The 285,280-nt window shown below is 47.7% G+C and overlaps 6 protein-coding genes across 23 annotated transcripts; 3 read left to right on the forward strand and 3 right to left on the reverse strand.

The window, feature by feature from the left end:
* Window positions 1-26,277: 26,277 nt before the first annotated feature.
* Window positions 26,278-161,413, reverse strand: ARHGEF10L (Rho guanine nucleotide exchange factor 10 like). Of its 9 annotated transcripts, XM_088671534.1 has the most exons (30): window positions 144,427-144,787; window positions 130,970-131,098; window positions 128,155-128,433; window positions 127,417-127,444; window positions 119,265-119,356; window positions 117,322-117,402; window positions 115,997-116,163; window positions 107,957-108,067; window positions 105,107-105,209; window positions 100,397-100,498; window positions 94,950-95,056; window positions 93,787-93,864; window positions 92,431-92,610; window positions 91,280-91,396; window positions 90,784-90,876; window positions 89,324-89,497; window positions 87,127-87,272; window positions 85,106-85,120; window positions 82,707-82,891; window positions 80,134-80,249; window positions 78,391-78,518; window positions 77,965-78,065; window positions 72,497-72,618; window positions 67,445-67,531; window positions 66,454-66,674; window positions 65,339-65,493; window positions 54,747-54,892; window positions 39,330-39,504; window positions 29,220-29,342; window positions 26,278-28,260 (listed from the first exon to the last, which is right to left on the reverse strand). In XM_088671534.1, the coding sequence occupies exons 2-30, from the start codon at window positions 131,004-131,006 to the stop codon at window positions 27,728-27,730; spliced, it is 4,002 nt and encodes a 1,333-aa protein (XP_088527660.1). In that variant the 5' UTR covers window positions 131,007-131,098; window positions 144,427-144,787; the 3' UTR covers window positions 26,278-27,727. The 9 variants fall into 9 exon arrangements, with proteins under 9 accessions (XP_088527660.1, XP_034977114.3, XP_034977113.3 ...); XM_035121223.3 differs by lacking the exons at window positions 107,957-108,067; window positions 144,427-144,787 and adding an exon at window positions 161,395-161,413; XM_035121222.3 differs by lacking the exon at window positions 107,957-108,067 and having other exon boundaries at window positions 144,427-144,857.
* Window positions 161,414-167,935: 6,522 nt separating this feature from the next.
* RCC2 (regulator of chromosome condensation 2) lies at window positions 167,936-204,579 on the forward strand. 4 transcript variants are annotated; one of them, XM_035119138.3, is made up of 13 exons: window positions 167,936-168,166; window positions 172,984-173,369; window positions 178,754-178,847; window positions 185,350-185,493; window positions 187,530-187,661; window positions 188,880-188,968; window positions 191,956-192,070; window positions 192,211-192,377; window positions 194,976-195,156; window positions 195,447-195,552; window positions 198,762-198,834; window positions 201,239-201,316; window positions 202,119-204,579. In XM_035119138.3, exons 2-13 carry the CDS (start codon window positions 173,022-173,024, stop codon window positions 202,221-202,223), a joined length of 1,632 nt encoding a protein of 543 aa, XP_034975029.1. In that variant the 5' UTR covers window positions 167,936-168,166; window positions 172,984-173,021; the 3' UTR covers window positions 202,224-204,579. The 4 variants fall into 4 exon arrangements, with proteins under 4 accessions (XP_034975029.1, XP_034975028.1, XP_034975031.1 ...); XM_035119137.3 differs by having other exon boundaries at window positions 168,159-168,526; XM_035119140.3 differs by lacking the exon at window positions 167,936-168,166 and adding an exon at window positions 168,289-168,461.
* A 238-nt stretch (window positions 204,580-204,817) lies between these two features.
* On the reverse strand, window positions 204,818-233,309 carry LOC118086987 (protein-arginine deiminase type-3-like). 2 transcript variants are annotated; one of them, XR_009557815.2, is made up of 17 exons: window positions 233,153-233,309; window positions 221,382-221,562; window positions 220,731-220,803; window positions 220,062-220,123; window positions 219,610-219,724; window positions 218,372-218,497; window positions 216,970-217,151; window positions 215,106-215,209; window positions 213,673-213,784; window positions 213,324-213,431; window positions 211,812-211,975; window positions 210,451-210,595; window positions 209,007-209,100; window positions 208,575-208,654; window positions 206,679-206,813; window positions 205,311-205,799; window positions 204,818-205,273 (listed from the first exon to the last, which is right to left on the reverse strand). XR_009557815.2 is itself a non-coding variant. In XM_035119136.3 (16 exons), the coding sequence occupies exons 1-16, from the start codon at window positions 233,242-233,244 to the stop codon at window positions 205,566-205,568; spliced, it is 2,007 nt and encodes a 668-aa protein (XP_034975027.3). In that variant the 5' UTR covers window positions 233,245-233,309; the 3' UTR covers window positions 204,818-205,565. The 2 variants fall into 2 exon arrangements, 1 of the variants encoding a protein (XP_034975027.3); XM_035119136.3 differs by having other exon boundaries at window positions 204,818-205,799.
* A 14,252-nt stretch (window positions 233,310-247,561) lies between these two features.
* On the reverse strand, window positions 247,562-262,492 carry LOC118077570 (F-box only protein 44). Of its 4 annotated transcripts, none has more exons than XM_060276256.2 (7): window positions 262,373-262,492; window positions 259,614-259,877; window positions 255,948-256,125; window positions 255,308-255,403; window positions 252,330-252,450; window positions 251,003-251,214; window positions 247,562-248,874 (listed from the first exon to the last, which is right to left on the reverse strand). In XM_060276256.2, coding segments are annotated over exons 2-7 (849 nt in total). In that variant the 5' UTR covers window positions 259,855-259,877; window positions 262,373-262,492; the 3' UTR covers window positions 247,562-248,873. The 4 variants fall into 4 exon arrangements, with proteins under 4 accessions (XP_060132239.1, XP_060132238.1, XP_060132240.1 ...); XM_060276255.2 differs by having other exon boundaries at window positions 259,614-259,880; window positions 262,373-262,486; XM_060276257.2 differs by having other exon boundaries at window positions 262,407-262,427.
* Window positions 262,493-262,610: 118 nt separating this feature from the next.
* On the forward strand, window positions 262,611-269,417 carry LOC118087072 (F-box only protein 44). 3 transcript variants are annotated; one of them, XM_060276252.2, is made up of 6 exons: window positions 262,611-263,175; window positions 265,335-265,600; window positions 267,499-267,616; window positions 267,952-268,047; window positions 268,558-268,693; window positions 268,825-269,417. In XM_060276252.2, exons 2-6 carry the CDS (start codon window positions 265,339-265,341, stop codon window positions 268,948-268,950), a joined length of 738 nt encoding a protein of 245 aa, XP_060132235.2. In that variant the 5' UTR covers window positions 262,611-263,175; window positions 265,335-265,338; the 3' UTR covers window positions 268,951-269,417. The 3 variants fall into 3 exon arrangements, with proteins under 3 accessions (XP_060132235.2, XP_088527658.1, XP_088527657.1); XM_088671532.1 differs by having other exon boundaries at window positions 262,947-263,175; window positions 268,558-268,745; XM_088671531.1 differs by having other exon boundaries at window positions 262,970-263,175; window positions 265,339-265,600.
* Window positions 269,418-276,637: 7,220 nt separating this feature from the next.
* LOC118086836 (F-box only protein 6-like) lies at window positions 276,638-284,199 on the forward strand. The gene is made up of 5 exons (XM_035118832.2): window positions 276,638-276,899; window positions 279,923-280,040; window positions 281,612-281,707; window positions 282,817-282,955; window positions 283,864-284,199. The coding sequence occupies exons 1-5, from the start codon at window positions 276,638-276,640 to the stop codon at window positions 283,978-283,980; spliced, it is 732 nt and encodes a 243-aa protein (XP_034974723.1). The 3' UTR covers window positions 283,981-284,199.
* Window positions 284,200-285,280: the final 1,081 nt, after the last annotated feature.

The following is a 285,280-nucleotide window of genomic DNA, read 5'->3' on the forward strand; positions in this document are numbered from 1 at the left end:
AAAATAAATGATAAACAAAGGAGAGAGAGGGGGAAGGGAAATGCTCAACAAATTGGGAGCTGTTTTCTCAAGCTCCCGCATTATGCAACCGCCACTGATCCCACTGGAGCAGCCATTTCCAGCGCTGGGCTCATCTCCGCTTCAAAAATATTCACTTGTTGTGTTTGATGGAATAATTTCCCTCTAGGAGCCCTCTCGGCCGTCTGCGCCGGCGGCTCCGCCTGCCTCTCGAAAACTTAATAACCAGCCCTCTTAAAAGGAAAAAGGCATCTTAACCTTGTTGCAGAGGAATTGGATTCCCCTCCTCGCCCTGATTGCTTTTCTCCATTCCCAGCCACTCAGTGCTTCTGTATGCATTTGGCTGCCACGCAGAAGCACACAAAAGGGCGGGTGCTTGATCAGGTTAATTTCCAATTGCATCTTCCCGTTCGTGGAGATGCCGGGATCTCTTTCAAGGCTGTCTCGGGAAATTGAATTATCAGGGAGCTGCTTCTTTGTTCCTTCCCCCACCCACCCACCCACCCACGTGATTTCGTCTGTCGGCTCGTCTGCCTGCGTGGACTTTCATTTGAGCAAATTGTGCCACGCTGGTGACAGAAGTTGATCGACGCCCAATTCCCGTTCTCCCTGACTCTTAGTGGAGCTGCTTGGGCACTGGGCCAGTCTTCAGCTCTCCTGAGAACATAAGAAAAGCATTGCTGGATCAGGCCAGTGGCCCATCTGCCCCAGTCAGGAGTGCCAACTTGGCCCCACAACCGTGAGTGCCTGAGGTCATGGGTGCCATGCAATGTGCATGGTCCTGGCACCAAAATTTGTGGGTGCCGGGCCTCTTCATGGGGAATTTTGTGGGTGCTCAGACACCCAGGGCCCCAGGAAGTAAGCACCTATCAGGCTTTGGGGATCAGCTGCCTCCCACGGGCCAACTCAGAATCGGAGAAACAATAAGCATTCTTACCAAGCAATTGATCCAATGATTCACAGAGAACGATGAAGGAATACAGCCTTCCCTAATAATGGCATTGCTCCAAGTATCGGTATGTTTCCCCTATTAGATGTCACTCCTGTGTCAGCTAATTTGAGCTTTCTGCTTCTGAGCTCTCTGTTCTAATACCCTCAATGCCCGCCTGGTCTTAGGGGTAGGGGGGATTCAGGAATGCTTTCCAGGGACACTGAATCTGTCAGCTACTTCTCCCCTGGCACTTCTCCTCCTTCCTGCTGCTCCTCCTCCAGCTGCTGCTCCTCCAGCAATTCTCCCCTCTGCAGCCTCTGAACTATGCCCTTCTGCAAACCACTGTTCTAAATCTATACTGTCCTCCTGTTCTCAGGAAGATTCAAGAGAAGGGGGGCGGCCCCCACCATTCCTCCTCAGTCCGGCCCCTGACAGCACCTATGCTCCCAGCACCCTCTTCTCACAATGGATAGCTCAGATGCCCCAATGGGAAGCTGTCAAGCAGGACCCAAGTCCAACAGTGCTGTCATAAGAACAGGAGAAGATTCCTGCCGGATCAGCCCAATGGCCCACCCGGTCCAACAAGGCTCAGCTCTGTCTCCACAGTCAGAGGTAGCAATGCTTCTGAATGCTAGAAACAGCTGGAAAACATAGGAGGGGAGAGTTGTTCTTGTGCTCAAATCCTGCTTGGTTCTTCTCACGTCCTTAACTCCCTGAAATTAATGGACCTAAGTCAGCCATGCTTGTCTCACTCGGAATACTTGTTGAAGAGTAACAGATACAGCCGCTTTGTTCAGGCAGGCTTAAAATGGTAATTCCATCGTGAAGACATACTTTAGTCTAGCTTAAAAACAGAGTCTGAGCTTGGAGCTGAGACATGCCAAGAGCAGAGAGGAAGTGCCTGGCCAGGTGAGGAGAATATATGTAGCCAGTGTGTGTTTTTCCCCCTGGGGGTACGCAGGGGTATGCATACCCCTAAACAGTTTGTGAATCTTTGTACAGTGGTACTTCAGGTTACAAACACTTCGGGTTACAGACTCTGCTAACCCGGAAGTAGTACCTTGGGTTAAGAACTTTGCCCCAGGATGAGAACAGAAATCGTGCGGCGGCGGTGCGGCGGCGGTGGGAGGCCCCATTAGTGAAAGCGTGTCTCGGGTTAAGAACATTTTCAGGTTAAGAACGGACCTCCGGAACGAATTAAGTTCATAACCAGAGGCACCAGTGTACTTTTGTCCATTTACTGTATTTCTTTTCCCCGATTTGAACTACAAAATGGTGGTTTTCTTGAGTCAAAATGAGAGTACCCCTAAACAAGGGCAGAGGTAGGGGGTGCGGTAGGGGCGGCCCGCCCTGGTGTTACCACTGAGGGGGGTGACAAAATGCCAGGCAGCACTCACCGCAGGGCCAGGCAGGCTCCCCGCTGCCCTAACAGTCCATCTGCCACCTCCCCCTCAGCTGTAGGGCAGTTGGGTGCGAGGAGGCAGACAGACTCCTCAGAGACCCCGGGGAGCGTCCTGCCCCAGCTGTCCGCCCCCCCCCCGGATGCAGGCCACACGCGCCGCCCCAGGCACCCAATCGGCTTGCTCCGCCGCTGCCCTTAAACATTTTTTAAATAGAAAAAGGCACTGTCTGTAGCTATGCTGCCCCCCCCATGTCAGGGCCCAGTGGGATTATCTCTCTCTAGCAAACTTACAGGAAACTCTGTGCGCTTCAGCTCCCAAACATGAATTGTCAGTTTGACTACATTGTAAATATCCACAAGGCAAAGAGCCTGCTGGATCAGGCCAAGGGCCCATCTAGTCCAGCATCCTGTTCTCACACAAGCAGGACCTGACCAAAAGAGCGTTTCCCCCTCCTGTGGTTTCCAGCGACTGGTGTTCGTAAGCATCACTGCCTCCGACTGTGGACACAGGGCTTCCTCTTCTTCTTCTTTGGTGATCACTCATAGCCGAGTAAGATTGTCTTCCATGAACATGGTCTTAACAGTGAGTCTCTAAGTGACTGTGGAGGGCAATTCTGGATCCGCACGTCCTTCCACAGGGGGGGACATAGGTTTCTGGGTGGGAGTTGATCACGGTGAGGGTTTGCCAAGCGCGCCTTCCTCTTGGCACGTTTCTCCCTTGCGTCCTGAGTTCAAGTGTCTTCAAAGCCCAGGACACCTTTGGTAAAGGATGTTCTCCAGTTGGAGCACTAGCAGGCCAGTGTTTCCCAGTTGTCGGTGTTTATCCTACATTTTTAAAGATTTGCCTTGAGAGAGTCTTTAAACCTCTTTTGTTGACCACCAGCATTACGCTTTCCATTTTTAAGTTTGGAATAGAGCAGTTGCTTTGGAAGACGATAATCAGGCATCCGAACAACATGACCAGTCCAACGAAGTGGATGTCGAAGAATCATCGCTTCGACATGGGTGATCTTTGCTTCTTAAGTTTGCCTAAAGACAGGGCACAGGGCATAGGCATCCTGGCTAGTTGTCTTGTCCAACATGAATTTGTCAAAAGATTTATACAATCTGAGGAGGAACCAGAGTATATCCAACATGAATTTGTCACCATGAACTGGTCCAATCTTCTTTTAAAGCCATCCAAGTTGTGTCCTACCCCTGAAGCTTCCAGCTTCCACTTTGATTCAGACGTGACCCCTGTTCCTCAGCTTCTCTGGATGGCGTAGGGAGAGAAAAGAGGCCATGTCCTGGAAAAAAGGACTTTCGTGAAAATGTTGCGTGTGTCCCCTGCCCACCGCCAAGCTGAGTCACCTTTCTCCGCCCTTCTGGAAGAAAAAAGGGGGTGAGGAACTTTCATCTCCAAAGCTGATTTTTTTCTTCTGCAATCAAGGATGCCTGGAGGAAGGAAAGGGACCCTTTGCTTTCAGATGGTCCAAATCTGATGCAAATGCAGAGCGAGGTGGGAGGGGAGACAGCGCAGTTGCCTGGAGATGAAAGGTGCGATGTTCCTGACTATGTTTGACTTTGTGGTGCCCAGGAGGGGCCAAGAGGAGGGGAGGGAAAGAGGGGAGAAAGTCACAGCTATCTGATTGGAAGTGGGGAGCAGGGAAGAAAGGGAGTCAACTACTGAAGAAAATAAAACACTCTTTGCCTGGAGCTCTCGGCAGTGGGGGTGGGATGGGGAGAGAAACAGCTACAAAGGCACAGAGCTCAGAAAGCCAGCATTGGAACTGAGGAGTAAAGAGGTAGGAAATAAATGTCTCCAGCACATCCTAAGGGGAGATTCCTAAGCACCACTGAGGTTAGGTTTCCACGAGGAAGGCGAAAGGATGTTTGATTCCTATTTTTTCCACCCCTGCCCCAATAGAGCTCAATCTTACATACATGGCTTCTCTCCTCCTTGTTTAATCCCCCCAAACAGCCCTGTGAGGTAGGTTAGGCTGCGAGGCAAGGTCTCAAGGAAAACATCCTGCCCTGGAATTCTACTCAATATTGATCCAGAGCAGATTCCAACATATAGTTGTTGTTGTTTAGTCGTTCAGTCGTGTCCGACTCTTCGTGACCCCATGGACCAGAGCACGCCAGGCACTCCTGTCTTCCACTGCCTCCCGCAGTTTGGTCTAACATATAGTTAGCAGAGTAAAAACTTAAACACGTTGCAGGATTCCCTCCAAAAATAGACCGGAGGCAATTGTATTTCATTCAGCAGAGCTTTTACTGTTACTGAATGAGCAATAATGGTCACAAATCCAATACATTCAGGATTGGCACTGCCTATAAGAAATCCAGTTGCAGCAGACTTAACTTAAACTTACAATAACTTATAATAAGTCTAAACCTTAACACTATATACATAACACCACACCAGAAGGAAAAGAGATAGAAAGAGAAAGTGGGTCATAATCAAATCAAACATGGGTCATAATCATGGCAACATATAGTCCTTCCCCCCCCCTCAAGGTCTGAGGGACAGTGGACCAGCCCCCTGCTGAAAAAGTTCCCGACCCCTGGCCTAGGGTTTTGATGTCACGCTGCCACTCGGATCAGCACATTGGACAGCAGCCTGCAGTTAGGTCAACTGTGTTTGCAAGGCAGCTTGCGTTTCTATTGGAATTCTACCCCTTTCCTAATTTGCATCAGTGCTAATTCATATGCAAATTCCGTGCAAATTTGGCTCCTCTTTCATCTTCACTGCATGGTGCATTAGTACGACTCTGTTTCTAGAGGGGCTCAGACATGTGGATATGTAGCCTATGCAGAGTGTATTTCCTCCACTCCATTAATGGACCACAGCAGGCATCCCCAAACTGCGACCCTCCAGATGTTTTGGCCTACAACTCCCATGATCCCTAGCTAACAGGACCAGTGGTCGGGGAAGATGGGAATTGTAGTCCAAAACATCTGGAGGGCTGAAGTTTGGGGATGCCTGGACCACAGCCTTACCAAAATGTATCTTGAGTCAGAATTGTAGAGCTGGGAGGGACTCCAAGGGTCACCTACTTCAACTCCCTACAATGCAGGAATCACAACTGAAGAATCAATGACAGATGGCCCTCCATCCCCTGCTTAAAAGTCTCCAATGAAGGAGAGCCAACCTCTTTCCGGGGGTGTCTTTTCCACTCTTGAACAGCTCTTACCGTCACCAAATTCTTCCTGATGTTTGGTTGGAATCTCCCTTTTGCAACTTGAATTCATTGGTTCAGGTCCTCGCCTCCGGGGCAGCAGAAAACAAGATTGCCCCATCTTCCCTTTACATATTTGTGGTGTTGTTTTGAAATCATTTTTATTTGATTTTACAAATATAAATTTATAACATTCCAAATGCATATCCATATACAGAGATTACTCTGAATCTTGAGACTTCCCCCCCCATCCCCTCCATGGGTCCTATTGTCAATATTATTCTGTATTCTATATTTTAAATCAATCCAAATTATTCATAGTATTTGTTACATTACAAGTGGGTTTCAAATCCTGCTAATGTTTCCATCTGCTTGCAATGGTCTCCTAGATAAATTATAATTTTTCCCATTTTTTAAAAGTTTTTTTTTGTCCTCTTGGTTCCTGAGTTTTCCAGTCAGTTTTGCCATTTCAGTGCAGTCCATCAGCTTAGCTTGCCATTCCTCTCTTGTGGGGACTTTGTCTTCTTTCCATCTCTGGGCTAGTATCACCCGAGCAGCTGTCGTCCTGTACATAAAAAGCATTTTCTGCTCCTTTGGGTTGTCGGTACCTACAATTCCTAATAAGAAAACTTCTGGTTTTTTAACAATGGTTATTTTAAACCCTCCCCCCCCCAATTTCATTATATATCATGTCCCAGAAAGTTTTTATTTCCTTGCACATCCACCACATATGATAAAAGGTACCTTCCTTTTCTTTACATTTCCAGCAGATATTTGTACTTGTACTATACATTTTTTGCTAACAGCCCTTTAGACCAGGCACCCCCAAACTTCGGCCCTTCAGATGTTTTGGACTACAATTCCCATCATCCCTGACCTCTGGTCCTGTTAGCTAGGGATCATGGGAGTTGTAGGCCAAAACATCTGGAGGGCTGCAGTTTGGGGATACCTGCTTTAGATATTTGAAGATGGCTCTCACTTCTCAGTCTCCTCTTTTTTCCAGGCTAAACATCACCAACTCTCTAAACTGTCCCTCATAAGACTTGGTTTCTAACCTCTTCGTCATCTTGGTCCAGATAGTGGTGGTTAACTTTAATTTGTCTAGAGATTCATCAGGCATCAAGGATGCTTGGAAATCACATTGTCTATTCTCTCCATCCCAACCATGCTAGATCAATAAAAGCCCCTTGTTCAGAGGCAGTCTATCTCTCAGTATTGGTGGCTGGAGAACATAGGTGCTGCTGTGCTTATGTTCGTCCTATCGAGTGCTCCACTGGACCTACTTTGGTCCCAGAAAGTTCACCACGAGGGGAAGCAACCCTTGGGAAGAAAAAGGAATTCCTCATCCCTGCTCTACAGTTTGAATAGGAACTCCAGAGCTTGCACCAGGGCAGCACTGGGACTCTCCTGGGCTGGGAATGAGAGCTCTCGCTCCATGGGAGACGCTTGATTGGCAGCTGTGAGCTCCTCCCTACACCTCTCGCCCACCTAATAAGCAAGGGATCCACCACGGGTTCCTCTCGGAGCAAGGTGTTAATTACGTGGGTGCCCCAGCATCTTCACTCGTCCCTCGCCAGCTGCAGAGTGAATCACGGAAGCTGAGAACAAAGGTCTTGATTGTGCTGGAAAAGTCGGGGGGCTGTGCCAGCACACTGGGGTGTCTCCCACATGCCCCATGTGGTGGGCTGCGTCGCATCCGTTCGCACGGGAAATATAATTGCTATCATCTGGAGGCAGCAACACTTCTAAATACCAGTTGCGGGGAATGGCAGAGGGGAGAGTTTGCTCTTGGGCACAGATCTCGCTGGTGGGTTTCCCAGTGGGGCATCTGGGTGCGGCCACTGTGCGAAGAGGATGCAAGACTACACGGCTTGATCCAGCAGACTCTTCTTAATGTCTCATGGTCTTGCGGCCACTGTGTCCGGGAGCTGACAAGGAGAACAGGTCATTTGCAGATCAGAGAAAGACAGTGAAACAACGGCTAACTTGCAGTTCGTTTCTTTATTAAGGGAGCAGAGCAGAGAGCACACTGAGACATCTAAGGGTTGTTCCTGCCTAGACGAAGCAGGTGCCCAGAATGGCTTGTAACCCCCTCTCCACTCCTTATTCCTCTGTGGTTCCCCAACCCCATCCACTGCAAGCCACGTGTGTCAGGAGTATGGGCAGGAGTCAGGCTTTGGGGCCTGTAGTGCTTTGTAGGACTGGGGCCTGCCTCAGCTTGTGCTGGAGAAGCAAAGAGTGGCCACTCAGGTGAGGCCTCAGCTTGTGCTGGAGAGGTTAGGAGTGACCACTCAGGTGAGACCACTTGATATCTCACTGCACCTGGTGGCAGGAGCTGTGAGGGATAAAAGCTCAGCATTTCCCTTCAGCTCTTTGTCACAGCAATGCTATCCCTGCCTGGTTGCCTCTGGCCTCTAGCTCCTTGCACCCTTGCCTTGCCGACGCCTTGCTCCTTGGACCCTCGCCTTTGCCGACGCCTTGATCCTCGACCCTTGGACCTCTGCCTTGCCGACGCCTTGATCCTCGGCCCTTGGACCTTTGCCTTGCCGATCCCTTGCTCCTTGACTCCCGGACCTTTGCCTCTGTGACACCCTGCTTCCCGATCTTCGGTTCTTCGACCCTGTGACTGCCTGCTGCTGGACCCTCAACCCTGCACCTGTTCCTGCTTCTACACAACCATCTTGCTCTGGTTCTGACGTCCTCAGCCAGGGCTTCAACCGCCCGCCGACCGGACCGTGACAACGTGGGACCCTCTCTACTTCTGCCTGGCTCTCTGCTCGGTAACATGCAATAAACACTTTGTTCAAGGGGGAAGCGGGGCTTGCAGGCTGTCAGCAGAAAAGCTTTCGGGGTGGCTGTGTGGTGGAGCTGCTAAGTCTGTTTCCTGTCTCTGCGCTGAGCTGGGGGACCTGCCTGTTTCCACCTCTTCATCATCCTCCAAGTTCCCAGCCTCCAGTACTTCCCAGCTCTTCCCATCCTGTGGGCTGCGTCCAGTTTCCCGCCATCAGAATCCAGGACCCAAATCTTCTCCCTCTGTGCCTTTCCTGGGGGAAACATGGTCAGGCGGCTTGCACCACTCCTCCTCAAGTAGCCAATCTCCGACACGCTGCGAGAACAGGGTGCAAGACTAGATGGGCCATTGGCCTGATCCGGCAGGTTCTTCTTGCATTCTTAGGAGAGTGCTGTTGAACTCTGGTTCTGATTCTGAGCATCCCATTGGGGAAATGGGCAGGCCACTGCAAGGGTGGGAAGCTAGACTAGGTAGGCCATTCTCCAAACCCAACAGGTTCTTCGGAAGGTCTTGTTGGAGACATGCAGATTTGAAGGCTGAAGTTTAGATCAGCTTCTGCAGCTGTTCTTACACCGGAGAGGGTCGTCGAGGTGAGGTGGGTGAATGGAGACTCGGGGCCACCTTGCAGCATGGTTGATTTTGATTCATGGAAGGTGGTATCCTTGCCATAGTCTTCTCTGGCTGTGCTCTGCCTTCCCTAGCTGGCGAAGAAGGTATGCTTCTGAATACCAGTTGCTGGAAACCACAAGAGGGGAGAGATACTCTTGTGCTCAGGTGCTGCTAGAGGGTTTCTAGTCATTTTGAGGAGGCTGGACCAGAGAGGTCACTGGCCTGATCTGGCAGGCCCTTCCTAGGTTCTTAATCTCCATCAACTTACATCTCCCTTTCTGGAGTATCAAATTCCAAAAACAACCTCTCTCTGTCTCACACACAAAAGGCCTGTGTTCCCAAGGTGCTTACAATCTATATTTCAACAGAATGGAAGACAACAGAAGACAGAGATGGGAACTGAACTCAGCATGAACAAATACAGTGATTTGTGCTTAAGAACATAATTTTAATGTTGGTGTTGAATTTTAACTGGGTGATTTATCTTACATTTGTGGATGTTTCCTTTGCCCCTTTTCTTCTGCGTTCTGGAAACTCAATAGAAAGCCGTGCAAATACAAATAATCCTGTGGCAGGTAGTTCCATAAGTTAACTAAGCACCATGAATGTGATTTGCTTCCCGGAAGAATACAGCGGCAGTGGCAGCATGACTGAAAGTAGAGGGAGAGAGCCTGCGCCGATGAGCAGAAAACTGGGTCACGGCATGTTTTGCTCGCTTTCAAGGGAGGAGGTCTCAGGGAGGCCGCAGCTCAAGCCTACCAAGGATGCTCACCTTCAGAAGCATGAGGCTGATCAGATGTGAAGGCCTTGCGACATCAGATGCCTCTTGAAACTGCCGCCGCCTGGAGGATAGGCGCACGGACGTCAATGCCGTTGTGAGGAGGAGCACATTGGCCCCCATCGCTGAAGGGAAGATGATCTCAGAGTCTCTGGAGTTATCGGTCTTGGCGGGATGCATCGCACATCGGCTGGTCCCCACCAGGTGACTCTTTTGCAGGGAAATCTTCAGTATGCGCTCCCAGCCTCCCAGTCAGACAAAGAAGAGAAACCCTAGCAAGGAGAGAAGCAGGCAAAGGAGACCTCACTCCAGCGCGATGGGGCAGTTTTGGCAGCAAGAGGGACACAGGACAGGAGCTAGGAGATCTCGAAGAAAGGATGTCGAGACAGGTCCTCCCGCAGCTCAGTCCTTGCATGTAAAATACATCAAATAAGAGTTTGTCTCTGGAAATGTGTGCAATGCCTCACCGCACCTCACAACTGAGAAACAGTAACCCTTGTGTTCCCGGGATTCCTCACAAGAGTATTGGACTCGCAGTGATGGCCAAACTCGGCCCTCCAGATGTTTTGGGACTACAGTTTCCATCATCCCTGACCACTGGTCCTGTTAGCTAGGGATGATGGGAGCTGTAGTCCAAAAACAGCTGGAGGGCCAAGTTTGGCCATCACTGCATGTATACAGTTGTACCTTGGTTCTCGAACGCCTTGGTACTCGTACGTTTTGGCTCCCGAACGCCGCAAACCCGGAAGTAAGTGTTCTGGTTTGTAAACTTCTTGGGAAGCTGGACGTCCAATTGAGTGCAGGAAGCTCCTGTAGCCAATCAGAAGCCACGCCTTGGTTTTCGAACGTTTACGGAACTCAAACCGACTTCCGGAACAGATTACGTTCGAGAACCAAAGTACGACTATATAAAATATAAAATAGACTAGTAAAGAGCTGCAGATGTGGCCAGGACAATGCCTCCCTGAAATGTATCCAGTCTGTGAATGCATCCTGGATAATTATTAATAAGGTTAAGCAACCTTGTCCCTGAAGTTGCCACATTCTATGCTGCAAAGGGATGGTAATTTTAAATTCTGCCAGGTAGGTGTTAAATCCCCACAAGTGAGTAAGAGGAAGGATAGATAAGAAATAATATTCTCTCCTACCCTCCAAACACCTTGGAGGATTCTCTTTGCTTCCTCAATTTATCTGTGATGCATCCTGGCTAGGGTACACACAATTGTTTAAAAGGACTCCGAAGGAAGATCAACAGACGCAGTTTGAGCAGCCCTAGACAGTCCATTAATTTCCAATGCTGGATCTCATGCATAAGCTAACGACCTTCTAAATGCAACTAAGGAGGAGAACGAAGGCAAAGCAAGATTCCCTCCCTCTCTCATTCCCCCGCCCCAACAGGCAGGGTATTTAGTGGGGCAGGGAAGAGGGATAGCAATAGCTTAAACACGACATTTCCTTTGTGGGGAAGGGGCTCTAGCTCAGTGGGAGAGTGTCTGCTCTAGCTCAGTGGGAGAGTGTCTGCTTTGCATGCAGAAGGCTCCAGATTCAGTCCCCAGCAGCAAGTTGAGCTGTTAATATCTCCTGCTTGAAACCTTGGAGAGCTGCTGCCAGTGAGAGTAGACAACACTGAGCTCAATGGACCAAGGGTCGACTCTGCATAAGCATACAGTCATACCTTGACTTCCGAAGGCTTCGACTTCCGAAGGTTTCAACTTCCGAAGTCGAACCCTCCGGAAGTCCTCCCGGCGCGTGCAGTCAGCGCATGCGCAGAAGCACAAAATCGCGTTTCACGCATGTGCCATAGCGGCGCTTCGAGAACTGAAAACCTCGACTTATGAAGACAACCGCGGAACGGATCGTCTTCGTAAGTCGAGGCACAACTGTATATGTAAACATACCCAACTCCCTCAACCATTCCTCATAAGGCTTGGTTTCCAGACCCTTCATCACCCTGGCTGGAATCTACACCCATATAAAAACACTCTGTGAAATTGTTTTGGTTTCTTTTTTAAAAAAAAAGTTTTGAAAAATACATTCGATTTTGCGTAGCTCACTGTCGCCATCTAGTGTCACATTTGTATATTGCACTTTACAACACATATAAAACGTTCTATTTGCAGCTGTATAGCTGAGTCCTCTGCACACCTTCCAGCTTGTCAATATCCTTCTTAAATTTTGGCACCCAGAACTGGACACAGAATTCCATGGGGGGGGGGGTCTGGCCAAGGCAGAATAGACACTAGACTTCTGTTGGTGCAGCCTAGAATAGCGTTCATCTGTTTTGCTGCTGTATCACACTGTTGACTCATGTTCAGCTTGTGGTCCACCAAGACCCCTAGATCCTTTCCCCATGCACATGGGAAGCTGCCTTTTACCGAGTTAGAGCCTTGGGCCCATTTAGCTCAGTATTGTCTACACTGATCGGCAGCAGCAGTTTCAGGCAAGGAGTCTCCCCCCAACCCTGACTGGAGATGCTTGAGTGTGGGAATTCAAACTGGGACTTCCTGCATGCGCAGCAGATTGCTATGCCATGGAGCCTAGAAACTTATGTTGCAGTAAGCACAGACACACAAACACCCATATTATTTAAACACCTAGCCTGTTTTTTTTGGGGGGGGGGGGGTTGAATTGGTCTGATGAAAGAAAGGCAAGGCTTTTAAGGCTGCCAGATGCATAATTCATCTTCCGACCTTCAGCCAAAAGCAGCAATGGAGAAATAACTCCTGCAGTCTTTTTTAATCCGCCCCTCCATCTCCACCCAAGGGATCGCGGCGAAGCCTTGGCCCCCAGCCAGGCCCGAGCTGGGAAAGGTTATTAAAACCACTACAGGGGCGGGTTAAGGATAATTGCTCTTAGGGTAAAGCAAGCAGGCGTTCAGAGTGCACTTAATATCTTTGGAAAGAGGAGGGAAAGTGGCAGAACTTAAGGGGCCACCGACCTGCCGAGAAAAAGAGGCCATCTGCAAGGGGGCTAGGCTCCAACCCAGCGCTAGAGGCACCCAGTGGTACCTTAGTTCTCAAATCCCTGGTACTCAAACAACATGGAACCCAAACACTGCAAACCCGGAAGTAAGGGTTCCAGTTTGCGAACTTTTTTTGGAAGCCGAACGTGCTCCGTTTTGAGTGTTACGCTGACGATTTGAGTGCCACATTTCCGTTTTGAGTGTTACACCGAGGTCTGTCTGTCTTTGCTATTTATTTTGCGTTTTTGTTTTCGCGGCTCTTTTTGTTTTGTTTTTGTGGCTGTGTTTTGTGACCCAGTTCAGCTACTGATTGGTGCATTGTGTGACTGCAGCACATTGTCTATTGCTTTCTTGTTAGATAGTAAAATGCATGTTCAATTGCTGTTTGAGGGGTTGTTTTGAAAAGTCTGGAACGGATTAATCCGTTTTGCATTACTTTCAATGGGAAAGCGCGCCTTGGCTTTGGAACGCTTTGGTTGTGGAACGGACCTCCGGAACGGATTAAGTTTGAGAATCAAGGTACCACTGTACCACATGGGATTTTAAGAGGGCATCCCAGTCATACCTGCCAAGTTGCTGTCAGAGAAATAAGGGACCGGGCCGAAAATAGCAGGCCGGAAGTAGCGCTGCCGCCATTTTGGAACTGGGCGGAGCATGCTCAGAAGTGACTTTTGATGCTGCTTTGCCCAGTTCCAAAATGGCCGTCACGCCAGAAGTCGCACTGCAGCCATTATGGAACTGGGCAGAGCAGCATCAAAAGTCACTTCTGAGCATGCTCCGCCCAGTTCCAAAATGGCCACCGCGCCAGAATAAACTGGGGAAAAACCGGTTTTTTTCCAGCTAGGAACACCTGGAAAAACGGGGATTTCCTGGGAAAAATGGGAGACTTGGCAGCTATGATCCCAGTATGCTTCACAAATATACTTGCAGCAATCCGCACAACGCTCTAGGAAGGTAGACCAGTGCTGCGGTGCAGAGAGTGGGTGAGAGACCCCTGGAGGGCCACAACAGGCTTGAGGCTGACCACCCACTGACCTAGCACCGTTGCATCATGTCCAGGGGTGAAGGAAGGCTCTCTGACACCTGGGGCAGGGTGTTGAGGAGCAGGGCAAACCACCCACGGGGGCGGGGCAAACCACCTGACGGCACATGCGCAACATTGCTACGTACGCCGCATGAATGAATTCAATTTGATTTGCATTTCAAAGGGATTGGGACTTTCAGAAACGGTTCATGAAGCAGAACACGTCCGGCTACCTGCAGAAATCCAGGCACCTCTGGATTTCACAGCGTGGCCCCAGCCACTTGAAGTGGGCAGAAATGCACGTGGGAATGCGCACATAGCTGTGTTGCTCACATGTGAAAAGGACTACCACACACAAACACACAAAATGCATTGTGTTAGGGCAAACGGCTTCACAGATACGTGTTTATTAGGGTGGAATTTCATTCAGGAAGGGGTAAATCGGCACCAGTAAGCTGATGTGAGTTCACGAAGACTGCAAGATGATGGGGGAATGGACAGTGTGAAGGTCTCTCCCCCCCCCCCCAAGAAAAGCACCACCACCACCCCACCATAACTGCTTTAACATAGAGATCCAGTGTGGTTCAGCGGTTGCAGTGGCAGGCTAGGGACCAGAGTTCAAATCCCCCCACTCGGCCATGAAGCTTACTGGGTGACCTCGGGCTGTCTTCTCTCAGCCTAACCTGACTCACAGGGCTGTTTTGAGGGTAAGATGTGGGGGGAGGGAGAGAATTCCATGCTCCACCTTGAGCTCCTTGGATGAAAGGCAGGACATAAATGTGTGGGTCGGAGGAGGAGGAAGCAGATGCAGAGCTCTGGTGTATCAGACCAATGACTTATCTCAAGAATAGGGAAACTGGATCCAGTTGGTGGGCAGGATTCTTAACTGCCCCATGCCCTGCAGGCCATGTTTGACGGACAGGTGAGATAGCTAAGTTCTATCTCCCTTGCCAGAGGAAATGGGCCTCTGAATCTCAGTTGCTGGAAACCACAGGAGGGGAGAGTTCTTCCTTGTGGGATTCCCAGTTTTCTGATGTGAGAACAATATGCTAGACTAGATCCCCCCTGCCTGCTTTGGGCCTGATCCAGGCCACTCTTCTTTGATTCCAAAGTTCCCTGCAGGCCTCCCAGTTTCAGGCTATTTCTGTTTAAATTGGACCTGAATCTGACAACCCTCCAGAATAACTTCAACAGGATCAAGCCCATCTTGTCCAGCCTCCTGTTCTCAGGAGATGCCCCTGTGGGGGAACCCGCAAGCAGGACCCGGGTGCGAAAGCAACTCTCCCCTCCTGCAGTTTCCAGCAGCTAGCATTCAGAAGTGTCGCTGCCTCAAGCTATGGAGGCAGAGCCTAGCCATTGTGGCTAGTAGTCTTCTCTTCCATGAATCACAGAGCTAGACCATAAAGAAGGCAGTGAGAGCTGGACCATAAAGAAGGCTGATCGCCGAAGAATTGATGCTTTTGAATTATGGTGCTGGAGGAGACTCTTGAGAGTCCCATGGACTGCAAGAAGATCAAACCTATCCATTCTGAAGGAAATCAGCCCTGAGTGCTCCCTGGAAGGACAGATCGTGAAGCTGAGGCTCCAATACTTTGGCCACCTCATGAGAAGAGAAGACTCCCTGGATGTTGGGAAAGATGGAGGGCACAAGGAGAAGGGGATGACAGAGGATGAGATGGCTGGACAGTGTTCTCGAAGCTACGAACATGAGTTTGACCAAACTGCGGGAGGCAGTGGAAGACAGGAGTGCCTGGCGTGCTATGGTCCATGGGGTCACGAAGAGTCGGACACGACTAAACGACTAAACAACAACATCCTCTGTCATACAGAACAGCCCCCATTCATTTTGTGTCTATCAGTGCAGAACAAGAAAAGAAAAGTGAGGTTTCAGGCTAAGTGTTTGACTGAAGGTAGAAGGGAGAGTTCAATCGCTGCTTGTTAGCAAGTATGACTGATGGCCCAGACCCTCTCCTGACACCAATTTATGCCCTTCTATTAGATTTTTCTATCAACTGGAGCTGCCCTGGATAGTTCCATAAAGTTTTCCCTGACTCCCCAAGGACTCAGGGCACTCAACTCTCCCCACCAGCCCTGCCAGGCCCTGTAAAAAAAACACAAAACGTCATTGTGGTGGCTTGACCCCAATTTGAGATGGAGAGCAAGGGCTACATCTGAGAGGGTGCCGCAGCGCACGGCCCTCCTTTTGGGGCAGCTCAGCTGGCTTGCTTGAGTCGCCCGGAGTAATTTGTGCCAGATGGATTGAGAGCTGCTGGGTCGGAGGGACAATGAACGGCTGACACTCGGAGACATCCAGACTGTCAATTGCATCTTCTCTCTTGCACACAAACACAGACGTCAGAACATAAAGAGAGTCTGCTGGATTGGGCCAATGGTCCATCTAGAACAGCATCCTGTCCTTGCAGGGGCCAACCAGATGCCCGGGGGAAACCCGCAATCAGGATTCGAACGCAACTCTCCCCTCCACCAACTGTGGAGGCAGAGCAAAGGCATCCTGGCTAGCAGCCCTTTAGCCCTCTCCTCCTACATGAATTTGTCCGGTCCTTTTTCAAAGCTGTCCAAGCTGGTGGCTGTCCTTGCCTCCTGTGGCAGGGAGTTCCACAGTTTCACAATGCATTGCATAAAGAAGTGCCATCTTTTTTTTTTCCATGACTAACATGCCCTGTGTATAAGACGCCCCCTACTTTTTGGAGAGTCAAAAATAAGAAAATGGGGGGAGGTTGCCCCCGTGTATAAGACTACCCCCTTTTTAAACATTATTTTAGTAAAGGTAAAGAGGCCCCTGACCATCAGGTCCAGTCGTGTCCGACTCTGGGGTTGTTGCAGCGCTCATCTCGCTCTATAGGCCGAGGGAGACGGCGTTTGTCCACAGATAGCTTCCGGGTCATGTGGCCGGCATGACAAAGCTGCTTCTGGCGAACCAGAGCAGTGCATGGAAACGCCGTTTACCTTCCCGCTGGAGCGGTCCCTATTTATCTACTTGCACTTTGACGTGCTTTCAAACTGCTAGGTGGGCAGGAGCTGGGACCGAACAATGGGAGCTCACCCCGTTGCAGGAATCCAAACTGCCGACCTTCTGATCAGCAAGTCCTAGACTCTGTGGTTTAACCCACAGTGCCACCTGGGTCCCTATTATTTTTAGAATACACACACACACCTAGTCTTATACATGGAAAAGTACGGAACTTCCTGTTATCATTCCTGAATCTTCGCATGGCGGGATTGAGGCTCCCCACCCCAGGTATAGCAAGTGGGCAAGGCAGGAAGGGGCAGAAAAAGTAATATATTTCCCCTCTCCCCACCACCAATCACAGATCCCTACAGCAGCCAACTTCCTGCTCACCTGCCTGCCTCAAAAAACCCCAGCTGTCCTCATTTAAAAAGGAGGCACAGAGGTGATGGGGAAGCTTTGACGGTTTCAGTATGCGACACAACACCATCATCCCCCCGCCTGCCTGCCCGCTCTCTCCGTGGCGCTGATACCCACCTTATTAGACAGCCGGCGGAAAACGAGGCGACAAGCGAATGTCTTCATTAGGCAGCTGTGCCTGCCGAAGTGCGCTAATTTGATCAAGAGATAATCAAGGTCGCCCGAGCACTACGGGAACGTGGTGGGTGAGGAAATATCCAACCCAAAACAGCTGAGCAAACCCCACTCCGCGCATCCCAACCGAAGCCTGAGCAGTTGGCTTATTTATTCTTGGGTTCGGGGGGCGGGGGATCACTATCTAAGGACCAGTTCTACCATTAAGAAGGATAATTTGGCAGCTATAGGCATCAGACAGAGTTGGGGGGCAGAGGTGTCAGTGAGACGTCAGAGGACCAAACTGTGGGTGCTATGGGGGCCTGTCCTGTGCTCCCCATAAGAGTCAACTCCTAGGGGCCGAGGTCTCTTTGGGCCCCCCAATAAAATATTTGAGAGGGCCAGTCCCCCCTCCAGTTGATGGGCATTGCCATTCAAATAGTATCTTCTTGTTGATTCTGCAGGGTGTGGCTTACCAGCCCCCCCCCAATATTTTTATTCAAGAGTTTGAAGAGGACGCGGGTGGCCATGGGTGTACCCAGCATGGGGCAGGGGGGCAGGTGCCCCCCCTAGAAGCAGGGCAGCTGGAGAGGACTGGCAGGGACGCTGCCTGCTGTGCTCCACCTCTGCCTGCTTGGCTGAAGCGAAACGGCAGCAGCAGCAGCAAAGCTGCCTCCATTGAAAAAACCTGGACCTGGGCTAACTTCAGCCCACACTCCTTCAAGTCACAGCGAGCACAGCACAGAAAGTGCTGCCCCACAATGCTCCGCGGCACCTCATTTGCTTCGCTGCTGCTGCCTCGTTTTAGTCACCACTGCCATTAAAGGAGCGGGCGAGGCAGGAGTGCAAGCGCAGGTGGCTCTATGTGCTGCCTTGCAACTGGCCCCCTTTTCCTCTGGGTGTCATTGCCAGCTAGCCAATCAGGTGGCTGGGGGCGTTTCTGGTGTGCCCCTCCTAGCTTTGATCCTGGGTACGCCCATGCGGGTGGCGCTGTGGGTTAAACCACAGAGCCTAGGGCTTACCGATCAGAAGGTCGGCGGTTTGAATTCCCGCGATGGGGTGAGCTCCCGTTGCTCGGCCCCAGCTCCTGCCAACCTAGCAGTTCGAAAGCACGTCAAAGTGCAAGTAGATAAATAGGTACCACTCCGGCGGGAAGGTAAATGGCGTTTCCGTGCGCTGCTCTGGTTCGCCAGAAGCGGCTTAGTCATGCTGGCCACATGACCCAGAAGCTGTATGCCGGGTCCCTTGGCCAATAAAGCGAGATGAGCACCACAACCCCAAAGTCGTCCGCTCTCATCCACAGGAGATTAGCTTGGCAGCCCAGAATGCAACATCGTTATGTGGCAGCAAAAAGAAAAGCAAAATATTGAAAATATTTATATTCAAAGAAGAGCCTTGGAAAATATATTACGGGTGTCAGAACGTAAGGACGTCTTCAGATATCTGAAGGGCTGTCACCTGGAAGATGGAGACAACTTGTTTTTTCTGCTTTTCCAAAGGACAGGACCCAAAACAATGGATTCTGAAAATAGATTCTGACTACACATTAGGAAGAACCTTTTGACGGTCAGAGCTGTTCGACAGGGGAGCAGACAACCTCAGAAGGTAGTGGAGTCTCCTTCCTTGGAGGTGTTTAAGCAGAAGTTGGATGGTCATCTGTCAGGGGGGCTTTGGTTGTGATTCTGGATTGCAGGGGGTTGGACTGAATGCCCTTTAGGGCAGGGGTTAGCAAACTACGGCCCACAGGCCGGATAGGGCCCACCAGGCTTGTAAATCCAGCCCACGGACCCTGCCACCCGCTAGGTCAGTCCCCGCACTAAGCTAAACTGGCGTGGCGTGGCATTTCCTTGAAAAGAAGCTGTGGACGCCTTGTCGTGTGGGGACTGACTTCCACAACGCTGGCACAGCTTTGGATTGGCTACAGGAAGCTCCTGCAACCAATCCAAAGCTGCGGACACGTCCGGGTGGGCGGCGACGTTGGCGCGGGTTTACTGAGGTAAACCCAGCATTGCCATGGAAGGAGAGGCCGGCGGGCAGGCGGCAGGTCTGGTCCGCGCCATGGGCATCGTGACGGGCACATCATGAGGCTTCAGCCGGAGCTTGGCATGCCTGCTGCCCCCACACCTGGCACCCAGCTCGGCGTTGCTGCTGCTGGTGCACTCGGCGGCTGCGCTGGAGCAGCTGGAGGGCGAGCTGCGCACCACCTGCCTGGCGCTCTGTGTGCGCAGCCTGTCCGCCAACCTGGCTTCAGACGATGGGCTGCAGCGCTTGGTGCACGGCACCTGGGAGCTCCGCGGGGATGGGCCGATGGAGCAGCTGCTGCTCATCAACAACGCCGGTGAGTGGGCGGCGCTGAGATGTGCTCCTGAGCGCATGCAGAGTGCGTTCCTCCTCCAGGTCTGGAGGCAGCTGCGGGACCTGCTTGCAGGGTATTTATATTTTTCAAAATACAGTCCTGCCCCCCACAAGGTCTGAGGGACAGTGGACCGGTCCCCTGTCGAAAAAGTTTGCTGACCCCTGCTTTAGGGGGTGACTTCCAACCAAAATTCTATGAAGCATTGGTAGGAGTTTTAATTCGTTTTACTCTATTTTCTCGCCGTTTCAGCATTCTCAAAATGGCCAACCAGTCACCCCAAAGGAAAACTCTCGAGCAGGACCTGAGGACAACAACTCACCCCTCCCGCAGAGTCCAGCAAATAGCAGCAGCTACACTTCCAAAATTAGGGGGGTCGCAGTCAAAATAACAAATCATTCTTGCTGTTTAGTAACTCTAGGGACTAGCAACCACAGAGCTGCAAATTGTTAGATAGATTGCAAAGAAAAGCAATGTAATTAGCAGAGAAAGAGCTCTGTGTGGCATCACTTCCCTTGAGTTCTCTGGTGGGAAATAGACAAAAGGTTTTAACCTTTCCTACTTCCTCCTACCTCATTGTCATTCTCCTTTCCACCATGCTTCTGAGGCAGGCAGGCCGGCACCTGTCTGGTCTCCACTCCAACAGAGACTCCATTTTGAGCTCAGCTATGTATTATGTAACCTAGAAGTAGAATTTGCCTGCCTTGTAGTTGTTGCTTCTGGAATTGTGTGCAGGACTTTATGCAAGTAAAACTTTTTAAGTGCTAAATTTACAGTCTGTTGGTGATTCTTTTATTAAGAGGGAGAAACGGAGACGATCCAGTCTGCTATCGCAACCTGTATAAACGCAACAAGGCTCTGTAGCCCATAGCTGCCAAGTACCCCGTTTTCCCCGGGAAACCCCCATTTTTACTTACCTTTTCCTGGTGGTCCCCCATATCACTTTGTCTCCCATTTTTCTCCGTTATTTTCTCCTGCCGGCGGCCATTTTTTTCCTTTCCGATTTGCCCTTCTATGGGCACCAAAAATGTGGCAACCGCCGGCTTCAAAAGTCACACCTACGCATGTCCGGAAGTGCATAGACGTGACTTCCAGTGCCAGCAGCAGCCATTTTTGGTGGCCAGAGATGGGTGGAGCGACACCGGAAGTTGCGTTGACGCACTTCCTGACATGCATACAAGCGACTTTTGAAGCCAGCGGCGGCCATTTCTGGTGCCCATAGAAGGGCAAAGCAACACCGGAAGTTACACCGACGCAACTTTCGGTGTCACACGGCTGCCGGTCCCGGATTCTGCAGTCCAGGACTTGGAAGGTAAGCTGTAGCCTAGTCTCAAAAGTTTGCACTTTAGTGCTGAAAGAGATGGTGTTTTAAACTCAGCTAACTGCTGATACTAAACTGATTACTTTAAACATTCTGCTCACACATGTAACAAGGAGGATAAATTATAAAACAACATAACCTACCTACAAAACAAACAAGGAGGAGGTCTCACGCCACACTTGAGGGAGTTATGAACACTTTCCCCAGCTGATGAAAAGGAAAAGACATTTTATCCTTTTTTATGGCTTCACTATTAAACAATTACTACTTGTTGTAAACAAAGCAAGGCAAGATTTGCAGATGGCGATAAAGGAATGAGCCTCCTCTCCATAAAAGTGACTGCTGGGTTGGTTATTAAATAAAGAACAAACTTTGTCCAAGAAAGACAAATGAGTTTTTGAAAAACACGTGGATCCAGGCAGGCCTTTGCTGGGAGAAGTTTGGTTCGGTTTGCATTTTAAGACAAACCCACCTAATTCAAACATCCCAAAACCAATGCGTAAAATGGAAATTTGTTTGAAATTCGCACTTCTCTGAATTTTGCAGTTCTCTGACCAAATAAAGCATTTTTAAAAAATGCCCTCATGACATCTGGTCACTATGGCAAACAGAATCATAGAATCATAGAATTGTACTGTTGGAGGAACCCCCTTCCAGTACAGAAATCACAGCTTAAAAATACCTTGCAGTTGCCCATCCAAAGGTAAAGGTAAAGGGACCCCTGACCATTAGGTCCAGTCGTGACCGACTCTGGGGTTGTGGCGCTCATCTCACATTATTGGCCGAGGGAGCCGGTGTACAGCTTCCAGGTCATGTGGCCAGCATGACTAAGCCGCTTCTGGCGGACCAGAGCAGCACACAGAATCGCCGTTTACCTTCCCGCTGTAGCGGTACCTATTTATCTACTTGCACCTCTACGTGCTTTAGAACTGCTAGGTTGGCAGGAGCTGGGACCGAGCAACAGGAGCTCGCCTCGTCGCAGGGATTCAAACCGCCGACCTTCTGATCAGCAAGCCCTAGGCTCTGTGGTTTAACCCACAGCACCACCTAAAAATCCCAGTGAAGGAAAGTCCACCAGCTTCCAAAGGGGTCCATTTCACTGTCAAACAGCTCTTATTGTCAGAAACATCTTCCTGACAGTCAGTTAGAATCTCCATTCTTGTCATTTGAATCCATTGGTTCGTACCCCTACCCTCTAGAGCAGGAGAAAACAAGCTCATTCCATCTTCCATGGGACAGCCCTTCAGATATTTGAAGATGCCTATCATATCTCCTCTCAGTCTCCTTTCTTCCAGGCTAAACATATCCCACACAGTTTCCAGGCCCTCGATCATCTTGTTCACCCTGCAAAGTTCCGGCTTGTCAACACCCTTCTTAAATTGTGGCACCTAGAACCGGACACAGCACACTCCCGGTGTGGTCTGACCAAGGCAGAATGCCAAGGCTTCTCACCGCGGGGTAGCGAATGGTCCCCAGTGCTCGTGGTTTAGGGGGTGAGAGAGCTCACAAAGAGCACAGCCAGATCCGCAGCGCCCCAAATACTGTAACTTTGTGGGCTAATTACAAGGGTACACAGCCCCCTTTTTCCTTGTGGAGATCGGGTCTTTCCCAGAGGACTAGACCCACGCTCTGAAGCGGTCTGCGACAAATCAGAAGATGTGAATAGAATGGTGTTATTATTTCCCTTGATCTGGACACCAAACTTTGGTTTATACAGCCTAGAATAGGATTACCCCTTTTTTCTGTTGCTTTGCTGCTGCATCACACTGTTGACTCACTCAGAATAGACCAATACTATTAGGATGATGGATGAGATAGGTCTTTGGTCTGATTCAGCTACAAGGCTCTGGGTTAAGTTCCTGTGCAGTCAAGCACTGGAGTTTCTAAACACTGGAAAACCTTAATGCTAAGTGGCTGTAAGATCCAGTCATCCCTCATGCTAGATCCAATAGTTGTGAAATTGTATCAATGAGCTGAATGGCTTTTCAACTATTGTACTCAAATTGCCCTCTTTTGACAGGTTTTGCAGTGGCATGCGGATGAAGGAAATAAATTTGAGGGGGAGCTTTGCGTGGATTTTTAGTTTTATTTTTGCCTTACGGTGCTTCTCCTCTCTCCCCCATTATTCAAACACCCCCCAAAATTGGCGAGCCGGAGCATCAAGCCAAGATCCGAGGTGCGGCGAAAAGCATGACAACTTAATCTGGAGCCGAAAACAGCTTTCTTTTTAAAAGGAAGGGAGAAGACGTTACATGCATTTAATGTCTAATTAGGAAAAAAATAAGCTGCGGAAATCGTGTACCAGTCGTAATAGGGCCTTCGCAGGCAGCGGCGTCGGCTGAGATGGCCCCATTTCAAGGTTGAGTTGCCGGGAATATAATTGAAAGGCGAAAATGAAAATGAAATTGGAGTTATCGAGAAATCGGATTTGGGATGGATTTAACAAGCTGATTTAAACAAAAAAATAAAAACCTGCCTCGCTTGCCGACACAGGAATTCTCTCCTGGCTCAGAACCCCCCCCCTCTTCATCCCATTACTGCCTGTTTTCTCGCTTACTCATCTGTACATAAACACACTGAGTTTGGGGACCCTATTTTCCCACCCATCGCTACACCTCTTGCTGTGCTCCTTCGCTAGCCCTGTGCCCAACTCTCCTGAGCTCTGCCAGATCAGGCCAGTGACCTATCTATGTCCAGTATTCCAGCATTTCAAGGGGCTGGACTAGATGACCTATGGCACCCCTTCCAAGCCTACCACTCTATGATTCTATGTCCCAGAGGGCAGGATGCGAACCAATGGATTCAAAGGACAGGACAGGAAATTCCAAATAAACATGAAGAGGAACTTTCTGGTGGTAGAACGAACTCCCTTAGAAGGTGGTGGACTCTCCTTCGTTAGAATTTTTCAACAGAAGTTGGATGGCCATTTGTCAGGGATTCTTTAGCTGTATTTTAGAGGGTTTGACTCAATGACCTTTGGAGTCCCTTTCAACTCTACAGTTCTATGAGTCTGCAAGGGACGCGGGTGGCGCTGTGGTCTAAACCAGTGGTCCTCAACCCCCGGGCCACGGACCGGTACCGGTCCATGGATCAATTGGTACCGGGCCACCCAAGGAACATTAAATACAATTAAATTAAAATTATTAAATCAAAACAATCTAAATAAAATATAAGCAATCAACGTTCCCCCCCCCTCAGCGGGCCGCAGTAAAATTATCAAACATTGACTGGTCCGCGGCAATAAAAAGGTTGGGGAGCACTGGTCTAAACCACTGTGGTCCAAATCCCCACAACAAGGTGGGCTCCAGTTGCTCTTCCCAGCTCTTGCCAACCTAGCAGTTCGAAAGCACACCACAGCAAGTAGATGAATATGGACCACTGCGGCGGGAGAGTAAACGGTGTTTCCATGCACTCTGAATTTCGTCACAGTGTTCTGTTGTGCCAGAAGCGGTTTAGTCCTGCTGGCCACAAGACCCGGAAAGCTGTCTGTGGACAAACACCGGCTCCCTCAGCCTGAAAGCGAGATGAGTGCCACAACCCCATAGTCACCTTTGACTGGACCTAACCATCCAGGGGTCCTTTACCTTTACCCTTTTACCTTCTATGAGTCTATTATTTGCCTAAGGCACCTCGAGACCCATTTTAGCCAAAGAGGTTAGGGTAGATTGAAATACTATAAGGTAAGACACTGGTGACGCTGTGGTCTAAACCGCAGAGCCTAGGGCTTGCCAATCAGAAGGTCGTCGGATCAAATCCCTGTGACAGGGTGAGCGCCCGTTGCTCAGTCCCTGCTCCTGCCAACCTAGCAGTTCAAAAGCACGTCAAAGTGCAAGTAGATAAATAGGTACCTCTCCGGCGGGAAGGTAAACAGCGTTTCCGTGCGCTGCTCTGGTTCTCCAGAAGCAGCTTAGTCATGCTGGCCACATGACCCAGAAGCTGTCTGCAGACAAACACCGGCTCCCTCGGCCAGTAAAGTGAGATGAGAGCCGCAACCCCAGAGTCATTTGCGACTGGACTTAACGGTCAGGGGTCCCTTTACCTTTACCGAAGACAAACACAACAACAAATGGGCCACGGCATTTAGTCAGTTAATTTGGGTCTTTCTTTGTTTCTTTTAAGATACCTTTCCATTACAAATTATTCCATTAAAAAGCTAGCCGTGTGCAAAAGCCAGCTTCAGTAGGAAAGCTCCCCTCCTGTGTGCAAGAGAAGAGAGAACTGCCATACCCCCCAAAAGGACACCTGTTTTACCTGCAGCGGAGAAAGAAAGCCCCCCTCTCTTCTTAAAGAATGGATCATTTTCCTACCACCTGTGCAAATTTATGCAGATTTTATGCATTGCGGTTCCAATTCCAAACACACCTCTGAGGGAGTCGGCTCAGCGGGGCTTACTTCTGAGTAAACATCTACAGATGCACACTGAAACTCCCACAAGAAACCCAGGGAGCTTTACACCGCAGCTCTTAAAATACGATTTCCCCGGCTGTTTTGCACACCGAGAAGCTCCAGGCACACACATATGATGTCCGTCCCAGAGGACACAAACAATGACAGTAAAGATGACTGCTAGCAGCCCTCCATATCCTCTTTGTCCTCCCTGTCTTTCGGGGGGGAGGGGGTTCAGGGGCAGCTGTCCTTGGGCTCCCCAGATGTTGCTAGACTAAGATTCTGATAATTCTGGACCATAAACTGTGCTGCTGGGAGTCAGGAGCCACAGCTTTCCCGTTCCTGAACTGGACCATCACTCCCCTTTCCTGCCCTTAACTTCCTCCATCACTTGCCTTCATTGCCCTTAATTTCCTCCACTACCTGCCTTTACTGCCCCAATTTCCTCCCATCATTTGCGTTCACTTCCCTTCCCTTCCTCCATCACTTGCCTTCACTGCCCTTAACTTCTGCCACCACTTGCCACTATTGCCCTTAACTTCCTCGCCTTCCCAAAGTTGGGTAAGTGAAACGCTGGGCATTGGAAAGGCAGTGCAATTGCTGGGGGGGGGGGTGTCCTCAAATTTTGGCATCCTTTCCACGTGCCCCATGTGACAAGGCAGCGTGCGGCCCATGGGTTCTGTGCGGAAGTACTTTTGTAGCCCATGGCATGAAAAGTTGGACCACCCTGAGAGAGGGGCAAGGTTTGCCACCTGTGAGGTCAGGCAAGCTTGCACCACCCTCTAGGCATCCCACAAAATCGAGTTTCACTTCTTCCAGCTCATCTCTTATCCCAAGGGGCGCCCAGCCACTGGGCACCTCCAGCGTTGCTTGAGAAATGTCTCCGCATCTCATCGTACGACAAAACGCTTTGCTTAGCTGGCGGGATTCTAATCCGAGCCAGGTGGGAACAGACACACCAGCTGTCAAGGAGATGTCAAAGCTTCCGGCACAGTTGATCTCTCGTTTTTCCAAACACCTTTATTCCAGCATCCCGAGATGCCCCCACGCTATATACAGATTTTATTTATACAACATAATAATGTACATGGCTTTTAATATTACATATATATATTCACACATGGATACACAAACCCTCATGCCACTTTCTGGGGATCCGGGGGGGGGGGTGCAGAGAGAGAAGAGGATTCAGTGGGTGGAGTGGGGGTAATTTTGGCCCGCCTCCAAAGCCTGCAAGGAGGGCGCCAATTCCTATGCCATCTGGAAAGTTCTTTTTTTAAAACCGCAAGCTCGTTTTGTAAGTATGGGAAACGGCTGCACATAAGAGGTCTGGAGTTGTCTCCTACTCAGAGTAGACCCACTGAAGTGAAGGTCTTTTTTTTTCAGTGGGTGTGCTCCAAGTCGGAATAGTGCGGAAACACAACCCCTTGAAATGCAAAAAAACACAAATCTCTCTATTTCGTACAGTGTGATCACACCTCAAACATATTTAACTTGCACAATTTCAACCAATGAAGTCCAGTTGGCTGAAATCCCACAAGATAAATACAGACAAGGCCGGGGATTTAAAAGCTCCTTCTGCACTGTTCAAGGCCCTCTCAGGGTGCCGTCTCCAGAAGAAGTCTAGCAAAGCTCTCCCAAGAAGTCGCACAGTCCCTGAAAGAACTCGCAAGAGCACCCCAGAATAGGCACACCATTTTGGCATGGTCTCCCCAAGCAAGGCAGAGACCTTGCAAGCTCTATTTGCTCCAGGTCTGCTTGGGTTCCTCAGTGCAAAAAGAGCTTTTAAGCTCTCTGCCTTCCAGCTCCGGAAACCTGGGGATACTTGCGTGAGATCCCACAGGAACTCGGACGACCCCACAAAGTCTTGCGAGAGCATCCCGGAGCCAGCCCACTTGGCGCTCTGGCAAGGGAAGGACTCAGAAAGCTGGGGGCGGTTTGAGCATACGGTTTTTGTGTATATGCAGAAATCTCAGAACCAAACCCAGTGGCGGAGAGCACACGAGGGCGGGGCATGTCCTGGGGGCATAATGTGCTGCCTGCAGGGGCGTGGCACCCAGCGTGGGCGGGGGGCAACCACGATGGCACCCTGCCGGGATCGCGCTGCCGGGGGCGGTGCGCTCCCCCCGCACTCCTCTTCCTCCGCCAGTGACCAAACCCCCACGTGCGATGTGATCATGCCGTTTGTGTGTGTTCCAAACAAAGAGGGAGACTTGAAGCGTGTTCCAATCGCGACAAAGAGAGAGAGGGGAAAGTAGAGGAGGAATCTGAAGCCTCTTTTAATCAAGATGTTTTTTCCAAAAAGATTTAAGGGGGTGGGTGGGAAGAGTCCATCGGGATGAGGGGAATGCAGCCACCACCTCTGGCGAGCTCAACACACCATTGCAAGGTGTCCTAAAGCAAGGCATTGTGGGAGGGACGGCCGGACGGCCAATGAGAGGGGGCCGGGGTTATAGCATCAGTGGGACCTGCCATATCAACAAGGTGCTGTCTGTCTCACTGCTGGCTGGAGGCTTGCCGTTGGAGTTGAAGTTCCGGTAGCCTCTCCCGCCAGAAACCACAGCTAGGGAGGAGATCTCCTTGCGGTGAGCATCGCGGGCGCACGGCCGGTTGTGGACCCAAATGTCCGGGTCGTCGGCCATCTCGTAGACGGAGCCATCCTCCTCGGTGTGCTCCGGGGCATTCCCGCCAGCGGTGGAGGGTGCCTCTCGCATCGAGAGCAGCTGCCCAGGGAGGTGAGAAGTGGAACGGAGGCGGTACTGCAGGAGAATGCCCTTTTTCCGGAGCTCCCTCATCGGAGGGCTGTTCTGGGAAGCCAGATCTGCCGGTTTGCTGTCCGGCTTCTCATCCTTGGCAGATACGGGATCCGCCAGCGGGTCCTCCTCCTTGTCGCTCTTGAGGATGTCTGGGGCCAGGGTGCTGAGGGCAACAGCCAGGAATTCCACCGGGCCACAGTGACCGTTTAGGGAGACCATGCCTTTCCCTGAGCAGTGGAGAGAGAAATGCATGAGCCCTTTTAGGAACACAGAAAACAGCTTCATAGATAGCAGAAATTTGTTTTAAGAAGGGCAGTGGTGGTGTAGTGGTTAGAGCGTCGGGCTAGGACAGTGTTTCCCAAACTTGGGTCTCCAGTTGTTTTTTCAGACTACAATTCCCATAATCCCCGACCACTGGTCTTGCTAGCTAGGGGCGATGGGAGTTGTAGTCCAAAAACAGCTGGAGACCCAAAGTTTGGGGAACACTGGGCTTGGACCTGGGACAGACCAGGGTTCAAATCTGCCCCCCCACTCAGCCAGGAAGCTCACTGGGTGACCTTGGGCCAATCCCTACATCTCCCAGCCTAGCCTACCTCACAAAGTTGTTGCGGGGATAAAAGGAGGAGGGGAAGAAGAACCATGCACATGCTACTTTGAGCTCATTGGGAGGAAAATGCAGGATTATATAAATGCAACAAATCAATAAATAAAATGAGAGGGTGGGGGGGGGAGCAGAAGCAAATGCAACTCTCCCAACCCAGCTCCGAAAGCAAAAAATCAAATTTCCGCTTCCCCTCCAACAAGATGCTTCGTGTGACTTGGCCACATGGAGACACCCCCACCCCCCAAAAATCTGAGCAATAAAATGATGGGATGGTAGCCATCTAAATCCTACTTAGTGTAGACCCATTTAAATTAATTGAAGGCAGTAGACTCTGGGGCTTATTTGCCTTGCTGTCTGGGGCAGCCAGGAGCTGGAGTCTAACAGCACCTTGAGAGACGTGCTTGCCTTAGCTACCCCTACTGCAACTCTGACTTATTCTAATGCAGGCACGGAGGACCTGTGGCTCTGGGATTGGACTCCACCTCCCATTATCCTGGCAGGGGCAGGTGGGATTCTGAGCCCTGACACATCTGGAAGCCCACAGATGTTTCCCCATCCTCACTGCAACAGAAGGAGACCCACCTGTGATCTTGGGGATCCCCTCCAGCCTGGGCACAGGCAAAAGGACCAAGATGCCTTGGTCGGTGCCAACCCAGAGAAGGCCCTGGCAAATCAGAAGGCTGGTGACGCGGACATTCTTCTGGCCTGTGGGAAGAAAGGGAAAGGCAGAATAACTGGAGCAGCAGAAGCCGTTGGCCGTTTTCAGCCTGTAAAGGTAGATTAGCCAGAAAATACCTCAACCATTCATCCTGGGACTTCTATAGCCACGGGGGACACCCGCCAGCAAGCAGAATGAAGCAACAGGAGACAGGAACAAGAAAGCCAATTGTACATCAAATTCAATATTGTCATCACAGACTGGCAGAAGTCAGCCCTACCTGTAGATGATGCCGGGGACTGAGCCTAGGACCTTCTACATGCCAAACAGGTGTTCTACCGCTGAGCCCTTTCCCCAATGGCAAGTCAACCAAAATATCCCGACATAAATTAATCTCATTACTGTGAGCTGATATATGTTAGAAGCCCCCTTTAAACTGTTTAGGAACTTATTCATGTATGCTGCTATGGTACAGCGGCAAGAATGTTACTCGCCCCAAAATGAAAAGAAGCAGAAGTCCCAGCAAAGGAAGAATGGATACAAAAACTTATGTAATATGCAGAAATGGCAAAACTCACCAGAAGAATAAGAAATCAAGATAACAAACTTTTTATTTTTTAAAAAATGGAAATGGTTTATTGAGTATTTACAGATAAATTGCAGATAAGAATGTTGGCAAGATTGCTGTAATAACCTGTGGTTTTATAAGAGCATATATTTGAAGCAGAGGAATAAATGAGCAAATTAGGTTAATTTGGATATGCAGAAGATATTAAACATAAATTTAAGGAACCGCAGAAAGAGGGGGAAGGGAGTCAAGTTTTGAAATGTTAAAAATGGTTGTAAAATTAGTGAAATGTATAAACCTGAAAAGCATAAATAATATTTAAGGAAGAAGAAGAAGAAGAAGAAGAAGAGGAAGAGGAAGAGGAAGAGGAAGAGGAAGAAGAAGAAGAAGAAGAAGAAGAAGAAGAAGAAGAAGAAGAAGAAGAAGAAGAAGACCCCTCTTCCACTCCCAGGGCTACAATTCCCAGAGTAGATGAACAGTGAATGCCTCTTCCCAGGGATCTCTGGGAATTATACTTCCGCAAGGGGACTATAGAGGTCTCCTTACAACTCTCAGCACCCTTGACAAGCTACAGTTCCCAGGATTCTTTGGGGGAAGCCCATACTGTTTAAAGTGGTATTGTAGTGCTTTAAATAATGGTGCGAATGTGGCCTGATAGAACAATAAATGGACCAATTTGCCCCTTCTATGGCATGGGTGCCCCTTCCTTGCCAAAGGAGATGAGCTCTGCATTGCTTTCCACTCCAAGGGGACAATAAATTGGTTAACGCACTGCTGCAAATTAACATGTTTTGAGTGTCAAGGCAGATTAGTTCCCCTGTCTCTCTGGTTAGCAACAGAAGTGACGATGAACGGGAGGGAGGCCAGGCATGGATCCCACCCTGGAACAGGTGAAGCGGAGGAGAAGTGATCGCACAAGAGAGGGGGTTTGTGAGTTAAGAGGGGGTGGTTCCTATTCAGCAACAAGTCCAGCAGCCCATCTCCCCAGCAGGGATGGCAAAATCTGTCAATATTCTGGGTTCCTCAATCTCATTTTCAAATGAAAACACGGGGCACGGTTTGAATTACGAGCAGCTGAATGAAAACAGTAAGCGAAATGGAGGATAATTGTATTCAATAAAAGTATGTTATATAAAGCCGCGGGTATGGGAGGGAATAGGAACATCATGGAGGCAAGAAAAACATAGATTGAAATTTAAGAAAAATTGTGAAAATCAATAAAAAATTATGTGCCAAAATTTAAAATATTCCAGTTCCTCGGTCAATTTCTGTCTCCCCTTTTTCAAATCTTAAACTCAGTTCTCCCCAGTTGCATGTCAGTTTGAGATATTATACACAAAGAGAGAGAGAGAGAGAGAGAGAGAGAGCCCTCAAGCAAATTCATGAGCTTTTAGTGCAAATTTCACCTAACAGTTTGCAATTTTGCCTAAGATACAATCTGCTTATTATTACCTTTTGCAAAGTGATTTCCCCTAACAGAACTTGCCTTTTGTGTATGTCACTACCGTAACATGCACAATTTACATGCACACTTTGCACCCCTGCATTTCTGGACACATGACTTGGCGGGAGAACTTCACTGCAAAATTCGGAGAAGAGCAGATCTCGAAGGATCCCTGCATTTTGGTTCACAGTGCGCAAGCCCCATGTCTGGCTCTGGGGTCTGCAGGACCCTGGGCCTGTAATGGGCTTCAGCCTGTTCAGATCTTATATTCATAAGGCCACATCTCTCTTAGAGCATAAGGAAAAAGTTGGCCTGAAAGTGGGAGAGAAGATGAAAGACTGGACGAAGGATGCAATGTTTGATTTCAGCAATGCTGTTTTTTCCCTGCGCTTCTCCTGTAAGGCTAGTTTCTTATTAACCGGGTTGCGACAACTTCTGTCACCCATATAAAAAGCTGTCAGCTCCGTCAATAAGCAGGAACGCATATTGATTAGTTCAGAAGAGAGTCTGGCTTATGGGGGGGGGGTCTTCTCCAATGCAATTGCTTTGTCTTAATAGACAGACCATTACCCTAATCGTAGTGCAAAGGTTTGATTTTCTTCCACAACATATTGTTTCAGAAAATGATAATGGGACATAATAATATATAATAATAACTTTCTAATCACTTGCCCTTCACCCTAGGTTCCCAGGACAGGTTGCGACGTTAAAACGCAACATTGCGGCACGGTGCCAAAATCACTTTAAAACAACTTACAATCACAGAAATAAGGTGAGTGCTAAAAATATACATCTTGACTGTCGAAAGCTGGGGGGGAAGAGGTTCAGCATTCACCAGAAACTGTATATTGTGGTCCTCGGTGCAAAGACAGTTTCACAACTTAGGGGCTGATAGGTTCACCCATAAAGGCAAGCCAAATTTAATTCTTCCCCACCCGTAATGAAAGGGAAATATAGATGAGGATCAAACTGGTCTATCTCTGCCTCACCACCAAACAGCAGATCCCCACCCAAAGAAGATTCCTGAATAATTAGGAAGGCAGAAAGCAGTACTCTTCCATCAGCAAACCTTTTAAGTGGAGATTTCTAGCCTAGGTTTTCTTCGCGTTGGACTGGAAATGGTATTTATATCTGTTTTTATTGCTGCTGTTTTATGGCTAATCACTTTGGGACATTTCACGGGAAGGCATTCATAAAGCAAATAAATAAAGGCGGGCCGGAACAATTAATTCGGCAATATTGGTCTAACGGCACAAATTCTATTCTCGGAATCGCAGAGACGGTTGTATGTTTGGGTCTTAACGGTGTTTCATTTCACTGATTCATACAATGAATTTAATTAGGAATTATCAAGAACTGCTATCTTAATGCAATTAGTGGAGCGAGGGAATGATATGATTTTGACCGGGGGGGGGGGGGCAGAAAAAGATCTGCAAAAGGAAAATGGGGGAAAACACAGATGCACATGTGAATCTGCTTATTTTAGCTAAATTGACTTGCGCCAGAAAGCAGAACCTGTTTTAATGAGAACCGGTGACCTTTCATTGTTTATTAGAAAGGTTCTGTTTTTTTCCCCAGAAGCCAAAAAAAGCAAACACTTTACTTGAAATTGAAGATCGTGGATGGGATTCATTATTATAGTTCAACAATGGCTATATGTTTGCAAATTTTATAATAAAAATGCACATGGCACCCACCCACTGCAAAACTCATTAGATCCAAGACCACAGAACAGGGGTAAGGATCACAGGTGATCATCATCCCCAACCCTGAAGGTCCAAGAATGTCCACGGCTTTCCCCATCCCAGACCATCACTCACCTTCCCTGCCTCCCTAGCTGCCTCCATCAGAACTCTGCCTTTTTTGAATGCAGGGGTGCACAGCATTGTGATGGAGGTAGCTGGAGGGGCAGTAAAGGTAAGTGATGGTCCGGTTCAGGGATGAAGAGCCTGCGACCCTCCAGATGTTGCTGGATGATGGTGAAGAACAGTGGGCACTGGGCCCAACAACATCTGGAGGGCTACAGGTTAGCTCCCTCCTGGTTTAAAATATCTAGCCCAACTTCCTGTTCTTGCAGATGTCCTAGTGGGAAGTCCGAACGCAAGACCTGGGTGGGACAACATCTTCCTTCCTGTAATTCACAGCAAGTGGCGTTCAGAGGCATGCTGCCTCCATCAGTGGAGGGAGAAAATAGCAGTGCTGGATGGTAGCCATTGGCAACCTGGTCTTCCTCCATGAATTTGTCGAATATGTGCAGAGGAGGGCGATCAAGATGATGACGAGTCTGGAAATCAAGCCTTTGAATGAACGGATGCAGAAGTTGGGTATGTTTAGCCTTGGTTGGAGAACATCTAGAGAACACCACAATTGAAGGAGGATGTTGACAAGATGGAATGTGTGCAGAGGAGGGTGACCGAGATGATCAAGGGTCTGGGGGGGAAAGCCATATGAGGAGCAATTGAAGGCGCTGGGTGTGTTTAGCCTGGAAAAGAGGAGACTGTGAGAGGAGATATTGTTGTTGTTGTTGTTTAGTTGTTTAGCCGTGTCCGACTCTTCATGACCCCATGGACCAGAGCATGCCAGGCACTCATGTCTTCCACTGCCTCCCGCGGTTTGGTCAAACTCATGTTGGTAGCTTCGAGAACACTGTCCAACCATCTCATCCTCTGTCGTCCCCCATCACCTTGTGCCCTCCATCTTTCCCAACATCCAGGGAGTCTTCTCTTCTCATGAGGTGGCCAAAGTATTGGAGCCTCAGCTTCAGGATGTGTCCTTCCAGTGAGCACTCAGGGCTGATTTCCTTAAGAATTGATAGGTTTGATCTTCTTGCAGTCCATGGGACTCTCAAGAGTCTCCTCCAGCACCATAATTCAAAAGCATCAATTCTTCGGCAACCAGCCTTCTTTATGGTCCAGCTCTCACTTCCATACATCACTACTGGGAAAACCATAGCTTTAACTATACGGACCTTTGTAGGCAAGGTGATGTCTCTGCTTTTTAAGATGCTATCTAGGTTTGTCATCACTTTTCTCCCAAGAAGCAGGCATCTTTTAATTTCGTGACTGCTGTCACCATCTGCAGTGATCATGGAGCCCAAGAAAGTAAAATCTCTCGCTGCGATATAATAGCCACCTTCCAAAATATCTGAAGAGCTGGCCCATGGAGGATGAAGAGAGCTTGTTTTCTTCTGCTCTGGAGGGTAGGAACCGAAACAATGGCTCCAAAAAAGGAGATTTTGTATGAACATTAGGACAGTAAGAACTGTTCAACGGAGGTGGCTATCAAAAGGTGGTGGACTCTCCTTCCTCAGACGTTTTTAAGCAGAGGTTGGATGGCTGTCTGTCCGGGATTCTTTAGCTTTGATTCCTACATTGCAGGGTGTGACCTTCCAACTCTACAATTTGCATCCTCTTTCAATGTCCTCTAAGTCGGTGGCTGTCACCGCCTCTTATGGGAGCAAATTCTGGTATTTAACTATGCACTTGTGCAAAGAAGGGCCCAATCCCCAAAACTCACCAACACACAGCCAGGGTGAGGCCGCCCAGGTGAGGTGGCCTCTCTCACAAGGCGGATTGACATGAAAGGACACCTATTTCATATAGTGATTTCTTAAGTCGGGCCAGGTATCCAACTGAGGGAATGTGTTGTTGATTAAATGCACATCTCTGCTGATTAAACCTGCATATATTTGCATATGAAAAGAGTGAGGACTTGTGGGGGGGGGACAAAACAAATGCAGGCTTTGCTTTTAGACAGGGGCCTGCTGTGACCACATCTCAGAAGAAGCCCCCACCCCAACCTGCAACTCATCCCCCAAACCCTCTGAACATGGTCCCTGCCATCTCCAGCTTTCCGAAAGCCACCTTGTTAAAAAATACTCGAAACCTTTTTTAAATGTGATGCCCGGTGAATGAGCAGGGCCTAAAATAAAAGACAGGCAAGCCCCCATTTATGCACGTTTAACATGTGTGCAACCGCGCATTGCACCAGAAGTGACCCCAAAACGTCACAAAAAGGGGCAGAACTGGGTGTTTTCAACTGGGTGTTTTCACGGTGCCTCAGAGCATAACCCCCGTGTAAATGGGGAGTTGCCAGTAAAGCGATCGGGTTTCGGTAGGAATCGATTGACCTGACCAATTAATTGATTAAAAGGAGGGTGAAGAAGCTCAGGGATAAGGACTGAATGGAGCCCTCAAAAACATCTCTACCCTGGTCCTCAGAACGCTCCCCAGACCAGAGCCCCTCACTGCCCTGATTTTGTTTCCTCCCTTAGTTTCTTCCTCCTGGGTGGGACGCATCCTTGAGGTCTGATGATGCCTCTTGCATGGAAAACGGAGATAGGTTTTTGTACAGAAGCAAGTCTGCTCTACAAAGGTAAAATTGGCCTCCACTGCCTCGCCCACTTTTCCTTCTGGCCCTGCCCATCCCTCGCATGCAGCCCTTGGAAAGTTATCTGGGAGGAAATGTGGTCCTCATGTAGAAAAAAAAAGTTTTCCCAGCCCTGGATTCAACGGCTGATGAATCTAGGGCAGGTTCTCCTTAAGGCACCCTTCAGCCACAAGTCTAACTCAGTAGGTGTTTTGCAAGGATAAAGTACAGGGAAGGTGGAAACCCATAGATTCCATATTACATGGGAAGGGCTGTAGCTCAGAGACGAAGCATCTGCTCTGCATGCAGAAGGAGTAGGCAAGACCTCAGCCTTAAACCCTGCAGAGCATCCTGCCGGCCAGTGAAGACAACAGTGAGCTAGATGGACTCCTTCATAACTATGAGGACTAGCAGCATGCTTTCTGTAAGGGGGGAAAAGTACAGAGAACCACCCCCTTGCATCAGAAGTAGCTCCTCCCCAAGCAGCGATGGAAGCGAGGGCTCTGAGGAGGCTAGTGAGGGAATGGAGAGAGAGGGCCAGGGCTCCAGCAACATGAGAGAGCCCCGGCCACACAGGAGTGAGGAAAGGGAGGGGGAGAAGGGAGATAATGAAAGCCTGGAGCTTAGACCCCTTCCTCCGGTTCCGGAATTACGCAGGAGAAAGAGAGGGAGGAGATTCACTGTCCCAAGGCTATTATGTTGGAGAAGATCACGTGGGGGGGGGCAGTGCCGGATTCTGCATCGGACCGAGCAGACATGTTGTACATATCCAGCTCACTGTAAATAGCCTGAACTAATAAAAACTGTTTAAAGACAAGCATGCGGAGTGTCATTACTCTAGAGTAGTCACAAGAACCTCTGACACTTTGTTTTTAAGGAAAAGACTGTAGCTCAGAGCTCAGAAGGCCTCCATTTCAATCTCTAGGTAAGATCTCGGTCTGGAGAGATGCCTGCCGGTCTGTGTAGACAACACTGAGCTCGATGGACCAACGGTTTGACTCAGCATAAGGCAGTAAGTTCCAAACAAGCTTTTCACAAGAAGAATTGAAAAGTAATGAATGGGAGCTTTAAGAGAGGGGACACCCAGATCTTGGCAATCCTGATAAGACTTCTTGTGCCCCCTGCTCTTTGGGGAAGAGATGGCGGGTGGGACTCTAACGGAGGATAAATATTTTATCTCAGAGGCTTAATGCCGCAACGTCAGACTCCGTCTCAGCTAATAGATCTACCGCTTCTAAAAGGCTGGGGCCTCTCTGCGAGAAAGACTTTATTAACGGCCTGTCTAGTTAAAAAGGATGAGAGAGCTTAAGTTCAAATATGCATTAATACCAAAATTAAAACGCTCGCTCCGAGGGAAGGAGAAGAGACGCAGCGATTCTTTTTTTAAAAAAGGGGCTTTTTTTAAAAAAAAAAGCTTTTTTTAAAAAAAGGGGAGAGAGCCATGAAACACTTTAAACAGCTAATGCATTTAGTCCTAATTACACAATTACTCCATCTTGCAGATGGAAGGGGGGGGAGGTCTAAGAAAGGCTCAGAGCAGGGCGGCTGCAACAGAATAAAATTAACAAAGAATTTGTGGTTGCGGTTGTGGTGGCAGTTGGGTTGACTTGGCCCAGGGAAGGAGAAATGGAGCTATCAGGTCCAGAACAGAGACAGGGAATATGCAGGAGGGTGTCTGTAGAATTTGGACTGTTAAAACGGAAAGGGGTCAAACCATCTCAAGAGGCGTTGAAAATTTGGGAGGTTGGAAAGCTACAATGGAATGGTCTCAGGGGTGGGGTGCACATTTTATTCTTATTTATTTATTATTATTACTTTGTCAAAATAAAGTAAAAACAAACAAACCAAAACAACAACAACAACAACAACAGTGGAACAGTTAACCTCAGAAGGTGGCGCACTCTCCCTCGTTGGAGGTTTTTAAACAGTGATAGGATAGCATTCCATCATGCATTCTTGAGCTGTGATTCCTGCATTGCAGGGGTGGACTAGAAGACCTTTGGGGGTCCCTTCCAACTCTACAATTCAATGAATCCCAGTTCAGGAAGTCCAGAGCTAGACACTCCCACACACCAAATGGCAGCCAAGTTTCCCTGCTTGATGACAACTAGCCAGGGAGAACCGACCACCTTCTCTAAGTCCTCACTTCCACTGCATACCTGTTACCATGGCAGAGATGCTTCTCGTAATAATAGAATCAAAAAGTTGGAAGGGACCCCCGAGGGTCATCTAGTCCAACCCACCTGCACTGCAGGAATCTCAGCTAAAGCATCCGCAACAGGTGGCCATCCAACCTCTGCTTAAAAACCTCCAAGGAAGGAGAGTCCTGAGGGACACTGTTCCAATGTTGAACAGCTCTTACTGTTAACGTTCAGCAGAAATCCACCTTTCCTTTCAATTCTGCCTATTTGATCTAGTCCTGCCATAGAATGGTAGAAGTGTAGAGTTGGAAGGGACCCTGACGGTCATCTAGTCCAACCCCCTGCGATGCAGGAATATGCAGCTGTCCCATACGAACCTGCAACCCAGGCATTATCAGCACCACAATCTAACCAGCTGAGCTATCCATCCAAGGACCAAATGTTTGCCCTCTTCTTTGTGGGGGTCTATATCACGGAAGACAGAGCAAGCTTGTTTTCTGCTGAACCAACATGAATCAACAGATTCACATTTCAAGAAAGGAGATTCCAACTAACTTGATGAGGGTAAGAGCCGTTTGACAGTGGAACGGACTCCCTTCCAAGGTAGTGGACTCTCCTTCTTGGGGGGGGGGGGGGTTGAACAGAGGTTGGCTGGCCATTTGCCAGGGATACTCTAGCTGTGACTTCTGCATCACATGAGGTTGGACTAGATGACTCTGGGTGCCTCCCAGCTCTACAACTCAGTGATTCTATGACAGCTGGGAGGAGGCTTCTCTGGGTTATCTCTAATGCTAGTCCTACTCAGTGTAAACTCTTCAACATCAGCTTCATTGGACCGGTCATGTTGTGCGGATACCTGATGATCATCTTCCAAAGCAACTACTCTATTCCCAACTTAAAAATGGAAAGCGTAATGCTGGTGGTCAACAAAAGAGGTTTAAAGACTCTCTCGAGGCCAACCTAAAAAAAGTAGTATAAGCACTGGCAACTGGGAAACACTGGCCTGCGAGCGCTTCAGTTGGAGAACAGCCTTGGCCAAAGGTGTCATGGGCTTTGAAGATGCTCGAACTCAGGATGAAAGGGAGAAATGTGCTAAGAGGAAGGCATGCTTGGCAAACCCTCACCGTGATCAACTCCCATCCATAAACCTATGTCCCTACTGTGGAAGGACGTGTGGATCCAGAATTGGCCTCAACGGTCACTTACGGACTCACTGTTAAAACCATGTTTATGGAAGACAATCTTACTCAGCTACGAGGGATCGCCAAGGAAGGAAGGAAGGAAGGAAGGAAGGAAGGAAGGAAGGAAGGAAGGAAGGAAGGAAGGAAGGAAGGAAGGAAGGAAGGAAGAGAAAGAAGAAACCCACTGACATTCATGGGGATGCTCTGATAATTTCAATGAGTAAAACATAGTTGACCCTCCCAGACATGCACAGCCTCACAGTGGTGCCAGATTGGGCTGCCAAGCCAGGAATATCCAGAGCCATCGTCACTGTTGGTGGTCCCCTGCCTACCTGGTATGGCAAAAGTGGTCCGCGTGGCGATGTTGATCTCCTGCAGATGCTCGAGCGTTTCGGTGTGGAAGAGCCGGACAGAGGAGCCGCAGGAGAAGGCCATCCACACACCGCTGCCCGCCTTGATCATGTGGGTGACGCTTGCTTCTTCCTCCGGGTGGGCCTCAAACGTTTGCTGCAAGGAAGGGAAGAACACACGGTCAGGAGAGCCCTGCGGCTGGATCAGGCCCATCTGGACTGGTCATCCTCTTCGCAGAGTGGCAAAGGGTTGTTGTTGTACTGTAATAATCATCAGCATAATAATTTTATTATTTGTACCCCACTTCCATGATAGATGGCCATCCAACCTCTGCTTAAAAGGAAAGAGAGTCTACCACCTCCCAAGGAAGACCTCCTTTACATAGCTGCCAAGTACCCCGTATTTCCCGGGAAACCCCCGTTTTTTTCTTACCCTTTCCTGCTGGTCTCCCGTTTGAGCTCCTCTCCCGTTAATCTCCCTTATTTCAGCTCCTGTTGTCGGCCATTTTTCTGGTGTTGCTTTGCCCATCTATGGGCACCAGAAAATGGCCGGCGCCGGAAGTTGTATCTACACATGTCCGGAAGTGCGTAGACGCAACTTCCGGTGTCGCTTTGCCCATCTATGGGCACTGAAAATGGCCAGTACCGCAAGTGCGTCTACGCACTTACGGACATGCATAGATGCGACTTCCAGTGCCGGCGCCGGCCATTTTCGGTGCCCATAGATGGGCAAAGCGACACTGGAAGTTGCGTCTACGCAACTTCCAGTGTCGCGCGGCTGCTGATCCCGGATTTCTTCGCGAGAGACTTGGCAGGTATGCTCCTTTGTGCAGGGCAGAATTAAACTGCTAGATTGCCTCACCCCGACTAAGGGGACTCTGGTAACCTGTCCGTTTCGAGTGGCCGCCAAGCAATGGCACCAGGCAACTCTTTTCTGCTCTCTCTGCCATGGAGAGATCCAGAAGCAGAGACGCCCACAAATCCATTGCATGTTTGCAAATCCACGGCAGCAGCAAGAAGCTGGCATCCTAGCTATCAGAATTCAATTTTTGCTTAAGAGCGGAGGGAGGGGAAGAAAAGGGGAAATGGATTTTCGTTGTTGCAGATCCCAAGAAGTGCACCTGCCCACATCCTCTCTGGGTTTCTTAGGGAAGGGGGGGTTATTCACCAAGTGGAAGGGAAGCAGGCGAACAAACCGACTGTAGCAATGGACTCACAAAGATGCAGTTACTTAAGAATTTAATTCACCGGTCTGCCAGGTTCCAGTTGTTCTCTCTCCCTCTCACATGTCAGGCTTTTACAAGCCCTTCTGAGGCTCAGCACAGAAATCAGACAATCGCAATAAATCCCAGGCAGAGGGCAGCTCCCTTTTTCAACCAGCCTTTTTACATGGAATGACAAGGACTAGAAACTTGTTTTGTTTTTCAGGAAAGGGCCACCCCTTGGTGGCAGGGCCCATACACCTGTTATAAGAATTTCAAGGTCTTATATATATATATGTACCAAGCAAGCACATACGAATATGTATAGGCCTCATGTCTGAAACCCACAGAAAAGTCCTGAAAGCATTTTCTCTCTTCCAAATTGACCTCAAATATTTCTCTGTAAGGCCGAAGGAAATGCGGAGCCTCCCCATTGTCTCTTTGCTCACAAATCCTGCCTCAAGGGCACATTTAAGATATGAATACGGTGAGGCTGTGACCTGTGACCTGGATTCAGGAGTTTGATGTAGGTATGATGTTTCTGGGGGTGGTCTTGAGCTGCAGGGTGGGCAATTTCAAAGTCTACATAAGGGCTTGCGCACCTTCGTCCTGGGTCCTCCTCCTCTCTCCTGCGTGTCGGGGGAGCACCCTGTTGCAACGGCTTTAATAAAGACCAGGCTTATAGCCGCTTTGCTTTCCTATATCCTGGTCTGGCCTCTGTTCATTTCCCGACTGGTTTGAGCCTTACAAGGTACGCTCTCTCCGAAGATCCAGTCTTCCTTAAGAAGCTGAGCCCCTTGAAGGGACCCCTCAGTATTCTTATTTCAGGTTCACACACACCCCACCCCACCCCCAGCTGCAGGGCTTGGGGAAGAAGACCCTCCACCTGAAAACCCAGAGAGCTGTTGCTGCCAGCCAGTGCAGACATTAATGGGACAGATGGACTCCGTATAAGACAGACTCATACATGCCTGTGTCATAAGGCAGGGCTAGCCAACATCAATATGGCTCCTACCGGTATCAGTCACTCTGCTTTTTCCTCTGGCCCCCGGGTGGATGCACAGGATGGAATGTGGCCCTCAGGCCAAAAGTGGCTCCCCAAACCCCTAATCTCTTTAATACAGCAAATGCTTTCCCCCCAGTTCTATTTCCACCCAAACAGCAAAACTACCAGGGGTGTTTTGTTACCGTTCAACCCTTCTCTGCCCTCCTTTCTGATCAGTAGCAGCAATCGCCTGCGATCGTCAAACTTTCCCCTCATTCACCATGTGGGCAAGTGTGGTGGCCGGCTGCAATCCAGCCCATAAAACAAAGGTGACATTTTTACACCGAGCTGCTTTTGGAATTGCAGGTGGCCAAATACTTTTTTAGAAAGAAGGAAAGAAAGAGTTATTAGGACACCTCATGGGAGAATGAGAAAGATGCCAGTGGCGTAACTTGGAGAACTGGAAATTTAGTTTAGTTTAGTTGGGGTTGGGGGTTACTTTAATTTGGGTATAACTACAAACTGTTTATTATTATTGTTATTGGTTTTTATTGATTTATTGGTTTGCATGTTGCTTGTACAGGATAACTTGTTTTTTTTGTTTGATGTTCTATGTTTTATATGTTGCAAGCCGGCCAGAGTGGCTGGGGAAACCAAGCCAGATGGGCGGTATATAAATTATTATTATTATTATTATTATTATTATTATTAGGTAAAGGTAAAGGGACCCCTGACCATTAGGTCCAGTCGTGACCGACTCTGGGGTTGCGCGCTCATCTCGCATTATTGGCCGAGGGAGCCGGCGTACAGCTTCCAGGTCATGTGGCCAGCATGACAAAGCCGCTTCTGGCAAACCAGAGCAGCACATGGAAACGCTGTTTACCTTCCCGCTATAGCGGTTCCTATTTATCTACTTGCATTTTGATGTGCTTTCGAACTGCTAGGTTGGCAGGAGCTGGGACCAAGCAACGGGAGCTCACCCCGTCACAGGGATTTGAACCTTCTGATCAGCAAGCCCTAGGCTCAGTGGTTTAGCCCACAGCTAATAATATTATTAGCCATCACAAAAACAGACCCAAGGACCCACCCACATTCAGAGGAGTTCTTAACTGGAAATGGCTCAGAGGCCCAGATCAGTTTCCACGCTTGTCCACTGCTCTTTGTACCGTGTTTCCCCCTTTTTAAGACACCGTCTTATAACTTTTTTTCCTCAAAAAAACACAAGGTGTCTTATTTTCAGGGGATGTCTTAATTTTTTATTAGGTTTTTATTACGGTACGGTACCTTACTGGCTCGGGGTGCTGCCATCCATCCCATCGCTAACATGGGAGCCGACGGGCGCGAAATGGAGGCGGGAGAGCGGGGGGGGGGAGATGAGAGAGACGCGAAAGGCTCCGGGGTGAATGGCAAGTAGGTCGTCGGAAAGATGCCTGCGTAATCCCGGTCCCATGAGGGGGAAACGAGACCCTTGTCCACAACACCGAAACACGCATTCATAAGGGGCGGCAGCTCAAGGAGCCAAACTTCCTTTCCCGCTTGAACGCGTGCGGAGGCGGGCGAGGGTACGCGAGGGGAACCCCTTCGGGAATCCTCTGCGCCTTTAAACTCAAGTAGCCAGCCAGCCAGCCAGCCACACACGCGACATCTCTGAGGAAATGTGCTTTTATGCTGAAGTCCCGCAGAATTGCCCCAGGAGGAGGCGGTGGCGGTGGCACCCTGTCTCCAGAGGGAACGGGGAGAGTTCGTCATGGCCCGCCCGACAAGCACCCCCCCGGGTTTCTTGGGCAAAGCGGCGGCGGCAGCGCCACGGCAGCGCTCCCTGAAGTGCTCCTGCCTCCCCACCCCGAGCCGTTTCCATTAGGGGGTGGGGTGGGGTCTCCCTCACGTGCTCCTCGCCGCCCCTCTCCCTCCAGGCATTGGCGAGGCCGCCTGTCAATCAGCTGCCAACTCGCCCCCGGCGCGGAAGGGGCCAGCAGCGCTCCCGCTGCCGTTCATCGCCCCGGCGGCCATGCAGCCCACGATGTTCTGGTGGTGCAGAAGGGGCCAGAAGCGCTCCCGCCACCATCTGTCGCCCCGGTAGCATGGAAGGGCCTGCAGGCCTTCCGCCGCCGCTCTGCCTCAGGCCATGCAGCCTACGACGCTCCAGCGGCTCGGAAGGGGCCAGCAGCGCTCCTGTCGCCCCGGCAGCACGGAAGGGCTCGTGGGCCTCCCGCCGCCGCTCAGCCTTGGGCCATGCAGCCCACGACACTCCAGCGGCGCGGAAGGGGCCAGCAGCGCTCCCGCCGCCATCCGCCGCCCCGGCAGCGCGGAAGGGCCCACGGGCCTCCCGCCGCCGCTCAGCCTTGGGCCATGCAGCCCATGACGCTCTGGCGGCACAGAAGAGGCCGGCAGGCCTCCCGACGCCAAGGGGTTTCCCCGTTCAGGCGCTCGGCCGGAGTGGAAAAAAGTCCTGGGAAGAGCGGGGGGGGAGTCCTCCTAGCGCGGCTCGCCTGGCAACGCGCTCAATTCATGCACCCCCTCCCACCTGGTCTCAAGCCTCTCTGAGGCTCTAAAGGAAAGCAACAAGGTATGTCTTATTTTCGGGGTATGTCTTGTATTTCGCAGATACTTAAAAATCCTGCCATGGCTTACTTTATGAGTACGTATTAAAAAAGGGGAAACACGGTACCTACAAGTTGCACCCCTCTCCTGTCTCCTCCTCGCTGTGAGGTGGGCCGGGAAGCAGCAACGGGCCTCAGGACAGCTAAACCTTTCAATCCGAGTTCAACAAGTTAAAGTTACAAGGTTAAAAAAAAGCTGGCCACTAGTCCACATGATTTGGCCGCTTTGGTTAGATCTCTGAACCAATCCAAGAGGCAGACCACAGGGAGGTCATAGATTGGGGAGGATAGATAGGATGGATATAGATGGAGATCAGGATCCATCCAAACGTGGGTCTCCAGCTGTTTTCGGACTATAGGTCCCATCTTCCCTGAGTACGGGTCCCATTAGCTAGGGATGATGGGAGTTGTAGTCCAAAAACAGCTGGAGTCCCAAATTTGGGAAATACTGGTTTAGAGTGTCGGACTAAGACCTGAGAGAGCCCAGAGTTCAAATCCCCCCACTCGGCCATGAAGCTTCCACTGGGTGATCTCAGGGGCCACTCTCAGCCTAACCTACCTCACGGGGTTGTTGCGGGGATTAAATGAGGAGGGGGAGAAGCACGTCAGCCCCCTTGAATTCTTTGGAGGAGGAGGAGGTGGGATATAAAAAGCAGCCAGCAGCTGTCCAGGTTTCAAGCAGGTCATCTCTCCCGGCCCTACCATGTGACACCATTGGGGATTGAACCTGTGACCTTCTGCATGCCAAGCAGATGCTCTGCCTCTGTCCCTGATAACAGAGAAACCTGCCAGTTTGCAGGTAAGGTTGGGAAACAGCAAAAAAACCAACATGGGGATAAATGGGGGTGGCTAGTCCACCCCCTCTAAATAACCCACTCGCCGGCTTCTCTCCGGCTCCTGTGAAATACCCTTACTATCGACCATTTTATTCAATTTCTGTACCAGTTTTTTTAATACAAAGATGACTAGGGCGGTTTACAGTGCAAAAACATGAAGTCATAAAAGTATCGTAAAACATACCATAAAACAACATTCTTTAAAAAGAAAATTATCCGGCTGCCTGCTTCCCCCTCCAAAAGATGTCAGTGTGTGAAAAGTTACCCTTGATTTATGAGCCGAATTGACACAACAGCATACAAAGATCCCAGGTTGCTGGGTCAGGCCAAAGGGGGAAACCCCTCCTATCTGGTTTACATCAATGGGTATTCAGAAGCAGAATATTGGGGGGGGGGGAGAACACGGCCATTGTGGCTAGTAGCCCTCTCCTCCGTGAATCTGTCTAATCCTTTTAATGTCATCTAAGTTGGTGGGCATCCCTGCCTCCTGTGGCGGAGAGTTCCATAGTTTAATTCCGCGCTGTGTGAAGAAGGACTGAATCTTCTGACATCCAGCTCCTTTGAAGTTTCAGGGTTATGACGCATAATTCTATATCAGGTCGCCTCCTCCCCGCCCTTTCTCTAAACTAAAAAGCCTCAAATGTGGAGACCTCTCCCCAGAAGGGAGCCCCCTTCACTTCTTAAGGCTGCGAGTTTGAGTCACCGCCTTCCCCACTCTAACCAGATGTGGATGACGCCCACAAATCAAACTCCTGTGAACTCTCTTCCCTCTCTCTAGAACAGAAATACAGTACAGTATATTCCACCACCCCCTTCCCTGGGAGTGAGGCTCCGCTGTGCAGCATTCCAGCTCGGTGCGACCATCTTTTATTGCCTGCATTATAAAAACCCAGAATATTATGTTGAAAACGCTGACACAACCCTACCCACGGCGGGAACGGCGGCATTTATGTACCTCGAAATGTCTATATAAAAACAGCGCTCCCATAAATCCCGCCGGGCAGCAGGGGAGGCGTAAAAAGTCATATTAGTATTGACGAGGCATCAAACTTCGGTTTGACGGAAGGTGCCAAGGCAGAGGAGGTGCCAACCTCATCCGCCCCCCCACCTCCCACCCCCACAATCAGGGGGAAACAGAGATTGCTGGAGCAAGCAGGTTGGTGGCGGCAGGTTTGTTCACATGTACAGGCCTGGGAGAGCACAATAACTGCCTTCAGGATCAGGCCAACGGTTCCTGGAGAGCTGCTGCCAGTCAGTGCAGGTAATACCTAGATGGGCCAGTGATCCATGCTCTGCATGAAGCAGCTACATGCATTCCCGTCTCTTCTGCTCAATTCTAGGAATTGACGTAGGAAACTGCTTTTGACGGACTGTGGCTCTTGCGTCTATCTAGCTCAGTGTCAGACAGTTCCACCTCCATCCTGAACGCTTACCCTTCAACATTTCTCCGATGAAAATAGGGACGTCCTATAGAATTATTGGTGGGACCCAGGTGGCGCTGTGGTTAAACCACTGAGCCTAGGGCTTGCTGACCACAAGGTTGGCGGTTCGAATCCCTGTGACGGGATGAGCTCCCGTTGCTTGGTCCCAGCTCCTGCCAACCTAGCAGTACAAAAGCATGTCAAAATGCAAGTAGATAAATAGGACCGCTACAGCGGGAAGGTAAACGGCGTTTCCATGTGCTGCTCTGGTTTGCCAGAAGCGGCTTTGTCATGCTGGCCACATGACCTGGAAGCTATACGCCGGCTCCCTCGGCCAATAATGCAAGATGAGCGCGCAACCCCAGAGTCGGTCACGACTGGACCTAATGGCCAGAGGTCCCTTTACCTTTACCTTATAGAATTATTATTATTATTATTATTATTATTATTATTATTATTATTATTATTATTATTATTACCCTGCCCATCTGGGTTGCCCCAGCCACTGTGGGCGGCTTCCAACATATATAAAAACATAAAAGATTTAAAAGATGCCCTATACAGGCCTGCCATCAGATGTTGTACAGTTACTTATCTCCTTGGCTTGGGGGGGGGGGGGTCACACAGCTCCATACCCTCCAACATTTCTCTGATGAAAATAGGCACGTCCCAAGGAAAAGTGGGGGATTCCGGGGTCAAATCAGAAACCGGGACGGCTTCTGTAAATCCGGGGCCCGTCCCTGGACAACAGGGGTGCTTGGAGGGTTTGCTGAACACTTCTTGCAACCCTCTGAACCTGCCAGACCTGGGAAAGGCGCTCTGCACTTGCTCAGAGAAACTCTCGTTTTGGATAGGAACATGTGCATTTCAGGCCACTGAGGCCCAGAAGCAACATCAAGGCCTTCCCTCTCCCCGCAAAAAAATAAAATAAAATCGCAGAGAAAGGCACCCACCCACCACGCAGAGTCACCTTCACCTTCACAAAGCACCTTCCTTAAGGTGCCACTCTAAGTAACTATCCATAATCCCAAGCTGGTTAATTAATGGACACCTTGGTCTGAAGCCAGTCGTCTAATAGGCGAAGTGATCTTTCATCATCTGACAGCATCACACTTTGGCCTCTTGGAAGACTGGAGACCTGCTACACACACACACACACACACACACACACACACACACACACACTGCGTGCTTTCATAGAAGAAAGGGTCGCAGGCTGAGGAGTGCATCTGCCTTGCATGCAGAAGGTCGCAGGTTCAATCCCCAACAGCATCTCCAGGTAAGACTGGGAAAATACTCTGCTGAATGCAGCGGAGACACTGCCAGCCAGTGTAGACAGTAGAAGAAGATCGACTGAGTCAGTAGAAAGCAGCTTCCCCTGTCTCTGTGACTTAAGGGTAGGGTGTAGCTCAGAGGCTGGACACCTGCCTTGCATGCAGAAGGTCCCAGGTTGAATCCCAGGCATCACCGCATAAGAATGTGAACATCCCGAGAAAGATGCTGCCGGTCCATTTAGACAATGCAGAGCTAGAAGGGCAAATAGCCTGACCGTGTCGTTTCCTATTACAATCAGCCTCTTGTTTAGAATGATGAGGACTAGAAGCCCGCTTTATTTTTAAGGAAAGGGCGGCAGCTCAGCGGTAGAGCCCGTGCAAAGCCCATGCTTTGACTGTTAAGAGCTTTCTGACAGTGGAACAAACTCCCTCGGGAGTTTGCGGACTCAGAGGTTTTTAAGCAGAGGTTGGATGGCCTCTGCTTTAGCTGAGATTCCTGCATTGCAGAGGGTTGGACTAGATGACCCTTGGGATCCCTCCCAACTCTATGATTCTATGAGTCCATCAGAAAGTTCTTCCTGTTGTTTAGTGGGGCTCTCCTTTCTGGCCCTTTGAACTTATTGGTTCAGGTCCTGCGCCCTAGAGCAGTAGGAAAACAAGCTTGCTCTATCCTTCATGGGACAGCCTTTCAGGTAGTTTAATTTGGCTGTTTAAAAAAGAGGGTTCTAGATCAGGCATCTTGGGGAACATCTCACTTCTCCACCTTCGATTTAAGCTCTATCGCTTCTCCGCATTAGTTTGAATTGTCTTTAATTTTAAAAATCCCCATGAATATTCATGAGGATTTTGGCACAGATTTCTCCTAACGGACACTTTTCTCTCCCTTTTCCTGCATGCAGTTTTTGGCTGATATCCAAAGCAATTATTTACAAAGCAATTTTGCCTAATTATAGCGCTTTTTTTTTTGTAGGTTGGTTTTGTGAAGAGATGTGTTTTCGCATACACTTTGTCCGAGCAAAAGTATATATGCATTCCTGGATTATGAGGCTTGGCTGGCAGAACAGGGTTTGCAAAATTCGGAGATGTGCGAATTTCGAAAGATCGGCCGCGTTTCAGTCGCTGCACCGTTTTGAAGCATGAAAGTTAGGTGGCTGGGCCTTTAAATGTGAGCTGAATTGAATGTTGCTTCCATTATTGTGAATGGGTAAGCCCTGGACTGTGGGCTGATGGGAATTGGAGTCCGACAGCATCTTAAAGATAAAGGTAAAGGGACCCCTGACCATTAGGTCCAGTTACGAACGACTCTGGGATTGCGGCGCTCATCTCACTTTACTGGCCAAGTTGAGCCGGCGTACAGCTTCCGGGTCATGTGGCCAGCATGACTAAGCCGCTTCTGGCGAACCAGAGCAGCACACGGAAACGCCATTTACCTTCCCGCCGGAGTGGTACCTATTTATCTACTTGCACTTTGACGTGCTTTCGAACTGCTAGGTTGGCAGGAGCAGGGACCAAGCAATGGGAGCTCACCCTCGTTGTAGGGATTCAAACCACCGACCTTCTGATCGGCAAGCCCTATTAAGAATATAAGCAGAATCTGCTGGATCCAGTCAGCAAAGCAAAGCCCCGTCCTGCCGAGGAGCCATCAATAGCCCCCTCCTCCCTGAATTTAAAGGTTGGTGCCTATCATTGCCTCCTGTGAGAGTGAGTTCGACAGTTTAACTCTGCTCTGCGGGAAGGACTTCCTTTTATCTGCCCTGAACCTTCCAACCTTCGTGCTTCCTCCCTCCCTGCCTCCTCTGAGGTGATCTGTCTCTTTAAGAAAGTCCCTGCTGAAGTTTGCTCATGACCCTAAACGCAGCTCCCCTAATGGACCTAAAGAACAAAGGCATCTCCTTGGGAGCTGAGTCAGCAGAAAAGATTGCTGCATGGCCAATTTTTCAGGACTTGCAAAAGCAAAAAAAATAATAATTTATTTTTACAAAAAGAAAGTCCCGTTATTGCCATTTGGGAGAATCGCGAGCAAGAGCCATTTGCTCCTAAAAAGCCCAGTGGAGAAGCAAATAGGATCCCCCCCGGCGTCCTCGCAGAGTGGGAGATTGGGCTATTATTGCCTTGTGAAATAACCAGTTTGAAGCAAGCAGAGGGAAATCTAGGTCAAGCCATCTGTGAGCACCGAGAAGGCCATTTAGCGGAGGAGCACTTGCACCCCCTCCTGAAAACACAACCCCTCTTAGAGGGGAAGGGGCACAATAAAAAGATATTCCAGGCTGTGTCAACAGAAGTCTAGTGTCCCGATCAAGGGAAGTCACAGAACTGCTCTGTTCTGTCTTGCTCAGTCTGTACCTGGAGCCCTCTGTCAAGTTCTGGGCAATCCATTTTAAGAAGGGTATTGACAAGCTACAAAGGGGAATTTAACAGACTGGAGAACTGGGCCAAAACTAACAAAACTTTACATTTGACTTTCTTCTGTAATGTTTTATTTTGGATTGTATTAAGGTGTAGTAAACTGCTTTAAGATTTTTCCCCTTAAAACTATAAAGCGGCAAGAAGAAGAAGAAGAAGAAGAAGAAGAAGAAGAAGAAGAAGAAGAAGAAGAAGAAGAAGAAGAAGAAGAAGAAGAAGAAGAAGAAGAAGAAGAAGAAGATGATGATTTTGGATTTGATATCTCGCTTTATCACTACCCAAAGGAGTCTCAAAGCGGCTAACATTCTCCTTTCCCTTCCTCCCCCACAACAAACACTCTGTGAGGTGAGTGGGGCTGAGAGACTTCAGAGAAGTGTGACTAGCCCAAGCTCACCCAGCAGGTGCATGTGGAGGAGCGGAGACGCAAACCCGGTTCACCAGATTACGAGTCTACCGCTCTTAACCACTACACGAATAACAACGACAACAAAGGGATTTCAGTAGGGACAAATGGAAGGTTCGAGGTGCACAAATCTAGGATGGGGGACGCCTAGCTAGACAGCAGCCCATGTGCAAAGGATCTTATCAGACCATAAGCATAACTTGAGTCAACAGTGTGATGGCGCAGCAGAAAAAAGCTAATACGATCCTAGGCTGCATCAACAGAAGTATAGATCAAGGGAAGTAATAGTAGAGTATCGCTCTGTTCTAGACCACACCTGGAATATTGTATCCAGTTCTGGGCACCACAATTGAAGAAGGATATTGGAAAGCTGGAACATGTGCAGAGGAGGGAGACCAAGCCACAGGACAAATGGGCAAGGGAAAAGAGGAGACTGAGTCTGACATGACAGCCATCTTCAGCCAACAGAAGGGCTCTCCCATGGAAGATGGAGCAAGCTTGTTTCCCCCTGCTTTGGAAGGTATAAATCAATTGATTTATTATGGTCACAGATCAGAAATACAGACATGTACAGGGATAGAGAACATGTATCTATACATGGGTTAAAAGGGTGCGGGTGGTGCTGTGGTCTAAACCACTGAGCCTCTTGGGCTTGACAATCAGAAGGTCAGCGGTTCAAATCCTCGTAACGGAGTGAGCTCCCGATGCTCTGTCCCAGCTCCTGCCAACCCAGCAGTTCGAAAGCACGCCAGTGCAAGTAGATAAATAGGTACTGCTGTGGCGGGAAGGTAAACGACATTTCCGTGCGCTCTGGTTTCCATCACCGTGTCCCATTGCGCCAGAAGCGGTTTAGTCCTGCTGGCCACATGACCCGGAAAGCTGTCTGTGGACAAACGCCGGCTCCCTCGGCCTGAGAGCAAGATGAGCGCCGCAACCCTGTAGTCACTTTTGACTGGACTTAACCATCCAGGGGTCCTTTACCTTTACCTTTTTTATACATTGGTTAAAATTAAACTCTATAAGCTGGAGCAAGGCAAATAGTAGAAATATAAAACAATGAAAATATGTAGGTTAACATTTCAACCTCTAATTTAAAATATGAATGTTATGACATTGGCCATTAGATTCATTCAGAACTTGACTCCTGAGTTTTATATGGAAGGCAGAATGTGAACCAGTGGATTCTGACAAGGAGAAACCTGGAGGACTCCCCTTCCTTGGAGGCCTTTAAACAGAGGTTGGATTGCCATCTGTCAGGGATGCTTCAGCTGTGATTCCTGCACTAGGTTAAAGGTAAAGGACCCCTAGGTGGTTAAGTCCAGTCAAAGGCGACTAAGGGATTGCGGCGCTCATCTCGCTTTCAGGCCGAGGGAGCCGGCGTTTGTCCGCAGACAGCTTCTGGGTCATGTGGCCAGCATGACTAAGCCACTTCTGGCGAACCAGAGCAGCACACGGAAACACCATTTACCTTCCTGCCGGAGCGGTACCTATTTATCTACTTGCACTGGTGTGCTTTTGAACTGCTAGGTTGGCAGGAGCTGGGACAGAGCAACGGGAGCTCACCCCGTCATGGAGATTCGAACCGCCGACCTTCTGATCGGCAAGCCCAAGAGGCTCGGTGGTTTAGACCACAGCGCCACCCGTGGGGGTCCCTTTCCAACTCTACGATTCTATGAACATGCCCCCTAAGCTATGGCAGAAACATTGACCTGACCCAGCAGACTCTTATATTCCTAACCCCACCCTACCCCAGCCTAAGAGACCCCCAGGAGAAAGGCAGGCGGGGTGGGGGGGAAGAAACTTTGGAGAAACCGGAAGGCAAGTTTTGCCACAGTGCTTCGAATTAATATCTAGCTCTGGCACCCCGGCAGCAGCTGAGACCCAGCCCTTCGCTGCCACACACACACACACCCCACAACTTTGTTCCTCCTGATGCAACAACGCAGGACCTCCCCCCCAGAGTCACAAGCTGGCACAGTTCAGCCGGACTTGTGGGGTGGTCAGCTAGCGCAGCTCATGAATAATAGAACAAAGACTCTGGGTGGTGGGGGAGGAGGAGGAGGGGCGGTCAGGCGAGAAATTTGCAGAGTCGATAAAGGAGACCCCTCCAGACACACACACACACACACACACACACACACACACACACACACCAATGCAGTGGCTGCTGTTTCAAAAAGAGAGAGGCATCTAGTGAGGAGATGGAGCAAGCTCCTGGGTGGAAGGGCACTCGCTTCAGTCCGAGCCCGTAACCAGAGCCCTGCTGCGTGCCGCAACAGCGCCACACGGTGGCTGACCCAGAGGACTGGCAGGGTGGAAAGGCATTTTGCGGCGAGGGACAGATCTGTCACACACACACACACACACACACACACACACACACACACACACCAAAACCGTGCCGTTTAGGGCCAAGGGGGTTGTGTACATCTGTGCAAGAAAGAACAGTCTACTTCCTGAATATATTTCTGTACCGCTCACTCATAGAAGATATCAACATGGCATGTGATGGCATGTGCAAATGCAACATGAAGCCATTTTATAAAAATGAAGAAGAAAAAACGGACAAAGCCATAGTAGAAATAATAGAATCGTGGAGAGGGAAGAAATTCCCCCAAAGATCATCCATTCCAACCCCCGGCAATGTAGCAATCTCAACTAAAGCATCCCAGACAGATGGCCATCCAAACTCTGCTTAAAAACCTCCCAGGAAGGAGAGTCCACCATCTTCCATAGAATCATAGAATTGCAGAATTAGACGGGACCCTGAGGATCATCTAGTTTGCACTCCGCTTTGGTCAGACATGCCTCCTTGCACCAGGAGTTAGACTAGATGTCCCTCGCGGTCCATTCAAACTCTATGATTCTACGAAACCAGGCTTGCTAATTGGCTAGCTTCACATATATATATAGCACTGATTGGCTGGCCTTTCTGATGTCACATAGCCCAGGACTACGGAGGGGTTCACCATGTTTTCAGATATGGGAACATTCCCAGCCCTACCTGGAGACCTTCTGCATGCAGAGCAGACGCTCCGCCACTGAACTAGCACCCTTCCGTAAGTATCAAGTAAGTTTCTAGTCCTCATTGCACTGAATAAAAAAGGGGCTGGTTTAAATTGGAGCTTGTCTACACACTGACGGGAAGCAGCCCTCCAAGCTTTCAGATGGGAGAGGCCGCTCCCAACCCTACCTGGGGCTGTCAGGCGTTGAACCAGGGACCTATGACATGACAAGCATAGGTCTCCTTCTCTATTATGATCTGGACCTAAAAATAAATCAGGATCCTAGTCCTCATGGTTCCGATTTAAACAGGAAGCTTCTGCTGGGGTCAGACCGTTGGTCCACCTGCACTGGCTGGCAACAGCTCTCTAAGGTTTCATGGCAATGTAGAGTTGGAAGGGACCCTGACGGTCATCTAGACCAACCCACTGCAATGCCGGAATATACAGCTGTCCCATACAGGAATCGAACCTGCAACCTTGGCGTGATCAGCACCGTGCTCTAACCAACTGAGCTGTACACTGTCGAATGGCTCTCATTGCCAGAAGAAAGTTCTTCTGGATGTTTAGTCGGAATCTCTTTTCTTGCTACTCAAATACATATACCAGGCCCTGCCCTTTGGAGCAGGAGAAAACAAGTTTGCTCCCTCTTCCATGGGAAAGCCTTTGGGATCTTTGAAGATGGCTCTCATATCTCCTCTGTTCCAAGCTAAACATCCCCAACTCCCTCAAGTGTTCCTCGCCAGGTTTTGTTAAAATGACTGGGCTTGGCATTTTCATGCACGCTACCTCGAGCAACCTTGGAGAAATGGGGGGGATATAAATGCAATAAATGAATAAACCAGAATAATCCAGAGATGACAGGGGGAGGTTTAGGTGAAGGTTAAAGGCACATTTGTTTGCTTATAGTAGAAGATGGAGAACCCCCCGGCTCGCAGGCCAGAATGCATGCGGCCACCAGACCTGATTTCTGCTGCAGAGTCCTTTATCCCCCAAGCAACCTACACCTGACCTAGGCCTGACAAGAGATGGTGAGAGCTCGGGGGTGGTACCCAAGGCAGGTTTGGATGTTGAGGGGGAGGGAAGCAGCATCCTGCAGGCAGGAATGCAGTTTCCACCATCGGGAAAAGCCAAAAATCATTGAAAGCATGAGATCATTGCTCAAAGGGAGAGAAGTTGGAGAAGATAAGTTCACAGGCAGGGATGTCTTGGGAATGGATGGTAACTGGAGAAATAAGCAGAGAGGTTCCCAGAGGAGCATCACACGGCCTACCTGCGCCTTCAGGGTGGCGGCATCGAAGACGGTGACTTGGTTTCCGCAGCTGGCCCACACGGCATCGTCCAGGGTCAAAAGGGTCCGTACTGGTGCCAGCCCCACCGTCAGGCAGGCAGGCTCAGCCTCCAGGTCCCAGAACCCCCCTGAAGCAAGGAAGAGGGAGAGCGGCATTAGAAAAGGGGGGTGGCGGCTGTCAACAGAAAGCTGGTTTCTAGGGCAAGGACTGCCAGGGAGCACTGCATGGAGCAAGACTCGGACAGCCTCAAATCCTAGAAAGCAGGAGTCAGGCTGGCTTAGCCTGAGCTGGCTGCAGAACCTGGGGAAGCCTGGCAGCTCTGATGCGCTTTGTATGTGGGAAGGCCCAAATTCAATCCCCTGCATTCCCAGCTGAAAAGATCCAGTGACAGGGAAAGGGGGGGGGTCTCTCTTTGCCCAAGAGCCTGGAGAGCTGCTGCCAGTCAGAGCAGGCAACACCAGGGCACTTGGGCAAATTGTCTGAGCTGGTATGTTCCGGCTTCCTCGGTTCCTTTCTAATAAGCCAACTAAATTCTGCAGGATGTTGAGATGCAATGCTATTATTTCATAGCTAGATCCAAAATTCATCTGCGGACAGGAAAAGCTTCTGTCTGAGACCCCGGAGCGCTGCTGACCGGCCATATTATCACTGAGCCATATCATTGCAGAGTTGGAAGGAACACCCAAGGGCCATCTGGTCCAACCCCCTTCAATGCAGAAATCACAGCTGAAGAATCCCTGAGAGATGGCCATCCAACCTCTGTTGAAAAGTTCTCTTTCCTTGCAGGCTTTTCCATCATCTTCCACCTTCTCCATCTCCAGATGTTTTGGACTATTGATGCCCACCGTTCACAGCTGGCTGGGACTGGCAGGTGTTAACGGTCCAAAATGTCTGAAGGGCACCAGATTGGGGAAGGCTGGCGTAGAACTGGTGAGCAAATACTCCTGCCTTGTGTAAGGAACCTTCATACATTCGGGTCTCGCCATCCAAACACAATGTGTTCTTAGGAAATCATGGGTTAGCCAGGCATTCACATAGCAAGTGGAAAAATTTACACGGAAATTTTCTAATGAGGTCTCAAACATGGGATTTTGACCCTGAAATGATGGGGGGGGAAACACCAGGAAAACTTCTCTGAAACCTCGCAAAAGGCAAACAAGGAAGGGGGAAATGTTCTTTACCTGTTCAATTTCTCCCCCTGCCTTCCTCCCTTCCACCATGGCTTTTAGTGAAACAGCTGCCGCAGGCCAGCAAAACATACAAAGTAAGCCTTGTTTAAGGCTTCTTATTTGTTTGCAGTACTACGCGCGGATCCAGCTGTGCAGATATTTGAATCTGCAATGGTTTGGTTACTAATCCCTCGTGTTTGGATAAGTGAATTTCCATATAAGGAGCTTTTTTGCAGCGGGACCTGACTGTACATTCCTGCCATGCCTAAAACCAGAGGTTTTTTCTCTGGATAATGTGAACTTTCAAGTCTTGCCCACCGTACAACACCTCTCAGAAGCTCCTCCGCTCTGCCAGGGATCGATCTTCCCTGCAGGATTGAGCTCAGGAGAAACTGGGCCCGCTAATTGGCTAGCTCCACCAACAACACTGATTGGCTGGCCCTTCTGACATCACATCCTGCAGAGCAGAGCCATTGTGGCCAGTATCCACCAAAAACCTTCTCCTCTGTGAATTGGTCCAATCCTCTTTTAAAGCCATCCAAGTTGGTGGCGATCACTGCCTCCTGCAGGAAGGAGTTCCGCAGTTTAACTCTGCCCTGCATGAAGGAGGCCTTCCTCGGGAGGTTGCAGACTCTCTTTCCTTGAAGGGTTTTAAGCAGAGGTTGGATGGCCACCTATCATGGAACCTTTAGTTGAGATTCCTGCATTGCAGGGGGGGTTGAGCTAGATGACCCTTGGGGTCCCTTCCTACTCTAAAATTCTATGGTTCTCTGTCCTGAATCGCCCAATACCGAGCTTCAACTGATGTCCCCCAGCTCTAGTGTTATGAGAAAGGGAGAAAATTATTTTTACTCCATTTTCTCCAGGTTGGCTCAGCCACTTGGACCAAACTGGAGTGGGGGCTATACAGCAACACCCCATAGCTCTAATTTTTCCTACGAAAAAAAGATACTGGTGCTGTAAATCTGAACCTGGTAAAACTTCTCCAGTTACTCAGGGCTGCCTTCGATTTAAACTGAACATCAGAGGGTCAAAACAAGGCACAGGCGGCCAAACATAAGGGAAATGAGCCTGTTATTTTCCTTCGGAATAGCCCAGCCACTTCTAAGCCCTGTGCCAGGCATCCCCAAACTGCGGCCCTCCAGATGTTTTGGCCTACAACTCCCATGATCCCTAGCTAACAGGACCAGTGGTCAGGGATTATGGCAACTGTAGTCCAAAACATCTGGAGGGCTGAAGTTTGGGGATGCCTGCCCTGTACAAACAGGCTGTGCGGCTCCTGAATGAGTGTGTGTGTGTGTCACGAATTAAATAAAAAATGAGGAGCTGGAACCCTAACAGCGGAGGGGAGAGGCAATGCTGTCCATTTGCCCAAAACCCCACACCACAGCTCCCTGGGCAAACCACTAGCCTCCCCATGTCAGCAAGCTGGGGAGCGAGCTCTCCCCACTGATATGGCAAGCTGAAGGCCGGATCGGAAACTGGCAAAACCACCACAGGAAGCTCCAAGACACACACACACACACACACAGCATCTCGCCACAAATCACACACCAAATGGCACTATTACGTTCCCGGTTATCCGCTTCTCATCAACATTTCTCCCCCCCCCCCCCCGCCCCAAACAGCAACACAGGCACCGTTTTTCTCTGTGAAATATAGCTCTTACCAGCCAGACAGAAGCATTGCTATTTTGGACAGGATTTCAGTTATTTCCAGCCAGTAAGAAAACGCTCAGAGGGAAAGAGCTGGAGATGCACAGCCTGGGCCTTGAAGTGCAAAAAGGCCTCCCTGGCTGAATACAGATATACAAGATTGTGGTTTTGGATATACAGAGATATCTGTCCTCCGTTTGCACCCTGCTTTGGTCAGACATGTCATGTTGCCCAAGGAGTACGGACGGGGTTGTGCTAGATCAGGGGTCCCCAAACTACGGCCCCCGGGCCGGATGCGGCCCAATCGGCCTTCCAATCCGGCCCGCGACGACCCCCGCCGCCCACTGCCGCCGCCCGCTCTCACGGCGCACGGCGCAGCGACGATCTAAAAAATCGGCAAAAAAATCGGCGAAAATCCTTTGTGCGCATGCGTATGGGCCTCTCCCGACCCGGAAGAGGTCATTTCTGGTGCACTTCTGGGTCGGGGGAGGCCCATACGCATGCGCACAAGCGATTTTCGGCGATTTTTTCCCGCCCGTGTGCGTGTGCGCATGCGCACGGGCGCGCACTCCCCCGCCCTCCGGCCCGCTGCGCGCGCACTCCCCTGCCCTCCGGCCCGCCGCGCGGTAAGTCTGGGGACCCCTGTGCTAGATGTCCTTCGTGGTCCATTCAAACTCTATGATTCTACGAAACCAGGCTTGCTAATTGGTTAGCTTCACACACACACACACACACACACACACACACAGTATAGCACTGATTGGCTGGCCTTTCTGATGTCACATAGCCCAGGGCTACGGAGGGGCTCCCCAGGTTTTCAGATATGGGAACATTCCCAGCCCTACCTGGAGACCTTCTGCATGCAGAGCAGATGCTCTGCCACTGAACTACCAGCCTTCCGTAAGTATCAAGTAAGTTTCTAGTCCTCATTGCACTGAATAAATAAAGGGCTGGTTTAAAATAGGAGCTTGCCTTCTACCAAGTCAGACCATTGCCCCATCTTGCTCAGATTGTCTACACACTGACGGGAAGCAGCCCTCCAAGCCCATCCCTAGCTAACAGGACCAGTGGTCGGGGAAGGTGGGAATTGTAGTCCAAAAACATCTGGAGGGCCGAAGTTTGGGGGTGCCTGATCTAGACCTACCCCCTGCAATGCAAAGAATATACAGCTGTCCCATATGGGGATCGAACCTTCAGCCTTGGCGTTATCAGCCCCACACTCTAACCAACTGAGCTGTCCAGAGTTTCAGACAGGGGATATTCCCAGTCCTGCCTGGCTATCCTCCCAGGAACTGAACCGGGGATCTTCGGGCCACAAATCCAGGTCCTTTCCCACGAGAGCTATCGCCCTTCCGTATTTGTCATGCCCATTACAAACGAGAAGCCGGCATCAAGCCCAAAGACGAGCCGCTCCCCATCAAAGCGAGTGTCAGAGGCAGCCTCCCCTACACTCAAAGGGCAGGGCCACCGCAGGGAAAGCGTTGACCTCTCCCACCTACAGGATTGCCCTCAGCCTTGGGCGCTGATGACGAGTGACCCTGCTTTGTGCAGGCCTTGAAGGAAAGGCTGCGGGAATGTGCCCCACAGCGGTCTCGAAAGTGGAAGGACGCCGACGGGAAGGGGAAGATGAAAAACCTGAAAGCGTCAGCCGTCGCTGCCAGCTCTGCTGCAAGGGCAAAGGAGGAGAGACAGGGAAAGCGGAGGGAACTGTCAAAGGCTGCCCTGCTGTACCAACACAGCAAACAGCCAGGGGATTCTTAATGTGCTTCGGCGAGGCTCCCCAGTGCCCTGATTCCGGGACGCAGCACAGCTCCAGTCTGTCGCCGGCCTCATCTAATGCAATCAAAACGCAGAAAGCTCCTTTGTATTATTCAGCAGATGAAGGAGGCTGGAAAGCCAAGTGGGGCTCACGCCGTTCGGGGTCTCTCTCGCAGCCCACCCAGATCACATCTCCCCACAGCACGCACACGATGCTCAGGGGTGGAAGTGGATGAGATGACATGTTGTGCACGTAGAAGGGAGTTTCATATTATCAATTCATTGCCTGAACAGGGGCGTATGAAGTAGGGGGGGGGGCGCCCCGGGTGCCACTCTTGGGGGGGTGACAAGATGGCCCATGCCTCCCCCCAGCTGTAGAGCAGCCAAGGGCACGCACAGTCCGTATGTGTGCCGCTCGCATGGCATCCATACGCACTGCCGCGCATGCGCACTCCGTACGGGATGCCGCACATGCGCAGTCCGTACGGTTGTTGTGCAAGCAGCAGCCCACACAGACGGTGCACGCGAGCGGCAGCCTGTACGGAGTGCACATGTACGACATCCCGTACAGTCACCGCACATGTGCGGCATTCCATACAGAGTGCGCACACGCAGGATGCCACACATGCACACTCTGTACAGGCTGCTCTGCCCCGGGTTCTGGAGAGGGGTCCTCCGCCACTGTGCTTGGATATACCACCTTTTCCTCCAGGATTGCTCCAGGTGGCACACATGGTTCTCCCCCCCCTCCCTGTTTAATCCCTACAACAACCCTTTGAGGTAGGTTCCCTAGGTGGCACAATGGGTCAGTGCGTTGGGCTGTTAACCAGGAGTTTGGTGGCTTAGCTGTGGGCAGCATTCCTGCATTGCAGGGAGTTGGGCTAGATGACCTTAGGGATCCCTTCAAACTCTACCATTCTATGATTCTAGGTTAGAGAGAACAACAAAAGAGGTTTAAAGATGCTTTCAAAGGTAAATCTTAAAAAATAAAGTAGCATAAGCACTGAAAATTGGGAAACACTGGCCTGCGAGCACTCATGTCGCAGAACAGCCTCTACCAAAGGCGTCATGGACTTTGAAGAAGCACGGACTCAGGACGAAAGGGAGAAACAAGCTAAGAGGAAGGCATGTTTGGCAAATCCTCTCCATGACCAACTCCTGCCCGGAAACCTATGTCCCCACTGTGGAAGGACGTACAGATCCAGAACTGGGCTCCACAGTCACTTAAGACCATAATCGTGGAAGACGATCTTACTAAGCTATGAGTGATCACCAAAGAAAAAAGATTCTAGCTTAGGCTGAGAAAAGGCAGTGACTGCCCCCCACCCCAAGTCACTCAGGGAGCTGCTTCATCGCCGAGTGGGGATTTGAACCCTTATCTCTCCCAAAGCCTAGCCCGACGCTCTAATTGCTGCAGCACAACAGGCGCACAAAATTCTAGTCATGCCTCTTACCTGATGGAGGCGAGAGAGCAGGTGGCAAAGTTGTGCACACAGCAGCCTACTTTGCAAAGACAAAATTTACATTTCTCGCGCCACTCAGTTTTGCCCCTGGCCCCACCTACCAGGGGACATGCGGTCCCCAAAGGCTTGCCCGGAAGGGAATGCGGCCTTCTGGAGGCCCGTGCACCTGTCCTACAGTATTATTTACCCAACCTCGTAGGATGGTTGGGGGGAGAAGGAAATGGAAAAGGCCTCTCTGCCTAATCGGGCTGGGACGAATCACCCTTTCCCTTCCCACCGCCCCAACCCCCACCTTTTGAGTCTGTATGTTTTTCAAAGTGATTTGTGTCTCCCCCTCCCCTCCCCTGCCCCGCCTCACCCCCCATTCTCCACGTTCCATTAAACACTCGCGATCTGCGCCTCGTTGCCTCCGTTCCGGGGTCGTAAACGGATGTTTCCTCGCCGAGTCTCCGATCTCCACTTGGCAAACGCTTTGCGTTTATTAATTAGCGTCTCATAAGCCGGTTATGGTTTTTAATTAAAGTGTGTCTGCCTGGAAGATGGAAGGGGGAGGCGGCGGAGGAGAGGGGGGAAGGTGTCCGGGGAAAGGGGGCGAACGAGAGGAAAGCTTGCCGTCTCCCAGGCAGATGTGGGTGCGTTCAATCTGCCGCTCGCATCTGCAAGGGGGTCGGCGCCACCTCCGTCAGGCAAATATACCTTGTCGGAGGCACACCTGTTTTCTCGATAGCATGGAGGCTGGCATTTCTCCATGCATTGAAAGGAGTGAGAAAAACAGAGCAGGAATGTGTGGTTCTGATAGCACCGGAAGATGCAATGGCTACCACCCCTGATGGCTGTTGTTCCGCCTCTGTTAGCCAGAGGCAGTAAATGCCCCCCAAATGCCAACTGCTAGAAATCACAGGTGGAGAGGGTTGCTGTTGAGCTCAGGTGCTGCTTTGCAGTTTCCCATTGAGGCAACTGATTGACCAGCTCTGGAGGGTAGGACTCGAACCAGGGTGGATAAAAATTAATGATTTTTAAAAAATATATCAAAAAATCGGATTTTTAAAATTTAAATCAGATTTTTTTTATCTGAATTGGATTTTTAAAATAAAATGCTTTTGGAGGAAAAATCTTTCTAAAGGTATTTTTCTATTTAAGTTACATTATAGTTCAAAGGCTATTCATCATGAAATAAGGGTTTGTTTTAAGTTTTTCATGTGTACTAAAACTCAGTCTAAGTTTTTTTAAAAAACAAAAAAGTTGAACCACATCAGTTAACAAACATGGATACATATGCTATAATGTTATTGCTTTAATTAAATAAATTGTTTAAGTTGTTATTAAGGAAATGATTGTTTTTCTCCTTCCAATAAAGTACAGTGGTACCTCGGTTTAAGTACACAATTGTTTCCAGAAGTCTGTACTTAACCTGAAGCGTACTTAACCTGAAACGAACTTTCCCATTGAAAGTAATGGAAAGTGGATTAATCTGTTCCAGACAGGTCCGCGGAGTACTTAAACTGAAAATACTCAAACCGAGGCGTACTTAAACCAAGGTATGACTGTGCAGCAGAAAAGTTGTCCAAATATAAACCGTTAACTTATTAAACCTCACAATCATTTCATAATTATCTATGTACTTCTAACAGTATAACCAAATCAGTAATTTTTGATATAACTGTAAAAACTACTCTGGAAATTTATTATTCCCAAAATGAAACCTTCATCTGGTGATAAATATTAAGATTATACCAGCAAGAATGGGTATTTCTGTTTAAAAAATGATTTAAATCAAGTCTTACTGACTAGTGATTTAAATCAAGTCTTACTGACTAGTGATTTAAATCGTGATTTAAATTGATTTGATTTAAATCAAATCCACCCTGACTCAAACCCATGCCTTCAAGTTACAAGAAAGGAGGTGCCAACTAAACATTGGGAATAACTTTCTGACAGTAAGAGCTGTTCGACTGTGGAACAGGTTGCGGACTCTCCTTCCTCGGAAGTTTTTAAGCAGAGGTTGGATAGCCATGTGCCATGGATTCTTTAGCTGAGATTCCTGCATTGCAGGCGGTTGGGGCTAGACGGCCCGTGGTGTCCCTTCCAACTCTACCATTCTATGAATCTATGATTCTATGATCTTTGGGTTTGAATGAGACAAGGGGACTCATTCAAAAGAACCCAGCTGGAATGGAGCTCAGAAATGCGGCCAAGTAGATGGTTCTGCAAAGCACAACCTAGGAACCTAGTGGCCCATCCAGTCCAGCATCCTGTTCTTAAAGTGGCCAACCAGATGCTCATTATGGGGAAAAACCCCCAACAGGACCTGAGTGCAAGAGCAACTGTCCCCTCCTCCAGTTTTCCAGCAAGTCGCATTCAATAGCATCACTGCCTCCAACGGTGGAGGGAGAAGGCAGCCGTCTTATGCTCTTTTAAAGCCATTCTAGCTGCCCCTTCGCTCTAAATTATCATAGATTCACAGAACTGTAGGGTTGGAAAGGACCGGAGGGTCATCTAGTCCAACCCCATGCAATGCAGGAATCTCCACTAAATCATACGTGACAAATGGCCCGGGGGGAGCAGATTCCATTGCTCAGCTTTGCACTGTGTACAGAAGTACCTCCTTTCTGGAGACAGTTTGCTGCAGTGGTTAGAGTGTCGGACTAGGACCTGGGAGATCAGGGTTCAAGTCCCCACTAGGCCATTAAGCAGCTCGCTCAATCAGTTGAGGACTAGAATCTTGATTTGTTTTTAAGGAAAGGGGCATAGCGCAGTGGCAGGAAGCAGCTTCCTAACACCATATCAGATTCTTATGAATCATCTCCCTATCCACTCCCTAATTACACGGCCATTTTTAATATGCCCCCCTCAACTAAAACCCCCAAACATTTTAGCGTTTCCTCATGGGGAAGGTATTCCAACTCCTTGATCTTTTGAGGGTTGCCTTTTTCTGACCAAGGCTTCTCCTGCTGTGTGTTTTCAGTCTTTTAAAAATGGATGATGAAAGGCGCTCCTTAAACAGAGAAGACCTCAAAAACAGCAAATCAAAGCAGCTTTGGGGCAAACAAAGGATGACCCTAACCCGGCATGCAAACACACAGAGAGACAGAGGCATGCATAGGTGACATTGTCCTGCGCCTGTGACGTCTGACGTGGCTGGTGAAATCAGAGCGAACTGGCCCAAACGAGAGAGAGAGAGAGAGAGAGAGAGAGAGAGAGAGAGAGAGAGAGAGAGAGAAGAGAGAGTCTTCTCTGTTCATCCAACATTTACAGGGAATGAGAATTTAAGCACGCAGCTGACAGGCTTCAGTGGCCGTAAAACAGCCACCCTCCCTACCATCAGAGAGAACTGACAGCGAATCAATAGGAAATACAGAGCGCTCAAATTGGGGGTTTTGTCTCCAGACCTAAACTTGAATCCCAAACCCTGCATTTTAAAAGCCAATTAGCATAAAGATTTTTACTTCATTTTGATGGTGGGTGGGGTTTGAAGTGAAGGTACAGAGGAAGGTCCCCTCTCCCTGCCCCCACCCCACCCCCACTCTCTTTTGCCATCTGCCAGAAATAAAAATAGATTTTAAATGAATCAAAAAGCACAAATTGCAGGGGAAAACCTCCCCATGCACCCAAAAAGGAACCTCAGAGAGCAGCAGAGAGTTTTAGGGGTGTGGGGAAGAGGTGGCCAACAAGTTCTCAAAGGGAAGAGGCTGTAGCGGACCATCCAAGCGACTGCTTTGAATGCAGAAAGTTCCAGGGTTCGATCCCCGCTGGCAGCATCTCCAGGTAGGGCTAGGGAGGGACACACTCACACCCTGTCGCATGCCTGAAACACTGGAGAGCCATTGCTGCCAGTCAGTGCAGACCAGGAATTCCCAAACTTGAGTCTCCAGCTGTTTTTGGACTACAACTCCCATCATCCTTAGCTAGCAGGGATGATGGGAATTGTAGTCCAAAAAACAGCTGGAGAACCACGTTTGGGAAATACTGGTATAGACGATACGGAGCTAGATGGACCCATGGTTGGATTCAGCTTCCTACGTTCCTTGTTTGAATCAACCCTTTATTCTATGTACAATGATGACTAGAAGCTTGCTTTGCTTTTAAGGAGAGGACCAGTCAGATTCCTCCAGGAAGCCCACCGGCAAGGCATGACGGCCACAGGTCCTCTCTCACTGTTGTTCATAAGAAGGGCCCTGCTGCCCCCGCACCCTGCTCTCACAGGGGCCGAACGTATCTAAGAACCTAGGAATCCAGATAGACTGCCCCTGGACCTGGAGGCTCCATAAGCAGCCTGGTAGATCAAGCCAGTGGCCCACCTAGTCCAACATCCTGGTCTTATGGTAGCCAAGGACCTGAGCACAAGAGCCCTCTCCCCTTCTGTGGTTTTCCTGCATCCGCCATTCAGAAGCATCCTGCAACAATGGGGAGCCTGGTAGCTATTGATCGCCTCCTCCTCTGTGAATCTGCCTCCCCCTCTTCTAAAGCCACCCGAGGACCAAGCCAGGGTCTTGCCCAACCCTCTATCTCCACAGGTGCCAATGCTCACCGCTGGTTCTCGCATAAGCAGCCACTGTTCCATCCTGCAGGCCGGCAAAGAGGTAGTCGGGGCTGTGCTTCAAGCAGAGGACCGGCTGGAGCCCGGGGCTCTTGCCCGTCAAGAGGCACTGCGTCCCCATGTCCACGCTTCCATAAACCAGGATGCTGGAGGGAGGAAGAGCAGAGCTCCGTTCAGAGTGCAGAGAGAGGACGGAGATTAAACACAGGAAAAATTGGAACAGATGATCAGAGAGGTGCAGGAGAAGGCCTTGTGCGTGTTTCGCACACACAATCATGCACCGTAAGGCGAGGAAAACCCTGGCGTTCAAACCTCCAACAGCAAACCTGTTAAGAGTTTTAATCTGTATTGTTATAATGTTATACTTGTAAGATCAAACAAAAATTATTTCAAAGAGAGAGAGAGAGTTTTAATCTGCTTTTAGTCTATTTGAACCTTTTTGAAAGTCTTAGGTTATTGCTGCAAATTCTCTTATGGGTAATTTTATTGCTTGGTCCCTTTTGGGGGAAAAAACCACACTGGGAGTATTTTCAAACAGTATAAAATTTTGACAAAATAAATTAATTTTAAAAATTCAACGAGACCGGCTAACGTTAACGATTTTATGGTTTGCTTTTTAAAGGGGGGCGGGGAGCCAAAGCCCTTTGCGAAAAGCCAAAATCGCCGCCAGCAATGCAATTTAAGTTTTTCAAAACAAGTGCAATTCATAATCGACTCAAGAATTCTGTCTTCCCCCACCCCAAGAAAAACACACAGCCCAACCCAGCCTAAGCAAACTGCCGACAATTTGCTGCGGCATCTCTGCAGCCTGAGTCCCATCACCCACTTAAGGCTACTGGTGGGGCAGAAATGCTCATTTTGTCCCCATCCTCCTCCCTGCCGGCTTATGCAAGGGGCATCCCTAAGGAGAAAGCTGGTCTGGGTGTAAGTAAGAAGGCAGGGAGGTTGGGGCTGACTGGGGCTAACGGGTAAGGCCCCCACTTTACCTAACGAACCAGCCAACACAGAGAAACAAAAGAGAGTCTTCTCTGGGGCAGAGCCAGCCTGATCTCTTGAAGAAGGCTCCATTGCACCTCCCCTCCATTGCGTCTCCATTGCTTCCTCACCTGCCGTCCTGCAGCCCGAGGCAGATCACCGGCTGTGGCGGCAAGGCTTGGTCAGCAGATGTCTCCAAACCACTGGCTCTCTCCTCCTCGCTCCTCTCGGGAATGTATTCTGAGCACAGGACCTGGGCGGCGACCGGAAAGGACTTCACAATGCGGGGTGCTGCCCGGTTCAGGGAAAAGATTTCGACCTGGCCGCCAGCCCCCTCCTGCCCTCCGCCGACCTAGAGGAGTCAAGAGGAAGAGGAATTCTCCTAAAGAAGTATTCTTGCAATCGTGGATTCGTGGAGTTGGAAGGCACCTCAAGATTTATCCAGTCCATGAAGGACCTTTTGAGGTGGTCTACTCCACCATCGTGGGACGCAGGTGGCGCTGTGGGTTAAGCCACAGCGTCTAGGGCTTGCCGATCAGAAGGTCGGCGGTTCGAATCCCTGTGACGGGGTGAGCTCCTGTTGCTCGGTCCCAGCTCCTGCCAACCTAGCAGTTCGAAAGCACATCAAAGTGCAAGTAGATAAATAGGTACTGCTACAGCGGGAAGGGAAACGGTGTTTCCGTGCGCTGCTCTGGTTCGCCAGAAGCGGCTTAGTCATGCTGGCCACATGACCCGGAAGCTGTACACTGGCTCCCTCGGCCAATAACGCGAGATGAGCGGCGCAACCCCAGAGTCGGTCACGACTGGACCTAATGGTCAGGGCTCCCTTTACCTTTTACTCTACCATCAAAGAGCTCTTACCATCCCAAAATTATTCCTAATATTTATCCTTTCTGGCTCCATCTTCCACATGAAAGCCCTTCAGGAATCTGAAGATGGCTCCCACTTCCCTCAAGTGGATTTGTCTGCCCTACATCTCACTGGCTTTACAACATACCAAATTGCAGCTGCTGCTGCTGCTGCTGCAAGCATCAGATGATGTCCCCACCCCCACCCCAAAAAGCAAAGAGGAGGCTCGTCCCACAGTCAATGGCAAGGCCCCTCTTCGCCACACAAACTCACCCAGAGATAGCCTTGCGGCAGAGAAGTGCTGACAGCGGAGAAACCCAGCAAGGAAGAATGGACCGGGCTGTGGACGGCGGCACCAAGCTGAACAGAAGATAACAAAAGGGGGGGGGCATTTAGGAACGCACAAAGTTGCCTTCTTCCGAGTCAGTTCATGGGTCCAGCTAGCTTCGTATGGACTAGACTGGACCTCCAGTCCAGAGTTTCAGGCCAGAGAGCCTTGGAGATGGGATCATGCAATAATATTTTTAATAGTAACAACAACAACAACAACAACAATCAAATAAAGGCTGGATGGATGAATGAATGAATGAATGAATGAATAATACTGAACTACATGGTCCATGGCATAAGGCACCCTATGATTATGTACTGCTCAGAGCTCACAAACGGAATTCTAAATTAATTAATTAATTAATAATACAGACGTACCTTGGTTCTTGAACGTAATCCATTCCGGAAATTCATTCGACTTCTGAAAATGTTCAAAAACCAAGGCGTGGCTTCCGATTGGCTGCAGGAGCTTCCTGCACTCAATTGGAAGCCACGTCAGACGTTCGGCTTCCAAAAAACGTTCGCAAACTGGAACACTCACTTCCAGATTTGCGACATTCAGGAGCCGAAACATTTGAGAACTAAGCTGTTCAAAAACCAAGGTACCATTGTAACAACAACAACAACAACAACAACAACAACAACAACACTATTATTTGTACCCAGCCCATCTGTCTATATTGCCCCAGCCATTGTGGGTGGCTTCCAAAATATGTAAGAATATAGTAAGACATTAAACATTAAAAGTCCCTATACAGAGCTGCCTTCAGATGTCTTCTAAAGGTTGTCTAGTTACTCATCTCCTTGACATCCAATGGGAGGGCGTTTCACAGGATTAATAATAATAAATGATAATTTATTCAGGATGGCTTCCAACTAACAACAACAACAACATGTCATTTATACCCCACCCAACTGGTTGGGCCTCCCCAGCCACTGAAGGGTTCCCTTCAGATGTCTTCTAAAAGTCAGATACAGTAGTTGCTTATTTCTTTGACATCTGATGGGAGGGCGTTGCACATGATGGGTGCCACTACCGAGAAGGCCCTCTGCCTGGTTCCCTGTAACCTCACTTCTCGCAGTGAAGCTGGACCTTAGTGTCCGGGCAGAACGATGGGGGTGGAGATGCTCCTTCAAGTATACTGGGCCGAGGCCATTTAGAGCTTTCAAGGTCAGCACCAACACTTTGAACTGTGCTCGGAAACGGACTGGAAGCCAATGTAGGTCTTTCTGGACTGGTGTTAATATGGTCCTGGTGGCCACTCCCAGTCACCAGTCTAGCTGCCGCATTCTAGATCAGTTGCAGTTTCCGGGTCACCTTCAAAGGTAGCCCCATGTAGAGCACATTGCAGTAGTCCAAGCGGGAGATAACCAGAGCGTGCACCACTCTGGCGAGACAGTCCGCGAGAAGGTAGGGTCTCAGCCTGCGTACCAGATGGAGCTGGTAGACAGCCGCCCCGGACACAGAATTAACCTGTGCCTCCATGGACAGCTGCGAGTCCAAAATGACTCCCAGGCTGCACATCTGGTCCTTCAGGGGCACAGATACCCCATTCAGGACCAGGGAGTCCTCCACACCAGCCTGTCCCCTGTCCCCCCCAAAACAGTACTTCTGTCTTGTCAGGATTCAACCTCAATCTGTTAGCCGTCATCCATCCTCCAACTGCCTCCAGACTCTCACCATTCAATTTAGACCAGGCATAGGCAAACTGGGCCCTCCAGATGTTTTGGGACTACAATTCCCATCATCCCCGGCCACTGGCCCTGTTAGCTGGGGATCATGGGAGTTGTAGTCCCAAAACATCTGGAGGGCCGAGTTTGCCTATGCCTGGATTAGACTATGAAATAGCTAAGCTTTGCAACAAGCACTAAGCTTTGCCATGGGGAGCATGAGTCGATTCCCCCTCAACCTAGAAAAAGGGGGGGCCCAAAACTTTCCATGTCCCCCCCCCCAAAAAAAGAAAGCACAGCTGTCTTTCACCAGAGGTGAAATGCAAGGATCCCTTTGAAACCAAAGGACACACTTTACACTTTTTTTAAAGGCCCCCTAAGCTGTCCCAGATCCTCTAGGGTACAGGAGGAAAGGACATGTTGGAGTCAAAGGAGCTTTGTGGATTAATCATAATATGTGTATCCAGACGCCGTGTCTCCCCCCCACCCCCAGTTCCAGCTGCTTGCCTTCATCATTTTTTTTTCCCCGAGCCGGGTGGGTTGCATTGAAACCATAGATCATCAAAAGGAGTAAAATCTGAAGCCGGCCTGATGGAATAAAGCTTTGGCAAAGAAAGAGAAGCATTGGGGGGGGGGGAGGACAACGACTCTTTGCCGTCCCCGGAGGAAATCTCGCCGGCATTTGGTCTAATTAGACAAAACGGCAGCCAGGCCTTCAGGAGAGAGAGAGAGAGAGAGAGAGAGAGAGAGAGAGAGAGAGAGAGAGAGAGAAGAGAGAGAGAGAGAGAGAGAGAAGACAAGACACACACAAAACCACAAACACATCCAGAAGCCACCTCTCTCTCTCTCTCTCTCTCTCTCTCTCTCTCTCTCTCTCTCTCTCTCTCTCTCTCTCTCTCTCTCTCTCTCTCACACACACACACACACACACACACACACACACACACACACAGCTGCTTCCTCTGGAACTGGAGGGGTGGGGTCAAGATAGATGCAGCCAGTGGCCAGAAAACTTCTGCATTTGCTGCTAATTGGATTTTTTTGGGGGGGGGTGACATTGAGAAGCCCTCTCCAGCGCTAATGATGGGAAGCAGAGTTCCTCCGGTTCTTAAAAGAGGAAAGGATTGCTTTATTGGATGCAAGGAGAGCAGGTGGTTCGGTAGCACAGCCCATGTTTTGAACAAAAACAAGGTCCCAGGTTCAAATCCTGCAGGCAGCATCCAAGGGGAGGACCCGAACTGACTGGTTCAAATGATGGGAAAGGAGTTTGACTAAACTTCAGGAATAATTTTCTGAGGGCGAGAGCTGTTTGATGGTGGGACGGACTTCCTCGGAAGGTGGTGGCATCTCCTTCAGTGGAGGTTTCTAAGTGAATGCTGGGTGGCCACTTGCCTGGGATTCTTCAGCACTGCAGGGGGTTGGGCTGGATGACCTTTGGGTACAACTTTGAACTCTACAATTCTGATTCTATCTCCAGGTAGGGCAGAGAGAGACTGCCCCACCTGGAACTCCGGAAGGTTCACTCTGCCAGGCACCGTAGGAAAGGATTGCTCGACTGCATAGGAAACTGAGGACGCTGCCTTCTACGGAGTCAGATCCTTGCTCCATCTAGCTCCATATTGCCTGCACTGACCGGCAGCGATGGCTCTGCAGGGTTTCAGGCAGGGAGCTGTTTCCCAGGCCTGCCTGGAGACGCCGCCAGTGGAGATTGAGCCTGGGGCCTTCTGCATGCCAGGCATGCCTCGAAAGATTCCATCAACGGTGTCTCCGGAAAATTTTACACATCACTTGGGAATACAGGCAATCTAAAACCAGTGTACTGGAAGAAGCAACGATCACCAGTGTTGAAGCAATGATTCCTTCAACATCAACTTGGTTGGACTGGTCATGTTGTGCGGATGCCTGATTATTGTCTTCCAAAGCAACTGCTCTATTCCCAACTTAAGAATGGAAAGTGTAATGCTGGTGGTCCACAAAAGAGATTTAAAGACTCTCTCAAGGCAAATCTAAAAAATATATAAAAATCCTTCCAGTAGCACCTTAGAGACCAACTAAGTTTGTTATTGGTATGAGCTTTCGTGTGCATGCACAATTCTTCAGATACACTGAAACAGAAGTCACCAGACCCTGATATATAGTGAGAGGGTGGGGAGGGGTATTACTCAGAAGGGTGGTGGGAATGGGGATTGGCCGATAGGTGTGGTAAACTTGTTGACGACTGTTAACGACTGATTGTTCTTACAGGGAAAAAACAAGGGTTGAGATGGCTAAAAATCAGACCGGGTCTCTCCATGGTTTTAAGTTTGGTAATAAGTTGTAAACTTAAAACCATGGAGAGACCTGGCCTGAATAGAGACATTGGATTCATATCTCATTATACATGAGTAATACCCCTCCCCACCCTCTCACTATATACAAGGGTCTGGTGACTTCAGTGTATCTGAAGAAGTGTGCAGGCACATGAAAGCTCATACCAATGAACTAAGTTGGTCTCTAAGGTGCTACTGGAAGGATTTTTTTTATTTTGCTTCGATTACGGCAGACCAACACGGCTACCTACCTATATTTAGAACTGAGGGTATATATTTGAACATGGCTATCATATCACCCCTTCTAGGGCCAGGCGATATCTGGCTTTCAACCAGCTAAAACTTCGCGATACACCGATATATCACAATGTCTGAAATAAGGATGGAGCTACAGTGGTGCCTCCACTTACGAATTTAATCCGTTATGAAGGCACCTTCATAGGTTGAAAAATTCATAAGTCGAAAAGCGCCATTGGAAACGCGATTTCCCATAGGAATGCATTGGAAACGGAAAAATTCGTAAGTCGAAGCAACCCTATCTAAAACCGCCGCGGTTTCTGTTCGGATGTCGAGAAATTCATAAGCGTGCGGCCATTTGCCCCATTCGTTAAATCGAAAAATTCGGTTGTCGAGTCGTTCGTAAGTCGAGGTACCACTGTATGTAGAGGCGCTGGCTGGCTTCACGGTTCCCCCCGCATTGTGATTTTTGCATAGGACGCAAACACAAATCATGATTCCCAGTATATTGCCAGGTCAAAAATTATGAAACCAATATTACAATATGCACCTCAGACCAGTAGGGGGCGATATATTGATATATCGTCCAGCCCTAGTAGCTTGGTGGCCGAGTTCTTGCTCTGCATGCGAAAATCCAACTAGCAACATCTCTAGCTAGGAGTGGGAACCTTCCTTGCCTGAAATCCTAAACCAGCAGAGGGCAGCCATTTAACCCATGCTTCTTCTGGCCCATCTTGTCCTTTGGGCCCCATCGGGGCAGGGTGTGGGTGCGCCTTACCTGAAGGTCCAGAGCTCTGGAAGAGAAGGCGGGCGTGCGGGAGACCAAAATGGGGCACCAGAAGGGGGCTTTGCACTTCTTGTCCTCTTCCGGGCACAGCCAGCCAGGCTGGTTTTCCTCGCCTGCAAGAGAAGAGAGGGAATCTGAGTCACACATCCTTCTGGGCTCAGGAGAAACAGCCACCAGTGGGAGACGATAGAGGGGGTTGAAATGGATGACTCTTGGGGTCGCTCCCAACTCATCAATCCTACAGTTTGGGAACAAACAGGGGATGGTGCAGACACATAGGAAGGCAGGAAGCTGCCTTATTACCGAGTCAGAACAACGCTCCATCTAGCCCAGCAGCTCTCCAGGGTTTCAGCCAGCAAGCATCTCCCATCCCTACCTGGGACTGAACCTCAGCCTTTCCTTAAAAAAGATAAACCAGGTATATCGTGACGTTTAGCTGGTGATATATCACGATGTTGAAAACCAGATATCACCCAGCCCAGTGTTCACCTCTACATGGTTCCATCCTTATTTCAGACATATACTATGATATATCAATATATCACGATATATCGGTATGTCATGATGTTTGGCTGGTGATAGATCATGAAGCTGAAAAACAGCTCCATCATTATTTCACAAGGATATATCTCTATCTTGAAAACCAAATATCGCCCAGCCCTAGTATTTGCCTCTACATAGTTCCATCCTTTTTTCAGACAATGCGATATTATGGTACATTGCGATGTTTAGCTGGTGATATATCGCAATGCTGAAAACCAGGTATCGCCTGGCCCTATCTGGCAGGGACAGTGGGCCCACAAAATGTGGGCAGATCATGGTTTCGAACGGGGCACTGAACAATAAATACATTTTTAAAAGGGTATGAGAGAGCCTTGCCTATAGGGCTCTAGAGGCTTGCAGGAGTTTCCCAGAACCAATCTGTAGCCCGCACAAAAGCATCCCAGAGCCCGGCAAGCAAGCCAGAGGGCAAGCTCTACTCATTGTGCCAACTTTGGACAGCGAGGGATTCTCGCGCAGAAGGTGGAATCAGGGCCATTCTGACTTTACACTGTTTTGTCTCTCTGCAGGATCCCCCGGAATGTGCTACTTTACAACAAATCTGTACCCCAAAGCACAATGTTGGGTTTTTTGGGGGGGGCAGGGAGGACAGATGCCAAACTAAAGGTCCCAAGTCTCCCTGTGGGGACGCCTTTGTTTGCACGCTGAAAAACTGCAATGGTCCTTCCCCCCCCCCCACTGCTCTCTGCCTTCAATAGGTTTTCAAGCAGAGCTTGGATGCTTAAGAGTCATGGATGCTTTAGCTGCAATTCCTGCATTGCAGGGGGTTGGGCTAGATGACTCTTGGGGGTCCCTTTCAACTCTACAATTCTAGGATCCTAAGGCAGCACCCTCTGCATTACCCTCAGCAGCTATGGGGGAAAGAAAAACAGCAGCAAGAAAACAAAATGAACACTCCTCCACTTTTAAAAAAGAAACACACACACACACATCTTATTTTTAAGTGGAGGCTGCAGTCATTTCCCCCCCAGGCACTTCAGATTAAAATAGGCCAACAAACTGCTTTTATATATATATATAAAAACCAAGGAAATCAAATCATCAGCGCCTGCGGGAAGACGGGAATTCAAATAAGGTTTTCAAATGAATTTCTTTCTCTTTGCTTCCCCCCCCCCCAGCCAAACCTTTCTCTCTTCCATTTAAAAATAAGGTGGGGGGGGAAGGAGGGAGAGAGACTTTCTTGCTGCAGCAGTTTTGCTCGAGTTCAATAGGGAACGGTGATAAGAGCATCCTGAGGGAGCTCGGAGGAAGCTGGAACGCAAAAAGGAGACTTTTGAGGGCGCCCGAAACTCTACGCTGCTCTTTTTCCTCCGGTTAATGAGGAGATTAAAGGGCAGGAGGTGCTCAGAGCGGCTGCTCGGAAGGACGACCTTGCAATGTCACTCGTCGTTGGGTTGGGGCTATTTTTCCTCCTTCCTTCTCTGGTGGGATCCTGCTCCGATTCAGGCACCTAAGAGATGTCACCCATCCCTGTTTAGGGAAGTTTTTAAATGGCTGATGTATTAATGTATTTTTAACCTTCTGTTGGAAGCCGCCCAGATGAGTGGGCGGGGTAGAAATATATTATTATTATTATTATTATTATTATTATTATTATTATTATTATTATTATTATCTTTTTAACAAGCCAGCATGAGCTTGCCTTCCACCACCAGCACCTTGGCAGGAAGGAGCGCCTTACTGACCAGTTCTCCGCCAATCGCCTGCCGCTCCCCAAAAATGGTTCTCCGCAATTAATGTGAAAACGCAAACCCAGGATCAGGCCAGTGGCCCCTCTAGTCCAGCATCCTGTTCTCGCAGAGGGAACCCAGATGCTACAGTGGAAAACCAGCAAGCAGGATCCAAGTCCAACCACGACGCTCTACTCTCTGGTAGCATCGCTGCCTCCATCTACGGATCAGGCCAGCCCAGCTCAGCCTCCTGTTCTCACAGTGGCCGCAGGAACGCGGGTGGCGCTGTGATGTAAACCACCGAGCCTCTTGGGTTTGCCAATCAGAAGGTCGGCGGTTCAAATCCCCGCAACGGGGTGAGCTCCCGTTGCTCTGTCCCAGCTCCTGCCAACCTAGCTGTTCAAAAGCACACCAGTGCAAGTAGATAAATAGGTACCACTGTTGCGGGAAGGTAAATGGCGTTTCTGTGCACACTGGCTTCCGTCACAATGCCCAGAAATGGTCTAGTCCTGCCAGACACATGATCAGAAATTGTCTGTGGACAAATGCTGGCTCCCTCGGCCTGAAAGCGAGATGAGCGCCACAACCCCATATTTGCCTTTGACTGGACTTTACCTTCAAGGGGCCCTTTACCTTTACGTCTCACAACCAGAAGCCTCCCAAGGAAAACCCAACAGCATGATTCAAGCATAGGTTAACAGCACACTCCCCCTCCTGCGTTTTCCAGCAACTGGAAGCATTTCTGCCTCCCACCATGGAGACAGACTATAGCTATCAAGCCTCACCCCACACTCCAAATTGTGGACTCTCCTTCCTTTTAAGCAGTGGTTGGGTGGCCATCTGTCATGGATGCTTTAGCGGAGATTCCTGCATTGCAGGGGGTTGGACTAGATGACCTTTGGGACCCCTTCAAACTCTACGATTCTATGAATTTGTTCAAAACGTCTTTTAAAGAAATTGCTTGCAAAGGTTTTCAAAGGGCGTCGTGGTGGTTAATGAGGAGATCCTGTTGCTGTGCTTATTCTCAAGGTGGCCTAGAAGGGGGTTCGTGGAGTCCCTTTATCCCGCTCAGCAAATCATCTCACCGGGTCCTGGAGGATCAGAGCAAAATCTCCTGTAGTCAAGAGACTCCTGTGATCACAGTGGCCAAGAAGATACCCAAAAGCAGGACCCCAGTGAGACAGCAACTCTCCCCACCTTTGATTCCCAGAACCTGGCCTTTGTGGGCTCAACTGACTCTAGGTCCAACAATTTCTTGCAACCGTTAGTTAGACCTGTAACCTCCTGTGGTTTCCAGCAACTGGCATTCAGAAATATTTCGTGCTCCAACCATGGAGGCAGAGCAAAGCCATCCTGGCTCGCAGCCCCCCGAGAGCCTTCTTGCCTTCTCCCAATTTGCCCAACCCACTCCTAAAGCCATCCCCATTCGCCATCACTGCCTCCTGTGGCAGCGAGTTCCAAAGTTTAACTTTTCGTTTGAGTGTCCCGAATTTTTCAGCATTCCGCTTCCTCTAATAGAACAGCCGATACTATGGAAGGCGTTTTCAGCAAGCTTAGTTCCTTGACACGTCCACTTTGACCTGCGGCCCTCGGAGACTTGACAGGGGCTCAATGCGGCCCTCAGTTCAACCCCCCCACCACCACCACTCTACAAACTTAAGACCAATAGATGGGAAATTTTATCAGGTTAGAAGGAGAAAAGGGTCCCAGACACTCAAGTGCCTTTCTTTCCTTCCTGAAAATTGTGATTATACTCCTGATGTTCACGGGGGGATGAAAACAGTATAATTTATTTTCTCCTTCGCTGGGGAAACTCTGAGAGTGGTGGCTGGGATCTTTAATTACAGAAAAATGAAAAACACAACGCGAAAGGCAGCTAATTAGATGCGGGAAGGGGACCCTCATAACAAACTCCCCAAAGACTGACATACACCTGGAATTTATGAATATATGAAAACAGACATGTGCTGTTTCTTTTTCTTTCTTTCTTTCTATCTTTCTTTTGGGGGGGGCACAGGCACCAAAGGGTAGACAGACTAAATAACTATAGAATTGCAGAGTTGCAAGAGCCCCTAAGGGTCATCTAGTCCAACCCCCTTTTAATGCAGAAATCAAAGCTTTTCTTCTCACAAAGCATGGAACGAGATTGCTTATCGCCACTGTAAAACAGTGGTTGTAGGCACAAGTTATTGGGGGGGGGGAGTCTATCCAGTGGAGGCCCATGGTGCACTGCAGATCAAATGAGGCCTTCTTAGTGGTGACCCCACACTTACGGAATTCACTTCCACTGGGAATCAGGCTGCCCTTGAAGACTTCTTTCTGTTTCTCTGGAGCTCAGAGGTGGCTGGTCCATTTCGGGCAAGCGGGGCATCGCCCCACCAGACCGACTTTGCTCTCAGCCAGTCTCCATCTGCTTGCCTTCTGATAACAACAGTGTGGTGTAGTGGTTAGAGTTCTGGACTAGGGCCTGGGAAAGTCCTGGGTTCGAACCCCCACTCGGCCACAAAGCTCGCTGGGTGGCCTTGGGGCTGCCTCACAGCCTAACCTACCTCACAGAGTTGTTGGGGGGACTAAATGAAGGGAGGGAGAGCTATGTACACTGCTCTGATCTTCTTGAAGGAAAGGGGGTTAGAAATGCAATCAATAAACCAACAACCAACCAGCCCCATGGGGAGGTCAGTGCTGCCTCTCATTGGCTCTGGCTCAGCCAATCACCAGCTCTCGTCTCCACCCACTTTTTGGTCTGTCTGCCTTCCTCCCCACCAGTCTCCAGTGGGTACCAGCTGCCACCTCCACATCCATAAATGGCTATTAAGGCATGGTGCTCAGATGGAACCTCCATGTGCAGAGGCAATCTACCTTTGGGTGGCCAGTCACCAAATGACAGAAGCAACAGGGAAGGGCATGGCTTTCACACCCTCCTTGTGAGCTTGCTAGGGGCATCTTGCTATAATAATAATAAAAAAACTTTTATCTGACCCTGCCTCCCCCCCCCCTCAATCCATGGGGGGGAAACAACCAACCAACAAGAAGATGTCAAATCTCTCACATTCCCTTGCTAAGTAAAGGTTTGCTCAAAACATTTGTTTTCTCACTCATTTTCTTTCTTCCCTCCTCAAAAGCACCCGGCTCAAAGTAGAGTCCTGTGTAACCTGGAAGCCTGCATAGCACATTGTCAAAATACAAGCTGATCCGGCGAATGTTTTTTTTAGAAAGGAAGTTACTCACGCAGAGCAATTTTGGCCAAATGCAAGCGGTTGACCCAGGAGATTTTGCTGAGGGGGTTGGGGGTGATGAAGACCACCATGACATTGACAGGGCGCCCAGACCTGAGGTGGGAAAGAGTCCAAAAAGGGAAGGGGGGGGAGAAAGGATTAGTGTGTGTGTATTTGCTGGAGACAATCGATTCTGCATCTTCCTTTGCCCGTTAAACCTGGATATAGAAAAGGGAGGTGTTGTTGGACTCCAGCAACATCTGGAGGGCATCCAGCTTGACGAAGAATCCTGTGTAACTCAAAAGTTGGCATAGCACTTTGCATTTTAAAGTGGGCTAATGGAGTTGGAGTCAAAGGCTTAGAGTGCACCATCAGCCACAACCAATCCCTGGGGCAATTTACTTTTTTTAAATAAATAGCTGAAGGCCGAATAACCCACTTGTCTGGCTTCCCTGGGAGTAGGAGACGGAGGCGGCACTTGTTTGCAGAATGGATCTCTTCCTCTTTCACCCGCATCAGCCTCTGCAGAGCTAAGCACCAGTCCTGAGCGACGGTCATGTTCAGATTCTATGAACCAGAGAGGGGAAAATTAAGGAAAAGAGGAGGGGCAGTCACACGACCACATAGAATCCTAGAGTTGGAGGGTACCCCCAAAGGTCATCCAGTCCAACCCCCTGCAAAGCAGGAATTGCGACAAATTAATCCCTGACTGGTGGCCATCCAACTTCTGCTTTAAAACCTGCCTTCTGAGGAAGTCCATTCCACTGCTAAACAGGTAATAATCTCGGAATTGTTTTGCTAAGGTTCAGTTAGAATCTCCTTGCTTGTAGCTTGAAGGCACTGGGTTCAGAATCTTCCCTCTTGAACAGCAGAAAACATGCTTGCTCCATCTTCCATGGGACGGCCCTTCAGATAGTTAAAGGTGGCTATCACATCACCTCTCATTCTCCTCCTTCACAGGCTAAACATTCCCAACTCCCTCCCATCAGATGTCAAGGAAATAAACAACTATCTGACTTTTAGAAGACATCTGAAGGCAGCCCTGTACAGTCAAACCTTGGTTGTCGAACGTAATCCGTTCATCTTCCGAAACGTTCGACAACAGAGGCGCAGCTTCCGATCGGTTGCAAGAGCTTCTTGCACTCAAGCAGAAGCCGCGTCGGATGTTCAGGTTCTGAAAAATGTTTGAAAACCAGCGCATTTACTTCCGGGTCTTCGGCATTCGGGAGCCAAAACTTTCGAAAACAGAGACATTCGAGAACCGAGGTTTGATTGCATAGGGAAGTTTTTAACGTTTGATGTTTCTTGTGTTTTTAATATTCTGTTGGGAGCTGCCCGGTGTGGCTGGGGCAACCCAGTTAGATGGGTGGCCTATAAACAATAAAATTATTTTTTATCATCATCAACATCATCAGTATTGTGCATTGTTGTCGGTTAATCCTAATGCTGTGTTTTAATTGACATAACCCGCCCTGGGACCTTAGGTTATTAATATACTGTAAAATAATATAAAATAAATAAAATAAAATAAAATAAAAATAGCTTTTTTCAGCTGGAACCTAACAGAACTCAGTTGTAGCAACAAACTCTCAGGTGGGCGCCATTGCCAAGGGATAATAATATTAATAATAAATATTTTTATTCCTGATGAGGAACGGTTGAGGGGATTGGGGATGTTTAGCCTGGAACAGAGGAGACCGAAAGCAGACATGAGAGCCATTTTCAGAGATCTCAAGGGCTGCTGCATGGGAAATGGAACGAGCTTGTTTTCTCCTGCTCTGGAGGGTAGGACTCGAACCCATGGATTCAAATAACCAGAAAGGAGATTCTGATGAAACATCAAGAAGAACTTTCTGGCGGTGAGGGCCATTTGACAGCAGATAGCTCAATTGGTTAGAACGTGGCGCTGATCACGCCAAGGTTGCAGGTTCGATTCCTCGTACGGGACAGCTGCTTATTCATGCATTGCAGGGCGTTGGTCTAGATGAACATCAGGGTGCCTTCCAACTCTACAATTCTATGATTTGGGACATCAGATGACACCTGTCAAATGCGGCCCACGATGGGTGGGGAAGATAAGGAACGAGGCCGCCGGCTAGATCTGCTTGCCGATCCCAGGCCTTCAGCCTGACACTCTCGTGGGAATCTTTTGTTTTAAAAAACAAACCCTCACAGGACTCACCTGGTATGTACCATGAAGGGTGCTGATGAGCAGAGTGATCTGTTCCACCACTGCCAGGTCTTTCTGGAGATCTTGTAGCTCCTGAAACAGGCGAGGAGGACCCAGGTACACTTTATCTGGTGGTAAGAAGGGACAGGGAGAAACCACGATGACAAGGACAAATGACACAATGACGTCGGCAGCCCAAAGGACGGCATGTCCACAGCTAAACACTAGCAGCCAGTCAATTTTTTTAAAAAAGGAGAACCCAAACACTGCTTGCATTTTTTCTCTCTGAAAGCATCCTGCCACAACAAGACCATTTTATTTAAATCTATAGAATTTACATTCATTCATTTATAAGCCACATGGTTTGTGAAAAACCTCCAAAGAATGGAAATGGTTCATTAAATATTTACAAAAATAAAAAATAAACATTGGCAGGGTTGTTGTAATCACCTGCAGTTTTATAAGAGTATATGTTTAGATGAATAAATGAGCAAATCAAGTTGATTTGAATATGCAAATGATATTTTAAAAAATTGAAGGAACTGCCAAAAGAGGGGGAAGGAAGTCAAGTTTTGAAATGTTAAAATGATTGTAAAATTAGTGACGTGTATAAACCTCAAAAGCATATTTTTTATAAAAAACCCAATAATAAATATTTTCTGCATATCCAAATTGACTTAATTTATTCATTTATTCAGCTCATTTAAGGAAACACAGAAAGAGGGGGAAGGAAGTCAAGTTTTGAAATGTTAAAATGACTTTAAAATTATTTTAATGTATAAAATTGAAAATCATATATGAGAATATATATATGAGAATAAAACCAGAGAACCAGTACAGAACTACTGGTTCTGGTAAGAACAGTTAAAGCATTAAAACAAAATTAAAACCAGCAATAAACACATCAACCGCCTGATTGTTTAAAAGAACCTCAAATTATAAAACAATGCAATTATCAATTAAGGAAAAGAACTGTAAAAAAACAACTATTTAAAAATAATTTTAAAATACAATAAGCTTTTTTTAAAAAAAAACAAATAAAAAAAAACCCCAACAGATTGAAACAACCTTCTGCTTGTCTGGAGAGGCTTTGCCTTGGCAAAAACCTTTTTAGCAGGTGCCGAAAAGTGTATAGCAAAGGTGCCCCTGGTATCAATCAGCAGGGAGTTCCAAAGTGGCACCACATTAAAAGATCAATTTATTTCAAATGCGGAGTCTTATGTGGTGCCTGGAAACTGCGTCAGTTCTGCAGATCAAAGCGGTCAAGGGGGAGCTTGTGGGGTGAGGCATTCTTGCAGGTAAACTGGTCCCCAAGGCTTTCTATACCAATTGCAATGCCTTCACCTGAGCCAAGTAAGCTGTTCTATTGACACAGCTTATAGCAAAGCCTGCTTGACTCAGAAACCCAGCTATTCTTCTAGTGCACAGATACCCCATGGGCCGTTGCGGCTTGGTGAGAAATTGAAATAGCCATGTGGCAAAGTAAAGGTATCAGGATTTCTAGAAAGGACGTTGCAATACAAATCTTTATTACGGTCATAGACCAGCATAAAAGGGTAGGGTACAGTCATTTAAAATCTGAAAAGCGTTTTGGAAATCTAAAGGTAAAGGGGCCCCTGACCATCAGGTCCAGTAGTGTCTGACTCTGGGGTTGCGGCACTCATCTCGCTCTATAGGCCGGGGGAGTCGGCGTTTGTCCGCAGACAGCTTCCGGGTCATGTGGCCAGCATGACAAAGCTGCTTCTGGCGAACCAGAGCAGCGCACGGAAACGCCGTTTACCTTCCCGCCGGAGCGGTACCTATTTATCTACTTGCACTTTGACGTGCTTTCGAACTGCTAGGTTGGCAGGAGCTGGGACCAAGCAACGGGAGCTCACCCCGCTGCAGGGATTCGAACCGCCGACCTTCTGATCAGCAAGCCCTAGACTCTGTGGTTTAACCCACAGGGCCACCTGGGTCCCTTTAGATTTGGAAATCTAAAAGGTACCAAAACAGAAGGTGAGTAAGAATTTAAAAGAATCTAAAGAAGGGATAGGAGCATTGGGCGGGTGTGGAAGAGCATAAAAGATTGATATATAAAATAGTTTAACTATTAATTTACAGAACACTCTGATGTGTTCATTAAATCTGGTTTGTGGCACAGGTCATCCGCCGACGAATTTCGAGCGCTGCTGTGCAGAATCTAGCAACATTGTATGTTGTAGCAGGATTGGTATCTGAGAGCAGCAGGGAGGTAAAGAATAGACCTGTGCGCCCTGGGTACTTATGAAGGACGTTGATTTCTGAGGAGATAGCTGGGACGTCACTATTTTATCTTTCCCCCAATTGCTGTGGACCTAAAGCAGGCGCGTCCAAAGTCTGTTCTGGGGGCCTAATTCCCCCCCCCCCCAGCTGGTTGTATCCGGTCCCTGTGGCAGCTTATTTCTTGGGGACGAATCCTGAAAAAAGCTCAACAACTTCGGTCTGCCATGCTCACGCATGTTCATCAAATCTGGCCCTCTTGGGAAAAAATTGGGCACCCCTGAAGGGACAGATTTGGATTGCATTCCAAACTGGTTCCATCGGAAGCAAAAGCGCCTACTCACTGTGTGAGGACTGGCTGCTTGGCATGTGCTTCTTCAGCCCAAGATTGGGGATGACCACGTTGTCCTTCTCGTGGGCACTGCTCTCCTGCCCGACTTCCAACACCTGGACCTGAGGCAGGGCGGCGTTCCATTTCACGATGTACTTGGGGCCGAGTGGAACCAGGGTGCTGATTTCCAGCTGCCCCCTGCAAGGAGAGGAGGGGGATCCAGTTTTAAAGAAAAAGTAATTGTCGGGGCCGAAGGGTTCATCCAGTCCAGCCGTGCAGGCGAGGGGTGCTACTCAATCCCAAGCAGAGCCAAGCTAAAAAAATCCATCCCAACATGCACAAGAAAACCACCACACTTCTGAATACCGGTTGCTGGAAGCCATGGAAGGGAAAGGGGGCCTGTTGTGTTTGGGTCCCACTTGCGGGTTTCCCATGGGGGCATCTGGTTGGCCATGGGAGAACAGGAGGTTGGACTGCAGGGTCTAATCCGGCCAACCAGGCTGCAGGGTCTAATCTGGCCAACCAGGCTCTTCTGATGCCCTACCATCAGAGGCAGTAACAGCCACCAGCTTGGACGGCTTAAAAAGAGAAATTCGCGAAGGAGGGCATGACAACTACGCTCTGCCGCCACAACCGAAGGCAGCAATTCTTCTGAACACTGGACGCTGCAGGAGGGGAGAGTACAGCGGTCCTTTGGTTCTCAAACTTAATCCATTCTGGAAGTCCATTCCAAAACCAAAGCGTTGCAAAACCAAGCCGCGCTTTGGCATAGAAAGTAACGCAAAATGGATTCGTCCGTTCCAGACTTTTAAAAACAACAGCAATTTAACATGAATTTTACTATCTAACGAAGCCACAGATCCATCAAATGAAAGCAATAAACAATGTACTGCAGTCACACAATCAATCAATCAATCAGGAGCTGAACTGGGTTCCACACAGTCAAAAAAGAAAAAAGAGCCGCACAAACAAAAACGCAAAATAAATAGCAAAAACAGACAGGCCTCAGCATGACACTCAAAACGGAGCATGTTCGGCTTCCGGGGAAAGGTCTCAAACCCGAACACTTACTTCCGGGTTTGCACTGTTTGGGTTCCAAGTTGTTTGAGTACCAAGGCGTTTGAGAACCAAAGTACCACTGTACCTGGGCGTAGACAAGGGGGGAGGCAGATGCCCCCCCAATCAATAAAAATGCATAGCAAACTGAGGGTCTGCCCACCCCTAACAAAGGGCCTGCCCTCCCCAAAAATCCTGGCTATGCCCATGGGAGAGTGAAATTGTGCTTGTCGGTTTCCCACAGGCAACTGTTTAGCTACCGAAAGAAGAGGATGCTTGGCCACTGCCTTGAGCCAGAAGGCTCCTCTTCTTTTCTTACGTTTCGTATACATTTGACCTCACACCTCAGGTTCTGCCAATGCTAGGAATTTGCACTCCGTTTCCAAACGAAAGCTAGGGACCTGAGGGTTATGCTTCATTCGCTTTATTCATTTACTCGTTTTTATCCCGTATTTTATTCCGTGGAACGCCCCAAGATCTTGTGATGAAGGGCAGGATATCAATCTGACAAATAAATAAAAATAAAAATAATCAGGGGGGGCAACTTGGCCCCCCCAACACACACACACACACAATTCAGAGTGCTGAATTTTGACAAGGAAAACTATTTGCTCTGCCATTGGGTAGGGACAGACCTGGGATTTATCTATTTTTCTGTAAAAAAATTATTGAATTTTCAAAAGTTTTATATAGATAGATAGATAGATAGATAGATATAGATATAGATAGATAGATGTAGAGATAGAGATAGAGATAGAGATAGAGATAGAGATAGATAGAGATAGAGATATATAGATAGAGATATAGATATAGATAGATATAGATAGTATTTTTTATTAACGATTTCTTGAATTACAAGGGTGTGTGCAGTGTCTCTCATATTTTTACACGTATCATTTTTGCACATCAGTTTCATTTGTTAAGTTGACATGTATATTTGACCTGGGATTTATTATGCTACAGTAAGCCCACAACTGATGAACATTTAACTCATTCAGCTTTACACGCACAGGGTTGTGTTGTTGTTTTTAATTAGAAAGAAATGGGACGGAGTTCTGGGCAAAACGACTTTAGCAATCCCAGTCGCCATGGAACTGGAAAGTTTTGACGACAATATACGCAATTTTGGATTTAGGTGTGATCCGCAAAGCGTAACCAGCCAATTGAGTTTTGGCTTACTACATAACGCAACACCACAAATTATGGAAAGAAGTTATTGGCTGCTTAAAAGCAAGAGCCAGCTCCCAACACTAAGCAGGCAGAAGCAACCGAAAGCCCACCACAATCCATCACCAGCATGCCAACACTTGCGCCCCCCAATAAAATGTGGGGCAAACCACCCACACCTTGCCTTACCTGGAGTTAATCGGCCTATGGAAGAGAAAGATCAAAGCAGCAGTCATTGTTGGAATCTCGGAAACCCCGAGGAGCTCAGGGATATATTTTTAGATTTAAAAATGATAAGTTGTGCGTCTTTGCTTCTCTATTTGTATTGTGTTATCTTATTCCCTGTGTGACTTGCTGATATTATTTTATGCGGACCTGTCTGGAACGAATTAATCCACTTTCCATTACTTTCAATGGGAAAGTTCACTTCAGGTTAAGTACGCTTCAGGTTAAGTACGGACTTCAAGAAGTTGAACCAATTACACTCATACTTCGGGTTAAGTACGCTTCAGGTTGAATACTCCGCAGACCCGTCTGGAACAGATTAATCCACTTTCCATTACTTTCAATGGGAAAGTTCGCTTCAGGTTAAGTACGCTTCAGGTTAAGTACAGACTTCCGGAACCAATTGTGTTTGTAAACCGAGGTACCACTGTAATTTAGAAAGGTGGCGTAGAAACTAAAAGTGAAATGGAAATGAAATGAAATCTAAGCTCGTACCAACTCACAGCCACACAGCCAAGCGAGGTGTGCCTAAGGAGAGGGGCTATTGCCCCCTACTTGTGGACTTCTCATTGGGGCCTCTGGTTTGATTCCGTCTAGGGTTGTTGTGGGGATTGAATGAGGGAGGGGGGCAGCTTAATAAAAAATACTTTATTCCTTGTACCCCACGCATCTGCCTGGGTTGCCGCAGCCACTCTAGGCATCTTCCAACAGAATATAAAAAGGACAAAACAAAACATCGGACATTAAAAACTCCCCGAAACAGGGCTGCTTTTAGATGTCTACAAAATGTCATATCATTGTTTGACTCTCTCACATCTGACGGGATATGTACAGGCTTTGAAAGAAAACCACTCAGGGCAGCCCTGCAGGAAGCAAAATGCAGAGGCCTTTTTAAACACTTAAGCCACCTTCCTTGGAGGAAAATGTGAGATATAAATGCAATCAATAAAATAAGTGGCAGGCGAGTCCATTAACCAGTTTTCTCCTTTCGATAATCCTGGTTAAGGCTTCGGAACATCAGGCATACAGGTGAGCGAACTTCTGCAAAGGCAGATTTTTTTTTTCATTTCCCTCACCTCCGCATCGCACAAAGGCATCCTAGCATCACAAAAAAAAATCTCACACCTCGAAGCAATGGAAGCGAGGTGTCACCTTAGCAGCATCTCCCACTAATTCCTGGCAGGTGGGAGAAAGAAAGAAAAAACCAAAACATGGTTTTCTAGGTGATGAAGTGGGCTCTATCCTTTCCAAAGCAGGCACAGAGTTTACACGCGAAGGCGCACAGGAGAAGCTTCTGATTTCTTTTTTTAAGTTTAGCTCCTCAAGCAGGCCAAGCTACAGTGGTACCTCACAAGACGAATGCCTCACGCAACGAAAAACTTGCAAGACGAAAGCGTTAGGGCAACGAAAAACTTGCAAGACGAATTTTTCTCTGGCCATGCTTCGCAAGACGGATTTTTGGGGTTTTTTGTTTTGTTTCGTGTTTTTGCTTTGATTTGTTTAAATTGGAAAACAGCAAGACGAAATTTTCGCAATACAAAACGACTCGCGGACCAAATTAATTTCGTCTCGCGAGGCATCACTGTCTCGCGAGGCATCACTTGATTTGTTTTCAAAAGCATACAAACAAAACAGAATATAAGTCCTGGATTTGGGGCTTTGCGAAAGAAGATGAAGAAATATTCTAAGGGGCGATACTACTCCATCCTGTTTTTTTCTTATTTAATGCTTTTAAGGACATGCTGTGATGTCCAACGATAATAAATACCACTCCTTATCTTATGGCTTTCCCATATGATTCAATTGATTGGGCTTATGGCTTTCCCATATGATTCAATTGATTGGGATTTCCCCCACACGGACTCTGCAGAAACTGGGGCTGTGTTGCAGCAGCCCCCCCAGGCACTTGCAGCAGGCCTCAATCTCTCTCTTAAAAACCCTTCCACCTCTTGCAAGCACCCCCGCGAAATTGCCTGGACACGCACTTGAAGTTTATGTTGGTGCACACCAGCATGTCGTTCAGCAGGAAGACTTTCCGCTCCTTGGACTTGATGAGCTGGCCGCGGTCGCTGTAGACTGTCTCCGTCAACGTCTCGCAGAGCAGCAGCTGCCGCTGGCCTGAGCTTAACAGCTGGGGGGAGGAAGGGCATGAGAGAGAGAGAGAGAGAGAGAGAGAGAGAGTGTAAGCCAGGCATCCCCAAACTGCAGCCCTCCAGATGTTTTGGCCTACAACTCCCATGATCCCTACCTAAGAGGACCAGTGGTCAGGGATGATGGGAATTGTAGTCCAAAACATCTGGAGGGCCCGAAGTTTGGGGATGCCTGGTGTAAACCATCAATGGGAGGACCTTAGGACCTTTCAGCCACCCCATCAAGCACTTGAGATTATCCCACCTGAAGGGGAGTGGAGGAGAACCTAATTGCATACCGAAGGTCCCAAGACCCGTATTATTTGCATTCGGAGCTTTTTCTGCAGGCCAAGCACACCGACACAGGCCCTAAACCTGTTCTGCATCTGGACTTGTAAAAAGGTAAAAGAGTACTGGGAAATGATCCATAATGGATTGGGGGGAAAATGTTCGAAAGTACTTCCTCCTCCCCTCAAAAAAACCAGAGTCCTTTCTGTTGGGGATAATCCAGACTGAAATTCCCAGGTGTCCAAAAAGGTTATTTATATATGCCACTACTGCGGCCCGTGTGTTGTTAGCCCCCAAATGGAAAACGAGCCAGGTCCCAACCAAAGAAGAATGGCAACTTTAACTGATGGAATATGCACAACCTGCAGACTTCACATATTGAATAAGACAACAAGAAGAACATACGTTTAAAGATTGGAAAGCGTTCATTGAATATATGGGAAATAATTGTGTATAGCTGAAAACGCTGGCAGCATTAAGTGTAAATAAGTTTTGATGGATCCAATAATGGAATACCAATTGGTATAGTTTTTTGTAAAATGTGCAGGGATTTATGGTATGTGAAATGAATCATGGAAAGAGAAGAAGGGAAGTCATTGATATCTTAAGGATATAAAATGAGTATTTTAAACTGTAAAACAGAAAATACACACACACACACACACACACACACACACAGAATGCTTTTTTCTTGGGGGGATGCAGGGGTACGCATACCCCTGAACATTTTGTCAATCTAAAGCCTTTTTATTATTATTATTTAAAGAAACGCTATAGCATGATGAATTCACAAGCAGGATTTGAACTATGAACAACAGAAGAAATCAGAGATTGTTGAATTGTTGTTATGGTATAAGATGTGGTGCAGCAAGGGGGGGAATAAAAAAACAGAATGGAAAATGGGGTAGGAAGTTGACAAAACAAAAGAAAAAAAATATTATGCATTGGAGTGTACAGTCGTACCTTGGAAGTCGAACAGAATCCATTCTGGAAGTCTGTTAGACTTCCAAAATGTTCGGAAACCAAAGTGTGGCTTCTGATTGGCTGCAGGAAGCTCCTGCAGCCAATCGGAAGCCACAGAAGCCCTGTTGGATGTTCAGCTTCCAAAAATAGTTTGCAAACCGGAACACTCACTCCCAGGTTTGCGGCGTTCGGGAGCCAAAAGGTTCGAGAACTAAGCTGTTTGAAAACCCAGGTACGACTGTATGGGTGATTTTTTTTTGAAAATGTGATAAAATTTAACTGCAAAAAAGGGGATCAAGAGCCATGGGAGCGTAGCTAAGTGTCTTGGCAGATTGTCAGAGAGTGGATAGCTGGTCATGAGGAAGGAAGCTCTTTGGTTTTTGCATCCCTCCAGCGCTCGAAGGGGGACCCAGGTGGTGCTGAGGGACCCAGGTGGCGCTGTGGTTAAACCACTGAGCCTAGGGCTTGCTGATCAGAAGGTCGGCGGTTCGAATCCCTGTGACGGGGTGAGCTCCCGTTGCTTGGTCCCTGCTCCTGCCAACCTAGCAGTTCGAAAGCACATCAAAGTGCAAGTAGATAAATAGGTACCGCTACAGCGGGAAGGTAAACGGCGTTTCCGTGTGCTGCTCTGGTTCGCCAGAAGTGGCTTTGTCATGCTGGCCACATGACCTGGAAGCTGTATGCCGGCTCCCTCGGCCAATAATGCGAGATGAGCGCGCAACCCCAGAGTCGGTCACGACTGGACCTAATGGTCAGGGGTCCCTTTACCTTTAGCGCTCAAAGGACCAGACCTTGAGCCTACCTTGTTGATGCTGCTGCGGTCGCTGACGCTCTTGGTGAGTTGCTGGATCTCAGCCACCTGGTCCGCCAGCCGCTTCTGTTCGTTGAGCTTCTCTGCCAAGGTCTCCAGCTCCGTCAGAGCCAGCTGGAGGGAGAGCCGGTCGGCGTGGCCCTTGGGAGTGTTTTTCAGCATGTCCTGGAAGAAGAAGAAGAAGAAGAGGAGGAGGAGGAGGGGGAGGAGGGGGGAGGGGCCCACTCTGGGCAGCTTCCAGCACATATAAAAATACAGGGGCACCTCAGAAGCCAAACATTTCGCTTTTCGAACGCTGAAAACCCAGAAGTAAATGTTTCCGTTTTCAAACACGCCTCAGAAGTCAAATGGCTTCCGCTGCCTGTTTTTCCATTTACTCCATCACATTTGCAGACCACCCTTTGAGCCCCAGTTTTTGAACATTTCAGAAGTCAAACGGTCTTCCGGAATAGATTACATTCAAAGGAGGTACCACTAATGAAACGTCAAACATTACAAAATTCCCGATACTGGAAAGAAAAGAGAGAAAACTCTCCTTTCCTGCAATTTCCAGCAACTGGGATTCAGAAGCTCGGTTGTTTCAAACTGTGGAGTCACTGCATAGTCACTGAATCTTCCAGCATTCAGCTTCATTGGATACCATAGCTGCCAAGTACCCCGTTTTCCCCGGGAAACCCCCGTTTTTACTTACCTTTTCCCGGTGGTCCCCCGTATCACTTCGTCTCCTGTTTTTCTCCGTTATTTTCTCCTGCCGGCGGCCATTTTTTTCTGATTTGCCCTTCTATGGGCACAAAAAATGGCCGCCGGCGGCTTCAAAAGTCGCATCTACGCATGACCGGAAGTGCGTAGACACGACTTCTGGTGTCGGCGGTGGCCATTTTTGTGCCCATAGATGGGCATGGCGACACCGGAAGTTGCGTCGACGCACTTCCGGTCATGCGTAGAAGCTACTTTTGAAGCCGGTGGCGGCCATTTTTGGTGTCCATAGAAGGGCAAAGCGACACCGGAAGTTACATTGACGCAACTTCCGGTGTCACACGGCTGCCGGTCCCGGATTCTGCAGTCCAGGACTTGGAAGGTAAGTTGGATACCTACAGTATTATGAGAAAGGGAGAAATTCTTTTCTCTATCCACTTTCTCCAAGCTAGGTCTAAATTTTATAAACTTCCATCAAGTCACCTTTGACTCACTTTCTCTCTAAGCTAAAAAAGTCCCAAATGCTGTAACCTTCCTCCATAGGGTTGCCCTTGTCCAAACCTTTTCCAACACCACAATGTCCTTTCTGAGGTATGACAACTGGAAATGTACACAGCATTGCAAATGAGGTTGTGCTTCAGGTCCCAGGGGCAGAATCTGGCCCTTCAGACCTTTCTGCCTGGCCGCTGGGATAGAGGGGAAAGGCTCTCCCTCACCTTTGAGAATAATCAGATAAGCATTTTTTTAAAGGTTACCTGGAGGAGGAGAATGAACTGGGGGAATCTTTGGATGGGCTTCACCATCAGGCCGTAAAGTGTCACCCGGTCGGCGCTGCTCATCTGCCTCTTCTGCCAAGAGAAGAACCACCCGCTGTTAGTGTGAGGACCTCTGCCTTCCAGTTTGGTGGGTTTCCAACCTCCCACCTTGGATATCATATAATGCTGGTCGGGTTCAGCAAATTTCCACTCTCTGAACCCAACGCTGGCATGCAGGAGTCATGGCAGAGCTTATCCTATTCAGTGCCGTAACCAACCCTTGCAGCAGCATACTCATTTTAAAGACTAGGAAAACCGAGGCCGGGAAAGAGCAGCTTGGCCCATGGCTCTCCTAGCCCAGAGCAGAGTCAGAAGAGAGTCACGTCACACCCAAACCCTACATTTAGAGCACATAGTTTCCACCAAAGAATCCTGGGAACTGTAGTATACCCCCTCCCAGAGGTACACATCCCAGCTCTCGTAGCAAACTACTGACCTTGAGGAACTCTAGAAAGGCAGGCTTGGTGAGGCAGGCCTTCTTGATCAAGGACATGGCAGTGGTGAAATTGTTGACGTATTCGCTGTAGACATCCAGCACCATAGACTTGGAAAACTGGGGTGGAAGCGGGAAGAGAGAGAGAGAGAGTTTGCACACCTATTTCGTTCAGAGCAAAGCCATTGTGGCTAGTAGCTATCCGCTGCCCTCTCCTCCATGAATATGTCTGATTTTTTAAAGCCCTCTAAGTTGGCGGCCATCATTGCCTCCTGGAACGCAGACATTAAACTAAGTTGGTGCCCGTACCATTTGCCCTGACCATAGATATCGACCTAGAAGGGCTGTTTTTCCCCCATTCCCATTTGCCCTGACCATAGACATCGACCTAGAAGGGCTGTTTTTCCCCCATTCCCATTTGCCCTGACCATAGACACTGACCTAGAAGGGCTGTTTTTCCCCATTCCCATTTGCCCTGACCATAGATGAACTAGAAGGGCTGTTTTCTCCATTTCCATTTGCCCTGACCATAGATGTTGAACTAGAAGGGCTGTTTTCCCCCCATCCCCATTTGCCCTGACCATAGACATCGACCTAGAAGAGCTGTTTTCCCCATTCCCATTTGCCCTGACCATAGATGTTGAACTAGAAGGGCTGTTTTTCCCCCATTCCCATTTGCCCTGACCACAGACATCGACCTAGAAGGGCTGTTTTTTTCCATTTCAGATTCCATCCGCATCCCTTATTGCAGTGGTTCTCAACCAGTGTGCCTCCAGATGATTTGGGACTACAACTCCCATCATCCCTAGCTAGCAAGACCAGTGGTCAGGAATGATGGGAGTTGTAGTCCCAAAACATCTGGAGGCACACTGGTTGAGAAACACTGCTATTGATTGTCCTTTGAAGCAGTGCAAAGCTTCCAGGGAGGTTCCACACAGGAGCTATGGACCTACAAGGTGGAAGCTTGAAGGGTGAGGATACTTGACCCTCCTCCTCCTCCTCCTCCTCCAGGAATGTGATTCCCCTGCCCAGCATAGCTGTCAAGTTTTCCCTTTTCTCGCGAGGAAGCCTATTCAGCATAAGGCAAACTCCCTTTTTAAGAAAAGGGAGAACTTGACAGCTATGCTGCCCAGCTGAGTCCTGCAAACACTCACCGAGGCCACGAAGAGGTCGCCGATTTTCTCCGTGGTGTCCCACTCAGCCACGCGCGAAGACAAGGCGATCTGGAACATGGAGTGGCACTGGAGGATCTCTTTGACCCGGAAGAAAACCACCTGGCATTTCCGGAGGCTGAGAACCTTGGGCTCCATCTCCACAAGAGGGTTCCTGTAATCCTGTCAGCAGTGGAGAAGGGAGGACACGGAGCCGTGAAAAGCAGGTCAATCCCTGGCAGAGTACTTGCCTTGAATGCAGAAGGTCTCAGGTTCCATCGCCCAGCAGCCTCTCCAGGAAAGACTAGGAACATCTGCTGCCTGTTACCCCAGAGAGCTCCTGCGAGTCAGTGTAGACAATCCTGACTAAGGCAGTTTCCTAGGTTCCTCTTTAAATCAGCTCCTTCCCCAGAAGCTTGAGGACCAGAATCTCTCTTTGCTTTTAGTGAAACGGGTAGAGCTCAGAGGATGACTTTTGCTTGTTTGGGGAAAAGAAAGTGATTTCCTGGGGTGTTTTTTTTTCCCCCAAGCTGATCTCCCAAGAAATGTGTGACTTTCCTGGTTTCCTTGACAGGGCTATAGCTAAGTGGGCAGAGCAGCTGCTTGGCATGCAGAAGGTTCAGGGTTCCATCCCCAATGGCGTCTTCAGGTAGGGCTAGGAAAGACGCCTTGTCTGAAACCTTGAAGAGCTGCTGCCAGTCAGTGTATATAATACTACGCTAGATGGACTGACGGTCTGACTTAACATAAGGTGACATTGTTTAAATCAGCCCTTTATTCAGAATCATGAGGACTAGAAGCTTGCTTTACTTTAAACATGAATGGGTCAAAGCTCAGTGGTAAAACCCTTGCCTTGCACTCAGGATGTCGCAGTCCCATTCCCTGGCAGCATCTCCCACTGGGGTCAGGGATTGTCCCCTGCCTGAAACCTTGGAGAGCTGCTGCCAGTCAGTGTAGACAACACTGGGCTGGGTGGACTTGATGGCCTGACTTAGTACATGGCAGCTTTTCCTAAGTTAGTGTTCATGTTTGGTGAGAGGACAGGGGAAGCTGATCGCTCAAGGGTGGGTGGGCGAGAGCAGACGGGGACAAAAGGTTGATAAAATAATAATTTTATTATTTATGTGCCACCCATCTGAGTGGCTACCCCCAGCCACTCTGGGCAGCTCTCAACAAAGAATTGAAAACACAGTAAAACACCAACCACCCAAAATTTCCCTGAACAGGGCTGCCTTCAGATGCCTTCTAAATAGTTGTTTATCTGTTTGGCATCTCATGGGAGGGCATTCCACGGGGCAGGGGCCACCTCCGAGAAGGCCCTGTGCCTGGTTCCCTGCTCACGAAGCAGAAAGCTCTCACCTGCAAGATCCTCCGTAAGGAGTCAACGTAGCTTCTCTCGCTCTGGACGATGGAGCCCAGAATGTGGCGGCGCACAACCTGTGGAGAGGGGGTCGGATTAGGTGGGGGTGACTCAAAACAGCATCATGGAGGAGAGAGGGAGAACTGTGGGAGGGGGGCAGCATGCAGGGACCAAATAGGTCTATTGGACTGATCAGCACTAAAAAAAGTAAAGGACCCCTGGATGCTTAAGTCCAGTCAAAGGCAACTACAGGGTTGCGGCGCTCATCTCGCTTTCAAGTCAAGGGAGTCAGCGTTTGTCCACAGACAGCTTTCTGGGTCATGTGGCCAGCAGGACTCAATCACTTCTGGTGCAACGAAAACACCGTGACGGAAACCAGAATGCATGGAAATGCAATTTACCTTCCCGGTGCAGCGGTACCTATTTATCTACTTGCACTGACATGCTTTTGAATTGCTAGGTTGGCAGGAGCAGGGACAGAGCAATGGGAGCTCACCCCGTTGCGCAGATTCGAACCGCCAATCTTCCGATCGGCAAGCCCAAGAGGCTCAGTGGTTTAGACCACAGTGCCACCCACAGCAGGGGGAGCAGAGGGAGACTCAGGCCTACAAGACAAATACGGACCCCGGGGCTCTCTTTTCTGGCCCACAGGACCCTATCCCAGACCAAGCCCCTCACCAGCCCGGCTTCCCACCCTCCTTAAATGCTTTTTCCCTGGCTGCAAAAGGTGCCCTTAAATTCTGATCATGCCTCTAGATTGTAAAAGAAGCCCCTTTTTTTTAACAAAGGCGAAATGTGCAGGCATTGCTCCACCCATTTCCCCCTTTGGCCCCGCCCACCAGTGGCATGCGGCCCTCGGCGGGCTTCCCAGAAGCAAATGTGGCCCTAGGGCTGGAAAAGGTTCCCTGCCCCGGTCTCCAGATTCTAAGATCTCGTGCAAAAAAATATCCTTCTCATCACTTGTTAGCAGATCTTTTTAAAAATATATATATGGCTATCCATGGGCACCTTCTGTATGCCAAGCACATGCTCTAGCACTGAGCTACATTTCTGGGTCTCTGCAAAAGCCAGAGTTTTCCCCAAAGCAGCCAAGGTGGGTGCAGCTTCCCCTCCCTCGAGGTGCTCCAAAACTTTGGAATGAGCCACGTTCCCAAGCGCTTACCTGCTGAGGGCTTAACCCTTCGGGCATCGGGCCCAACTCGGGAAACAGGTGCTTCAGATCATTCACTGGAACCTCCAGGAATCCCATTTCCTCCTCTTCGGAATCGCCTGGAGGGGACGCACGCAGAGACAAGATTCACACAAGGTCATCTCCAGGGCTACTGGCCCTCGCAGGGAGAAAAACATAATGCACTGGAAGGATTTTATTGTGGGCAGCCAGGAACAACAAAGCAACAGGGAATATAGAACTGGCATAATCAGACAACCAGCCAAAACATGGAATTAGGAATACGAATTTTGCTTCCGCCAGAGGATCCAACACACACTTTCAGGATTGCCGGTCCAGCAACACACCCTTAAAAGATTCAGCTGGCAACATCAAAGCATTGCTTTTAATGTTTCTAGTCCTCATTGAAACCTCATGCTCTTTAAAGGGGCTCAGGAAAGAGCCTGAGAGTTGTATCCAACTACATTCTTCCAGGGTGGCCTCGCTGAAATGAAGGGACCCAGGTTAGCCATGTCTGTTAATCTCCCTCTGGCCTTTTCTTTAAAAGTTGCTATTGCTTGTTCAACTCTCCTCTCAGAGCCTGCTATGGACCTCTTGAAAACAACCCTCTATATCTCACACAGGGTTCTGCATCCTGGAGCTTTCACCATGTACCCAGAGCAGCTCAAAAGTCCAGAGAATTAATGCCTCCAAACGAACCATCTCAGCTCAACCATGCAAGTTCGACCAAGCCAAAATGTTAGCGTCATCCTTTTATTTCAGACGATACATGCTCCCATCATCGCATCATCACAGGACGCCTCGCAGCAGGAGGCAGGCGTTTCTGTCCTCCACGATATCATCACAGCCCATTCCTGATGCATCTTCCAGAACCCAAGGCTCTGTATTTTCCCTCCCTCTGTTGCATTTACCTTCCCACCAACTCAGGGGGCCGGTGGAGCTTTTGCCCAGATTGCAACCCCACAAGTGAAGCTTCAGGCCCTCCAAGTGTCCTCTTTTCCCCAGGGACAGTCCTGGATTTACAGAAGCCGTCCTGGTTTCTGATTTGATGTCCTGCTTTTCCTTAAAGGTAAAGGTAAAGGGACCCCTGACCATTAGGTCCAGTCGTGACCCTCTGGTGTTGCGGCGCTCATCTCACTCTACTGGCTGAGGGTGCCGGCGTACAGCTTCCAGGTCATGTGGCCAGCATGACAAAGCTGCTTCTGGCGAACCAGAGCAGCACACGGAAACACCGTTTACCTTCCTGCTGTAGTGGTACCTATTTATCTACTTGCACTTTAACATGCTTTTGTACTGCTAGGTTGGCAGGAGCTGGGACCGAGCAACAGAGCTCACCCCGTTGCTGGGATTCGAACCACCGACCTTCTGATCGGCAAGCCCTAGGCTCTGTGGTTTAACCCACAGCGCCACCCACGTCCCCATCTTTTCCTTAAGTCCTCCCTATTTCCATCAGAGAAATTTTGCAGGCTATAGAGTTATTCGACCCCCCCCCCCCCCCGAGCCAAGGAGATAAGTAACTATGCAACCTTTAGAAGACACCTGAAGGCAGCCCTGGATAGGGAAGTTTCTAAAGGTTTTATTATGTTTGTATATATGTTGGAAGCAGCCAAGAGTGGCTGGGGCAACCCAGTCAGATGAGCGGGGTACAAATAATATTGTTATTATTATGGAATAGGAGATGCATTTGAAATAAAAGGACATGATGGGTAGGCAAACTAAGGCCCGGGGGCTAGATCCGGCACAATCACCTTCTAAATCCAGCCCATGGACAGTCTGGGAATCAGTGTGATTTTACATGAGTAGAATAAGTGCTTTTATTTAAAATGCATCTCTGGGTTATTTGTGGGGCATAGGAATTTGTTCATTCCCCCCCCCCAAAAAAAATACAGTCCGGCTCCCCCCACAAGGTCTGAGGGACATTGGACCGGCAAGTGCAAATGGAAGTTCTTGTGCTACCCAAAGTACTTCATTGGATACACCACCTAGGGAATTTAGAGTTGAGACATAGGGCCACCATTAGGCAGAATGAAGCTGCTGCCTCTAGCAACTAATATCGGCTGCCCCTGCTGAAAATTTTTGCTAACCCCTGAGATTCTAATCCAACCCCCTGCAATGCGGGAATCTCAGCTAAAGCATCCATAACATAAGAAAATGAGAAAAACACCTTCCCGTCTCAGACTCTGACAGCAAGCAAAACTTGCCTGCTGAGTCATCTCCGAGTGGGACAAGACCCATATTTATTTCTATTTTCTTAGGGGGTGCCAGAGAGGGGTAAACCTCAGCGGCTGATGGGACCTCTGATCTTGGCTGTTTGCTTAAGGAGGAACCTGAGTCAAACATAAATAAATGCAAGGGGCCTTACCTGAAAGAGACGAGGAGGAGGAGGAGGAAGAAGAAGAGGAACGGATGATGATGAAGTCCCGGTTGGACCGGTGCCGTTTACGCCACATCTCACCCTTTGTGGGTGCCGCTTGCCCGACCCCCCCACCCCGTCCCACCAAACCCTCTAGCCAGCCTCGGCTGACTGTCCCCAAACTTCCTCTTTCTCAGAGCTCAGGCCAATCTCTAGTTCCCACTCGCGTGCGGGCGTGCGGGGAGATCTTGGCAAAGGGGTCTCCAGCAGAGGGAAGGTTGCATCGCAGCCAGCTGCAAGGAGGAGCTGGCAAATGAGAAGGGGCGGAGGGCAAAAGAAGGAAGAGCAGCAGAGGGTGTTAGCTGCCCAGGGAGGGGTGGGGATCGGAGGGCGCCCGGAATAGACCAGCGATGGCAAAGGGTGACCTTTTCCTTCCCTAATTTTGGAACAGCTGCTCTGCTGGGACAGCAGCCATGTGGGGAGGAAGGGTTCGGGACGGAAACAGCCAGAGGGGCAGACGGGAAAAGTGCTGGGCTGGAGGGGGGCATGAATGGAGAACCTCGCAACCCCCACCAGCAGAGGAAAATATTTTGGAGGGGGACAAACCAGCAGACCCACCCGACGCATACCAAAATCCCATTGGCGGCAAAATTACCTTCTGTCGAAGACACGGTCAGTTTGCAAAACAGAGGTTCCCTACGAGGACCCCAGGCGTTCGGACCAGGTGAACCCTAGGGTCCCCCCTTCCAAATTTACAGCTCTATGCTTCTGTTATTTTCTGCCCTCCAAGATGCAAAGGGATGTTAAATGCAAATACATTCTAAAGATCCCCCCTACCTGTCTTCTACAAATAAGGAGCCTGGGTGAAGGAGGGGTCTGCCAACTCTTAAAATTGACCCCAGAAATCATTTCCTAATGGACCATGTAACAGAAGACAAAGAGAAGAAGGCGTGTAACTCAGGGCTGAAGCACTTGCTTGGCATGCAGAAGGACCCAGGTCCAATCCCTGGCAGCACCTCCAGGTAGACCTGGGACATGGGGGGGGAGCCTGCCTGAAACCCTGGAGAGCTGCTGCCAGCCAGTGCTGGCCACTGTTCTGACAGCTTCCTCTCTTTCTGTTGAAACGAGGTCTTGAATCCAAACCAGGCTGACCCCTGACTTCTTCAGAGCAGGCTGGAGCAACCTTCATACCCGCCAACATTTCTCCAATGAAAATAGGGACATCCTATTCAATCTACTTTTTGTACCCCACACATCTGACTGGGTTGCCTGAGCCACTCTGGGCAGCTTCCAACATACAGTGGTACCTTGGTTCTCGAACTTAATCCGTTCCAGCAGTCTGTTCGACTCCCGAAACCATTCGAAAGCCAAGGTACAGCTTCCGATTGGCTGCAGGGGCTTCCTGCACTCAAGCGGAAGGTGGGTCAGACATTCGGCTTCCAAAAAACATTCGCAAACCGGAACTCTTACTTCTGGGTTTGCGTTGTTCGGGAACCGATTTGTTCGGCAACTAAGCCGTTCAAGAAACAAGGTACAGCTGTGTAGAAAAACATTAAACATTTTTTAAAACTTCCGTCTTTGGGGCTCCCCTTCAGATGTCTTCTAAAAGGTTGTCTCTCCTTGGCTTGGAGGTCGGACAAATCCATACCCATTTCTATGAGGAAAATAGGGACGTGCTAAGGAAAAGCGTGACATTTCAGGATCAAATCAGAAACCGGGACGGCTTCTGCAAATCTGGGACCGCCTCTGGAAAACAGGGACACTTGGAGGGTCCAAAAACAGCAAAGGAGAAAAGGCAGGCAAGTCCTTGCCCCGAAGATCTTACGTTCCAAAATCCGAAGGCTGTCAAAGCAGCGAACTACGGAAAGCAAGGATTGGCACATCAACGAAGACTGCAACGTGGGTCAACCATGAGCTCTAGCCACAGGTGTGCCTTTATGCAGCGGCTGGCACAAGCAACTACGAGGTCTGCACCTGCAACTAGAAGGTGCAACCAGATCAGCGGACAATAAAGCAAGGGTTCAAGCTCGCTCGCCACTGCCTGGTGCATGAGATGGAGAGGTGCCGGGGGGGGGCTCAGTGTCGCTGGGAACCCCCGCTCCCCAACAACAAAGCCCACTTTCTTTTAGAATCACAGAATTGCAGAGTCGGAAGGGACCCCCAAAAGGTCCGCATCTGTAAGACCGCAATCATTCCGTGTGGCAGCATCTACACTTCAGAACTCCCTGCCTATTGGGATCAAAAAGAAGGCTTCCCTGCACAGTTTCAGGTGCCTGCTAAAAGCATTCTTGTCCAGTCAGGCCCATGCGTATATATGCTTAGAAAGTTGGGGTGGCTATTAAATCTGCTTTGGTACAGTAGTGCCTCGCTAGATGAATTTAATTCGTTCCACAGGTCTTTTCTTATAACGAAAAATTCGTCTAGCGAATCCTATAGGAATGCATTGAAATTTTTGCCCATTGGAATGCATTAATTGAATTTCAATGCATTCCTATGGGAAACCGCGATTCGCTAGACGAATTTTTCGTAAAACGCATTCGTCTAGCGAGGCAACCTCTGCTAGAAAAAACCTTTCGTTAAGCGGAAATTTCATTAAGCAGGGCATTCGTTAAGCGAGGCACCACTGTATTTTAAATTTTTGCAAGTTTTAAAGTAGGGTTGTGATTTTTTCTCTCGATTTCACCATTTTTAGGTTAGGCGATTTTTAAAAATAAATAAATACAGAGGGTCTCTGAGGACGCACAGAGCGCCTTCGCTCTACGCCACTAGTTGCAATGTGTTCTGGGTGCGGGAGGTGGAAGCGGTCCTCTGCCTGTGTACGTGTTGGGGAGCAGGGCTTCCAGATTTCCCCCTCGATAGCAACACTGCCCTGCTTTTGGCAGCCTCTGCAAAAACAACAGCACTCTCGAGCACGTGCAAAGTGTCCGTGTTCCGAGGGGAGGGGCAAGCCCCAGCAAGGCTCTCTTCACTAGCAGAGGCCAGCTAAGACACAGAAGCTCACACACTGCAAAACTCCACTGCAAATCATGCGACCTCGTCTCAAATGGAGACAGGATCCGGGAGGGCAGGAGGCCCCCCAGACCCGTACCTCTGTCCACGGACAGCTTATGGGCTTTGGAGAGCTCCCCAGTCCAGGACAAAGAGCGCTTCCTCCCTGGCTCCATCGCACTCCTGCCTGGCTCTCCGTCCCCTACAGCCGCGGAAACATCACGAGAAAGACAGAAAGAAAATACTGTGTTTACTCTCCTCTCCCCTTCCTTACGCGGCCGGACATGCTTGCTAACTTCAGGGAAGTTCTCTCAATAGCCACTGGGGGAGGGGGGCAGCAAGCCCAAAAGGATTTTTGCCCCCCACCCCAAACCAGCCAAAGGACAAAGGGGGTGCTCGCCTCCCAGGGGTGCTGCTTCCAAATTGCATATATATGTATGTATTTGCCCTGGTTATGTCAGTGAAGCTACAAGAAGAAGAAAACGTGAAAAATTAAAGCAAGTTCCGCTTGTTCCTAGTTTTTCATTTTGCCCACGTAAGCAGTTCCTGCAAGGAGGTCCACCCCAGGGATGTTTCGCAACTGCCCAGAAAGGGAAGTGGGGTTTTGTGGCCTCAGAGGCCCTGCAGCTGGGAATCCTCCTCTTGCACTCAGTGTGGCACACACAGGGGAAAGGATCGCTGTACTTTCCATGTGTGTGTGAGAGAGAGAGACAGTCAGACAGGCAGACAGACAGACAGACAAACAGACAAACAGACAAACAAACAGACAGAATTAGGGTGGGCAGCTGATATCAGCTCCATCTGCACCATGCAGCAAATAAACCTGTTCTTTGTTTGTTTGTTTGTTTTTATTAAAGATTTCCTTGTGAAACAAACAATTTTTTTATTTTTAAAAAACCAACTTTATGTGTGATTTAGTTACACGGCTGCAGCTTTGCGCAGATGCTGTGAAAATTAATGAATAAACACAGAGTCGTTTGGGGGGTGAGGAACAGTCAGAAGAGATTGTCTCCGAGATGGCACGCAAGCTTCCTGGAACCGAGTAAGGATGGCAGAGGGCTTAAAAGGCTCTTTCCGTGCTGGGTTTTGCTGCTGCTAAAAGAGCTTTATAAGCCCTCCAACTTTGCTTACTAGGCTCTGGAAAAGTTGCACGAGGATTCCAGGAAGGCTGCGTAGGAGTCCGGCAAAATCTCGCAGGTAAGGTAGGGATAATCACACGGGAGAGGTTTTTTTCGGGGGGGGGGTGTCTTCCTGACTTTCTGTGCTTTTGCCTTTGCCCAGACATAACCCCCATGTAAGTTGTGGGCCTACCAAAGGTGTCATGGGCTTTGAAGATGCTCGAACTCAGGACAAAAGGGAGAAAGGGGCTAAGAGGAAAGCACACTTGGCAAACCCTGACTGTGATCAACTCCCACCCGGGAACCTACATCCCCACTGTGAAAGGACGTGTGGATCCAGAATTGGCCTCTGTGGTCATTTATGGACTCACTGTTAAAACCGTGTTTATGGAAGACACTCTACTATGAGGGATAGAAGAAGAAGAAGAAGAAGAAGAAGAAGAAGAAGAAGAAGAAGAAGAAGAAGAAGAAGAAGAAGAAGAAGAAGAAGAGGAGGAGGAGGAGGAGGAGGAGGAGGAGGAGGAGGAGGAGGAGAAGGAGGAGGAGAAGGAGGAGGAGGAAGAGGAGGAAGAGGAGGAGGAGGAGGAGGAGGTACATTTAAAGCCCTACAACATCACCAACATCACCAGTGATTTTCTCCTCGGGGGGGGGGGAGGTGCCGCCAGGAAAAAAACATCGCTTTAAACAACCACGGCTTCCCCTAAAGATGAGAGAAGGCAGAACTGATAAGCACCTATTTTGCCTCTGTCTTAACCCAAAGGGAAAGCAATACCCAACCTGGTGATAACAGAATAAATGATGTAAGGAGGGGGCTGTAGCCCAAGATAGGAAAAGTAGTAGTAAGGGAACACCTAGCTATTTAAAATGAATTCAAATCTCCAGGGCCTGTTGAGCTGCACCCAAGGGTACTAAAAGGAGCTTGCAGATGTAATCTCAGAGCCTCTGTGTATAATCTTTGACAATTCTGGGAGAACGTGCGAGATCCCTGCAGACTGCAGGTGGGAAAATGTCATCCCCATCATACAGAAGACCCAGGCTGACGGGCCGAACCCAAAGCATGCTCACCAAGGGTCCCTCATCATCCAGGGAAGAGAAAAGCAAAAACCACCTCAGCCTCTTTGGAAGAAAGAGGGGGTGTAAAACGTAGCAAGAAACAACAAAATAAATATGTTCCCTTGGCAGATTTAGCACACAGAGGGATTTGTAAGATGGTGTAGGATAATGCAGAATTTTCAGTTTTTAAATAAAGCCTTTACAGCTACAACCATGGTGCTAGACCAGGCATCCCCAACCTTTGGCCCTCTAGATGTTTTGGACTACAATTCCCATCATCCCTGACCACTGGGCCTCTTAGCTAGGGATCATGGGAGTTGTAGGCCAAAACATCTGGAGGGCCGCAGGTTGGGGATGCCTGTGCTAGACACTCACCCACTAAATAGGACAGTGGATTTATTTGTTTTTTTTATTTTACAGTGGTACCTCGGTTTATGAACACAATTGGTTCCGGAAGTCTGTTCATAAACTGAAGCGTTCATAAACTGAAGCGAATTTTCCCATTGAAAGTAATGGAAAGTGGATTAATCCGTTCCAGACGGGTCCGCGGAGTACTCAACCTGAAGCGTACTTAAACCGAAGCATGGGTGTAATTGGTTCTGGAAGTCTGTTCATAAACTGAAGCGTTCATAAACTGAAGCGAACTTTCCCATTGAAAGTAATGGAAAGTGAATTAACCTGTTCCAGATGGGTCCGCGGCACTCGTAAACTGAAAATTCGTAAACCGAGGTGTTCATAAACCGAGGTTCCACTGTATTTTGAATGGGGTGTGGGTGTGTTGAGTTCATGCCCAAAGAGCTTCTCTTTAGACATCCCTTGGCTCCATGGACGTAGCTGCTCCCCACAAAGTAAATAAATAAAAATACTTAACTAACTGATCAATCTTCCTGCTTACTAACATGAATCCTGCCCTCCCTAACATGAATCCTGGCTACGCCCATGCATGAGTCTTATGCTATTTTTAAGAGCAGGATGTTTTGTTGCGCCAGAAGCCACATGACAAGAACCATTATTGTGACGTGCGCACACACCAAATTTCATCATCCTCTCTGCAGTGCACGGGAGTTTTGCTCAGTGACTCAATGGAAGTGGTTGTGATGGAGACAGAAGAAGGATGTGAACGTTTGGCTCAACCTCTGAAGTGAAACGAAAGAGAAAGTGTCTGGGAATTCCAGACGGGGGAAGACCAAACCCAAAAAACCCGAAGAGCTTTGTCACCGGATCAGGCCAGCATCTTGTTCCCACAGTGGCCAACTAGGTTTCCCCAATGAGAATCCTTTAAGCGGAACCTCAGGGCAACAGCAACACTCCCCAGTTGTGATTTCCAGCAATGGTAGCCATTATTATTATTATTTATTATTATTATTTATTAAATTTATATACCGCCTTATACTCGCAGGTCTCAAGATGTTTACAACATAAAATCGCAATATAAAAATAGCAAATACGTAATAAAAATAATAACAAAACTATCCAATAATTCCCCCTTCCCCAACACGTTTTAAAAGGGCATTGGATGTCAATCACCCCAAGGTCTGGTTAAAAAGGAATGTTTTTGCCTGGTGCCTAAAGCTCTATAATGTAGGCGCCGCCAGGTGAACTTCCCTGGGGAGAGCATTCCACAGACAGGGAGCCACTGCAGAGAAGGCCCCGTTCTCATGTTGCCACCTTCTGGACCTTTAGAGGAGGAAGCACATGAAGAAGGGCCTCAGAAGATCTCAGAGTCTGGGCAGGTTCATATGTTGTAAATATTGTTTTATAGATATGAATGTTGTCGTACTTTGTGAATCCTATACAGTGGTACCTTGCAAGACGAATGCCTCGCGCAACAAAAAACTCGCTAGACGAAAGCGTCTTGCGATGTTTTTGGTGACTCGCAAGACGAAGTTTTCAATGGCCGCGCTTCGCAAGACGAAGCTTTTCGGTGGTTTTTTCTTTGTTTGGTTTTGGTTTTTTGCCGTGGCAACCCGTGCTTCGCAAGATGAAATTATCGCTAGACAAAGCGACTCGCGGCACGAATTAATTTCGTCTTGCGAGGCACCACTGTAATATGATTTTTGGTGTAACTGTGATGTTTAGCTTATTTTTTTAGGTTTTTTTTTTTTTTTTGCTAATAGTATACCATAGATGGTGATTGTTTTATTTGGGATTTGGGAGTGTTTTACTGATGATTTGTTATGTATTCCATACGATTTATGCTGTATCCGTGATGCTCCATTACGTTCTTTTTATATTTTGTTTGTAAGCCGCTTTGGGATTTATTTGAATAAAAAAGCGACATAGAAATAGAATAATAGAATAGAAATGGAGAGAGGGGTGGTCCTTGAGGCACTGCGGTCCTGAGCCATCAGTGGAGGGAGAACATAGCCATTGTGGTTTGTGGCCTCTGAGCATCCCATTCTCCATTGGGGAGACAGAGGGTGCCAAGTTTCTGGGGCTAACTGGGAAGAAGCTATGGTTAGCCATCAAAATGGGTGGAAAGTCACATCAGTATAGGGAGAGGAGAGCTCTTCCTGAAGGCATCCGATTGGTTAGTGTGGGGGAAAGGATCCTGGACTGGAGAGGTCTTTGCTGTGATCCAGCAGGGCTCTCGGGTCACCCAAGAAAGCACAGCTAACACCAACAGAAAGAAATGTTACCTGGGACATCCTTTCTGTTCAAGAAAGTCCTCATGACGGCGATCTTGGTCTTCTCGAGGCCATCCTTCGTGCCACTCTTGGCCGCTTTCATCAGCTGGGTCATCTGCGAGGAACCAGGCACAGGAGGAGAGAAATCAGCACAAGAATGTAAGGAGAACCTGGGCCGGATCAGGCCCAGCACCCATCTCTTCCATCTCATCAACTTATTTTCAAAGAATTTCACAATTCAAAGTGTTGGTGCTGACCTTACAAGCCCTAAACGGCCTCAGCCCAGTATACCTGAAGGAGCGTCTCCACCCCCATCGTTCTGCCCAGACACTGAGGTCCACCTGCAAGGGCCTTCTACCGGTGCCCTCCCTGCGAGAAGTGAAGTTACAGGGAACCAGGCAGAGGGCCTTCTCGGTACTGGCGCTCGCCCTGTGGAATGCCCTCCCATCAGATGTCAAGGAAATAAACAGCTCTCTGACTTTTAGAAGACATCCGAAGGCAATCCTTTTTAGGGAAGTTTTTCATGTTTGATGTTTTATCGTGTTTTTAATATTCTGTTGGGAGCCCCCCAGAGTGGCTGGGGAAACCCAGCCAGATGGATGGGGTATAAATTTATTATTATTATTATTATTATTATTATTATTATTATTATTATTATTGCAGCTGTCACCCAGATGCCACAAAGGGTAACCTGCTAGCGGGATTCGAGGACAAGAGCCCCCCCCCAGTGGTCTCCAGCAACTGGGTTTCAGAAGCATAGCTGCCCCATCTGTGGATCAGGCCATTGGCCCATCTAACAGCACAGCATCCTGTTCTCACAGGTGGTTCCAGGAAGCCCAAGAGGCAAGCATGAGGGCGGCAGCCCTCTGCCACTGTTTCTCATAAGGGAAGCCAGTGCAGGTGGAAGAGTTCAACGGCCCCTCTGGTCCCTCAGCTTGTTCTCATGGTTTGTCAACCACATGCCCCTGTTGGGCATAGCTGCCAAGTTCTGGTTAGAAAAATACAGGATCAGCAGCGCCGGCACCGGAAGTCACTTCTACGCATGTCCAGTGCCCAGACATGGGCAGAGCGGCACCAGAAGAAATCTGGGGGAATTACGGGATATTTCTCCATTCGGGATGACAGCGGGAAACGGCTTTAAAAACGGGGGTTTCCCGGGGAAAACGGGAGACTTGGCAGCTATGCTGTTGGGAAACCTGCAAACAGTATTCGAACGGACAATCTAACTCTCCTCCAGATTCCAGCAATTCAGATGCATCGCAGACTTAGTATTTCCTAGCAAAACTCCTGCCAAGGAAACCGTACTCCTTTGGGGGCAAAACGCAGGTCTTTTTCTCTCTTAATCTACTTGGCAGGGCCGTCCTAGCCATAGAGGCTAGTGGCACTGAGAACCACGGCGCCGGGCGCTGGAGGGCGCTGGAAGGGCGTTGAGTGAGCGCAGGGTTCCAGCGATCTGGCCAGGACTGCGCTCCACTAGCTGAGAGGCTGAGCCGCGTCTCTCTCCTTCTCCGAGGACTCCGCGCTGTGCCTCCTTCTCATTTCCCCAGCACTGGGTTCCGCTCAGTCGAGCTTCGCCACCAGCGTGCGCACAGTGCCCAAGCAGCTCTTGCTGGTCTTGCGGTGCGCGCACTGGTGGCAAAGCTTGACTGAGCAGAACCCAGCGCTGGGAAAACGAGAAGGAGGCGCAGCGCGGAGTCTTCAGAGGTGGCCTCCTGCTGCTGCCACGGTCTGCTTGGCACTCCCGGGCCCTTGGAGAGGCTCTGGAGGGGGGCGCCAGGGTGCTGGATGGGCTTAAGACGGCCCTGATACTCGGATAATCGCTGGGGGCGAGGGGATGAGTTGCATTCAACAGAAATGCAGATCAGGGCAAGAGGAGCTGCTGGGAGACAGGATTCCCCTGAATAGGAGTGTTTTCCTCCTCCTTGCAGCCTTACACTCTCAAAAAGTCATTGTCAGTTTCTCATTTTATCAATTGGAAAACCCACCCTTCAAATGGGCCCATCATCATTCTCAGGGCAGTACTGCAAGGAGGGTCTATATAGGGTTGCACATAACACTGGTTCTACAGAGAGTAGACTCGTTGAAATTAGTGGACAGGACTAACTGCAGTCTATTTGTTTCAAGGGGTCTACAAGAATTTGAATGCAGCCCATATAAAGGTAAAGGTAAAGGACCCCTGGACAGTTAAGTCCAGTCAAAGGCAACTATGGGGTTGCAGTGCTCATCTCGCTTTCAGGCTGAGGGAGCTGGCATTTGTCCGCAGACAGCTTTCTGGGTCATGTGGCCATCAGGACTAAACCACTTCTGGCACAACAGAACACCATGATGTAAACCAGAGCGCAAGGAAAAACACTGTTTACCTTCCTGCAGCAGTGGTACCTATTTATCTACTTGCCCTGGTGGTCTTTGGACTGCTAGGTTGGCAGGAGCTGGGACTGAGCTCGTTTTGTATGTTTTGTACGTTGTTGTATGTTCATGTTTTGTATTTCTTATGAGCTTAAAGCTGCAATAAATTTGATTTTTGATTTGATGCTCCACCCACTTTGGCCTCTGGCCCCGCCCCTGGCTGGCAGCACCCCCACCCCACCCCTTCGGAGTGAAGAAATCTTCCCTTCCTGTGTAGGACAGCAAACTGCAAGACTAAAAAGATGCAGCGTTTGAGGCTTTTTAGATTTTAATAGGTTAATTTCTGCAAAAGCCGAGAGAGAGAGAGAGGGAGAGAGGGAGAGGGAGAGAGAGAGAGAGGAAAAAAAAAACATGCAATGGGTCAGCGGAAAGGAATAGAGTGATTCGCAACCCAAACGCAGGTGAGAAGTGGGGGGGGATTGAGGGCAGGTGCAGGGGGCAGAGGAAAGACAGTACCTTGCCGTCGTATCTTTGCTTCAGCATATCTCTCCCCCCGACTTTCAAAGCCTGGATGTCCCTCTTAGTCCGGGAGTACCTCTCCTTCAACCTATGAAGGTCAGGAGACAGCTGGCAACCCCGCCCCCCCCAAAAGCCAGCATGAGGACAGAGGAAGCCAAGGCAGCAAGGAGGGGGGGGGAAGCAGAGACAGAAAAATCCAGGTAAGCAGACACACGATGCTCCAAGCCAAGACCCAGAAAAAAGGCAAGACCCCCCAAAGCACCAGCAAGCCCCCCTCAAATTAGCAGCGGGGTTAGGACAGCCAAGAAGCAGCCCTGACACACTGTCCAGAAAGGGCCCTCCGTCCCCCAATCCCTTATTTGAGTGGGTGCGGCATAATGGTAAGAGTGTCAGAGCAGGACCGGGGTTCGAATCCCTCCACCGGGCCATGAAGCTCACTGAGTGCGACCTCGGGGGACAATCGATGCCTTCTCTCAGCTGAGCCTCCCTCACAGGGTTGCTGTGGGGATTAAAGGGGGAGGGAGCACTATGTAGGCCACCTGGAGCTCCTCAGAGGAAAAAGGTGGGCGATAACTGCCGTGTAATATATAAGGAAATAAAATGGGGCTGGGCTCTTTAACTTGCAGTAGCCCCAGCAGCCAGCATGGGCAACGGTCAAGGATAATGGGACTTCTAATCTGGCTGAATCCAGAGTGGTCACAGGTTCCCCATCCCTGTGTTACGGTAAAAGAAGGCAGTGTTGTGATGGAGGCAGCTAGGGGCAGTGAAGGCAAATGATGGAGGAAGCCAGGGTCAGTGAAGGCAGGCGGTGAACTAGGGGCCATGAAAGCGAGAGATGGAAGGAGCTAGGGTGAGTGAAGGCAAGTGATGGAGGCAGCAAGGGTCAGTGAGAGGAAGTGATGAAGTAGGGGCCATGAAAGTGAGTGATGGAAGGAGCTAGGGTCAGTGAAGGCAAGCAATGAAGTAGGGGTCATGAAAGCGAGAGATGGAAGGAGCTAGGGTGAGTGAAGGCAAGTGATGGAGGGAGTTAGAGTCAGTGAAGGCAAGCGATGAAGTAGGGGTCATGAAAGTGAGAGATGGAAGGAGCTAGGGTGAGTGAAGGCAAGTGATGGAGGCAGCAAGGGTCAGTGAGAGGAAGTGATGAAGTAGGGGCCATGAAAGTGAGTGATGGAAGGAGCTAGGGTCAGTGAAGGCAAGCGATGAAGTAGGGGTCATGAAAGCGAGAGATGGAAGGAGCTAGGGTGAGTGAAGGCAAGTGATGGAGGGAGTTAGAGTCAGTGAAGGCAAGTGATGAAGTAGGGGTCATGAAAGCGAGAGATGGAAGGAGCTAGGGTGAGTGAAGGCAAGTGATGGAGGGAGTTAGGGTCAGTGAAGGCAAGCGATGAAGTAGGGGTCATGAAAGTGAGTGATGGAAGGAGCTAGGGTGAGTGAAGGCAAGTGATGGAGGGAGCTAGGGTCAGTGAAGGCAAGCGATGAAGTAGGGGTCATGAAAGCAAGAGATGGAAGGAGCTAGGGTGAGTGAAGGCAAGTGATGGAGGGAGCTAGGGTGAGTGAAGGCAAGCAATGAACTAGGGGTCATGAAATGAGTGATGGAAGGAGCTAGGGTCAGTGAAGGCAAGCAATGAAGTACAGTGGTGCCTCGACTTATGAATTTAATCCGTTCCGAACCTTTCGACCTTCGTAGGTCGGAAAATTCGTAAGTCGAAAAGTGCCATTGGAAACGTGATTTCCCATAGGAATGCATTGGAAACGGAAAAATTCGTAAGTCAAGTCGAAGCAACCCCATCTAAAAATTCGTAAGCCGAAAAAACCCTATCTAAAACCGTCGCCGTTTCCGTTCGGATGTTGAGAAATTCGTAAGCGTGCGGCCATTTGCCATTTGTAAGTCGGAAAATTCGGTTGTCGAGTCGTTCATAAGTCGAGATACCACTGTAGTGGCAATGAAAGCGAGTGATGGAAGGAGCTAGGGTCAGTGAAGGCAAGCAATGAAGTAGTGGCAATGAAAGCGAGTGATGGAAGGAGCTAGGGTCAGTGAAGGCAAGCGATGGAGGGAGCTAGGGTCAGTGAAAGCAAGTGATGGAGGGAGCTAGGGTCAGTGAAGGCAAGTGATGGAGGGAGCAAGGAGAAGTGAAGTGGAGCTTGTTGATGTTTTTATGACCGTGGTGCTATAAAGTTCATTAGTGGGTCATAAAACACTTGTGGACCCACGCTGCCAAGTTGCAATGGTGCCCAGCCACGTTCCCGCTGTGCCAGTTTAAAATCCTCTTCTTGTATCTAGCAGAGTTACTGCGCAACTGGAACCAGATAGCAGTTTGCCGGTGTCTTCAAGAAAACAAGCACACTGTAGCTTCAAAGACTAACTTAAACTTTATTTACTGAAGCTTAACATAATACATCTAAACCAACTGAACTAAGCTGCATTTTAGCAGCACTCTTATCTCTTAACACTCCTCTCACCTAACTTTCTGCTCTCATGCTCCGACTCAAACTTCACACAGACAGAGAGAGAGAGCATTCTCTTTAGAGCATGATTTATGACTACACGGCAATTAGCAATCAGCGCACAGCTGTGGGCTAGCACCCAGAGAAATAAGAACGCCTGAGAGGGTTTTTTTAACTCCTTGCTGTCCAGAATCCCAACACCCCCTCTCGTTCGCAATGTCCTGGGTGCGATTTCAACATCCACTCTATCCCATGTTCAACATTTCACAGAACTTATTGTGCTTTTCAAAAGTCAATGGCTTGGTAAACCCGTCAGCAAGGTTTTCCTGACTAGAACAATATCTGAGCCTGATTACATTTGCTCTTACACTTTCACATACATTTTTGAAGCGTATATCCAAGTGTTTTGTTTGTGCTTTAAATTGGCCTGAATCTGCCAATTTTAGGCATGCTTGATTGTCTTCCCATACTGTTACAGGCAGGAAACAATTCTCACATATCTCCCTGACCAGACATGTGTAGAATTCCAGTTCTCTGCACACACCCGAAAGAGCGCTGAATTCTGCCTCAGTTGATGACAAAGCAATGAGGCTTTGACGCTTTGAACGCCAGCCAACCACTGAACCTCCGAACGTTACCACCATTCCGGAGATTGACTTCCTGTCAGAGGTATTGGCCCAATCCGCGTCAGCCCAGCACTGAAGCTGTGTATCACCCTGAGCAGATAATTTTAGGCTGAACTCCTTGGTCTGTTGTAAATACCTAAGGACCCTTTTTATACCATTCCAGGCCACAGTAGAGGGTTTTGAAGCCTCTCGGCTCAGGAGATTGACCGCAAATGCTATGTCGGGTCTACTCCATTGGGACAGATAAAGCAGACTTCCCAAAGCAGATTGGAACACCTCCTGGTTCTCAAATTCTGGTTTTTTCTCTAACTGGATGTCTTTGAGAAAACACACTTCCATTGGTGTTCTCACACCCTTACAATCTGTCATTTTGAACTTTTGCAGTAATTGCTCTATTTTTGCCTTTTGGCTTAGTAAAAAACTGCCATCATGTTCTCTTTGGATCTGAACTCCTAGGTACATACTCACAGGACCTAGTTCTTTGAGTCTGAAGTGCTGCTTCAGCTGCCTAGCAAACTTCTGCACCTGTTTGTCTGTCTGGGCAACAAGAATAATGTCATCAACGAACACAAGAGTTAGTTCCTGCTGCGGGCCTGACCCTTTCAGGTACAGGCAGCTGTCTGCCAGACTCTTTTGAAACCCTAGCTTGTTCAGAGCTTCATGGAGACATTGGTTCCAATTTCTGGCCGATTGTTTCAAGCCATAAATGGAACGGTGCAGTCTCCATACCAGTCCCGGCCTATCGCCCTCGAATCCAGGCGGAGGTTGCATATAAATCTCCTCTTGCAGTGGGGAGTTCAAATATGCCACATCAATGTCAAAATGTGCGACCTCTGAACCTCTCTGCGCTGCAACTGTTAGGAGCAACCTCATTGTCTCACTTCTAGCTGTGGGCGCATACACCTGAGAATAATGGACCCCAGGTCGCTGGCTGAAGCCTCTGGCCACCAATCTTGCCTTATATTGTGGCTCTCCACCTGGGGTAGGTTTTAACCTGTACACCCAGCGACAGCCCACTGCCTGCTGGCCAGCCGGCAGGGCTGTGAGTGTGTAAACCCCCAGAGATTCCATGGAACCAATCTCCTTTTCCATGGCTTGTTGCCACTTGCAGAACTCTGCCTGAGGCAATTTCTGCACCTCTGCGAAGCTTTCTGGTTCACACTGTGCAAACCCTGCGTATATATTGGCCATTGAAAAACGATCAGGAGGTTTTCCTTTGGTGGTGCGCTTAGATCGTCTTGGCACCTCAACCAACTCCTCCTCTGACCCAGACGCACCTGTACCGGACTCTGCCTGTGAGTCTGACATACCAGGTGAACCACCACGTGACCTGCTTCTCTTGCCACGTCCCCCTGGACTGGCTCTGGCTGATGGTGACAAGGGAGACCTGTTGCGCTTCTGCCTGCCAGGCCTTGCCTGCGGCGAAGAGAACGGACTCCTGCGGTCTGGCTTCACCTCCCTGTCTAGGCTTGCCCCCTCTGACTTGACACTCTGAACCACATCCTCAGCAGGTTCACTGCCACCAGCTCCATCAGCGTTTTTCTCTGCTGAATCTAAACCACTGATCCAGCTTCTGAGTACCTCAGGGTTCGCATGGATTCTGGTCCAGCCACTCTGTTCGCAAAATTCAGCATTTCGGCTGATTGTCACCTTGGACCGATCACCCCCTGGGTTAATAAACCTCCAGGCCTTGGATCCTGGCTCGTATCCGCAAAAAATCATTTTTCGTGATCTTGGGCCACCCTTCCTGCGCAACGGCCTGGGGATCAATACCCATGCTTCTGCGCCAAATGTTCTGAAATAATGTACTTTAGGCTTTCTGCCGTGAAGCATAAAATACGGCGTGTTTCCTACCACTGAGTTGAACGTCCGGTTCAACGTGAATGCTGCGGCCTTTACAGCTTCCGCCCAATAGCACCTTGGTAGCCCTGAGTCAAACAGTAGAGCTTCCATTGCTTCCTGAAGCACCCTGTTTTTCCGCTCTGAAACTCCATTCTGCTGGGGAGAGTAAGGAGCTGTCATCCTATGCTTAATTCCTTTTCTCCGGAAAAACTCCTGCAAACTAGAGGCCAAGAACTCCGCACCTCTGTCTGTCTGAAACGATTTGACTCGGGTGTCAAATTCCAGCTCAATTGCAATTACCCACTCTCTTATTTCATTGGCTGCCTGACTTTTGTCTTTAAGCGTAAAAACCCAAGACATTCTAGAGAAATCGTCCGTTAGACACAAAATGTAACGGGAATTCCCCATACTAGCCACCGGCATCGGCCCACAAAGATCTGCGTGAACAAGCTCAAATGCTTGCTTCGCCACTCTATCAGATTTTGGAAAACTGGCCGTATGGACTTTAGATTTCATGCAAGCTCTACACTCCAGGAACTTAGAGCAGTCCTTCATATTGCAGCCAATGGCGCAATCCACCTGCTTGCGCACATACCGCCAGTTTGCATGTGAAAAACGTCGGTGCCATAAATGAAGGCATTTGTCATGTGCGGGAATGTTAGCGCACCTGGCTTCTGCTTTTTTAGACTTAGCACCGCCCACCTCAGCAACTTGCGCCCCCTTTGAGGCACCACTGTCTGTTTCCAGCACGTACAGACCCTTGCGGCCTTGTACCTGGACTAACTGCTCACCATCCTTGGATATGGTACAGACTTGGTTCCCAAACTGCACCTGAAAACCAGCCTGGTCTAAAGCATAAACAGACAATAACCCACATTCCATGCCATCCAGTACATATACATCAATGTCAGATTTTAAACAGGGCATAAACATAACAGCAACTTTTGTAATGTCTCTCTTTGTAGCATCAGCTAAGGTGACTGTAGTCCCAGCTGGAATTTTCCTGCAATTTTTCATCTGGTCACTAGGTGGGGCTAGGTGACTACTCGCTCCACTGTCAATTATCCAGCGTTGTTTACAGTTGGTTTTGGCCTGTCCAACAAAAGCATATGCAGCTGTCCTTTGATGTGTTCCAGCACCGCTGCCTCTGCCCCGACGCATCTGGCCTCTTCCAGGACGTGCTCTTCTCCTTATCTCCCGGTTACCATGGAGACCGGCCTTGGGGCAATTTCTCTGCAGGTGTTGCTCAGAGTTACACACATAGCACCTCTTAGCTTCAAACGCATGCACAAAGTTCTCAGCTACTTCTGCACCCCCACGTCTGGATGCTGGGCAACCTCCCTTCGCAGCTTTCTCTTTCTCTCTCAGCCTTTTGTTCTGATGATCCTCCAATCTGCCTGTCACATAATTTAGATCAAGCTGATCTTGAGGCATGGCTTCCAACGTGAGAGAAAGTGTCTCATAGCTGGGGTCTAAAGAACTCAACAAAATGTAGACTTTCTGCTGCTCTGTGAAGGGTATCTGTAGTTGCCTCAGTTTATTAAACAATGCCAGCATCTGGGATATATGCTGCTTTACGCAGCCCCCTGGCTCCAAACGCAAATCAAACAGCTGCCGGGTAACGTGAATCCTGGCCCCTGCTGTATCACGCTGATATACGCGTTGCAGAGCCTCCCAGATCTCGTGGGCGTTCGTGGCCTGGTCTATGTGCACCATCTGGGATTCATCAATTCCCATGGTTAAATAAGCGACAGTTCTCTGGTCCTGCCTCAGCTCTGCAGCCGCAGTAGCTGGAGGTGCTTGTGCGGGTGGACCTTGTGTACGTGCCCAAAGCCCTTTAGCCACTAAAAAAACCTCCATCTTCTTAGACCAGTCCACCCAATTACTCCCCATCAGTCTTGGGAATGGCACCACGAAAGTTTCCTGAGCCTCAGCCATCTTTCCCCCTGGGGCTGGTGATACTCACACTACTGCCGCTGCACTGTTCTCTCCAGCTTCCAGCTCTCAGCACTCAGCTCCCAGCTCCGGAAAATGGCTTGCTTTCACCAGCGAGTTTCTACTGCCCTGTGCCTTAACAGCATGCACAGGCAGGCCTCCAGCTGGGCTTCTCTAAGCTACCGGCTCTTGAAGACACTCCGACCTCCTGTCCTGGCAATCCATCACCTCAGGACGCGCTGCCATCAAAGCGTTGCTATCTTTCCGTGTGCTGGCATAAACAACCATAACCTGTTGATGTTTTTATGACCGTGGTGCTATAAAGTTCATTAGTGGGTCATAAAACACTTGTGGACCCACGCTGCCAAGTTGCAATGGTGCCCAGCCACGTTCCCGCTGTGCCAGTTTAAAATCCTCTTCTTGTATCTAGCAGAGTTACTGCGCAACTGGAACCAGATAGCAGTTTGCCGGTGTCTTCAAGAAAACAAGCACACTGTAGCTTCAAAGACTAACTTAAACTTTATTTACTGAAGCTTAACATAATACATCTAAACCAACTGAACTAAGCTGCATTTTAGCAGCACTCTTATCTCTTAACACTCCTCTCACCTAACTTTCTGCTCTCATGCTCCGACTCAAACTTCACACAGACAGAGAGAGAGAGCATTCTCTTTAGAGCATGATTTATGACTACACGGCAATTAGCAATCAGCGCACAGCTGTGGGCTAGCACCCAGAGAAATAAGAACGCCTGAGAGGGTTTTTTTAACTCCTTGCTGTCCAGAATCCCAACAGAGCTAGCCAAGGGTGGTGAAGGCAAGTGACAGTCTAGTTCAGAGGCAGGGAACCTCCAACCTTCCAGGTGCTGCTGGACTCCAGCAGCACCTGGGAGTTGATGGGAGTTGTGGTCCAGCAACATCTGAAGAGCGCCAGCCTCCCCGCTCCATGCTCATTTGAAGCATGGAAAACAAATCAGAGCAGATATTGGTGTTCACTCAGACTGGAGTCCTAAATTCCTAGTCCTCAAAGACAAGCAGGTCACACAAGCATTAGAACCACCTGGCTGCTGGGTCAGGCCAACGGCAAGCAGGACCAGAGCTCTCCCCGCTGGTGATTCCCAGCCACTGCTATTATGGGGCATATTGCCTCCGACGAGGGAGGTGCAAGATTCTCTCCCTCTTTCTGTTGTTACCTTTGGTTGGAAAGAGACTTTGTGCTTTGTTGGCTCAGCCCCTGGCTTGCTCTCTTCGCCAGATTCCTCGCTGTAGCTCTCGAACTCGCTAGAGCTCCAGCCTAGATCTTCAGTCTCCTGTGGCCCGTCTTGATGGACGTCTTCGTAGATGAGGCTCTTGTCCGAATCTGGAAGGACAAGACAGGGAGTTAGCGAAAAGGACCACAGGCACGCAACAATGGGCGAGACTGGGGAAGGATGGTGATGGGTGGATATTGGTCCTCTGAAACAGGAACCTTCCAATGGAGAGAAGGAAAGGAAAAAGGGTGTGAATAGAATATGATGAGAGACGACAGGCAGAGCAAGGCAGCCCCTGAAAGTGGAAGGAGGAAATAACACAGAGAACGAGGAATAATGTTTCCAGTATGCTGAATTAAGGCAGGAAAAGGCAGGCCACTTTGCAAAACCTCTTCCAGGCTAGAGACCTTCAGTGCTGGAAATTAGAATAGTAGAACTGTAGACTTGGGAGGGACCCCCAAGAGTCATCTAGCCCAACCCCCTGCAGTTGCTTTCCTGTAGCTTAGCCAGGAGTGAAATTAAAATACATTATCTACAGAGCACTTACTATACAGTGGTACCTCGGTTTATGAACACAATTGGTTCCGGAAATCTGTTCATAAACTGAAGCGTTCATAAACTGAAGCGAACTTTCCCATTGAAAGTAATGGAAAGTGGATTAATCTGTTCCAGACGGTCCGCGGAGCACTTAAACTGAAGCGTTCATAAACTGAAGCGAACTTTCCCACTGAAAGTAATGGAAAGTGGATTAATCTGTTCCAGACGGTCCACGGAGTACTCAACCTGAAGCGTACTTAAACCGAAGCATGGGTGTAATTGGTTCCGGAAGTCTGTTCATAAACTGAAGCGTTCATAAACTGAAGCGAACTTTCCTATTGAAAGTAATGGAAAGTGAATTAATCCATTCCAGATGGGTCCGCGGCGTTCGAAAACCGAAAATTCGTAAACCGAGGTGTTCATAAACCGAGGTTCCACTGTAGAGTTGTAATATCTTCCTGCACCCGCACTAAGTTCATTCTGTACTTTTTTTCTGCACAAGGAAAACCTTAATTTGAGAAAGCCACCCTACATCTCAAACAAACCACGGTTTGGTGAATCATTGTTTGATAAACCGTGGCTTGGAGTTCAGTATCGCTGAAGATGCTTTCAGGAAAACAATGCAGGTGGTTGTGATTTAAAATGAATGGGGATGAAAAATACGGTAGTGCTCAAGGTAACAAGACACAAAACCTAGATCGGTAAAGGAGGCATTGTGGGAGGTGCCGTACCACGCTGGATCAGGTCCACATTTTCGTAAGGAACGTCATCATAGATCACATCTTCTAGGGCTGGGGGGTTAGCCTGACCACCTGGAACGACAGCAACACAAGGTGGGAAGAGGTAGTGGGTGGATTTGAGGCCAGAAAAAAAAATAAACGGGAAAATTTCTACCGCCTGGAAACTCTGGTTCAACCGGCAACTGTTTTCCCACTGCACAGAGTTTTTGGAACAGTGCCTGTGCACAGGATCAGTAAGGAAGGGACAGCAAAGCCACGATGAGGACTAGAAGCTTGGGGTGCATGCTCACTATTTGACAGAGTAGACCAAGGGTCCCCAGACTTACCGGGCTTTGGGCCGGTTCTCACTGAGCCGATCGCGTGGCGGGCCAGAGGGCGGGGGAGTTTGCGTCCGTGCGGGCCGGCGGGCGGGGGAGTGCGCGCCCGTGCGCATGTGCATGGGCGCTTACCGGGGGCGGCGCGCTTCCAGGTCGGAAAAAGCGCCGGAAATCGTTTGTGTGCATGCGTATGGGCCTCCCCCGACCCGGAAGTGCACCAGAAATGACCTCTTCTGGGTCGGGAGAGGCCCATACGTATGCGTACAAAGGATTTTCAGTGCTTTTTTCCAACCTGGAAGAGCGCCGCCGCGCTGCGCGCCGTAAGAGCGGGCGGCGGCGAGCGGCGGGGATCATCGCGGGCCGGATTGGGAGGCCAATTGGGCCGCATCCGGCCCCCAGGCCGTAGTTTTGGGACCCCTGGAGTAGACCCACTGAAGGCAACTGGTGCGGCATAACCAGGGGAGGACTGTGGCTCAGTGGGTAGAACACCTGCTCACATGCAAAAGGTCCCAGGTTCGATCCCCGACAGCATCTCCAGGCAGGGCTGGGAGAGACCCCTGCCTGAAATCCTGGAGAGCTGCTACCAGTCAGTGCAGACAATACTAAGCCGGGTGGACCAATGGTCTGACTCGGTTAGAGGCAGCTTCCTATGTTTCCTTTTTATACAGAACCACGAGGACGAGAATATTGAGCTGAGGTGCCACATCAGCGGCAGAACACCTGCCTGGCAGGCAAAAGGTCTAAAGCTCAATCCCCACTGGCAGCATCTCCTAGCAGGGCTGAAATCCTGAAGAGCTGCTGCCAGTCAGTGCAGGCGATACTGAACTAGATGGATCAATGATCCAGGCTCCATATATGACAGAGCATCCTATGTTCTGGGTTCATTCATTAAGCTGGGTACAACCTGTGGGTTGCTGGAACGAAACATCCATGTTTGTATGGTAAAGAGTCCAGAGCACTCCCCACCCCAGTTCATAGAACTGTAGCGTTGAAAGGGACCCCGAGAGTCATCTAGTCCAACCCCCTACAAAGCAGGAATCACAGCTAAAGGATGCCGGGCAGATAGACACCCAACCTTTGTTAGTTAAATAAATAAATAAATAAATAAATAAATAAATAAATATTCTTATTATTTATACCCTGCCCATCTGGCTGGGTTTCCCCAGCCACTCTGGGTGGCTCACAACTGAATATTAAAAACCCAATACAGCATTAAACATTAAAAACGTCCCTAAACACGGCTGCCTTCAGATGCCTTCTAAAAGTAAGATGGCTGCTTATTTCCTTGATATCTGACGGGATATCTCCACAGGGCAGGTGCCACTACCGAGAAGGCCCTCTGCCCGGTTCCCTGTAGCCTTACTTCTCGCAGTGAGGGAACCGCCAGAAGGCCCTCGGTGCTGGACGTCAGTGTCTGGGCTGGATGATGGGCGTGGAGACGCTCCTTCGGGTATACAGAACAGAGGCCGTTTAGGGCTTTCGAGGTCAGCACTAACGCTATAACATGAATGAATGAATGACCAAATCAAAGAATCGTAAGGTTGAGAGGGATCCCTGAAATGCAGGAATCAACACAAGGAACCCAGGCCCAAATACCGTGTCCCCCAAGGCCATTACCTCGCTGGGAGTTCCTCCGTTTCCAGCTGTGGGACCGCACCCCAGTTTGCGCACTCCCGGCAATCTCCCCATTGCTGACGGTGCCCAGGAACCTGAAGGCAAAAAGGGACAACCTTTGAGACCTGCCGATCCCTCAAGCCATTTCCTCCGCACCCCACCGCTCAAAAGACCTGTAAACTCCTGGCAGCTCAGTGTACCTGCTCTTTACTTTGGGGGAAAAAGACACGCAAACAGGGATCCTGTTCAAACTGAGGCTCAGAAGGAGGACAGCCACAGACGGACGGTCAAGGACATCCGCCTTCAGATCTTCGCAATGTGGTTTTTCGGCAAATGCAGAAAGTCGGTGCTCTTTTACAGACGTTGCAAAACCGGTTTGTGACACTTCCAAGGCTCTTGAATTCACGGGAGTGATTTTTAAAAGGGTGTTCCAGCTTTACAACCCAGGTCGGAGAAAAGCTGCTTCCCCCCACCACCCCACTCCCAAGTGTTCTGGCCCAAAAGCAGTATTTTTACCCTGTTGGATTGCCCTGAGATCTTATGATGAATCTAATGAATAAAATAGATAAATTTGGGGATTTTTTAGTTTAGAGAAAAGGCCAGTAAAAGGCGATATGATAGACATTTCTAGAATTATACGTGGCATGGAGAATGTGCATAAACAAGTTTCCTTCCCTCTCACTGGAACGCACGGAAGCAGAAATTGCCAACAACGTGGAAGGCTTTAAAAGAGAAGCAGACAAATTTGTGGTGGAGAATTACGGTAGGTTCCTGGCAGCTACCAGCCATAACGGGCCACGCTCTCTCTCCACAGCTGGAGGCCTCAGCGTGTCTGAATACCAGTTGCAGGAAACTGCAGGAGGGGAGGGTGGTCTTGTGTTCGAATCCTGCTTGTGGGTCTCCCTTTGGGGCATCTGGCTGGGCCACTGTGAGAACAGGATACTGGATCTGAGGGGCCATTGGCCTGATCCAGCTGTGTACACCTGATCTTCTTAAGTCACAACTGACAACCACGTGGAGTCCTTATTTGACTTAAGTGAAATTTCGTTTTATCAAAATGTTTTAAACGTTAAAGTTTAAAACCTTAAATGACTCATGCCCCAAATAACCGAAAGGCTGTATTCTTCCCTCTTGGGTGATTGGGGGCGGAGGGGTTAAGATCGGCAAATAGAAATAGAACCTCTTGGTTCCTCTGCTGCTCTTAGAGGTTGGTTCAGAACAGGGTCTTCTCAGTGGCAGCGCCTAAGTAATGGAAGTCCCTCCCACAGAGGTTGACTGATACTTTCTCGGCACAGCTTTCAGCAAAAGCTGAGCATGCAATTCCCTTCCGGGGTCACGTGCCAAAGGTGGGCAGGTTCATTTGCAAAAGTGGATAGAAGCAAATTTCACCTCTGCACATTAGGCTAGCTATTACACGCAAACAGAGTTCAAGGAGACTTTTGCAGCCAGGCAAAAAGCATTCCTGGAAGGTCGACTGGGGACAGCAGATACATTTGGCCCCCAAACCTGAGGCTCCTCCCCAGCCTGTTTTAGAGCATCTACACCTCGCCGAAAAGGCTCCCAGCACAGCTCACCTGCAGCCACTCAAAACCAGAGGCTCCCTGCCCACAGGCTTGCTATCCAAGAGAAGCAGCACAAGAGGAAAACACAGCGGGGAGGGAAGAGGTTTGTGGCTTCGAGTCTCAACACCCGCCCCGCCCACTACCCAAATCGCAGCAATGGGACAGACTATGCAGTGGGAGAAATCATCCCCAAATCAGCTCAGTCAACATACCCTTAAAGACAGCTTGTGGGCCCCGAGTTTGCATCTCCAGCTTCCAAAGGCTGCTGCGGCATTTTATCCCCGACACTGCTGCAGTGGAAGGCGCAATTTCTCTCCCTCTTGCCTTTATGCTGACAGTGCCCAGGCAAGGGAGCGATCAATATTTCCGCCTCACCCTCCTCAACTGCTTTGCCCCACCCCCACCAAGCTCAGCATCCTTCTGAAGATGCCAAGCCCTCGCCTCTCACTGGCTCTCTGCCTGCCTGCACAAACACACACACACACACCGGCTGGGCTTTGGAAATGGATTGCTAAAAGCCTCTAGTTGACAGAGGAGGAAAGAAAAGCTAGAGGCAGTGATGCTTCTGGGTACCAGCTGCTGGAAACCACAGGAGGGGTGGTGGTCTTGAGTTCAAATCCTGCTTGCCGGTTTCCCAGAGGGGCATCTCTGGGCCACTGTGAGAACAGGATGCTGGACTAGGTGAGCCGCTGGCCTCTCTCTCTCTCTCTCTGCAGTGGTGAGAGCTCTGGGGTTCAACTCCCCCAACTCAGCCACATGAAGTTTCCCGGGCAACTTTAGGCTAGTAACTCTCAGGGTAAACTACCTCACAGGGTTGTTGTGGGGATGAAATGGGAGGTAAGAGAAGTATATATATATGCCACCTTGAGCTCTTTGGAGCAAAGAAGCTGGGATAACAATGCAGTACATCAAAATAAAATAAAGTGGTCTCAACCCACTTTAAACGGTCAAAGAATCTAATGACAGCCGGGAGCCAACAAAAATTAAAAAATTGAATGGGTATTATAATTGTAGGATAGAACAGAATAGATCTTTATTCCCCTTGCGGGAACAATGAAATTTCTCGATAGGCCGGGACTGTTTAAGGCGGTCCAGTATTCTGTAAAATGCAGCTTCCTAGGTTCATATAATTCTGCCCGTCCCCATTCATAAATCAATACTAGCACAATTGTAACAGCCATTCAAAAATAAATACTTTCCCCGCAGCTGCCACTAGAGGCCAGAATTGGACTTCCACCTTGACCACCGCCATCTGCTCTGCGATACTGTATATTAAAACCTGTCTTTCTATGACATTTTGGAAATCCCCGTCTTCCTAGTTTCCCAAAACTGCTCTCTCTTTTTTTTTTCTAAAGGCCCCCAGATTCCAAAGTTCACATGTCACCTCCCGGTTTTGCAAGATCCTTATCCCTGGATCCCTGTTCCTCCAGCCACAAAGCCAAAACTTCAGGAACGAAAGCTTGGGGACACCCTTGGGACAAGATGCTCATCTCTGGCCACTGTGCACGTAAAAAGTTCACCAGCCACAACGTGGAGGGAGGCCCCCAGGCAACATGTGGGGCAGGGCATTTTCGCTGCTGCAGAGACGGCGCTTGCTCTAAGGGAAAAGTGAAATTGGGGGAATCAATCAATCCCTGGCTGATCCCCAAATGCAAATGGGAATAAGAGATAGTACATGGAAACAGGGCACCTCTGAGCATGTGCTGAGGGTCTTTCACGAAAACACACCATCCAAGTTGGCGGCCACCAGTCAGCATTGCCTCTTGTGGCAGGCAGTTCCATAGTTTAACTACGCCCTGGGCGGAGGAGGACTTTCTTTTATCCGTATTGAATCTACTTGATCCCGCACAGCATTTGTTTTGGACTATCAACATAAGGAAACAATGTAAATATTTAGGCTGTCAACAGCAAAGCTGGCTCTCAAAACCAAACGCCAGGTAATCACCGGGAAGAAAACAGCAATTAAATTAAGTGGGCTTATGGAAATAAGCTGAATAACAGACTGATTAAGCAACCAGGTTTTTTGAAATATGTTTTGCATTCCCTCCCCCTTAAGAATCTGCAGGCACAAAGCAGCGTGGTGGCTTTCTTGAGCTGTACTCTGCAGTGCCGTAAGGGTCTGCATGGAGGAAAATTGCTATTTCAGGAGAAATGTTTGGCTGGCATACTTTTTTTTACTGCTGTGGATTTTACCTTTGCAAAGCTAAAAACGTAAGCGCTCTTCCAGATCGAGCCAGTGCCCCATCTAATCTGCATCCTGTTCTCTCAGTGGCTGACCAGATGTCACAAACAGAAACTCACAGTGTCCGAACACAAGACCCCCTCTCCCCTCTCTGCAGTTTTCATCACTGCCTCTGACTGTGAAGGCAGAACAGGGCCATTGCGACCTGCAGCAATCCATAACCCTCTTCTCCTCCATGAATTTGTCCCATCCTCTTTTAAAGTCATCCAAGCTGGTGACCTCTTGTGGCAGCGAGTTCCGTGGGTTAGCTCTGCGCTAGGTGAAGCATCTTAAAAAGCAGAGACATCACCTTGCCAACAAAGATCCGTATAGTTAAAGCTATGGGTTTTCCCAGTAGTGATGTATGGAAGTGAGAGCTGGACCATAAAGAAGGCTGATCGCCGAAGAATTGATGCTTTTGAATTATGGTGCTGGAGGAGACTCTTGAGAGTCCCATGGACTGCAAGAAGATCAAACCTATCCATTCTGAAGGAAATCAGCCCTGAGTGCTCCCTGGAAGGACAGATCGTGAAGCTGAGGCTCGAATACTTTGGCCACCTCATGAGAAGAGAAGACTCCCTGGAAAAGACCCTGATGCTGGGAAAGATTGAGGGCACAAGGAGAAGGGGACAACAGAGGACGAGATGGTTGGATAGTGTTCTCGAAGTCTGACCAAACTGCGGGAGGCAGTGGAAGACAGGAGTGCCTGGCGTGCTCTGGTCCATGGGGTCACGAAGAGTCGGACACGACTAAACGACTAAACAACAACAACAGGTGAAGGAGGATTTTCCTTTATCGGACCTGAATCTTTAAACATTCAGCTGCGTTGCACGCCCACTGGTTCTAGTGTTATGAGAGCTGGAGGAAAGCTTTCCTTTCTCCGCTCCCCCCCCCCTGTGCCGTGCATAATTCTATACGCTTCTACCAGGTTTCTTCTTAGTCCTCTTTTCTCTAAACAGCCCAAACGCTGCAACCTTTCTTCCTAAGTGGAACTCTTGGAAAGCAGGACACCTTCAAGAAAACACTTCCAGCCAGGCAAAATCCCCCAAAGAGGGTGCAAGGCAGGGCTAGGGAGAGGCATGGCCTAGGGAGACTTCTGGGGGCCGCATCCAGAGGTTCAGGGGTCCACATTAGCCCCTCCAGGCCTGAGGTGCAGCCCCAACACACACACCCTTTGTTAGACGCTAGTCATAACAACAGCAGCCAAGCCAAGAATTGTCGGGTGTGTGTGTGTGTGGAACAAGAGTTTTATCTGCTAAGCAATTTTCACACACAAAGACACCCACATTTGAATATGGTCCCCAGGAGATTTGCGTCAATATCAAACACGAAAAACCTGCCTTCTAAAAGTTACTCGACTTTGTCGCTTATACCCAGTAAGGCTTTGCAAACCAACCAAGCAACAAATTTGAATGTGGGGGGAGGGAGGGAGGGAGGGAGGGAGGGAGGGAGGCAGCTTGACAACCAGAAGTGAATTCCTGGCTGACAAATTGGGAGACCTTTTCAGTCCCAAATCGCCTGGACTTGGTATGTGCTCAGAGGGACTCTCGTTCCTTGGTTCCCTAATTTAGGTCTCCCATACCAAGCTGCTGTTCTCCACCTGGTTCCACCTGGTAGGGATTAGGATTAAAAACACATTTTTTTTCCTCCTGCCCACCCCCTTACCTTGAGAGGAAAAGGCTGTTGAAACACCCATAATCTAAGTTGCCAGACCAGGCCATGTAAACAAGAACTTTCCTTGACACTCGAAGGCCTGCAGGCTCTGCTGGCTGCATCCCAAAAGCTCCCTCTCTTATCACCTGGAGAGGGAGGGGTTAAGAAGCCAGCAGGGAAGAGGGAGCTACCTGCTGTTTAACCCTCCAGTGTTTAACCCTCCAGCTGCCAGATCCAGGAAACGACCCAAGAACTTTAGGAGGAAGCAGCTACCACGATCTCCCGGCATCTCTCCTGAAATTGATACCACCTGTTCTGGGCTAGCCAGGGTGATAGCCCAAGCCTCAGGTGAGCCAGGGTGAGGCCTCACAGATGGAGCTGGACTACAACTCCCATCGGCGCCAAGTCAGGGATGGTAAAAAGGAAGCTAGATTCCATCTGGAGCAGTGCTTCTCAGCCTTGGCTCTCCAGCTGGTTTTAGACTACAATTCCCATCATCCCTGACCGCCGACTCCTAACTGAACTCCATTCAATATATTTGATAGCGTCTTCTTTAATCGAAGGCAGGGTTTCCCAAATCTGGGTCTCCAGCTGGTTTTGGACTACAATTCCCATCATCCCTGACCACTGGTCCTGCTAGCTAGGGACGATGGGAGTTGCAGTCCAAAAACAGCTGACCCAAGTCGGGGAAGCCCTGATCTGCAGAGTCACAGGTGTCTCCTCCCTGCTTTAGAATAAAGCAGAGTTGTGATGGAGGTAGCCACGGGCAGCGAAGGCAAGTGAGGGTCTAGTTCAGGAATGGGCAAGCTGCTGCGGCTGGACAACAACTCCCATCATCCCCAGCCAGAATGGCCAATGTTCAATGCCAAGTTGCTTTCCAGCAGCATCTGAAAAGCCACAGGTTCTCCATTGCTGTGTTAAAAGAAGGCAGAGTTGTGATGGAAATAGCCCAGGGCAGTGAAGGCAAGTGAGGGTCTAGTTGAGGGATGGGGAGCCTGTGACCCTATAGATGTTCCTCGACAGCATGGCCAGAGGACCAGTGGCAGGGCCGGATTTAGATTTGATGAGGCCTTAAGCTACTGAACGTAATGGGGCCCTTTATATGTCCAGCTGTCCTTTGTCAACAACAAATTGTCACTGTTTTTTGTGTTGAATATATGACAAATGGTCATTTATGGACCTACGGTAATAGGTATCTAAAGCCATTTGCACATAACAAATAGGAGCCTGCACAACACAAAACACTGTTGCTGGATATAGGTTTTATTTTATTTGTTTTTTATTTTATATTTTGGAAATGTACATCCAGGTTTTTCCCCCTTTAAATTTTTTTGGGGCCCCCAAGAGAGTGGGGCCCTAAGCTATAGCTTGTTTAGCTTATACGTAAGTAAATCCGGCGCTGACCAGTGGTCAGGGATGAAGAGGGTGTGAGTTTTGTCTAGGATAATAATAATAATAATAATAATAATAATAATAATAATAATAATAATAATTTATTATTTATACCCCGCCCATCTGGCCGGGTTCCCCCAGCCACTCTGGGCGGCTTCCAACAAAACATTAAAATACAGAAATCCATCAAACATTAAAAGCTTCCCTAAACAGGGCTGCCTTGAGATGCCTTCTAAAGGTCTGGTAATTGTTGTTTTCTTTGAACTCTGGTGGGAGGGCATTCCACAGGGTGGGTGCCACTACCGAGAAGGCCCTCTGCTGGTTTCCCTGTAACTAGCTTCTCGCAGCGAGGGAACCGCCAGAAGGCCCTTGGCACTGGACCTCAGTGTCCGGGCAGAACGATGGGGGAACGATGCAGCTAACCGCATTCTGGGTTAGCTGCAGTTTCCGGGTCACCTTCAAAGGATCAACCAGAGGTTCCCCCAACCCTTAAAGAAGCCAGAGTGGAAATGGACGTAGCCAGGGACAGTGAAGGCAAGTGAGGGTCTAGCTCAGGGACGGGGAGGCGTGGCCCTCCAGGCATTTGGGGACCCCAAATCCCATCAGTCCCAGCCAGCATGGCAAAATGGAGAGGGGCTGGAGGCAGCAATCGAGTCCAGCAACATCCCGAGGGCACATCCAGGTTCAAAACCACACCCTTAAGCCCTGGTGCATTTCAGGGGAAATAAAAATCCAGACGTGAACAAGACATGCCTATGGCGGAGTCATACCCATTCAGATACATCAGGGGTGATATGATAGCCATGTTCAAATATATGAAAGGATGTCATATGGAGGAGGGAGAAAGATTGTTTTCTGCTGCTCCAGAGAAGCGGACACGGAGCAATGGATTCAAACTTCAAGAAAGAAGATTCCACCTAAGCATTAGGAAGAACTTCCTGACAGTAAGAGCTGTTCAGCAGTGGAATTTGCTGCCAAGGAGTGTGGTGGAGTCTCCTTCTTTGGAGGTCTTTAAGCAGAGGCTTGACAGGCATATGTCAGGAATGCTTTGATGGTGTTTCCTGCTTGGCAGGGGGTTGGACTGGATGGCCCTTGTGGTCTCTTCCAACTCTATGATTCTATGAACATGCCAGGCATAACCTCTGGAAAGGAAAGGTTGCTTTGAGAAACCCTGAGGCCAAGAGGAGGAAGGGTGAGGGGGCTGGGGTTTTCTTCCCCCCATCTCACAAATGCCACTTTCCTGTTCCTATTTCCTGTTCCTATTTCCTTTTAAAAAATATTATATATCTACACTATGTATGCACGAATTTTTTTTAGCGCCACTTACTCTGAATGCGTCGGTGAGCCCAGGTGATCTGCCAGGAAAGAAATAGACAAAAGATGGTCAGTTGGTACCCAAGAAAGCCGCTCTTGTGTCACAGAGTCCTAGATGCTCATCTAGCCCAACCACCTGCAATACAGGAATCACAATGTATCAGATTGGTTACTGTGGCTCAGAGGGGGTTGGAGGAAGGCCCGGGAGACCTGGGTTCGAATCCCCAGCCGGCCATGAAGCTCAATGGGACGACCTTCGTTCTCCCTCAGCCCTGACCTACCTCACAGGGTCATTGTGAGGTTGGAAATGGAGGAAAGGGGCAGGGCAAGCGAAGCGTGCAATTCTGAGCTCCCTGGTTTTAACTGAGCAAGATGCCTTTTAAAAAGAGAGAGACTGAAAATCTGAGAAAAAGGAAATTGTCGAACGGAAACCCGCTCTTTAATGCAGAATCTAGATCAGGCATCCCCAAACTGCGACCCTCCAGATGTTTTGGCCTACAACTCCCATGATCCCTAGCTAACATGACCAGGCATGATGGGAATTGTAGTCCAAAACATCTGGAGAGCCAAAGTTTGGGGATGCCTGATCTAGATGATCCTTTAGGTTTTAACCATTACTGGGTACTGGACCCTGAGAACTGGAAGGGTCTCTGGGCATTATCCAGACTGACCCCCACCCCAAAACCCACAAGCTGCCGGTAACTGGTAGAGGGTTGAAACTGGTTCAGAAGCCTGGTGTAGATGCGCTTACCAAAGTTCGTGGCCGAGTCAGAATGGGTCATAGGAACCCGGTCCTCCAGCAGAGTCTCTTCGGCCTCCCAGTCTTCCAGGGGTTCAAGGTCATCGCTGATGCTGGATCTCCGCCTCTGAGGTGGGCCCTGCACAGCCCCCCTGGTGCCCAGCTCGGTCCTGGCATTGCTGACCACCACCCGGCCGTCCTCATCCTCGCTGTCCTCAAAGTCAAAGGCCTCGCCCCCCTCGTCCTCCCCCTCCGTCGAGATCTCCAAAACGCCCTGCATGGCCCCGTCTCCTGGAAAGCAGAAGGGAGCGCGGGGGGGGGGGACACACACACACAGATCAGCAATTTGGTGGTCTGCAGCCCTTCATTCAGAACAATGAGGGCCAGAAACTTGCTTTATTTTTAAGTCCATAGCTCAGAGGTGAGAGCACCCGCTTTGCACACAGTCTAAAAGCCTGGAGAGCTGCTGCCGGCCAGTGTAGGCAGCACTGAGCTGGATGGACAAGTGTTCTGATGCCTTTTAAGCAAATTCTTGTGCTCCTATGTCCCATTCGGTTGTTTTGTTATTATTTTATTTCATGACATTTATACACCTCTTGGTTGTTGGTTGTTGTTTTTTTTTTAAAAAAATCTGTTGTCTACAAAAAGATAAAACAAGGGGAAATGCAATACTTTAAAAGTTAAAATGCTCAAACAGGCTGGAACTCACATCATTTTTCTAGGGGTCTGGGCAGGCTGGCCCATGAATGTTTTTGGCAGGCACGGAAAAGAACACAGCACTGCTTGTTATCAATAGGCAGGGAGTTCCAAAGTTCAGGAGCTGGTTGAGTCCTTGCAAATGCAGAACGAGCATTATGTGGCAAATATAGTAGTGCCAGTTCCAATTGACGCAGTAAAAAAGGCACATAGAGATTCCTTTGTTCTCCCCATATATATTTTTTTTAAAAATTAAATAACCTGACAATAGTTTATTTTGCCTTGTGGCAGACAGTGAGCGAGGGGGAGTGTTTGCAAACTCAAGCCGCTGTCATTAAACAGGTTTGCAGGTGGCAGCGAGGTTTTATACCTCAGGATTAATCCCCTGCTTCCTGGCAGGAGCTCAAGGCTAGGAGGGTGTGCTAAATTGGGAGCAGGGAGGAACCGGATCCTGTGCTAGAAGCTCGGCCCTCTGTTGCCAAGTTCTAAACTGACCTGGCTGGCAATGGAAGGAAAAGACCTTAGATGCCCATGTCTGCTGATTTCACATAACCATAGAACTGTAAGCTGAAAGGTACCCCCCAAAACATCTAGCCCAGGGGTCAGCAAACTTTTTCAGCAGGGGGCCGGTCCACTGTCCCTCAGACCTTGTGGGGGGGCCGGACTATATTTTGGAAAAAAAATATGAACGAATTCCTATGCCCCACAAATAACCCAGAGATGCATTTTAAATAAAAGGTCACATTCTACTCATGTAAAAACACCAGGCAGGCCCCACAAATAACCCAGAGATGCATTTTAAATAATAGGACACATTCTACTCATGTAAAAACATGCTGATTCCTGGACCATCCGCAGGCCGGATTTAGAAGGCGATTGGGCCGCATCCGGCCCCCGGGCCTTAGTTTGGGGACCCCTGATCTAGCCCAACCCCCCCTGCAATGATGTTTATAACATGATGCGTGGCCTGGAGAAAGCGGATAGGTCCGTCTCTCCTAATGTCAAAAGCCACAGCCATCCACTGAATCCGAACGTTGAAAGATTCAGAATGGATAAAATAACTGTGCAGAAAGAACCCAAGACATTTTGCAAAGCGCTTTCAAGACCTGTCTGCTGATCGCTGAAAAAATACACCCAGGACCTCCCCTCCCCCCCCCTTTATAATTTGTTGTTTCTGCCTCGGCAGCACCAACAAGGACTAGAAAATGGCTTTATATCTACAGGAAAGCTCAGTTTCCCTCTGAACTGCTGGAACATATTCTGCGTCACCTGGATGGTGTGGGTGGGTGTGGGTGGGTGGGTGTGTCACTTCCCTAGACAGCTGCCCCTGCCCCAATCTCTTTACTGTATTTTTAAAATGAAAAGGGAAAAAAATCAGAATGGTGTCGCTATTTGATGAGGAGTGGAGCAAAGATCAGGTAGACTGGAGGGTGGTGGAGTGAAATTTATAGAAAACTGACAGAAAATACTGCCTTCTTTTGGAACCCAAGTATTAACACCTAAAGCTGTAACAACTCTGCAAGTAGTTTAAGGAACTGAAGAGAATATATGAATTGCATTTGCCATCTTGCTTACAAGCCTGCATCCACCAAATCTTTATGAGAGAGAGAGAGAGAGAGAGAGAGAGAGAGAGAGAGAGAGAGAGAGAGAGAGAGAGAGAGATGAGAGATGATAGATAGATAGATGATAGATAGATAGATAGATAGATAGATAGATAGATAGATAGATAGATAGATAGATAGATAGATAGACAGACAGATATAGAGATAGATAGAGATGATAGATAGATGATAGATAGATAGATAGATAGATAGATAGATAGATAGATAGATAGATAGATAGATAGATAGATAGATAGATGATAGATAGATAGATAGATATAGATAGATAGATAGATAGATGATAGATATGAGAGAGGGAGAGAGAGAGAGGGAGAGGGAGATGTCTAAATATAGTTTAACTGTCTTGAAAGAATTCCATCTCCTGGCAGATCTTTTGCTTAGCTAATTTTGTTGTCAAATAAAACCTTTTCCCTCCTTAACATCCCTAAGTCTCCAAGTACCAGAGTTTTCTTTAGAAGAAGCAGAAATAGCCAGAAGTAGTGTGAGAGGGCATGCCTCAGTGACAGTACCTATCGAAGACGGTTGGGGTGGTTGAGAGGTGGCCATCTCCTTTTCTCTCTGTGTGTGTGTCTGTCTGTCTCTCAACCACTGTTTTCTGACGCTTCTGTACCGGAGCCTTTCCCTGGTGTTTTCCTAAGCTGAAGGGAGGAAAAGAAATTAGTTCAGGCGGGACTCTGTTCTTCCAGGAAGCAAACCCCCCAGTCTCATTTCCCCCTAATGCTTTCCCCCATCCAAGACTGTTGCAACAGCTCCTGCTTCCCTGCCTGGGAATCTCAGAATCTGCATCAGGCGGAAAGGTGATAGTTGCAAGAATATGTGCATCCAATGTTTTTTTGTGATCTGGGCAATTTCCACTCAATTTCCTTCGAGACACAGCTGCAAAGGTTATTCAGGAACCAACACAAGGCCTTCTGGCCCTTGCACGTTCTTTCCCCCATGAGGGCTAGGAACTTATATTTTTACAGGAAAGCTAGAAAATTAGGGGTGGGGTCTTATCCCACCTTTCTAAAGCAGGGCATGCATGAGACTGTCATATGAGACCCCATTGACCAAGTTTCTGTAACGCCTATTCGGATTGTGAGATGAGGATATCAGACCTCGTATGAGAGCACAGGAAGCTGCCCGAGTCAGACCCATGGCTCCATCTAGCTCAGTACTGTCGACACTGACTGGCAGCAGGGTTCCTGCCTACCAGGAGATGTTGTTGGAGATTGAACTTAGAACCTTCTGCACCCTGCAGGGTTTGGATTGCATAGATAGACGGAGAGGAAATCACATCTTGTATCAAGGATTTGGACAACCCGGTCACTGGCCAATCCTCCCCTTCTTGGCTGGCATTCTGCTAACCAATTGCACCTCTGAGCCAAATGAATCCAACAAAATCAGCCCAGCATTCTATCGCTCATCAAGGCACTTCCGGATTAGCCCAGAGGAAGCGTGGTGGGAGGGGAAGGTCCTCTAAACTACGGAACTCACTGCCACAGGAAGCAGAGGTGGCCACCAACTTGGGTGGCTTTAAAAGAGGATTAGACAAATTCACAGAGGAGGAGAGGGCTACCCATGGCTACTAGCCGCGATGGCTAGGCTCTACCTCTACGGTCAGAGGCAAGAATGCTTCTGAATGCCAGTTCCTGGAAACTTGACATTGGGGGAGAGTTGCTCTTGTGCATGGGTCTGGCTTGCAGGCTTCCTTTGGGGGAAACCTTGGTGGCCACTGTGACAACAGGAGGCTGTGCCAGATGGGCCGCTGGTTCGATCCAGCAGCCTCTTCTTATGTTCTTATGTTACGGCGGGATACGAAACCTAGCAAAATGCTTACTGAATAAGCTCGCAAATACCCCAGTGCAACCTTTAGCTCACTTAAGGGCCTCTGGCACACTTGAAGGCGCTTTCCGATAAATGGAGATGACTCTGAAAATCAGTGTCCAACATGCACTAAATGTAGTATAAACACCGACAACTGGGAAACACTGGCCTGCGAGCGCTCCGTTTGGAGAACAGCCTTTACCAAAGGTGTCATGAGTTTTGAAGATGTTCAAACTCAGGGCGAAAGGGAGAAACGCGCTAAGAGGAAGGAAGGCTTGGCAAACCCTCGCCGTGATCAACTCCCGCCCGGAAACCTAGGTACCCACTGTGGAAGGACATGTGGATCCAGAACTGGTCTCCATAGTCACTTATAGACTTACTGTTAAAACCGTATATATGGAAGACAATCTTACTCAGCTACGAGGGGTCGCCAAAGGAGAAGAAAACATGGAAATGGAGGCAGGGAGCCCAAGCATTTTGAAAATTTGTTGAATTTACCGTAAGCTCACCATAGCCATCTAATGTCATGTTTGTATAATGCACTTAAAACGTTGTATTTGCAGCTGTGTAGCGGGTGGCACAGAGCGAGGGCTTGTGGTCGGCGGTTCAAATCCCCACAAGGGAGTGAGCTCCCATTGCTCGGTCCCAGCTCCTGCCAACCTAGCAGTTCAAAAGCACGTCAAAGTGCAAGTAGATAAATAGGTACCACTCCGGCGGGAAGGTAAACGGTATTTCCGTGCGCTGCTCTGGCTTCGCCAGAAGCGGCTTAGTCATGCTGGCCACATGACCTGGAAAAACTGTCTGCGGACAAACGGCAGTAAAGTGAGATGAGCGCCGCAACCCCAGAGTCGTCCGTGACTGGACCTAATGGTCAGGGGTCCCTTTACCTTTACCTTTAGCTGAGTCCTAAGATGCAACAACTTTGGCCACCTCATGAGAAGAGAAGAATCCTTGGAAAAGACCCTGATGTTGGGAAAGATTGAGGGCACTAGGAGAAGGGGACGACAGAGGACAAGATGGTTGGACAGTGTTCTCGAAGCTACGAACATGAGTTTGACCAAACTGCGGGAGGCAGTGCAAGACAGGAGTGCCTGGCGTGCTATGGTCCATGCGGTCACGAAGAGTCAGACACGACTAAACGACTAAACAACAACAACAACAAAGATGCAACAAACCCCGTCCCAGGAACCTTAACCCTCCTGCCAGTAACCTTGTCACATGATGACACAGGAGCAGAGGGAAAAGTCCCTCCAACCTCTGCGAGTTGGCATATGGCGGAGTCCATAAAACCGCGGACAATCTCATGCGGATCCTGTTACCCATTTGTCCGGTTTTGCAGGAGTACAGTGTTACCTTGGTTTACGAACTTAATTTGTTCCGCAAGTCTGGTCTTAAACCAAAGCGTTCTTAAACCAAGGCGAGCTTTGCCATAGCAGCGGGGGACTCAATTTACAAATGGAACACACTCAACAGGAAGCGAAACAAACCAAAGCACCTACTTCTGGGTTTTCAGCGTTCTTAATCCAAGTTGTTCATAAACTAAACTGTTATTCAACCAAGGTACCACTGTATTGATTATTTCCCCTACAGTGAAATCTCTTTGTCTATCTGTCTCCCTTTTAAAAAAAGAATTAAAAAGACTTGCAAAATTCTAGATCAATTAGCCATTTCCACCGCTTATTTTGCAAGGGGGCGAGGGAGGATGTAAGTCTGCGAATTTTCCTCCATCCCAGACTCACTCGCCGGAACCAGATGGTGGGGGTTGGTTTTTTTAAAAAGAAGCAAACCTCAGTAAGCTTTAGAGCAAATCCGTCAGGTGGTGAACATATGGAAGCTGTCAAGAAACAAGTAGGGCTCTTGATATATCACGAAGCCACAAGATCTGCGGGTCGACAGATTCAGCAAGGCTTCCTGATGCCCAGCCTCCTTTATATACAGTGGTACCTTGGTTCTCAAACGCCTTGGTACGCAAACAACTTGAAACCAAAACACTGCAAACCCGGAAGTAAGTGTTCCGGTTTGCTAACTTTGTTCGGAAGCCAAATGTGCACCGTTTTGAACGCCACGCTTCCATTTTGAGTACCACACTTCCGAATTGAGTGTTACACTTCCGTTTTGAGTACCACGCTTCCGTTTTGAGTGCTACGCTGAGGTCTGTCTGTTTTTGCTATTTATTTAGCGTTTGTGTGGCTTTTTTATTTTGTTTCTTTGTGACTGTGTGGAACCCAATTCAGCTACTTATGGATTGTGTGACCGCAGGACATTGTTTGTTGCTTTCATTTTCTCATTAGAACGGATTAATCCATTTTGCATTAATTTCTACGGGAAAACGCCCCTTGGTTATGGAACGCTTTGGTTTTGGAATGGACTTGCGGAACGGGTTAAGTTTGAGAACCAAGGTACAACTGTGAGCGCCCTTTAGAGTTTCCTATCCTGGACAAGCCAATATTTCGCTTTCCCAACAGGACAAGAATGTTTGTCCGCATTCTGTTGCTATGAGTTCTCCTCTCCTCCTCCCAGGGGATGAGAACACCCAAGAACATGCTGTGACTTCACAGGGATGCTTGGCCAATGACTAGGAAAAGCATGTTGCAGGAATGCAACAATAAAATCCGCATTGTTTTGACAATGGGAATGCAAATATATGATAGGTCACGTCATATCTGACTGCAAATTCTCACACAGACAGCCCCCCCTTTTTTTTAGTTCTAATGCAAGAGAAACTATTTTGTTTGTGTGGTTGCATATGTTTGTATACGTGTGTGTGTGTGTGTGTGTGTGTGTGTGTTTGTTTGTGTGTGTGTGTGTGTGTGTGTATATACACACCCATGCCCATGCACCCAGACTATACATTTTGCTTAACATTCACCCTTTATTTTGCATGATCCGTTTGTTCATTTAAAAAGCATTCATTCAAGCACTTTTAAAAAAAAAATCTCTCAGTGGTGTGCAGCATTTTAAAAACCGAGTGATGCTTTTAAAACCAAAATGTAAAGTATGAAACACAAGTATAAAAGCACATAGTATAAATAACGCCAGGAATCCAGGTGAAACAAATCACACTTATTTTCATGTCTTTCCAAGACACCTGAAGCAATGGATGGACCATACTTCACTTAGGACCCGGAAACTGCAACTAATCCAGAATGCAGCAGCGAGACTGGTGGCTTGGAGCAGCCGCCGAGACCACATAACAACCGTCTTGAAAGACCTACATTGGCTCCCAGTACTTTCCGAGCACAATTCAAAGTGTTGGTGCTGAGCTTTAAAGCCCTAAACGGCCTCGGTCCAGTATACCTGAAGGAGCATCTCCACCCCCATCGTTCTGCCCGGACACTGAGGTCCAGTGCCGAGAGCCTTCTGGCGGTTCCCTCGTTGCGAGAAGCCAAGTTGCAGGGAACCAGGCAGAGGGCCTTCTCGGTGGTGGCGCCCGCCCTGTGGAACACCCTCCCACCAGATGATGATGATAATAACAATTATGATTATGATTATGATTGTGATTATTATTATTATTTATACCCCGCCCATCTGGCCGGGTTCCCCCAGCCACTCTGGGTGGCTTCCAACAAAACATTAAAATACAGAAATCAAACATTAAAAGCTTCCCTAAACAGGGCTGCCTTGAGATGCCTTCTAAAGGTCTGGTAATTGTTGTTCTCTTTGACCTCTGGTGAGATGACAAAAAGAAAAACAACTACCAGACTTTTAGAAGACATCTGAAGGCAGCCCTGTTTAGGGAAGCTTTTAAAATTTAATAGAATGTTTTATTTTAATAATTTGTTAATAAATTATTATTATTATTATTATTATTATTATTATTATTGCTGTTAATTAACATAAAAATAATTGTTTAATTACCCAGTGGCTGAGCACAGGCAAAGTGTCCCAGGTTCAGAAGTGGGCGTGGTCAGGAGTAAAAGTGGGTGGAGCAAAAGGCAACTTTTGTGGTTCAAGCACTGGCGGAGGAAGAAGGATGCGGGGGAATGCACCGCCCCTGGCAGCACGATCCCAGTGGGGTGCCATCGCGGCTGCCACACCACCCACGCTGGGCACCACACCCCAGCAGCCGGCGCACCACACCCCCAGGACATGCACCACGCCCCTGTGGGCAGCATAGCTGTCAAGTTCTCCCTTATTTTTAAAGCGAAATGCCCTTATGCTGAATAGGCTTCCTTGCGAGAAAAGGGAAAACTTGACAGCTATGGCGGGCAGCATGCCACGCCCCCGGGACACGCACCACCCATGCTTCCACCTACCCCCCCCCCGGTGCCAGAGCATGAAGCTCCGCCACTGGGTTCAAATCCACCCCAGGATTCCTGCATTGCAAGAGGTTGAGCTAGATGACATTTAGGGTTCCCTCCAACTCTACTATTCTAGGATTCTATGATTTCAGCCAAGCAAAAGCCAGAGATTTCTACACACACACACTCACCTGTTTCTCTCTCTCTCTCCCTCTCCCTCTCCCTCTCTCTCTCTCTCTCTCTCCCTCTCTCTCTCCCCCTCCCTCTCCCTCTCTCTTTCTCTTCTGTTCAGAAGCCTGATAACACTTCAGAGATGTATCTCAGCCAAGCAAAAGTATCTGAGGAGGGTTCAAATCTGGGCCACCGAGGGGCGTGGATTTGGGACAAGGGGAGTGACTTGGAGAGAGTCCTGTGGGCCAGATTGAGAGGGCCAGGGGGCCACATTCAGCCTGTGGGCTGGAGGCTCTTCTTCCCTGGTTCAAGCCCTCCTGTTCAATCCCACCTTTGGGCCAACGATTAAATCTTTAACCTCTCTTCCTGTGCCGCCTCCGGAAAAGAGATCCTCTCATTTGGTTTCAGATCCTTTGACGTTCAGGAGGGGCAGGCAGCAAAGAGAGAGCTCCCGGCAACACACAAATCTTTAACTGGGTAAACCAAACATCTCCAGGAGCCAAGAATGTCCACATGACCAGCGATCACTCCCAGCAATGAGACATTTCTTTCGCTGGGAGAGAACAGTCCAAACTTGCTCAATCTCCAGCGTTGTGTCAACATTGCCCAAACCACACAGACAGAGAAATAGAGACCGTCGGAAAGGCCTGGCTGCTGGATTGAGCATCCTGTTCTCCACATTTTTTGCTGAAAACAATACAGCGGAGAGATGCCTGCCCCGATGTCAATCGGCAGGGAGTTCCGGAGTTCTCCAATGAAGGAGTGATTCCTCGCAAAGGCAGAACGAATGTTATATGTGAAACCTAGTTTTAAAATGCCAGGTGTGCAGATTGAACCGGCCGCCTGGGCATAATTGGGGCACGGCGATCGTTCAGGTAAAGAGGTGATATGATAGCCATCTGCAAATACCTGAAGGACTGTCACGTGGAAGATGGAGCAAGCTTGTTTTCTGCTGCTCTGGAGGGGAGGACCCAGACCAACAGATTCACATTACAAGAAAGGAGATTCCGACTAAACATCAGGAAGAACTTTCTGACAGTGAGAGCTGTTCGACAGTGGAACGGACTCCCTCAGGAGGTGGTGGACTCTCTTTCCTTGGAGGTTTCTAAGCAGAGGTCGGATGGCCCACCTGTCATGGATGCTTTAGCTGAGATTCCTGCATTGCAGGGGGTTGGACTAGATGACCCTTGGGGGTGTAGTGGAAATGTAAGACGGTAAAAGAATTTTGGGAAATGATATATAATGAGTTGGGAATTTTTTTCCTAAAAAATACTCAAAGCCTTCCTTTTAGGAAATCTCGGTGCCAAAATCCCAAGGGAGCCGAAAAGACTATTTATGTGTGTGACCACAGCTGCGGGGATGTTATTGGCCCAGAGATGGAAAGAAGATGGCAGATGAAGTGGATGGATGATGTCGAAACGGCTAAAATGACCCGAAGAGTCAGAAATCAGGAAGACCAAAATTTTAATAAGGAATGGGGAAAACCTACCTTAAAAATCATTGAAAACAGTTAAAATTGTTAGTAGAATTGGAATATCACTTGTAGTTTAATGTGAATTTTGGACACAATGGAGATGTAAAAGATTTTGGATTATCATAAAAGATGCAGGAGGAAATGATTAACAATAGGACCCACAAAGGGGAAGAGGGAAGTCCAAGAGATTCCTTGGAATCTTGTCTGTATGTTGTATGTTCGATATGTGACTGTACAATTTTAATCTGAAAAACCAAATAAGTTATAATAATAAAGAGCCTTGGGGGGGGTACCTTCCAAGTCTACAATTCTAGGATTCTATGGTCTAATAGTAATACCTTGAATTTGGTCTTGTAGCTGGATGCGGGCTTACCAGAAGAGGCTTCTGTTTTGACTGCTGTGAGAACAGGATGCTGTGCTCAGCAGAGGGTTTGGCCTGATTCAGCGTTGGTTGAGGCCACTGGGCTAGTCATGCGAAAAGGCTCTCTTCAACTCCCATCCCTGAGGCTTTTCTGAGCCACCTTGGAACAATCAGCTCAATAATACGTATACATTTGTTTCCTCCTTCCCTCACAGCTGAAGAAAAAAGTGTCCCACCCTCTCTGGCATGCAGGCTTCCAGTCACACTGAATGAACCATCACAGAGAAGGCAGAGAGCCTAGGAAACCATTACGACACCCGTCCCAGATTGGGAGGGTAACAAGGAGGATTCGCCAAGAGGCCATGGAGCAACAAATGGCAGATCAGATCGGATTTCGCTTCAGAAAACAGCAAGGAGCTCCTCCTCTTCGGTTCTGCCTCGAAGGCAGCACCGAGCCTGCATTACACGTCATCAAGCACCCCAGCATGAGCAGCACACAGCTGGGAAAGGCAAGAGTGCCCCTGAGCATGTACAGATCTCAGCTTGCCGCACTGCCTGCAAGCCACGGCCTGCTTCCCAACAGCCTTCTCTAGCCTGCCTGGCCTCCAAATGTTTCGGGCAGATCCGCACTGTACACTTAATTCATGCCCGATGCACATTTAAGTCATCCAACCTCCCCCCAAATACTCCTGGGAACCATAGTTTTCCTCCCCATGGAACTCCTGTTTCCAGCACCCTTCACAATCTACAATTCCCACGCTCTGCATTTAAATTGTATTCCATGTACGTTTTAAGCACGTGACTTCCTGGGAACTGTGGTTTGCAGAACGGGAGTTCCAGGAGAGGAAAACAACAGTTCCCAAGATTCACTGGTGGGCAAGCCATGTGCTTAAAAAAAAAACCACCTGCATTGAATATGCTTCAAATGCAGTGTGATTCTCCCCTACGACTCCCATCATCACCCCGACTATTGACGCTGCCTGGGGCCAATGGGAGTTGTAGTCTTGACAACACACAGGGGGCACCAGAAAGCAGAAGGCTGAGCTATGAATTTGAACTTAATTTATAGGCCAGCAAGTGGATGCGTGGTGTTGATTCCTGCCCCACCAACTAGAACCTCAAAGTTTAACCTGTTGCTCTTTGGCACTGTCTCCTGGGGACGACAGATCTGTGCCCTTTGCTGCCCTCAGAAGTCCCATCTTCCTCTTCCTCTTCCTTTTCCTCTACATGGTTCCCGCTCATGGGCGTACCCAGGATCAAAACTAGGGGGGGCAAGGGGAGGGGCCAAGGCACGGAAGGGGAGGGGCCACAAAGTGGGCGGGAATGGCTAACTCGCGCTCCGCCCGGCTGTGCCCCTCCCTAGAAGCAGGGCTGGTGGGCGGAGGCGGAGCCCAGCCCAGCGGAGCGCGAGTTCAGCGTTCCCGCCCGCCGCGCCGCGCTCTCTGGTTCCCCGCCGCGCTTGGCCTTGCCAGAGGGCGCGACGGGGAGCTGGAGGGAGGGTGCGGCGCGGCGGGAATGCCGAACTCGCGCTCCGCCGGGCTGTGCTCCGCCTCTGCCCACCAGCCCTGCTTCTAGAGTAGGGCAGCTGCCCTAACTTGCCCCGTGGTGGGTACGCCCTTGTTCCCGCTGCTGCTATTTACACACACACACACACACACACACACACACACATATTTCAAAGGCGGTACCTCCATAAAATGGGTTTTGCCACCCATTAGGTATATTCCGAGCATTAAAAAAAGCCTGATGGATCAGGCCAGTGGCCCATCAAGTCCAACACCCTCTTTTCACAGTAGCCAACCAGATGTCCCAAGCAGAGACCCACAAATGGGACACGGGTGCAAGAACCCTCTGCCCCTCCTGAAGTTTCCAGCAATTGGTATTCAGAAGCATTGCTGCTTCCAGCCATCCTGGGCTAGTAGCAATCAATAGCCCTCTCCTCTCTGAATTTGCCCAGCCCTCTTTCAAAGCAATCCTGCGCCCTGTGGCAGGGAGTTCCAGAGTTTAACTCTGTGCAAAGAAGGACTTTCTCTCACCCACCCTGAGTCTTCCAGCTTTGAAACAGGGACCCATACCCTCCAGCATTTCTCCGACAAAAATAGGGACGTCCTGTTCCGTTATGATAATCATGATAATTTTATGATTTGTACCCCGCCCATTTTACTAGTTGGCCCAGCCACTCCGGGCGGCTTCCAACACATATAAAAACACAATGAAACATTAAACTTCCCTGCCTTCAGATGTCTTCTAAAGGTTGTGATTATCTTTTTGGCTCGGGGTTTGCATAACTGCACAGCCTCCAACTTTCTCCAATGGAAACAGGGATGTCTTAAGGAAAAGCAGGACATTCCGGGGTCAAATTAGAAACCGGGATGGCTTCTGTAAATCCGGGACCGTCCCCCAAAAACAAGGACACTTGGCGGGTCTGCCAAGATGACACCCAGCAAACGACAGCATGGGCTGAGGGGGAGATTTGAACCCTGGTCTTTCCCAGGCCCTTGTCTCACACCTTGTTTGACATGCAGATAAAACAGCTGGAAAATAGGGACACTTATGTCCCTGGAAAATAGGGACACTTAGAGGGTCTTACGGTAGCTAGCGGTCATCTAGTCTTCTGCAGGATCTCCAATACAGCGTCTTGGAAAGATGTCTGTTCAGTCCATTAAAAGGGTTTTTTTTAAAAAAAAAAAAAGTAAAGGGCCCCTGGGCAGTTAAGTCCACTCAAATGCAACTATGGGGTTGCAGTGCTCATCTCGCTTTCAGGCCGAGGGAGCCGGCGTTTGTCCACAGACAGCTTTCTGGGTCATGTGGCCAGCACAACTCAACCGCTTCTGGCACAACGGAATGCCGTGACAGAAGCCAGACCGCATGGAGACGCCGTTTACCTTCCCGCCGGAGCGATACCTATTTATCTACTTGCACTGGCGTGCTTTCTAACTGCTATGTTGACAGGAGCTGGGACAGAGCAATGGGAGCTCACCCCGTTGCAGGGATTCAAACTGCTGACCTTCTGATTGGCAAGCCCAAGAGGCTCAGTGGTTTAGACCACAGCGCCACCCGTGTCCCTGGGTGGTCCATGAAGGTGAATGCCCCACACCCCCAGCCTTGGCCAACCACTGCCTGCCTGCCTCCTTACTTCCATCCAGTCCCATGGCGGTGGTCCTTTCTGCCAGCTTCCTCCTCTTCAGTCTCAGGGGTGCCCTTGGAGAACTCAGGAGGAGGATGGGGGACAAAACCAGGATGCCAATCACTGCCTCTGAATCTGCCTACTGCTGCTTTCAAAAGTCGGGGGTCGTCTTATACGCCAGGTCATATTTCTTAAATGGCGAGTATATCCCAAACTCTATATTTTAACTGGAAAAGTTGGGGGTCGTCTTATATGCCCGGTCGCCTTCTACGCCGGAATATACGGTAGTATCTCCAAAGTCAAGCAGAGTCCCTCATCTTCTAAGGGAGTGTGTTCCACTGCCAAACTTAAGAAAAGTTTCTCTTAATGCTTAACTGAAAGTCACTTCCCCTGAAATTTGCACCTGCTGGTTCAAGTTCCTGCTTCGTTGGAGCAACAGGAACCCAAAGTCTACTGCAACTTCTGCCCTTCAGAGATCAGAATGCCACGGTTGTGCCTCCCCGAAACCTTCTCCTCTCCTGTCTAAAGCACAATCACAGGACCCCATTTCCCAAGACCCTTTAATGCTAGATCTATGTGTATATCAATGCAATCCTTTTAATCCCAGAGAGGGGAAGAGTTGGGAAAGGAGAAACTAAAGATCAGAACAGCTGGAATGAGGTGTGGGAGATCGACAATTTCAGATTCTCGGGGGTTTTTTAACATAAGAACATAAGACCTCACCAGATCAGGCCAGTGGCCCACCTTGTCCAGAACCCTGTTCTCACAATAGTCAACCAGGTGCCCCAATGGGAAACCCGCAAGCAGGATTCGAACGCAAGAGCCGTCTCCCCCCCCCCGCAGTTTCCAGCAACTGGTATTCAGAAACATTGCTGCCTCCAACCGTGGAAGCAGAGCGTAGCCACCCCAGCTAGTCATTATCAACAGTCCTCTCCTCTTTGAATTGTTCCAATCCTCTTTCAAAGCCATCCAAGTTGGGGGGCCATCCTTGCGTCCTGTGGGAGGGAGTTCCACAGTCGAACTCTGGGCTGCATGAAGGACTTTCTTTTACTCATCCTGAACTAATACGAAAGCTTGGTTCTGTTTGCTTCAGCCGGAAACAGAGACCAAGGATCCCTTCCCCACAACAGGTGTCAATTTACTCAGCGGTGCCAAGCTGCCTTCTGTTGAGCCAACAAGCTCAGTACTGTTTACACTGACTGGCAGCAATGAACCGCTGGGTTTCCAGGCAGGGGACACTCCCAGCCCTATGCAGAGATGCCGTTGAACCAAGGGCCTTCTGCACTCCAAGCAGATGTTCTGCCGTTGAGGTTCCAACCTTTTCCCAGACACTTAATCTGTGCATATTTGAGCTCTACTTGAGCTCTAATGGTCCTGTTCACATGCCTTTTCCATTTTACCCCCATTGTCTACACTTTCTTTCTTTCTTCTATTCATTTGCCCATTGCACCCATGGGTGCGTATATACAGGTCTGTCAAATTTAAATAAGGGTAATGCATTAAGCGTCTGATGGTGTGACTTAAGTCCCCAAAAGGTTTATTCAATCTGTTAGTCACATCAACACAATAATTTCAAGCACATTTTGTAAGCGGAGGTGCCTTGGACCTCTCTCATGTTGTTTCTTAAGGGCGCCGGGAATTGTAGCTTCATGTGATTAAACTACAGGTCATTTAATTTCTTAAGGGTTCTGGGAATTTCAGCTCCGTGGGGGGTAAACTACAGTTCCCAGAATTATTTTGGGAATTGGAGCCATGTGCTTTAAACATCCCTTAAATGCCTGGTGTGAATTCAAATTTCCACAATCTATGCCATCCTTTCTTGTTGCCCCAGAACAGGCATCCCCAATCTGCGGCCCTCCAGATGTTTTGGCCTACAACTCCCATGATCCCTAGCTAACAGGAGCAGTGGTCAGGGAAGATGGGAATTGTAGTCCAAAACATCTGGAGGGCCGAAGTTTGGGGATGCCTGCCCCAGAACAACCCAACAAACAGCCTGTTCCTTCCTCACTTATTCATTGTCCCTTAAAAGGTCTATCTCCTGCTCTGGGGCTTCATCGCCACTTTTTCTGGGTAGGGAGCACTGCACCCAAGTATTCCCCACCCCCTCCATGGGGTGTTCAGGCATGCCGCCTGGCCGTGGCTCCCTACATCACCTGAATTTCCCCATCCCCTGAGACTCGCCAAGCAAAACTCCCCACTGAGATGCAAAAAAATGAAATAAAAACCCACCCTCATCTCTGCACACACTCCGTTTCCTCGCTTCCTCTCCGCCCCCCCTCCCCAATCCCAAGACGGGATCGGGATTGATTTACATACACCCCAGCAGGGTTATATATAAACCGCGTCTCCGTGATCAAGCGCCCGTCAATTCTGCTGACCTCGCAAAGGTCACCAACGTCTCGTTGGCCTTGCGGGGGTGCATTATATGGTGGAGTGGGGCTTAACCTTTCTGCAAGTGGCAGGAGGCGAGGATAATTTCCCGAAACGGCTTTTTAAAAATAATAATAATAACAAAATTTCTAGCCTTGCTTTTACGCACCAAACGCGAGCGCATTTTGCGCCCCGTTCTGCCACGTGCAGACACCCCTTTTTATGATCCCTTCTTTAAAATCTTGGAAAGGAGCAGAAAGGGGAGGAGAGGGAGAGAGAGAAGGCAATTTGGGGAGGTTTGTTTGGGGGGGGGAGGAACCACATGGTCGGTCCATATTGCCGGCCGAATCTAGCCTCGGAGTGGTTTTCCCAGAAAGGAGTTTGGAAAGGTCAAAGAGGGGGTTCAGCCCACTTACCCCCCGCAGCTCTCGCTGCTCTTTGTTGCGATGCTACAAAGAAGCGGTCTGTGGCAGCGGCAGCAGCCCCACGGTGCGGCTTGGGAGCGCGGCGCCTTCCTCTCTCCGCCGCCGATCCATGCTCAGGGGGCGCACGGATGAGTCCGGCTAAAACTCCTCTCCGCTGCCTGGCCTTCGGTCCATTGCTGGAGAGGAGATCGTAGGCCTTGTCCGAACTGTGACCGATGTGCTACTCGGTCCAGACTGCACACAGAGAGAGAGAGGGAGGGAGGGAGGGAGGGAGCTGCCTCCAGCCGCCCCCTCTCTCGGTCACTAGGAGCAGCCGAGAGCTGCCAGCTGATCCCAGGGCTCTGAGGCTCCCCCCTATAGCAGCCGTGGGCCTCTCCGCCTCTCTCCAGACTGGCTCCAAAAGAGGTTCTCCGGCCATGAATATTCAGGAGGAGAGGGAGGCTGGACCACAGAAGCCTCACGTCAGAGGACAGAGGTGGAAGGTCTCTGCACAAGCCACCGCTCTCTTTCCCACTTTCTCTCGCTCCCTCTTTCCGCAAAGAAGCTCCGGCGACCGCAAAAACGCTGCAAAACAACAGTCTGGCGCTGGTTGGGAGGGGACCCTGATTTTTGAAGTCCCTGGACCCTCCAAGTGCCCTGGGTTTTCCAGGGACAGTCCCACATTTACAGGAGCTGTCCCGGTTTCTTATTTGATCCCAGAATGTCCCGCTTTTCCGTAGGTCGTCTCGTCCCTATTTTCCCTCGAGAAATATTGGATTTATGCAGCCCCCACCCCCAAGCCAAGGAGATCAGTAACTAGACAACCTTTAGAAGAAATCTGAAGGGAGCTTTGGCTAGGGAAGGTTTTGTATTTGTTTGTATTTGTATTTGCTTTTGTTGTATTCTATTTGTATTATTATTATTATTATTATTATTATTATTATTATTATTATTATTATTTTGACAAAGCAATAATCATAAAGAAATCAGAATAAAAATAAACATAGCGAAGTTTTCAATGTTTCATTATGTTTTTATATATGTTGGAAGCCACCCAGAGTGGCTGGGGCAACCCAGTTTGATGGGAAGCGTGTTGTTGTTGTTGTTGTTGTTAAACAGGACATCCTTATTTTCATCAGATAAATGTTACTGTTAAGTACAAACCCCATGTTTGATGTAGTGATTACTTGTTTTGTGGGGCGCTGCAAAAATGTGGGGTTTTCATGGCAAACATGGGGGGGGGCGGGAAAAACCGCTGCAAAACTTTTCAATGCATCCTTAAAAATCTACAAGCCTCTGAATTTTGCAATGCTCTGGCCTACAAATGTGTCTAAAGCACGGGGGGGGGGTGTCTAAAAATACATGGATTAGGGGAAATAGCAAGGGACCCAGGTGGCGCTGTGGGTTAAACCACTGAGCCTAGGGCTTGCTGATCAGAGGGTCGGCGGTTTGAATCCCTTTGACGGGGTGAGCTCCCGTTGCTTGGTCACAACTCCTGCCAACCTACCGGTAGCAGTTCAAAAGCACATCAAAAATGCAAGTAGATAAAGAGGAACCGCTACAGCTGAAGGTAAACGGCGTTTCCATGTGCTGCTCTGGTTTGCCAGAAGCGGCTTTGTCATGCTGGCCACATGACCTGGAAGCTATACGCCGGCTCCCTCGGCCAATAATGCGAGATGAGCGTGCAACCCCAGAGTCGGTCACGACTGGACCTAATGGTCAGGGTTCCCTTCACCTTTACCTTTAGGGGAAATAGAACAAAAATTGTTTGGAATAATTCCTTTGCAAGAAAAAAGAAGTGTGCGTTGCATACCAAAATGTGGAAATTAGGCGAAGTTGTGTTTAAAAATGCATATATTAGGAAAAACACAAGTATTTTATTATTGCTACTGTTATTGTTAATTACCTACTCTTAGCCCTAAGGTACCTGAGTGGGCTACAACGATTTTCAAATACGTAGTTTGAAACAACTTACAATCACTTACAATCACATACGTTTCTAATATTTCTTTTTATTGTTTTTATTTTTTATTATTTTAATTCATTTTTAAAGTATTTTTTATTGAATTTTATCCATACAACCCAACTAACAGAATAGCACTTCATGAGACTAACACACAAAAACCCAGCCAAACCAAATTGGGATGTCCTATTCACAAGGAGAAATGATAAAGCTGATTTTCCATATATTTGTGATAAGATACCAATACAGTGGTACCTTGGTTCTCAAACTTAATCCGTTCCGGAAGTCCGTTCCAAAACCAAAGCGTTCCAAAACCAAGGCATGCTTTCCCATAGAAAGTAATGCAGAATGGATTAATCCATTCCAGACTTTTAAAAACAACCCCTAAAGCAGCAATTTAACATGGATTTTACTATCTAACGAGACCATTGATCCATAAAATGAAAGCAATAAACTGTACTGCTGTCACACACACAATCAATCAATCAATCAATCAGTAGCTGAACTGGGTTCCACACAGTCACAAAAAAATAAAAATAAAAGAGCCACAAAACGCAAAATGAATAGCAAAAACAGACAGTCCTCAGCGTAACACTCAAAACGGAGCACGTTCAGCTTCCGGAAAAAGTTCGCAAACCAGAAAACTTACTTCCGGGTTTGCAGTGTTTGGGTTCCAAGTTGTTTGAGTACCAAGGCATTTCAGAACCAAGGTACCACTGTAGGTAAGCAGAGCATACCACCATAAGAAATGAGGAGTGTGTAACACACCAGATTTGCAAGATATACAGAAATATAAACCTATGGCTGAAACAAGGAGGAACAAGAGCCAAAAGCTTTATATTATGTCAAGAAAAATTCTCAACCACTCCAACGTTACTTATCCCAAATTCCCCGAGAGGCTTGTGGAAGAGACAAATGTAAATTTTCTATATATTCAATAAAATCCCACCAAACTGAGAAGAGGGAAGTTGCCTTCATTTTTCCTTCACTGTTCTCATTGATAACTTTATCGTTCCGTTCTCTTTGTAAACCGCTTTGAGGTTTCCTGTTACAATCAAGCGGGTAATAAATCTTATGGCATCAATCAATGCAAAATTGATTGGTATGATTGGTATGATTGATTGGTATGATTGATCCCCTTCATGGATCAATGCCTTGTCGTGGCGAAGGGGCTTGAATAACTCAGAGAAGCTATGAGCTATGCCATGCAGGGCCACCCAAGATGGACAGGTCATAGTGGAGAGTTTTGACTAAACGTGATCCACCTGGAGAAGGAACTGGCAAGCCACTCCAGTATCCCTGCCAAGAAAACTCCATGGACAAAGACAACAGGCATATAAAAGTTATGACGCTGGAAGATGAGCCCCTCAGGTCGGAAGGCGTCCAACATGCTACTGAGGAAGAGCGGAGGACAAGTACAAGTAGATTCAGAGCTGATGAAGCGGCTGGGCCAAAGCCAAAAGGACGCTCAGTTGCGGATATGCCTGGAAGCGAAAGGAAAGTCCGATGCTGTAAAGAAAAATATTGCATAGGAACCTGGAATGTAAGAACCATGAGTGGAGGTAAGCTGGATGTGGTCAAAAATGAGATGACAAGAATAAATATCGACATCCTGGGCATCAGTGAACTAAAATGGAAGGGAATGGGCGAATTCAGTTCGGGTGACTATCATATCTACTACTGTGGGCAAGAATCCTATAGAAGAAATTGAGTGGCCCTCATAGTCAACAAAAGAGTGGCAAAAGCTGTACAGTGGTACCTCGGTTTATGAACACAATTGGTTCCGGAAGTCTGTTCATAAACTGAAGCGTTCATAAACTGAAGCGAACTTTCCCGTTGAAAGTAATGGAAAGTGGATTAATCCGTTCCAGACGGTCCGCGGAGTAACCGTTCATAAACTGAAGCAAACTTTTCCATTGAAAGTAATGGAAAGTGGATTAATCCGTTCCAGACGGGTCCGCGAAGTACTTAAACTGAAGCGTTCATAAACTGAAACATGGGTGTAATTGGTTCTGGAAGTCTGTTCATAAACTGAAGCGTTCATAAACTGAAGCAAACTTTCCCATTAAAAGTAATGGAAAGTGAATTAATCCGTTCCAGATGGGTCCGCGGCGTTCATAAACTGAAAATTCATAAACCGAGGTGTTCATAAACCGAGGTTCCACTGTAATGGGATGCAATCTCAAAAATGACAGAATGATCTTGATACGAATCCAAGGCAGACCTTTTAACATCACAGTAATCCAAGTTTATGCACCAACTACCGGTGCTGAAGAAAGTGAAATTGACCAATTCTATGAAGACCTACAACAACTTCTAGAAATGACACCAAAGAAGGACGTTCTTCTCATTACAGGGGATTGGAATGCTAAAGTAGGGAATCAAGAGATAAAAGGAACAACTGGCAAGTTTGGCCTTGGAGTTCAAAATGAAGCAGGGCAAAGGCTAATAGAGTTCTGTCAAGAGAACAAGCTGGTCATCACAAACACTCTCTTCCAACAACACAAGAGACGACTCTACACATGGATATCACCAAATGGGCAGCATCGAAATCAGATTGATTATATTCTCTGCAGCCAAAGATGGAGAAGCTCTATACAGTCAGCAAAAACAAGGCCTGGAGCTGACTGTAACTCAGATCATCAGCTTCTTATAGCAAAATTCCAGCTTAAACTGAAGAAAGTAGGAAAAACCACTGGGCCAGTAAGATACAATCTGAATCAAATCCCTTATGAATACACAGTGGAAGTGAGGAACAGGTTTAAGGATTTAGGTGGACAGAGTGCCTGAAGAACTATGGATGGAGGCTCGTAACATTATACAGGAGGCAGCAACGAAAACCATCCCAAGGAAAAGGAAATGCAAGAAAGCAAAATGGCTATCCAACGAGGCCTTACAAATAGCGGAGGAGAGGAGGCAAGCAAAATGCAAGGGAGATAGGGAAAGATACAGGAAACTGAATGCAGATTTCCAAAAAACAGCAAGGAGAGACAAGAGGGTCTTCTTAAATGAGCAATGCAAAGAAATAGAGGAAAACAATAGAATGGGGAAAACCAGAGATCTGTTCAAGAAAATTGGAGATATGAAAGGAACATTTCGTACAAAGATTACCATAATCAAGGACAAAAGTGGTAAGGACCTAACAGAAGCAGAAGACATCAAGAAGAGGTGGCAAGAATACACAGAGGAATTATACCAGAAAGATATGGAGGTCTCGTACACCCCAGGTAGTGTGGTTGCTGACCTTGAGCCAGACATCTTGGAGAGTGAAGTCAAATGGGCCTTAGAAAGCACTGCTAATAACAAGGCCAGTGGAAGTGATGATATTCCAGCTGAACTATTTAAAATTTTAAAAGATGATGCTGTTAAGGTGCTACACCCAATATGCCAGCAAGTTTGGAAAACTCAGCAATGGCCAGAGGATTGGAGAAGATCAGTCTACATCCCAATTCCCAAGAAGGGCAGTGCCAAAGAATGCTCCAACTACCGCACAATTGCGCTCATTTCACACGCTAGCAAGGTTATGCTTAAAATTCTACAAGGCAGGCTTAGGCAGTATGTGGATCGAGAACTCCCAGAAGTGCAAGCTGGATTTCGAAAGGGCAGAGGAACCAGAGACCAAATAGCAAACATGCGCTGGATTATGGAGAAAGCTAGAGAGTTCCAGAAAAACGTCTACTTCTGCTTCATTGACTATGCAAAAGCCTTTGACTGTGTCGACCACAGCAAACTATGGCAAGTTCTTAAAGAAATGGGAGTGCCTGATCACCTCATCTGTCTCCTGAGAAATCTCTATGTGGGACAAGAAGCTACAGTTAGAACTGGATATGGAACAACTGATTGGTTCAAAATTGGGAAAGGAGTACGACAAGGTTGTATATTGTCTCCCTGCTTATTTAACTTATATGCAGAATTCATCATGCGAAAGGCTGGACTAGATGAATCCCAAGCCGGAATTAAGATTGCCGGAAGAAATACCAACAACCTCAGATATGCAGATGACACAACCTTGATGGCAGAAAGCGAGGAGGAATTAAAGAACCTTTTAATGAGGGTGAAAGAGGAGAGCGCAAAATATGGTCTGAAGCTCAACATCAAAAAAACCAAGGTCATGGCCACTGGTCCCATCACCTCCTGGCAAATAGAAGGGGAAGAAATGGAGGCAGTGAGAGATTTTACTTTCTTGGGCTCCTTGATCACTGCAGATGGTGACAGCAGTCACGAAATTAAAAGACGCCTGCTTCTTGGGAGAAAAGCAATGACAAACCTAGACAGCATCTTAAAAAGCAGAGACATCACCTTGCCGACAAAGGTCCGTGTAGTTAAAGCTATGGTTTTCCCAGTAGTGATGTATGGAAGTGAGAGCTGGACCATAAAGAAGGCTGATCGCAGAAGAATTGATGCTTTTGAATTATGGTGCTGGAGGAGACTCTTGAGAGTCCCATGGACTGCTAGAAGATCAAACCTATCCATTCTTAAGGAAATCAGCCCTGAGTGCTCCCTGGAAGGACAGATCGTGAAGCTGAGGCTCCAATACTTTGGCCACCTCATGAGAAGAGAAGAATCCTTGGAAAAGACCCTGATGTTGGGAAAGATTGAGGGCACTAGGAGAAGGGGACGACAGAGGACAAGATGGTTGGACAGTGTTCTCGAAGCTACGAACATGAGTTTGACCAAACTGCGGGAGGCAGTGCAAGACAGGAGTGCCTGGCGTGCTATGGTCCATGGGGTCACGAAGAGTCGGACACGACTAAACGACTAAACAACAACAACAACATGATTGTACAATGGCTTTCCTCTTTTGCAATATGCAAAAACTCAAGAAATATACTGCTGGCGTACGTCTGCCTCGAGAAGCATTGGAGTGCACTTCCGGGGCTGTAGTCAAAGAGCACACAAGCAACCTTCCTGGGGGGCAAGCCTGGGTGGTGTGTAAGGAGGTCCTTGGGTGCTCAGACGACAAGACCCTGTTCTTGGCCTTGTTGATGGGGTCCAAACAGAGGCGTAGCCGGGGGGAGGGACGCTGGTGGTGCTGTGGTCTAAACCACTGAGCTTCTTGGGCTTGCCGATCAGAAGGTCGGCGGTTCGAATCCCCGTGACAGAGTGAGCTCCCGTTGCTGTCCCAGCTCCTGCCAACCCAGCAGTTCGAAAGCACGCCAGTGCAAGTAGATAAATAGGTACCGCTCCAGTGGGAAGGTAAACAGCATTTGTGTGCGCTCTGTTTGCGCCTGAAGCAGTTTAGTCATGCTGGCCACATGGCCTGGAAAGCTGTCTGTGGACAATCTCCCTCGGCCTGAAAGCGAGATGAGTGCCGCAAGCCCATAGTCGCCTTTGACTAGACTTAACTGTCCAGGGGTCCTTTACCTTTACCTCTTTTTTTGTCTTTTCTGGGGGGGCACTGGGTGCCACACTGCAAGAGGTGGCACTTACCATGGGGCCTGGCCTGCAGCGCGCCCGAGCCACATGTCTCTCCTGGGAGTGATGTAATGGCTCAGGTGCCTGCAGGCTCCGTGCTGCCTAAAACAGCAGCGTGGGGCTTGCGCCTGCCCTCTGCCTCCCCCTCAGCCACCCTACAGCCGAAGGGGAGGCGATGGGTGCCAACCTGGGCACCCGAGCAGCTAGCTATGCCCCTGGGTCCAAAGGAAAGTGGAGCAATGCGTTCGGCACCAGCTTGGCTGCAGGAGTTGCCGGAAGGAGGAGTACAAACCATCGAACCATCTTTCGGACTCCGCTCTGGATTTGTGGAGATTTTGCTCCTTGGCCTTTTCTTCTCCCGAAGAGATCCCGCAATGCAGCAGAGATACAGGATCAGATATATCTATGCTTGGCAACTCGGACTCTGCCCCCTTTTAGGTGGAAGCACTTTAGGTACCATCTAAGAGAGACAAATCTCTTGGATAAGAACAGCCTTCCCCATCTCTCTCTCTCTCTCTCTCTCTCTCTCTCTCTCTCTCTCTCTCTCTCTCTCTCTCTCTCTCTCTCTCTCTCTCTCTCTCTCTCTCTCTTTCCACTCCCTTCTTCCCTTATCCACCAGCAACACATCCAGCCAAGTCTTAAGCTCCTTTCTGACACGTAGAGACCATCTCCTTCCCAAACCTGTAATTTCATCTTTAAAAGCAGGTGTGCTAAGATTATCTGAGTTTTAATTCTTAAAATGCCACTGTACGTTCTTGGTATTAGCTGCAAAAAGAGCTGTGATATAGATTTTTAATTTGCTTTTTAAAAAAGTAAAAATCTGTCAAGGGAGAGATCAATGGGGATTTGAGGCAATTCCTTTATCAGATAGCCCGACCTGTGCAACCCAATAGGTGGATTACGTTTGCTGGAAGTCTGTGTTAAGCAACTGAGACTGTCAGAGTGGCAGTCTTCTATCTGACTTGTAGAAGACATCTGAAGGCAACCCTGTTTAAGGAAGTTTTTAATGTTTTATCATGTTTTTAATATTCTGTTGGGAGCTGCCCAGAGTGGCTGGGGAAACCCAGCCAGATGGGCAGGGAATGAATGAATGAATGAATGAGCATAGAGAAGTGGGGGGGGGGCAGAAGACTTGTTTTGGATGCAGAAGGTTCTGTTTCCAATCCCCAATGGCAGCATCTCCAGGCAGGGCTGAGAGAGACTCAGTGCCTGAAGTGCTGAAGAGATGCTCCCAGTCAGTAAGTTGGACCTGAACCAATGGATTCAAATCACAAGGATGGAGATTCCGGCTGAACTTTCTGACGGACAATCTTGGGAGGTGGCGGCCTCTCCTTCGTTGGAGGTTGGAGCAGAGCTTGGACACCTGTCTGCAGGGACATAGCGTGGAGAGAGCCAGGGGGTAGCCCCATGGGCATGGTTTTGGGGGGCACGAACCAGGCACCCCTCCCCCCACAGGGATCCCCGCCCTGCCTGCCGCCAGGGGTATCTGGGACCCAGAGCCCGGCCTTGCCACCATGCCCCCTTACCAAGGGCCGCGTTGGCTGGCTGAGCGCCCCCCCCCCCAAGCGTGGGTGGGAGGGGAGGCAGTGCAGTGCAGCCCTATGAACCCTCTGTGCTCTGTGCCCGCCAGTGGCAGCGAAGGTTTGCCTGGTGCAGCAAGTTTTTTTCAGCCCCTGGTCTCTCCTTAGCCTCTCCTTAAGGGCATCTTAGCCATAGAGGCTAGTGGTGCAGGGAACCACGGCACCAAGTTCTGGAGGGCGCCAGGGAAGAAGCGGAGGCTGGATGTGGCGCCTACCGGCATTAGCTCACCGCCTTGTCTGCCTCCACCATGCCGTGTCGTGCCGGAGCCTCCTGCCTGCCGGAGGAGCCGCCCTCCAGCCCTGCTGGCAGCGCCGCCCTCACCAGCTTCTGCCATGCTGCGCCGCACGGCGGCGCGCCTGGAGCCTACGCCCCGCCGGAGGAGCCGCCCTCCAGCTGCTGCCCACCTGGAGGGAAACGGGTGGGGGTGGGGGTTGGGGCGTCGGAGGGATCCTTGCACCATGGCGCCAGATAAGCTTAAGACAGCTCTGCCCAGGTGCCAATAAAGGATGCAATGCCGCTGGCTGGCTGTTAGGGATTCTTGAGCTGTGATTCCTGCATTGCATAGGACTGGGCTTATTGTGGTCCAATGCCAGCTCTACAGTTCTAAAGGTAAAGGTAAAGGACCTCTGACAGTTAAGTCCAGTCGCAGACGACTCTAGGGTTGTGGCGCTCATCTCGCTTTACAGGCTGAGGGAGTCAGCGTTTGTCCGCAGACAGTTTTTCTGGGTCATGTGGCCAGCATGACTAAGCCGCTTCCGGCGATACAAGAGCAGCGCACGGAAATGCCGTTTACCTTCCCGCTGGAGCGGTACCCATTTATCTACTTGCTTTTGAACTGCTAGGTTGGCAGGAGCTGGGACAGAGCAACGGGAGCTCACCCCGTCATGGGGATTCGAACTGCCGACCTTCCGATCCGCAAGCCCAAGAGGCTCAGTGGTTTAGACCACAGCGCCACCCGCATTCTAGGCTTCTATTATTCCATGAATGCTGAACTAGATAAACCAATGACCTGACCTGCCCCGAGTTAAATCAGAACCATGAGGACTGGGATCTTGTTCTCCCTTTAAGCAAAGCACCTTAGCTCCATAGTAGAGCAGCTGCATTGGTTTATAGATGATGATAGATGATGATGGATAGATGGATAGATAGATAGATGATAGGTTTTCAGATTAAAATTTTACAGTCACATATCCAACATACAAACAAGATTCCAGAGAATCTCCTGGACTTCCCTCTCCCCCCTTAATGCGTCCTATTGTTAATCATTTCCTCCTGTATCTTTTATAATACGTAATCCAGATCTTTTACCTCTCCGTTGTATCCAAAATTCACCATTAAACTACAAGTTTTATTCCGATCCTACTAACGATTTTAACCGTTTACAACGGTTTTTAAGGTAAGTTATAAATTTTCCCCATTCCTTATTAAAATTTTGTTCTTCCTGATTTCTGACTCTTCGGGTCATTTTAGCCATTTTGGTATAATCCATCTACAGTACTTGATCTGTCATTCTTCTCTGGTAGAGCGCCTGCTTTGCATCCAGAAGGCCCCAGCTTGTAGCTCAATACTGCCTGCACTAGCTGGCAGCAACAGCTCTCTAGGGTCCCCACCCCCAGCAACATTTACAGGCAGGGCTGGGGGTGGGGACCCTAGAGAGCTGTTGCTGCCAGCTAGTGCAGGCAGTATTGAGCTACAAGGTGCTGACTCAGGGCGAGAGATCAGAGGACACACCTTTGGTCTCCCCTGCCCCACCCCAAATTACAAGGATGCCCCCACTAAAATCTGGCACTTAAATCTTCCCCAATCCTCGACTGTCAACAATCATAAGCCATCAGAAGCTGGGAAGACGAACCGGGCAAGCCAGATCGACAGCTCCGTCCGGATCCCACCGAGACCTTACGCAACAACATGCCTGGTTATAACCAGCCGGTTGGTTTCGGCATTTAAAAGGAACTTTTGTTGAACTCGCTTTGTGCAACCTTTTCGCGTCAAGTCAGGGCTCCCGCCTATTTTCCATGCAGCCGAGGCTCCCCTGTGTGTCTCGTCTCCACCAGCCCACTACCCCCCAAAATGAAAATCTAAAGTAGGTGCCAAGAAAAACAAAATAGTTTGTTACCGTCTAAATCAATTAGAATATCAAGCAAGTGTGCACATAGGACAGCTCTAAGGAAAAGCCATGGCTCGGGGATACATTTCCGAGCACAATTCAATGTGCCAGAGCTGACCTTTAAGTCCCTAAACCAGGGGTCAGCAAACTTTTTCAGCAGGGGGCTGGTCCACTGTCGTTTCCCCCCCCCTTGTGGGGGGGCGGACTATATTTTGGAAAGAAAAGAAAAATGAACGAACTCCTATGCCCCACAAATAACCCAGAGATGCATTTTAAATAAAAGCACACATTCTACTCATGTAAAAACACCAGGCAAGCCCCACAAATAACCCAGAGGTGCATTTTAAATAAAAAGACACATTCTACTCATGTAAAAACACGCTGATTCCCGGAACGACTGCGGGCCGGATTTAGAAGGCTATTGGGCCAGATCCAGCCCCCAGGTCTTAGTTTGCCTACCCATGCCCCAAACAGCTTTGGCTCTGCGTACCTGAAGGAGTGTCTCCACCCCCCATCGTTCATCCCAGACACTGAGGTCCATTGCGAAAAGTGAGGTTACAGGAAACAAAGCACAGGGTCTTCTCGGTAGTGGCGCCTGCCCTGTGGAACGCCCTCCCATCAGATGTCAAGGAAATAAACTACCTGACTTTTAGAAAACATCTGAAGGCAGCCCTGTACAGGGAAGTTTTTCATGACTGATGTGATGTTGTGTTTCTAATACTTTGTTGGGAGTTGCCCAGTCAGGTGGTCTAATAATAATAATAATAATAATAATAATAATAATAATAATAATAATATACATGCAGAAGGCCGCAGACTCCAGCATCTATCTCCAGGGCATGTCCCCTGCCTGAAACCCATGGGAGCTGCTGCCAGTCAGTGCAGACATTACATAGCCCCCTGACTTGTTATATTGCAACTTTGTTTGTTTCTGTTTAAATCAGTCCTCCCCCCCCCAAGAACCATGAGGACTAGGATTTTTGTTTTCTGCTTAGTATACAGGAGGTTCCATTTTCAATCCCCATTGTCAACACATAGGGCTGGGAAAGACATCTTGCCTGAGATCCTCCATAGCTGCTGCCGGTTGGAGCAGGAAATACTGAGCCGGATGGATCAAAAGTCAAACTCTGTGTATTGCGGTTTCCTGGTCTGGTCCTTACATATGCATCAGAGATTTCAGCAGACATTGCGAACATGAGGTTGAGAAACTCTGGGTTCTGCTTTGTTTAAAAGGAAAGCCAAGGTTAGGTCAAGGCGACATAAGATTCAAAGGAGAGGGCCTGCTACCAGGAACACACAAAAATAATGGTGTCTCTCATGTAACAATGACTGCAAGTTTGCAAATAAGTCCAGAATTAATATTATTATTATTAATATTATTATTATTAATAATAATAATAATTAAGGCTTCAACAAGAAATGAAAAAAGGATTATCCTAGAAGATCATGTATAGATCACGTTAATCGACTGCAAGCTAAAATAAATCAGAAAAGAAAAAGGGTTATAGATTTCCTTGCCTGCCTGGGGAATGACTCTCAGTCGCCATAGGAAAAATTGCTTATTTACAAACCCATCGAAATGCTCCTTACAATGCAGAGATAGATGGGAACAGCCTTTGCATAAATGATTCCTTCATTGCAGGGGGTTGGACTAGATGGCCCCTGGGAACCTCTCCCAACTTTGAATTAGGACTTGGATGAGGCAAGGATTTTGTCCGCCCGGTTGGTGAAGCAGTAGCCGAGTATTTGCCTGCGTATTTCAAATCCTTAGATTCTGCGCTTCATCAGAAAAGATTCGAAAGGGAAATTAAAACAACAAAATTAAATAAAATCCTAGGATCATAGAATTGTGAAGTCTAGCTGCTGTTGCAAGAAAAGGCACCCTTTCTGCCCCAAAACAACTGCCACATAAGAACGTGAGCGCATAAGAAGAGACTGCCTGCCGGATCAGGCCAATGGCCCACCTAGACCGGCGTCCTGTTCTCACAGCGGCTGAACAGTCGCCTGTGGAAAACCAGCAAGCAGGATCCGAACACAAGACCAACTCTCCTCTCCTGTGGTTTCCAGCAACTGGCATTCAGAAGTATTCCCGCTTCCAACTGTGGAGGCAAAGAAGTACCGCTGTCCTGTCTACTAACAATACACAACCCCCTCCTCCATGAATTGGGGTGGATCTACACACAGGGTAGGAAACCGCTATAAATAAGTCAGAAATTAAATCGTTATAACAAAAGGGGGAAAACGCTATATAAAAATCACATAGAATTTTTCTTGCTCTCCATCGCCACCTGGTGTTACATGTTTACAACGAATTCAAAACGTGGTGGTTTTTTTACTCGTGTAGCTGAGTCCCAAGATATAATGCTCCTTTAAAGCCATTCAAGTTGATGGCCAGCAGCACACCAACATTTGGGGGCCCCTTCTCAACCAGCCACGAGGTCTGGGTAACCCCTGTTATCTTATTCATTGGAGTTGTTCCACAACAGATCACCAAATCTTTACAACATCTGTGCCACTGACTCTCAAACTTTGCAACCAAACAACAAAATGTAATTAACCGATTTGAGTCGCGCAACTCAAATGGGGTCAACTAGACCCAAACGTTTTAAGCAACAGGCACTGAATTCGCTTCTGGGGCCCTTCCAGGATTAGGGGCCCTGAAGCTTAAGCTCCGTTAGTTTCATAGCAGATCCTCTGCTGTTGTTGGCCATCACTGCCTCCAGTGGGAGGGAGTTCCACTGTCTGACTTCACGCTGCATAGATAAAGTTTTCCTTTTCTCTGTCCTGAATCGTCCAACCTTCAGCTTCAGCTACAAGTTCTAGTGTTACAAGAGAGGGAGGAAATTTTCCCCCATGACCTTGGGGTCTCAAATTTCAGTGGCGCCCTGGGCAACGGCAAAATTCAAACACCCTGCCTCTCGCCTTCTCTTCTACATCATAGTTGTGTGTCCCCCCCCCCAAGGCTCCACGCCCAGGTCACGCTCCCCTAAATCCGCCTCTATCCCAAGGCACAACGCCACTCCCTTTTCAAAAACCAACGCCCCACAGACATTCATTTCCTGCATTGTTTTGTAGACAACAGCAGAAGCCCTTCCCTCGCTAACTGGGGATTTGAAAATCAGGAGGTCCAGGAGAAATGAGAAAAGCAGAGGCATGCTGGAAAAAAAATTCTGGGAGAGGCTGGGAAACCTGGAGGGGCAAACTTTCTCCTCGCCCCGCAATGGCCTCTGCTAATTGAGTCGTGCACCTGTGGCTTTAAAAGCTGCGTGATCAGCAGGCAAAACAAGAAGTGGGCCACGGGCCTGGGAGAGACCGGGGTTCGAATCCGCCCTTCGGCCATGATGTTGCTTGCTGGGTGTCAGACCCTCACAAGTGTCCTTGTTTTCGAGGGACAGTCCTGGATTTACAGAAGCCGTCCTGGTTTCTGATTGGGTCCTGGAATGTTCCGCTTAGGACGTCCCCATTTTCATCGGAGAAATGTTGGAGGGTATGGAGTTATGTAACACACACACACACACACACACACACACACACACACACACACACCACCGCCATGCTGAGGAAATAAGTAACTATACAACCTTTAGAAGACACCTGAAGGCAGCCTTGTATAGGGAAGGTTTTTTTAAAAAAATGTTTAATGTTCTATTATGTTGGAAGCTGCCCAGAGTGGATGGCGTAACACAGTAAGATGGGTGGGGTATTATTATTAATATTATTACTATTACTGTTGTTATTATTATGGGACGCAGGTGGCGCTGTGGTCTAAACCACTGAGCCTCTTGGGCTTGCCAGTTGGAAGGTCGGCGGTTCGAATTCTCGCAACGGGGTGAGCTCCCGTTGCTCTGTCCCAGCTTCTGCCAACCTAGCAGTTTGAAAGCACACCAGTGCAAGTAGATAAATAGGTACCGCTGTGGCGGGAAGGTCAATGGTGTTTCCGTGTGCTCTGACTTCCGTCATGGTGTTCCGTTGCGCCAGAAGCGGTTTAGTCCTGCTGGCCACATGACCCAGAAAGCTGTCTGTGGACAAACGCTGGCTCCCTCGGCCTGAAATCAAGATGAGCGCTGCAACCCCATAGTCGCCTTTGACTGGACTTAACTGTCCAGGGGTCTTTTACCTTTACCTTTTACCTATTATTATTATTATTATTATTATTATTATTATTATTATTATTATGGAACAGGATGTCCCTATTTTCATCGGAGAAATATTGGAGGGTATGCCTTGGGGACCAGTTGCAGTGCCTCTCTTAGCCTAACCTACCCTGCAGGGTTGTTGTGGGGGCAGAGAGACATGTGTGCTGCCTTGAGCTCCTTGGAGGAACTAGGCAGGCTATAAATGCAATAAATACAGAAATAAACAAGACGTAAGCAAAACCTGTGCCCATTCACCGCGTAACACCGGTCTTGAAAGACCTACATTGGCTCCCAGTCCGTTTCCGAGCACAATTCAAAGTGTTGGTGCTGACCTTGAAATCCCTAAACGGCCTCGGTCCAGTATACGTGAAGGAGCGTCTCCACCCCCATCGCTCTACCCGGACACTGAGGTCCAGCGCCAAGGGCCTTTGGGCGGTTCCCTCGCTGCGAGAAGCCAAGTTACAGCGAACCAGGCAGAGGGCCTTCTCGGTAGTGGCACCCGCCCTGTGGAACGCCCTCCCACCAGATGTCAAAGAGAAAAACAACTACTGTACCAGACTTTTAGGAGACATCTGAAGGCATTAGGGAAGCTTTTAATGTTTAATAGATTATTGTATTTTAATGTTTGTTGGAAGTCGCCCAGAGTGGCTGGAGAAACCCAGCCAGATGGGCGGGGTATAAATAATAAATTATTATTATTACTGTATTATTATTATTATTATTATTATTATTATTATTATTATTATTATTATTCAGAAGCTGCTGGACTCCAATCTCACTTCCAGTCATCAGGCAAGAAGGGGTGTGGCCAAAGAGAGTTCCAGGGGCTGGATAAAGAGGTCTGGGGTTCCCCTTTCCAGCCCTGGGTCTGGGCCCATCATCCCTGATCCCTAAATTGTACTGAGCTGCATGTGGGGATGCCCCATAAACACGCACGGATATTTATTGGTTCTTGCATGAGATGAGGGGCATAGCTCAGTGGCAGAGCACCTGCTCGGCAGGCAGAAAGTCTCAGTTGCCGGCAGCATCTCCACATAGAGCTGGGAAGGTCTCTGGGCAGAAACCCTGCAGCGCTGCTGGCAGTCAGTGCAGACAATACTAGGCTGGATGGTCCAACCTAGTCAGTGTAAGGGACCTGTCTTCTCAGGAAACAGGTCAATGGCAGAACACGTACCTGGCATGCAGAAGGCCAGAAGCTAAAAGACCGCTGCTGCTGATCAGAGCGGGCAGCACTGGGCTAGGTAGACCTGTGTGAGACACAGCCATACAAACATGTATTATATTGATTTGTTTGTTTCCCGCTGTCCCCCTGGAACCGAGCCAATCCATTGTACAAAGGGGAAACAGAGGCTGCGGGGAAATAACCGAGGGACGCCCAGAACGGAAAGCACTCTGCACATGCTCAGGCATGCTCCCTGCTCTTCTGTCACTGGGTCAGCAGCTCTGGGCCTCTGCCAGCCAGCCTTTAAGAGCCTCCAAGAGCAGCTCAGTGGCAGAGCCAATTTGCAAGCGGAAGGTGCCAGGTTCGAATCCTGACAGCATCTCCAGGTAGCAGAAAGCTGCCTGGTGCTTGACTCCGCACAAGGCAGCTTCCCAACTCAGGCCTGAGACAAAAGCATGTCCAAATCGGCTCTGAGCTTCGGGGTGGAAAGAAAACTACAAAAAATTAATTGCTATAGACAGAGAGAGAGAGAGAGAGAGAGAGAGAGAGAGAGAGAGAGAGAGAGAGATGCTCGGTTTAGAGCAGAGTCCCCCTGAAATTCAGCAGGGAGCCTTACCTGTTTGTGGTCCTTTGCAATTTTACCTGCCTGGATCCTGTCTTTGCCGCTTCCTCCTATGTCGTAGGCAGAGACTGGAGCTCAGGTGAGGCAGAATGCAAACTGAGTCAACTGGGCGGGACTCAGGTCGGGTTCCCAGAAGGACAGCGCAGCTCAGAGGTGGAGCATCTGCTTTGCATGCAGAAGGTCACAGATTGCACGTGGTTTGCTGTGATTCCAGCATTGCTGGGGGCTGGACTTGATGACCTTTGGGGGTCCCTCCTGAATCCGCCATTCTATGATTCTGTGTCCTAGGTAGGACAGGGATAGTCAGCTGCCTGTATCCCTGGAGAGCCGTTGCTGACAATCAGTGTATGCCATACAGAGCTAGGCAGGGCCAACGGTCCGACATGGAATAAGGCAGCTCCTTGTTTATACCAGCCCTTTGTTCAGGAACATGAGGACTAGAATGTTACTTTGCGTTTAGCGGACAGGATGCAGGTCCGCGTTGAAGAAGCTGCTTGGCATGCAGAAGGCCCCGGGTTCAATCCCCAATGGCAGCATCTCCACGTAGGGCTGGGAACGTCCCCTGCCTGAGACCCTAGAGAGCTGCTGCCAGTCAGTGCAGACAATACTAGATTCTCAATCCGAGCATTGGTCCGTCTAGTTCAAGCTTAGCTACACCGGCCATCAGCGGCCCTCCAGGATTTCGGGGTGGGGGGTGGGTGTGGAGAGACTCTCTCCTATTGAACCCAGGACCTTCTGCATGCCAAGCAACTGCTCCAACCCCTAACCCGTTCCCCAAAGTTCTTCCTTGTGTTGCATTTTGTTCTGTGCTTCAGATTACAGCTGCATGGGTTTCCCTGTGGTCTTCGCTCCGGGTCTGTTTCCTTTAATAAACAGAGGAGGAGGAAGTCATTGTTTTCCTTTTAGCCAAAGGTTTCCTCCGGACGTCCTCAATGGGAAGCAATTTTAAGGCCGGCTTGCCGTTCAAGTCCTCAAAGATGGGGAAAGAGGCACCCCATCGTGCCTAGAAAGTTTGTCACTTCTGGCAGCAAAACCTGCCTTGGTTTTCCTCTGAAAGAGACACTCGGGGACAAATCCTTGAGGAGAACTCTAGAATTCCCCACTGGCCCTACTGACCGAGAACAAGAATAACAGAATTGCAAATTTGGATGGGGTCAGCTAGTCCAATCTCCTGCAATGCAGGTATCACAGCTAAATCTTGGGGGGTATGAGATCGTTTTGGGAAAAAATTAGGTATGTTTCTATTTTATTTTTAAAACTGTACTCTTTTCACATTTTGACGTTGGCCACCCTGGGAGGAAGGACAGGGTTCAAATCCCATAAATTCTCAGACCCCCTTTGCCTGTCTTTTGTTTCCCCTGCCCAAGGGGTGCCAACAACTTCCCCTGTGTGTGTGTGTGTGTGTGTGTGTGTGTGTGTATTTGCCAATGACTTTCCCTGCTATCTATCTATCTATCTATCTATCTATCTATCTATCTATCTATCTATCTATCTATCTATCTATCTATCTATCTATCTAATCTATCATCTATCTATACAGTATTTGCCTCCCTCATCAAAACTCACTGTTCTATTACATATCTGAGCTTATGGGAAAGCTCAAGGGTTTGGGCGCCCTCTGGTGGTTTGCAAAAGAAAGACTCCAGAAGAGAGACAGCAAGCATATATCCACACCATAACCAAGGCTTAAAGCACAGCAACTAAAGCACATTTAACTTTCCTTTAAATATATATATACTGTATATATTTATTTGGTTTTTCAAATTAAAATTTTACAGAGATATCGCATACATAAATAATAAAAAACCAAGATTCCAAGGAATCTCCTGGACTTCCATGCACCCCTTTGTCGGTCCTATGACTAATCCTTCCCTCCCACATCTTTTATGATAACTCAAATCGTTTAACTCTTTCCATTATGTCCAGAAGTCAACCTTAAACTACAAGTGATATTCCAATCCTACTGACCCTAACTGTTTACAATGGGAACACATTTAACTCTCCTGCCTAAAGCATCCTGGGGACTGGAGTTTGTTAAGGGTGCTGGGAATTGTAGTTCTGTGGGTGGGAAAACTACGGTTCCCACATTCTTTGGGGGGGAGTAATAGGCTTTAAATGCCTGCTGGATGTCTTTTAAGTATGGTATCGATATGCCCCAGGGTCTCCTCTGAGCAGGGCTTAGATGGGCCCCAAAAAAACCCACTCCCCAATTCAAATCCATGGTAAGTCAATTTGGTTGGTTGTCTCTCAGCTCAATCTACGTGACGATAAGATAGGAGCCATGAAGCTTGCTGAGTGGATTTGGACGGCCTACCTCACAGGGTTGTTGTGACGATCAGCCAGAGACACAGCCTCGATTTTCCGGTGGCAAGGATGATTTTGCAGTATCTTCAAGCCCATCAGTTTATTGCTCTAGCCAAAGGCCATGAGAAACTTGTGCTAGGCAATAGCATTAATAAAGTAATACAGAACATCCATCCATAATATAAAAATCAATAATCTCAAAAGAGAGAGAGAGAGAGAAGAAGAAGAAGACTTGGCCAAGTTCCTGAGCGCATTAAAACACATCTTCTCTGACAGCTTCAATTCTAATATTATGTTGGCTTTTAAAAATCCAATTTGCCAACATTCATGATGGGAGGGACAAGGAGTAGCGTTTTATATAAAGGATGTGTAAATCTATGACCTGGAGCATGGAAAGCAGACTAAGAGTATATCGGTAAAACTTGAAGGAGGGGAAAACAACAGTGACCTTGTCTGCTTTAACAAAATAAATAAATCCTTCCAGTAGCACCTTGGAGACCAACTAAGTTGGTCATAGGTATGAGCTTTCGTGTGCATGCACACTTCTTGCACACGAAAGCTCATACCTATGACAAACTTAGTTGGTCTCTAAGGTGCTACTGGAAGGATTTTTTAATTTTGTTTTGACTGCGTCAGACCAACACGGCTGCCTACCTGTAACTTGTCTGCTATAGATCACCAAGCCAGACTGAATATTTGAGTGGTGCCTTTCTAGAGCAGAATACCAAACATTCAAAAAGGAGAGAGATAGTAGTTATGGGAGACTTCAACTTCCCCAATATCTGTTGGAACTCTGCCAAAAATGTAAGGTCTGACAAATTCCTCCGTTGTCTCGCTGTCAATTTCATTTCCCAGAAGGTGGAAGAAGCAACGAGGGGGATTATCTACCTTGGACCTCTCACTAACAGGGAGGAACTGATCAACAAAATGGGGAAACTTGGAAGGAAGTGATCGCGTTCTCCTGGATTTCAGGATACAGAGTCAAGGGGAAACAGTAAACTCCAAAAACTTAAAATCACTATTTTTTTTGGGGGGGGGAGGTTCCCCCACAATTTTTTCCTAAAACAAATTTACTTTTTGAAATCTGGCGAGCCTATCCAAGACTAAGCCTACAGGTAGCCAGAGACCCTTTGCGGTTGCTCCAAATTGGGCATTAAAATCCCCGCCCCAAATAAAGCATAAATGCTACGGGGAATTTATGACTGATCTGATAATATTAATTGGAAAGCTTGCTTTAGGTTTGTAGTAAAAAATAAAAAATGGAGCGTGTGAGTGTTTTTTCCCCCAGACATCCATTGCATTTGGAGAGCTCTCTCTCAGGCAGGGAATCTCAGCAGAGTCGCCCAACCTGAAATAGGTGTGGCATCAAAGTTAAGATTCTCCCACGCTGCCTGGGATTTTCCTAGGAAAGGAAAGCACATCCTCTTGACAGATTTGCGCTTCTGCCAATCTAAGCCAGGAGTGGGCAGAAGGCTGATGCCCAATTTCTGGTGGATCATCTTAGCCTCTTGGTCAGGTGTCCCCAAACTAAGGCCCGGTGGCCGGATGCGGCCCAATCGCCTTCTAAATCCGGCCCGCGGACAGTCCGCGGACAGTCCGGGAATCAACATGTTTTTACATGAGTAGAATGTGTGCTTTTATTTAAAATGCATCTCTGAGTTATTTGTGGGGCATAGGAATTCGTTCATATATTTTTTTTTCAAAATATAGTCCGGCCCCCCACAAGGTCTGAGGGATAGTGGACCGGCCCCCTGCTGAAAAAGTTTGCTGACCCCTGCTCTTGGTGGTAGAACCCCAACTTCTAGGGCTGGCGGGGCTGTAGGTCAGGTCAGCGGTAGAATGGCTGCTCTGCAAGCAGAAGGTCACAGGAGCATGAGAGGAGCCTGCAGAAGGAACAGGCCAGGGGCCCATCAAGTCCAACATCCTGCCCTCACACTGGCCAGCCAGATGCCTCAATGGGAAACCAGCAATCAGGATTCGAACACAAGACCAACTCTCCTTTCCTGGGGTTTCCAGCAACTGGTATTCAGAAGCATTGCTGGCTACAACTAGGGAAGCAGAGCATAGCCAATGTGGCTTTCACCCTTTCCTTCAAGAATTTGTCTACTCCTCTTCTCAAACCATCTAGTAGGTTGGTGGCCATCACTGCCTCCTGCAGCAGGGAGTTCCATAGTTTAACAATGTGCTTTCTTTTTTTTTTAAGCTGTACTTTCCTTTTAGCTGTCCTGAATCTTCCACTAGGTCTCAGGTCCCCACCCCCTAATTTAAAGGGACCAGAGAAGTACCTAAAGAGAAACATCCTTCTCTGCCTGGACAGTTGCTGCCAGACAGAGCGGACAACCTTTGGGCTATGAGGACGGAGCTGGAGAAAATGAGTGTCCACTTGGTAGATCAGGAAAGGTACTTTGTACGTTACTAAGCTTTGTAAATTCAATATACTAGCGGGGAAGGGGGAGAAAGTGAAGACGGACTCACTCCAATCAAAGCACTTGTTTCGAATTAAATTCGGTTTGTTCAGGTTTATCTGAAAATGAACAAAGCAGAAATCTGACCTCCTGTTACAAACTGTGCTTTGTACTCCAGACACACTGACGACGAGAAGACTTTTACAACCAAACAAGCCCAGACAACTGACATGAGCAACCTACTAATTATTTTTAACGCAGCTGGAGAATCGGAGGGGTTTACGAGAGAGTCCCATTTGGGGGGGAAGCGGAGACAATGCTTCCGTCTCGACTCCTGAGGTGCCTGCTTGTCTTTGCATCATCCATTCTGCTACCACTGGTTTTCGATTCAACTGCCCCTGGACAACCAGATATCTCTTGAGTGTAGCAGGGGCAGCTGGGCATTGGCTGTCTTGCTGTGACATCACAGAACACTCAACGTCCCAGGCGTCCCCATTGAAAAGGCCTCCACTGGAATGACAGCAAACAGTGCAACTTCTGCGATGGAAGAGGGCAATCCAATTGGATGGAAGGAATAGTAGAATAGTTGGAGGGAGACCCAAGAGCCATCTAGTCTGACCCCCTGCAATGCAGGAATCTGAGCTTAAAATTGCTAAAAAACGAACTCCAGGAAGCGTTGCATTTTATTGCACATCTGATTCCAGAAGGTGGTTCTCAACAACTCCTGGATGTTTCCCCCCCAAAAAAGGTCCCACAGATATTTATATTTTGTCCTCCACGTTATTCAACACCCACATCAGAGGTTACTTCATAGAATCGTAGTTGGAAGGGCCCCCGAGGATCATCTAGTCCAACCCCCTGGACTGCAGTAAAATGCAGCTGTCCCATACAGGAATCGAACCTGCAACCTTGGCATTATCAGCACCAGGCTCTAACCGACAGAGCTACCCCAGCTCCAGCTCCTTGATCATTTTGTTGGCCCTTTCTCTGCACTCTGCCATGCCAATTGGAAGGCCGGCAGTTCGAATCCCCGCAACAGAGTGAGCTCCTGTTGCTCTGTCCCAGCTCTTGCCAATCTAGCAGTTCGAAAGTAGATAGTAGATAAATAGGTGCAAGTAGATAAATAGGTACCGCTCCGGCGGGAAGGTAAACGGCGTTTCCGTGTGCTCTGGTTTCCGCACCGTGTCCCGTTGCACCAAAAGCAGCTGACTCCTGCTGGCCACATGACCCGGAAAGCTGTCTGTGGACAAACGCCGGCTCCCGCGGCCTGAAAGCAAGATGAGCGCCACAACCCCATAGTCACCTTTACCTTTTTTTTTAAAAAAAACTCCGCAATATCCTTTTCTTTGAGGTACTCAGAAGTTTATTCATGCTTATCCTGCCCCCGTCTCTCTCCGCAGCCAAGAATCGTGCTTGCCGATTAGCCCTGTGCCATCCGAAAGCTGGCTGTCGCCTTCAGGATTCCCAAACCAGAAAGCACTCGATTATTTGCCATCAGTTCTATATAATTCGCTATTTGAACTATTGGTATTGATGATTGTATTATAGATGGGTATTGTTATAAGGAGGCTATTGTTGGATTGTAATGGAACACTAATAAAAATTATTACCAGAAAGCACTTTCTTTTGTTCCAAAACAAAACAAAACCCCCAAGTCCTTCTTTTGAAGTCATCCAGCCCTTAAGGCGGTGCTGTGCTGATAAAGCGAGCCTCTTCTGGCTGAGCTTCCCCCCTCCTCCTCTCCGCTTCTCTCCTCCTCGTCTTCTTCCTTTCCTGCTAATACATGTGTTTCTTGTTTTCTACTGTAGCATATGCAGTGCGGGCTCATATTTATATTTTAAGTGGATCTGGTGGGTGGGCTCTAAGGAGCAGCCTCTCCCCCCTCCTCCACAGGAAGTAGTCCAAAACATTAAAAAAAGAGAGAGAGATTTTCCCCCCTTCTCTTTTTACTTCTTTCTTTTCAAAACCATCCTAATAATTAAAAGCAATCATTTTGCAAGGCGACTGCACCTCCCAGCTTGAAATCTGATCCTGACTGCTGTTGCAAAGAAAGTTGTGTGAGTGTGTGTGTTTGGGGTTTTCTCTCTCTCTCTTTTTTTTTTTTGCAAGATGCGCGGAGGGGGAGAGTAAGGAGGGGGGTGATTTTTTTTTCCTTTAAAAAAAAAGGGGGAAGGAAGGCGGATCCACGTGGTTTAATCGGAGACAGACAGAGATCCCATTGTTCGCAATCAATATATATAAAAAAAGAGGCAGCCGGGGCTTTGGAGTGGGGGGGCCCAAGAATTAGATGCGGGAAGATTCGGAACCTGCGTTCAGACGTACATCTTGCAATAGGAGGATTGCAACCAGTCGGTATTTCTGATTGAAAGCGGGAGGGGAAAAAAAAGACGACGACTTTGCGACCCAAGAAAGCTAAAGTTTGTTCTGTGTTTTCTTTTTTCTTTTTTCCATCTCCTGGTTTTGCAAACTAGCACATTTTTTTTAAAAAAAGGTGGAGTGTTGGGGGGGGGGAGAGAAGCGGGTGCTGCTTGAAGATTTGGGGACAGGAGTGCTTTTTTGAGGGGATGGGGAGAAATTTATTTCTTTTTTTAAAACCTTTTTCCAGCAAAGGCCCAATCAAAAACAAAATAAAAAAGGACTGGAAATCGGGACGGTTGAGCTTTATTTATTTTTTGCACCGTGAATTGGGTGTTTTATTACCGGGTTTTGGGGAGGCGGGGGGACACACACGCGGATTTAGTTGCACCGGGGGGGGGCAATAATAGATTATTACTATTTTAACAGGAAGGAGTTAAGAATCAGGTAGGATTATAAATATTCTCTTGTTTATTCAAAAAGTCTTTCTCTTTTTTTGCACTTGAGGGGGTTGGCCCCCGCCACCCAAAACAGTGGGTGTGTAGTTTTCTTAAGGAGTTTCTAATTTTAAATCTGATTTTAATTTTAATTTTTTAAATGAACTGTTAAAATACTCCGGGGAGAGGAACAAGTTCTCCCAACACTTTTACTTTTTAAGAATCCATCCGGTTTTGTGTTGCAATGGTTTCGTTAAAGACTTTTGTGCGTTTGCACGAGGTGGGGGCTTTCTCCCGCACGTTTTGGCATGGAAAACCTCCCTCCTTCCAAATTTAAGATTTTAAATTGCTGTGCGTTGATGGGGAAGGGGCTTCCTCCCCCCCCCTCCTGCGCTTTGTTCTGTTTTCAATACATTTGGGAGGGGGGGGGCGAACAGCTGCGTGGTGTTTTTTGGGTTGTGTTTTTTTAAAAAAGCAATTGAAAAGTTGTGTATTTATTCCAGATATTTGTTTCTTGGGGTGGTGGGCAGCAATCGGGGTGCGGAGGACACCCCCTCCAATTTCTCATTGCATTATCTCCAATTTCTCATTGCATTATCTCCAATTTCTCATTGCATTATCCGTTTAACGAAATCTGGTGTGTTGGTGCAGGTCAATTTAATAGTTAATTTCCAAAATTGCTGGGCGAGTCTCTCCCCGCTTCTAAGTGTAGCAAACACTGAGACGGTGAGAAATAAGTTTTTTTCTTGTATGTGTGTTTTTTTGCTGCGGGAGGGGGGAATTCCCTGGTTTAAAACCGGGGGGGGGGGAGGCTAAATTGGAGGAAGGGAGTCATCTATTCAAAGGGGTAACTTTAGGGGATATTTAGGGTCTTATTTCCCTTCCATTGAATGGGGGTTGGGGGGGGTCAAAAAACCCTCAGTTTTAAAGTATGGGGCTTGACTCAACCTCTCTTGATTTTATAGGGGGAGCAAATATATATGAAAGTTTGGAGTTTAGCCTAATTTGGTGAAGAAATTAATAGATTTTTTTTTAGGCAACTGGGGAAGGGGCCTGGGCTCCCTCATATTTTATGGGGTGCCAGGTTATTTGGGGGACTCTCAGCCCTATATTTGACCTACAATGGGGAGTTGCTGTGTTTTCCTGTGAGGTGTCCTCCCCCACAAAAAAACCAACCCTTTCCCTTTTAAATTTTGGAGAAGCATGGGCCATTTGTAAGGGAGGGACTGTGAGTTTGTTAACACCCAACCCCCCTTTTTTATATATATATATAAAATGGCATGTTCTGTATCCCCTAACCTTTTTTGGTGGGGTGGAAAGGGGAAGGAGGACTTTGGAAATGGTGTGTGTGTGTGTGTGTGTGTGTGTGTCAGTGGGTGCTCCCTTGCAGCCCTAAAACTATAGGGCCCCCCAAAATGGGAGAGGTTGGTTTCATGCTAGGGGGCTGGTTGTGTTGGAATGGGTTGCCCCACTTTTTGCTGAGTGCTTTACGGAGCAAACCTCTGGAACGCGGCAAAAAAAATGATTTGAGTTTTATTTGGGGTCGGTGTCTAAGGCCTAGTTTGTGAATTTCCCCTATTCACACACCAAACTCTGGTTTTGTGACTTGCAAGGGTGCCTATGTGAAAGGGAATCAATTCCCTGCCCCACATATTGCATTATTGGGGGGGGGGAAGCAGGCTGTCTAGCTTCCCCCTCCCCATACTTTTTTTAAAAAAGTAAATTATTGGGGTTTCCCCACCACCACCCACTGTTAGGATGGTTTTAGCCCTTGACATTATTTCCCACCTCCCCGATATTTATGGGTGTTCTTACCCCGAAATCTTTTTTGGGGTTCTCGCTTTTTCACTGCAGGGTAGAGATATTTTATAGAGGGTCTCCTTCTATTTGGCTGGCCAAATTTGTTTCATTTTCTAAAGGCCATGTGGGGCTTAATGTTTGGGGACGGGTTGAGCTATTAGCCAGCCGTTCCCCCCCCTCCCCCCAAAAAACCTGTCTTTATTTTGTGGGGTTATCACTCCCTCTTTCATATATGGGAGTTTATATTTCCCCACCACACAAACACAAAAGTTTGCCTTCATGGCCCCAGGGGCTGTTGTGGGGCTACTGCCCTTGCCCCCCCCCCCAGTTTTTTTGTGGGGTGAGAGTTTGAGGGGTGCACCTTGTAATGGGTTTGTGGGGTGGGTTCCCCCCCCAAGGGTCCCTAGTGGGAAGCCAACTTGGTGGGAATTTCTCCCCATAAACCCCACTTATAATTGAATGGAGGGGTTTCCTCCAAATTGGGAGGACTGGGGATTTAAATTGTCCACCTCAATGTGGGTTTTTTTGGGGGGGAAAGATAATGTCCCCTCTTTCAAGGCTGGCATGGGAGGGGGTTTACTCTACTTCACCCCACTTCTCTGAAGAATTGGGATAAGGAAGTTCATGTACTTAAAATTTGACAGCCTTTGGAGGGGTGAAAATGCCCCTTTATCCATAAAGTTGGGGGTGTTTTATGAAAGGGAAAAATAAAATAAAAAACCAACTGTTCTGGTTTTTGTTTTAAACACCCACACCCCAATTTTAGAGGGCGATCTACTAACACACCCCCCCCCCAATAATTTGAACTGATTAAATTTTTGGGTCCCCTATGCAAAACCCTTCGTTGTGTGTTTTGGAGTGGGGGTTAAGCATTTGAATGGGCGGTGGGTGTCCATCCCTCCATTTCATAAGAAATGATACTTTCCTTTGTTGCGTATTTTAAGAGAGTTCTGCCATCTTCTTTAAAAAATATGCAGGAAAAAGAGGTGGGCAAGGTAATAGGGTGTTTTTTTTAGTTAAAGACTTTGAGGGATTTCCCCACCCCCAAAACCATCAAGTGGAATATAAATTCCGTGAAATGAAATAAATTTCACTTTTGTGGTGCTTAAATAGTGTTGGGACTAGGCCCTAGGAGAGACCCAGGGTTCAAATTCAGCCACGAAGCGGACTTGGGCCACGGCTGCTCAATCTCGAGCCTGACCTACCTCACAGGGTTGTTGTGAAGATGATCTCGTGTTTGCTTCCAACTTCACAAATCTGTGAAATGGGGAGTAGGACTTATGTGTGCCTCCTTGAGTTCCCTAAAAGAAAAAAGGCAATAAATAAATAGCATCCATGAAATTGTGTATTTGGAGAAGAGGAAGAGAGCTAGGAGCCCCTGCCTCAGTTCCGCCCCCCTCTGGTGTTCTGTTTACATTTATTAATTTCACAAAATTTATACACCCCATGATGGTAAGGGGGGGGGGAACCCTCAAAAAATAAAACAATGCAATTTTAGGAAAAATGGTGAAAAGCATCTATTTATAACATTTTTAGAGTCTTCTTCCAAGACTCGAGGCAGCTTACAACAAATGAAAACACGGCAAATAAAAATACAAAATGCTGGGAAACATTTAAAAGACGATGGTGAAAAAAGTAATTAAGTGATTAAATAAGTTTCGAGGGATGTAATAATGGAATACTGAATGGTTTAGTTTATGTAAAATATGATATGCAAAATGAACCATGGAAAGAGAAGAAAGGAAGTCATTGATATTTTAAGGAGTATTCTAAATTGTAAAACAGAAAATTTAATGAAATTTGTATTATTATTTTTTAAAGTAATGAAACGGTGTAATTGAAAACGAATCTACCCCCTGTTTCTCATATTTTAAGACATACCCATAAAATAAGCCATAGCAGGATTTTTAAGCATTCAAGGAATATAAGCCATACCCCGAAAATAAGACATAGTGATAGGCGCAGCAGCAATGCCGGCCGCGGCAGGAGGAGGAGGAAAAAAAATAAGACATCCCTTGAAAATAAGCCATAGTCTGTTTTTTTGAGGAAAAAATAAATATAAGACATGTCTTATAATATGAGAAACACGGTATTAAAGTACAGATAATAAATCAGTGATGAACTCAAAAGGGTTCAGGACACACATCAGTTATGCCGTGGTGGCCTAGTGGTTAGAGTGTAGGACTAGGAAAAGACCAATGAGAAAATGAAATGAATTCTGCAGCAACACCGCTTTCCTCTCTCTACCCCCCCCAATTGATTCCTTTCCCCCCCTTTTGCAGGCAGGACGATCCGGGGCGGTTGAAGGCGGGCGGCCAGGATGCCCAGGCGGAAAGCGACGGCAGCTTCCTCGGCCACCTGGGACGGTGCCGGCAACGGGACTGGAGGCACGCGCAAGCGGTCCGCCCTGCCTCGCGGGGGCCCCCCTCCGGGGAAGAAGAAGGCCCGGGACGGAGGGGGCAGCGGTAGCAGCAACGGGGGTGGCGGCAGTAGCGGGGACGAGCAGGACGGGCTGGCGCTGCCGCCTTTCCCCGTGGCGGCTGGAGGGGGCAAGAAGTCAGGCCGGGCAGGAGGAGGACGGGGCGCTGGGGAGCAGCCCGCCCAAAACCAGGAGTCTCCGCACGCCGCCGTGGTGGTCAGCGAGCCGGAGCACAGCAAGGAGCGCATTGTAAGGAGAAAAGCGGTCAAAATATTATTTTTTGTGGGGTTTATGTGCTGATCGCTAGCGGTCTAAGTGGCTGGAGAGCGTGGGTGGGAAAGAGGGAGGTGCTGCGATGGGGGACCCTCCTGATTGGGGGGTTTCCTTGTGTTAGGGGGAAGGGATAGGGAGTTGGGGACCCTCTGATTTGGGGGGTGAGGGGTAACTTATTTAGAGGTAGGCAGAGCACTGATACTTTGAAGGGGGTTATACCTTCTTTTGGGAGGCAGGTGGCGCTGTGGTGTAAACCACTGAGCCTAGGACTTGCCGTTCGGAAGGTTGGCGGTTCGAATCCCCGCGACGGGTGAGCTCCCGTTGCTCGGTCCCAGCTCCTGCCAACCTAGCAGTTCAAAAGCATGTCAAAGTGCAAGTAGATAAATAGGTACCGCTCCGGCAGGAAGGTAAACGGCGTTTCCGTGCGCTGCTCTGGTTTCGCCAGAAGCGGCTCAGTCATGCTGGCCATATGACCTGGAAAAAACTGTCTGTGGACAAACGTCGGCTCCCTCGGCCGGTAAAGCGAGATGAGCGCCGCAACCCCAGAGTCATTCGTGACTGGACTTAACTGTCTTTTACCTTTACCTTTTTATACCTTATTTTAGGGAGGAGAGATTAGGAGTAGGGGACCCCCTATATTAAGGGGAGAGGGTAGATTATGTAGAGAAGGGAATATTGGCAGAGGGGGTCCCATTCACTGAGAAGGAAGGAGTATATTGTGAGTGGAGGGTCCGAGTCTACTTGGAAAGCTGTTCATGTTGGCTTGGGGTGAGGACAGGGACTTCCCTTTTGGGGGCTGGAAATTATAGGGCAGCCTTCAGGTGCTTGGACCCCAAATGTATGGAGGGCAACAGGTTGAAGGCAGATATGGGGGTGCCTCCATCTTTTGGGGATGGAGGGCGGAGAGGATGGGAGCCTTCGCTATCCTGTCACCATCTCCCTCTTCCCTTGCGTTGCAGAAAAGGGAAGTGGGTGGGTGGTAGATACTTGTGCAGAAATGACAGGCAAAGGCTGTAGCTAGCTCAGGAATAAGAGGATTGTAAGCCAGTGCCAGCCCTACTCTGAGTAGACCCATTGAAATTAATTGACGTGGCTAACTTAGGTTCAGGCAACTGGGACTGTCCCCTTACCTGAGGCTTTGGGTCTGAAAAGGCCCCATTCCATTTAAATTGGCCCTACATTCAGAACAATGAGGACCAGAATCTTGCTTGATTTTTTTTTAGGGGAAGGGCCGTGGTGTAGTGCTTTGCAAGCTGAAAACCCCAGATTCGGCCCCTGCTATCACCCAGGTATGGGTGGAAAGGCTCCCTGGCTGAAATGCTGCAGAGCTGCTGCCAGTCAGTGTCGACAATACTGCTAGGGAGCAGGCCAGTCCTCTGAATCGGTATAAGGCAGGTTCTTAAATTCCTGTGTCTTTGTGGGAAGAGGCATAGCTCAGTGTGAGAGCCCCCGTTTTGCGTGCAGAAGGGCGCAGGTCCAGTCCCCAACAGCACCTCCAGCTAGGAACAGACACCCCTTTCCTAAAACCCTAGAGAACCACTGCCAGCCAGTGTTGACAACACTGGGCCAGATGGGCAAATGGTTCAAATCGGTACAAGCCTCCTTTTTGTATTCCTCTGGCAATGATCTCGAGCTTTTCAATTTCAGCCCCTTGCACTTTCCATCAGATATAGGCTGCGTGCCCATTGGAGCAGCAAACTAGCAAACTTCCTCCTGCCCCCCCAGCCCCCCCAATACACACAACACACTTGGAGAACTGGAGGTGGCGGTGGCGCTAGTTGGCATCCGTTGCTGTTTGCAAACCCCAAAGGCATAGCGTGCAGCGATTCAAGATGTTAGGACTGGCATGCCAGTGTTATAGGGCCACTTTGGGGGGGGGGGAGGTTTTCCTCCCCGCTTGGCTCTGGGAAGCCACTTGAGGATGCTGATGCTTGCCCTCCGCCCGCTAGGAGGGGCTGGAGGCTTGCCTGTCGGACTGCGTGAGGGCCCACCCACCCCCTTTCTCCGGCAACGTAAGGGAAATCCTTCCCCCCCCCCATCCTCCTCTGCCTTTTGTCTGCCTCCAGGCCTGCCAAGGCAAGACCGCAGTGGAGGGAGAATGGGGAGGGGGGAGGGACAAAAACCAGTGGGCTGTTTCCTGCTTGTTAAAACAGCCGGGCTAATTTAAAAGGGGGAAAAAAGTTGCCGCTTTTTGGCTGCTGGAGCACCAAACTTGCTTCCACATTGCCAGCTGCTAGAACCCCCGGTAAAGGGCAGATCATTGCTCTTGCAGCTGGATCCTGTTTGTGGATTTCCCATTATGGGCAGCTATGAGGACTATAAAGAAGCTGGACCATAAAGAAGGCTGATTGCCGAAGAATTGATGCTTTTGAATTATGGTGCTGGAGGAGACTTGAGAGTCCCATGGACTGCAAGAAGATCAAACCTATCCATTCTTAAGGAAATCAGCCCTGAGTGCTCACTGGAAGGGCAGATCGTGAAGCTGAGGCTCCAATACTTTGGCCACCTCATGAGAAGAGAAGAATCCTTGGAAAAGACCCTGATGTTGGGAAAGATGGAGGGCACAAGGAGAAGGGGACGACAGAGGACGAGATGGTTGGACAGTGTTCTCGAAGCTACGAACATGAGTTTGACCAAACTGCGGGAGGCAGTGGAAGACAGGAGTGCCTGGCGTGCTATGGTCCATGGGGTCACGAAGAGTCGGACACGACTAAACAACAACAACAATGAGGACTAAGGTGTTTGCCCGGCCTGATCCATCTCCAGCAGGATTCTTACGATGTTCTTCTGCAGTGTGACGCAGGATGCCTCTGATGGCCGGTTGCTGGCAACTGCTGATGGGCAGAGTTTTGGGTCTTCCTTGAGGGTTAACTTTTGAGTAGCCCCAAAGGACAGGATGCTAGACTTAAGAGAGGCCCCCTCTGGCCTGGTCCAGTCATAGGAACCTTGTTGCTTCTGTTCAGTGCAGGCATCCCCAAACTGCGGCCCTCCAGATGTTTTGGCCTACAACTCCCATGATCCCTAGCTAACAGGACCAGTGGTCAGGGATGATGGGAATTGTAGTCCAAAACATCTGGAGGGCCGAAGTTTGGGGATGCCTGGTTTCTCGATTGCCGGAGGCAGCAATGGCCGCCAACTGATGGCTTTACAAGCGGATTGGGCAAATTCACAAAGGGCCTTGAGACCATCCGTGGCTTCTTACTACGATGGCTATGCTCTGCACTCTGCACTCAGAGGCAGCAATGCTTCTGAATAACAGTTGCTGAAAACCACAGGACAGGGAGGGCTCTTGTTCTTCATGCAGTACACAGTCCAACTATGGAACTCACTGCTGGGTCGGAGGAGCACCGGAAATAGCTTGTGCTCAGGGGACTCCTACACATGCGCAAACGCTATTTCCGGTGCTCCGCCGGTGCACTTCCTCTGGAAGTGAATTCCAGCGGGTTGGGCTGGATGACCCTTTGGGGGGGGGGCTATTCCAACTCTGCCATTCTTTGCTGAGCATTTGACCTAGCCTGTAGCTTCAGTCAGATCTGATCAGTGTTTAGAACTCCGATATATAATCTAGGCGCCAAATGGCTCCTTAAACAAGGGTTAAGGGTAAAGGTAAAGGGCCCCCTGACCATCAGGTCCAGTCATGTCCGACTCTGGGGTTGCGGCGCTCATCTCGCTCTATAGGCCGAGGGAGCCGGCGTTTGTCCGCAGACAGCTTCCGGGTCATGTGGCCAGCATGACAAAGCTGCTTCTGGCGAACCAGAGCAGCGCACGGAAACGCCGTTTACCTTCCCGCCGGAGCAGTCCCTATTTATCTACTTGCACTTTGATGTGCTTTCGAACTGCTAGGTGGGCAGGAGCTGGGACTGAGCAACGGGAGCTCACCCCGTTGCAAGGATTTGAACCACCGACCTTCTGATCAGCAAGCCCTAGACTCTGTGGTTTAACCCACAGCGCCACCTGAGTCCAAAACTGTCTATTTGCCATTTGGGAGGGCCAGTTGTATTTTTTCTACTTTTTTTTAATGCTTTATTGGTTTTCAAAACAAAACAACACAAATCAACAGGGGAAAAAAATCAATCCAAAATTGATACAGTGGTACCTTGGTTTACAAACTTAACCCATTCTGGAAGTCCGTTCTTAAACCAAGGTGGGCTTTCTCATAGCAGTGGGGGACTCAATTTACAAATAGAACACACTCAACAGGATGCGGAACATGTTCTTAAACCAAGGGAAAGTTCACAAACCAAAACACCTACTTCCGGGTTTGCAGCGTTCTTAATCCAAGTTGTTCATAAACTAAGCTGTTCTTAAACCAAGGTACTTGTTATAGGTAACAAAATTATTAATATCCACATGACTTCCAGTCCCCCCCCCTCATTGTGGTTCCTAAGTTATATTTATTAACTACACACTTAACTTTATCTCTCCTAAGTTGTTTCGGTTATGTTAATTTTATAAAATTTCTCTTATTTCATGCAGAAAGTCAATCCAGGCCTCCCAGAGAATTTATATTTTTACAATGTTCTTTTAGATAAACTCTGCATATGTCCCACTCTATTAAATATTTGGTCAGTGTCATACTGATCTTACTGATAGTCTCGCTAATTCTGCGTATTCTTGCATTGTGTTCTGCCAATCTAATTTGGATGGAATGGACCTTTCCATCCCTTTGCGATTAGAATTCTAGCTGCTGCTATTGCGTACATAAATTTTTTCCTATATTTCTTTGGAATTTCATTGCTGATTTTGCCTAGCCGGAAGGCTTCAGGCTTCTTCGGAAAAGAACATTTCAACATTTTTAAAAAGTTTGTTATATATTGTTTCCCAAAGCTCCCTGGTTTTTTTGGGGGGAAGTTCCACCACATGTGGCTCATAGTGCCTTCCGCCTCCCTGCATCTCCAACAAATGTTTGACCTAGATTTCTACATTTTGGCCAGGGTCCTTTACCTTTACCTTTTACAGTTGTTAGGTACCATCTGTAGAGCATTTTCATGAAATTCTCTTTGAAATCATAGCATGCGGTGAATTTCAGACCCTCCCTCCATAACCTCTCCCATGATTCCATTTGGATGTTATAACCGAAATCCCTGGGGCCAGTTGTATTTTTCAATACTGTACAACTTTTTGGTTCCTGAAATTCGTTCAGATTTCACCGACAGGATGTGTTGTTAATGTGTGAAAACGGGCAAGATCCAAGGATCCCCAGGCATGCACCTCCAGATGGTGGATACATCAAGCACCATCTTGGGACCTGGGGATCTTTACAAGTGGCCAATAGCCAGGTGCAAAACACCCCTGACGAATTTCAGGTGCTGAATCTGATTCTTTTTCTTTTTCTCTCCCACCTTCTCTACCCCTCATAGAAGCTTGAAGGATCCAAGTTCAAAGGGCAGCTTCTGATATTTGGAGCCACCAACTGGGACTTGATTGGCCGTAAGGAAGTGCCTAAGCAGCAAGGTAGGTTTTCCAGATTATTTTTAAGGTGGAAAGTTTGCCCTGTGCAATGTTGCTCTCAAGTTCGTTTTGTTTTATTTTTGAAAATAAATTTTGTTTGGTTTTACAAGGGTACAGTTATAACAATACCAATAAATATCAACGTTTAGAGCTTCCTCTGAATCTCTAGGCTTCCCTCTATCTTCGTCAATCTCGGCCCTCCAGATGTTTTGAGACTACAATTCCCATCATCCCTGACCACTGGTCCTGCTAGCTAGGGATCATGGGAGTTGTAGACCAAAAACACCTGCAGGGCCGAGATTGAAGAAGCCTGCTCTATCCCCTCCTATTGTCAACGTTTTCAACTGCATATTATTTCATAGTGGTACCTCTGGTTATGAACTTAATTCGTTCCGGAGGTCCGTTCTTAACATGAGGCACGTTTTTGCTAATGGCACATGGCGCGCGACTTCCGCTCGCATCCAGGGGCAAAGTTTGCAACCGGGAGCATCTACTTCCGGGTCAGCGGAGCTCGTAACCCGAAGCGTTCATAGGGAGGATGGTAGATAACACTAGGTTCCACTGTATTTTCAATCTGTCCATAGTACTTGTTACATTACAAGTGTTATTACAATTCTGCTAATGTTTTCACCTGCTTACAGTGGTCTCCTAAATAAGCACGCCTTCTCCATTCCGGGGAATTGGGGTACAATTCACACCAGCCCCTTAGGCCTCCATTCAGCTTCGTTGTGGGCCTCAGGCTGTTCAAGCGTGAGGCCCGCAACTTGAAGGCCAAGGGTGCCCCTGAGCATGTGCAGATCTCAGCTTGTCCCACTGCCTGTTAACCACGGCCCACTCCTTACAATCTAGGGCAGCCTCCTGAAAACTGGCGCCCTCCAGATGATTTGAACTACGGGCAGGCGCACAGCCCCTGGGAACTGTAGTTTCCTCTTCACAGAGTTGTCATTCCCAGCACCTTCCATGCGCTGCAGTTCCCAGGAAGTCGTATGTGCATTGGATAGGCTTTAAATGTGGAGTGTGGGTCCGCCCTACGACTCCCAGCATCAGCTGAGATCTCTGCAAGGGGTTGGACCACATTCCCCTTGGGATTTCTTCCAACGCTGCAATTCTATCCCTGACTACTGGCTATTCCACACACACACACCCCCGGGAGGGGGCGGGTAGGAATTGTAGTTTTGTCTGCAGAGCCCCAGACTGGACAAGGCTGATCTAAGCACATTTTATAAGCATTGTTGTCGCAGCATGTACAGTGGTACCTCGGTTTAAGTACACAGTTGGTTCCAGAAGTCCGTACTTAACCTGAAGCGAACTTCCCCATTGAAAGTAATGGAAAGTGGATTAATCCATTCCAGACAGTCCGCGGAGCACTTAAACTGAAGCGTACTTAACCTGAAGTGAACTTCCCCATTGAAAGTAATGGAAAGTGGATTAATCCGTTCCAGACGGTCCGCGGAGTACTTAAACTGAAGCGTACTTAACCTGAAGCGAACTTTCCCTCTGAAAGTAATGGAAAGTAGATTAATCCGTTCCAGACTGGTCCGCAGAGTACTTAAACAGAAAGTACTCAAGCCGAAGCGTGCTTAAACCGGGGTATGACTGTATTTTCAGGGCTAGACTGCTCCTGAAATTATTTTCTCGCGGTGCCTCTGTTCCTTAATGGTTGTGTTTTAGCGTGCCGGGGGGAGGGGGGGTGTTTCTCTCCCCTATTATTTATCTCTTTTTTTATGGTGCTTTTTTTCCTTTCCATTTCTCTAACCATCAGCTGCTCTTCCGTCAAGGCTCTTAGGCCTCATGACAATAGGAAAAACTGAGCTTCGATTTTAGGTTGGGTTTTCTTCTTTTTTTGAGATGAAAAATATTTAATCATCCGGCACGGTCATAACTTGACTATTGCTCTGTCCTTCTTGGCTAAGGGGAGTTGTGTGAGCACCAGAAAGATTTATTATTATTGTTGTCGTTGTTATTGTTATTATTACCAACCAGTGGACCAGCTTACCTACGAGATTGCTGTACCCCGTATGTGCCCACTTTAATCTGTGGAACTGGCCCTGTCAATAGTTACCACATAATCCCCTCTCTGCATTTGTAACAAATCAAGTTTTTAGTGTGGCAGCGCTGCCCTTCGGAACTCCTCGCCCATTGAACCCAAGCAGGCGCCTTCACTGCTGAAACCCTTTTTGTTTAGACGAGCCTGCCCAGACCTGTAGAACGGCGATGTTTGTTTTAATCTAGTTTTCTAGTTTGTTGCTGATTTTATCCTTTTAAAGAGGAGCTTGCCTCTGAATGCCCTTGCTGGAAATCACATTGTGGGGGTGGGGATAGCTGATTTTGCCCTTCGGTCCTGCTTCCCATTGGGGTATCCTGTTGGCCACTGGGAAAAGAGGACCGTGGGGCTGGATGGGCTTCCATAGATCTGTTCCAGCAGAAGGCCTCTACTGATGTCTAAACCACTGAGCCTCTTGGGCTTGCTGATCGGAAGGTCGGCGGTTCAAATCCCTGTGACAGAGTGAACTCCCATTGCCCTGTCCCAGCTCCTGCCAACCTAGCAGTTCGAAAGCACCCCAGTGCAAGAAGATAAATAGGCACCGCTCCGGCAGGAAGGTAAACGGTGTTTCCGTGCGCTCTGGCTTCCATCACGGTGTTTTGCTGTGCCAGAAGCAGTTTAGTCATGCTGGCCACATGACCCCGAAAGCTGTCTGTGCACAAACGCCGGCTCCCTCGGACAGAAAACGAGATGAGCGCCGCAACCCCATAGTTGCCTTTGATTGGACGTAACCATCCAGGGGGTCCTTTAACTTTTACCTTTTTACGATAGGTCTGTTCCTATCGTATGCCTCTACTGCTGTTGCTAGGTTTAAAGGTAAAGGTAAAGGCACCCCTGACTATTAGGTCCAGTCGTGACTGACTCCGGGGTTGCGGCGCTCATCTCGCTCTATTAGCCGAGGGAGCCAGCGTAGAGCTTCCAGGTCATGTGGCCAGCATGACTAAGCTGCTTCTGGCGAACCAGAGCAGCACACGGAAACGCCGTTTACCTTCCCGCTGTAGCAGTACCTATTTATCTACTTGCACTTTGACGTGCTTTCGAACCGCTAGGTTGGCAGGAGCAGGGACCGAGCAACGGGAGCTCACCCTGTCACGGGGATTCGAACTGCTGACCTTCTGATCGGCAAGCCCTAGGCTCTGTGGTTTAACCCACAGCGCCACCCGCGTCCCTGTTGCTAGGTTTAAGCCATGCTAAATAGATGGGACTCTCCCATATCCAGGGGTAGTCTACCTCCAAATTCTGCTCCCTGGATTCTCAAGCAGGGAGAGCATTGCTGTTGCTCTCAGGTCCTGCTTGCAGGCTTCCCATAATAAGCATCTAGATTTGCTACTGTTAGAACAGGATGCTGTCCGACGGGGGAATTGGCTCACTGGCTCATTAAGGCACGCATTTTAAGCTGCTGGTCTGTATCAAAATGCAGATTGGGGTGGGTGGGGGGGTGGTGGACAGCGTTGCTACCCTGCAGATTTTTCTTATCACTGGAGCGGACATCTGCCTCCCAGCTCAGACTGTGGTCTCTTTGTTTGGCGTCTGGCTTAAAAGACATCTGAGCTCAGGCTGTGATCTCCAGGAAGACAAAAGGTGGGGGGGGGGGGAGAGAGAGAGAGAGAGAGAAAGGCAGGCATGCAGAAGGGAGATGGGGGTGCAAAATGTAGACAGGGCATGTTGCGATTGCAGAAGGGCCCGAGGGTCTACCCCTGGCAATTTCCTGTTATACAAAGAAGTGCAGGAAACAGAGGTGAAAAACAGACAGGCCAACAGACAGACCTGGGAAGGATGCTACCAGCTGCAGCAAATGATGAATGAATTAATGATCAATTAGTCCAGTCCGGTGGGAGGCAGCGCTTTCCCCCCTGACTTGGAGGGCAGGTGTAAATGCATGGCATTTGGGGCCCAGCGGAGAAAATTATGGCTTTGCAGCTGGAGGGTGTGTTTAGCCATGGTAGAAATGGAGCAGCCCTCCCTGTAAAGAATGGTGGCAACATTTGGGACTTTTTAGTTTAGTGCAAAAGGGGGGCAGCATCAGCTAGACCCGTCTTTTATTTTTTGTGTCTGTTGAGTTTCTTTTCTTTGAGTTTTTCAGTTAATATAGAGAGCCGGTGTGATGCAGTTGGTTGGAGTGTCAATACTAGGGCCAATATTGGGAAAGGCCAGGGTTAAAATCTCCCCCACCCGGCTAAAAAGTAAACTGGGTGAATTATGGGCCCGGTCCCTGCCTCTCAGCCTAACCTACTACATGGAGTTGTTGTGTGGATTCACACAACCTGCTGCCTGGTTGTGAATAACAAATAATAATAAACAAAAGTTTGCAAAAAGAATAAAACGATGAGATGATCGGGGAGGAAAAAAGCCCAGTTAAAAACAACTGTTTAAAACAGGGGTCAGCAAACTTTTTCAGCAGGGGGCTGGTCCGTTGTCCCTCAGACCATCTGGGGGGCCGGACTGTATATTGAAAAAAAATAATGAACAAATTCCTATGCCCCACAAATAACCCAGCGATGCATCCTTAATAATAAAGTGCAAGTGTCTCTGGGTCCAATCCCTGTGTCTGTGGGATTGCGCTACTGCGCATGTGCCCCATGGACAGCCGTTGGGACTTGTAGCGCAGAGACTTCAGACGGCCGGGCGGAACTGTTGAAGCGGCGGGTGTGCGCGGGCATGTGGCGGGATGCGCTCTGCGCATGTCCCTGAGGTTGCTAGAGCAACAGGTCTGTTCTAGCACCCGTTAATTTAACGGGCTTCATGATACTAGTTTTAAATAAAAGCACACATTCTACTCATGTAAAAACACGCTGATTCTCGGACCATCTGTGGGCCAGATTTAGAAGGCCTTAGTTTGCCTACCCATGGTTTAAACCAAGGATCCCCAAACTTCGGCCCTCTAGATAATTTTGGACTACAATTCCCATCTTCCCCGAAAAACTGGTCCTGTTAGTCCCATGTCCTGTGATAATGGGAGTTGTAGGCCAAAACATCTGGAGGGCCGCAGTTTGGGGATGCCTGGTTTAAAACATTCAGTGGAAATAGTTAAAATCAGCAATAAGCTAGAAATCCAGATTAAAATGCATGTCAGCATTCTATGTGTCTGGATACGGGCATGCTCGAAACAAAAATGTTCTTTAGTGGGTGCCGGAAACAACATTGAAGGTGCTCTTCTGATGTCAATAGGCAGGGAGTTCCAAAGTGCCACACAAAAAGATGGATTCCTTCCAAATGTGGAATGGGTGTCTTGTAGTAAGTTTTAAGCTTACTGGAAATGATATATAATGAAATGAAAAGGGTGTTTAAAATGACCTTCACTTTAAAAAACCCGAAGCTTTTCTTTTGGGAATTATAGGGACAGAACCACCTAAACTGTATAGAAACTTATTCATGTATGTGACTACAGCGGCAAGGATGTTACTTTCCCAAAATGGAAAGAAGCAGAAGTCTCAGCAAAGGAAGAATGGATACAAAAATTTATGGAATATGGCCAGGGGTCAGCAAACTTTTTCAGCAGGGGGCCGGTCCGCTGTCCCTCAGACCTTGGGGGGGGGGCGGACTATGTTTGGAGGAAATAATGAACGAATTCCTATGCCCCACAAATAACCCTGAGATGCATTTTAAATAAAAGCACACTGTTTCCCGGATTCTGGGCCTTAGTTTACCTACCCATGGAATATGCAGAAATGGCAAAACTTACCGGAAGAATAAGAAATCAAGATAACAAACTGTTTATAAAAGAATGGAAATGGTTTATTGAATACTTACAGATAAATTGTAAGTAGATAAGAGCATTGGCAGGCTTATTGTAATAACCTGCAGTTTTATAAGAGTATATATTTACAGGAGACGAATAAATGAGCTAATTAAGTTAAATTGGACATGCAGACGATACTAAAATCTAAGGAACTTCAGAAAGAGGGGGAAGGAAGTCAAGTTTTGAAATGTTAAAAAATGATTGTAAAATCAGTGAAATGTATAAACTTGAAAAGCATAAATAGCATTTCAAAAGACAAATGTGGAATGGGTGCTAGGTGGAATTTGTAGACAGTTTCATTTTCACAGTTCAAAGAGGTCAAGTGGGCTTTTATGGGGCAAGGCGATCTCATAGGTTAACTGGTCCTCCAAGTAGTTAAGGTTTTCATATCCCAAGAGTTGTGCAGGTCTCTGAGCCAGGAATGGTATACTGTATCCATGCAAAATCCCTCCCGTTTTTCGTAATCGATTTGATTGGTTTTGCTGCGTTCGTTAGTAGCTTTGAGTCATTTTTACGATTAAGGTGACATCATCATAATAGCAGGTAACAACTGTTCGTTATTATTATTAGTCATTATTGTGGGTTGCCTGCTGGAAAATATGTGCTGTTGGAAATCTGCTTTTTGCACAGGGGGGGGGGGGGCTGCTCTCAACAGGACTGCCTTGGCCCACCACCTTGTTTTATTAAAATTATTTTTAAGCCATTACCACCTTCCCTTGCAGCCGCCTACAGGAACCTGGGCCAGAACTTATGGGGGCCCCACAGGTATGGCTCCCTCTCGGGGGTCCAAGTCCGGACGGTGGTCTCGGGGCCTTGCGCCGCTCACAGCCTGCTCATCACCACCGAGGGGAAGCTTTGGAGCTGGGGTGAGTGACTTGAATCTCCCGCAGGGAGCAGGGTGGATAAAAATCCATGATTTTTTAAAATAAAAAATAAAAAAAATGGTTTTTTTTTTAATTTAAATTGGATTTTTAAAATAAAATGCTTTTGGAGGGGGAAAAAATCTTTCTAAAGATAGTTTTCTATTTAAGTTACATTATAGCCCAAAGGCTATTCATCAGGAAATAAGGATTTGTTTTAAGTTTTTCATGTGTGCTGAAACTCAGTCTAAGGGTCATATATACAGTATATCATTTAACCACATCAGTTAACAAACATGGATACATATGCTATGTTATTGTTTCAGTTTTGTTTAAATTGTTACTAAGGAAATGATTATTTTTCTCCTACCAATAAAGTACAGCAGAAAAGGTGTCCAAATAAAAACAATAATGTCATAATTACCTGTCCTTGTATTTCTAATAGTATAATAATAATAATAATAATAATAATAATAATAATAATAATAATAAAATTTTATTTATACCCTGCCCTCCCCAGTCAAAACCGGGCTCAGGGCGGCTCACACCAATAAAATTACAATAAACATAAAAAGCAATTGATTAAAATACAGATTAAAATACAGTATTAAAATTTAAAATTTAAGTTTAAAATGCAGCCTGATTTTAAGTAGTCCATAAATCCAAGCCATGAGGGAGGAAAACACAGGGGTCAGACTAAGTCCAACCCAAAGGCCAGGCGGAACAGCTCTGTCTTGAAGGCCCTGCGGAAAGATGACAAATCCCGCAGGGCCCTGGTCTCCTGTGAAAGAGCGTTCCACCAAGTTGGGGCCAATACTGAAAAGGCCCTGGCCCTAATAGAGGCCAATCTAGCCACCTTATGGCTCGGGATCTCCAGAATATTGTTGTTTGTGGACCTTAAGGTCCTCCACGGGGCATACCAGGAGAGGTATGTAATCAGTAATTTTTCGATATAACTGTAAAAACTACTCTGAAAATTTATTACTCCAAAAATGAAATCTTTGTCTGGTTATAAATATTAAGATTATACCATCAAGAATGAGTCTTTCTGTAAAAAAAATAAAGATTTAAATCAAGTCTTACTGACTAGTGATTTAAATTGTGATTTAAATCAAATCCACCCCGGCAAGGAGTAGTTTGCATTTGGTAGTTTGCACTTAAAATAGGCAGCGCTAGACTCAGTGCTGCAGTGGTTTGAAAAATGCATGTTCGTAAATCTCCCGACTCTTCTGCATTCATATATGTCCTTTGGAGCTAAAACCGGTTGGAGGAAACCCTGCTTGTTGCAAGGGAAGGTTGCTCAGTGGTTAGAGTGGCTGCTTGGCATGCTGAAGGACTCGGGTGCAGACCCCAGCAGCATCACCAGGTAGCGCTGGGAAAGACCTCCCCCCCACCCAATCTGAAATCCTGGAGGGATGCTGCTGCTGCCAGTCAGTGTAGACAATACTAACCCTAGATGAGGCTTTATTCTTTGCATGCAGAAGGTGCCATGTGACTGCATCTTCTGGGGAAGGAATGAGGAAAAACAGATAGTAAACAAAACAAGCAAACACCATACAATAGATTATAAAGAATAATACCTGCCTTTTTTGTACTTTTTTGTACGGATGTTATTATGTTCATTTATTGCATATTTTTTGCAAGATCAATAAAAATGTTTTGGGAAACAACCCCCCCCCCAAAAAAAACCCAGTGGCATCTCCAGGGCTAGAATCTTTATTTTTCGTGGGACCCAGTAGCTCTACAGCACAACTCCTGCTTTGCATGCTGAGAGTTCAAGGTTCAAATCCCAGCATCTCCAGGGAAGAGTCGGAAAGAGCCCCTTCCAAAATCCTGGAGAGCTGCTGCCAGTCAGTGTGGGCAGCGCTGAGCTAGATGGACCCCCCCAAAAAAGTTCTGATTTTGAGAGTAGGCAAAATTCACCGCTTGCTGGCCTCCCGATTCGGCAATAGCTACTGCTGCTGTTCTTTAAAAGCAAGTTGCACACCAGTAATCTGGGCTTCGCAGTCATTGTGTATGTGTGTGCACGCCTAACTCTCTAGGACGTAATGACAAAGGGCAGCTGGGCCACGGAGACACCAAGCGCGTGGATGCCCCAAAGGCCATCGAAGTGCTCAGCAGCGAAACCATCGTCTCTGCAGCCTGCGGCCGCAACCACACACTAGCCCTGACAGGTAGGAGAGGTGCCGTCCAGTCTGTGTATCCGTGCGTGCTTTTACCTTCCACCGTGCCCTGCTATTGGCTGAGCTGCTCTGATGTCACAGAATGCTCACCAGGGAGGGAAAGCAGCCAGGAGTAGAACGTTAAGGCGGGGAAACAGCTGTTACGACGAGAGGCACAGAGTTGGTTTGGGGAGAGGGAAGTCTTGGACAGGGCCTAGGAATCAGAGGTGCCGTTGGCAGGTGTGGAGTCCATAGCTCAGTGGCAGAGCACCTGCTTGGCATGCAGAAGGTCTCTGGTTCAATCCCCAGTGGCATCTCCTAGTAGGGCTCCTGCCTGAATCCCCGGGGAGCTGCTGCCGGTCAGTGTAGGAGGTGCTGAGCGCAGTGCACCCAGTGTACCTTCATGTTCATGCTCTGCTGTATTCAGAACGATGAGGACTGGAAGCTTGCTGTATTGTCAAGGAAAGGACCATGGCTCGGAGATGTGCTTTGCATCCAGAACGTTCCAGGTTCTATCCAGGCAGCAGAGCTGGGAAACTCACCTGTCTGATGATCCCAGGAGAGTCCCTGCTGCCGGTCAGAGTCGCGAATCCTGAGGTCGGCTGACCCATGGTCTGACCTAGGCAATTTTCCTTTGCCGCTGTTTTGAAAGGGCCACAGAGTCAAAAGCAGTGGGTGCTTAAGGAGATAGCAGAAATCGATGGGTTAAAGCTGACCGGAAGCCCAAAGGCGGCAGCATTATCAATTTACGATGGGGTGGGAGGTTCGCAGGCTGTGAAGGACCTGCTCACAAATTTATTGACAGCTGCACGAATTACGATAGCTAGGAAATGGAAGGGGCAAGCAGAATATAAAATGGGCGAATAATACAAAGATTTGTGGGGTATAGCTATGAATGATAAATTAACATATGCCATTAAAGGTAAGACGGGGAATAGGCAGGAGAAGTGATTTTGAAGAGATATGGAGGGTGTTTGTAGAATTTGTACTGTTAAAACGGAAAGGGGGGGTCAAACTATCGCAAGAGGTGTTGAAAATTTGGGAGGCTGGATAGTTACAATGGAATGGTCTCGGGGATGGGGGCGCACATTCTTATTCTTATTTATTTATGATTTTTACCTTGTCAAAATAAAATAAATAAAGCAGTGGGGGCGAGGGAGGGCTTTGGCTGTGGGTCTCTGTAGCATGGTGTGAAAGCGGAAACTTGTTTGTCCGACCTTTCTGTTTCAGAGAGCGGTTCTGTGTTTGCCTTTGGAGAGAACAAGATGGGTCAGCTGGGCCTGGGGAATCAGACAGACGCCGTTCCCAGCCCCACACAGGTAGGCAGAGGGACGGCATCCTTATTGTTATTTATTGAATTTATATACCGCCCTATACCCCGGAGGTCTCCGGGCGGTTCACAATATATAAAATCAAAGTAGGAACAATAACCCAATAACATCCCCCTAAAAAAGAGCCACATTCTAAAAGGGTGTTGGATGTCAATAAGATCAGCCTGGCGCCTAAAGGTATATAATGAAGACGGCAGGCGAGCTGCCCTGGGGAGAGCATTCCACAGATGGGGAGCCACTGCAGAGGAGGCCCCGTTCTCGTGTTGCCACCCTCCGGATCTCTGGAGGAGGAGGGAAACGAAGGAGGGCCTCAGAAGATGATCTCAGGGTCCGGGTAGGTTCATATGGAAAGAGGGAGCCCTTGAGCTTTTGCGGTCCTGAGCCGATTAAAGCTTTATAGGTCAAAACCAGCACTTTGAATTGGGCCCGGAAACTAACTGGTAGCCAGTGTAGTCTTACCAGGATCGGTGTAATATGCTCAAACCGTCTTCGCCCTGCCTAGCATCCTGTCTCCCACCCCACACTCTGTTCTTGTTATTTTAAAAAAAGGCAAAATTGAGAACATAGGAAGAGTCTCCTACCTGAGGCCCAATGGCTCATCTAGTCCAGTATCCAGTTCTCAATAGTGGCTGAGAAGTTGCCTCAGGGAAACCAGCAAAGCAGGATCTGACCACATGAGCAACTCTCCCCTCCTGCGGTTTTCGGCAACTGATAGCATAGCTGCCTCCAACCGTGAAGACATCAATAGCCCCTTCCTCCATGAATTTGTCTAATCCCCTTTAAAAGGCATCCAAGTTGATGGTTGTCACTGTGGCAGGGAGTTCCACAGTTAAACATGGAGAAGGACTTTTTATCCGTCTTGAACCTCTTCATTGGATGTCCTCCAGTTCTCATGTTGCGTGAGAGGGAGAAAAACGTTTCTCTAGACACTTGTTCCGTGTCGTGTGCAATTTTCATAAACTTCCACCCTGTCACGTCTCACTCACCTTTTCTCACTCAACTTTAAATAGTGACGTTATGGGACTCAGTATAGCCCATTTAGACTCGTAGGTCTGTAAATTAGCTCTTGCCCCATCTCGATGTGCTAGAAATAGTTTTGCCACCTGGATTCTGTCGTCGTCGGCCCTCCATGGGAGGTTTGGGGGAGGTTAACATGAAAACGGGGCCTTTTTAGTGGTGGCTCCCTGCTTGTGGAGTTTTCACCTCAGGGAGGCTTTTTTGCCGCCATTTTTTTTAAAGGGTTTCATGGGGGAGGGGTCTTCGTCTTTTAATTTATCAGTGGCCTTCAGTGGGAGGGAAGTTTTACCCCTTCCTTATAAAAACATGAAGGAGCTTTTAGATTTTTATTCTATGCCGGATTTAATGTATGTGTTAATTAATTTGTTATATGTTGCTTTGGGTTATTTTTGTGTTTGTGTCTGTGTGTTTAAAAAGCTAACCAATAAGTTTAATAAATAAATGGCTTTCAAAAGTGTCCAAAATACAGAATTGCTCTAAGGCAGGGATGGGCAGACTGGAGCCTTCCAGGTGTTGGGAGACTGCTGTCAGACATCCTGCCTGGGGGTGATGGGAGCTGGACCACAGCAGCACCTGGCAAGGCCCCATATTCGCCCGCACCCTCCCCCCCAATCACCGCTGCCACTGTAGAAGAATGAGTGGGGCACCTGTTTGAAAAGCAAACTTCGTACAAATCACGCTGACCGGATAAATTACAAGCATTGATTTACTTCATAAGAAATTAGGTGCTTGCTTGGTTGTAAAAAAAAAAATAGCAAACCTCACAGTGCTTTGCGAAATGAATAAAATAATTAAATTACAGTGGTACCTCGACTTACGAAGGCGATCCGTTCCGCAGCGCTCTTTGTAAATCGAAACCTTCTGTTGTCAAAAGCATCCATTTGCGCATGCGCGATTTTGCGCTTCTGCGCATGCGCAGAGAAAAGACTTCTTCTGGGTTTGCCGACTTCGTAAGTCGAAAACTTCGGAAGTCGAGGCATTCGGATGTCGAGGTACCACTGTACCGGATTTTAAAACCCAGTTAAAAATGATTGAAAATATTTGTGGGGGTTTTCCCAACTTCATCTGCCGTTCTTCTCTGGTAGAGACTTTATCTTATTTCCATCTCTGGGCCCATGGCATCCATGCAGCGGTGGTCGCATACATAAATAGTCTTTTATGGCTAAAATGACTGGAAGAATCGGAATCAGGAAGACCAAAATTTTAATAAGGAATGGGGAAAATTTATAACCTATCTTAAAGACCATTGTAAAACAGTTACAGTGGTACCTCTACTTACGAATGTTTCTACTTACGAATGGAGCTCCGTCTGCCATCTTGGATGCGGTTTAGATAGGATTTTTTTCTACTTATGAATTTTTAGATAGGGTTGCTTTTACTTACAAATTTTTTCTCTCAATGCATTCCTATGGGATTCAACTTACAATTTTTTTCGACTTAGAAATGTGCGTTCAGAACGCATTAAATTCGTAAGTAGAGGTACCACTGTATAATCGTTAGTAGGGTTGGAATATCCCTTGTAGTTTAAGGGTGAATTCTGGACACAATAGAGATGTAAAAGATTTGGGTCGTCATAAAAGATGCAGAAGGAAGTGATAAATAACAGGACCTGCAAAGGGGAGGATGGAAGACCAGGAGATTCCGAGGAATCTTGTTTTTATTATCTATGTTTGATATATGACTGTACAATTTTAATCTGAAAAAGCGAATAAATTTTTTTAAAAAAACTAAAAATGTTTTTTATGTAAAATTAACAATGAGCTAGAACAGATGGATTCCTTACAAATGTGGAATTATTGCTGTGGCACCAGTTCCACTGATGTACAGTTTGAGTGGACCTAATGAATTGCGAGACGGTCGTGCCTGTAAGCTAGCTAGGCGTGTGACCCTTTGGAGAGGTTTTTGGGGGGCCGCCGTGTCTTTCAGCCTTTTCTAACACCTCCCCCCTTTGTTTTTAGATCATGTACAACGGGCAGCCGATTACAAAGGTGGCGTGTGGGGCTGAGTTCAGCATGGCAATGGATTGCAAAGGGAACTTGTATTCTTTTGGTTGCCCCGAATACGGACAGCTGGGTATGCCATTAATTTTCTCTGCTAACTTTCCTCCTTGTTTTGGTGGCGCAAGGGGGGGGGGAACCGGGAGAGGGGAGCCTTCTCCTTCCTTGTTGTGTCCGTTCCCTTAGTGTCTCTCTCTCCCCCCCCCAAAAAAATAGGGCACAATTCGGATGGGAAGTTCATTGCCCGAGCCCAGAGGATAGAATATGACTGCGAGCTGGTTCCCCGCCGCGTCGCCATCTTCATCGAGAAGACAAAAGATGGCCAGATCCTGCCTGTGCCAAACGTTGTGGTGAGGGATGTTGCCTGCGGGGCAAACCATACGGTAAGACTTGGTCATCCTCTGCTGCCTACAGGTGAAACTCAGAAAATTAGAATATCGTCGAAAAGTGCATTTATTTCAGTAATGCAACTTAATTTTTTTTATATTTTTTTACAAATGCTTTCTTTGGGAAATTCCACAGTAATAAAACAAATAGATACAATAATACAAAAAAAACATCGCTGTTACATTTCATTAATTACATTCCATTTATAATTGGCCTGCCTAACGACAAATAATTACAATTACAACAAATAGAGGCTTGACATATCTTGCTTTGCATGTCACGCATCTATCTCATATATTGGTTCCACCTTTTAAGTTGCATTACTGAAATAAATGCACTTTTCGATGATATTCTAATTTTCCAAGTTTCACCATTGCGGCCAATGAGAGTTGTCGTCCTAGTCAGTAAGACTTGATTCAGATAATTTTTTTACAGACTCATTCTTTGCTGGCATCATCTTAATATTTACAACCAGAGGAAGGTTTCAGTTTGGGAATAGTAAATTTTCAGAGTACAGTGCTACTTCGGTTTGCGAACTTAATCCGTTCCAGAAGTCCGTTCTTAAACCGAATCCGTTCTTAAACTGAGGTGCGCTTTCCCTAATGAGGCCTTCCACCGTTCATAGACAGAGGTAAAGTTCGCAAACCAGGACACTACTTCTGGTTTTGCAGAGTTCATAAACTGAATCGTTCTTAAACAGGACTGTTCTTAAACCGAGGCACAGTGGTACCTCGACTTATGAACGACTTGGCAACCGAATTTTTCGACTCACGAATGGGGCAAATGGCCGCACGCTTACGAATTTCTCAACATCTGAACGGAAACCACGGCGGTTTTAGATAGGGTTTTTTTGACTTACGAATTTTTAGATGGGGTTGCTTCGACTTGCAAATTTTTCTGTTTCCAATGCATTCCTATGGGAAATCGCGTTTCCAATGGCGCTTTTCGACTTACGGATTTTTCGACCTACGAAGGTGCCTTCGGAACGGATTAAATTCGTAAGTTGAGGCACCACTGTACCACTGTAGTTTTTACAGTCATATCAAAAATTACTGATTTGGTTAAACTATTAGAAATAATACATAGACCGATAATTATGAAATTATTGTGAGGTTTAATAAGCTAACTGTTTCTATTTGGATAACTTTTCTGCTGTACTTTATTGGAAGGAGAAAAAAATCATTTCCTTAATAACAGTTTAAACAATTTATTTAATTCTGGTAAGGTAAAGGTAAAGGGGCCCCTGACCATCAGGTCCAGTCGTGTCCGACTCTGGGGTTGCGGCGCTCATCTCGTTCTATAGGCCGAGGGAGCCGGCGTTTGTCCACAGACAGCTTCTGGGTCATGTGGCCAGCATGACAAAGCCACTTCTGGCGAACCAGAGCAGCGCACGGAAACGCCGTTTACCTTCCCGCCGGAGCGGTCCCTATTTATCTACTTGCACTTTGATGTGCTTTCGAACTGCTAGGTTGGCAGGAGCTGGGACCGAACAACGGCAGCTCACCCCGTTGCAGGGATTCGAACCGCCGACCTTCTGATCAGCAAGCCCTAGACTCTGTAGTTTAAACCACAGCGCCACCTGGCTATTATAATCCAATAATAGCCGCCTTAAGGTAAAGGTAAAGGGACCCCTGACCATTAGGTCCAGTCGTGACCGACTCTGGGGTTGCGCGCTCATCTCGCATTATTGGCCGAGGGAGCCGGCGTATAGCTTCCAGGTCATGTGGCCAGCATGACAAAGCCGCTTCTGGCAAACCAGAGCAGCACATGGAAACGCCGTTTACCTTCCCGCTGTAGCGGTTCCTATTTATCTACTTGCATTTTGACGTGCTTTCGAACTGCTAGGTTGGCAGGAGCTGGGACCAAGCAACGGGAGCTCACCCCGTCACAGGGATTCGAACCGCCGACCTTCTGATCAGCAAGCCCTAGGCTTAGTGGTTTAACCACAGCGCCACCTGGGTCCCAATAGCCGCCTTATATAATCCAATAATAGCCGCCTTATAACAATACCAAATTATAATACTGTGCAATTACTAATCACAATCATTCAGATGCCAAATTATGTAATTTAGGTGGCCCCCATGTTTTAGAATGGTTGGTTTAATGATTTACTTTATTTCTGCGTTCCAAACTCTTATTAATTTCAGTTGCACTCTAGTCAAAATAACAATCCTTTATACAACAGCTGTAGTCTTAACGACTTCTATTTGTATTGATACATTAAATGATTTGTAAACTTACAGGTGAAGCATTCAAACTATACTGTATCCTTGTTCTTCCTGTGTGTGGCAATTATTCTGTCTGTGATGTTTCTTCCTGTCCTTCTAAAATATTATGTCTATCTTTTCCCGGTTATTGCTGTTCTCCATCATGCCTTGGGCGGAGCTGATATCCTGTGGTTGTTTCAGAAATATCTCCATTGCTTCACGCCGTGCTTCATTGTTTTGCAACTTCAACAGCAGCTGCAAAAAACACACTGTCCCGATAAATACCCTGTTTCTGTCGGGCTTCAAATAACTCACTAATGAACCTTATCAACTTCCTTGGCAAGCTCGCAGGTTCCTTTCAATTCCTCACCCGCTTTCCTCCTCCAGCTCGTCTTGGACTCTCAGAAACGCGTCTTCTCCTGGGGTTTCGGGGGCTACGGCCGCCTGGGCCATGCTGAGCAGAGGGACGAGATGGTGCCCCGGCTGGTGAAGCTTTTCGACTTCCCCGGCCGTGGGGCGGCGCAGATCTACGCAGGCTACACTTGCTCCTTCGCCGTTAGCGAAACAGGTAAGCCGCAGGCCTTTGCCAGATTTCGGACCACGAAGCCATCTGCAGGCAAAGCCCATCGGCAGACACCATTTTCCTGGGAGGGGCACAACTAGGGGGCCACCACCGAGAAGGCCCCGTCATTAGATGCATGCACACTATTTGCAAAAAAATAAATACAAATATTGCACAGCTTTTGCTGGAGGTGTGTGTTGGTGAAAGACTGCCAGGGAGACCCATGGTTTTAACTATGTGCCGTGTATATTAACCGTAAGACTCCATGACCCCCTCTTGTTCCCCCCTTTCTACAGGAGGCCTGTTTTTCTGGGGAGCCACAAACACCTCCCGGGAGTCCACAATGTATCCCAAAACTGTGCAGGATCTATGTGGCTGGAAAATCCGCAGTCTGGCTTGTGGGTAAGAAGTTGTGATTTTATACGAGAGAGAAAAGAGGTGCCTTTAAAAAAAGAAGAAGCTGTTTCACCCAGCTCCCCCCCCAAAAAAAAAAACTCCAGGGTTTTCTAACAGGACTGACCATCTGTGTTCACCATGCAACGAAATTCTCTTCAGGGCTAGAAACTTGAGAAGTTTCACTTTGACCCCAATAGCTTAAGTGCCCTCAAGCCCTCTCCTTTTCTCCATTTATAATTTCCCTCCCTCTCTTCTTCTGTTGATATGCGGAAAGGGGCATAGAGCCGCCTTTCTAATGGCCGCTAATGGAAGCTGTTACAAAGAGCCTTCTTCTTTTGCATAATGATTTTATTTTTAGCTGATGGCTGAATCTGTCTGGGGTTTAGTCACCTTCTCTCTTTCTTTTTGCTAATTGTCACTTTCAAGAGAGTGGTTTTCTCTCCTAACAGGGCTTGGGGGAGCCTCTAAAATCTGCTTCTGTTACTTTTGGTCTCAAGACCCTCCCTGCTAATGGGTTTTAACCTCCTGCAGACAATGGTGCGCTTGGAAAATGAAGGAAGGGCTGGCGTCTCAACCATTTAGCAACTGGGAAAGAAGATTATCGGGCAATGAGAGGCTTGCTTCTAAGCAAGCAGACATTGAGGGGCAGTTTGTAAGGGGGCAGGTGTCCATCTAGAAAAAAGTTGTTTCCATCTGCTTTAAAGGGATCTATATCGTGCCTCTTTCTACTGAATTGCAACCAAGGTGGTTTTATATAAAACTAGCTGGCCCGGCCACGTGTTGCTGTGGCTCATCCCTGTGTTTCGCCCCACCCTGTCTCGACCCATGACCTATTCCGACCCCTCCTCCCCCCACCCATGCGAATCCCCACCTCCATTTGGCCTAGTCTGTAAAGGCAAGCCGAGGTGCTGTAGAGAGGCAAGGTTTTCTAGCTGCAGTACCAGTGTAGCCGCCGATAGAGGGTGTTGTTTTGCAACCTCTTCTGGCTTCTTTTCCCCAGCATGCACTTTTGGGTGAGTTGTATGTTATGAAACACGGGGTTTGGGGTTTTTTACCTTGCGCAGGTGTGACATCCGTCTACGCAAACAGTATATGCTTCCTCTCACAGTAGCATGGGGCGTAGTGTGCAAATTTGAACGCAATCGGTCAAGCGGTTTCGGTGAAAAGTGGAAACGTACCCACATGCCCTTTTTACATTTAGAGAGAGAGATGGTGTGCCACTGTGGGACACTCAAACCCCATGGAATCATGCTTTTGCAGCCTAATCTGCATTGCAGGGTTGTTGTGATGGGTAAAATGGGGCGGGGCATGGCAGTGGGTGAACAAAAAGCAGCCCAGATGGAAATCAGATGGTTAGAGCATCTTTGTGACATGAAAGGCTCCCTGTTTGAAACTCCGGGAAGCTGCTACCTGTCAGTGTAGAGCAGTGGTTCCCAACCTTTTTTCGTGGCTGTGCCCCACCTCAGCATCTGAGCACCTCAGCATCCTGATGTCCCCCCCCCCCCCCAATGGCATATAATTCTTACTATTCAAAAAGTCATTTCCTATTCACGTGGAGGAAGCCTAAAAGGCCGTTAACTTGGTCTAAACAAGCTTCCGAAAGAACATGGCAGCCATGAAAGAGCAAAATAAAAGAACGAAAGGACAGTTCAAGTACCGAGGGAGAAATCACCTAAGAAATTGTTTAATTATAATAATAAAACATGATATGAAGTGATATGAAAAAAATAGCAGATAAAGTTTTAAAACATATAATAGAGAACAAATGCATAAATATAAAAAAATTTAATGGAAGCTTTTTCTGTAATACCTTGATCATTTTAATTGCTGTGCAATTAAATAAAGGTACCTAACAAATTCAAAATACATTTTGATTTTGATTTTTAAAATGTGTGTGTCACAATATACAGGGTGATTCATAATGAAGTATAGTTTCCATTTTGTACTGTATGCTTCATTATGAATCACTAGAGAGAGAGAGAGAGAGAGAGAGAGAGAGAGGCCCCTAGACCCATAAGAAATGCAAAATAAAAAAATCACTGTTTATAACTCATTCTCGACTTGCCCTGCTTAAAAATCAAATTGCCCCCCTGTGGGGCATGTGCCCATGTTGGGAACCACGGGTGTCGACAATACTGAGCTAGATGATGCAGGATAAGGCAACTTCCTATGCCTCTAGGTGTATAGCTGTGTTATTTGCAGCCCACCTTCTCTTCAAGGGAAAGCAAGCCTCTGTCCATTTCTGGGGAGAGCGTTGCCATCACACTTCCCCCAATGGGCACTTGGTTGGCTGCTGCGAGAACGGGATGCTGGGCTAGATAAGGCCTCTTGCCTGATCCAGTCTGGCTGAGCTCTTGACTACATGCTTCTCCCCACAAACCTTTTGTATCCTCACAAGAACCCTGCGAGTCAGGCTAGGGCCGGGGTCACCCACTGAGCTTTGGAGATGAACCTGTGTGTTGTCGTCCCCCCCACATCCCTCACCTGACACTTTTCCACGCGGGGGCGGGGGGGGGACCTCTTTGACCCTCCACATCATCCCTGACCATTGGACACGCTTGCTAGGGCTGATGGGAGTTGTGGTTCAGTGTCATCCAGGGAGCCAAAGCTTTCCGTCCCCCTGCCCTGTATTCGATATACAGTGGAACCTTGGTTTTTGAACGTACTGTAGTCCGTTCCGGAAGACCGTCCGACTTCCAATACCTTCGAAAACCGAGGATCAATGGGCTGGTTGGCAAAATCCATTGAAAAGGATGGGAAAACGTGCCTCGGAAGCCGTTCGACTTCCGAGGCGAGTTCGAAAACGGAAGCAATTACTTCCGGGTTTGATTCCGAATTGTTTGGCTTCCGAGGCACTCAAAAACCGAGGTTCCACTGTACCAGCGTGCAGTGTACCCACAGTTAAATCCCACTGCAAGCTTTCGCTCAGTGCTTAAAAGGTGCTTCAGATCCAGGTATGTTCGACTATCCTTTTTGTTGTGGGATGAAGATATTCCGTCTAACAGGGAGCCACTGCAGAGAAGGCCCTGTACTTGGTAACCGCTGGCTCCTCCCCCTTCCGGAGGCAGAAGAGCCTGTCACAAGGTGTGGGCCCCTGGGTCTCCTCAAGCTGGCAGGTACATCCAGGTTGAGGAGGGGGCCCGCTTCAGCATTTGTGGGGTGGGGGGCTGCGGGGCTCTCCAAAACAGTAACCTCCTTTGTGTACCTGTTTTCAGGAAGAGCAGTATAATAGTGGCTGCAGATGAGAGCACAATCAGTTGGGGCCCGTCTCCGACCTTTGGAGAACTGGTAAGGAGGGCAGACGCAACTGTTGCGATAGGCCCACATCTGGGGGAGGTAAGAAGGAAGGAAGGCTTTTTCCGTTGCCGCTTGGTTTGGCCAGGTGAGGACTTTCTCTCAGTTCCATCGACTCCAGAGGTGTTGGAGGTGACGATAAGAGAGTGGGCTTGAGCAATCGATTCCTCTTTCCCAGGGAACTCTGGGAGGGGAATAGCGGGGTCTGCCAACAACACCTTTAACAAACTGCAGCTCCCATGATGCTTTGGGGGGGAAAGCCACAGCTGCTCAAAGTGAATTGTAATGCTTTCGCTGTGAAAGGCTCTCAACATGAGAGGTGAGGCTCCAGGCTGGAAAACAGTGCAATTCGCAGCTTTTTAGCAACCAATTAAGCATCGTGCACGTAAAAAAAGAAGAAGTAATAAGTCATACATGGCTTACATTGATCCAGCTACCAATTTCACACACACACACCTAAATTATTATGATTTGTTACATTCTTATGTCTCCCTCCTCCCAAGGGAGCTCACAAACGTGTGAATACAAATGTCATAAAAACAGTTTGAAAACTCCCAAGTCGCCTACTTTCAAATTTGACCCTTTCAGGGGCAAAGTCTTTGGGCCATCGAATGCCTGGGTAGATTAGTGTTGCGTCAAGCCGTCAGCACAATGTGGCCTGCGATGAATTATCCTCCTAGTGGCGCAGCAATAAAGCTGCTAGCACATTTGCAAAGCTAAGCAGGGTTTGGCATGGTTTCAAATTGGATGGGAGACCACATGCTGGGGTTCCTGCATTGCACCGGGGGGGGGGGGTTGGACTAGATGATGGCCCACAGGGTCCCTTCCAGATCTACAATTCTGCTTTTCTATATTCCCTTGCAAAAGTCAGCCTGCGCCTCTTGCCAGTGATGCAAAAGCCATTCGGCTCGCTGGTAAGAGGGTCTGCTGTGCACACTGAGGGTCCCAGGTTCAATCGCCAGCATTTTCCTGGTGGAGAAGTTGCATCAGTGGTTACTTGCCACAGGGGCAATGCTCTGCCTTTGAACCAGAGTTGCTGGAGGCCGCAGGAGGGGAGTGTCGCTCTTGCGCTCAAATTCTGCTTGCGAGTTTCCCACAGGCATCTGCTTGGCCACTGAGAACAAGATGCTGGACTAGATGGGCCTGATCCAGCAGACTCGTCTTACGTCCTCGTCTCCAGGTAGAAGCAGGCAATGTCCTCTGCCTGAAATCCAGGAGGGAGCCACTTTTGCAGGCATTAATGAGATGGACCAAAGGTCTGCTCCCGATGTTTGTGTTTAAAGCACCTCTTAATTTATGAGGACCCATGTGGCGCTGTGGGCTAAACCACAGAGCCTAGGACTTGCTGAAGGTCGGCGGTTCGAATCCCTGTGACGGGGTGAGCTCCCGTTGCTTGGTCCCAGCTCCTGCCAACCTAGCAGTTCGAAAGCACATCAAAATGCAAGTAGATAAATAGGAACCGCTACAGCGGGAAAGTAAACGGTGTTTCCATGTGCTGCTCTGGTTTGCCAGAAGCGGCTTTGTCATGCTGGCCACATGACCTGGAAGCTATACGCCGGCTCCCTCGGCCAATAATGCGAGATGAGCGCGCAACCCCAGAGTCGGTCACGACTGGACCTAATGGTCAAGGGTCCCTTTACCTTATAAGCTTCGAGTGGGCTGTAGCTCAGTGGTAGAGCATCTGCTTTGCATGCAGAATTAATAATAATAATAATAATAATTTATTATTTATACCCTGCCCGTCTGGCTGGGTTTCCCCAGCCACTCTGAGCGGCTCCCAAACAGAATATTAAAAACACAATACAGCGTTAAACATTAAAAAACTTCCCTAAACAGGGCTGCCTTTACATGTCTTCTAAAAGTTAGATAATTCTTTATTTCCTTGACATCTGATGGGAGGGCGTTCCACTACCAAGAAGGCCCTCTTCCTGGTTCCCTGTAACTTCGCTTCTCGCAGGGAGGGAACCGCCAGAAGGCCCTCGGCGCTGGACCTCAGTGTCCGGGCTGAACGATGGGGGTGGAGACGCTCCTTCGGGTATACTGGACCAAAGCCGTTTAGGGCTTCAAAGGTCAGCACCAACACTTTGAACTGTGCTCAGAAGGTTCCAGGTTCAGTCTCCAAGAAGGTCCCCTTTCTGAAATGCCAGAAAAGAGTGTTTGCCAGTGAATGTAGGCAACACTGAACTATTTGGACCAGTGGGTCTGACTCTGCGAGGCAGGCTGCCTGGTGCCACCCAGAGACTTACAAGGCAATCAGGTTTCTCAGGACCGAGATGATTGCTCTGTGCTATGGAGGGAAAAGGCTTGAGGTCTGGCCTCTTGACATTCTGTACATTAAAGGTCAGAGCCTTGACTCTTTAATCTGGAGAGGGTCTGAGTCCCGGTTCTGTCTTCTCAGGGCTACGGGGACCACAAGCCCAAGTCTTCCACTGCAGCTCAGGAGGTGAAGACTTTGGACGGCATCTACACAGAACAGGTAAGAAAGAGCAGGTAGCGGCAGCCAGGAACCACTTCGTGCTTCCAAACCTCCTTCTGAAAGTTTCTTGGGTCCCCCCAAAAAGGGGGGGGGGAGTGTGTCCTGGCCTGGCAACCACCACCACCACCCCAATCTACCGTATTAAAAGAGGGTTGGACCAATTCATGGAGCAAAGTAAGGCCACGTTTTACCTCCCACTATTCCTCTGAATACCATTTGCCGGAAGCCACAGGAGGGAAAAGTTGCTGCTCTTCCACTCCGGTCCTCCTCTTGGGTTTCCCGGGGGGGGGGGCTGGATGGCTGTTGAGAACAGGGTGCTGAGCTGGATGGGCCTGATCCAGCTGCAGGCTCATCTTAATTTCTTATGATTCCTAAATGGAACCTCCCTGGACAGTGGCAGTCAACCTTAGAATGACCAAGAACAAGAGCAGAAGAAGGCTGTTGCTTTCACATCCTGTCGGGGCATCTGGTTGGCCACTGTGAGAACAGGAGGCTGCACTAGGTGGACCTGATCCAGCTGTAAGGCTCGTCTTGCTTCTCAAGCAGGGCCACTTGTCAGCGGCAATCAAATGCATGAAATACACGGACCCTTCCTATCCGGTCTACCTCCAGATGCCACTGGCTGAGAACCACAAATGGGAAAGTTGTGGGTGCTGTTTCTCTCAGAGGGTCCTGCTTGCGGGCTTGGCTTTGTGCGGCCTCTGGCTGGCCGCTCTCGAGAACAGGAGGAGGCCGGACTAGATACCCCAAACTTTGGATCTTCCTAAGACCCCCTGCGCTGTCTTTTTTCCGCTTTGCTCAGGTGGCGATGGGCTATGCCCACTCCCTGGCGATTGCCCGCGACGAGAGCGAGGCCGAGAACGAGAAGCTGAAGAAGCTGCCAGAGTACAACCCGCGCACGCTCTGACCCACGCGGGGGCCTCTTCCTCCTCCCCGCCGCCCCACACCCCTCGACAAGGCAGTCGCTGCTTCCGTCGTGTGCAAGGGGGACATGGGATCCGTACGCGATGGGGAGATTGCAGGCACCGGCACTCGTCTCCTTAGGCTACCCAAGATTTCGTTTTTGACAAGCAATTTGAAGCTTCCAGCTAGCTACCTGTTCACATTGACTTCCCCGCCCACCCTGCCCTTTTCCCTAAGACAGGTGGCTTTGTATTTTGGTTTCTTTGGCCTGGGGGGGGGCATGGAGGTGGGACAGTACGTCAAGAGAGATCTGCTTCTTTTGAATTTCGATGAAAATGGCAGGACTGTTTGTCCACATTCGCCCATTCTCCCCCCACCCCCGTTTTCCTTTCCCAAAGCCGATATTTTGTTAAGCGGCAGACCTGGTAACCAGCATTTTAAGAAGGCTAACCCTTCTTCTTTTCCTTCCACTCTCCCCTGCAGCTGGAAATGATTTCCTCCTTTGTGGAAGGGACCATCTTTATTGTATTTTTTGTTGTTGTTCTCAAGAAACCTTGAGGTCTCTCTCTCTGCAAGAAGGCTGTCCTTAATTATCTCAGTTTTGTTTTTGTTTCTAAAAAGGGTGCCTGCTGCACTACAGATTTCCATAAGCTCGGGGCTCCTGCAAAAAAAGGTTCCCCCCCCTTAATTACGTAGATTTTTCTGTTGATGGGGTGCCTCCCATACTGCAGATTTCCAGAAGCTCCCCACCCGCCAAAACAGGGGAGTGGGGAACCCTTTGATGGCATTAGGGAACTGCAACTCCCATCAGCCCAAGGCAGCCAGAAGCAATGGGAATTGTAGTCAAGAATTCCAAAAGAATTCCAAAAGGCCAACTGTTCCTGTCTTGGGGAGTGTTGTAAATACCAGTCCACCACACGGGGGCGCTCTCAGATTCGGCAGCCTCCTAGCAAATGGTTGAATTTATTTGCAGAGCCCAGGAATAGAGGGGAGAGAGAAGCAGGAGGATCAGCCCCTTGGTTGGAATTGGGGGGGGGGCTCCCTTTTCCTTTTGTTGATAGAGAATTTAAAGTCCGGATTCAGCTGCTTGGATGGAAGGAAATCTTCCTTCCTTCTCTCACTCCTTCCACTATTTCCACTCTTCTTAACCAAATACTATGTGAGCCTCATGGATCCTCCTGGCAAGGGAGAGGGAGCTTAACACCCCCCCCCCCCAAAAAAAATCAGGGCCACATTTGCAGCTGCTGCAAGTTGCATGGGCGTCACTCATGTACGTTGCAGGTACCCACAGGCTTTGCCCCCCCCCCCATTTAAAACGGCTACAGTTTTAGGCATCTTGGGAGGTGCTCAAAGTTATGCAAAGGTTCTTTGGGACGACTTAGTTAAAGAACCGCTCAGCCTCCTCAGTGAAATATTAGTTGGCCCCCCGGACTCCTGTTGCAAGTCTATTAGTTCCTTCTCCCTTCTGCGGCCGTGTGTTGTGTTGGAGAAATTTTGGTGCCTTTGAAACAGAACTTGCCTCCTCTCTGTCCCAGCATGAACTCCCTTTTTTTCTAGCAGTAGGTCCCCTCTTCTCCCCATTTCCCCCCTTTCCCTTCCTTGGATCTGCTAGCTCTTGATTGCTTTGAGGGGGGGTCTCCCAGACGGGTGACGTTAGCCCCATATCACGTTAACATTTGCAGGTTCAGAGTTCTTGAAAAGTTTGGGGGCTTTTCCGGGATGCTGGGTTAGAGGGAGCAACCCTAAAGGTTTTGTTTTGGGGGGGGTGAGGAAGAAATAGGGGCTGTACATTGCATTATTCGTCTTTTTTATTTTAAGGGGGGGGAATTGGATCAAAACCTACACCTGAAGCGTTTGCTTGTGTCTCCGTTCCTGTTGTCTGTCTAGTCAAGTTACGTACCTCCCTCATCTTTTATTGCCTTTTTCTCCTGTGCAAAAAGTGGTTCCGATTCTGGAGCTGCAGGGATGTGTGTGGTACATAAGGACATTTCTAGGAGAAACCTAACTGGAACAGAACTTTGGGGATAACTTATTTGCAAGGGTTGGGGGTGGGAGAAAGAGGAAACAGACCCTCTCTCCGCAGCAAAAAGTGTGACATTACTTTGTTGTTTGTTTGTTTTTTTAAAAAAAAACACTTTTTGCTTCCAGACCTAGACAGTTCACTTGTTCCATTGGTCTCCCCTCTGGTCCCTTCTTGTCCCCGCTCTCTTCATTGTGGAGGAAGGGCTCAGAGATAAAACAAAGAATTTTGGGTTTAAAACTGATGGGATAAGTTCCTAGCCTAGTCATGTAACTCCTCTGTTTTTTCTTGGTTTTTTTTTATATATATTTCTCAAAATAAATGTTTAAATAAACGACAACATTGCGTAGAGCCTTATGCATAACAGCACTGTGGGAGGGAGTTCCACAGTGTAACTTGCTGCATAATTCAGCTTCGCTGGCTGCCTAAGAGTTCTAGCGTTACAAGAGAGCTTTTCCGTACCCACTCTCTCTGTACTATGTATCTTGTCATATCACTTCGTTCTAGAGGATTATGAAAGATCATGTATGAATTAGCCCACCTCTCACCAGCACCCAACAAAAGACTTCGCTCAGCACTAAACTTTTCTCAAGTTTATTCAAACGTTCCTTAAAACGCAAGCGAAAAACATTTGCGTGCCTTTTTTTTTTTGCAATCATCAAAATAGAGGTATAGATGCAGGCCTTACATAATCAATTCATTAAAAAAACCCAAAGAAATGTATGATTTTCACACTCCTGTTAAGGCTTAGAGAGGTGTAGCATCTTCACAGTGCCACTGTGGGGAAGGGAGGGAGATCCTCAGCACAGAAATTTTGGGACTGACCCCCTGCCCTGTGTGTCAGCCCTATACTTGAGTCTTTGAAGGATTGCATGCTGCGTAACTTAGAACTGGCTCTGTCTCTGACCTGCCTTACACTAAAAACGGGCGGTTGAGCCTCTTTCCGTCCTCCCCAAAAATCCCATCTTTAAAAGATAACCGGCTAGAGATCTGTGATCTCGTTTGAACGTCTGGCTTGTCCCTGAGCAGCAAACCTGGTTTCCTCGTCTGGCTTGTCCCTGAGCAGCAAACCTGGTTTCCTCATCTGGCTCAGACTGCAGAGTGGCATACCAGGGGGAATGAAATGCTTGGATGGACCTGGGAGTGCGAAAAAGAGGGTGAGCAACCAGCTCGGCCCTTGCAAGTTAATCAAACGTCCTGGGCAAGACAGGAACCATATGGAGTTCCTTGGAAAGTGACGATTCTTCAGCTAAGCGTAAGCTACATAGCAGCTGCCCTGGCATCTTCCTCGCCGGCAAGGAGGGCAGGTTGTGGATCTCTCCACACTCAAGGGGTCATGTTCCACCACTTGAAGGAAAAGGCCTTGCGTCGGACGTTGGTACCACAGTGGACCTCGCCAAGACGCACGTGGTAGGTTTTGTAGTCATCTATGAAGGTGCAGGACAACCCCAGCGGCTCCAGCAGACGGCGGACCTCCTCTTCCAAGCAGCACTGCTCATGGAGGATGGGTCCAAAGGGTTTTGGGATGCCCAGGTATTTTCCCAGGACAAGCATGTTCACCTGCAAATGAGACATGGGGTGCCTGTGAGAAGGAGACTCTGAAACCGCTATGGGCATTTATAACCCTTTGCTCCAGACTTACTGTGCGTCGGGCTGGAGGGCAGGGGAGTGCTCGCGCAGCGGGCCGGAGGGCGGGGGAGTGCGCGCCCGTGCGCATGTGCACACGCACACGGGCGGGGGAAAAATCGCCGAAAATCGCTTGTGCGCATGCGTATGGGCCTCCCCCGACCTGGAAGTGCACCAGAAATGACCTCTTCCGGGTCGGGAGAGGCCCATACGCATGCGCACAAAGGATTTTCGGCGATTTTTTAGATCGTCGCTGCGCCGCGTACCGTGAGAGCGGGCGGCGGCAGCGGGCAGCGGGGGTCGTCGCGGGCTGGATTGGAAGGCCGATTGGGCCGCATCTGGCCCGGGGGCCGTAGTTTGGGGACCCCCTGCTCCAGAGTCTTCCTGGCAATATCCACTCGCTGGAAATTACCCATGCAAAGTGTTGACATCCAAGAAAATTTGGTTGGATGCACCTGTTCAAACAAGTCGAGTCATGGGGGTGGGGAGAGACTCTTGTCATTTTAAGAGCAGCTCCAGACAGGAATCCGGGGGGGGGGGGGCTACCACCTTGCACGGCATCAGACCCTTGGGTTCATCCAGTTCAAAGATTGTAGATGCACCCAGGCCCTCCATGACAAACATGCTCTATCGTTGCCCTAACTCAGTGCATCTTGCTGACCAGCCCACCCCCTTGCCCCATGGCAAGTGTCAGGCACTTGAGGCCACTGGGCCAAATCTGGCCCATTAGGGAGAAAACCGCAACTGTGGCCAGGGACCTGTCTGGCAAGTGTGGTGGCTCATTACAAAAGGACCTTTTGAGCAGGGCCTTACTATGTCTGGGAAGTAAGCGACGGCTTTGCTGGGGCTGCGAGGAAGGCAAGTGAAGAGCTGGGGGATGTCGATGATGTCCTCCTCTTCCAGTTCCAGCTCCTCTTTGAGGAGATCTCTGTTCCAGTCGATGCATTTCTGAGGAGTAAGAGAAGACATGCCTTAGAGAGAGGAATTCATTGCATCACTAGAAGTGAAGGCACAATGCAGTTAAAGATTCAACAGGTGCGTCAATGGAGTCATGTTCCTGGTGGTATTTCCCAACACTGCCACAGATTGCATGGTGCGTCTGTGTGTGGCCTTGTACATAAAGGGCAGCTTCTGTTCCATAGCATGCCTCCAATTTCCCAAAAGTGGGATCCTCGGCACTTCAGTCCCAGTTTTTGTGCCTTCTCAGACTCCCTCCAACTGCCCAGTTTCCTTCTACACTGACTGGCAGCAATGGCTCTCGGGGGTTTCAGATGCCCCACTTAGAGATGCTGTGAGGGACTGAACCTTTGACATCCCACATGCAAGGCAGGTGCTCTACCACTGAGCAATGGTCCTTCTCCTTAGCTTGTCTCTTTTGACCAGACTCAGTCCCAAGCACGCAGCCCTTACTGACTTTCTCAGTTCCACAAGCTTTCCTCAGAACCTCTGGGCTTCATCCTTGTCCCTTCCAGCCTACTTCCTCTTCACCTGCCATTCCCTTTATCACTTCATGGGTCTTCCTCCCCCACAAAGCCACTCCTGTCCCTAACGCCCCATGAACTCATCCCAACTCAAATGACAATTTCCCTTTCCCTTACAGAAGCCCAACTGCAAAGATTCCCTTGCAGCCCGTTTGCATCTCTGCAGCAGACTGTCTGTGCCAGGGAGCACAAGCACAAAGCAGGGAGCCTGTCGCTGCCTCCCTGTGATCTGCAGACTTCGATTTCAGCGCAGAGGAAAGGATCTATATTGTGTAGCAGTTAGGGCAGGCTTCCTCAAACTCTGCCCTCCAGATGTTTTTGGCCTACAACTCCCATGATCCCTAGCTGGCAGGACCAGTGGTCAGGGATGATGGGAATATTGGAAAATAATATATATATGATAAGAATAATATTGGAGAAAACTGGATATTGAAACCTGCTTAACCTAAATCATATATCCCAGTTTTACAGCGGCCCTTTAAAATACGCTTCACACAGAAGTTGACCTGGCTAAGAAAACGCCACCAAGAGTGTAGGGAATTATCTCCCTTATATGAAACCCCTTACTAGCTGTATGCTTCTAAAAGCATACAGAAGAAAATACAAACTGTTGGGTTTCTTTAACTGAAAAGCAAACCGACTCTAAAGAGACTTTAAACTAAAGATAAATGCTTTCTCTCTTAGCAACATTCCAACCTTCAACCCATTCCAAACCTCCCACAAACCTACCCAAGAATTAACAGCAAACTAGCTTTATAACTAAGCAACTCTCATACTAAGATTCAACTGGGAATCTCTTAAACTGAGAACAACTGAGAGAGTGATCTACTTAGAGATGAATCAAACTGAAAGATCTAACTAAGAGATACAGAAGGCTTTCTGGCAGAGCCTTATATACAAGAAGCAGAGCCCATGCCTGTAAGCAATTAACAGAAACATCGGCACCTGTTTCTCTTAGACAGTATTTACATTAGACCGGCTCTAAAGTAACTTGACTATTCAAAAAATCCAACAGGGAATTGTAGTCTGGAGGGCCGAGATTGACGAAGCCTGAGTTAGGGTGTGGCTCAAGGACCCTGGACGGCAGGATTAAAATCTCCACTCTGCCATGAAGCTCACTAAGTGAACATCCGTCAGTCAGACTCGCCATCCCAATGAATATCAGAAAGTGTCCAGGTTCATAACCAAATGACTGTCATTATTTGGGGGAGAGAGGTGTGACAATTACCTGGCAATACTCATTGATGCTCCTCAAGGATTTGTCAGCCAGGATTGTTGTTATTGAAATTTCTTTGCCTTCTCCTAGCCCTGTAATAAGAATCAGGCGGCTGCTTCATTCATGTTACGACTGTTATGTTCCCCACCACCACCCCTTAAATTACTGGTTCAAAATACATGTCCTCAGCTGAGATAAGAAAAGCTCCATACTGCACTGTAATATTTAGCTCAGATGAGAGCCAGGTAAATAAGACTTTGGCCCCCAGGCTTGAGGTTCCCCACCCCTGATTTTGAGCAAAAAACAACCACCCCTTGGACAGAGTGAGGTGGGGTAGTTCAGTTGTGAGCTTTGGCTGCTTGGGGCCTTAATGCAAAGTACGCAACTTCTCCTTTCTGCCCAGACTTCATGTCGCCTCCTGCAAAGGAGAAACCGCCACCTTACCGTCGAACATCATCGCATCGCCGTACCCCTCTTGCTCCTTCTCCTTCAGAAGCTTGTAGCACCGACTGGGGCTGGCCAGAAGCAGGCGGAAACCCTGGAGAGGAACAGAGGGAGGGAAGGGAGGCAGGCTGCAAAACGTACTTGCAGCTCAGGGGTAGCCAACATGGCGCCCTCTGGAACTGCAGCTGTCTACCAGCTCCATCGGTACACAGGCTGAGACCCTGCCTGCCCGCAGACTGTCTCGCCGGAGTGGTGCATGCTCTGGTTATCTCCCGCTTGGACTACTGCAATGCGCTCTACATGGGGCTACCTTTGAAGGGGACCCGGAAACGACAACTAATCCAGAATGCGGCAGCTAGACTGGTGACTGAGAGCAGTCACTGAGACCATATAACACCAGTCCTGAAAGACCTACCGTACATTGGCTCCCAGTACGTTTCCAAGCACAATTCAGTGTTGGTGCTGACCTTTAAAGCCCTCACCGGCCTTGACCCAGTATACCTGAAGGAGTGTCTCCACCCCCATTGTGGAGCTCCAAGGGCCTCCTGGCGGTTCCCTCCCTGAGAGAAGTGAAGTTACAAGGAACCAGGCAGAGGGCCTTCTCAGTAGTGGCGCCCGCCCTGTGGAACGCCCTCCCATCAGATGCCATTGAAACGAACAACTTTTAGAAAACATCTGAAGGCAGCCCTCTATAGGGACGCTTTTAATGTTTGATGTTTTCGCATTTTTAATATTCTGTTGGGAGCCTCCCAAAGTGGCTGGGGAAACCCAGCCAGATGGGTGGGGTATAAATAAAAAAAATTTATTATTATTATTAAACAACTGCATGTTGCAAACAGCTTCTGTTCACTGCCTTTTAGATTGGGTGGGGTTTCAAAATATGAGGGAACAAATATCCTCTGGGTAAACGGGTTAAAATGCTCTTAAAGGCTGAAGGCAGTGGACAGGGTGTACCTGTCAGGAGCTGGAGTCAGCAATAAAACACCCATTGTCAAGGGCGTTAACTTTTTATTCAAAGAAACCCAAAAGGGGTCACAACAACTCTTGCCAGTAGGATTGAAGTAGCCTTCCCACCATTCCCTAACACTCCCCTGGGTGCTTCCCAAGTAATCTCTGATTCCTTCGCTTAGTTTCTCATTACTCTGCTGTTTTTATTTCTCTTCATGTTCTGGGAGACCAAGGGGGAGGCTCCCTGGGTTCTTCTGCAGCCAGCCTTAACTCTGTCTCCTGGCCCCTCTCCTCTCCCACCTCTGCATCTGGACTGCTCTCTGACACAGCCTCTTCCCGCTCACTAAACCCTGTTGCCTCTTCAGCTTCCGACCCCTCCTCCTCCTCAGTCCGCTTCATCTTCTCCCTCTGACCCCACATCACCCCACCACCAATCTCCTGGATCTGAACCTTCTTCCCTTCTCCAGTTAGTGCCTCTCTGCATCCACAGCAGTACCTTCCTGTCAGAGGCTGGGATGAAACACATGAACTCATCCACATGCCCTACCAACAGCCAGGCAGAATACAGTTCGATGGGCGATTGTACTTCCTGGGCATAGAGGAAGTCCCGCACGACTTTGACCATCTTGTCCCCGTGAGGCCTAGGAAGTAAAGAGAGGCAAAGTTTACTTAGGGTTGGCATCCATTCCAAAGGCAAGGGCTTTGCGCCCCCGCAAAAATACTGCCCAGCCCAAGCTCATATCCACCAGTGCCTGGTCCATCAGGGCGCACCAAGTCTGTTCTCAACAGACTTGAGGTGGTCTTGTCGTAAGGTTGAAGCTTGCTGGGAAATGATACATAATGAATTGAAAAGGATGTTTAAAATAACCTTTGTAAAAAAAGAAGAAAAAGACCAGAAGCTTTTCTTTTGGGAATTACATAGGGACAGAACTACCTAAATTGGATAGAAACTTATTCATGTATGTGACTATAGGAGCAAGAATGTTACTCGCCCCAAAATGGAAAGAAGCAGAAGTCCCAGCAAAAGAAGAATGGATACAAAAACTTATGGAATACAGTGGTGCCTCACTTAACGAATTCCCTGCTTAACGAAATTTCCACTTAACAAAAGGATTTTTCGAGCGGAGGTTGCCTCACTAGATGAATTCGTTTTATGAAAAATTCATCTAGTGAATCGCGGTTTCCCATAGGAATGCGTTGAAATTCAATTAATGTGTTCCTATGGGCAAAAAAATAATAATTCAATGCATTCCTATGGGATTCGCTAGACGAATTTTTCGTTATAAGAAAAGACCCATGGAACAAATTAAATTCGTCTAGCGAGGCACCACTGTATGTAGAAACGGCATAACTTACCAGAAGAATAAGAAATCAAGATAACTTTTTATAAAAGAAAGGAAATGGCTTAGTCAATATTTACAGATAAGAGCATTGGCAGGATTATTGTAATAACCTGCAGTTCCATAAGAGTAAATAATTAAATGAGCAAATTAAATGAATTTGGATACACAGAAGGTATTTAAAAATAAATGCAAGGAACCGCAGAAGGGGGGGGGGAATCAAACTTTGAAATGCTAAAACGAGTGTAAAATTAATGAAATGCATAAATTCGAAAAGTATAAATAAAACCTTTTAAAAATAAAACCCCAGGCCAGATTGACCAATGATATGGCTCAGGATAAGGCAACTTTCTGTGTTCCTCCTCCTCCCTCCCCACTGTTGCCTGGGCTAGAGCGAGATATGGGTGAAGAAGCAAGCTGAAAGGGAGACAAGGAGGGGATCCACAGAGCTCTTGCCTGTGCATGCGAATCCTTGTCAGATGCTTCACCATGCCAGCGCTCCCCCCCCTCCACCTACATGGGTAAGGCGCTCCCGATGATGACCCTCCCCAGGGGGTACTCTTTGCCCCTGACGGTCACTGGAGGGGTGACTTCGAGGTTCCCAAATGAGTCCAAACCGGAGACGCTGTTGCCTTTGCCTTTGCCTTCCACGTTCTGGGTCACATAGCCAAAATCCGGGCCCTGGGGCGGGGAGCAAAGGGCAACAGAATTAGGAGTGATCTCGGCGACAAGGCCTTTGAAAAATGACCTCGTTTCCATTGCGTTTGAAGCTACAGGGTGGAGTGACGCAAAGGGATGCTCGTGCGGGCGATCTGAATTGTGTGCAGCAGCTGGCTGCAAAATTCAATGGCCAATAGACAGATCCTGCAGAGTGGGTGGCACAAAGCGAAAAGATGGCTAATACAAATTAGGTAGGCAGGTAGGTGCATGCACGTATTATCATTACCCTAATCATTTTACAGTATTAATCGCCTTCTGTGCAATTTTCAAGACAATGCACTTCAGAAACAGCAAAAAAACAAACAAACCAAAGTTTCAAAACAAAACAAAACAGCAGATACATTTGAAACAAGCCTAAAACCCCTAATAAGTGGACGCTCATGGTAAATATGCATTTATCCAGTTGGGAAAGCCTGTTGGAAGAAAAATGTCTTCAATGGTTTCTGGAAAGGGCAGATCCAGTGGGGAGGAAGACATCCAGATAAAAGGAGCAGCCACAGTGAAGGTCCTGCTCTAAATCACAGCAGAGTGGGCTTCCGAGATCTTTGGAACTCACAGGTGAGAATATCCTGCAGGCCACAATAATCTACCAGGTCTCTAGCACATTCATTCATTTTCTCTACCACCCTTCAACCAATGATCGCAGGTTTGTTTACAGTAAAGAAACATAAAAACGAACTATATGGAGATGGCGAAATTGTCGGCAAAAATAAGAGCCAAAAGACGACGTGTTTGTGGAAGAGTGGAGATCCCTTTGGGGGCTATCTGAGAAAATATTTAGTCAAATGAAATGGGAGGTGGGACTGGAAATAGAAGCAAAGGAATGAGAATGATAAAGGAATGTAATAGTTACAGGTAGGTAGCCGTGTTGGTCTGAGTCGAAGCAAAATAAAAAGATTCCTTCAGTAGCACCTTAAAGACCAACTAAGTTTTTATTTTGGTATGAGCTTTCGTGTGCATGCAAAGGAATGTAATGTTATGTTATAGATTAAGTCTTACATTTATGGCAGTAGGTAAAGGGTTTGAACAGAAACATGGAAGTAAGGATGGGAAGTCAAAATGTTAAGAGAACATTGTATTAAAGCTGAATGGAACTTGTTCAAATTGTATGAAAAACAACAAAGTGTTATATTTCAAAAACCCACAAAAATGCATAATATAACAACAAACCAATATCGGGGGTACAACAGTAGAGCTGCCTTATCACTCAAACCCTTCGCGCAAATTGCACTACTGCAGCATTTAAAAAAACAAATGGAAAGGTTCCGATTTGAAGACAAAATCAGACAAAGTGGGAAGGGGTTCCTACCAGAACCGCCTTAAAGGGGAAGTCCTTCATCAATCCGTTTCGTGGGGAGTCGAAGACCACGGGGAAGGATTTGTGTGGTGCTTGCGTGTAGCCAATCTCCATCTCATCCTGGTGCCGCCAAAGAAAGAAAGGAAAGAAATAAGGCATCTGCATGGGCAAAAGAAAGTGGTGAGCAACCCCAAGACCCTCTGACCCTTGGAACGCTCCCCACCCTTCACAACTCTGCCTTGCACCCTCCTTGGCTGTTTTTGCCAGGCTGATAAAGGGTAAATACATTGGGAAAAATTTGAATAGTTTGCTCAGACTTCCACCCGCCTGTCATCCCCCCCCAATGGACACTCCAACCTACCTGGATCCAGAGATCACCCCGATTTTCTGCTTCTGGACAGATGATCAATCTGCAGCCGGCTTTCTTGGACAGCTTGCTGATCTCCACTACGAAATCTGTGTTGTCATCTAGACTGGATGTCAAAAGGCAGAGAAATCACTGATGAACAGCAAAGCAGGAGAAGGAAAGGATGGCTTCAAAAGAGGATTAGCTACAATGGCTATGCTCCAACTCCACCGTCCGAGACTTGTGAATTTCAGTTACTGGAAATCCCAGGTTGGGAGTGTCATTGAAATTCTACTCAATACAGTCGTACCTCGGGTTACGACCACCTCGGTTTGCGAACAGTTCGGGTTACGAACTGCGCAAACCCGGAAGTGTTTTCGCCGCGCGCGCGATCGCGTGATTTGCGCATGCGCAAAATGGCGGCGCCCATCGCGCTCGGTTTGCGAACTATTCGGGTTACGAACTGCGATCCGGAACGGATCGCGTTCGTAACCCGAGGTATTACTGTATTGCAATACTCAATATTGCAGGATTCCCATAATATACACCAGGGGCAATTGTATTTCATTCAGCAGAGCTTTACTGGATTTGTGAGCATAATGGTCACAAATCCAACACATTCAGGATTGGCACTGTCCGTAAGAAATCCAGTTGCAGCAGACTTGCAATAACTTATAATAAGTCTAAAACTTAACACTAAGCATACTACAGTCGTACCTCGGAAGTTGAACAGAATCCATTCCGGAAGTCCGTTCACCTTCCAAAACGTTTGGAAACCAAGCCTGCAGCCAATCAGACGTCCCATTGGACGTTCGAGTTCCAAAGAACGTTCGCAAACCGGAACACTCACTTCCAAGTTTGCAGCGTTTGGGAGCCAAAACATTTGGCTTGCAAGGTGTTTGGGGATCCAAGGTACGACTATATATACAAAACACCACACCAGAAGGAAGAGAGATAGAAAGAGAAAGTGAAACCCAGGCTCCTTCTGGTCCTACTTTACAGTCAACATGACCTTGACAGAAGAGATAAGAGAACCAGCGCAAGCCAGCTGTACTCGGCTTCTCTGAAGGTATAACCCAAACATCAGAAACATTCTGCTTGTTTCTTTCACACAGAGAAGCTTCCTCTTGAATTAAACAGAATAGGAAAGATTCCTACACATCAGATCTATACTTTCTGCACTAAGAAGTGCAAACTGACAGGGAGAGTTGCAGTGCTTCTCTGATGTCCTCAGGCCAGTGATGCTTCGCTTGAACGACGAAGCCTACCTGAGCTCTGGCGTTCCTAGTCTTGGATCTCCAGACCTGAGTTTCAGTCTTCCCTCTGATCCTGATTGGTTTCGACCACTGACATGGCTCTCAATCCTCAAACCACCACCAGTGTCCCATCCCTGATGTGGCACACCTGATCCACAAGTCCTGTGCACACTTATTTGCAGAAGCTCTCACCTGCAGACGTAAACCGTTATCGGCTGCAAGGTATTGGGGGTCATGATCCACGGAGCGACACGGAAGACAAGAGTGTCATTGAAAATCGGGGCCTCGGGCAGCTCCTGTAGTGGAGGAGAGCAGAGGCCAGCTGAGAAAGAGGTTGGAAAGAGAGACTCCCAGCCAGAACTATTCAGGCACACCACACGGCAGTCTCAGCTCCAGGAACCAGCGTGCCTAATGGTCAGGGGGAAAGGAGAGCCCCAGTCCAGCAGCATCCAGAGGGACAGGGTGTCACAGATTTCCCATCCCAACAGTATAAATAGGAAGAGTTGTGATGGAGGCAGGGAGGGGCAAGCAAAGGCAAGTGATGGTCTAGCTGAGCGAAATCTAGAGGACCAAAACTCCTCCGAGAATGAACAGAAGCTATTGCCTGTTATCTTGTAAGGAGGAGGAGGAGGAGGAGAAGGAGGAGAAGGAGAAGGAGGAGGAGGAGAAGGAGGAGAAGGAGGAGGAGAAGGAGGAGAAGGAGGAGAAGAAGAAGAAGGAGGAGGAGAAGGAGGAGAAGGAGGAGGAGGAGAAGAAGAAGATTTGATATCCCGCTTTATCACTACCCTAAGGAGTCTCAAAGCAGCTAACATTCTCCTTTCCCTTCCTCCCCCACAACAAACACTCTGTGAGGCGAGTGGGGCTGAGAGACTTCAAAGAAGTGTGACTAGCCCAAGGTCACCCAGCAGCTGCATGTGGAGGAGCGGAGACGCGAACCCGGTTCCCCAGATTACGAGTCTACCGCTCTTAACCACTACACCACACTGGCAGGCGTGGGGAACATTTCTTCCAGCAGGTCAGTCCCAATACACCACTGTATGGGATCCCACTATTAATAAAATAAAATAATGGGCCTTCTGGTGGTTCCCTCACTGCGAGAAGTAAAACTACAGGGAACAAGGCAGAGGGCTTTCTCAGTAGTGGCACCCTCCCATCAAATGTCAAGGAAATAAAAAAACTATCCGATTTTTAAAAGACATCTGAAGGCAGCCATTAGGGGAAGTTTTTAATTTTTATCACTTTATTTATTTATTTAATATATAATATTCTGTTGGGAGCCGCCCAGAGCGCCTGGGGAAACCCAGATGGGTGGGGCATAAATAAATCCCCATCCTCATCACACCCCATGGAATTTTCTGCCATGAGACATGGTGTGGGTTGCCAGCTTGGGTTAAATTCCAAGAAGGACAATTGGGAGGATAAAATGCTAGGCCTGAGCGCTTACCGGGACAGCATGCTTCATATCTTGAATTTAGCTGCAGGAATATAACACGAGCCCAAGCCCAAATGGGCTGAGATAAGGTCTCGACAAGCAGGCAGAAGTTGCATTCTGCTGTGGCAGCCAAGCCCATTTTGCCAGCCCATGTAGAGCCCCAAGCTGTGTTTTGGTGAAAAAAAATGAGTAACCCTGGGCTTAAAAAACAAACAAACAAACCCTAAAGTCTTGGTTTTCTCTTAAAAAGAGGCTATGATGAGGAAGAAAATACAAAATAATAGGCTGTTTTATTCTCCAGAGAAATTCAGGAAGGAGATAAGACTGTCAACAGATACTAGTCACAATAGCAATGTTCCACCCGTATCGATGGAGGCAGCAATGCTTCCGAATCCCAGCTGCTGGGAATCCCAAGTGGGGACACCACCCTTCAGGTCCTGCTTGCAGGATTCCCATTGGGGATCTGGTTGGTCACTGCGAGGCTAGAAGGCTGGATTGGATGCCGCCGCCACCACCCCCGGCCCGGCCTGATCCAGCTGCAGGCCTCTTTTAATGCCCTTAATTATCCAACACCCCAGGAACCCCTTGCCTTTCTGACACATTTCCTTTTTTTGCTGCCCATACCTTGGCAGTGGGCTCTAGCAGAGTGGCATGGAATGTCACGAGTCCAGAGAAACCAATGTTAGGAAAGGCCAGCCCTTCCACATAGAAATGGTGCTCCTCTTCGTCGCAGGAAGGTTCTACCACATAGGAGGATTTCCCATGACCCAGGACGTACTTGTGCTCACTGAGTTTCTTTCTTTTCCCTGTAAATCAAGCCCGTCATTTCTCATACAAAATCATGTGCCTGTCCCTTCCTTATTCGTTTGTTTGTTTGCTTGCTTGCTTCTGGAAGCAAACTCTTCATCGCTGTCAAATAAACTGGTTTTGATTAACTAAACCCCTGGAACTCAATGCCACACGGCTGGGATAGCTCAGTCGGTAGAGCATGAGACTCTTAATCTGAGGGTCATGGGTTCGAGCCCCACATTGGGCACAACTTTCCTGCATTGCAGGGGGTTGGAGTAGAAGGGACTTGTGGCCCCTTCCGATTCTATGATGATGGTGATGATGATTAATTAAAAAATTTCTTGTGTAACAAAAAAGTACATATGGTATCTCCAGTTTCATGCCAAGGGGTTGCGTTCACACATCAGCAAAGAAAATCAGGATTTAGAGTTAGGGATGGGGAACATCATATAAATTTTTAAAAATTGCATTTCAAAATATTCATTTAAACAACCTTAAATCAATTATTTCCCTTCTCTTTCCATGGTTCATTTTGCATACCATACACCCCTGCATATTTTACATGAACCAAACCATTCAGCAATCCTTTGTTACATCCATCAAAACTTGTTTACACCATTAAATTTATCTTTTTTTAAAGTTTTAAAATAGACTTTATTTGGTTATTAAAAAGTTACAAAACTCTCAAAAATATTTACAGAAAAGAAAAAGAATCGAAAAGCATATAACAAAAACAAAACATCAAATAACTTAACAGAAAACACATTCACAAAATCATATAATAGAATAATCAACTGATACTAAATTCCACCTTCATACAAAAAAAGCAAATTGTAACTTTTTGTTCATCTGTTCTTTGTTTCTTTCTTTTTATATGTTACAATTTGCTTTTGTTACATTGAATTTATCTTGGGGAACACCTGTGGCTCTCCAGATGTTGCTGGACTCCAGCTGCCATCTGGTCTGGCATGGCTAATGGTCAAAGAAAATGACAACTCTGAAGCAGCAGCATCTGGGGAAGTCGCAGGTTCCCTATCTCTACATTAAAAGAAGCCAGAACTGTGAAGGGGGCAGCTAGGGACAGTGAAGGCAAGTGATGGTCTAGTTCGGAGATGTGAAAATTGCAACCTTCCCAGATGTTGCTGGACTCCAACTCTCATCAGCGAATCGGAGCCAGCCCGAGACATTTGGGCACCTGAGATGAACCACTGCTGCTTGAGAGTCCGACAGCACTTACCCTGAGCGTGGAAGACTCCCACTTTGTCGGCGTCCGATGCCGAGACGTGGAGGACCAGCTGGTGATCCTCGAAAATGTCCCCAGGCCCACGTGTCGTCAGGATCATCAGCGACATATCCCTGCGGTCTGGAGAGAAAAGCAGAGGGAAACTGACTGTAGCTCAGTAGCAAAGCTCCGAGCTGAATGGAGTTTAAATCAACCGTCTTCATTCAGAGCTGGGGTATCTCAGCCAGTATAGAGCAGACGACTTTCAGTTTCAGGGTCGTGGGTTCAAGCTCCATGTTGGGCAAAAGAGCCCAGCAAAAGAGACCTTAGAAGAGACTCTTTCCAACTCTACAATTCTAAGAACAATGAGAATGAGATTCTTACTTTAATTTAGGAGAAGGATCAGTGTTCGAAACTCCCATTGTTCTAGGGGCATTTTGCGACAGGGAATTTCATTAGCGCAAACAGTTTCTTAGCTCTGGGGGCAGTAAGATTTCAGATTGAAACTGCAGAGTGGAAGGAAAGGAGGACTTTTTTCCGCCTCCTCGCTTCCACCTACTCTCTGAAGACTGGAGAAAAGACCCTCTTAAGAATATTAGGGGGGTAGGCAGGGGAAGGACTAGACCAGGCATCCCCAAACTGCGGCCCTCCAGATGTTTTGGCCTACAACTCCCATGATCTCTAGCCAACAGGACCAGTGGTCAGGGATGATGGGAATTGTAGTCCAAAACATCTGGAGGGCCGAAGTTTGGGGATGCCTGGACTAGACCATGTGAAAAATGAACATAAGATTTTAGCTGCAGTTCATTCATCTTCAGCTTTGTATTCTTGTTAGGAAAAAAGCACGCCTAGACATTCCGTTGTTGCGCCCATAACCTAGAAAGTTTAAGGTGCCATTCAGCTCCTAACTTTCATATCCCAGTTTCTAACACATGATTGATGAGTGCAAAAGCTCCCAGGTTCAATCCCTAGCATCTGTAGGTAGGCTGGGAAGAGACGATTCAAAAAAGTCCTTCCTTCAGAACCATGAGGACTAGAATCTCGCTTTTAAAGGGAAGGGCCCCAACTCAGTGGTGGAGTGCCTGCCTTGCTGCAGAAGGTCCCAGTTTCAATTCCCGGCATCCTCGGGTAGGCTGAAGCATCCTTCCCCCCCCCTCCCGCCATGAATAGCTGCTGCCAGTCAGGGTAAGCAATACTGAGCAAGACCCCATGAGTCTGACTCAATGCTAGCCTTGGATCCGTCAGTTACCGACCCACAAACGGTTGCAGCTTCTGGTCATTGTTGTCCATTTTTTCTTCAGGGTCGTCCCTGTCGCAATTGACCAAGAGGATGGCTCCTTTGCCTTCGGGTCCCCACGTCCAATTTTTCTGCAGGGGCAGAAAACATCAGCCACAAGGCTTAGCCCCACTACAAATACTGTATGTGGGACCCAATACTTGTATCTCACAACTACAGAAGGAACAGGTTGGTTTTAAGGTAAGGTTGTGGGGGGACCTAAGGCCCAGCGTCAAAATGCACCCCACCATGGGATTTCTCTCCAGCACTAGGCCACGCCCCCTCTCCACAGGCTCCACCCCCTCCTTGCTGAAATGCTCTTGGGTTTGTTGCCTTGAAGGGCCCGTCAGGTGGAAAAGCAGCTTTCGCTTTTTGGATATAAACAAACACACGCAACATGCCCGGACTCCCCTATCTCTCCTTCCTGACCTTATTCTTGGCTCTCCTCTGCACGGTTCCTGAACGGCTCGTGTCGGCATCCAGGGAGATTTCTGCAGCAGGGGGGGAGAGACAAGGAGAGGAAACAGAAGAAAATTGGCATGTGGGATCCCCAAACAGCCTGACAAGATGGCTTGCCGATGCCAGGATGTCTGTGTTACCAAACACTGGAACATAGCCATCAATGGCCCTCTCCTCCATGAATTTGTCAAATCTTTTAAAGTCATCTAGGCTGGTATTCATCACTGCCTTGTGTGGGAGTAGGTTCCATAGTTTAACTTCATGCAGCTGATGAAGCTAACTGTCGTCCATGAAAGTTTTCTGCCATAATGAAGTTGTTTGTCTTTAAAGTGCTAGTCCTCTGGAAGTAGGTCTTCGTGGTATTAACATTTTACTGTGAGTAGCTATGCCGTGAAAGGTGCTTGAATTAACTGCATGAGCCCGGAACTCATTGTCTAGTTCACCCATATCAGCCCTGACCATCAACAAAAGCCAGGGAAAAATAGACAATATGCTTGTGTTGTTTTTCCCTATGCACCCAGCTCTCTCTCTCTCTCTGTGTGTGTGTGTGTGTGTGAGAGAGAGAGAGAGAGAGAGAGGAGAGAGGAGAGAGAGAGAGAGAGAAATTCTATTTTCTACAGTATACAGTTCCTGTCTTACCCACGCAGGTGAGGTGGAGCAGAGCTTTCGCCATTGGTGTCTTCCCATTGTCCTTGTAGTATGAAATCCTGACCTGCCAAAATATGGCCAGTTTCAGCAAATGGATTATTAGTATTTAGTACCCTACCCATCTGGCTGGGTTTCCCCAGCCACTCTGGTAAGCTCCCAACAGAATATTAAAAAGATGATAAAACACCAAACATTAAAAATGTCCCTATACAGAGCTGCCTTCAGATGTTTTCTAAAAGTCAAATAGTTGTTTATTTCCTTGACATCTGGTGGGAGGGCGTTCCACAGGGCAGGCGCCACTACCAAGAAGGCCCTCTGCCTGGTTCCCTGTAACTTCACTTCTCGCAGGGAGGGAACCGCCAGAAGGACCTCAGAGCTAGACCTCAGTGTCCGAGCTGAACGATGGAGGTGGAGATGCTCCTTCAGGTATACTGAAGGACAACAACAGATGTGATTCGAGTTGCACTTTATCACCTCTTCCTCGCCTTCTCTCAAAGTTAAAAAGTCCTGAACGTGGCAACCTTTTCTTACAGGGAAGCTGCTCCAATGATAGCTATAGTAATGCCGGCACACCTTTTTCCGGATCAGGTCTAGCTCTTTCCTTTCCCCCTCTGCTCCATCAAAGCCATCGGAGTTTCTCACCTTGTCCTCGTTGACTTCAGAGCTTGGCTGGTCCATCGTGACCACCACCTCGACTTTACAATCAAGGGGCCATTTGGGCACACAAGAGGGGATCTTCAAAACCTCCCCATTGTGGATAATATAGAGGTTCACCCCAGATGTTCCCCAGACATCAAAGGCTGTGGCGCCACTTGGGGCCGCCCTGAGAGAGAGAAAGAGAGAGAGGATAATTCACAGCACCCATTCCATTTACCATTTACATTTTGCTCCTAAAAGAGCTCTCCAGCCTTCCCTCCATTTTATCCCCACAACAACCCTAGGAGGTAGACCAGGCCAAAACGTAGTGATGGGCTTGAGGTCAGCCAATGAGATTCCTGGTAATGAGGGGATTTCTTTTTAATATTAAAAGCAGTCATTGCCACAGGCCATCTTAGAAGGCAGCTTTGAGGTGGTATCTATACAAGGGGTCCCCAAACTAAGGCCCGGGGGCTGGATGCAGCCCAATCGCCTTTTAAATCCGGCCCGCGGACGGTCCGGGAATCAGCATGTTTTTACATGAGTAGAATGTGTCCTTTTATTTAAAATGCATCTCTGGGTTATTTGTGGGACCTACCTGGTGTTTCTACATGAGTAGAATGTGTCCTTTTATTTAAAATGCATCTCTGGGTTATTTGTGGGGCATAGGAATTTGTTCATATATTTTTTTCAAAATATAGTCCGGCCCCCCACAAGGTCTGAGGGACAGTGAACCGGCCCCCTGCTGAAAAAGTTTGCTGACCCCTGATCTATATACTCCTACGGTACCTCAAAGTGAAAAAGTGTCCCTTTAAAAAATATCCAAATGACTTTTATTCACAAAGATGTAAGTTGTGAATGAAGTGGATTCACTTGCGAGAAATCAGTCTTTTAGTGCAGCAGTAGCTAATTTCTGGAACTCCCTGCCCACTGAAACCAGGCAGACACATTGGTTGTCCTGTTTCCGACGCTCTCTAAAAGTTTTCCTTAACCCAGCCTCCCCAGACATATTATTTAGTTTCATTAAATTTATATACTGCCCATCAAGAGACCAAAGAGCAGTTAACAATGTAAGTCATCACTTTTTCTTACTTTTTTAAAAAGACATTTTTAAAGGCTTTTAAAGACATCCCTTTTTGAACTCCCAGCTTTCATTAGATAGACATCTGACAGACTTCCTGCCGTCTAGAGTGCTGTACTTTTAAAAAGGGATGCAAGATCCATAAGAGACGGTTGTCCTGTTATAGAAAAAAAATGGGGTTTGCTTTTACAGCCCAACTCCCCATCAAAAAAAGCTAATGCTATTCTAGTCTGTATCAACAGAAGTCTAATGTCCAGATCAAGGGAAGTAATAGTACCACTCTATTCTGCCTTGGTCAGACCACATCTGGAATACTGTGTCCTATTCTGGGTGCCACAATTTAAGAAGGGTGTTGACAAGCTGGGATGTGTTCAGAGGAGGGCAACTCAGACCCCTCAAGTGTCCCGATTTAACTGGGACACCCGGAATTTACAGAAGCTGCCCCAGCTTCTGAACTCAAACCGGGATGCTCCAATTTCCCCAGAAGCCACTCCAGGCCAACCCCTGGCTGCACTGACATCCATCCCATCTCCCAATGCTCCACTAGATGCTGCAGAGGAGCAGGAATATTGCAAAGGGAGGTGGGGAGAGGGAAGGTGTCCTGAATTGCCCTCCGGAAATGTTGGCAGGTATGGCAACCAAGATGACCAAGGGTCTGGAAACCAAACCTTACGAGGCGCGCTTGAAGGAGCTGGGTATGTTTAGCCTGGAAAAAGAGGAGATTGAGAGGAGATATGAGAGCTATTTTCAAATATATTAAAGGCTGTCACATGGAAAATGGAGCCAGCTTGTTTCCTCTTGCTCTAGAAGGTAGGACTAAAAAAAAAGGGCTTCACATTACAAGAAAGGAGATTCCAAATAAACATAAGGAAAAACTTTCTGACAGTAAGAGCTGTTCGACAGTGGAACAGTCTCCCTTGGGAGGTGGTGGGCTCTCCTTCCTTGAAGGTTTTAAAGTAGAGGTTGGGTGGCCATCTGCCATGGATGCTTTAGCGGAGATTCCTGCATTGCAGAGGGTTGGACTAGATGCCTCTCAGGGTGTCTTCCAACTCTACTATCCTAAGGGATTCAGTGTCCCCCAAGTCCATTATCGGTCAGAGATAAAAGGATGGAGGCAGGAAGCAATGCAAGCAAGGCATTTTTTTTTTTGCAACAGAGTTTCCCACCTCCTTGCAAGGAGGTGAGAGACCGACCAAGAACAAAGGTGTGCAAGAACCTTTAAAGACTTGAAATTGCCCAGTCCCTTAACGAAAGACCGCCTAAAAAGCATCATACAAACCATCACAGAAACAAATTTGAGAGAGTGGCTTCTCGCCTGTCTGCCAGGATACCTGATAAGGTTTTACTGATTGCATTACCTGGGCAGTCTGGCCATTCTTTTGAGACGGCAAATACCCGAGTTCTTGAATCCAGGTCATAGGCCAACCCGGTTCATACACAAAATATGCCCTTAAGACAGGATTTGTAAGTGAAAAAAACCATTGGGAAAGGTTTCTCCAAGATATTTCCTTCTGCAGAGAAAATGTTTAGAGCAGTGTTTCCCAAAGGGCAGATATTGGACTACAATTCCCATCATCCTCGACCACTGGTCTTGCTAGCTAGGCATGATGGGAATTGTTGTCCAAAACAGCTGGAGACCCAAGTTTGGGAAACAATGGTTTAGGAGCAGGCATCCCCAACCTTTGGCGCTCCAGATGTTTTGGACTACAATTCCCATCATCCCTGACCACTGGTCCTGTTAGCTAGGGATCATGGGAGTTGTAGGCCAAAATATCTGGAGGGCCGCAGGTTGGGGATGCCTGGTTTAGTCTTTAGGAGAGTCAAGATTGCTCACCTGTACTAATTCGGACATGTGGTTTTTATAGGTACTTGTGTGTTTACCTGTGCTTACAAACATTTATTTTTGAGACCTCAGGATTCTTATAACACTCCTTAGATTAGGCAAGAATCTGGCACCAGATTTTGTGGTTTCAGGGCTCGGGCCCTTCCCAAGGGCTGAGTGGGTGTTTGTGCCAGCTTCCTCTTGGATCCATTCCCACAAAGGCCAAACCCTCTGAGACGTTGTCATCATCGGGCACTGAGCCAGCAGGCCAGAAGTTGCCAAACAGGAAGAAATTAACCTCTCTTTTTTGCTCTCCCCTCCCCAAGCAACCAACCAGCGCCATGACAAAAGCAAGGTTAGAACAAAAGCCTTGTGGCTTGTAGAAGCACGGTGGGCTGGCAAGGTGTTGTGTGTGTGTGTGTGTGTGTGTGTGTGTGTGTGTGTGTGTGTGTGTGTGTAGGGTTTGGTTGCCAGACACGGAAGGGTCAGGCGTCAAACGTCAACACATCTAGCGGAAGGGCCTTAAGTACGTCCAGACAGCCCCTCTGTTCGGGGTCCAAGTCCACCTTTTCCTGACCCTCCAAGAGTACAACGAGAGCATCTCTGCCTTACATCAAGAGGCAGGGAGTTCCAAAGTGTAAATAATATATCAATTATTTACGAATTCAGAACGGGCAATAAGTAGCACCTGCAATGCTGCTAGTTTTGCAAATCAAAACAGACAAATGGGCTTGGATGGGGGTAAGGCGATCTTGCAAGTACGCGAATCTGATCTGGGCCAGATCATGCTCTGACAGCTGCAGAGTCACTGTGCGGCTTGTGAGCAAAGGATCTCTTGTGAGCAAGCAGTCCTTGAGGTTCCTTTGCTCCTAGCAGCTGGGGTGGGTTAGGAGGCCAGAATCATAGAATTGGTAGGGAACCCCAAGAGTCATCTAGCCCAACCCCCCCAACAAACACACACACACAAAATGCAGGAACCACAGAGCATGCAAGGCCTCCCTTCTGAGCTTCCTAACGTCTGAAAACAGGCCAGCTCTTTCGCTCCCAAGCCCACCCCTTGCAATACTGACCCTGGACTGGTGTCTGATCGAGCCTCTGGGTCTCGTATTGGACCTGGAGCCCCAATTCTCCCTGCTTGACCTTCATTTCTTTGAAGGCTGCTGCTCCCCACAACCCTGCCTTTTCCTGGGAGGCTCCTGTAACTTGGATCAGAACCCTATCCCCCTGATAAGCGTGGCTGCCGGTCACTGCCTGCTGATGCCTGCCTGTTCAGATCCTCTTAGGAGGCCCAGCTGGCAAGTCTCAACACATCCCCCATGCCGGGCTCTGATCGCTGGGCACATCCAATCTCTGCTGCTCATTATCCTGCAACCAGCTCACGCCCAGACTGATTAGCTCAGCTCCAGCTGGATGCCCTGCTTATGCCCAGTGGCTCCTTCGCTCTTTGCTGGGCCTGCAGTCAGAGGCATCAGCGCTTCTGAATGCCAATTGCTGGAAACCGCAGGAGGAGAGAGTTGCTCTCAGCTCCTGTCCTCGTCTGGTTTCCTTGCCTGTTTGGCCACCGGGAGAACAGAAGGCTGGACTAGGTGAGCCCCCATTGGCCTGATTCTGTTCTTGCGTTCTCCCCAGCCTGGATTCCTGCTCCATCCTAAGTACTCCATCCTGGAGTACTGTGTCCAGTTCTGGGCACCACAGTTCAAGAAGGATACTGACAAGCTGGAACATGTCCAGAAGAGGGCACCAAAATGGTCAAAGGCCTGGAAACGATGCCTTATGAGGAACGGCTTAGGGAGCTGGGTATGTTTAGCCTGGAGAAGAGAAGGTTAAGGGGTGATATGATAGCCATGTTCAAATATATAAAAGGATGTAATATAGAGGAGGGAGAAAGGTTGTTTTCTACTGCTCCAGAGAAGCGGACACGGAGCAATGGATTCAAACTACAAGAAAGAAGATTCCACCTAAACAGTAGGAAGAACTTCCTGACAGTAAGAGCTGTTCGACAGTGGAATTTGCTACCAAGGAGTGTGGTGGAGTCTTCTTTGGAGGTCTTTAAGCAGAGGCTTGACAGGCATATGTCAAGAATGCTTTGATGGTGTTTCCTGCTCAGCAGGGGGTTGGACTGGATGGCCCTTGTGGTCTCTTCCAACTCTACGATTCTATGATTCTCTGGCTGGGACAACGCCAAATATTTACAGGAACGGTTTCTTCAGTTTAGGACGGGACTGGGAAACCTATAGCCCTCAAGAGGTTGTGCAATTGGGAGCTTAATAACAATAGTAATTTATTTATATCCTGCCCATCTGGCTAGGTTTCCCCAGCCACTCTGGGTGGCTCCCAACAGAATACTAAAAACATGATAAAACAAACATTAAAAACTTCCCTAAACAGATGTCTTCTAAAAGTCAGGCAGTTGTTTATTTCCTTGACGTCTAATGGGACGGCGTTCCATAGGGCGGGCACCACTACCGAGAAGGCCCTCTGTCTGGTTCCCTGTAACTTCACTTCTCGCAGGGAGGCCCCCGGGGTGTCCGGGCTGAACGCTGGGGGTGGAGACGCTTTTTGCAGGTATACTGGGCCGAGGCCATTTAAGGCTTTCAAGGTCAGCACAAACACTTTGAATTGTTCTTGGAAACGTACTGGGAGCCAATGTAGGTCTTTCAGAAGTGGTGTTATGTGGTCTCGGCGGCTGCTCCCAGTCACCAGTCTAGCTGCCGCATTCTGGATTAGTTGTAGTTTCTGGGTAATCTTCAAAGGTAGCAACATCTGGAGGGCTACAGCTTTCCCAGCCCTCAACTAAACCATCACTTGCATTTACTGCCCCTTACTTATCACCGTCCTAGTCATGGAGAGAACCTGCAGCCTTCCTGCGATTGCTGGACTCCAACTCCCACCAGCACCTCTGGTGAAGCATCTCTGACTGATGGGAATTGGAGTCCAACAACATCTGGAGGGCCAAAGGCTTCCTGAACTGGGCCATCAGTTGCCTTTACTGCCCCTCACAGCTACCTTCCATTACAACTAACTCTGCCTTCCTCTAAAGCAGGGATGGGGAACCGGCAGCCCCCTGGATGTTGCTGAACTATAACTCCCCTAGTAATCCATGATCATTGGCCATGCTGGCTGCCAGGACTGATGGGAGTCAGTCTGGTTTGCAGTAGTTATGAGGTTACCTTACTCCATATATGCCCAGTGAGCCACTTCCGTGGGTGGAACTGGCATTGTAAAGCTGCCATGATATCATGCATGCATGCATTTGTAAGAACTCCATTGTTTCGTGTGGCAGCACCTGCTCTTCGGAACTCCCTGCCTATTGATACCAATCGGATGCTTTCACTAAGTACTTTTTTGGGGGGCACCTTGTTTAGAGAGAATCCTGCCCAGATGCTTAGAAAGCCAATGTGAGTTTTAATCTGTTCTTTTAATCCATTGCTATTTTAACTTTTTGAAAGCTTATTGGCAATTTTTCATATGAATCATTTTATTGCTTTTTTATTATGCCACTTTGATAGATGGTTGGGATTATTGTACACAATCAAGTAGTAGATGCATTGACAGGTAACCAGGCAGAGGGCTTTCTCGGTAGTGGTGCCCGCCCTTTGGAACGCCCTCCCATCAGATGTCAAGGAAATATAAACAACTATCTGACTTTTAGAAGACATCTGAAGGCAGCCCTGTTTAGGGAAGTTTTTTTAAATTGTATTTTTAATAATTTGTTGGAAGCCACCCAGAGTGGCTGGAGAAACCCAGCCAGGTGGGCAGGGTATAAATAATAAAATTATTATTTTGAAATTGCCATCATCAAAACAAGGCAGAGGGTGGGGGTGTGCCTGAGCGCCCCACTTGTGTGGGTCAGAGAGGCTGCTTGTGAGCTGCCCTTTGTGTGCCTGACTTCCGGGAGGAAGATTCAACCAGTCAGGCCCAGCGCAGCCAAAGTTCTGGCCTTGTGGCAGGCAGTGGCTGTTGAGTCAGCATTTGTTTTTGTCTTCATGTGCCGTGGGTGGCGAGATCCGTGGGGATTGCTCAGCTTGTGTTGCTGTTGGGCTGGTTGGGAAGTCAGATTCCTCCAGATGAGGCTAGATATCTTACAGAGGTGCCCAAGGGCAACCGAAGTTCAGATGCAGCAGAGGGTGTGCCTCCGGCTTTCCACAAAGCATTATAACTCATTCTCACATGCACTTTGACAGGAAAGGTAAGGGTGGCTGAAAGTTTTCAGCCAGAGGGCCACATCACCCTGTTTTGACCACTGGGTGGGTGGGTGGGTGTTAAATTGAGGAAGAGTTTTCAGAACATCGAATTGTTGTGCACCTATTTGGGTATACATGTAACTGTAAACTGTTTATTGTTATTATTGGTTTCTATTGATTTATTGGTTTGTTTGTTGCTTGTATATGGTATTCTGTTTGATGTTTGTTGTGTGTATGTGTGTGTATAAAGTTTATTACATTTACAATTTTGAATACTCATTTTTACATCCGTAATTTATCAATGACGTCCCTTCTCCCTCTTTCCATTGTTCATTTTGTTTTTTGTTTTTGTTTAATTAACTTTATTGTTTAAAAAGGTTACATAAGCATAACATAAATATAGAATACAATTTTTCAATTCACCAAAGAATATACAATCAAACACAAAGTTACTTATTCCCAATGTGAACAGTATATAACCAAAATATTTCTTCCCGTTTCCTTTCCTCTTAGGTACTTCCCGTCCTCCTTATTATACAATATCAGATTCTTTCTGTGCCACAGGTTGACATTCCATCGTTCATTTTGGATATCATAAATACCTGCATATTTTACATAAACTAAACCATTCAGTATTCCATTACTACATCCATCGATAGTGGCAGACATAAATAACCTTTTTTTGACACCTGGGAATTTCCATCTGAATTGTTGTGTTTTTATATATACTCTAAGCATATATAAAAGTGGCTGGGGAAACCCAGCCAGATGGGTGGGATATAAATTAAAGGGGGAGGGGGGAGAATGCTATTACTGTATAGGCTGCACCAGGAGAAGTAATATTACCACACTATTCTGCCTTGGTTAGACAACAGCTGGAATACTGTGTCCAGCTCTGTGCCCCAAAATTTAAGAAGGATATTGACAAGCTTGAACGTTTGCATAGGAGGGCAACCAAGTGGATCAAGGGTCTGGAAACCAAGCCTTATGAGGAATGGTTGAAGCAGCTGGAAAAGAGGAGACTGAGAGGCGATATGATAGCCATCTTTAAATACCTGAAGTGCTGACACATGGAAGATGGAGCAAGCTTGTTTTCTCCTGGTCTGGAGAGCCATGTGGTGTAGTGGATCGAGTGTCGGGCCAGGACCTAGGAGACCTCCCCACTCAGCCAGGAAGCTCACTGGGTGGCCGTGGGGGCCAGTCGCTCACTCTTAGCCTAACCTGCCTTACAAGGTTGTTGTGAGGGTTATTGGAAAGGTGGAATAGAAATTAATTAATGGATTCAAGTTACGAGAAAGGAGGTTCCGACTAAACATTAGGAAGAACTTTCTGACAGTGAGAGCTGTTCGACAGTGGAACGGACTCCCTTAGGAGGTGGTGGACTCACCTTCCTTGGAGGTTTTTAAGCAGAGGTTGGATGGCCCACCTGTCATGAATGCTTTAGCTGAGATTCCTGCATTGCAGGGGGTTGGACTAGATGACCCTTGGGGGTGTGGTGGAAATGTAAGGCAGTAAAAGAATTTTGGGAAATGATATATAATGAGTTGGGATTTTTTCCCTAAAAAATACTCAAAGCCTTCCTTTTAGGAATTATCGGTGCCAAAATCCCAAAGGAGCAGAAAAGACTATGTGTGTGACTACAGCTGCGGGGATGTTATTGGTCCAGAGATGGAAAGAAGATAAAGTCCCTACCAGAGAAGAATGGCAGATGAAGTGGATGGATTATGTCGAAATGGCTAAAATGACCAGAAGAGTCAGAAATCAGGAAGACCAAAATTTTAATAAGGAATGGGGAAAACTTACCCTAAAAATCATTGGAAACAGTTAAAATTGTTAGTAGAATTGGAGTATCATTTGTAGTTTAATGTGACTTTTGGACACAATGGAGAGGTAAAAGATTTTGGATTATCATAGAAGATGCAGGAGGAAATGATTAACAATAGGACCCGCAAAGGGGAAGAGGGAAGTTCAAGAGATTCCTTGGAATCTTGTTTGCATGTTGTATGTTCGATATGTGACTGTACAATTTTAATCTGAAAAACCAAATAAGTAATAATAATAATAAAGAGCCTTGGGGGTACCTTCCAAGTCTCCCTCAGAAGGTGGTATACTCTCCTTCAGTGGAGGTATTCAAGCAGAGATCAAGTGGCCATCTGTCATGGACACTTTAGTTGAGACTTCAGCCTTGCATGGGATTGGATTAAATGACCCTTAGGATCTTCCAACTCCACAATTCTATGATTCTATGACTCCCTCCGGAAGCACGCCGGGGAGCAATCTGGGAACGAGCTAGCTGGGTGGCTTTAGCTCAACAGAGCAAAACAAATGGCTCATTGCAGGCATCACCCATTGCCAATTAAACTTTCAGATTAGTTTGTGAGTTCATTGCCATCACTGGCTTTGTTTGTTAAAGGGCACAGAGTGAGCAAAACAAGGGACAGAGAATATGGCACAGGAAATTCATGGAGGAGGAGCCTATCGACGGCTACTAAACAGGATGAAGCCGAATATTTGAAGAATCAGGATGGATAAAAGGAAGATTTTTTTTCATGCGGTGCAAAGTTAAACTACGGAACTCCCTCCCACAGGACACAGGGATGGTCACCAACTTGGAAGGCTTTAAAAGAGGACCGGACACATTCATTCATGGTGACTATTTTGGGTAAGAATACCAGCCACGCTGGCTTGCTCTGCCTGCACAGTCAGAGGCAGCAATGCTTATGAACTCCAGTTGCTGGAAACCCCCAGGAGGGGAGAGGGCTCTTGTGCTCGGATCCTGCTGTGAGCTCCCCATTGGGGCAGCTGCCCAGTCACTGTGAGAACAGGAAGATGGACTAGATGGGACCCAGTCTCTTCTTACGTTCATAAGAAATGACTTTGGGAATGATGGTTGCCTCCACACCACTGGGCATTCAGATTTACCCCACATTTTGTAAACTCAGGTTCCCACTCAGATATTTAGTAAACTCAGGTATTTAGTATTTGTAAGTAATTTTTTTGTGTGGGGGGATTCTCAAGCACAGAAATTTGTAGACTGAAGCACTCTGCTCCCTTTCAGTCGGCAGAACTGGCAGCGTTATAGGTGCAACATAACACCCTTTCCACACTTGTAAGAACTCAATCTTTTGGTGTGGCAGAACCTGCACTTTGGAACTCCCTGCCAATTGATATCAGGCAGGCGACTTCACCATCCCCCCTTTGGGGCACCCGCTAAAACATTTTCCTTTGGACAAGCCTCCGCAGATGCTTAGAAATGTTGTGAGTTTTGATCTGTTTTTAGTTTGTTATTTTGACTTTTCAAAAGTCTTAAGTTATGGTTGTTTATTTTTCTTGGTGATAATTTTGTTGCTTTATCTTTATTGTAAACCACTTTGAGGTTTTTTTCCACATTCAAAGCAGTGTATAAATTTTATAAAATAAACCATGTAACAAATCCACTTTTTTAAAAAAGACTTTTTGCAGATAGGAAAGTGAGGCAGAAATGCCCTGAAATGTGTGTGTTGGACAAATCATTGATGGGAAGGCATCTAAGCCCAACAGAAGCAAATCAGGTGGAATCCTGACCAATCGGAAAGTAATTATCAATAAAGATTGTCCGTAGTCTAAAGTATGTTTTTTGCAAAACAAATAAGAATCAATTACACTCCTCACTATCCCCAAATCCCGCATCAACATTTTCAATTCTCTGCTGCTGGGATCAATTACAGGTCTATACAACACCTGATAGGGTGCAGGCAGAAAGAAAATGTGTTGTGATATATTTAAACAAATGTGTTGTGATATATTTAAACAAAATATATAACCTTTTTATAACCTGACCAAACACAAAAACTCAAAACTCACTCTTGAAGAACATACCACGAGAGCTCACTCCTGTAAAACAATCTTGCCTCTGAAATTGTGCAAAGTGTTTACCCTTCACAGAGCTGCAATTCCCAGCACTCCTCATAAACTACGGTTCCCAGGATTCACTGGGGAAATAGTGAGCTTTAAACATACACTGTGCCCCCCCCCAATGCATTTTGTACTCTCCCCAGCTTCAAACTGAGCCTGCTCCGGACACCCACTCCCACAGCTGGCACTGAAAGTCACAGCCCAGATAATAATTTCATAACAATTTTTTTATTTGTAATGTTTTACATTTTTTTATGTGTTGTAAGCCGCCCAGAGTGGCTGGGGAAACCCAGCCAGATGGGCGAGGTATAAATATTAAAATTAATTTATTATTTATTTATTGCTATTGTTATTAATTGTACCCCACGCATCTGATTGGGGCTCCTTCCAGCCACTCTGGGCGGCTTCCAGGATATACAGAAACCTAATCGAACATTAAAAACTTCCCTGTAGATAGGGAAATATAGCAGGCTGACTCGGAGATGATTTGGGTTGATGCCTGCTATATTTGCTAAATATAGCAAATATTTTCTCGAAGCTACGAACATGAGTTTGACCAAACTGCGGGAGGCAGTGCAAGACAGGAGTGCCTGGCGTGCTATGGTCCATGGGGTCACGAAGAGTCGGACACGACTAAACGACTAAACAACAAACATATTTGCTAAATACTTCCCGCATCATCATGCACCGTTCAGCAAGATTTTACGCCTTCCCTTCGGCCCTCTGTGCATGCTCCAGAGGCCAGAGAATCCCCACCACTGAGCAAACGAATAAGGGCAATTGCCTTCTTTCTTACCCGCAAACGTCGAGGGAGATCTCTGTGCCCAGCACATAGACGGTGCGGGTGGGCTCCTCGGTGGACAGCCGGACCCATCTTTGCTCTGACATGTCGAGCGCCTCCTTTGCGCCTGGTGCGTCTCTCCTCTCCTCTCCCTCCCGGGCAGCAGAGTCTGTACGGTGTCTCTGGTTGCTGCCCCGGTGCAGATGGTGCGATTAAGAAGCCACGGGCCAGCGGGCACCACCCCCGGGGCTTTGCATCGTGCCAGGCGATAGGCTGCCCGGGGTTGTAATCCCACCTCCTGGCTCTCTGCAGCTGGGTTGGGTGACCCGACCGGCGGCAAGGGCTGCCAGTCTGGTGTGCGCGCACTCAGGTGAGGCGCACAGGTGCTATATACCTTTGGTCTAGCAGTTAGCCGGAGGCAGAGAAGAGCAAGGCGCGTGGGTGGACTTATTTATCCTTCCAGCTGGGTAATGTGGACGGGCTGCTCCCTCCCTCCCTCTCTGGAGCCAAATTGTCTTGCTCCGTAAGGATTCCCCCACCCCCACCCCATCGCCTTCCTTATCTCCAGCTGGAAAACTAATTGCTTTATCGTACCTACTAAGCAGGCAGCCTGTAGCTCCTGCTCAGGTGTGCCAACTTGAATAAAATATTGGCGGGAGGGCAGGTAAGCCCCTCCCCACATAATCGATCGCATAATGGAGTGCACACACACTATTTGAATGGCAATGACCGTCAACTAGTGGGTGGGCCTCAAAATATTTTTGGGGGTGGGGACAAATACCCCTTGACCCCTAGGAGTTGGCTGCAATATTCAGTCACCGAAAGGAGGTGATTTTCCTTTTTTTCCTTTTTGTATATACTTTTTAAATTAAGTTTTCTGTTTTACAATTTAAGATACTCATTTTACACCCTTAAGATATCAATGACTTCCCTTCTTCCCTCTTTTCCCCCCAAATAATTTTTATTCATTTTCCAATATTCACAAAAATAAAATCACAAAAAAATAAAACATGAAAAAGAAAAACATAATAATTCTTACATTTTTTAACTTAACATTGTTGACTTCCTCAATTCCCCCCACACTGTGTCCATTTTAAAATCTCAATTTTGTATCATAAATCATTCTAACACATTTTATCATTATCTCTGAACTATTCTAAAAAACGTCCATTATCCTCCACCAATAATTAATCAATTAATCCAAATCCAAATTTATTTTCCCATCCTCTATCTTTTATTTCTCCCCTTAGCCAAAAATTTATTACCAAAAACTTTCCATGAATTCAAATATTAATTTTTCTAACATAATATCATTTAATCGCTTAAAACTAAATCAGCCCCCCTTCCCCTGGACTCAGGGTCTCCCAGATGATTCAGCGAGTTTCATAGGTCATTCCAGTTTCGGACCATCTAAAGCAATCAAAAAATAACATCCATAGCTGCCAAGTTTTCCCTTTTCTTGCGAGGAAGCCTATTCAGCATAAGGGAAAATCCCTTTTAAAAAGGGATAACTTGGCAGCTATGATAACATCCCTTATTGCTCCTCACCCCACTCCCACTCTGCCCCTTCCTATCCACCCTTCTTCCTTGGTCATCCCCTGCTGCCTCCCCAATTCGTTGAATATTACAAAACACCAACTACTTTCCCACTTTTTAGCCCTTTCACAGTTTTTCTTTCCTTTAAACTCTGGTCCCAGTACGGATTCCACCCTCCCTCTCTCACTGGGAGGGCATTATTCCATACTGGTTCTTCTTTAAAAGCTCTTGGAATCAAACATGAATCTTGTTCCCCCCCTCTCACTGGGGGAACAATGTTCTCCCTTCTTCGCTTTCCATGGTTCATTTTACATATTATAAATCCCTGCATATTTTGCAAAAACTATACCAATCCGTATTCCATTATTGTATCCATCAAAACTTATTTACGCTGTTGAATTTATCTTAATGCCGCCAGTGTTTTCAGCTGTACACAATTACTTCCCATATATTCAATAAACATTGTCCAATCTTCTCTAAATGTATGTTCTTCTTTCTTGTTCTCTTATTCTATATGTTAAGCCCTATGCGACTTGGGACCCTCGTACCTACGGGACCGCCTCTCCTGGTATGCCCCGCGGAGGACCTTAAGGTCCACAAATAATAATATTCTGGAGATCCCGAGTCATAAGATGGCTAGATTGGCCTCCACTAGAGCCAGGGCCTTTTCAGTACTGGCCCCAACCTGGTGGAACGCTCTTTCCCAGGAGACCAGGGCCCTGCGGGATTTGTCATCTTTCCGCAGGGCCTGCAAGACAGAGCTGTTCCGCCTGGCCTTTGGGTTAGACTCAGCCTGACCCCTGTGTTTTTCTCCCTCATGGCTTGGATTATGGCCTACTTGAAATGAGGCTGCACTTTAAATTTTAATACTGTATTTTAATCTGTATTTTAATTAATTGTTTTTATGTTTTATTGTGGTTCTGTTGGTGTCAGCCGCCCTGAGCCCGGTTTTTGACTGGGGAGGGCGGGGTATAAATAATTTTATTATTATTATTATTATTATTATTATTAAGCCTGCAAGTTGTGCATTCTCTGTCAGCGTAAGTTGACATTCTTCTTCAGTTGGGACCTCGCTCGTTTTCCATTTTGAGGGGGCTAACAAAACATGGGCCGCAGCAGCAGCAGCATACATAAATAACCTGATTTTTCTGTTGGCACCTCTACCAAGGATTTCTCTGTGCGTAGAGTCCATCTAGCTCAGTAGTGTCAACACTGGCTGGCAGAAGCTGCCTGGGGTTTCCAATAGGACTTCCCTTAAAAATAAAGCAAGCTTCTGGCCCTACTAGTTCTCCATAAAGGCTTGGTTTCAACAGGAAGATGAGCAGCTGCCTTGTAAAGGGTCCTCGGTTCATCTAGCTCAGTGCAGGGGGTCTCTCCCTGCTTGGAGATGCTGCTGCTTCTCTTTCTTGTGCCAAAGCGCAGTTCTGGGATTTGTTTTGTTGTAGCAATAATTATAATAAATAGTGCTTCCTCTGGAACGGCGTTTAGCATTCTGAGCTGCATTGCAGAGAGCTGGGCTAGAACAGATGACCCTTGGTTCGTCTAGCTTCTGAAATATATTCTCCTGAAATATTCGGGATTTCTTCAGCTACTGGAACGCCCCCTTCTCTCCCCTCACCTAATGGAACTGATGCAGGATTTAATCTTGAGTTGCTCTTCTGCAAATGGAATGGCTCCTTGTGTTCCCAGAAGGAACTGTGATCCAGTTCCTGCAGTGCAGGAATCCCAACAACCTTTTCAGCCCAAGGACTTCATTACCTTGTGGGCAACTTCCCTGGGGCTTTAGGCCTGCGGTAGGAAGAGCCACAGATAGCTGATCCTTGCAATGCAGCCCTAGTTATGGCCATTGCGTAATTATAAGATCTTTACGTCATCTTAGAAGGTCATGCAGTCTTGACTTCCTGGGGTGAAGCCCTCAGACCTGGAAGGCAACATTTGGATTTGGCTCCCAACACCCCCCCCCCCAAACACCCCAAAAAACAAAAGGATAGGGTTTACTGGCGAGCGTTGACCTTACACACCCCATCCCAAGACTTTCCCTGGCTCAGGAGAGTTAGCATCTGTGACAAATTGCCTACATGGCAGCCGACGCCCAAGACTCAAGGGTTGCCCAACATCCTATTATAAGGACGATGGAGATTTATGGAGATGAGGATGTCATCTAATCAGGGACGTGAGGCTGGCAGACTCCACACGCCCACCTCCAAAGGATTTGCCTTGCAGTTTAGGGCCGGAGTCACAAGACCAGGAGAACGCAAGCACAGAGGAAAATATAATGGCAATAAAATCTGCATTGGAAATACTGTCTGTCTATGCCTCTAGAGCACAAAGGTCTGCTTGCTTTGGGCTCAATATTGCAAAGGGTTCAACGCTGACAGCCTCTTATAATGGGACTGGATAACAGACCCGGATTAACCAGTATTTACGACAACGTCGAGGCATCAAGCCACAGTAATAGTAAAGTAAGTTATGTAAAACTAAGCATATGTACACACAAACACACACACAATCTGAGAGCCAGTGTGGTGTGCTTAGTGTTGGACCCGGGCTGGCTAGACACACCAAAGAAGTGTTTCGGTTAAACGCGTTGTAAACTTTCTTTGAGAAATCAGGTTGGCAAAAGCGGAACTCCACAGCGCCATATGGTGTCACATATAAAGCGCCTTTCCTTTGCCAATGTAGCTGAGTCCCAGGGTTCAAGACCCCACACAGCCAGGAAGCTCACTGTGTGTGACAAGTTTTTGTGGGCCAGAGTCAGTCCACTTTTTGAATTATGCCCAGTTGGGAGGTGTGTAGGCACAGGTGAAAAGAATGCACCCAGCAGGTTCTGTGGGCAAACCTTTGGGAAGTAGCCAATGCCAGTCCTACACAGAGTAGACCCATTGAAATACACAACCATGATTGACTTAGATCTATTAATGTCAAAGAAGGGACTCAAAGAGTCATTTAGTCCAACCCCTTGCAATCGGTCTACTTTGAGTAAAACCTAGTTGCATCCAACCCCGTCAATTTCGGTTTCTTTCTGGTTCTCATTTTTTTCAAGTTCATAGAATCATAGAATCATAGAATCATAGAGTTGGAAGAGACCACAAGGGCCATCCAGTCCAACCCCCTGCCAAGCAGGAAACACCATCAAAGCATTCTTGACATATGCCTGTCAAGCCTCTGCTTAAAGACCTCCAAAGAAGGAGACTCCACCACACTCCTTGGCAGCAAATTCCACTGCCGAACAGCTCTTACTGTCAGGAAGTTCTTCCTAATGTTTAGGTGGAATCTTCTTTCTTGAAGTTTGAATCCATTGCTCCATTGGCCCAGTTGTCTAATCTGTTAAGGTCATTTTGAAGTGTGATCCTGTCCTCTGGGGTATTAGCCACCGCTCCCAATTTGGTGTCGTCTGCAAACTTGCTCAGGATGCCCTCAAGCCCATCATCCAAGTCATTGATAAAGATGTTGAATAAGACTGGGCCCAAGACAGAACCCTGTGGCACCCCACTAGTCACCACTCTCCAGGATGAGGAGGAGCCATTGATGAGCACCCTTTGGGTTCGGCCAGTCAGCCAGTTACAAATCCACTGAATGGTAGCATTGTCTAGCCCGCATTTTACCAGCTTCTTTACAAGAATATCATGGGGCACCTTGTCAAAGGCCTTGCTGAAATCAAGATAGGCTACATCCACAGCGTTCCCTTCATCTACCAGGCTTGTAATTCTGTCAAAAAATGAGATCAGATTAGTCTGACATGACTTATTTTTCAGGAACCCATGCTGACTTTTAGTGATCACAGAGTTTCTTTCTAGGTGCTCACAGACCATTTGCTTAATGATCTGATCTAGAAGCTTTCCTGGTATTGATGTCAGGCTGACCGGGCGTTCAGTTCTTCAGCTTTCCAGATCAGGGTGTGTGTGTGTGTCCCATGAACATCCGCATTTCCGCATGGTTGTAAAACTGACAAATTGTATTGATTTGAATTTTCTTAATTTTTTTTTTTAAAAAAAACCTAAAAACAATGGCCAGCCCGGAAACACCCACCCTCTCCAGATTGGTTCCTGGTTGCTGCTGCAACTTGTAAAACAGGAAAATCTCTTGTTCTTCCTTGACAAGTGAGGTGTGTCAATAACATCACCCAGATAAATAAAGGGGTGGAGGCCTTTCATTTCCGCCTGACATTTGAGGCTGGTCCTTAAGTCACCCATGAAGGGTGGAAAGACCCATCAAGTCTCCACACGGAACTTCCCGGTACGTAAACTATGGAACTCACTGCCACAGGAGGCAATAATAGCCACCGACTTGGATGGCTTTAAAAGAGAATTGGACAACTTGATGGAGGAGGACAAAGGCTGGCAATAGCTACTAGCCATGGGGGCTACGTTCTACACCTGCTGCCATTTGTCTCTTAATGCCGGGGGGAGGCGATTATAGGTGGGGAGAGCGTTGCTGTTGTGCTCAGTTCCTGTTTTTAGGTTTCGCCCTGGGACTCTTCTCATATTCTTATGCTGAAAATGAGTGAATCAGTGGTCTGATCTCCATCCCTAGCCATACATAGATGTATGCAACTCTGCATATGCTCAGAATCCCATCCTCCTCAGATACTTGCCATTTGATTTCCCTTTGGATGACTGGAGTCATCATCCTTATGGGCAAGAAGGGATATTTTTCCAGGCAAATCATGCTGGGCATAAATTACTGTATACATAAAAGAATAGGATGAAAAGGGTCTAGGGGTCTTAGTAGACCCCAAGCTTAATATGAGTCAAAAGGCCATGCAGCAGCAAATAATGCTAATGCGATTCTAGGCTGCGTCAACAGAAGTCTAGTGTCCAGAGCAAGGGAAATATCAGTACTGCTCTATTCTGCCTTGGTCAGACCACACCTGGAATTCTGTGTCCTGTTCTGAGTGCCACAATTTAAGAAGGATATTAACAAGTTGGAATGTGTGCAGAGGAGGGTGACTGAGATTATCAAGGGTCTGGAAACCAAGCCTTATGAGGAATGTTTGAGGGAGTTGGGGATGTTTAGCCTGAGAAAGAGGAGACTGAGATAAGAGGAGATTGTTGTTTAGTCGTTTAGTCGTGTACGACTCTTCGTGACCCCATGGACCATAGCACGCCAGGCACTCCTGTCTTGCACTGCCTCCCGCAGTTTGGTCAAACTCATGTTCGTAGCTTCGAGAACACTGTCCAACCACCTCGTCCTCTGTTGTCCCCTTCTCCTAGTGCCCTCAATCTTTCCCAACATCAGGGTCTTTCCCAAGGATTCTTCTCTTCTCATGAGGTGGCCAAAGTATTGGAGCCTCAGCTTCGGGATCTGTCCTTCCAGTGAGCCCTCAGGGTTGATTTCCTTCAGAATGGAGAGGTTTGATCTTCTTGCAGTCCATGGGACTCTCAAGAGTCTCCTCCAGCACCATAATTCAAAAGCATCAATTCTTCGGTGATCAGCCTTCTTTATGGTCCAGCTCTCACTTCCATACATCACTACTGGGAAAACCATAGCTTTAACTATACGGACCTTTGTCGGCAAGGTGATGTCTCTGCTTTTTAAGATGCTGTCTAGGTTTGTCATTGCTTTTCTCCCAAGAAGCAGGCGTCTTTTAATTTCGTGACTGCTGTCACCATCTGCAGTGATCAAGGAGCCCAAGAAAGTAAAATCTCTCACTGCCTCCATTTCTTCCCCTTCTATTTGCCAGGAGGTGATGGGACCAGTGGCCATGATCTTGGTTTTTTTGATGCTGAGCTTCAGACCATAAGAGGAGATAGCCATCTTCAAATTTCTTAAGGGCTGTCACATAGAAGATGGAGCAAGCTTGTTTTCTGCAGAGGATGGATGGCCACCAGTCAGGGATTCTTTAGCTGTGACTTCTGCATTGCAGTGGTTTCGACTAGATGAGTAACTAGTGATTTTCAGAGGCAATATGACATATATTTATTGTTTAAAAACCTACTGAATGAAGACTTCCTTTTTCTGAGCTTCTGTCATGTTTGACCAAAGGGTGTGATTCCTGATCAGATGTGACCTCGGTTTAGAAATGAGCTGAGCTACACTTAGTAGAATTCTTTGGAGATGCATTTATTTTAAGACAATTGGATTCACGGCTGAGTGGGGGAACCTGGGTCTCTCCCAGTCTGACACTCTAACCACTACGCTACCTTGGCTTTATTAGTTGTTCTACAGTGCTTCTCCAACTGCTGCCACATTATTGCTGTCCAAGGGGTTCTAGCGCAATGGAAACAGGGTGAAAATATACTCAGAACACTCATGGCATAAAAAGGTGTGGGATTTCAACTGTAAATTATGGGATATGCATGGATTGGAAATGAAGTCCCCAAACTTCAGCAAGGCGCAAATACAATGGAGACTGGGATTGCTTATAACTGCCCCAATACCGTCACATGCCCAAACCATCACAAATGCACAATAAAATGGATATTCCAGAGGGGCCCTACTGCTACTTCAGAGTAGGGTTGTTGTTGTTTTTTTGCTTCACATCAATCTTGTTTACACAACCACCATTAATTTTTTGCTGGGTCAGTGTCTTTCTGATCAATTTGACTCTGCAGGCCTTGTGCTAGGAGGAAAGAAAACTCAAAACCTAGGTTGGTGAATCGATAGCAACTAGACTTGATCCCAGAGAGCCATGGTTTGCAGCTGAGATTCCCCCCCCCCTCATTTAACAAACCAGGCCTAATGAGGAAAGCTTGAAGGAGCTGGGTCTGTTTAGCCTGGAAAAGAGGAGAATGAAAGGAGATTGGATAGCCATCTTCCGATATCTCAAGGGCTGTCACAGCCCTTTGTTTTCTCCTGCTCTGGAGGGTAGGACTCAAACCCATAGCTTCAAGTTACAAGAAAGGAGATTCCAACCAAACATCAGGAAAAACTTTCTGGCGGCTAGAGCTGTTTTGACAGCAGAGTGGACTCCCTCAGGAGGTGGTGAACTCTCCTTCCTTGGAGCTTTTAAAGCAGAGGTTGGATGGCCATCTGTCATGGATGCTTTAACTGAGATTCCTGCATTGCAGGGGCTTAGACTTGATGACTGTTGGGTCCCTTCCAATTCTATGCTTCTATTCTAGATGTAAAGTGAATCCAGGGAACAGGGTTTGTTTCCTTCGCATGTTAGTTGGGAAGGATCGAAGGAGCCCTCAGTTTCTTGTGTGGTTAGGATAGAAATGGTCATGAATATCTGGCTCGGCATCACATTTTACTTCAAATTTTACCTCAGTGTTATGACACTTGTCACGCTAACAGCGCTCCCCTTGTCAGTCAGCGAGAAATAAATTCACATCTTCCTCTTTCCTTGTTGCGATAGCTCCCAGAAGATAAAAAAGCTCCCAGAAGCTTTTATTTTAAAAGGACCAGTTTTTTTAAAAAAACATGTTTTTGTTAGCGGGTAAAAGGGAGTGACTTTTAAAATTTACAGATTGTTCTCTTTTGAAGGAAAATTACATGAAAATGATGTATAGCTGGTACCTTACACCAGTAAGAATGGCAAAAATGTACAAAACTGGGTTAAATAAATGTTGGAAATGTAATGAAAAAGAAGGTACTTTTTATCATATGTGGTGGGAATGTAGAGAAGTTAGAAAATTTTGGGATATGATATATAATGAATTGGAAAAAAAATGTTTAAAAGGACATTTGTAAAAAAATAAATAAAAATCAGAAGCATTTTTGTTAGGGATTCTAGGACAAGACCTGCCAAGGAAAACAAATAAGTTATTCATGTATGCTACAACAGTGACAAGAGTCTTGTTAGCACAAGGTTGGAAGAATGAGGAAGTCCCAACGACAAACTGATGAGTTATGCGGAACTGGCCAAGTTAACATACAAACTACGAGAGCAGGACAACCTCGACTTTAAGGAAGAATGGAAACTTTTTACAAACTATTTAAAAGGGCAACAAAAGGATTTGGACTCCTTGGCAGGTTTTGAATAAACACCCACAATTTAGTAGTAGAACATAGGATAGATAACGTGGGGATATATACAATTTTATAACATGCAGAGAATAGGGAGCTGAGGGAAGTCTCGGGAGGGTGGAGAGGGAGGGAGGGGAAGGTACAAAAAAAGGGGGGGGAGAAATGTAATGGGTTATATTGATTGATAATGTAATTTGTTAAATTTGTTCAATAAAAACTTTTTTTTTAAGGGAGTGACTTTGATCCATGTCAACTGAGCGATTGTTCATAAATGACTTCTTAAAATCCAAGAGGCGACAGGAGCGTGACTGGTGTGTTAGGCCACATTGCTATTGGGGTTTGTGATTCTTAGTGTGAAATTTGGCCTCCTATGAAAAGGAAATCTGCACCTCTGCAGTCAGGTGTTTGCTTGTTTTGCAAAGTGACTGTTTTCTGTCAACCTGACTAATGAATTGGGGGAGGGGGGTGGTGGATTCGTTTAAAGAAGAATCTGCTTTATTCGCACTTTCCAAAACGAGACAGGAACCAAAATGCAGCCCACCTTCCAAATGTGCATTTCTCCATATTTTGCAACGCACTTCTCTGGCCACGTGTACCCAAAAAATGCATATGCTGAGGTAAAGTGTGTGTAAAAATGCATACGATAAAACGAAGATGGCATTCAAAAGTAGAGAACCATGCTTGTGGGTTTTCCTTTGGGGCTTCTGTGAGAAGAGGAGGCTGGACTAGATGGCCCCCCCTTTGGCCTCTTCCTATGTTCTTGTGAAATTTAAATAAGTGGAAAAATAAACACATGGGGAAATTTATATATTAGGGAACATAGGCTTTGCCAAAAAAAGGGGGGGGGGACTGAATGCATAAATGTATACATTGGGAGAAATCCACACTGAACTGCTGGTGAAATTTTCACGAAAGCTTTTAAAAGACGCACATCACACTTCGCACACTGATGTGGCAATGCAGAGAACTGAAGATTGGGAAAATGAAAGAAACCGAGATGGACAATTTCACCCATCCCTAGGCCTAATAGCCTTCGCCGATCCGGTGTCTCCGGATATTTCGGACTATGGCTCCTATCAGCCCCAGTCAGCATTTAGTCTATATTTCAAAGAAAGAAAGAAAAAGACCTGGATGTCACCAGGCCTAGGAAGGAAGATGGAGAACAGCTGTGGCCCTCCAGATGTTGATGGACTCCAGCTCCCATGAGTCACAGGCAGCGTGGTCAGGGATGAGGAGGATGGGAGTTGTAGTCTGGGATCAGCCAGAGGTTGGCCAGCACAGCATTAAAAGAAGGCAGAGGGGGGAATGGAGGGAACCAGGGGCAGTGAAGGCAAGTGAGGGTCTAGTTCAGGGATGGGGGAACTTATGGCCCTCCAAATGTGGTTCGACCCCAACTCCTATTGGCCCCAGCCAGCAGAGCTAAAGGCTCAGATGGGTGCCAGACATTCATGCCAGACATTCAAAGCACTACGATGCCATTTGAAACAGTCACGGCTTCTGGGAGCTGTCATTTGTTAAAGGTGCTGAGAAGTGTTAGGAGGCCTCCTTGGGGCTGAAAAATAACAGAAAGTCTGTCTTTGGACGCAGAAAAAGATGATGATGGCAAGGTCTAGGAATGCGGAAAGGAGATTACTAGAAAGGGAGCCAGACATTTGCCTGAAAGAGTTGGGCAATAGAAACCAGCTGCCAGGGGAAGTTGTGGCATGGCGTTTACTGGATGACGAAAGCAAAACAAAATGTGTTCTAGGGAAGATGTACTGTATTGCAGATCTTATGCAATGGGTGACTTCAGATAGGTGCTGGGGCTCAACCCAGACACAATTGCTCAATTCCCCCCATTAACGGGAGCAGAAATGGCCAGGTTTTGCCTATTTGTCCCACTTCTGGAAGGGAAATCAATCTAGCAAGTACAATAGCAAAAGTAGCAAATGATACATAATTGATTGTTCCCCTTCCCCTTCCCCTCCTTTGCACTGTGCTTCCTTTGCATTGAAATGATGGGGTGGAATAACATAACAACAATGCCCCGAGACACCAAAAGCCAAAACTTGTCCTCTCTTTGCTCAGCCACTGCCAACCCTCGTTCTTGCCATTGGCTTCTCACAAAGCTTGCCTTTTTGCTCTTAAGAATTTTCTTATATGCTGCTCTGCTCCATTCGGAAGGTTTTTCCCCCAATAGATTATAATAGCCCTTAGTGTTTCCCTGGGTTTCCAGCAGATTTTGGACTACAATTCCCATCATCCTCGACCACTGGTCTTGCTCGCTAGGCATGATGGGAATTGTAGTCCAAAACAGCTGGAGACCCAAGTTTGGGAAACAATGGTTTAGAGCAGGCATCCCCAAACTTCGGCCCTCCAGATGTTTTGGACTACAATTCCCATCATCCCTGACCACTGGTCCTGTTAGCTAGGGATCATGGGAGTTGTAGGCCAAAACATCTGGAGGGCCGCAGTTTGGGGATGCCTGCCTTAGAAGATCTCTCGTTGCATCCTTGCATTGCCCATTGAACTTTGATTGCCCATTGCTCTTTGATTTCTGTGTGTGCTTGGGCTTGGCTAAATAAGGTCTGAGGAGCATGCTGATTTGTAGGAAATCTGAAACTGGGTTTGTTGAGATGTTTATGAGGCAGTGTCATAAGTTCTTCATTAAGTCACTGTTATGTACTGAGCTGAATCATAGAACAATAGGATCCAGAATCAGCAGTCTGATTGGTCCACAGGAGCCACCCAATCCAACTCCAGGTGGAAGTGAATCCGCAAACTGATTGGCCTGCAGGAGCAGCCAATCAGGCGGCTGGCAGAAGTGAATCTGCAACCTGATTGGCCTGCAGGAGCAGCCAATCAGGCTGCTGGCAGAAGTCAATCCACAAACTGATTGGCCCACAGGTGTAGCCCTGAATTAGCCAATCACGCAAAGCCCATTGTGTAAATAATGTATATAAGCAGATGGTTTGGGGGAAAGGGCATTCTTCTCTTCTTCTCCTTGATGACTACGAGTTGAATAAAGAGCATGAAATTCACTCTCGACTCCGAGTATATTTCAGTCACTCACCAAGATCTTATGGATTTCGACATTCACCATCAGAGACCATTTCACTCTTGACGTGCCCAAAGATTCGCCAACTGCACACGTTGACTTTGCAGGAAGCTGACATTCTAGGAAAGGAGCTAATGAAACGAAAAGCAGGAAGTGATTGCTTTCAGTTCTTACCAGCACGTCTACTATTTTCACCAGGCTGAAGAGTGGTGGTGAAACTATGAAGTACTGTAGTCTATGACACTTCCTCCCTTGCTATGGAAGAAAGTGAGTTGGCCCTTGGAGGTGTCAGCTGGGCAAACATTTGATATTAAGAAATCATGCAGAAAAACCCCATTCTAGGAGTTTCAGTCCTTGAGGGTTAACTTCCTTATCCATGGGAGTGCGAGTAAAGGGGAAAATATCCAGATCTATTCTATGTGATGTTAGGCTTTCCTCTGGGCTGTCGCCAATGCGGGCATTAAAGTACCCACATACCGGTAGTAGGATTCAGGCATCTGATTATTTCACCTTTATCTGTTCTGTAAGGCTTGTTAGGTAAAGGTAAAGGGACCCCTGACCATTAGGTCCAGTCGCGACCGACTCTGGGGTTGCGCGCTCATCTCGCATTATTGGCCGAGGGAGCCGGCGTATAGCTTCCAGGTCATGTGGCCAGCATGACAAAGCCGCTTCTGGCAACCAGAGCAGCACATGGAAACGCCGTTTACCTTCCTGCTGGAGTGGTACCTATTTATCTACTTGCATTTTGACGTGCTTTCGAACTGCTAGGTTGGCAGGAGCTGGGACCAAGCAACGGGAGCTCACCCCGTCACAGGGATTTGAACCGCCGACCTTCTGATCAGCAAGCCCTAGGCTCAGTGGTTTAACCACAGCGCCACCTGGGTCCCACCATAAGGCTTGTTACGGTAGATCAGTCCAAATCTTAACCACCACAACTAGGGTATGTGCTGGTGGAAGGTAGATGCTGATACAGAAAAATGGGTCTCCTGCCCCTGCACTGAACTGTAGTTTGAGGCTGTGCTGGGGACTTGGGATTTGGGGGGATTCATTTAACCGCCCCCACCATTCCTGGCTTTAACAATTACAATCACTGATAATCGGAAAAACTTTCTGATAAAAAGAGCTGTTTGAGAGTGGAACGGTCTTCCTCTGGAGGTGTGGACTCTCCTTCTTTGGAGGTTTTTAACCAGAGGTTGGATGGCCATCAGTCATGGCTGCTTTAGCTGGGATTCCTGCATTGGAGGGCGTTGGACTAGATGACCCTTGGGGATCCCTTCCAGCTCTGCGCTTTTATGATTCTACAGTCACCATTATGATTACATTTGGTGCCCTATTTTTCCTTCAAAGAACACCAGGTGGCACACGTGGTTCTCCCCCTTCTCATTTAAATCCCCCAAACAACCCTGTGAGGTAGGTTAGGCTGGGGAAAGGCAATGACCTCATACCCAAGGTCGCACCCATTGAGCTCCCTGGCAAAGTGGGAATTTGAACCCTGGTCTCCAGGTCTTAATCTGACATTCTAACCAGGAGAGAACTTTGGTAATATGGCGGCCCTGAGCGAGGACTAAATTTGGCCCACACCCCTAAATATTTCTTATTTTCATGCCCTCCACCCTCTTGCCTTCTGTTCTGCACATATTTTGTGCTCCTTTGGCTAGGCGCCCTGTGTAGGGGAACCGCCCATAGCACTTCCCTGAATCCAGTACTGCTCCAACCACTAGGTCCCACTGGTTCTCTATTCAAGCTAGGCAACAAACCCCAAACACTTTAGTGAAAAGAGCAGGCTCAGTAAGGAGTGTGGTTCCCAATTTTTTTCGGTGGGGGGCACTCCCTTGGGTTCCACAAACTCATGCCTAGGGCCCGCTGCTCTAAAATATAAAAAAAACCACCCAGAATAGTGCTTTGCAGGACCCACTAAGGAAGAAAATAAGACAATCCAATCCAAAACAGTAACCACGAATGGCATATTTATTCCAAAGCCAGCTAAAACTATTTAGTTTAATGAACTCAACTAAGCTGTTGAACTTGATCCAGTGATCGGGGCTTTTTAGAGTCTGATAGACATTGACCCCTCCATCGCACCAGTGATTCCCTCTTGCCTCTTGGCCCCTAAGAATCCTGCTGCCCACTTTGGGATCCCCTACCCTAGAACTTCCCCTGCATTCTGACTGCATTCCAAAGCCAGGATTGTGATGCAACGTTACAGCTTCAATGAGAGCTGCTTGGTGACAGCCTTACACACACACACTCCACATATGCATTGCCACCTTTCTCTCTGTGCTTCCTCCACCCAGCTCCATCTATGCCTTGCAGCAGCTTGTAAAGAAAGATATTAACCTGTCAACACGCAGGATTTAAAAGGGAAGCCGAGGGAGGCAGTAAATCTGGCCGTAAACCCGTCTAATCGCTCCTTTCCTTGTAGTTGGGCTCTGTCGGATTTAGGATCCGCAGAAGCATGACTCCTGGAGCTAGTCATCTTTGGTTGCGGAAAAGGAGGACGGCATGCAGGGTGGAATGAAACCCTCCTTTATGGGCCCTAAATAAGAGCAATCAGTTTCAGTTTCATAGTGTTTTCCATGCAGGTGGAGCAGCCGCCTTTGATCTCTTAATCTGCACACACCTATAAAGGTCACCCTGGGAGTTTGGGCTGGCTGGTCACATAGCAGTTAAAGTCTGGAGTAAGGTTACCAGATGTCCCCGTTTCCCAGGGAGAGTTCCTAGATTTACAAATCAAGTCCCCATACAAAATCCATTGAAGTTGAAGTGTGTCCCTGGATTCATTGAAAAAATCTGGTCACCTCAGTTACCAGTCCATTACTGGAAGCCCCTGAGCAGGTCCTGAGCACAAGAGCAACTCTCCCCATGTCTTCATTGGGAAATGCAGTAATCAGGCCTTCGATTTAGGGAGAAAGCAGGGGTCCTCATTCCCTCCAGGACAACTTTCCAGGGGCCACAAACCAGCAGTAGATGCGGCTTGAGGCAAAACATGGGTGGCGCAACAGAAGGCTTCATCCAAACCATGCACAATCCAGAGGTTTGTATATGTAGGTTTCTCCATCCAGGCAAGCTAGAGGCTTTATTACAGCTCAGGGACACATTCTGCCAGGCAAAGGCACTCAAGGAAGCAGGCAGAGCAGGGCCAGTGAGAGGAGAACCCCGAGGGCCAGATGGGACCAGCATCTGGTCCCAGGGCTGCAGTTCATCACCTCAAAGTTAGGGACTAGAAGCTTGAAAGGTGTCCCGGAGTACTCATCTGCAAAGGAGGACAGAGATACGGATTTAGCACAGGAGCAGGGAACCCTTGGCTTGTCACAGAACTACAACTCCCATCAGCCACAGCAAGCCCAATATCTTTGAATATAATTTTTTAAATTGAATTTTCACTTTAAACAATAAACAATAATTTCCAACATACGCCTACAAATCTCATTCCCTACCGCTCTGCCGAGCTTATGACTTCCCTCCATCCCACCAACAAGCTTTCCCTTTTCAAATCTATATCTCACAGTTTAATCTTATATTATAAAGTCCACATCGTAGGATTTATTTCAATCCTGCTAGCATCTTCAAACTTCTACAGTTATTATTTATATAGTCAATGAATTTACTCCAGTCGCTTTAAATATATACTCTTATGAAACTGCAGGTTATTACAATAATCCTGCTAATGTTTTCATCTGTTTGCAATTCATCTGTAAATCCTATATAATAAAGTGCAAGTGTCTCTGCGTCCAGTATTCCCTGTGTCCCTGGGTTTGCACTACTGCGCATGTGCCCCACGGACACAGGAATTGGACACAGAGACTTGGAACGCACACTTGCGTGCATGCTCTCCCGCTGGCCAGCTGTGCTCAGCGGAGCGCCCCGACGAAGCAGCGGCCGTGGGAGGGGCCAACTGGCCCCCCCACGCGCCGTTGCAGCCAAAAAAGGCTGAATGCTTTAGCGCCCGTTTATTAAACGGGCTGAATGACACTAGTAGTCAATAAACCGTTGCCATTCTTTAGAAAAAGAGCCCTGATGCGTCTTAATATCAAGTACTGTTGATGGTGCACATATTTAATTATTGCATTTATGCCACACCTTTTTCTCCAAGGGGCTCAAGGTGGTGGACCCCTCCTCCTTTAATCCCCACAACAACCCTGCGAAGCTGAGAGGCAGGGCCCAGGGAGACACCCAGTGAACTTCCTGGTCTCTCAGATCCCAGTCCCACACTCTAACCACTGGAGCATCATCTAAGAGTTGGCTTCAGACATCTTTGGGGAAATGTATCACTTTGACCAGTTCTTTCCCTTCCAACTGTTATAAAAATAAACTGCTCAACTGCTCCCTTTCACTTATGGGGTATTACAGAGCCCTTCTAAGGTTCCCTATTGGTAAGAGAAAATAACAGAGGCTAACCCAGGCTTCCTCAAACTCGGCCCTCCAGATGTTTTGAGACTACAATTCCCATCATCCCTGACCACTGGTCCTGCTAGCTAGGGATCATGGGAGTTGTAGTCCCAAAACACCTGGAGGGCCGAGTTTGAGGAAGCCTGGGCTAACCAGAGTATATATTGAGAAGCAAAGCGGCTAGTAAGCCTGATCTTTATTAAAGGAAATAAACTCCTGCAACAGGGTCCCCATTCACCACACGCAGGAGGGTGGAGAACCCTGAACAATGGTGCACAAGCCCTTATATAGACTTTTGAAATTGCCCACCCTGTAGCCCAAGACCTGCCCCCCCCCCCAAAATCATACATACATCAGAGAAGAAGACGGGTCTACAGCAGAAATCCTGTCTGCCAGAATACCTAATAATGGTCACTGACTGCATTACCTGGGCAGTCTGGCCATCGTTTTGCGATGGTTAGTACCGTACTTTAGTTCCTGAATCCAGGTCACAAGCCCACCCTATTCATACACAAATACGCCCTTAAGACAGGATTTGTAAGCAAAAAGACAATGCGGAGGTTTTTCCCATTTGCCCCCCTTACTGCAGAGGAATATCTGAGGTCATTGGGAGTCAAAATGGCTTCAGGATTGCTCTCCCGTACTATTTCAGGCACATGGTTCATATATTTAGATATGTGTGCATTTAAGAATATTTATTCTATATTTGAGGCCTTAAAATTCTTATAACACCTCTAAGTTCCTTCCCTGATTATCTGAAATGGAACAATGCACAGGGACCAATTTTGGAGAAGGAGAGGGGATGTGTGGGCTCCACTCAGGGCAGAATTAAGAGTCAGTGGGGGCTGGCAGTGCCCATTGGCACAGGTAGGCAGTAGGTAGGGAGCCCACCTCTAGGTGGCGCCACGGACAAAGACAGATGAAGGGAGAGCCAATGACAGGCAGAGCCTCCCCTTGATTGGCTGCAAGAAGACAGGGGGGTGGGTCCTCACCAGTTGCACCCGCTGCCACTCGCGGCGTCTTCATCATCTGAGTCAGGAAAGGGCTCGATGAAGTCTTCGTCCCAATTAAATGGCCCAAGAGTGATGCCGCTCCTGGTGACTCTCACGCTGTTCCCGGGCGGCTGGCCATTCCCGTTTACAGCCAGGTGTTCAAACAGGATGTAGCGGAGTCCAGCCTGGCATTCGATAAACCTATGCGAAATCTGAAGGCAGGAGAGAAAGAGATAGATGCTGAATACGGGGCAAGGCTGCCGAGCTAGGAGGAAAACTACCCCTCTCAAAGGTAAGGGTCTTTGGGTTGAATGTGGCTCTCAAGACCTCTCCGCCTGGCCCTTGGATCTCTCCTCTGGACACTCCACTTACCAGTCCTGCTTTGCAAGAATTTTTAGGGAGGTAAGAGATCTCCTTGACCCCCCCCCCACTCAACCAATATGTCCTGCCAGCTTACAAGGGATGCACAAATGTTCACTGCGCACTTGGATTCCTTCTTTTAGCATGGCACCACCAACATTTTGGAACTCCCTGCCCATGACGTTGATCGGGTGCCTTTGCTGTTCTTCTTTCAGTGCCCAGCTAACCCCCTTTTACTTTTAGGCACACCTACACAGACACCCAAAGACATGTATATATTAATGTGCAACTTTGTTTTATAACATGCATGTAATCCGATTTCGTTCCTATGTCGTACCTTTTGTTTTTTCCATCTTATTTCTCAGTCGGTAGAGCTCGGGGCTCTTAATCCCGAAGTTGTGGGTTCAAGCCCCCCGTTGGGCAAAATATCCCTGCATTGCAGGGGGGTTGGACTAGATGACCCCCCGCGGTCCCTTCCAACTCTATGATTCTCTGGACTTGCTTTATCGATAATTTTGCGTATATCACATACAGGTTTTTAAATTTATATGGATTCATTTCTTACTTTTATAGACCATGTTTTCTCCGTATATATATTACTCTCACCTCATTTTATCCCCAGGGAGGTAGGTTAGGCTTAGAGAAGACATTGAATGGGATCAAGCTTCATGGCCAAGTGGGGATTCGAACCCTGGTCTCCCAGGTCATAGTCTTGACACTCTTAACTACAACACCACACTGGCTCTCTCTCTTTTTGTGATGACCACAAACGCCTTTAGATAAAAGTAAATGAATAAGCACCTGCTTGCCCACTTCAACCTCTGCTCCCGCCCATCACTGGAATGTGGCCCCCGGAAGCCTACATACAAGGGAATGCGGCCCTCAGATCGAGAAAGTCTTTCCCCCATCTATAGCAGGCTTTGCTTCTGCTTCCCACCCCAAGCATTTTCCACTAGGGCTTACAGACCCGTCGCCAGCGTGGAGCTTCCGAACCGTGCCCTTCTGAATGGAAGATCTGGAGGAGCTGAAAGTCTGCGGCCAACAGCTTCACGCTAAGTTGATAGCGGCTGCCAGGGGGACAATAATAGCTGTTTTTTTTTGGGGGGGGGAAGAAAAAACATCAGTTTGGGCAGAAACCAAACTAGGCATGGTTTGAACACTCAACACCAAACCATGAGTATACATTTCGTGACCGATAACCTCCAGATAAAAAAATCAAGGTAGCCTAGCCCTAGACCTTTTGATACAAATCTATTCCCATGCACTTGAATGTACAACTTTAAAACAGTTACTCCTAATAAATAATAATTAATATAGCCAATAATGGCAAAAGGTTGTATGCTTATCTCCCTTTGCAAGGTACATCAATCAGTTTCATGCATGAATACAGCTTTCAAAGGCTGCTAATAATAATAATAATAATAATAATAATAATAATAATAATAATAATAATAATTTTATACTGCCCTATACCTGCAGGTCTCAGGGTGGTTACAATATAAAATCGCAATATAAAACCACAAAACACATGATCAAAATACAAAAACAACCCAATACATTTTAAAAGGACATCAGGCGTCAGTCAGCCAAAGGCCTGCTTAAAGAGGAACGCTTTTGCCTACTGCCTAAAGGTGTACAATGAAGGAGCCAGGCAAACCTCCCTGGGGAGAGCATTCCACAGATGCGGAGCCACTGCAGAGGAGGCCCCGTTCTCATGTTGCCGCCCTCCGGACCTCTCAAGGAGACACACGATAGAGGCCCTTGGAAGATGATCTCAGGGTCTGGCTAGGTTCATATGGAGAGAGGTGGTTCTTGAAGCTACCAGCCATGGTGTCTGTGTTCTCCCTCCACTGTCAAGAGGTGGGATACGTTTGAATACCAGTTGCACAAGAACAGGAGGCTGGACTAGACGAGTCATTGGTCTGATCTAGGAGGGCTTGTCTTACGTTTGTATGCAAATATATTATTTGGTGCGTCTACAAAACGTAAGAAGGGCCTGCTGGATCAAGCCAATGGACCACCCAGTCCAGCATCCTGTTCTCACAGTGGCCAACCAGATGCCCATTATGGGAAACCCACAAGCAGGACCCGAATACAAGAACCCTCTCCCATCCTGCCTTTCCAGTAGCTGGTACTCAGGAGCATCCCTATCTCTGACTGTGCCATTCATGTTTGCCTGCAGGCCGTTTAAGGAGGATCACAGCTTGCTCAGGAAATTCAAGGCCTGCAAAGGTGCAAAAGGGCTCAGAGTGCTAACAAAACAAGGTTATGTATGCTACTACTGCGGCCTGTGTTTTGTTAGCCCCCAAATGAAAAATGAGCAAGGTCCCAACTAAAGAAGAGTGGCAACTTAAACTGATGGAATATGCGCAGCTTGCGGACTTAACATAAAGAATAAGAGAACACGAAGAACATATGTTTAAAGAAGATTGGAAAATGTTTATTGAATATATGGGGTGAAATCGTGTACACTTGAAAACATTGGCAGGATTAAGATGAATTCAACAGTATAAATAAGTTTGGATGGATGCAATAATGGAAAACTGAATGGTTCAGTTTAATAATAATAATTAATAATAATTTATTATTTATACCCCGCCCATCTGGCTGGGTTTCCCCAGCCACTCTGGGCGGCTTCCAACAGAAAAATGAAATAAAATAATCATTTAAACATTAAAAGCCTCCCTAAACAGGGCTGCCTTCAGATGTCTTCTAAAAATCTGGTAGCTGTTTTTCTCTTTGACGTCTGATGGGAGGGCGTTCCACAGGGTGGGCGCCACCACCGAGAAGGCCCTCTGCCTGGCTCCCTGCAACTCGGCTTCTCGCAACGAGGGAACCGCCAGAAGGCCCTCGGTACTGGACCTCAGTATCTGGGCAGAACGATGGGGGTGGAGACGCTCCTTCAGGTATACTGGAACCGAGGCCATTTAGTTTATATAAAATATGCAGGGATTTATGTTATGCAAAATGAACCATGGAAAGAGAAGAAGGGAAGTCATTGATATTTTAAGGTTGTTTAAATGAATATTCTAAAATGTAAAAACAGAAAAATTATAGGGGGGGGGGAGAAGGCTCAGAGTGGATGAGCAGTGTTCTATAACCTTAGGTGGTTGGACTACAAGTCCCATCACCCCCAGCACACCAATGGTGAGGGATGATGGGAGCTGATGTCCAGTAACACTAGGAGACCCAAGGTTGAAGGCATTGGGTTGGAGCACATTGCCAGCTTTGGAGCTGTCTGGAATCCTACCAGATCCTGCTTTTCAGGTTTCTACATTTCACTAATTTTACAAGCATTTTAACGTTTCAAAACCTGACTTCCTTCCCCCTCTTCCTGCGGTTCCTTAAATTCATTTAAAATAACTTCTGCATATTCAAATTAACTTAATTTGCTTATTTATTCAGTGGTGCCTTGCTAGACGAATTTAATTCGTTCCACGGGTCTTTTCTTATAACGAAAAATTCGTCTAGTGAATCCCATAGGAATGCATTGAATTTTTTTTGCCCATAGGAACGCATTAATTGAATTTCAATGCATTCCTATGGGAAACTGTGATTCGCTAGACGAATTTTTCATAAAACGAATTCGTCTAGCGAGGCAACCTCCGCTCGAAAAATCCTTTCGTTAAGCGGAAATTTCGTTAAGCAGGGCATTCGTTAAGCGAGGCACCACTGTATATACATAAATAAATATACATATTTAAAGCAGATGAATAAATGAGCAAATTTTATGTAATTGCAGGTTACTACAATAACCTTGCCAATGTTCTTACCTGTTCACAATTTATCTGTAAATATTCAAGAAACCCTTTCCCTTCTTTTGTTGTCTTGATCTCTTATTCTTACGTTAAGTTTTGCCATGTCTGCATATTCCATAAGTTTTCCATCTGTCCTTTGGACCACGCAGCCCCCACCCATAACCAAGACTGGATGCTCTGAACCCACCATTCATTCACGGCGATGTTAGGTCTGGCTTCATCGATCAGCTCGTCCCAGTACCCAACGTCCTTCAGAATGATGAGCTGAGCCTTGCCGCAGAGCCTGAAGCAGAAAGGAACATCTTGTGAGAATGCCTGAAGGTGGTTAGAGCAGGGGTGGCCAACTCCCAAGAGACTGCGATCTACTCACAGTTAAAAACTGGCAGTTATCCACCCCCTTTTTTGGGGTTCAGGTCAAAGTTGTTGAGCTTTTTTTTAGGAAGGAGGAAGGCCCATTTTGGGGTAGTTGGATCAAAGTTGTTGAGTTTTTTTCAGGGAGGAGGTAAAATGTTGAGCTTCTTTAAGGGGAGCCACAGTTGTTCAGCTTCTTTGCGGGGAGCCGATGATCTACCAGTGATCTACCGCAGACGTCCAGTGATCTACCAGTAGATCACGATCTACCTGTTGGACATGCCTGGGTGGATGGATGGCAATTGATGGATAGCCTGAGGTCGAATCCCGACAAGAGAGAAGTACTGTTTCTGGGGGACAGGGGGTGGGCACGTGTGTGGGGTTCCCTGGTCCCAAATGGGGTAACTGTGTCCCCGAGGGACCAGATTTGCAGCCAGGGAGTCATTTTGGACTCGCAGCTATCCACGGACCCTCACCCGTCACATGCAGCAAAGCATTTGTTGACCCACTGTGGGGAGGAGTCTTTCTTTTTTGCGTAGGAATTCCTCTGGAGGAAACTTTCCACAGGGAGGGCTGCCATATCCTCCTCGGACAGCTCCTCGGTTTTCCAGTGGCCCTCAGAAGGGACCCTCATTGCCCAGGAGTCCAGGCCCTCTGCAGAAACAAAACCAAACCAAAATGACGGACATTGAAGAAAGAGGCTTTTGAGTCAGTGGAAGCAACAGAGGAGTCAGCAGCCAGACCAAGGAGAGGATACAGATCCTGGATACAGATCCACACAGGCCAGTGAGGGCAATAGGGGGGACGTTGTAGGCATGACGTACTGACATCACACACACCAGCATCTCGGCTCCCTCCCTAAGCTGGGGAGAAGCTTCCTGGGCTTTGGAAAGGTGGCGTCAGGGTTTAATACTCAAATATAGCAGGAACATTTAGGGGAATAGCCTACTGTGTTTCTCCGAAAATAAGACACCGTCTTATATTTATTTCAGGGTGGATTTGATTTAAATCAAACTGATTTAAATCATGATTTAAATCACTAGTCAGTAAGGCTTGATTTAAATCATAGTTTTCTACATAAAGACTAATTCTTGCTGGTATAACTTTAATATGCAAGTAGATGAAGATTTTTAGAATAACAACTTTTCATATTAGTTCCCCCCCCCCCCCCAGTTTAATAGGTTAATCATTCATATTTGGACAACTTTACTGTTGTACTTAGGAAGGAGAAAAAGAATCATTACCTTAATAATAACAATTTAAATAGATTTATTCAACTGAAACAATAACATTACAGCATATGTTATTTGCTTAAACAAACATCCATGTTAACAAAATACAAATCATTGATTTTTATCCACCCTGATTTATTTTTCCTCAAAAAAAGCACACTATGGCTTATTTTCAGGGGATGTCTTATATTTTTCCTCCTCCTCCTGCCATGGCCGGTATTGCTGCTGTGCCTATCACTATGTCTTATTTTCGGGGTCATAGCTGCTAAGTTTTCCCTTTTCTCGCGAGGAAGCCTATTCAGCATAAGGGAATTTCCCTTAAAAAAAGGGAGAACTTGGCAGCTATGCTCGGGGTATGGCTTATATTCCTTGAATGCTTAAAAATCCTGCTATGGCTTATTTTATGACGACGTCTTAAAATAGGAGAAACAGGATAGTACCTCTAGTCCACTGACTGCCACTAAACCCTTTCCCCATTAGGCATGGGCAATATATCGATATATTGCCCAGGGCTGTTATGTGGGGGCAGACCGCGATGACAGCTTCACTCAGCGGTATATTGCTGGTGAAACCACCACTGCTCTTGAGTCTCTCTGCCTCCATTGCCCCGAGGGAGAAACAAACTAGCTGGGAGCTGGAGGCAGATATACCACTGGTGAAACTGACATTGTACTCTGTCCCGACAGAGGGAGAATCAGGAGGGAGGTGCCAATACGGCCTGTTCCTTCCTCTGCTTCTTTAAACTGCTTGGCTGCTGCCCTTGTCTGAGCCAAGCTGTTTTACGGAACCCTCGACCCACCAGCGGCTCGCACGAGCCAGTGGCAGGATGGGGGCTCGGTTAAAGTGCAACCCTTCTCTAACTTCTGGGGAAAGATTTATAATGAACTGAAAAAAGTGTTGAAAAACACCTTTGCTAAAAAACCAGAGGCCTTCTTACTTGGGATAACGGGAGATGATATACCTAGGAAGGATGTTACTTTCTTTTTGTACGCCACAACAGCGGCAAGAATTCTACTTGCAAAGAACTGGAAGAATGAAGAAATACCAACAGTGGATGAATGGCAGAAGAAATTGATAGAATATGTGGAACTGTCTGAGCTGACCGGGAGACTCCGAGATCGAAGTGAAGAAGAAGTGGAAGAAGACTGGAAGAAATTTAAAATTTATTTAAAGAATAAGCATATAATAGATTAGATAATAGTGGAAGTGAGGGAGATAAAGAGTAAGATAATGGTGTAAAATAAATAATGTTAGAAATTGATGATAACTTAATAAAGAAGAAAGATTTCGATAGAATGTAATAGGTTAAGATGTAAAAGAGATAGAAATAAGATAATATTAAAGTAATAACTAGAAAGTATATAAGATTTAGAGTTTACTACAGGGGATATGTAAAGAATCGCAGGAGGAGGAGGAATGAGGAAGTCAATAGATTGACAATGAGGGTTATAAGGTAGAATTTTTTGTTTTTATATTTTTCTTTTTTGTATTGTATTGTTGTATTTTTTGTGTTTTGTATTTTCTTTTTCTGTTTTCTATTTTTTAAAGGTCTTTAAAATCCTAATAAATATATTATAAAAAATAAATAAATAAAGTGCAACCCTTCTCTAGCTGAGAGAGCCCAGACCCCGCCTGGCTGCCTTCCTCCGTGAGGGGGTGCTGTGCCTTTCCTCCCAGGAAGACGGAGCTCACCCTCCCGGTGGAAGGCAGCCAGGCGGTTTAGGGGCTCTTTGATGCCGCTGGCAGGCCCAGCACTCGCCAGCGGCCCCTCTCCACAAGGTGAAGATGCCCCACGCCTTGTGCCCAGGAGGGTGGGCTGCGTCATTCCTCCCAGAGGAAATAGGTAGAGCACCCGCACAGGCGAAGGCAGTCAAGCACACAGAGCCTGACAGGTCCCATATATGCTTGGCTATTGCCGCTAGGATGATCTTCAGGAGTAGGGGGAGAACGGGCGAGATAACTCGCCTGCCCCCAATGCCAGCAAAGGCAGAGGCAGCTTGGGTCCTTGCTGCTCCAGCACGAGTGGCAGGGACCTCAGGGCTGGCTCCACCGGGGGCAGTTGTTCTCCCGCCCCCAGCAGAGCCAGGCCAAGGGGCCTCAGAGCTGGCTCTGCTGCGGGAAGGAGCATCTCCGCCCTCCAGCTGAGCAGCAGGTCGGGGCCAGCTGTATTGGCCCCAGCCCGCAAGGCGCTGGACTGAAAATGCCTCAGCTCCCGCAATGAGCTCTGTGATGTTTCCACCGGGCACCTCGCCAGCTGGGGCCGATGCAGCTTTTTTCAACATTGCGGTATATCGCCAAACCACGATGTTTGGCTGACGGTGCACTGTGATGTCGAAAGCCCAGCATTGCCCAGCCCTGTTCCCCGTCATTCGCAGCAAAGTGCCTTCCAAAAGGGTCACGCAAATCATTTGTTGGACTGTGGCCATTTCCCTTTCCTTATTTATTAAATTTGTATACAGGGTACTGCCCTTCATCTGTAGATCTTGGGGATGTAAAAATGCAAGGTAAAGGGACCCCTGACCATTAGGTCCAGTCGTGACCGACTCTGGGGTTGCGCGCTCATCTCGCATTATTGGCTTCCAGGTCATGTGGCCAGCATGACAAAGCCACTTCTGGCGAACCAGAGCAGCACACGGAAACACCGTTTACCTTCCCGCTGTAGCGGTCCCTATTTATCTACTTGCACTTTGACGTGCTTTTGAACTGCTAGGTTGGCAGAAGCTGGGACCAAGCAACGGGAGCTCACCCCGTCACAGGGATTCGAACCGCTGACCTTCTGATCAGCAAGCCCTAGGCTCAGTGGTTTAACCCACAGTGCCACCTGGGTCCCGAACACAAAATACATAACAAAAACAATGAACAGAAACCAAGCAATAACCCCCTCCACCCCCCAGCTGAACAGGGATGCACCTTTGCCGCAAGGATTCTTGATTAAGTTCTTCTCCCTGTGGGAGTAAATGAAGAAGGCCTTCGACTCCTGGGTCTCAGGTCCACTCTTTCGCTGGAACTTGATCTTCCACAGCTCAGGGTTGTCCACCAGGCGTCGCCACTTGGAGCAAACCAGCCGGCAGTTGCAAAGCAGGTTCCTTGCTGGTACCCAGGCTAGCACCTCCAGCAGGACATGTTCAGGCAAGTCCCCTATAGTCAGCATCTTTCTTCAGAGTGGTCTTTCGGCTGCTTCCAGGGAAGAACCATAAGAGGATGAGAATGAGAGAGAAACGCCACAATAACAGCAGCAGTGGGAAATAGCTGTAAAGGGGAATGCTGCAACAAAATGTTGTAGCCAGGTGCTTCATTCCTTTTTCCTGCTTCTCCCCCCTGGTTTCTTTCCCTGCCCCAAGAGCCAGTTAAGCATTCTGTGCTCCATCCACATCTATCAGTTGCCCCCATTCATTCTTAGCTTTCCTTCGGCATTTTTTGCTGGCCATCAGGCAATGGCTTTTTCTACCAGCCCTGGCCCACCCTCCAGACCTAGGTGGAGTCTTCCCCAGACCATGCAGAAGCAGCTGGGAAGAGAGGAGTTCAGGGATATTAAAAAATATATATTTATTTATTATAAATCTTGTGTCTTTGCTTCTCAATTTGTATTGTGTTATTTTGTGCACTGTGACTTGCTGTTATTGTTATTGATTATAGTTTAGAAACCGTTTATTGTAATGGTCAAGAGTGAATTTGTGCTTAATTCTTATTTGCTGATATTTAAATTTCATTGTGCACTACTACAGGTGAAACCCGCAAAATTAGAATATCGTTGAAAAGTGCATTTATTTCAGTAATGCAACTTAAAAAGTGAAACCAATATAGAGATAGATGCATGACATGCAAAAGAAGGTATGCCAAGGCTTTATTTGTAACTTTTGTATGTCATAATATTGGATTGGATCAGACTGTTATAAGGTCCACAAACTTTTGTCGTTTCTTCAGAAAGGTGGGAAACAAATTAAAAGTGAAATGAAATGAAATCCAAAAATCCAAAATTAACATACAGTACATTTAGAAACAATTTAAATAAGCCCCACCCACAAAAACCCCACCCCCATTAAAATGTTAATTTAAGCAGGGTTATTATCGGGCTGTATCCAACATCAGTTACCCTCAGAGACGACCCATTAAAATGAATGAACCTGGCTAACTTAGGTCCATTCATTTCAATGGGCCTATTCTGAGAAGGGGACTCGGGTGGCGCTGTGGGTTAAACCACAGGGCCTAGGGCTTGCCGATCAGAAGGTCGGCGGTTCGAATCCCCGTGATGGGGTGAGCTCCTGTTGCTCGGTCCCAGCTCCTGCCAACCTAGCAGTTCGAAAGCACGTCAAAGTGCAAGTAGATAAATAGGTACCGCTACACCGGGAAGGTAAACGGCATTTCCGTGCGCTGCTCTGGTTTCGCCAGAAGCGGCTTAGTCATGCTGGCCACATGACCTGGAAGCCAGGGTGGATAAAAATCAATGATTTAAAATAAATAAATAAATAAAATCGGATCTTTTTATTTAAATCAATTTTTAAAAAATAAAATGCTTTTTGAGGAAAATATATTACCATCCAAAGGTTATTCCATCATGAAATAAAGATTAGTTTTTTTAATTATGTAGAATAAGGTTGTTTATGTTTAATTTTTTTGGTAAATATATTCCATTAATCCATTAACAATGTCATGCTCTTCCAGAGGTTTTTGTAAGATTATTGGGCAGTTATTATTGTGTAGGCTGGGCTGTTTCTTAAAATATATATATTTTGTTTGTTTAAGCAAATAACATATGCTGTAATGTTATTGTTTCAGTTGAATAAATCTATTTAAATTATTATTATTAAGGTAATTATTATTTTTCTCTTTCCTAAGTACAACAGAAAAGTTGTCCAAATATGAATGATTAACCTATTAAACTGGGGATAAAAAAACCCTAATATGAAAAGTTGTTATTCTAAAAATCTTCATCTACTTGCATATTAAAGTTATACCAGCAAGAATTAGTCTTTATGTAGAAAACTATGATTTAAATCAAGCTTTACTGACTAGTGATTTAAATCGTGATTTAAATCAAACTGATTCAGTTTGATTTAAATCAAATCCACCCTGCTGGAAGCTGTACGCCGGCGCCCTTGGCCAGTAAAGTGAGATGAGCGCCGCAACCCCAGAGTCGGTCACGACTGGACCTAATGGTCAGGGGTCCCTTTACCTTTACCTTTACTATTCCGAGTAGCCCATTACTGTACTAAGTACAGTATTGCATTTCACTGTTCTGTATTGACATGTTAGTACCCCCCCTTCTCTGGCTATGGGTCTAACAGGGATCCTTTGGATAGGCCAATAAATTTACTTCTGAGCATCCCCACGGACCCCAAGACACAATTACTGTACTCCATGCAGGTGGCAACACTTCATAGCGAGGGGAGGGACTCCCATCTCAAGTTCACACGTTTCTGAAACCCTGGGTGGGGGGGTGGGGAAACTACGAACTTAGAGGGAAGAAAAGAAAGAGGGGTCGCTCTGCACATGTTCAGAGGCCATGCCATCACTTATACTGCAAACAGGTCCGGAGAGCAGGAGAGGGCGGACCCCCTCCCAATACAAACTGAACCTCGCAGACTCCACTTCTGCAGATCCTGCCTCAGACTAAGGCACCTCTTGCCTGTCCTGAACGTCCCCTCCCTCCAAAAAAATAACAGGCTTACAGGGGCTGGAAAATGCGCAGGAGCCACGCGGTACCTCCAAGACACTCCACGGCCTTGCAGGAAAAGGAAACCGAATGTGAACATGGTGGAGTGGGCAGGACAAAAGCCTCTGGGGCGGGTCCCCCAAGGCAGCACCACGCCTTGTAGGCAGGGCGAGCAGGGGATTCCCAGTCCGGGCTCCTTTGCGCACGATGACGCGCCTCTCGTGTTGAGCGCGCCCCAGTCGAGGGCAGAGGATCTTCTCCAAAGAGCAACTGCAATTCCCAAGTCCACTTTTTCCTGAGTTTTCTGGGAAGGAAGTCTATCTGCCTGAGCTCAAGTTGGCTGACAACGGTTGCAGGAGGACCCTATACAGCCTTAGCTGTTAGGATGGAGAGCCCCGGTTTTTTTTTTTTTTAAGCGCTATTATAAATACTGTAGCTTCCAAAAAATCTATGCACATGTCCAAGGAGGGACATGTCGCTCTCTCTCTCCTGTCGCCCCGCCCCGGAATAAATGAAGCCCTGGTGGTCAGAATCAGCTCGGAACCGAAGCGTTGCGCGCGCCTCTGAGCTTTGCATCTGGAGGCGCCTTAAACTATTAAACGATTAAAGCGGGAGGGGAGGAACGGGGTTCCTTTGGAAGGAGCCAGCTGACGTCGAAGGGGCGTCATCGGATGCAAATGAGCCAGGATTCCCCTCCTCGGGGCGGAGATTGGATGGCGTTATCCGATATCAGAGCAGTCTCACTTCCTCCTAGTCTTCTGGGCGCAGAACCGGACAGAGACGACACTTTCCCCCCTGGAGGTGACGTGGGGCTTCCAGGTACCATGAGCTGGAGGGTGTGTGTGTGTGTTGGGGTAGATCCGTGGGAGGGTTTAATTAACAACACTTTTATTTATTTTTTAAATAGGAAATGGGGAAAATTATAATTTATCTTAAAAACCATAGTAAACAGTTAAAATCATTAGTAGGAGTGGAATAACACTTGTAGTTTAATGGTGATTTTTGGATATAACAGAGATAATAATAATAATAATAATAATAATAATAATAATAAATTTTTATTTATACCCCGCCCTCCCCAGTCAAAAACCGGGCTCAGGGCGGCTGACACCAACAGCATTACAATAAAACATAAAAACAATTAATTAAAATACAGATTAAAATACAGTATTAAAATTTAAAGTGCAGCCTCATTTCAAGTAGTCCATAAGTCCAAGCCGTGAGGGAGGAAACACAGGGATCAGGCTGAGTCTAACCCAAAGGCCAGGCGGAACAGCTCTGTCTTGCAGGCCCTGCGGACAGATGACAGATCCCGCAGGGCCCTGGTCTCCTGGGAAAGAGCGTTCCACCAGGTTGGGGCCAGTACTGAAAAGGCCCTGGCTCTAGTAGAGGCCAATCTAGCCATTTTATGACTCGGGATCTCCAGAATATTATTGTTTGTGGACCTTAAGGTCCTCCGCGGGGCATACCAGGAGAGGCGGTCCCGTAGGTACCGCCGTAGATGTAAAAGATCTGAATTATTATAAAAGATGCAGGAGGAAATGACTAACAATAAGACCCACAAAGGGGAGGAGGGAAGTCCAGGAGATTCCTTGGAATTTTGTTTTTATGTTGGATATGTGAGTGTAAAATGTTAATTCGAAAAAAACAAACAAATAAATTTGCAATACAGTAATAATAATAAAGCACTTTTGGAGGGGGGAACCAACAAAAAAAGTTATTCTTATCATCTAAGTAAGCAAGCTTGCATTTCCGAGGGCAAGCTGTAAATAAGTATTTAGTATGTTGTTGTTTAGTCGTGTCAGACTCGCCGTGACCCCATGGACCATAGCACGCCAGGCACTCCTGTCTTGCACTGCCTCCCGCAGTTTGGTCAAACTCATGTTCGTAGCTTCGAGAACACTGTCCAACCATCTCATCCTCTGTCATCCCCTTCTCCTAGTGCCCTCAGTCTTTCCCAACATCAGGGTCTTTTCCAAGGCTTCTTCTCTTCTCATGAGGTGGCCAAAGTATTGGAGCCTCAGCTTCACGATCTGTCCTTCCAGTGAGCGCTCAGGGCTGATTTTCTTCAGAATGGAGAGGTTTGATCTTCTTGCAGTCCATGGGACTCTCAAGAGTCTCCTCCAGCACCATAATTCAAAAGCATCAATTCTTCGGTGATCAGCCTTCTTTATGGTCCAGCTCTCACTTCCATAAATCACTACTGGGAAAACCATAGCTTTAACTATACGGACCTTTGTCGGCAAGGTAATGTCTCTGCTTTTAAAGATTCTGTCTAGGTTTGTCATTGCTTTTCTCCCAAGAAGCAGGCGTCTTTTAATTTCGTCTAGTATAAGTCAGTAATAAGCGCCAGCATCAGAAACAGTCTCCAAGAGCACAAGTGGCCACAGTGCCTCTGAGCAGGCAAAGAAGGAACTTCTCCCATGATAAGAACATGAGAAGCAGTGATGGCCACCAACAGTGGAATGGTCTCCCTTGGGAGGCTGTGGACTCTCCTTCCTTGGAGGTTTTTAAGCAGAGCTTAGATGGCCATCTGTCATGGATGCTTTTGTTGGGATTTGTGGCTCCTATTGTTAATCATTTCCTCCAGCATCTTTTATGATAATCCAAAATCTTTTACCTCTCCATTGTGTACAAAATTCACCATTAAACTACAAGTGATATTCCAATCCTACAAACGACTGTAACTTTACAGTGGTTTTTAAGATAAGTTATAATCCCCCCCCCCAAATTCCTTATTAAAATTTTGGTCTTCCTGATTTCTGACTCTTCCGGCCATTTTGGTGATTTCGGCATAGTCCATCAACTGGACCTGCCATTCTTCTCTGGTGGGGACTTTATCTTCTTGCCATCTCTGCCAATCCTCTTTTAAAGCCATCCGACTCGGCGGTCGCCGTTGCTTCTAGCGGGAGCGAATCCCAGAGTTTGAGATGCTTTCTTTTCCATTTCTTCCCCTGCCTTGTGGGCCCTCCTCGAAGGAAGATGGTGAATATTGAGGACCTTCCCAAGGAGATGCTGCTGGAGATCTTCCTTCGGCTCCCTTCCTGGTTCCTCCTTCGCAGTTGCCGTCTGGTTTGCTCCCGGTGGCGAGACATGGTGGACACTCTGAGCACGGGATGGAAAGAGAAGTGTGAGCAGGCCGGCTACCCACTTGGTGTGTTGGTTGGTGCTCTCCCTGACTGGAAGACTTTCTACTTTCTCTGCAGAATGAAGAAGAACCTCATCAGGAATCCCTGCGGTGAAGGTGGGGAGGAAGAACTTCTTCCAGACTTCTCCCGTAAACCATAAATCTTTAGCACCTCATCTCAAAACGGATGTTGCAGAGATGAGAAAGATTCAGAACTGGGCAGCCAAACTGATTGAGAAAGGGTGCCACGCTTGGGCCTTTTTTTAGTTTAGAGCAGTGTTTCTCAAACTTGGGTCTCCAGCTGCTTCCGCACTACAGTTCCCATCATCCCCTCTAGGCTAGGGATGATGGGAGTTGTAGTCCAAAAACAGCTGGAGTCCCAAGTTTGGGAAGCCTTGCTTTATCAGAAAAGGCAAAGTACCTATTTATCTACTTGCACTGGTGAGCTTTTGAACTGCTAGGTTGGCAGGAGCTGGGACAGAGCAACAGGAGCTCACTTCATCACGGGGATTCTAACTGCCGACCTTCTGATTGGCAAGCCCAAGGGGCTCAGTGGTTTAGACCACAGTGACACCTGCGTCCCTATTCTTATGCATACAGGAGCTATGAATATCTGGGACGGAGATAGTTTTGGTTGCCCCGGGTGATTGATTACCTTTATCTGGAGACAGTGTGCATGTTTAGGGAGTGCAGAAAGTCCCAAGTTCAATATCTGTATGTATCTCAGGTGAGGCTGAGAACGTCCCCTTCCTTGAAACTCTGGAGAGCCCCTGCCCGTCAGTGCAGGCAATACTGAACTCGATGGATGAGATAAGATAAGATATCTTTATTGTCATTGTCCCCTTGCGGGAACAACGAAATTACTCGGTTGCTACATCCACTCAGATAAAGCATTCCGCATAATCCAAAATTACAAAACCTAATTAAAAACAGTAAATACGATACAAAATAACAAGTAAAATAAGATGACTTCAAAGTCCAGACTTTCCATTTAAGGCCAAAATGGAAACTCTAGAGAAGAAACTGTTCCTGAGACGGCTCGTTCTTGCCTGCATTGTTCTATATCTCCGTCCCGATGGCAGGAGCTCAAAGAAATGGTGACCAGGGTGCGCTGGATCTCTTGATATGTCTAGTGCAGGCATGTCAAACATGCGGCCCTCCAGATGTTTTGGCCTACAACTCCCATGATCCCTAGCTAGCAGGACCAGTGGTTGGGGAAGATGGGAATTGTAGTCCAAAACATCTGGAGGGCCGCATGTTTGACATGCCTGGTCTAGTGCTTTTCTATGGCACCTGGTGGTGTAGATTTGTTCTAAGGTGGAGAGTGAGCAGCCAATAATGCTCTCTGCTGTTTTAATAATTCTGCACAGCCCTGCTCTATCCTGAGAAGTACAGCTTCCGTACCACACACATAAACCGTACGTAAGCACGCTCTGTATGGCACAGTGATAGAAGGCAAGCAGCAGCTTTTGTGGAAGATGGTTTTTCCTTAAAATTCTCAAAAAATACAGTCTCTGCTGCGCCTTCTTCACAAGCCCCCTTGTATTAACACTCCAGGACAGATCCTCCTGTAACTCAATGCCTAGAAATCTAAACGTTGTTACCCTCTCCACACAAATTCCGTCAATCAAAAGTGGCTGGACCTTGGAGCTGTCTGACTCGGTATAACGCAGCTACCAGGGTCCTTATGTCTTAAGAGAAGTGCTGTAGCTGAGCGGCTGAGTATCCATTTTCCATCCAAGAAGAGGGTCGAGGTTCAATCCCTGGCATCTCTGTCCCTTCCCTGAAACCTTGGAGAGTCACTGCCAGCCAGTGGAAGGATGGACCCAAGGATCTGTCTCAGTAGAAGTCAGTAGAAGGTGGCTTCTGGTGTTCCTCAAGCAGACGAGGCTTTGATTCAAATCTCCATGTGGAGGTTGCTCCAGGATTTGAGGTCTTTGCTGCTTCCCCTGGTGGGGGACACAAAGCAAAAAGCCTTTCCTTTCACTGTCCTTTTCTTTCTGGATTCTCCACAGCGGGCCTGAACTCCTGGCAAATTGAGCCAGATCAAGTAGAGGCCTGGGATGTAGGGAAGCTATCAAGGGACAACTCTCCCTTTGAGGATGGGACATGGTGCTTTGGTGCATTTAGCGGGTAAGGAGCACATTCCCAATCAAATGAATTTGGGGCAGTGGCGGCGGCATGTGTATACTTATTTGTCCAGTGGGAGTTTGCTATGCGGAGTTGAAACCTTGCATGCTTTTGTGGAGGGTAAAAGCTTCTGAGCTGGGACGTTGAGTTTGTCAAAGCCAGTAGGGTGTGGGGCCGGGAAGGGGGTGCAGCCTGGGGTAGACCCAAGGGCCAGACAGAGAGGTTTGGAGGGCTGCAGTTGGCGCTGGGGCCTGAGATTTCCCACCCGTGCTCTCCAACCCAATGTCAATGGGTCCATGTGGGTGATGGTGATTTTGGCTCTTTGATCTCTGTTTCAGGCCCAGACCCAAAAGCCAGCTCATCGTCTTAAAGGATCATGGCTACTGGGATGAGCTGATGGACGAAGTCAAGCCCGATATTGTTGTGAAAGACTGGTGAGTGCTGCAGCCGACGAAACCAGGAGTTGCAGGCTTGGTAGCCCTCCTTGATAGCGGAAGCAAAACGAACCCTTACCGTTGGGGTTTCTGGGCAAAGTGAGGAATGCAACAGATAGCCAAACTCAGCTTCAATTTGGAAGCAACAAGTTCCTAGACCTCATGGCTTCGAAGATCTCAGGGCTTCACCTTCTCCCCCTGAATTGTACCAGATGGTCCCTGCAGGTACAACTGTTTAGAAATTGGTCCCCATGTTTTGATTTTCCTTTTGCCTCCCTGTCCTTTCTCTCTCTTGTGTGTGGTGCAGGTTGCAAGCCTGCGAGTAGGGGCGGTCTTGTTTGAGTTGTGTATAAGGTGGTCTGGGGGCTTTTTTTTGGATGAAAAGCAGGACACAGATACCCTAAATAAATAAGCAGACGACTGCAAATTGTCTGAATGCGATCAGCTCTTTTCTGCGGGACTGGTTCCTCCTTAGAAATCGCTCCTGTGTTGTTTTGTGCCCCAAAATAGGTGCGACGTCCTTGACGAGGACCCCTACAACTACACTCTGCACATGAAACTGTTGTCTGCCGATTCTGAAGTCCTCTGCGAATGTCGCGCTGAAGAGTTGGTCATAAGTGAGCCCGGAGAGAGTGAATGGAGAGAGGTTAGCAAAAAAAGGCATCAAATTGCCTCTGGATGTGGGCCTTGAGTAAACGGTTCGTGAAAACGACAGTTCTTTCCTCTTCCTTTTGTTGAACTGACTCCTAACCATTCCTTCCCCTCTTTCCTCTCTAGGGCTCGTATACATTCCATAACTACCCCACTGGAGTCCGTTACATCTATTTTGAACACGGAGTGGTTGGCGTGGATTCTGGGAGCCTAACAAACAGCAGCATCACTGTGGGACCCAGATTTCCCTAGAAAGAGGAGGAACCACCAGAAGGGGAAACAGTTCCCCGCATCTGCTTGAGCAACAGGGCAGGGAGACACCTAAGGGCTCGCTCTGTTGTGTCATTCCACGCCCCGCCCCCACCCCGCTTTCCAACTAAATGTGTTGCAATCCTGGGCCCTACATCTCTGTTTCCCTGAGGTTGTGTTTTTGTGTACTTTTCGGATGATCTGCATCTTTTTTTAAAATGTGTGTGTGTGTGCGTGAATTTGTAAGAGAAGGTGAGGGACCCTACAAACAATATTATACTGCAAAAAAGAAAATGCAACCAGCCACGGTATTGCAGTTGCGTTGAGCAAATACATAATGTGGGACTCATCTACGCAGCTGCAAATGAAATGTTTTAAATGTGTTGTAAAGTATACAAATGTGACACTAGAGGGGTGACAATGAGCTATGCAAAATTCAATGTATTTTTAAAAACTTCTTTTTAAAAGCATTTTCCCAGCGTGGTTTTTTTTTTATATATGTGCGTAGATCCCACCCTGGTTAAGATAAAAGAAAATCCTTCTTTACAGAGCTCACAGTTAAGCTATGGATTTCTCTTCAACAGGAGGCAGCAATGGCTACCAATTTGGAGGGCTTTAAATATGAGATAGACAGGGAGGAGAGGTTATTGATTCCAGCCATGATGGCTCTCTTCTGGCTCTGCAGCAATGCTTCTGAAGACCAGGTGCTGGAGACAACAGCAGGAACAAGGTGTTTTTGTGCTTGAACCCTCTCTATGGGTTCCCCATTTAGTCTTCTGCTTGGCCACTCTGAGAACAGGATGCTGGACTAGATGGGCCAGTGGCCTGATCCAGCAGGCTCTTCTTACATTATTATAAGTACCTGGAAGCGATACTAAAGGCACAAGATATACAGTATATATATCACCCTATTGTCAATTCAGCTGTGTCAAAAGAATGAACTGAAGTCCATGAATCTCTCCAGGGAAAAAAGTGATAAAATTGTGGTGTAGTGGTGTAAGTCAGTGTGGTATATAACGGATACAGTGGCGGACTCGGAGCTGGGTTCAAATCCTCCACTTGGCCACGAAGCTCACTAGGTGACCTGGGGCCACCTGCTGCCTCTCAGCCTAACCTGCCCTTGTAGGGCTGTTGTGATAAAACGAGGAGAACTAATTATGCCACCTGGAGCTTCCTCGGAGGAAAAGGTGGATTCATAGAATTGTAGAGTTGGAAGGGACTCTGTTTTTAATGTTTGATGTTTTATTGTGTTTTTAATATTCTGTTGAGAGCCACCCAGAGTGGCTGGAGAAACTGAGCCAGATGGTGGGCTATAAATATTATTAATTACCCTATGGATCATCTAGTCCAGGCATGGCCAAACTTGGCCCTCCAGATATTTTGGGACTACAACTCCCACCATCCCTAGCTTACTGGACCAGTGGTCAGGGATGATGGGAATTGTAGTCCCCAAACATCTGGAGGGCCAAGTTTGACCATGCCTGATTCTAGTCCAACCCCCTGCAATGCAGGAATATACAATCAAACCTGCAACCTTGGCATTACCAGCACCACAAACCATCTGAGCTATCCAGAATGTAAGTAGAACAAATAAATGAAAGTGAGGAAGTATTCATATTTCTAGAGGAACTAAAGTTGTACCACACTGATGAAAACTGCTCAGCCTGAGGACCTCATTTCCTTCTGGGGACCTCATGCCTGTGATGGGAGGGGCCAGATACAAAAGGGGCGGAGGCACAAATGCAAATTTTACCTTTGTCCAGTTTCTACGCAAGCTTGCACACTGCTCTCTATTCCCCATCTAGGCAAGCAAGAGGCATTATCAGAGTGTCCTCCCCCCCCAATATTAAATTAGTACCCCGCCTTCCCTACAAGGAGCTGAATGGTGATGCACACAACTTTTCCCTTTGTATTATCCTCACAATGACCCTGTGAGGTGGTGACTGGCCCAAGGTTGACCTTTTGTGCCTGAATGGGGATTTGAACCCTGGGCTCCTAGGCCCTGATTCAGCAGCCTAACCACAATGCCACAGTGAAGACACCATGACAGGGGGAGCTTACCTGGTTGAACATCTGCCTGTCATGCAGCAGCTAAGCGCACCAAGTCCCTACAAGAATTATAATCATTGCTAACTTCTCTTCGGATAATTGTCTAACAGCAATGTACTTAAAAAAAATTAGTTGTGAGAAATAGATGGGGTTCCCCTTTTGGAACTCCCTGCCTATTGACATCAACCAGGTGCCTTCTCTGTACTTTTTTGGGGTGTGTGTGTGGCTTAATATGGTCTGTGTGTGTGTGGCTTAATATGGTCTGAAGCTCAACATCAGAAAAACCAAGATCATGGCCACTGGTCCCATCACCTCCTGGCAAATAGAAGGGGAAGAAATGGAGGCAGTGAGAGATTTTACTTTCTTGGGCTCCTTGATCACTGCAGATGGTGACAGCAGTCACGAAATTAAAAGATGCCTGCTTCTTGGGAGAAAAGCAATGACAAACCTAGACAGCATCTTAAAAAGCAGAGACATCACCTTGCCTACAAAGGTCCGTATAGTTAAAGCTATGGTTTTCCCAGTAGTGATGTATGGAAGTGAGAGCTGGACCATAAAGAAGGCTGATCGCCGAAGAATTGATGCTTTTGAATTATGGTGCTGGAGGAGACTCCCATGGACTGCAAGAAGATCAAACCTCTCCATTCTGAAGGAAATCAACCCTGAGGGCTCACTGGAAGGACAGATCCCGAAGCTGAGGCTCCAATACTTTGGCCACCTCATGAGAAGAGAAGACTCCCTGGAAAAGACCATGATGTTGGGAAAGATTGAGGGCACAAGAAGAAAGGGACGACAGACGACGAGATGGTTGGACAGTGTTCTCGAAGCTACGAACATGAGTTTGACCAAACTGCGGGAGGCAGTGGAAGACAGGAGTGCCTGGCGTGCTATGGTCCATGGGGTCACGAAGAGTCGGACACGACTAAACGACTAAACAACGAGTGTGGCTTAAACAGCTTTTTCTTCATGCAAGCCTATCAGACACCTAGATGTTGACACTTTTCAAAATCACTTTTTAAATACTGCACTGTGTGTATATACATATGGTTTTTCAGATGAAAATTTTCGACTTGCATATCCAACATCCAACATAAAAACAAAATTCCAAGGAATCTCCTGGACTTCCCCCCTCCCCTTTGTGGGTCCTATTGTTAGTCATTTCCTCCTGCATCTTTTATAATAATCCAGATCTTTTACGTCTCCATTATATCCAAAATTCACCATTAAACTACAAGCGTTATCCCAACCCTACTAACGATTTTTAACTGTTTACTATGGTTTTTAAGATTATATATATATATATATATATATATAATTTATCTTTATTGAAATTCCGATCAAAAGCAAACAACTAAAATACATACAAACAATAAACAATAAAATATATAAACAAAACAAGTTCATGTCTCCTTATCCACTATATACGGTACTGCTAACAATTACTAATAAGGATCTAAATCAATTACCTAATACAATTCATCTTGTCATAACAATATGAGCGCTGTAATAACTTCTATTAATTACGAATGATACCTATATTTACTTCCACTTGTCTTCCTCCCAGGTTAATCTTTTTTACCCACCATTGTACTGCTTTCTTTTACTTTTCATCTTGGGATCTTTACAGAATATTGAAAATAAACCCAAGCTTTGTTAGATAGTCTCCAAATTTTTCCCAATTATTTTTGAATTTTTGAATATTCCCCCCTCTAATGGAATTTGTTAATTTGGCCAATTCGATATAACTGATCACCTTTTCTTGCCATTCTCTGATAGTAGGGATTTCTTCTTTTTTCCAGTTTTTGGCAATTAGAATCCTCGCTGCTGCCACTGCATTTATATAAATTATAAATGTTCCCCATTCCTTATTAAAATTTTGGTCTTCCTGATTTCTGATTCTTCTGGCCATTTTAGCAGTTTTGGCATAATCCATCTACTTCACCTGCCATTCTTCTCTGGTAGGGTCTAGAGAAGATAAGAAGAAAGAGCATAAAGTTCTGAAATCAGTTTTGCTGTTGATTTTAAATGTTTTCAGCTTATATATATGTATAACCAGTCGGGCTTCTTGCAAACTGCTTAGAGGCTTTCTCACAATCAAGTGGTAGGTACATTTTGTTAAATAAAAACAAATGTCATTAAAAACTCGTGGTAAACTGCGCAGAAAAATCCAATCCATCGAACATCCCTCTCCCGATTGAACATTCTCTGTCATTGATTTGCCACTGGCCTGGAAAAAAAAGTGCTTTTGGAAGGGGCGTGACGTTGCATACGCGTCACTGAATGCAAATGAACTGGGGTTCCCCTTCTCCGCCCCGCCTAGGAAGGAGGCACCACCTGGCCTCTGACACCTCGCTAGGTTATCTTGCCCGCCCTCTGCTGCTGCTGCATGCTGAGCGGGGCGGAGAAGGAAACTGCCTTCCCTTTGTCTTCCCAGAGAGCCTGGGACGCTGTCGTTCCTTTTCTTAACCGAGGTAAGGGAGCGAGGAGGCTGGGAGGTGTCCTCGGGGCTTACACTACTGGCTAGCTTGGACCTCAAGGCAGCAACAGTTTCTCTGAGCATGGAAAGAGTGACTCTTCACTTCCTCCTTCGCTTGATGCAGCCAATTCTTACCTATCTCTGGGCTAGGCAAAAAGGCTGGTGGCATTTAGGGCAACCTCTTGGAGCTTCTGTATTCTGTATTTGCCATCAACATGGATGAATTTTTTAGGGCTTCTTGTTTTATTTACTGCCCTGATATCCCATCTTTTCTGCCACATACTCTGCTCTGAGTAGGACTAATATTGGATGCAAGGCATTCTTAGCAAAAGACTTTTGCATTAAAACTTTCGTTCCCTCTAGGAATAAAATGAAGGTCTAGTGTGCAAAACAGGCTGGGGAGTCTAAGCTGTAGTGGAATATATTTAAAGGGGTATGTGTTTTTAGTTCCTATTTCCCTCCAGAGCACTAAATGAGTAAACTCCAGACTTTAAAACAGCTGCAATAGTCCCTGCAGTAGCGGTCATTAATTTGTTCCCGTACAGAGAAGCTTGTTTTCATACTGTTTATATTCCCTTTTTGTGTGTGTTTGTTATCTGAACCGTTTTTACCCTGCTCACCAGCAAAAATTAAAATGGGGTGGGGGGCTTGTGAATGTAGCTTACATATGTGAAGACACTGTCCTTATGCTTAACAAGACTAAAAAATAAAATAATAATAATACACACAGCGTGAAAGGAAACAGGGTTGGGATGGAGGAGGAAGAAAGCAAACTTGGGCCCTTACCAGGATCCTGGTTATGACCAGCTGGAGTGGGAAGATTTCAATTAGAGGAGGAGCCAAAGTTGCTGCTTTTTTGACAAAGATCTGAAAAAGAGGTTTTGCTGGCTTCCGGTCCTGTAGCCCTATTAATTATAATGTTAGACCAGCTCTGATAATACCCATCTGAGCCTAAAACCAAGCAGCAGCTTGAAGGCTGTTTTTGTTAGCACCAAAGCTGGAGAAGGAAGGGTTAAAAAATCACCCCCACCTTGATGGGCTCCTAATTAATCAGGTGATCGCCAGCTGGGGCTCCTTCTTTGCACTTAAAAAACAACAACCCTGCATCTAGTTTGGGCTTGTATCAGCCCAAGTGAGTTTAGTCTTTTGCAGCCTAATTCATTCATTTGAGATGCTGATTTAAAAGGCTAGCTAACATTATTATTTTCTGGGATCCCCCACCCCCGACTAGCTCAATGATAGAATCCTCTATATTTCTTAGATTCTAACCTTCACTGGGCACAAGATTCCAAGAACTGGAAGGGACTCAAATGGATTGATTTTTGTTCTTGTATATATTTCAAGAATCCCAAAGGTTTAAGAGTCAGTAGCCCAGAGGTTGTGACAGTATCACAGTTAAGTTGTGCATGCCGTATCCAGAAAAACGGAATTGCAAGGAAGCTCTCATAGGATGAAACTGTACGTGAATATGTTGCTAGAAAAACCAGAAAAGAGAATATTTTGCAAAATGTGCTTCGTGTAACAGGAGATGATCCAGTACAGCAATTTTAATCAAAACTTGAGATATGGTAGTAGTAGTAGTAGTAGTAGTAGTAGTTATTATTATTATTATTATTAATGTGGTGATTTGTTGTGGAACATCCCCACCGAGGAGGATTAACAGCAGTTACCCAGAACTCATTGCTGGTTGCGAAGAGGGCTTCATGACAGTGAAAGTTTCCAAGACCCCAAAATGTAGTCCATCACTGATGCAGACTGACCCCTGAAACCCACAACAGTGTTGCAATTTTCCTACCACCACTGCAAATTTCCTACACCCTCCCACAAGCCCCACCCCCACACAGTGCTTTTTTGGGGGGGTACGCAGGGGTACGCATACCCCTAAACATTTTGTGAATCTCTAAGTTTGGCCTCATTGAGGGGCAGTATTTCAATATGGGACGCGGGTGGCGCTGTGGTCTAAAAACCACCGAGCCTAGGGCTTGCCAATCGGAAGGTCGGTGGTTTGAATCCCCGTGATGGGGTGAGCTCCCGTTGCTCAGTCCCAGCTCCTGCCAGTCTAGCAGTCTGAAAGCACGTCAAAGTGCAAGTAGATAAATAGGTACCACTACAGCGGGAAGGTAAACGGAGTTTCCGTGCGCTGCTCTGGTTCACCAGAATCGGCTTAGTCATGCTGGCCACATGACCTGGAAGCTGTACGCCGGCTCCATCGGCCAGTAAAATGAGATGAGCGCCGCAACCCCAGAGTCAGTCACGACCGGACTTAACTGACAGGGGTCCTTTACCTTTATTTCAATATGAGTAGGAAAATGAGAGTATCCCTAGACATTTTTTTTAAAGAAAAATGCACTCGTGTGTGTGTGTGTAAATTTTTTAATATTAAATTTTCTGCTTTGCAATTTAGAATAATCATTTAAACAACCTTAAAATATCAACGACTTCCCTTCTTCTCTTTCCATGGTTCATTTTGCATAGCATAAATCCCTGCATATTTTACATAAACTAAACCATTCAGTATTCCATTATTACTTCCATCAAAACGTATTCACACTGCTGAATTTATCTTAATGCGGCCCACGTTTTCAAATGTACAGAATTCCCCCCCACGTATTCTCTAAATGAATGTTCTTCTTGTTCTCTTATTCTATAAGTTAGATGCTTAAGCTGTGCTTAAGTTGCCATTCACTCTTTTTCCATTTTGGGGCTAACAAAACACGGGCCGCTGTAGTGGCATACATAAATAACCTTTTTTAACACCTGGGAATTTCCATCTGAATCATCGCCTACAAAAAGGGTTTTTTTTTGGAAAGGTGCTCTTAAACATTTTTTTTCCAATTCATTATGGATTATTTCCCAATATACTTTTACCCCTTTTCAAGTCCACCACATATGAAAGGAAGTACCCTCGGCCTCATTGCATCTCCAGCACTTACCTGATTCAGTCTTACCCATCTTAGCCAGTCTCCTTGGAGTTAAATACCACCTGTAAATCATTTTCAAGTAGTTCTCCTTCATGGAATAACACGCTGTAAACTTCAGATCGCTCTGAAGGAGTGAGCCCTATTGATTCCTAGGGGGTGTGGGTCTGAGTAGCCCGGGACTCCTGCCTTTCCATTTATTTTGCCTCTCTAAAACCTCTCTCGGCCAAGACCTCTCTTACGGAAGATGGTGTCCATCAACGACCTGCCTCTGGAGATCCTGCTGGGTGTCTTTGACCTCTTCCCCTCGTGGCACCTGCTCCGCTGCTTCCGTTGGGTGTGCTGCTGGTGGAGAGACCTGGTGGATTCCTTGAACGCTCAGTGGAAACACAAGTGCATACGGGCCGGCTACCCCCTTGAGATGCTCACCAGCCCTTTCCCGGACTGGAAGGTCTTCTACCATCTCTGCCAGCTGAAGAAGAACATCGTCCGGAATCCTTGCGGTGAAGGTGTGTCTCTGTTTGGTGGCAGAGGGCTACCCCTGGCTGCTAGCCGTGACAGCCATGCTCTGCTTCCATAGCCAGAGGCAACAAGGCTTCTGTAGACCAGTTGTTGGTGTGGGAATGTTAGGGATGTGGATTAGGATATATTATTAGATAGATCCTAACCAAGCTTGTGTTATCAAGCTTCCAATATCAGCAGAGTGACATTCCCCTTTTGTGTGCAGCAAAACGTGAGCGTTAGGTTCGTTAGAACCTATACAACAATATTATACTTCCTGACAAATCCCCTTTGTCCCTCTTAAAAGAAATACACAACACAGTGTTCATAAAATGAGACAGAGTTTACTTACAGGTTCATCCTGAGTTAACAGCATAATCTCAGAAAGGCAGGCTTATGTAGAAAAGTTACAAATATGTACATGTGGAGACTACTTAGTAAAGTAAGGCTCCATCTGGTCTCTCTCTTGGCAGCAGGCCGAGAGGGAGAACCATCCTAACTGTAGATTCTCTGGAGATGTGTTCCCATTGAAGAAGAAATGGCTAAGAGAGAGAATGGCTGCTGGCTAGGGGCTTTTGTCTGCCAGCTAATCCATCTCATCTGCATATCTGGAGGAACAGGAACTGAACTTAGTCAGGTGTCCCTCCAGGTGAGTTCTTCTTAGTGGACACTCTAGGAAATGTTGTGACTTGTCTGCCCCAGTGTTCCATCCCACAGTTGGAAAGCACGGGTCCTGCTTAGGGACACCTGGTTAGCCACTGTGAGAAATCCACTCACCTTTTTACCCAGCGGGCGGCATTGCATCCAGTCAGACGAGCCTCAAATTTTTTCCAGTGTAGGGGTGGAAATATGTCGCCCCCATGCCCGCCCCGCACAACGCCACAGCTGGCCATGTCATCTGTGCTGGGGACAGCCCCAGCCAATCCGCTGGCAGGGTGGGTGTGGCCGCGGGCAACTTAACGGCAGCGCGGCCGGCTGGCACCTTCTTCCTTGCCTCTTCTTTGGGTCACCGTACTCACCCACTTGTGGAGGAAGGGGGGGTGCGGTGGGGGCGGACTACCCTGGGTGCCATCAATGAGGGGGTGACAAAATGCAACTTGGCGCTGCCTGTGGAACCGAGCAGGGCTGAGTTTCATCACGACATGTCCCCTTCCCAGCGATTGGCCAGGCTCTCCCTGCCCTTGGGGGGGGGGACCCTGCTTTGCCTTGTGAGCAGCAGCACAGCTTCGAGCGTGGCCGCACGCACACCCACACACTTTTGGGGGGGTGACATTTGGCGCACTGCCTGCCCACAACTCCCAAGCTTACTCCAAGCCATTGGGGGAAGGCGGGGAGCTGTGCTGCTTTGCCGACGGCCTTTCCCCTTCCCCCCTTCCCCCTTCCCCCTTCCTTTTTACAGCTCAGGGGAGGCTTGGGAGTTGTAGGCAAGTGGTGTACCATTTCCTCCCTGGTCTCCTGGTCTCCTGGAGAAGGGCAGGGGGCGGTTTTCTTTGACTGGGGGGTGGAGGGAGGAAGGGGGAATTTCAATGTGAGGGGGTGACAAAAAAATTCCACACCAGGTACCACCTGACCTTTCTACGCCACTGTACCCACCCACCCTCTTTTCATGCTTTCCTCTGATATGACCTTGCTATGGTAATTGTCGGTCGCCGTGTTGTTGGGGCCAGGTAGGATTCCCCCCCAAAAAAACTTGGCAAATTGGCACTGGCCATTTGTTTTTCGCCTGTCTCGTAGCAATCGCCACAACTTTTGTGAGGTTAGGCATCGGGTAAGCCTCTGTTTGGTTGAAGGGGATGTTGTTACCTTCACCTGCCCCTCCTCAGGAAGGGTATCCTGTTAAAGGGATTCGGGGCGTGAATACTGTCCGAAGCCTGGGTGTGGGCTAGGGCTGTGTCACAGCCCCTACAGGGACCCCTCGGGGTTGTGCCACTATCTGACGTAAGTTATAGGGCACCCCATATCAGTCGTTTACCCTTCTGTGGTCTCCCTGCAGATGGGCAGGAGTCAGGATATACTGTACCGTATTTTTCATTCCATAAGACCCACTTTTTTCCTCCTAAAAAGTAAGAGGAAATGTCTGTGCATCTTATGGAGCGAATGCGTGGTCCCTGGAGCTGAATTGCCCAGGGGCTAAAGGCAGATCCTGCTTTCTTTCTTTTTTTTTTAAGAAAGAGCTAAAGGCTAACAAGAGGGAATGAGCCTGTTGAAAGGAACCCGCTCAGCAGCTGGCTGCAAGAGATCAGGGAGGGAGATAAGAGAGCTAGCTCCCTTCCCGGCCCCTTGCCTAGGGCTCAATTGTTGTCTGCAGAGGGAGACATGTGACTGGCTGATTAGATTATCTATCTTCTGGAAACTGTCGAAATGGGTCCCTTTCCTTGAGAAGCTGCAGAACTGTGAGTTGAACCCCATAAAAATAGGATTTCCCCCCCTTTTGCAAGGAAACTCAGCAACTTTGAGCTGATCCTAAAAAATGGAGCTTTCCCCCTTTGCAAAAAAAGATGCACAACTCTGAGCTGACCCCCCCCCCAAAAAACGGGGCTTTTCCCATTTGCAAAAAAAGATGCACAACTTTGAGCTGATCCTAAAAAATATATGGAGCTTTCCCCCTTTGGAAAAGAAGCTTCCTCAGATATTTAATGGGGGCGGGGACAAAGACACCTAGGCCTCTAGGAGTTGGCTGCTATGCCTAGGACAATTCAAGAAAGCAAAAAAAAATTTTTCCTGTTTTCCTCCTCTAAAAAACTAGGTGCGTCCTATGGTCAGGTGCGTCCTATGGAGCGAAGAATACGGTAGCCTGGCTTCACCCCAGTGCCTAAGCCAAACAGCTCACGTCAGTAACCAATATAGCTGTGGCCTATTTTGAACCCATAAACCAAAATACTCTGCGTCAGTGTGTTTTATTGTTCTCCTGGGAACTTTGTGGCTCGGGTGCCTTGGCACGCAACAGGAGACTGGACTCGATGGGCCATTGTCCTGATCTAGCAAGGATTTTTTAAAGTTCTTACGCCCTCCTTTCTTCCTTCTCCCGCAGAGGAATTTCTCTACTGGGAAATCGACAAGCATCAGGAGCACTGCTGGGTTGTGGAGGAGCTGTTAGCAAACGAATACCCCTGTGACAATATCAAGACATGTTTCTTTGCCTTCAATGGGTGAGGACCATGTTAGACGGTTCAGTAAATCCTCAAATGTGGCTATGGATTTAGAAGATTGGTCACGTGGTAGTGGAGGACCTGCATTGAATGCAGAAGGGCCAACCTCCACCCCTGGCATCTCTAGGTAGGGCAGGGAAAAGACTCTCCTAGGAATCCCTTGAGAGCTGCGGCCAGAGTCAGAGAGTGGACAATATAAAACTAGACGGACCAATAGTCTGACTCAAGAGATAGCCCTTCCTTCATGAGGACTGGAACCTTAGAGAAAATAATGCAGGTTAGATGGAAAACACCTGCTTTGCATGCAGAAAGTCCTGAATTTGATTCCCAGCATCTCCAGGTAGCTCTAGAAGAGACTAGATAGATGCTTCCAGTCAGTAGTCTGACTCAGTGTAAGGCAGGAAGATCCAGTCTCCTTTTCTCCCTTCAAGGGCTATTTCGGTAGAAGCAGAGAGTAAAATTAAAGATGTCCATAGGTGGCAGAAGAAGGACCACAGGAAGCCTTAAGGTATCTAGTTTTCTCGTCGTCCTCCTCTCCTGCAGTGCAGGCTGCCTTCTGAGGGCTGGATTTGACTCACGGGGTCGGCCAGTTGCCAGTCTCCAAGGGCACAAAAGGTTAACAAGCTGGACTGGTGATGGCGGTACGGTGGTACCTTGGTTCTCAAACTTAATCCGTTCTGTAAGTCCGTTCCAAAACCAAGGCATACTTTCCCATAGAAAGTAGTGCAAAGCGGATTAATCTGTTCCATACTTTTTAAAAACAAGCCCTAAAACAGCAATTTAACATGAATTTTACTATCTAACAAGACCTTTGATCCATAAAATGAAAGCATCAATCAATGTACTGTACTATAAAATAAATAAAACACTATTGTAGATGATAAAAATTAAAATTATTTTTTTTCTTACCTGCCTGCACTGATTATAGTCATTGTTTGGATGGGGGGCTTTTATCCATTTCTGCAGTAATAATAATAATAATAATAATAATAATAATAATAATAATATATTATTATTATTATTTATACCCCAGCCACTCTGGGCGGCTTACAACAGAAAAATGAAATAAAATGACCTATTAAACATTAAAAGCCTCCCTAAACAGGGCTGCCTTCAGATGTCTTTTAAAAATCTGGTAGCTGTTTTTTTCTTTGACATCTGATGGGAGGGTGTTCCACAGGGCAGGTGCCACCACCGAGAAGGCCCTCTGCCTGGTTCCCTGCAACTTGTCACACAGTCAATCAACGAGTAGCTGAACTGGGTTCCACAGAGTCACAAAAACAAATTAACTGAAAAAGCCTCAAAAACATAAACGCAAAATAAATAGCAAAAACAAAAGCGCCAAACTTAATCCATTCCGGAAGTCCATTAGACTCCCGAAATGTTCAACAACCAAGGCGCAGCTTCTGATTGGTGCAGGCACCCCGGAAACAATAGCCGACAGCCGCATTGGATGTTCGGCTTCCGAAAAATGTTTGAAAACTGGAACACTTACTTCCGGGTTTGGGGCGTTTGAGAACCAAGGTACCACTGTACTTGAAATGGCTTTGATTTCCTTCCTCGCATCTCAGGCCCGACACAAAAATTCAACGCATCACCTTGAAGGATCACGGCTACACGGATGAGTTGATGGACTACGTGACACCCCATATCATGGTGCAGGATTGGTGAGTGCTGGAACTGGCCTCAGAAGAGCTTGCAGGATCAAACCCCCATCTAGTCCTGTTTTTGCAGTGAACCAGATGGGTGGGTTTGGTAGGTCTTGAATAGCTCGGGGGGGGGGCATACACTTTTTAGGTGTATTCGATCATTCATCCTAAACATCTAAGGGTTATTTAGCAAAACTTTCTGCCCACTTACTCATCAGGAAACCCCTATGGGTTCATTCACGCTTTTGCATTTTAATCATTTTGCGCACTGCAGTGTTTCTCAAACTTGAGTCTCCAGCCGTTTTAGGACTACAGTTCCCATCTTCCCTAACCACTTGCCCTGCTAGCTAGGGATGGTGGGAGTTATAGTCCCAAAACAGCTGCAGACCAAAGTTTGGAAAACACTGGCATACAGGTTAATTCCCACCCACCCCTGGGTCTGAGAGCTTTTTCCGAAAACTGGATCTTGCTCTCTTATCAGGTGTGTGGAAAATCCAGAGGGAGATTTTTGCTTTGTTTATCTTCCATAGTTCAGTTCCGTGGGTAAGGTTAGATTTTTGGCAAGGCTGAAAAATGAAAAAAAAGATCTCTGACTCGCGGTAGGTGGGAATTAACCGATACACAAAAGGTTCAAAATATGGGTTGGGAGAAAGTGTGGGTGGTTTGCAAAAGAACATATTCATTAGGAAATAACGATTCAAACCAAACGTCAGAAACAAATTGATGTGGTTCTTAAAATCAAGATAGAAATCCAAGTGTTTTTAAATGGCTGGTTTTACATGGCCAGACAGAAAACAACCCCCCCCCCACTTGTGTAAATGCCCACTTGAAGCAGGCCTGAAACATCATAGAATTGTAGATTTGGGCCCCTAAGGGTCATCCAGTCTAACCCCCACCCCACCCCGCAGTGCAGTGTGCGATGAGCTGCCTGCTTTGGAGATGCCCCACTTTTGTTTCGAAGGTGCCACAAGTGCCTCTAAAACAGCTGGTTTTGCTTCAGTCTTTGGGCTTCATCTGCACACTACAAAGCAGCAATTACGATATTGTCTTCACTCTGCCAATGACTGGGCAGCCGTGATACTTCTTACACTTGGCTTGATTTTGTCTTGTGCCCTTCTCCCCAACAGGTCCGATGTCCTCTACCCGAATCCCCGTTACAACTACAGATTTACCGTGAAGCTGTTGGCTGCAGATTTTAAAGCCCTCTATACCTGCTATATCTCGAATGGGGAGGTAAAAAAGGACGGCACGAGGAACTGGAAAAAGGTAAATCCGGGATTTAAGGCAGGGGAAGTACATGGTAATTGATAGACCTAATAGGGACCCAGGTGGCGCTGTGGTTAAACCACTGAGCCTAGGGCTTGCTGATCAGAAGGTCGGCGGTTCGAATCCCTGTGACGGGGTGAGCTCCCATTGCTTGGTCCCAGCTCCTGCCAACCTAGCAGTTCGAAAGCACGTCAAAATGCAAGTAGATAAATAGGAAGCACTACAGTGGGAAGGTAAACAGCGTTTCCATGTGCTGCTTTGGTTTGCCAGAAGCGGCTTTGTCATGCTGGCCACATGACCTGGAAGCTTATACGCCGGCTCCCTCGGCCAATAATGCGAGATGAGCACGCAACCCCAGTCGGTCACGACTGGACCTAATGGTCAGGGGTCCCTTTACCTTTACCTTTAATAGGTATCTAAAGCCATTTGCACATGTTGCCATGTAACCAGTCCATGCAGAATGTAGGCACCCTATATATAGAAATGAGCAAACCAGTGATATTTAAGGGAGCAGGCTAGCAGTCGGGGCCCATTACTTACATCATAGGAACCTACACAACACAAAACACTGTTGCTGTATACAGGATTTATTTTATTTGGTTTTTTGTCTTATATTTTGGAAATGTACATCCAGTTGTTGTTTTTCCCACCTTTAATTTTTTGGGGGGCCCCAAGAGAGTGGGGTCCTAAGCTATAGCTTGCTTAGCTTATACGTAAATCCAGCACTGTAATGCAGTAGTGGTGTAGCTTGAGGGTGTGTGTGAGGGCAATAGGGTTAGTTGTCCCGGGTGCAAAGTTGTGAAGGAGGCGCAGAATTCCGACACCCGGTGCTACTTCAATACAGCTGCACCCGCCTGTTGCTGGGCTCTGGTGAAAACTCCTTCTTCCTCCCCACCCCAAATTTCCAGACTTTGTACATCTTCCGCAACTACCCCAGCGGAGTCCGCCACATCCATTTCGAGCACGGCGTGGACTACGGCAAGCTGTCCAACAGCACCGTCATCGTGGGTCCGAACTTCCCGTAGAAGAAAACACCCCGAAGAGAAAGAAAGGGTTGCTGAGCAGCTTGAACCCACCTCACCTGGAGTTCTCTTGGTGTCCCTACCGATCTTGGATGCTGGTTGTGGTCCCTGCTTAAGAAACCTTTCCTCTGAAGTTGCATGTCTGCATTTTAAAAGTTATCATCGGATTTTTATTTTTTAAGGGAAAGTTTTAAAGAACATCAATAAAGTACTTGACTCGCATGTATGTTCTGGGTATGAAACAGGATGGGAGAACTGTGGCTCAAAGGTCGTGGGTTTGATCCTCAGCATCTTCAGGTGGGAGAGCTGCTGCTGGTCAGTGTAAACCATGGGTAGGCAAAATAAGCCCCGGGGGCCGGATCCGGCCCAATCGCCTTCTCAATCCGGCCTGCGGACGGTCAGGGAATCAGTGTGTTTTTACATGTGTAGAATGTGTCCTTTTATTTAAAATGCATCTGTGGGTTATTTGGCGGGCATTCATTCATCCCCCCCCCAAAATAGTCCGGCCCCCCACAAGGTCTGAGGAACAGTGGACCCCTGCTGATAAAGTTTACTGACCCCTGGTGTAAACAATGCTGAGTTTGATGTGCCAGGGGTTTAATTCAGCTCCCTGTGTTCCTAATCACACAAATGGCGCAGTTCGTGTAGCAGAGGAGCCTAGGGTTGTAACCAGTGCTAGTTTTACTCAGAACGGACCCATTGGGATGCATAAAAAGGTAAAGGGGCCCCTGACCATCAGGTCCAGTCGTGTCCGACTCTGGGGTTGCGGCGCTCATCTCGCTCTATAGGCTGAGAGAGCCGGCGTTTGTCCGCAGACAGCTTCTGGGTCATGTGGCCAGCATGACAAAGCTGCTTCTGGCGAACCAGAGCAGCGCACAGAAACGCCGTTTACCTTCCCGCCCGAGCGGTCCCTATTTATCTATTTGCACTTTGATGTGCTTTCGAACTGCTAGGTGGGCAGGAGCTGGGACCGAGCAACAGGAGCTCACCCCGTTGCAGGGATTTGAACCGCCGACCTTCTGATCAGCAAGCCCTAGACTCTATTGTTTAACCCACAGCGCCACCTGCATAGGCATAGCTAAATTGGGTCCATTAATCTCAATGGGTCTATGAGCGGAAACTAGTTGGCTACAGCTCTTAATAACATAGTTATACCATTGGCCATTCTAGCTCAATTGTGTTGGCATTGACTGGCAGCAGCTCTGCTGGGGTTTCAGGCAGGGTATATTCTCAGCCTTACTGGGAGATACTGTTTGTTGATTGAACCCAGGACATTCTGCATACAAATCAGGTGCTCTATGGC

Source organism: Zootoca vivipara, chromosome 6 (assembly GCF_965207765.1).
Source record: "Zootoca vivipara chromosome 6, rZooViv2.hap1.1, whole genome shotgun sequence".
NCBI classification, from domain to species: Eukaryota; Metazoa; Chordata; class Lepidosauria; order Squamata; family Lacertidae; genus Zootoca; species Zootoca vivipara.

Bases quoted from the DNA above. Each gene is read 5' to 3' on its own strand.
- ARHGEF10L (XM_088671534.1), bottom strand. From the start codon at position 131,006: ATGGCCACCTCTCAACCACCCCAACCGTCTTCGATAG. The intron at 117,403-119,264 runs GTAATGGCCTTG...CTGTCGTTCCAG, and splicing joins ACGGAGGAACTCCCAGCGAG to GTGGTCAGGCTAACCCCCCA. The intron at 105,210-107,956 runs GTACTGTCTTTC...GGTTCCTCGCAG, and splicing joins AGCAAAGATACGACGGCAAG to ATGACCCAGCTGATGAAAGC.
- RCC2 (XM_035119138.3), top strand. From the start codon at position 173,022: ATGCCCAGGCGGAAAGCGACGGCAGCTTCCTCGGCCACCTGGGACGGT. The intron at 173,370-178,753 runs GTAAGGAGAAAA...TACCCCTCATAG, and splicing joins AGCACAGCAAGGAGCGCATT to AAGCTTGAAGGATCCAAGTT. The intron at 201,317-202,118 runs GTAAGAAAGAGC...CGCTTTGCTCAG, and splicing joins ACGGCATCTACACAGAACAG to GTGGCGATGGGCTATGCCCA.
- LOC118086987 (XM_035119136.3), bottom strand. From the start codon at position 233,244: ATGTCAGAGCAAAGATGGGTCCGGCTGTCCACCGAGGAGCCCACCCGC. The intron at 221,563-233,152 runs GTAAGAAAGAAG...TCTCTCTCTCAG, and splicing joins ATCTCCCTCGACGTTTGCGG to GGCGGCCCCAAGTGGCGCCA. The intron at 213,432-213,672 runs GTAGGTTGGAGT...TGGCGGCACCAG, and splicing joins GGGGTGATCTCTGGATCCAG to GATGAGATGGAGATTGGCTA.
- LOC118077570 (XM_060276256.2), bottom strand. From the start codon at position 259,854: ATGCTGACTATAGGGGACTTGCCTGAACATGTCCTGCTGGAGGTGCTA. The intron at 255,404-255,947 runs GTGAGGGTCCGT...TTTCTGCTTCAG, and splicing joins TGCTTTGCTGCATGTGACGG to GCTCTGCGGCAAGGCTCAGC. The intron at 251,215-252,329 runs GTCTGTAAGCCC...TCCTGCCTTCAG, and splicing joins AAGCTCCACGCTGGCGACGG to ATTTCGCATAGGTTTATCGA.
- LOC118087072 (XM_060276252.2), top strand. From the start codon at position 265,339: ATGGTGAATATTGAGGACCTTCCCAAGGAGATGCTGCTGGAGATCTTC. The intron at 265,601-267,498 runs GTGGGGAGGAAG...GATTCTCCACAG, and splicing joins CAGGAATCCCTGCGGTGAAG to CGGGCCTGAACTCCTGGCAA. The intron at 268,048-268,557 runs GTGAGTGCTGCA...GCCCCAAAATAG, and splicing joins GATATTGTTGTGAAAGACTG to GTGCGACGTCCTTGACGAGG.
- LOC118086836 (XM_035118832.2), top strand. From the start codon at position 276,638: ATGGTGTCCATCAACGACCTGCCTCTGGAGATCCTGCTGGGTGTCTTT. The intron at 276,900-279,922 runs GTGTGTCTCTGT...CTTCTCCCGCAG, and splicing joins CCGGAATCCTTGCGGTGAAG to AGGAATTTCTCTACTGGGAA. The intron at 280,041-281,611 runs GTGAGGACCATG...CTCGCATCTCAG, and splicing joins TGTTTCTTTGCCTTCAATGG to GCCCGACACAAAAATTCAAC.